The sequence below is a fragment of the Marmota monax genome, unplaced genomic scaffold, assembly GCF_021218885.2.
Source record: "Marmota monax isolate L192 unplaced genomic scaffold, Marmota_monax_Labrador192_F-V1.1 WCK01_AAM20220418_F8-fsc00019, whole genome shotgun sequence".
Classification (NCBI taxonomy): domain Eukaryota; kingdom Metazoa; phylum Chordata; class Mammalia; order Rodentia; family Sciuridae; genus Marmota; species Marmota monax.
The window spans coordinates 6,705,197-6,953,391 of record NW_026695242.1 but is presented as its reverse complement, the minus strand read 5'-3'; the positions used below and the strand labels follow the sequence as shown (position 1 = coordinate 6,953,391).

At 44.1% G+C, this 248,195-nt stretch overlaps 4 protein-coding genes, 2 long non-coding RNA genes and 1 other non-coding gene across 9 annotated transcripts; 2 read left to right on the top strand and 5 right to left on the bottom strand.

Moving 5' to 3' along the window:
- Positions 1-35,066: 35,066 nt before the first annotated feature.
- Spock2 (SPARC (osteonectin), cwcv and kazal like domains proteoglycan 2) lies at positions 35,067-59,717 on the bottom strand. The gene is made up of 11 exons (XM_046419586.2): positions 58,924-59,717; positions 44,477-44,485; positions 44,165-44,210; positions 43,818-43,932; positions 42,463-42,577; positions 40,750-40,864; positions 40,204-40,323; positions 39,435-39,653; positions 38,831-38,893; positions 37,083-37,220; positions 35,067-36,974 (listed from the first exon to the last, which is right to left on the bottom strand). Exons 1-11 carry the CDS (start codon positions 59,110-59,112, stop codon positions 36,829-36,831), a joined length of 1,275 nt encoding a protein of 424 aa, XP_046275542.1. The 5' UTR covers positions 59,113-59,717; the 3' UTR covers positions 35,067-36,828.
- An 8,517-nt stretch (positions 59,718-68,234) lies between these two features.
- Positions 68,235-180,124, bottom strand: Ascc1 (activating signal cointegrator 1 complex subunit 1). 3 transcript variants are annotated; one of them, XM_046419582.2, is made up of 11 exons: positions 179,981-180,124; positions 177,882-178,026; positions 175,875-175,974; positions 172,037-172,134; positions 168,797-168,975; positions 128,185-128,321; positions 118,972-119,091; positions 106,046-106,170; positions 103,308-103,393; positions 69,746-69,903; positions 68,235-68,614 (listed from the first exon to the last, which is right to left on the bottom strand). In XM_046419582.2, exons 2-10 carry the CDS (start codon positions 177,991-177,993, stop codon positions 69,787-69,789), a joined length of 1,074 nt encoding a protein of 357 aa, XP_046275538.1. In that variant the 5' UTR covers positions 177,994-178,026; positions 179,981-180,124; the 3' UTR covers positions 68,235-68,614; positions 69,746-69,786. The 3 variants fall into 3 exon arrangements, with proteins under 3 accessions (XP_046275538.1, XP_046275539.1, XP_046275540.1); XM_046419583.2 differs by lacking the exon at positions 179,981-180,124 and adding an exon at positions 179,628-179,739; XM_046419584.2 differs by lacking the exon at positions 179,981-180,124 and adding an exon at positions 179,532-179,661.
- On the bottom strand, positions 93,120-93,192 carry Trnaa-agc (transfer RNA alanine (anticodon AGC)). Its single transcript has one exon. It is a non-coding gene; the product is annotated as a tRNA-Ala (tRNA).
- A 5,301-nt stretch (positions 180,125-185,425) lies between the features above and the next one.
- Positions 185,426-194,945, top strand: Anapc16 (anaphase promoting complex subunit 16). Its single transcript, XM_046419585.2, has 3 exons — positions 185,426-185,567; positions 191,640-191,714; positions 193,691-194,945. The coding sequence occupies exons 1-3, from the start codon at positions 185,426-185,428 to the stop codon at positions 193,804-193,806; spliced, it is 333 nt and encodes a 110-aa protein (XP_046275541.1). The 3' UTR covers positions 193,807-194,945.
- On the bottom strand, positions 185,477-204,985 carry LOC131424037 (uncharacterized). The gene is made up of 3 exons (XR_009226416.1): positions 204,791-204,985; positions 192,278-192,359; positions 185,477-185,608 (listed from the first exon to the last, which is right to left on the bottom strand). It is a non-coding gene; the product is annotated as an uncharacterized LOC131424037 (long non-coding RNA).
- A 19,194-nt stretch (positions 204,986-224,179) lies between these two features.
- Positions 224,180-226,551, bottom strand: LOC124076136 (uncharacterized). The gene is made up of 2 exons (XR_006846256.2): positions 225,340-226,551; positions 224,180-224,797 (listed from the first exon to the last, which is right to left on the bottom strand). It is a non-coding gene; the product is annotated as an uncharacterized LOC124076136 (long non-coding RNA).
- On the top strand, positions 226,527-228,662 carry Ddit4 (DNA damage inducible transcript 4). The gene is made up of 3 exons (XM_046419938.2): positions 226,527-226,683; positions 226,807-227,059; positions 227,321-228,662. Exons 2-3 carry the CDS (start codon positions 226,867-226,869, stop codon positions 227,812-227,814), a joined length of 687 nt encoding a protein of 228 aa, XP_046275894.1. The 5' UTR covers positions 226,527-226,683; positions 226,807-226,866; the 3' UTR covers positions 227,815-228,662.
- The last annotated feature ends 19,533 nt before the right edge of the window (positions 228,663-248,195 follow it).

The window sequence follows — 248,195 nt, the reverse complement described above, 5'->3', positions numbered from 1 at the left end:
ACGTTCATGCAGCATGCCTGGTTCACAGCAGTCACTGGGACTTTCAGCCCATGCTCACTCTTCTGGATGCGGCTCAGTTAATCACTGAATGGACATAGTTTAGCTCTTCCCGGGGACCCCTCCCTCTCTTCCTGCTTCCCCAGCTGCTATGAGCTGAGTAGCTTTCCCCCACCACGCTCTTCCGCCATGATGTTTGCCTCACCTTGAAGGGCCCAGAGCAATGGAGTTGGCTGACCATGGACTAAACCTCTGAAACCAGGAGCCAAAACAAACTTTCTCCCTCCAAAACAAAAACAAAAACAAAAAGATAGTTTAAAGTCTGGGATTTAAATAAAGCTTGTCATGGAATCTGGGAATGAATACTAAGGTCCCCCAGTGCCTGCCCCATGCAGGCGAGCAAGCAAGCTACTCCCTGCAGGATGGACACTGGAAACCAGAGCGGAGGCCGCAGACAGCCTGCCCCGCCCCAGAGTGGCTCCCAGAGTTTGCACAGTGGGTAGGGGCTAGTTCTCTCCTTCCTCTGGGAAGCGTCAGTGCATTCCATTTCTGTTGTTTTTAATACCTTCTTTCTCTTGACTTGATGTTGATTTGTTTAAAGCTGTTTCCCCTCCAGGAAAAAATGCCCCCTGCCTCCCATCCGTATGAATGGAGGAATATCGGAATAAGATGCTGGATGACATCAGCTCATTGAGAACATCGCCCATCTGCAGTGCTTCTCCTCCTCCCTGGGCCCCGAGGGATCTGCCTGGCCCCAAAAGAGCCGCCTTCACACTTGGCCCAGAGACTTCAGCTTCTCCGCGCCTGTCCCGCTTGGCTGGGGAGCAGAGGAACAGTTGAGGAGACATGTGTCACAACTTGCACGAACCCCAGGAGCCTGTTGGGGGGAAAGCCCCTGATTCTTACTCATAGAAGCCGGGGCCTTTATCTTTCCCAGGAGATTAAGCCTCAGTCCCCAACCTCAGCGTTCACACTGCTGACCCAGCCAGAGCAGTGACTGGATAAATGAGTGACTGAAAGAATAAATGAGGTGATGAAGATCAAGTAGCACTTGGAAGGAGCGCGTTCATATTCATTTTATTACAGCACAATACATAGGACACAAAATTTACTGTTAGTGACATTTAGTCCATCCATAATATGCAATCGTCACCTAATGCCAGCACATTTCATCACCCTAAAAGGAAGTCTTCCTTCCCCTGGTACTGAGATAGCAAGCAGCAGAGACAATGCATCCCACGAGTGTGGACTGTGTGCCTGCAGGGACTCAGAAAGCAGAGCAAGGTCCCTGGCTCCCGGAGCTGTGGCCTCTGTGTGGTAACAGACCTCCCGCGTCACATTTCCCAAGCAGACTCAGGATTACGAATACGTTCTAATAAAGAAAATTCATCACCGTGGTCTGTATGGCTGTATTTATTATCATCTGTACAAATACATTTCCAGACTGGGAACAATAAAGCTCACTGTCAGGCCCCGTATCTGTGTCAGTCCCCTCCTGCACAGGACTAGTGAGATTGCCCAGTTCCAAGTGGATCGTGCCTCGCTGGCTCAAGCTCAGCAGCTCTGTCCTGTCCCTGACACTGCAAAGTCACTGGAGATGATATCTGCAGCTCTGGCGCCCAATGGGAGCTTTATCAGGACTCCAAGGACTCCAGAATTTCCACCACCGTGTGTTATATCTTGGAGATAGAAGCAGCGAGGGCTGCGGGCATAGCTGGGGCAGTGCCATGTGTGATCTCTTAGAGGGCAAAGGGAAGAAGAAGGTAAGTGAGATTGGGCATTTTTTCCTACATACACAGCGATCCCAGCATTTCTGCAAATGCCAGCGTGTGGAGCCAGCCTGTGGCTCTCAAACCCTGGCCCTGCCCATTTCCTCACTTGAGGGAACTTGGGCAAAGTACACAACCTGTATTTTCCAGTTTTCTTATCTGTAAAAACCAGAATAAGATTGTTACCTATCTCCCAGGGTCATTGTAAGGATTAAGTAAAGTTAAGAGGTGGGAATGGCCTGGAACTTACTAAGTGCCAGTAAATGTTAGCTGCTCTGCTCAGAGTCTGGTCAGAGGTGGGAATAAAAAGGGTGAAACAAGGAGGGCTCATGATCTTGCTTCCCAGAAATGACGAGACCAGTTGTGTGTCCATGAACATTGTATACGTCTGTAGTATTGCTGCTCACGCAAAATACCTCCCTCAAAACCATTCGGGTGCTCATATCTGAATGATAACAAGCTGCCTTGTGCCTCCTACCTTTATCTCATCCGGTGAGCCACCCAGTCTTTGTGAAGTGAGCATTATGTCGTCACCTGTTTCACTAGTTGGGAGACTAAGGCTTAAGGAGGTGGAGTGAGCTGGCTCTCAGCTGCAAACCCAGGTCTTTCTACCTCCTAAGCTTGACCTTAGAACAGCTGTGCTGCACCATGGTGGGGACACGCATGTGCTCGGCACCCTGGGCACCTTGTCCCTCTCCTGACTGAGAGACAAAGGCATTTACTTATTGCCCCAGTTTTCTGGGTCCTCAGGCCATCCCCACAGATGTTGTCTGCCTAGTGAACAGCACTCACTGGATTCTGACCTAACCAAGGGACAGGCAGTCACGGAGGAGACTTTCTTTATGACTTAGCATTTGATGCCAGCAATGCAGAGGGAAAGGCAGGGAAATGTCACAGGAAGAGCTCCTAGATTAAAAAAAAATAATAAAAAAAAAGCAAAAAAACTCCTGTTCCCCTCCAGAGGTGAGCCCAAAATAAACATGGGAATAAAGCTCAAACTCAGCACAGATCAAAGAAAGGCAAACCCAATGGACAGCCATCTCTTAAATTGGCAACAGTGTTTTTTAAATATAGTAACACTGGTGACAGTGTGGGGAAACATTCATTCATTGATGGGAGGCTCACGGGGGAGGCCAGTTCATTAATGACTATCCCACCTCCGAACATGCCCCATATCGTCCCCGCACCCCCCACCCCCCACAAATCAAGGAATTTATCCTAAGGAGAAACTGTGGCTGAATGCTAAAATGCGATGTTAAACATTAAATCTTGTTTATAATAATGAAAAATTGGAAAACCACTATGTGTTAGATAATAGGAAGATTGGTTAAATAAATTGTGGTGGCATATATAGTGGATCTCTGCAGCCATTAAAATGGTCATGCAGAAGACTTTTAAAATAATGGTTAAAGGGTATTTGTTGACAAACATGAGCTATAAAACAATACCATGTGATTTCATTTTGTAAAATAAGATATCTATAATGTGAATATGTCTGCACACACAAATGATTGGGAAGACATCAATCAAACTGTTGATAGTAAATTGTTCCTGTGTTATGGTTTATTCTTCCTGTATCTGAATTTGCAGCAATTTCTAATAGGGGATAGATTATAGCTCGATCACAGAGCACTTGGCCTGGCACACACAAGGCTCTGGATTTGATCCCAGCACCCTCAAAAGACTTTATCCCTTGTCTTCACCACCTAGCACGAAGAGTGTAGCCTCCAGAGCCAAGTTCAAGCTCAAGTTCAGTGCCCAATTCCATTCTTAACAGCTGAGACCTCTCGAGTTCCAATCTTCAAGGACAAGATGGTGGTGATAATAAAGCCACAGGGCCTGGCTCATTGGGCATCAGGAGGCTCTGGATGAGAGGATAGCCCAAAGCTCCCTGCACAGCGCCCCACACAACTGTTTTTCTTTATTATCACTATATGATTCATCTGATTATTGTTACCATCATCAATTCAACTTGTGCAGTTAGGACGGAAGCAAGCCCAATTCTTGGCCCACCTTCTCTGCCCACCCAGCCTGCAGAGAGCTGTCCCCGGCAGGGTCCTCCGCAAGGTGGGTGTCTGCCCTCCCCCTTCTCACGACGCCTTTGCCGGCCCTTGCCAGAACCCCGTGTTTGGTCTTCCTCACCCCTATCCACAGAGATGACTTGGAAGAAATAGCCCAGCAAACACCAGTCTGCTGGCCCCAGAGTGAGACGCGGAAGTTTACAAAAATGCATATCCAAATGTTTGATTTGGGAGGAGAAACCAAGCAGCGTCTGAACTAAGGGCAAAATAGAAGCAGAAAGGGGCTTTTTCAGGAAGGCCTGAGCGTGCCCAACGCTCACCACTGGGGCCTCCTTGTTCTCCCACCTCGTTTCTTCCTTCAGTCCTGCCCCCTCGTTTGCTGTGGAACATCTGGCCCCAATATGGGGCTGATTTTAATAAATCCAAGACATCTCCCTAGCCCAGCAGGCTTGGAAGAAGCCAAGGAGAAAGCCCAGGGCGTTGTCAGCAGGAAGACCAAGAGGCGAAGAGCTGGTCAGGAAGGGTGGGGGCAGTCATGACCAAGATAGGACTGGGCCAGGGCGGGGAGTGGGATGGGGCAGGGCAGGGAGACACTGAGGGGTTCAGAAATGGAGATGGACCGGTCGAGAGACCCCCCCATTGATGCCAGAGGCAGCCTCTGGACGCATCCACCTGCTCTTGGTTTCTGGTGTCTCCTGCAGCCCTCACTAGGCAGGAGCTGGCTGGTATGAGTCACAGATCTGTGTGGGAGAACAGGATGGAGGGACGTGGGGTTTTTGCATGCATGTGCATGTGTATGAGCATGCACACACACACACACACACACACACACACACACACCTCCTTCCACACCAGAAACGCAGAAGGCTCATGGAATATCAGTTGGCCTCCACCCTCCCGTTGGTTTTACCTGGAGAGACCCTGCAGCCCAGTCTGCTGGTAGATACCCAGGCGGGTGATCGTTTCTGGTGACCCAAGACAAAGCAGAGTAACTTGGCGGCTGAAGCATCAGAAGGGATGGAGCCTTAGATTGCAAATAGATAAAGAAGTCAATGTGAAGAAAGCTGCGACTCCCAGACTCTCCCCCTCCGCTCACTCTCATGACTGTTCTATTACTGCAGACTGAGAAATCAATTCTTCCAGAGTCAGGACTGAGAAGGTGGTGCCAAACCCAAGAAAATGGTTATACATTTGCAGAGTGCGAATGTAGCATGAATTGGAATTGAGCCACAGCCGCCAGGCCCTGAGCCCACTTGCCCCCCATCAGCCGAGTTGGCGAGGAGGCCCGAGAAGGCTGCCGAGGGCCTCCTCTCACTGGTGGTTGTGAGACAACGGAGTGGGCAGGAGTGTTAATTGTGACCAGAGCTTTTGTCTTGTTCTCACTTATGTGTGGAAAAGATGACAGAAGAATGAGAATACATTTGTCCCCTTTCCCTCCGTGGAGCAGAGACCAGCCTGCCTCAGTCTACAGTCTGGGCCTCAGGAAGGAAGGAAGTCAGAGCTCAGAGCTTCTCCTCACTACTCACAAAGACAAACCAGGCACCTCCCTAAACTAGCCCAAAGCTTTCTGCTCTGCATACATCTTAAAATCTCCTGCAGGCCCCCACACTTTCCTGTAAATCAGACTCCCCTAGAAGGCTGGTTAAAACACAGATCAATGGGCCCACCCCCAAGAATTTCTGAGGCAGTAGGTCTGGGATGGGGCCCGAGGGTTTGTACTTCAGCTGCTGGTCCTGAATCCAATTTAGTCCTCAGAAAAGGATTCCATTTGTCCGTAGTGGGGTCGGGTTTGGATTGCTTGAAAGCACCCAGGGGATCCTGGGGGAGCAACAGCTAACGCTGCCAAGGCTAGAGGCCCTGGCGCGACCCCCTACAAGAGCCAGTTACAGCGCTAAGCACAGACTTGCAGTTACCAAAGACTCGCTCAGTCCAGCTGTTGTCAACCTCTGCCTTCCCTAATGCCTGTCCCCTCTTCTACATCAAAAGAAATTTTTTATCTCTTTTTGTGAGACTGAGGATTAAGCCCAGCAGCCCTCTACCACTGAGCTACATCCTAGACTACTTTATTTTTTTACTTTGAGACAGAGCCTCGTTAAGTTGCCCAGGCTGGCCTCAGATTTGGGGTCTTCCTGCCTCAGTCTCCCGAGTGGCTGGGATTACAGGCGTCCTCAAGTGCCCAGGGAAATCTTCCACGTCCCTGTCTGCCTTGGCTCATCTGCGGCTTTGCCGGGCCCTCCCTGCACATCCAGACCTGGCCCCCCGTTCCGCCTGAGCTCTGGGGCATGAGCGCTTGGTCACAGCTTGGAGCTGTCAGTGTGCAAGTTCACAGGCGTCTTGATGCTCTGATTTCCTCTCAAGAGCCTCTCCCTCTTCCCTGTGTTCAGAGAGGACCATTCCCTCTCCTTGAACGTGGCATAGCGGTCTCTCAGGTCTGGCCTCTCTTGTGAGCACAGGAAAGCTAGTCACCTCCATGGGTGGAAAAGCTCAGGTCCTGTGAGTTCTCTGCTCAGAGTGGCTCCCAGAGGGCCTGGCCTTTGGTCTGTGTGGGCATAAACCCCAAAGATGCCCAGGCAGAGTGAGGGCCCGGCTCCTTTAAGGCCTGGCAGGGAGGAGTTGTGGGAAGATTTACAAAACCAAGAGCAGACGCTTCAAAGGATGACTTCCCTGCAGTGGGTCCACGAGGAAGGGATGGCCAGGGGATGCTGACCAGGTCCTGCAGGGGAGTCTTCAAGAGAAACAGGCAGGCGAGCACTAGGGCCACACGGCCACAGTGAGGACAGGGGAGAGGGACAAACACCCCGTGCCTCTCCCGGGCTAGGCAGTTACAATCCATGTCTTATTTAATCCTTGTAACAACTCCACCAGAGAGGCTATTTTGAAGATTAAAAACGGGCTCAGAGAGGTCAAGCATCTTGCCTAAAGTCACGTAGCTGCATTGAAAGTGAACATCTATTGAGCCCTGACGAAATGCCAGGCACAGCTTTAGTCGCTTCACACATATTAACCCTTTTAATCTTTACCCTCCAAGGCAACTTGCCTTTATGCAGTGACCCAGGGACCCAAGCAATTCTGAGTTGATGGCTCAGCCAACTGAATTCAATCCCCAGCACCAGAAAAAACAAACAACAATAACAACAAAAGAAAACAAACAATAAAAACAGAAATCTGGATTGGAGCCTATTATGGTTTGGATATGAGGTGTCCCCTAAAAGCTCATGTGGGAGACAGTGCAAGAACAGTCAGAGGTAAAGTGAGGTGATTAGATTAGAGAGGTGTGACCTAATCAGTGGGTTAATCCACTCATATAGACTAACTGGGTGTAAGTATAGGCGGTGGGGAATGGCTAGAGAAGGCTGGTCCCTGGGGGTGTGCCTTTGGGATTTATATTTTGTCCCTGGTGAACAGAACTCTCTCTGCTTCCTGACTACCATGTCCTGAATGTCCTGAGCTGCATTCCTCCACCATTCCCCTCCACCATGATGTTCTGCATCACCTTGGGCCCAAAGCTATGGAGTCGGCCATCTGTGGACTGAGACATCCAAAACCATGAACCCCAGGTAAACTTTTCCTTCTCCACATTGTTATTGTCAGGTCTTTTGGTCACAGCAATCAAAATCTGAGTTAAACAGAGCCCCTCAGAGGACAAAGCCTGAGATTGCCACGCTACACAGGAGGGACAGAGAAAGAACAGGACCACTAGTGACCACCGACTCGTAACTGGCCCAGCAGCCAGGTTCCCAATCAAAGGAGGGTGTGGGAAGCTGAGACACCGGCAATTCAACCATAAGAAATGAGATCACTGAAGATAGGTCTGGAGGAAAGAAAAGAAATGGGTTTGCTCTCCTTAGAGATCAATGGAGGAGCCAATTTGAAGAAAAGGAGAGAGGAGGGAGGGAAGAAGGAGGGAGGGAGGATAGGAAGGAAGGAGGGAGAGAAGATAGGAAAAAAAGAAACTAGGTGTGGGGTGCACGCCTCTATGCCAACTCTATGGGAAGCTGAAGCAGAGGATCAAAAGTTCAAGTTTAAGATCAGCCCGGACAACTTAGTGTGACCCTGTCTCAAAAAAAAAAAAAAAAAGGAAAAGGAAAGAAAGAAAGAAAGAAAGAAAGAGAGAAAGAAAGAAAGAAAGAGAGAAAGAAAGAAAGAAAGAAAGAGAAAGAAAGAAAGAGAGAAAGAGTAAAGGGCTAGGATACAGCTCAGTGGTAGAGCACATGTGTAAGACCCCAGTTCAATCCCCAGCACCACACACACAGAAAAGGCAGTAGCGAATATGAAACCTAAGTCAAAAGAAAGGAAACAAGAACCGTGAATGTAAAAAATACATGTCTTGGGCTGGGGATGTGGCTCAAGCGGTAGCGCGCTCTCCTGGCATGCGTGCGGCCCGGGTTCGATCCTCAGCACCACATACAAACAAAGATGTTGTGTCAGCCGAAAACTAAAAAATAAATATTAAAAATTCTCATATTCTCTCTCTCTCTCTCTCTCTTTAAAAAAAAAATACATGTCTTATTTCTTGGCAGTGAAAAATGTATCTTGAGCCTAATAGAACAGACTCTGGTGGAACACTACCCAGCTATGTAGGAGGTTGAGGCAGGAGGATCCCTGGAGCCCAGGAGTTAGAGGCCAACCTGGGCAACATAGTAAGATCTTGTCTCAAAAAAAATCAAAATGTTTTTCTGTATTGGCTCCTGCTTTTGGTACCAAGTTTAAGAATGCTTTGATTAGCCCTAGATTCTCATGGGGGTTTTTTTCCTTTAAAAAAAAAAAAAAATCTTTGCTTTTTCTTTTTTTTTTGGACTTGGTCTCACTTTTTTTTTTTTTTTTGCTCAGGCTAGACTCAAACTCCTGGGCTCAAGTGATCCTCCCACCCCCCATTTCTCAATGAGAGCCGGTCTGTGTTGCACCCAAGGCCACATGGTTGGTGAGTGGTCCAGCTGAGACCTGGTACCTGTGTCCCCTAGGCCATGTCTGTGGCTCCCACTTCTGCCCTCACCCCTCTCTACCTGATTCTGTCCATTCTCAGCCCCACCCCAGACCCCTCCATGTGAGGGGTGACGCCATCAGGAGCAGGGCCAGTGGCTTCGAGCAGCCTCTTGGCTCTCTCAGCCCTGCTTCCTGCGGGTGGAGAAGGCTGGTGCCCTCCTCCAGGGGCCGCAGGATCAGCGACGCCATCAGAAGCTGGAGATAATGGCGGCCCCCACTCGGCAGTTAGAATGTGCCAGGAACTTCACCGGCCATGGCGTTTCCCTTACCTGAAGAGCCAGCAAACGTGCTGAAAGGTCCCTGCGCCACCAAGGTGCATGGGCCACCTGGAAGGGTGGCGGGAAGGGGCAGACGGGAGGACACGTCAGCAGAGTAGACTCCTTCTCAGTCCTGGGCCTGCGGCCCCACCAGCCTCTGCCCCATGAGGACAGGTCAGCAGGGGTCCTGGACCCAGGGCCTCACCCTCTGGCCAGCCCACATGAAGACCACGGCTGAGCACCAGCCCTAGCTCAGCTTTCACTGTGGACAACCCAGGGCGTGTTACTGTCTCTTTTATAGCCTCAGTTTCCTCATCTGTAGTAACCCTCAGGTTTGCTGTGTTGTGAAATTCAAATGAGATAATGCAGGTGGGGAGCTGAGACAAGGGCTTGGCACAGCGAGAGGCCTCAAAAATGCTACTTATAACTAGGGCAGGGATGAGTTCAAAGCCATGAAATGCTCGCAGACCCGGGCTGCCTTGTCCACGTGGATAGTCACATCTCCTCTGGGGGAGGGGGGACAGTGAGGACTGAATGACCCCCACCCATCACTCCAGGGCAAGAGAAATCTCTGAGCCCCTGTGGTCCAGCATGGGACCCTCCCTCCAGGTCCCTCTGGCCCACGGACACCCTGTCCTGGGCTCTGTGCCAGCAGGCTGATCACACACACCCCAGAGGCCTTCTTCGTGTGACTTGGCCCGGGGCTGAGGCTAGGGGGAGGCCAGGAATCTGTCAGCCACGAAGGTGCAGAAAGAGCCCTTCTGCTGCTGTCACTGAGAAGGAAGGAAAGGTTGGGGGCTGGGAGGGGGGATGAAATTCTCCTTGTCCCCACTCTCCCCCTGCAGAGAGCCCCAGCCTAGTCTCTGGGCTTGGTGTGGTTGTCTCCTGGCTGCTCTGGACCCCTGGCCAGAGGGAAGATCCTTCCCCCAGACCCTCATCTCCCTGCAGGGCGCTTTCAGTCCAGACACCAATTCTCCAGCCCTTGGTAGCAACAGCCCTCCCCCTGCTCCCCTCAGGTGGTATCTCCCAGGGAGCTCTCATTGATTTGTAATCCCAGCAACTTGGGAGGCTGAGGCAGGAGGCTGGCAAATTCAAGGTCAACCTGAGCAGCTTTGTGAGCCTCAGTCACAAAACAAAATGTAAAAATGTCTGGGGATTCATCTCAGTGGTAGAGCACCCTGAGTTCAATCCCAGTACTGGGTGGGGGACAGGGAGAGAAAGAACCCCAAAACTAAAAGCATAGTCATTTTGCTTGAAGCCCTATCCTGTCCTCTGACAGAGGTTTTTCTTTCTTTTTAAAAAAATATTTTTAATTGTAGTCAGACACAACACCTTTATTTCATTTATTTTTATGTGGTGCTGAGGATGGAACCCAGGGCCTCACACGTGCTAGGCAAGCGCTCTGCCACTGAGCCCCAGCCCAGCCCATCTGACAGTTTTAAACAACCACAACATTGGTGACAGCCATCGCTCCCTGTGCGCTGTCGGAAGGACACTAGACTAACCCAACCTCACGACAACCTGGGCGTGTGCCTTGTCATCATCCTCATTTTACAAACAGGGAAACTGAGTCACAGAGTAGGTAAGCCATTGCCCAAGTCACACAGCTCAAAGCAAGAGTGTAGAAAGCCCCACTCCCCGGTTGCCCCTCCTGACTGCAGGGGCTTGTGTGACCCTCTTTGGGTGCATCTTCTGCTTGGGAGTTTCCGCTCCCAGGGGTGGGCACAGAGGGCCCTCCACCTGGCCGTGGGCACAGCACTGGGGGAAACACGGAGCCTGACAGCAAACCCGGCCCCAGACCATGACCTGAGCGTCCACACTGGCTGCCGTCCTTGTTTACCCTGAGGCCACCACGCCAGACAAAGGCTCCTTGTTGGGTCCAGGGAGTGGGCAGGTTTCTAAGGACATGGGTTTAGGACAAGGGCTATTTCCTACCAGGACTGGTCTTCTTTTTTTGGAGACTAAGAAGTCACTATCACAGGCTATGTGGCCGGGTGGAGAGCAAGCCATCCTCCCTGTCCCTTTCCCAGCTTGCTGGCACAGGTCCTGCCTGGGCACATGGTTCTCCTGACAGCTGAGCTCAAAAGGGCCACCGCCCGCTCCCAGGACCTCATGGCTCCTGGGCCCTGTCACTCTTGATGGAGCCTCTTTCCAAGGCGGGGCAGCCAGGGAGGGTTCTTAGGAAACCTGGGGCGAGTGGCCCTTGGGGCCTCCTATTCCCCTCCAACACTCATGTCTAGCTCCTTGGGGGCCCCTGCTGCCCCTCCAGCCATCTCCATGGGGCCTGCACCATGGGGAGAGGAGTCCTGGTTACCCCGGCACCCACCTCCCTTCCCCCAGCCTGGTTTCCAAGCATGGCTCTGGGGTCTGAGAGCAGGGACTGGAATGCCTGGTGAGCCCTGGGAGCCTGCAGCCTCTTGGGTCTCCACGTGGACATCTGCAGCATGCACGGGAAGTGTCCCCATTTCTGTCCTGGGCGCGCCCTCCGCCGTGCACCCGCCGTGTACAGTGAACATCATCTCTGTACTGATGAAAAATAGAGTCATCCAGGACAAGAGGCCCTGGGTGGGATCCCCAGCACCACACACCAAAACAAAACAACAGCAACCAAGATCCAGAACTCCACCAGGGGTCCTTGAAGAGGGCAGAGGGTAACTAAAGGTGCAATAGAAATATCCTGATAGAGGGCTGGGAGGGCTCAGTGGTGGAGGCTTTGCAGCTTGTGCAAGGCCCTGGGCTCAATGCTCAGCACCGCAAAAAAGAAAAAGAGAGGAAGTAGAACAGTAACACAGCATTTGGAAAATCTAAGTACACTGGTGTAAAAAGGTATTCGGGACATTTTTTTTAATCTTTATTTATTTATTTTTATGTGGTGCTGAGGATTGAACCCAGAACCTCACATGTGCTAGGCGAGCTCTCTACCGCTGAGCCACAGCCCCAGCCCCTTGGGATATATTTTTAAGTGAAAGCTGAACATTGCAAAATAATACATACGCTGTCCATCATTATAACACAACAAACAATCCATTCTCTAAATCTCTCTACGCACAGGGCAAGTCTGGAAAGATATTTTACAGGGGTCATAAAGGCTGTGTCAGAGGAGGGGAGGGGACGGTAGGGATGGTTAAGAGGGACTTCATGCCTCCCTTCTGCAACTTTTACCCTAAGTCCAGGAAGCCTGTCCCAGCTCCCAGACCCCCCAGAAGAAATGGAATTTCTAATCCTAGAGCCAAGGCCAAGTTGTGCTGCTAGCATCCAGAGAGGGAATTCGGAGTAGCTTGTAAATAACCAACTTCCAACCATGACAGTAAAATGGTTATAACCACCAGTTATTAACTCCCCACCTGGCTTGGCCTCGTACCCTCCCAGCACCGTGGTGAATGTGGCAAGCACAGAACTGACCGTCAAGAACAGTGGGGGATCTCAGATTCTTACCCTTCTGTGAGCAGGGAAGTTTTCCTGCCAAGATTTCATGAATGCTGGCAGAAGACCCGAGACTCCTGGGTCAGAGACAAAGGATTGATTGATTGATTGGTTGATTGATTGATTATAGTCCTGGGAATTGAGTCTGAAAGCACTCTTCACTGAGCTATGTCCCCAGCCCTTTTTATTTTGAGACAGGGTCTTGCTAAATTGCTAAGGCTGGCCTCGAACTTTCTTTTCTTTCTTTTTTTTTTAAATAGGGTGAACTGGTTCTGAGAGAGAGAAGTTTTTTATATATATATATATATATATATATTTATTTTTTAGTTTTCAGCGGACACAACATCTTTGTTTGTATGTGGTGCTGAGGATCCAACCCGGGCCTCACGCATGCCAGGCGAGCGCGCTACCATTTGAGCCACATCCCCAGCCCCTAGCCTCGAACTTTCGATCTTCCTCATCCTTCAGAACAGCTAGCTACAAAGGACTTTGTTACTCAAGCACGACAGGCAATATAAGTTCAAGTTCACCTTGACGCCGCTCCGCCGCCTCCTCATGTCACAGGGCAGACTGGTGATGGGCTCAGGTAGATGCTGTGCTCACAGTGGGTTTATGCTCCAGTGGAGGAAGCCTGTGACACTAACCTTTAGTCTGCTTCTTCCTCTTTCTTTTCTCTTCTTTTTTCTTTTTCTTTCTTTCTTTCTTTTATTATTTTTTTGTACTGGAGATTGAACCCTGGAGCACTCTACCACTGAGCTCCATTCCCAGTCCTTCAGCCCTTTTATTTTTATTTTGAGACAGGGACTCACTATGTTGCCCAGGCTGGCCTTGAACTCGCCATCCTCCTGCCCCAGCCTCCTGAGTGTCTGGTATTACAGGCATGTGCTACCATGCCTAGCGGGAACCGGGGAGACAGTCTTTATTAGCCCATAACACAAGCAACTCTACCCTCCGGGGAGAAGGGAGTCATTCTCTCTATCCTCTAAGGCCACCTGTTACTAAGTATCTTCAAAGAGACAATCAAGACAAAAAGACAAACAGAAATGCTAAGAAATGGGAGACTGGCCTCCTAAGGTTGACAACTAAGGGCTTGGGCAGTTGAGTCTCTCTCCAGGATCACAAAACGAGGACAAATCTGACTCCAAAGCCCCTGTCTTCTCCTCTTGCCTCCAAAATGAGCTGCTCTACTGGCCGGGAACCCAGGAGGCACAGACAGAGTGGCTTCAGAGGGAAAAACCACTCGGACTTCTGCACAGTGACCTAGGAGAACCGTGGGCACAGAGCTGGCCTGTGGCTCTGAGAATAGGAACTGCCCAACGCGCCTGATCCCCAGGACACAGCCGTCTGAGGAAGGACAACCCCTGCAGTGCTGTGCCTCGGGATGCCACACGAGAGCTGGAGTAAGGCATGAGCTTCCGGAGATGGCATCAATGCTCTCTTCTTTTGCAGAAATTTATTTTGAAAGCGCGTTGTTCGGTATTTATTTATACAAAATTTATTTATGGAGCAAAGCGAGCCGGCATTGGCCTTCAGCACCCAGCCAGGAAATGGTCTGGACTTGTTTTCTTTTCTCCTCAGAACACCTTGTCCCACAGCAGCCGAATCTGACTTTTTCAGAGTTGGAGGTTGGTTGGCCCTCCCATGGCCCATGACCAAGTTCTGGTCCCCAGAGTCCACTGCCCTGGAGAACAGGCCAGGAGAGGCCAGGTTTAGCCCTGGGTTCCTCTATCTCTTCATCCACAAAACAGGACCACAGGCACCTGCGCTGCCTCCCTCATAGGTAGAAAGCAATCTCATAGCCATGGTAGAAGTTTCTATCTTGGCAAATTGCTAATATCTGCATCGGTATTTCTAGATACAGAGAGAAATGGGGCTTCAGGGTTTCCCTGTGTGTCAAGCTGACCGCTGTCACACAGATGCCACTGAAGGTCTGCCCTGTCACATCACCTTACCCGACTTGGCCACCAAGGAGCACACTCCCTGCCTGTGCTTCTTCTAGCACTCTCTGAAATGGTTGGGGGTTTGAATGCTCAGTGTCGGGCAGGGCTGAGACGAGGGTCTTGCTCTTCAGGTAGCAAACCCCTTTGCCTGGGAAACATTCCATACGAGGCCTTTTAACATTGTTTATCTCATTTTAGCTTCACATCAACACTGTTTTACAGGTAGCGAAACTGAGGTTCTGGGGGTCTTCCATGGCCAGACCTCGTGACTGGGAAAGGTCAAGGATGGGACTGGAAGTTCTCTGCTCTCCAGACCTGGTTTGCTCCCACAGCATAAAGCTTCTGAACCAGGACACCAGACTGACGGCCTGCACACCTGACGCCATCTCTGGTACCTCACCTGCTGTGACACAGCCTCAGGTTTCCCTCTACAGCAAGGGACAGCACCAGATGCCTTGCCATCCGAGGTCCCCAGGAGGTTGAACTTTCTCTGGAGAGGCCCAGAGAGGGTTAGTAACCTGCCTGGGGTCACCCAGTGAGTCACAGCAGGGTGGGACGAGGCCTGAGCCTTGTCCAGGGCTCTGTTACCCACACCACTGTACCATGGGCTTCTGCAGGGAACGGATGGTGACGGCTGGCGCCCTGTCTCAGGGAAGGGACCGAGGACCACATTCTCCCCCTGAGCAAGACAATTTTGGGTAAGTCCCAAAGAAGCTCCCACAGCAGACAGGGAAATTATAGGGTGGGGTGGGATGGTGAGGCCAGGGCAGGCCAGGAGGGTCGAGGAACCAGGAGGAACAGGCCCGACTGCCCACACTCCAGCCAGTGGGCAGCTGTGGACAGAGACACCTGGGTATAGCTTACCTGAGCCAGGCCAGATGCCCTGGGGCATGCCCAGAATGGAGTGGACCTGGGGGTATTTCCCCCACGTGGAGATGAGCTGTGTCCCCTCTGCCTGAATCCCTCCCAGCCCTCACTCTTCAGGTCAAAGTTGAAATCGCCTTCTCAGAAGGCCTCCCTGACCTCCCTTTGTAAGCAGCCTCCTCCCTCACCTGCTCACCGCCAGGTGCTGGTCACGCCTGGTTGCTGTATGAAAAAGAACGGATTGGAGACAGTGCTTCTATTTGGAAGGGTGTGTGCATATTGCTGTATTTAAAAAGCATGCCGTGGCCTGGCGTGGTGGCCTATGCCTGTAATCCGGGAGACCTAGGAGGCTGAGGCAGGAAGATTGAAAGTTCGAGGCCAGCCTCAGCAATAGTGAGGCCCTAAGCGACTCAGCGAGCCCCTGTCTCTAAATAAAATACAAAATAGGGCTGGGGACGGGGCTCAGCGGTGGAGCGCCCCTGGGTTCAATCCCTGGCACCAAAACAACAAACATGCAAACCAAGTATTCCTCACTGAGAAGCCCTGCCGCGGGGGGGCCCCCACCTCCAAGCAGACGGCAGCAAGAGCCTGACTGTGTGCAGGTGCCTGCAAGGACTGGGCTGGAGGGAGCAGAGAGCGCCTGCCCTTTCTCCAACGAGGCAGGGCTGCTCCAGGCGCCAAGGGAAACGAAGGAGGAGGGAGGGAGGGAAGCCCCGGCCCTAGCAGGACTCACACCTCCCCCAAGCCCCTCAGGGGCCACACCAGGGAGCCCAGGAGCAGCACCTGCCCCCCTTCCCGGCCACCCAGAGCTGGCACCCTGCTGCAGTCTGGGGGCCGCCCTCCGCTGGCCATAAAGGCCCTTTCTCTGATGCTGTTTGTGTTGGGCCCTGCTCACCTCCTCACAGCCCCAGTCACTGCCACGGCCCCAGGAGAGGCGCAGGGCCACTAAAGGGCTTGCTTTGTGGTCTTGAAGATCAGGCGGGAGCTCAGCCCTGGAAGCCAGCTGTTTCCACCCTCCTGCTCATCCAGGGGGTAAACAGGACCCGGAGCGGCCTCTGCCACCTTCCACCCCATTCCTCCAACCCGTCCCAGCCCTGGCCTTGCCCAATCCGATTCCAGAAAGGAACACACAGCCCCTGTTCTTCCTCGGCCCACGAGGTAAGTCACCGCTCCTCCTTCAGCTGGTAGTTGCAGCCAGGTCCCCCACAGCCTGCATCCCAGGCGCCATTGACACCCTGCTGCCCAGAGGCTGCGGCCAGCCCCTGTCTTCCTGGCCCTGCCCCATGGAACTGTGGTGAGGCAGATGCCTGGTCCCTCTCCAACACCACAGCTGGGGCAGCTCTAGTGATGAAGTTGTCATTTTTTAAAAGGCCGTGTGTTTTAAAACACATCCTTGTTGTGCGAGGCCAAATACCTAAAGAACAGGAGCCCCGGCTGGGAGCAGAGCTGCACACCTGTAAACCCCAGTGACTTGGGAGACTGAGGTAGGAGGATCACAAGTTGGAGGCCAGCCTTAGTAACTTAGTGAGACCGTATCTCAAAATAAAAAATAAGGAGGACTGAGGACATAGTTCTGTGGTAGAACACTCCTGAGTTCAATTCCCAGTACCACAAAAATAAATAATCACAGGAGACACAACAAGCATGAATGAAGATTGGGACAAGATGTTCATGATTGTGCTACAGAGAATTTTTGGTACAGTTTAAAAATAGAGGAACCTCAGAAGGCCAGCAGGGGATTAGTTAAACAAATAACAACGCAGCCACACGACTATTAGGTGCCTTTAACAGCGAACCTACAGCCATGGAGTGTGATTCATTTATAAATTATGTATTTATAGAACCTAAAGCCAGATTTTATGTGTGTGCTTAAGGGTGTTTTTCTACAAAGAGTTAGAAGTCCCGTGACCTTCTTGAAATGACTGTGGAACCCCAAAACTGGATCTCTGTCCAATAGAAAGATATGTTACTCCGTGACAAGACGTTTATGTCATATGGAAAGTAGAGTCCTGTAAGTCCCACTTTCAGCCGTGTGTCTAGCGTGGAGGCCACACAAACATTCAAAGGCCCTAAGTGAGCTTTCTCCTTCGTTTTTCTACCAGTAAGATCTACACCCTTATCGTGGTAGGTCACGACTTCAGTCACATGGTTTCCAGAAACTAAGGCTAAACCAAATACAGGGCCAGTTACTAATCCCCAGGGTCCATAAGAGGAAATTTAGTGACTGCTTTTGGAATTTCAGAGCGTGCAGAGTTCTCTGGAGAGGTTTGGCTGTGGGACGTGTCTCTGGGGACCGTCTCCTGCTCCCTGAGGACAGGGTGTGGGGCAGCCTTGACTGAGGCTGAGACTCTGCAAATCCCAGAGCTCTGGAATCTGAAATGCAGAAAGCTGTTCCCTTCAGCAAGACTAGGAGGTCCTCCTGCCCATCCCCAGGGCAAATCCCAGAGCATTCTGGGTGTCTGTTGCTGAGGAACAGATCACCCCAAAACTTGGTGATCTAAAAAGACCAACCATTTATCAGCCTCAGGGTTCCTGCAGTCAGGAGGTCGGGATGGGCTCAGCTGGATGGTTCTGGCTCAGGAAGGGTATCGGGAGGTGGCAGTCAGATGGGGACTGGTTGGGCCCAGGGGACAGGAAATTTTCTCTTTGCACCTGAATCTCCTGCACAGCAGCTCAGGTCTCCTAGCCCAGTGCTCAGCCACCAGGCGACACCTTCATTAAGTAGTACTAGAAGCCACCTGGTTGGCCTCTGCCGCTTTCTAGTGGTTCTGAGCTAGCTACTGGCCTGACTGGGGGATACAGGACACAGACTTCATCTGTCAATGGGAGGAGAGTCAAGGTCACTCAATAGCATGTAGTTTGGAAGATGTTGTGACCATCTTGGGAAAGCACAATCTTCCGCACAGAACTGTCACCCGTACCCAAGGCAGGCAAGGACAAACGCAGGCCAGTAGACAGCTTGTAACCTTTGACCTTTGTTCATTGGACATTGATACCCTTAGATCATCCTTTATCTACCAAAATTCAGCCATCGCAGGCCTCAGTTAAACCACAGGAGCTACCATGGCACAGGGACACGGGGGCTGCCAAGAGATAGGCTCCGGCACTGGCCCTTGTTATTAGACAGCAGAGGTGAGTTTGGGCCAGTAGTAGTAGCAGCAGCAGTGAGGGTTGTTTGGGGGTTGCTGGGTGTTTTTGTTGCTGGAGATTGAACCTACAGTTTCATGCATGCTAAGTACACCACCACTGAGCTACAGCCACAGCCCGTGGAAGTGTTTGAACACACTTCCTGTATTATCTGATTACCCATGTATTATCTGATTTTAAAAAATCAGTGGAGTTGGTCACAGAGGCACATGCCTGTAATCGCTGCTTCTCAGGAGGCTGAGGCAGAAAGATCACAGTTTGAAGCCAAGTGTTTTACAGAACTTGTCTGTAAAAAAGAAAGAAAGAAAAGAAATCAAGTAAAAAGGACTGAGGGTGGAGCTCTATGGTAGAGTGCCCCTAGATTCAATCCCCAGTACCACCACCAAAAAAAAAAAAAAAAAAAATGGAAAAGGAAAAGGAGAGAAGAAGGAGGAGGAGGAAACAAAGAAGAAAGAAAATGAGTAGAAACAGAAATGATCTGGCTGCTGGGAAAAGGCCCACCCCCAACAGTGAAGAGCCACAAAACAAAAGAACAAAATAGCCAGGAGTAAGGTGCACCCTGTAACCCCGCTCCTCCAGGAGCATCTCAAGTTCAAGGCCAGCTCAGGCAGCTTAGCAAAGCAAATTAGGGCTTGGGATGGGGCTCAGTGGTAGACTGCTTGCCTGGTATGCACAAGGCTCTGGGTCCAGTCCCCAGTGCCCGCCACCCCCCCCCATAAGTGTGAATAACTAAACTTTTTTTTTTTTAGATGAAATGATATAATGCCTGAGATTTACTTTTAAATACTACAGCAAACAAACTAAAGCACCTGGAGGCTGTGGACACGATTGGTCACGAGTTGCCAAGTGTTGAGCCTGGGGTACAGGAAAATCTCCCATATGCTTTCGTTTCTGTAAATGTTTGAACATTCCCATAATAAAAGGTAAAAACAAATGCATATTAAATTTTGGGAATATGTCACTATACACTGCCTCTAGAGTCACCAAGATGAGGTGTGATGAAGTGCTGGCAATGCTCCCTCCTCAGAGCTACCACAACATGTTCATTCATGACTTTTATTTATCTCAGGATCACATTCACACGGAAATCAGTAACATCTGTACTGATGCACTTAGTTCACTGTGAAAACATGCAGAATTTTACCTGTGAGAAAAGCATAGTCTACATATGCAAAAAAAAAAAGTCATCGGACGCCTGACGACTATTGCAAGTGTTTTGGAGACAGCCGGGGTTGGGAGGGGGAGCAGTTAGTTATAGGTTGCATGGCCTGAAATTTTTCTTGCTGTGCACATGTGTCAATGTAAGTTCTATGATGATTTCAAATCAAGAAAAGCCACCAAACGGTATTGTTGGCTGTTCATTTCTTTTTCTGAAGCCATTTCTTTGCTTCTTTTCAACTTTTTTTTTAATCTGCCAAGGGAACAGGCATCATTAAGGGACAAGAGATATCAGCCATTAAAGATTGAGAGTAAATTTTAAGAGGAATGCATTTCAGCCATTAGCTTAATCCCACCTTAACCCTTGCTCTTCCCCAGCCCCACTCTGTTGGATTTCAAGCCTGGATGCCTCTCAGGATCCGTTGCCAAAGGCCTTGCTTAACGGAATGACTGGCGCGCCCTCTGGTGGCTTCTGGCAGAAGTGCACAGGCCCGTGTCCTTTCCGGGGCTCAAAGAAGCCACTGCGGATCACAAACTGGAGCTCCAGGGGACAAATTAGATTTATTGATGTGCTGTTTATAAACAAGTAGGTGTATGGGTCATGGTGCTTTAAAATATTTTAAATATGTTTCCATCGTTTTAAAATCTGGATATTTTTCAGGAACATCCAGATTTCTGGCTTCTTTGGGAAATAGGATCTGACCATGGTTAGGGCTGAGGGCTGTGCTCACCAGTTACCTGTCTGGTCTCTGCTGTAGTCACTTGGTGTTCACTCGTGTCCTGCACTGGATCCCTGTAGTGGACTGAATAGTGCTTCCTTATGAATACTCACATCCTCCTGGGACCTTAGAATGTGACCTCATTTGGAAATAAGGTCTTTGCAGATGTAATTATTCAAGACTCTCAAGATAAAGTCAACCAAGATTTAAAGTGGGTCTTAAGTCCATGACTGGTGTCCTTTTAGAGGGAGGACACAGGGGGACACAGAGAACACCATATGAAAACAGGAACAGATAAAGCATTCACAAGCCAGGGGACACTTAAGGTGACCGGCAGCCACCAGGAGCCAGGCAACAGGTTCTCCAAAAGGAACTTAACACCTTAGGTTTCAGATTTTGGCCTCCAGGGCTGTAGGAGAATGCATTTCTGTTGTTTTAATCTTTGCAGTTTGTGGTCACTTATTATGGCAGTTCTAGAATCTAATATATAATCCCCAAGAAGTCCTGTCCTTTCTACAATACACCCCAGACAGGTCTCTGCTCCGAAGCCTCCAAGGCAGAGGGCTCCCTGCCTCCCACCTGGATGATAGGCTATTTGTTGCAAAGTTCTTTCTGCTCAAATGGTAGACAATCCCAAGGATGAGAGTTCAGGCTCGAATCCACCATCCCTGCTGGTTGGAAGACTCACTTCACGGAGGAGGTGGAGTCTGAACTGGGCCCTAGAAACACTGCAGAACAGGTGGGTGGCCCGCACATTCTGGGTGACAGGCAGTGAAAGTGGGAAAGAGGGCTACAGACACTCACTCCTCCTTTCTGTGGACACATTTGCACTGATCACCAAGCAACGAGCTTGGAATGGAGGCCTGTGGCTGGGCGGGTCAACAGGATGGAATTAAATAGTGCAGGTTCCAAAACTTTGAGATTTTTGGGTTCCCACCCATGCTAAGAATAGTATTTGACATTACTCATATCCAGGGGAGGGCAGTTCTTTAAGCTAAAGTACTCCACTCTCTGGTAAGGCAGGTTGTTGGGTTTGTATCTTTTCAGGAAGCATCCCTGGGTCCCTTCCTCTGGTGACAGACCTGGTCCCTGGCCACAGGCGTGGGCACGTGATCCAGGCCTGGCTGATCCCAGCATTCCCTCCAGCAGCAGCACAACAGACACAGTCAGAGACGTTCCTGGGATGGATGTGTAGACTCTGGGTGCAAGTGACTCTCTGGGCCAATCTGAATTTGTTTTCTGTCACTTACAAACAAAAGGTTTTTGTTGAAATGGTGCTTCTAAAAACCCTGTCCCTCCTGACCGAGAAGTCAACAAAAGCAGAGGCTGGTGTCCATCCTACAGTTCAAAGGGGTCCCTGTGCACTTTCTGGTGAGCATATGAGTACTTGGTGCTCTTAGGTTGAGTTGGAAAAGTGTGAGAGCCAAATGATCAGACTTTTCAAGACCAAAGGAACTTTTTACCCCTATTGTGGGTAAATAGGGAGCCATTGAGGATTTTATGTAGAAGAAGAGAATCACTCTGACACCATGGTAGTTGTGACATAATGGGACCAGCAGTGTGAGAAAGGAAGGGGCCAGCAGGCCAGGTCATTGGTGATAGCTGATCAGGGCTGAGCTGGGAGTTCATTCATTCAATAGTTGTTGATTAGTCACCCCTGAACTAGAGGCAGGTGCCAGCCTGGGTGCTGGAGGGTGATGGCTAATTTCACGGGTCAACTTGATTGAGCCACAGGGTGCCCAGATTAAAAAGCTCAATACCCACAGTCCAGGCAGTGGGAAGAGGCAGGCAAGGGGAGCACACCCCATTTTCTTCAGAGCCATAACCAGGAAGCACCACCTTCCACTTGTGCTCACAGCCTCTTGTTCACTATCGAGTGACCTGGGCACAAGGCTGCAAGGGAGCCTGGGAAATGTAGTCTTGCTTAGCTAGAAGCAAGGGGCCATGTGACTACAGAAAGGGAGAGCAGATGTGGGGTCATCCTGGGGGCTCTGCCGCAGCCGAGGGATGCTCTGAGCTTCGGCACCTAGGCTGCATGCCAGGATCTCTCCCCTGGAAGCAGGGTGACCGTCCTCCGTGCCCCTGTACCAATTCTCAGGACACCAGTGGCTCTCAGAGCTCCCCCTGTGCTTCAGACTCTTCTGTCACCTCTATGAGGAGTGAATGACACGACTCAGGTGGGCACAGGGCCTGGTACAAAACCAGCCCTCGGTGAATGAAACCATGGACGCCATGGCCCAACCCCCAACTGCTCCTGCTCCTCCTTCTCTTCCTCACGTGGCTGAGCTAACAGGGTCACAATCTTCAGGAGCCCAAGCCAAGAGCCCCAACACCCAAGTCATGGGTCCCCAAGAATAAATGACCAGGTAGGATTTTAACTAGGAAGACTTGTAGGGGTCCACATACATCCCCACTCATGGCTGAGATGGATCACGGTAATGGGACAGAGAGGAAAATCAGCAAAACCGTCAGATGGGAGGCAGCAGATGCTTCCAGGGGGCCACACAGGACGCAGCTCCTCCTCCCATGAACTCGAAGACGCCCGGGAAATGTTTTCTCCTAGGGAAGCTCATTTGTGACTCAGGGCTGGGGTGTGTTCTAGAGGCAGATGGCATAGGCACCCCCGCCTGGCATGAACCAAGATTCCAGGCTCCCCAAAGGAAAGCGGCGTTCAGCATAAGTCCTGCTGTTTCCCCCAGAATATTTGGGCCCAGCAAGCCACATTGCTCCGAGAATCATGGGACGCTTCTGAAATCCAAGTTCCCAAACGCCAAGCTGGCAAGCAGGTATTTAAAAAAGGTAGTGAGGCCACTGTGTCACGGCTCTGCCCAGTTCCCGAGAAGCCCAGGGTGGGCAGGAGGGAGGTTGCCACTCTGGGTGCTGCCCCACTGGTGACTGGCAGGAGGGGACACTGTGATTTAAAATAGATTTGGCCTTTGCCTGGTTCCTGACCCAGAGCTCCTAAGCACTTCCTCATTTCCTGAGTAACAGGAGCTTACGACACAGAGCTCCCACATCCCCAGGGATTTCCTGGGTGGTGGGACATTTCTGGTGGGCTCCTGGATAGCCTCAGGGTGGGGACTGATGACCAGGGAAACCAGCCATGTGATCTGAGGGTCGCACCACCCAGCAGCTGGGGAGGGGAGAGGGGCCGGTGGCAGTGGCTGTGGCCAGTGATGTACCCAGTCACTGGTGGTTTAACTGGTGGTAACTGTAGGCAGATAGGGTGTGGCTAGGGGAAGGAGGTCACCGGGGCGTGCCTTTGGAGTTTTGTTTGTCCCTGGTGAGTGGAGCCCTGGGCTGTGGTGTCCTGGTAGCTCTCTGCCGCCATCTCCTCCTGCCTCACCCCAGCTAGGCAGTGGCTGACCAGGGACTGAACCTGTGACACCAGGACCCAAAGAAAGTTTTCCTCCTCGTGAGTTGTCCCCATCGGGTCTTCTGGTCACAGGGACACAGGGATGCAGAGCTGACTAAAACACGATCCTTCTTCATCCTTTTTAAAGTAAAATTTAAATTTGCTTTGCAAATGTGTGAGCTATCGTGGTTAATTAGAGCAACTGTGGAGAGAGAGAGAATGATGAATCCTGCTGAACCTAACAGGAACGTTCTCTGGATTCATTCCTTTGCACTCTTTCACAGAATCCCAACCCTGGGTAATCTAGTCCAATCCCTTAATCTTCTGTGTGTGTGGGGGGTGGGGGCAAGGTATAACTAGGAATTGAACCCAGGAGCACTCTACCACTGAGTGGTATCATTTTTTAATTTTGAGACAGGGTCATGCTAAATTGCCCAGGCTGGCCTCAAACTTATGATCCTCCTGCCTCAGCCCCCAAATTGCTGCGATTACAGGTGTGTGCCACTGCGCCCGGCTCAATCCCTTCATTTCTCTGGTGGGAAAACTGAGGACTATGGCAAGGTGCTGACTCAGGGTCAAAGGCAGAGATGGGGAAAAATCCAAGTGTCCTCATTTCCATACTTCTTCCCCAGCACCCAGAGTCCCTCAATATTCACTCATGGCTTGTTTCTAGAAGAATAGGATTCTCCATTGTCCCATCTCACTTGTGTCATCTCACCATGGGAATCTCACAGCAGAGCCAGGTCAGGTGCAACACTGAAGAACCAAGGTCACCATTTAGAAATGTTTTTCTGGGGGCTGGGGTTGTGGTTCAGTCGTAGAGCATTTGCCTACCATGTGTGAGGCGCTGGGTTTGATCCTCAGCACCACATAAATAAACAAATAAATAAAATAAAGGTACTAGATCCAACTACAACTGAAAAGAAAAATTTTAAAAAGAAACAGAAATGTAGTTTTCTGGGCTGGGAAGGTGTAGTTTAGTGGTAGAGCATGTGTCCAACTTGAGCAAGGCTCTGAATTCAACTCCCAACACCAAGAAGGAGGATGAGGAGAAAGAGGAGAAGGGGAGGGAGGAGGGAGGAGGAGGGAGGAGGAGGGAGGAGGAGGAACAGAGGAGGGAGGAGGAGGGAGGAGGAAGAGAGGAGGAGGGAGGAGGAGGGAGGAGGAAGAGAAGAGGGTGGAGGAGGGAGGAGAAAGAGGAGGGAGGAGGAGGAGAAGGAGGAGAAAGAGAGGAGGGAGGAGGAGAGAGGACCAGGGAGGACGAGGGAGGAGGAGGAGGAAGAGAGGAGGGAGGACGAGGGAGGATGAAGGAGGAGGAGGGAGGAGGAAGAGAAGAGGGAGGAGGAGGAGGGAGGAGGGAGGAGGAGGGAGGAGGAGGGAAAAGGAGGGAGGAGGAGAGAGGAGGAGAGAGGAGAAGGAGGAGGGGGGAGGAGGAGGAGGAGGAAGAGAGGAGGGAGGAGGAGGGAGGAGGAGGAGGAAGAGAGGAGGGAGGAGGAGGAGGAAGAGAGGAGGGAGGAGGAGGAGGAAGAGAGGAGGGAGGAGGAGGAGGAAGAGAGGAGGGAGGAGGAGGGAGGAGGAGGAGGGAGGAGGAGGGAGGAGGAGGAGGAAGAGAGGAGGGAGGAGGAGGGAGAAGGAGGGAGGAGGAGGAGGAAGAGAGGAGGGAGGACGAGGGAGGATGAAGAGAAGAGGGAGGAGGAGGGAGGAGGGAGGAGGAGGGAGGAGGAGAGAGGAGAAGGAGGAGGGGGGAGGAGGAGGAAGAGAGGAGGAGGGAGGAGGAGGAGGAAGAGAGGAGGGAGGAGGAGGGAGGAGGAGGGAGAAGGAGGGAGGAGGAGGAGGAAGAGGGGAGGGAGGAGGAGAGAGGAGGAGGGAGGAAGAGGAGGGAGAGAGGAGGGAGGACGAGGGAGGAGGAGGGAGGACAAGGGAAGAGGAAAAGAAGAGGGAGGAGGAGGGAAGAGGAGGAAGGAGGAGGAGAGGAGGGAGGACGAGGGAGGAGGAGGAGGGAGGAGGAGGGAGGAGGAAGAGAAGAGGGAGGAGGAGGGAGGAGGAGGAGAAGGAGGAGAGGAGAAGAAGACAAGACGGGAGTGGGGGTGAGAGGAAGAGGAGAAGAAAGAAGAAAGTTTTCTCATCCATGAATCAGGCTTGGTGGCTAATCATGCCGGCCAGGCCTGCCATATGGAGCTGTAGGGAGGGCTCAGTGACATGAAAGGATGCAGAGCATTGACAAAAACAGAGACATTTATTTTTTGAGGTTTTCTTTTTTCCCTGCAGTGCTGAGGATCAGACCCAGCTCCTGTGCATGCTAGGCAACTGCTCTACCACGAGCTACATCACCAGCCCCAAACACTTATTCTTTTTTCTTCCTTTCCCTCACCTATTAGGCTCAAAATATAAAAAGTTACGCTCACTCTGGCAGCATGTATACTAAATTGGAATGACCCCCGGCCCCTACACAAGGATAACACACATATTCACAAGCGTTCCATATTTTCCTAAAAAACTTCTGTACAGCAAAGGAAGCAACCACAGAGCAAAGAGACAGCCCACAGGTGGGAGAAAATATTTTTAAACTATTTGTCTGACAAGGGATTAATATCCAAAATATAAAAGGAACTCAAACAACAGAAAAAAAGATAATAATCTGATTAAAAAATGGGCAAATGGTCTGAACTGACATTTCTTAAAAGCAGATATACAAATGGTCAACAAATATATGAAAAGGTATTCAATATCACTAAGCATCAGAAAAGTGTCTATTGAAGCCTCAGTGAGATTCCACTCTCTCTGGTGTGTGGCCTGTAATCCCAGCAACTCAGGAGACAGAGACAGGAGGATTGCAAGTTCGAGGCCATTCTCAGCAACTTAGCAGGGCCTAAGCAACTCAGTGAGACTCTGCCTCAAAATAAAAAATAAAAAAGGCCGGGGATATGGCTCAGTGGTCAAGTACCTCTGTGTTCAATTCCTAGTACCAAAAAAAGAAAAAAAGAAAAAAAAAGGTACCACCTCACCTCTCTTAGAATAGCTGTTATAAAAAAGACAAAAATAAAAAATAAATAAATAAATGAAATGATGGTGAGGAAGGAGGGGAAACTCTTCTGTACCATTGTTGGGAATGTAAATCAACACAACCTTCACAGAGCACAGAAGCAGCGACTTGGGGTGGCCCAGCAATCCCACTGCAGCGGGGAGAGCCAACGGAAAGGCAACCGGTATGCACTTACATCTGTACTTTTTAAAAATATTTTTAAATATTTTTTTTAGTTATAGATGAACATAATATCTTTACTTTGCTTATTTATTTTTATGTGGTGCTGAGGATCGAACCCAGTGCCTCTCGTGTGCGAGGCAAGCGCTCTGCCACTGATCTCCAGCCTCAGCCCCTGCACTTACACATTTATTGCAGCACCATCCACAATAGCCAAGGTGTGGGACCAATCGAGGTGTCCACAGACAGATGAATGGATAAAGAAAATATTGGATACATACACAACAGACTACTACATAGCCATAAAAATGAACAAAATCCTGTAATCTGTGGCACCATGGGTGGAGCTGGAGGACATTATGTTAAGTAAAATAAGAGATACAATCTGTTCTCACTTACATGCAGTAGCTAAAAAAGCCAATCTCAGAGAGGTAGAGAGTAAAGTAGTGGTTACCAGAAGCTGGGGAGGGAAGAGGGGGTGGCGAGAGGGTGGTTAATGGGTGCAGGTGAGCAATTGCAAAGAAAAAATAACTTCTAATGTTCTAGAGCCCAGCGGGGGAACAATGGTTGGCAGCAGTTAATTGCAGATTTCAAAATAGCTAGTGGAGAGGGTTTTGAATGCTCCCAACTCAAAGTGATCGTGTTTGAGGTGTTGATGGATAGGCCTATTACCCTGGCCCGATCACTACACATTGTGTACGTGTGTTGAAATGCCACTCTGTACCCCATAAATATGCATAATTTTTAGGTGTCAATTAAATATATATATATATATACACACACACACACACACAAACATATATACACAAAGTTAGGGTTTTTGTGTTTTGGTTCAAGAATGTCCCCTCTCGGAGCCCCCAGAGGTGGGTGATCTCAAGCATGAGTCCAGTGCTCAGTGGCAGATGGGGAGGGAAGGCCACTGACATGGATTTGTGAGCATTTGGCTTTTTGTCTTTTAGGCCCCAGTTCTTCACCTGGAAGAAATCAACATCTAGGCCCCGCCCCCAGGAGGCTAAACACTGAGGAAAAGCCAGGTGCTGGACGGGAGAGGGCCAGGACCAGAGAGGGGAGGGGGACTGACTGAGGACAGAGCCATGTCCAGGGAGGAGAGGTGGACAGTGGATGCTCTGGGCAGTTGGGTTCCAGCCAATGGCTTCCTGATCGGCCACAGCCCTGCCCTTGCTCTCAGTCAGCCCTGAGTCTGTCCCCAGCAACATTCTGTATGCTGAGGGCCCAAGGGACCCTGGCAAGCCAAGTTGCTGGGATATGGTAACAATGGATGCATTGTTTCAGGGGCCAGGACCCTGCCTGGCTCCTAGCTCCCCATCACCCAGACAAATGTTGATCCACCAAGTGCAAAAGCCAAACTTTCCCTGAAGTTTGGGGACAGACATTCAGAGGGTTCCCACAGGGTGGACCAGGGCACCCTCAGCAGGCTGCAGTCTCCTTGAAGCAGCTCAGGAAACCTCTGTGCAATGACCCACACCAAGGCCAGGGTGGCGATTGGCCCTCCTATCAGGAAACTGCTGGAGCTCTCCCGCCCTTGAACTGGCCTCGCATCACAGCGCCCCCTGGTGGTGAGGTCCAGTCCCCCTCCTCCCAAGCTCATTCCTGCCCTGGCCTAGGGCACTTCCGGTCCTCTCCTGAACAGTGGAAGCTTTCCTGCTTCTGTTGGCCTGTACCTCGCTGCACTTTAGCTTCACTTGGGATCTTTTAAAACAAGCAGATGCCCGCCCCCCCAGCCTGGACCAATGAAATCAGGATCTCTGGGGGTGTGGCCCAAACACTTCTAGGGTTGAGCCACTAAGTGATTCCTTCCCAGCCCTAGGAGCTGGCTTGAGTCCCACTCCAGCAGGAAGCCTTACCTGGGTGAGCGAGCCTCTCCTCTGAGGGCCTGTGGCCCACAGGAGGGATCCGGTCACTAGGCACCAAAAATTGCAGCCTGCTCTGGGGTAGCAGACAAGAAGCAGAGTGGTTTTCACCAGCCCAGTGTCCTTGGTCCAGTTCCTCGGGGTCTCTTTGAGGCTCGGTTTCCTCATCTGCAAAGTGAGTTCTAATAATAGTATCCACCTCCAAGGCTGATGTAAGTTGCTTCCTTTGTCACCACCCATTGCCTGTTGTCCTATCAGCTCTGTTTACTCGTCAACGCTGCTCACTTGTAGAAGTCAAAAGGTAAAGCCAGTTACTGGTCATCACATACCTCCGACCCCTGATGGGGGACTCCAGACCAGCTTGATCTGATCCAGATGCCCTGTCAAGACCCTGGGCTCATTAGAACCTCATTATAGTGACAGTGTGGACAGCAGGCTGTGCCCTGTTCTGAGTTACTCCATGAAAAGTAGTTTTCAGGCTATGACTAACCCTGACTTACTCCATTTTTATAAATCAATAGTTTGCCAAGAGTTACTCCATTTTGAGGACATTCTAAATTAGAATGCCTTCACACCTTATTTTTACAAGTAAGCAATCCCCTTCTGCCTAGCACAACCATAAGGAATAAACTGATAACTAATTTAATAGTGATAATGAAAGTGACCACCTGTGAACTTATCAAATTAATCAGAACACATGGATACTCGGGCATATCAACCCCTTATCTGATAAACCAGGCCCATGAGCTTATCGGTTTCACCACCTGAAACCTGGGAAAGGAGAAGCACCCCAAGCCTGGTGGAGGGGCACACACTGACCATCCTCAGGCCATCTGGTGAATGCATTACAAGGTTGTCAGGCAATCAATCTCCTGCTTTCGGTGTCCCCGGATTTAGCTTAGATTGACCTCCCTGTTTGGCATGGCCCACTTTGAAACCACCAGCTGTCCTACAATAAGTTCCTTGCCCTGAAAGCTCTGTTGGTCCCCAATACTTTCGTTCACTTTCAGCAGGTTCTTAATCTTGTCTGACCCCCTGAGTGACGCTTGGCATTTGTATCTGCTCTCTGCCTTTGCTCTCAGAGCAGCCTCCTGAACTCTGTGGCCACCTTGACCCTTTCCTAGCTTCTCTGTAACCTACACATCTCATTGGGTAAAGTGCGATGTGGGACTTGAGAGTTGTAGACACTAGTACTTAAGATTGGAATAAAAGAACCTGTGATCACCTGGCGTATGAGGGTGGAGTGACCCAGGAGTACTCAATGAATTGCAACTGAAGAAAGTGACAGAGCTTGTGAATTTATTCTTATTCCAGAATTCTGGCAAGGTGGAAAGACATGATGTCTGGTCTATGGTGATGGCAGAGCTCACTTTCAGCAGATAAAACACACACTCACCGTTGCCATGACAGACCCAAGCACACACGTGAGGAAAGGCGGGGGCTGTCACCTGATGCCTACAATTCTCCCTTTCCAAGAAAAGCTTTGATGGCAGCGTGCATACCACACACCCTCATAGCCCAGTACCAGTAAAAACCCAAACTCCAGGCCAAACACAGCGGCGCATGCCTGTAATCCCAGCAGCTCAGGAGACTGAGAGAGGAGGGTGTCGTGAGTTCAAAGCCAGCCTCAGCAAAAGCAAGGCACTAGCACTCAGTGAGAGCCTGTCTCCAAATAAAAACAAAATAGGGCTGGGGAGGTGGCTCAGTGGGTGAGTGCCCCTGAGTTCAATTCCCAGTATCTCCCTCCACACCCACACACACAAAATTCCAAACTCCAGACTCCTGGGGGAGAAAGTGCCTTTGGAGAATGAGTTCCTCTTCTCCGTTCATTGGTCACTGAATAAAATTTCCTGCCAGCTCCTACAACTGGATATTTGTGAACACAAAAGTATTGAGTAGGAAAAGAACCCACAAATGAGGTTACAAATTGTTAAATTATTTCCAAACAACAGTAGGGCCCCGTGGGCCTGGTAAAAGCAGCTCAGGACATGGGAGAGGCAACTGACTCACGATTTCAACCCCACAGCTCCTGACTTCCAAAACCCAGGGAGTGAAATGCTTTCTAAGGATCTCCGTTCCCAACTCCACCCACTGCCTCCTCCGACCTGCTGTTGAGAGCAGAGACTCTGACAAATCAAACCCCTCCTAATACTTCCTTCCAGGAAGGCTCCAAGGCTGCCCTGGCTGGTGGCAATGAGTCACAATGAAGAACAAAAGCATCCCTGGGGACCCCCAAACTCCTTTCTATAGGTCCACTACTGCTGCCCACTACTGTGGGTTGCCCCCAGGGCATGAGCAGAGCTAGCCCCAGGGCTTACTTCCACTGTTTAGAAAGCACTTCTACTACCCTTAGGGTTGCTCCAGCCAGATGGGTTATTCTTTCTCCATCCATCAGATGACTTACCCAAGGTCACAGTTAGCGTGTCCTAGGACTAGAGTTTGGAGTTTACTAGGCTCTGCTTCCAAGTCCCACCCCCTGAAAAAGAATCAGTTAAAAGGGAAATTCCTTTACTGAGGAGATGAGCAGTTTGTTAGTCACCTGTAACACCTGAGCTCACTTACAGGAAGGAAATCTTCTTTGATTCACAGTTGTCCTTGTTACTTTCGGGCCTATAGTAAGATAGCACATCACAGTGGGGAGCTCATGATAGAGCAAGCTGCTCACTTCCCAAGAAAGCGGGACGGGGGGGCGGGGGGACCAAAAAATTCAGGGTCTCTTAAACCCCTTCAGGGCATGCCCCCAAATGACCTGAAATTTCCCACTAGGCCCCATTTCTCAAAGTTCCACCACTTCCCCAAAGCACCACAGATGGGACTGAGCCTTCAACAGCTGGGCCTTCAGAGGACACTTATCCAAGCCATAGCAGCAAGCCCTATGAGCAGAAAAGTCACAGAGGAATGATGGCAGTCCCCCAGTTCTGATAAGCAAAGAAATAAAAATAGTAAATGGTTATTCTCCTGCCAAATTGGCCAAGTTTTTGAAAGTTGGAATTCCATAATGCTGGCAAACATACACGGATGTCTGATTCAGTATTTGCACTCCCTGCTGACAGGGTTGTCTCTATCAGTTTAACCTTTCCGAAAAGTAACTTGGGAAGATGTAGTCTAAGTCTTAAAAAGCTCATACCAAACCACAGCAGCTCAGGAGACTGAGGCAGGAGAATCATGAGTTCAAAACCAGCCTCAGCAACAGTGAAGCACTAAGCAACTCAGTGAGACCCTGTCCCTAAATAAAATACAAAAAAAGGGCTGAGGGTGTGGATCAGGAGTTAAGTGCCCCTGAGTTCACACCAAGGTACATCTCCTCTCCTCCTCCCAAAAACGCTCATACCCTGGCCAGGTGCAGTGGTGCACACCTATAATCCCAGCTATTCAGGAGGTTGAGGCAGGAGGATTGCAAGTTCAAGACGAATCTGGGCAACTTAGTAAGACCCTATCTCAAAATATAAAAGCAGGGTCGGGGAGGGGCTAGGATGTAGCTCAGTGGTAGAACATTTGTCTAGTATATGCAAGGCCTTGATTTGAACTACAGCACTATCAAAAAAAATTTCATACCTTGATGAAGTTTCTGGAACTGGACTGTGGTGATGGTTGCAAATGTACCACTGAATTGTATTTTATATTGGTAGCATTTCAATTGTGTGTGTGTTACAACAATTAAAAAAGAAAACAAGATAGGTGCAACACCAAACCCATCTGTAATCCTAGCTACTCAAGAGGCTGAGGCAAAAGGATCACAAATTTGAGGTCAGTGTGGGCAACTCAGGGACAGCCTCTCAAAAAAAATAAAATAAAATAAAAAGGGCTGGGGATGTAACTCAGTGGTAAAGCACCCCTGGGTTCAATACACAGTACCACACACACTAAAGCGGGGGGGGGGGGTTGAGGATGTAGCTGAGTGGTAAAGCCCTTGCCTAGCATGCGCAAGGTACTGGGTTCAATCCCTAACACTGCAACCACCAAACAAAACTCTACCTTAAATCCAGCCATTGCACTTCTGTCAATCTGAGCTGAGTAAATAATTGGGGGGGCGGGCGCAGGCCCATCACAGCACTATTTATATCAAGAAGTTGGGAACACCAAATTATACTGTTATATTGTGTGTACGTATGAATATGTAACAAGAAATCCCACCATTATGTACAATTAAAACATACCGATTTAAAAATGTGGGGGGAAAAGAAGTTGGGAATAATATCAATGTCTTAAAACAGGGACATAGTTAGATGCATTACAGTACATTCATATTGTGGAATACTATGTAACTATTTAAGTCATGTCTTCAAATAATTTTAATAACATGGTAAAAAGATCCATAATTTGTTAAATAGAGAAAGCAGGTCATATAGTTTGATTTTTACACTGCAATAGAGATGTACCTACTGACATGTATCAGTAATGGATTACATATACCAGTAATGACATAACGGATTGCATTTATATATATTGGCAATAGTACCAAAAAATTTTCTATAAAGTCGTTCCTGATCCTCCCTAGATAAATCAGGCCCCTCTTCCCTGCCCAGCCCTCTCTGAGGCCTCATGTAATGATGAGGACAGTCTGGACCACAGGGTTCATGTGTGAATGTGGTTTTGTGAAAACATTAAAAAGAAGAATAATCAGAGAGTGTTGCCAGCAGGTGGTGTTTATAAAGTTTTTATTTTCCATTTTCTTAAAAATAACATCTGATTTCCTTTATGCATGTGTGGAGTGTACTTGTTCCTTAGGCTGAGTAATAGGCAGATAAAGACAACACGAGGCGTGGGGTCCCCAAGTGGAGGCGGGTGGGGGGTCGAGTGTGGGAGGTGGAGTGTGAGGGGGGTGGGGGACGCAGGGGAGAGGGAGAAGGTGGAGTGACCGAAGGGACGCTTGAGTGCCCATCAACGCACACACAGGTCTAACACTTTGTTTCTCAATTTTTTTTAAGACATCTAAAATTACTGAGAGATACGATTTCAGCACTGAAGTCTACGGACGGAAATCCAAGCACTTGAACACAACTCTTAACTCTAAGCTCAGTTATTGCACATCACACAGTTTAACTAGCTGCAGGCTATGAAGCAGTTTGCTCTGCTGGGACTTCCTTAGGATGTCTCTGGTCTCCTTTCCCACCCCCACCGTCTCTTCCCTGGGACCCCCCCCACCCACCCTGCCACCAGTCCGCAGCCCCATGATGACCCTGGATGTCAAAAATCTGCCATTCTCCCCAAGGGCTGCGGGCTCAGGCTTTGGTGAAATGAAGGGTTCCCGAGTCGATACCCATGGATGCCCGGCAAAGCTGGAAGCAGAAGGAGCTTCCACCGAAGAGGTGGCCAGCCCCCTAACACCAGGTGGGCAGGAGGGAGGAGAGGGGACCACCTGTCATGTGTGTGGTCACTTCCCCAGCAGGACACTAGGGGGCAGCCAAGCTGTCTATCCCTCTCTCCAGCTCGGCCTCCTTCCTGAGCTTCCCAGACCAACCCCTCCTCCATCACCCTCAGACCCCAGAGTGGTCTCTCAAGGCACATTTATTTTCTCCAAACCTCCCCCCCATCTTACACATCCATCTCTTCCACCATCCACGGGCCCAGGTGGCCCAGGATGGCCAATGGCAGCTCCAGGGCCGGGCAAGACTTGGTTCTGCTGCAATTTGGTTGGGCTCTGGTCCATGCAGCCCTCATTGCCTGGCCTGCCTACGCCAGGGGAGTGCGGGCAGGAAGGGCTGGGAGGGCTGGGGGCAGGCAGGGCTGGGGGCAGGCAGCTGGGCCAAGGGCATGAATCCCCCTGGCTGAGGGAAACCAACCTGCAGCCTTGCTCACCAGGAATCCTTAGGCTCCAAGTGACTTCTTGTCACTTGGAGGCCTGCAGCCCCATGGGGAGCAGCTGCTTTTGAGGGGGTGGAAAGCAGTGTGGGAGCTTCAGAGACAGGGAACTGGACCCCTGCAGGCCTGCCAGGGGCTAGTTCAATGCCTTTTGCTTTCTTTCTAAAACATATTTACAAGGTCAGAAAAAACGTGCACAATCGGAAGACCCAGAGACACGGAAAGCACGGCTCCCGCAGGGGAGGGCAGAGGAAGAGGAAGAGTGAGGCCCTTTGCCTGCCCTCCCCACCCCAGAGAGCCCTGGCTTTCCTCATAGCCACCCCAGGACAGTTACGGGAGTCCAGCTGGGGCAGAGGAAGAGACAGACTCAGATCCTAGCAAGAGCAGGAAGTTTCAAGTAACTCCCAGTCAAAGGAGTAGCCATCTCTGGTGAGCAGAGGGCTGATGTGACTGAGCAGGGGACCAGAGGCAGGTGGCGGGAGCACAGGGCAGGGGTGGTCAGGGCAAGGGGCTTGGGGGGTCTGGAACAGCGCGACACCTCAAAGATCAGAACTGTGCTGCAGAATGAGAAGCGCTTTATGGGGCTAAGTGGAGTTTCGTTATTTCCCCTAAGAGAAGGCTCAGAAGATGTCCGTTCCAGGGTGGAGTAGAGGGGTGGACAGGGCGAGGCTCTTCCACAGAGTCCGACAGACCCTCAGCAGATACAGGGAGACGCTGGGGAGAGCAGGGGGCCCTCCCCACACTCCCAGGCCACCAGGATGGCCCCCAGGTTCACACACACACGCCCACGCACGTACACACACACACACACACACACATACACACACACTGCACTCTCCATGCACCCAAGGGCGCCAGAGGCCCGGTCTGGGTAAGAGATTCCCTACCAAAGGCATAAGGGATTGGCTTCCACTGGAAGAACTGGGCTACTTAGGAGATACAACAGTGAACACACAAACAAGAAACCACAGGGCGGCTTCTCCTCTGGGTAAGATGGCCTTCCACTTGCTCAGGAGATTCGGGGAACGGTGAGGTTTGGCCTGGGGCCTAGCGGCCCCCACTCTGTCCCCGCTGACAGACTTTTTACTATTCTTTCACACTAAGGGCTTCAAAACAGAACTCGGAGGAGCCCCTTCACTAGGGCAGCCCCTGGGGGCCCTCAGGGGGCAGAAGGAACCCCCAGGGGCTGAGAGGAATGGGGCTGGGGGTGGCCAATGAGGCTCAAGGAGAGGAATGATCACGGCCTCAATAGGTGGCAACTTCCAGCCACTTCTTCACAGGGTCCAGGGAAAAGTCTCTCCACTGGTTTGGGCAGGAGGGGAGCATTGAGGTGGGGTCAGGAAGGTGGGCACACACCTCTGCTCTGGGTCTTCGGGCTCCCTGGAATGGACAAGAGGGGCCCCAGCATGGGAGACGGAGGTGAAAGCAGCATCCCTGCCAGACTGTGCCATCGGGGAGCCAGGTAGGGCTGGATGGCATGGCCGCAGCCGGCACCCAGCCACAGCCGCGTGCGGCCCACGGGGCGCCAGCTGGGCTGTTCTGGGGGTCTGCATCCAGCTGCTCCTCTCCTCTCTGAGGCCCTGCCCAGGACATGTGCCTGCAGATCCTCAGCTGACCGCCCACTCCTGTCCCTCCTCACCCCTCCCCGTGCCTCACCCTCTCTGCCCCAGCTCCTCCTCAGTCCCCTTTGGTCACTCTGGCTTGGGTTAGGGGAGTTTCTCCAGTGCCTGAGAACTCAGCACAGGGACAGGGCTTGCTGTGGCCAGTGTCCTGGCCCAGCATCTGAGGCCCGTTTCACATCAAATCTGCCCAGCGCTGGGAGGACCTCCAGCCCACAGAAAGCAGCCTGCCCTCCCTCCCCTTAGGCCCAGAAGTGGGAGGGAGAAGGGTAGGCAGGGGCAGGAGGGGGCAGGGCTGGCTGAGCAGGGTGGGCACCCCAGAGTGTTGGGTGGGGCCGGGGGTGGGGACAGGGACGGGCATTTCAGTCCATTGATTTTGGTGTGTGGTTGTGTATGTGTGAGTGTATTTTAAAACCAACGACAAATGGAAAGAAAACTACAGGGCGGCTGAAGGGACCTTTGGGGTCAAGGACATGTTGGTCAGCGCATGCCACACGCACGCACACACGCATTCACCCGTCCCAGCCACACATGCCTCACACGTATCATGCACTCACACTTCGAGGCCTCCCCACTCGAGCCAGGGTCCTTCCAACTGGTTTCTGGATCCACTCGCTAAGCTGCCCACTGCTGTCCAGGTCCCCGCTGGCCCGTCTCCCTGGCCGTCGGCACCCTGGCCCGCCACGGCTCCCAAGGGCCATCTACCAGATGTAGCCTCCGTCGTCCGCCTCGCCCGCCTCGCCCTCCTCCTCCTCGGCCTCCTCGCCTGCTTCTTCAGTCTCCTTCTCCTCCTCGTCCTCCCAGCCGACACCACTCCCAAAGTCCCCTGAGAAACCCACGATGTCATCTGTGAAAGCACAAGCCAAGCTGGATCAGGACCCCGCTGGCCGCCCCTCTGCCCCCTCAGCCCTCCCAGCACAGGTCCTCAGCAGCCCAGCGGCGGCGCAGCCCTTACCGCAGTCGGGGCTCCCGTGCGTGCGGGTGCCGGTCAGCTCTAGCCCCAGCTGGTCCACACACCAGCAGTCGCCGTTGTTCTGGTCACACTGCATCTTCCGGTAGTAGCCGTCCTCGTCACAGCTCGGGATGAAGATGCCTGAGTGGGACAGGACCCCCAGAGTCAGAGCAGGGATCCAAGGCTACCGCTCTTCCCTCGGAGCCTTAAGCATGAGCAGGGCCCCGACTGCCCCACAGCCTGGCCAGCACAGCACTGCCCACTCAGCAAACCCAGGTGTCCAAGGCTGGTTTCTCCCAGCTCCACTGAGAGAAAACAAGAAAACCCACTTCAGGCAGGAGCAATGGTGTACGCCTGTAAACCCAGCAGCTCAGGAGGCGGAGGCAGGAGGATCATGGACTCAAAGCCCGCCTCAGGAACTTAGTGAGGCCCTAAGCAACTCAGTGAGACTCTGTCTCTAAATAAAGTAAAAAAGGGCTGGGGATGTGGCTCAGTGGTTAAGGGTTCAACGTCCAGTACCAAAAAAAAAGAAAACCCACTTCCCTAAGTGACCTGCTGGGCCCTCTGTGATGGCTCTTTGGCCCATGTCTTCCAGGATGGCCAGTTTGCTCTCATTATGCCCCGTGTCCTGGATCCCACCGCCTGGCTGTCCCTGATCAGGAAAGCCTGGGCTTCTCCCAGCCCTTCCCAAGGGGACCTGCCTTCAGGGCCCACACACTGCATTTCTGTCCATTTTCCAGACCTGTTTTGAGATGACTCTGCCCACTTGGTTGGGGGAAAAGACACGGGGTAATACCAGGTACCTTGGGGTGGGTGCCCCAGGGCCCAGGGAGTCTGCTCGGGAATAGGGGAGAAAGGATTGCTTCCGGCAGACCCGAGCCCACCCCAGCCCCTGAAGGCCCTGGGCTTCCAGCCACTGTAGCATCTAGGGGTGCTTCCAGGTAGGATGCTAAGTATGCTGGTCTCCTCAGCCAGTCACATGTCCAAGCTGCTCTCAAGGAGCCACAAGGCTCCGTGTGACTTGCCTCTTGAACCTCTATCCCTTTGACTATCAAATTCCAGTCACATGGGTCCTTTTTTTTCTGTTTTCCACGAATCCCCAGCTCAGTCCCGTCCTCGACTCTGCACTTGTCTGGCTCATTCTCCTCCCTCAGCTCTCCCTGTAACCCCAGCTCCCCAGAGAGGCCCCTGCTGACCCCTCAGGCTAACTCACGTCCCCCTGCGCCCTCCCTCAGCAGTGTGCACAGGTCAGTCAGCACCTCTGTCCTTCTGTGGGATTTTGTGTGTTAGACTGTACCAAGGCCTTACGGGCCAGGGACCTCGTCTGCCCAACAGTTCTGACTGAAGCTGGGTGTCTTGCTCTCTCCCCAGGTGTGTGTGCAGAATGTGAGCACGCAACCCCCCCTCTCCAAGGGCCCCCATCAAGCTTTACACACACACTTGCTGAAGTGATCAGAATGGAGGATTCTAGGATCCTTCTGTCTCTCAACCTCCAGCCCCAGCACGGGTAGCCGTAAAATGATGCTGAAACACACTTACCAAGGGGCAGAAGGGGAGGCCCTGGCCCACCATGTAAACAGAAACAGGAAGGTGTCGCCCTCTGTGTCCTGGGCCAGAGCCTCGTCCAGGCTCAGCTCCCACCAGAAGGCGGGCCGGCAGTGGGGGATTGGGGGGTGCTGCAGTCTCCAAACCTCAGGGGAATCCAGAGCAGCCTCCCTGCCCCTCCTCTGCGTCCCCTGCCCGACCCTCACCTGGTTTCTTCTTGGCAGCCTCCTGGATCTGGATACGCTCCAGTTCCGCCAGGCAGGGGGGCTCTGTGAGGGAGAAGCAGCCTCTAAGGGGTTGTCCCATTGTGCTGACGGGACACAATGAGCCTCCCAAGGCCTAGAGACCCCAGCAGGGGCTGTGCAAGATGAAAGGCAGGCTCAGACATGGGGCCACCCCAGGGTGGAGGTGGGGTGCCCTGAGACCTTGATGGTTCCACAATCAGGACAGGGGCTTGAGGATGAGAACACCCAGTCTCTAATTAGAGGAGGCCACCCCAGCTATGGGAGGGCTGCGAACCCCAAGAAGTCCAGGGTTCTCTGAGGGTGTTGGTATCCATGGGATAAGTCAAAAGGATTCAAAAGAGAAGGTGGGGTGATCCTGCCGACACCCTGTGGGGAGACCCCCCCAGGAAAACCTAAGACTGGAGGAATGTGAGAAAGAACCTGCAGGCCCGAGAGTAACTGGTGGTCAACCTCTGCCTTTGGGACCTGGGAACGTCACCAGCTCTCCAAGCTGCCTGAGGGTCAATGAAAACAGTGCCAGCCTCCTTCCTGGGAGGCTCCCAGAGAGCGACCAGGCCACACTCACTCTCCCTCCAGAAGCAGAAGCACCACTCGGCAGTGGACACCCGGCCGTCCTTGTAGGTGTCACAGGAATTGAAGAAAGGGCGGATGCAGACCTCGTACTTGTCCAGGTTGATAGCAGCCAGCTCGGTCTGGTCCAGGAAGAGGTCAGCACTGGTGTCCAACTTGGAGAACATCCAGCCAATAGAGTCCTTGCAACTGGCCCCCAGGCTTTTGTCCAGCCCTGGAGAGAAGACGATTCAGACGCGCCCAGGGCACCTGCCGGTCCAGCCACCTCTTCCTCAGCCCTGGCCTTCAGTTCAGGGTCAGGGCAGCCCAGAGTCTAACCATGCGGTTGAGAAACTCAAGAGTGGCCAAAGGTCCTACCTCTATTGCTGCACAGGTCTGTACCTAAGCCACTCAAAATCCTGTTGTAAAAACACTTGAAAAAAATTTTTATTCAAAGAATTTTCTTTGAACTCAGGGCCCAGCACATGCAAGGCAAGTGCTCTCCCACTGGGCTACATCCCTCACGCCTAGAAAAAAATAATGTTTTTGCTTCCCTTGGCTGCCCACCCATGTTCACAGTCCTTCCTATTAGCTAGCTATTCGCTTCCTGCTGTAGTTGAAGCTGACCTCCCCTTCTATGGGGGTTAAGTTTTGGGGGGAGCCGCATTGAAGGGCTGAGGGTTAGGCAAGAAGGAGTCAGGGTGGGCTGGCCCTGTGCACACCATCTCCTCAATCCCTCCCTTTCCTCCCCCCCCCCACCCCGGCAGGGCCACCAGCTCCTGTACCGGTGGCCGGGCTGGCTGCTCCGCTGGCCGAGCCGTTCTGCTTGGAGTTCTCATGAAGGAGCTGGAACCAGTCCCGCAGCCGATCCCCCAGGTCAGCCAGGTCCTGACCCGTGCAGGTCTCTGTAGGTGGCAGAAGAGAAAAGGGTGCAGGGGGTGGGGGTGGGTGGGGGCAGCAGGCTTGATCTCCACTTGGGATCCTGCCCCATCGTAGGCCAGGAGGCCGGGCAAGACCCGGATGGGGAAGGGGAGGTGGAAATGAGGAGCCTCCTGTCCCAGCCTCACCACAGCCACCCCCCCCCACTCTCCTTCCTAGCAATAAGAGTAAGGTGCAGGCTCCCTGTGCTGAGTCCCCCTCCACCCACCTTCGCACTCCCAGGGGAGAGGCGTGAGGGCTGAGGCCCAGGCCTTCTGCTTTGTCCACCTGGGCCGTTGACCCCCCCTCCCAGGTCCTCCAGGCTTTTCCTTATTTTTGTCTCTTCTCTTTCTCATTTTGCGACCCGGCCGGCCGCCCACCCCAGCCTGGCCGCAGCCCTGACCTCTGGTTACCTGGCTTGCCTTCGGTGGTGGAGGCGGCAGCCTGCTCCGTGGGGCAGGGACAGGGGCCCTGGCATCTCAGGGCCAGCTGCTTGCTGCTCAGGCAGGCCTGCTGCTCCAGCTTACACTGCACGAGAAAGGGCCGGCTGGGTCATGGGGCTCCCCCAGAGGTCCCCGAAGCTGGGCAGCCTCGGGCCTCCTACCACAGTGGCCACAGCTGCTCCCCCTGGAAGGCCCTCCGTGTCCCTCTGCAGACCGTGGCAGAGACGGCAAGCCCAGGAAGGGTGCCAGAGGGAACAGCCCAGCTTTGGGAAGCTGCCAGGAAGCCCGCCTGCCCCCTCTGAGGCTCTGCCCTTCCCTGGGCCCACCTCCCTATCCAACACTCACCCCTCGCCCCTCTTGGCTGCCTAGTGCCCACCCGTGCTCTCGTGCCCAGCCTCCTCCTCGTCACAGTCCCTGGGCCCCAGGGATGGGCCCTCCATAGTCATGCTCTTCACACAGCCACCCCTCAGCCCTCCTGGTTACAAACAGCCACCATCTCCTGACATCTACCCATCCCCCAGCCTCCAGCGGGGGTCTGGGAGAGGCTCCTCCGTTCTTTGCCAGTAAAGTCTCTTTCCCTGGCTGCACTGGTTTCTCCCCATGGGGTGACCACCACTGTGAAGTGGGCCTGTGTAGCACTTCACAACTTTATCTCCCTCAGTCCCTTCAGCCCTGCCAGGAAGGATCAGATTTCTCCTGCTCAGCAAGAAACATCAAGGCACCGGGAGGCTCAGTGACATGCCCAGGGCCATGGGGCTGGGAGGGAAGCCAGACCTACTCAAGACCTCTGCCTCCCTACTGGACAGGGTGACCCTGGACCACAGCCTGCTCTGCCCTCTGACATGGGACGTGAGCTCTCTTCCTTTTCTTCCTCCTCCTCCTCCTCCTCCATCTCTCTGTCCCCTTGGGAGCTCTCTGGCCTCCTGCTCATTCTCTGTCCCCCCTCCCACCCCCCCGAGGCACCACCTCTCTTCAAGGAACCTCGATCTTCACCACAGCTGGTGACTCTTAAATCTGCATCTCACTGCACAAAGGGCTCCCCAGGCCCAGAACCCAAGCGTAGCCAATAGTGCGCTTGCCCAGAGCTCAGCAATCCCAGCTTCCTGTTGCTAGTGGAAGCGTCCATCGTTAGCACCCGTATTTCCTTGGTTCTCTGAAGTTTACACAATGCTTTCAAAATATCATCTCATTTAGTCCTCACAAACATCCCATAAGGTGTTCCTCCAGTTACAGTTCTTCCCCTCAGTGTCTTCTCATGGAGGAGTACTTCCTGCTGCCCAGAGGGCTCCCTGCTGCTGGGAACCCATGGCCTCTGTATGGAAATGGCCCCCTCTTCACCCCTGCACCTGGTCAGCAGAGCAACTTCCTCTGGGGGACTTCTGGGAGGCCCTTCCTCACTCCACTTGCAGTTACCTGCCCATGTGTCTCTTCCAGGCCCCTCCCACTCCTGCACCTGTCCAAGGTTGAGGACAGGCTCTGGCTCCGACCCTCAGGTCACCCCAGCCAGGGCTGCAGAGGTCACTCCTGTTCCCTGCAAGATGGCTGCCCTGGATGCACTAGCTGAACCGTCAGGCCCCCATCAGCCCTGGGAACCCCTTGGGAGGCCCCAGCTGGTTGTCCCCTTGGCTCTCGGTGGCTTCAGGTGCACCCCACCCCCACCGACTTGGGTGCAGGACTTCTCACCACTGAGCTGTAAGTGTGGCCATCGGAGCCACAGACAGAGGCGAGCTGGGCCATGTGGCAGGGCTTGCAGATGGAGTCTTTGTTTCCATGGAGTTTCAGAGTAGGCTGCTTGATCCTGCAGGAGAAGGTGGAAGGATACGGGAAAGAGGAGAAAATTTATGGGAAAGGGTCAGAGAAAGTTCAGGAGAACAACGTCAACAAGAGGCCACCTCCCTACCCTGCCACCCTCTGCTATCACCCCCAGCCAGGCTCTCCTCAAGCTCATGAGGGTGGGCCCTGGTGGGTGGGCCATGGATCGCAGCTTGCTCTTTCCCAGGGGTTCCTGAGCGGGGGCTTCAGGGAGCAAGGCTAGGGCTGACTGGCTGCAAGAGGTGGAGGGAGTTTCATCTCATGTGAGGGTCAGACCAGATCAGAGGTGGCAGGCCCACAGCTCATCCTGTCTGGCCTCCAGGGTGATGGCGGTTGCTTATCACTGAGTTATTCACCAACATTTGCAAAATGGGAGAGTTCACATAAAACCCTGGATTCCTGGCCTTTCTGAGACACGAGGGACATGTGGCAGACCCTGTCCTGAGATCCCACGTAGCTGGAATAGATCAGCTGGAATAGCAGCTGCCCACTTCCCACTGGGCCGGGCCTGCCAGAGAGGCCCCTCACCAACCCTCTCCATGCCAGGCCCCTCGGGCATCTAAGATCACAACCCCCAAGTCTTGTCTTCCATGACCCAGGAGGGAGGTGAGGGAAATGGGACCTTTTCCAGGGGTCTGGAGTTAGGCAGGGTCTGGTCCTTGGACTGGAGCTAAGGCTCTTCAAATGTCCCTCCCCTCTTCCTCCAGCTTAAGCCTCAGAAGCTACAACCTTAACTATTTCATGAAGCCCTGCATGGCAGAGCGGGAAGGAACGTCATTATCTGGTCTAACCTATTTGTCTTAGAGACAGGGATACCCCAGCCCAGAGAGGCGCTATGACTTTCCCCAGGTCCCACAGCATTTAGTAACTATTCTCCCAAGGTATGTCTTCCTCTTGCTGTCTCTCTCACATGACTCACTTCATGGAAAGCCAGCCGCCATGTTGTGGGGAGACTCAACTATCCAGGGGGGTAGGGTCAGGTGAGGAACTCAGGCCTCTGACCCACAACCATAGAGGCACTTGGAAGTGGATCCTCCAGTGCCCTCCAGCATTGTGACTGTAACCTGTGACAGACCCTGAGCCAGAACCATCTCGGGATTCCTGACACTCAGAAACTGTGAGAGAGAGCGCGTGTTGATCGTTTTTGTTTTGCGGCAACAGACAGCTGATACACAAGGAGTGGTCACCTGAGCAAGTGTCTCGAGGGCTCCCCTCCTGCCCCTCACCTGTGCTCCAGCTTCTTGCGACTGATGCACATGGCCCTCTGGTAGCCCTGGGCGATGCACACCTTGTGGCGACTGCACTTGACCTTCTGGCAGGGGTCCTTGGTGGTGTCCAGGGCTGCAGGGACACAAGGTCGGGACACTGATCACCTAGGAGTACTCAGGAGCCCCCAGCCCTACTTCTGAGCTGGGAGGCCCCTCCCTTCTGCAGCCTTTCATAACCAGAGCTCCTGAGTGCCAAAGTCCCACCCTGGCTGGTCAGGAAGCCCCCCAGGCCAAGATCAGGACTTGCCCTTGGGTCCCACATCTTCTCAAAATGTCAGTCCCCAAATGAAGGACGGGCATGTTACCTTCATCTCCTTGCTGGTTGTCCTCCCAGCTCTTGATGTAGTCATCCTAGAGGACAGAGGGCAGGGAGGCGAGGAGGGCTAAGGTTCCCATTCAGAGCTGAGCTCAGTGACCACCGCACTCACAGGCCCTCCCAGCTGCCTCCCCTATGCCTCTGTCCCCCCAAACCCACATCCAAGCTCCTTTTCAGCCTCTCCCGTAAGGGTCTCACTCTCCCAGCCCAGACTGGATGTTGGCAGAGGAGCCGTTGGGGGAGGGTAGCCAGGGGAATGAAGTGTGGAGAGGCCACATGCCGGGGCCCAGGCAGGACTCACCTCCACCTCCTGGAGCCAGGACACCGCAGCAGGCCACAGAGATGAGCAGGGGGAGAAAGAGAGACAGATGGGGACTTCAGTATGAGGCCTACCCTGAGGCCACAAGGTCCCAGGGTACCCGTGGCCTTGTGTGCCCCTGGGTGCTGGGCAATGTCCTTGGACAGCTATCGTCTCTGATCCCTAGGGACTCCAGCTGGGAGTCAGTTTTCCTACATCACCACCATGGACAACTGTGGGCTCACCCTAGGAGCAGAAGGGTGAGGCCCATGGATTTGAGAAGGTGACAACTGACTCCAAGTCCAGCCCAGGTACCACTACCAGTACAGACGTCTGAAGAGTCCACACTGCCCTGGGGCAGTGACTCTCATGTCTGTGCCCTGGTGGCCCAGAAAGGGCACACTCTTCTGCTAGGGTCTCTTCCTTAGAAGGTCCCCTGCTGACACCTGCCTACCCTGTGAGTGGGGTGGGAAGAACCCGCCCTCCCCCCACCCCCACCCCGGGGGCAAGGGACTCTTTCTCACTCAAGGTCCCTTCCTTCTCCGATGGCCTCAGGCGGCACACTGAACCAAGGGGGTGGCCACGCCAGTGACAACAGCTTCCCTATTTATCATGGCCCCATTTCAAGTCAGAGGAACCTGAATAGCCCATCTGAGGTCACCTCATCAGCCCACTTTGTGTGCAGGAGAGACCAGAAAATGACCTGACACCTGCCCGGGGCTGGTCATGTGTGTACTCGGGCTGGTGGGAAGGCCAGGGAGCTGGCACGCCTCCTCATCCTGAGTCCCACCCCATCCCTGTCAGAGATGTGCAGTGGAGGGGACAGAGGCCATACTGCAGGGTTGGGGTGGGTAGGGACCAGACACTGAGCTGTCACACCAGAGAGGAGCCGGCATGGGCTCTGACACCAGAGGGAACCTGGGAGCAGTGACGGGGAATGCCCACGGGGGTTTTGGAAGCCCAAAGTGCTTCCCAAGCACCCCTGGAAGCCAGCGAGCATCAGGATGGGCAGGAGTGAGGGCGTCTGGCACAAAGGTCAGCGCGGCCAGAGCCCATCGGCAATTGTCCCCACCCAGGTAGCTGCATTGGGTACAGTTGTGCCCCTGAGTGTGTGTTTCTGAGAATGTGTGTGCGTTCGCGTGGGCCCAGGTACACACATGCACGTCCACGGGCATGTGTCATGTGTGCACAGGCGTGTGTATTTACACGTCTTCATTTGCGTGAACATGCACAGAAGCCACAAGTACACAGCACGTGAGAAGAAGGGCACTGAGGCGGCCCGCCCAGTGCCAGATGGTTTCCATCCAGAAATGAACTTCTGTGAGCAGCCTCCAGTTTTCACACTTGGGAGCCCAGCCCTCCCTCGGTCTCAGCCTTCCTGCCTCTTCCACAGTAAGGGGAGGGCAGTGGGGGAGGGGAGGGCCCGGGAGACACTGAGTGACCTCTCCCTGAGGGTCCACGCGCTCTCTGTGTTTCTCCCTCTCTCTCTCCTCTGACTCACCTTTGCCTTCCCCCTGCCCCTTCACTTTGCCCGCCCCTGGCCCCCTCAACGTGACCAAGCAGCAAGTGTCCTGTGGCCCTCGGGCCCAGAAGCAGGCAGGAGGAAGACCCAGGAGGGGCTTCCTGGGCACCCCTGTGGGCCCAATTGCCAGGGCTTGCGCTGAGCCCCGAGAAGCCCCTGGCAAACTTCCACGGCAGTAGGCACAATGTCCCCCATTGGCTCAGGTCACAGAGAGCCAGTTCAGGTCCAGCCTTTCTTGTCCGGGAGCAGCACAGGGTGAAGGGGTCCTCTTCATCTGGTGCCCACCCCACTACAGACTGGAAACAGAGGCCCTCCGTGGCTAACTGGCTGAGGCCGGAGTTTATGAGAATGGGAAGTCAAGGATTGCAAGCCAGGCACAGTGCATCACAGCTGTCTGTGATCGCAGCTGCGTGGGAGGCTGAGGCAAGAGGGCATCCGTCGGAGGCCAGCCTCAGCAACTTAGAGAGATCCCGTCTCAAAATAAAAGGGCTGGGGAAGTATCTCAGAGATCGATGGCTTATGGGTCCAATCCCCAATGTTGGGGGAAAAAATAACAAGAAGGGGTAAAAGTTGGGGTCCCTTCTATTTGCTCCCATCCTTCTATGGGAAGGAGGAGGGGATGAGGTTATAAAGAAGACAGGGAAAATGGCTGGGCCTGGGAGGCAGGTGTGTTGGCTCCCTTCAACCACCAAGGTGTGTGCCCCTAAGTCACCTGCCCCAGATCTAAAGGAGGGGACGGGCCTTTGGCTCCTCCAGTGCCTGGGGCCCAGCTGAGGGCCTTGGAGCCTGCCAGCGTAGCCTTGCCGCCTTCAACCCCAGTCAGGGCACGGGCAGAATCTGAGACTTAGTTCAAAGTGGGTTCTCAAAGGTCAAGACCAAGGATTTCTGATTAGAAATTCAGGGGACAGCGAGGCTGGAATAGGACCTCTAAGACACCAGCAGCTCTGCCAGGAGCGGTGACATACACCCATAATCCCTGCAACTCGTGGGGCGGAGGCAGGAGGATGGAAGGTTTGGGATCAGCCTGCGCAAGGCAGCAAAACCCTGAACCCAAATAAAAAGGGCTGGGAATGCAGTTTGGTGGTAGAGCACCTCTGGGTTCAATCCTCAGTGCTGAGAAAGAGACAGGAAGAGGTGAGGACAGGAAAGGGGAGAGAAGGGAGAGACAGGGAGTAGGGGAAAGGGAGAGAAAGGAAAAAGAGAAGGAGGGAAGGAGGGACCCAGCAGACCACCATGCCTCCAGCAGCCAGCCAGGACTCCCCCTGGTCCAGCTTGCGGGTGGCCTCTTGCACACAGCCCTGTCCTCAGGTCCAGCTAAGCCCTTTGCTCCACTGAGGCAGGGGGCCTGGAGGGAGGCCGGGAGTTCTGAATCCCAGGACCCTCACTCCCAGGGCACTGGAAGCGGCCGGTCGGAGGGCTGAGGAGAGGAGGCTCTGGGTCCCGGCTGCCCCTTGCCAGCCGAGCTCCAGGCCTGCAGGAGCTCAGCACCTACCTCCTGGCCCTGCCCTGAGACTAAAGCAGATGGTGCCTGGGTCCAGGAAGCACCCACAAATCAAAGTGCTATGACAGCAACAGAGACCACAGATCCAGGTGGGGAAAAGAGAAGAAAGATGAGGGGCCCCTGAAAAGTGGGGAAAGAGAGGCCACCAAGGGAGAGCAGAGACCAGAGGGAGTCACTCCCTGCAGAGGTCCTGCGGGGAGGGGTGATGAGGACGTCCTGTGGGCCACACGGGAGTGGCCAATCTGGGGCAAAGCCAAGGGACACTCTGAGGGCCCCCTGAGGTCAGGTGGGGCCGGCTCTTTCTATAAGCTGAGAAAGAGGTGTTTGTTGGCAAGTGTGAATGGTGCCTTTCGGTGCAGCAGTGTCTATTTATGGCACCCAAATGGGCTCATTAGCAGTTGTGAGAAATGGTTCAATAAAGCTGAGTGCACAGCGGTGCCGCCTCTAGTCTCAGCCCCTCGGGAGGCTGAGCAGAAGGATCACAAGTTCAAGGCCAGCCTGGGTCATTTAGTGAACCCTGTCTCAAAATAAAAAGGACTGGGCATGTAGCTCCGTGGAAGAGCACCCTGGATGGAGCTCACAGTACTACAAAAAGAGAAAAGAAAGAAAGGAAAAAAGAAAAGAAATGGTCTAATGAGGGCCCCAGGTCTTCTCAGGGGCAGGAGGCTGAGCACTTCTCTAGCTCTGCTGCCCATCTGTCCTCACCTGACAGAAAAGGATTTGAAAGAATCCCTCCACAGTCCTCTGGGGAAAGGGTCAGACCAGAGGGGAAATGGACCAAGATCCATCGGGGGAACCTGCCCATTTTACCGGCCATTTTACAGCCACCTAGGACCACAGAGCAGACAGGTGGAAGAAACTTCTGGAATGTATAAGTGCATGCTGGTTTTTATCAAATGGTGCTTTTAAAGTAATTCCTCTTCAAGCATTTTGCATCACTATCATAAAAAATCAGAAACAGAGGCACAGAGAGGCAAAGAAACCAGTCAGGGGTCACAAGAGAGGTGAAGTGCCAAGCTGAGCTAGGTCTCCCCATCCCCATGCCACCTGTGTGTACTAGGAGCAGCGTCGCACACTGAGGGCATGGTGTAGAGGGCTGTGCACCAGAGTCTGCTCCATCCTGATCTGTTGACCTGGGCAGGCCACTTCCCCACACAGGCTTAGTTTCCTCCCCTGGACCAGGTGGGCCTTAGGAAAAACTGTCCCTTAGAATCATAGAAGGAGCTTTTTCAACTTTCCAGTGTCCAAGGGCCACCTGAGACCCTGGATGGTCACGGGTGGACTGGCTCTGATCAAGCTTCCATGCTTGTTCCAAGTAGGCAGAGTAAGGACCCTCCCTGGCCAGTGCCCAAGTCCACCCCCGGCCCCCACCAGCTAGGCATCTTGCGCCTGATACTTTGCCTGTGTGCTCTGGCTTCTTCACCTCTAAGGGGGTCTCAGGGATGAAAAGAGCAGCCCAGCGGTTCTTCCTTCCAATGGTGCCTCTCACGGAACAAATACTGAATCCCTGGAATCCAGTCTCCTGATTCCAGTCAGGTCTCTTCCTTTGTAGCAAGTCACAGCACCCTCTCCAAGCTGAACAATGCCCAGCCCTTTCCTCCCAAGGCCCCCCCACTGCTCCTAGCTCTCTGCTACCTCTCTGCAGCCCTGGCCCACCAGACGGCAGCACTTGTGTTACTGCAGCGCCCCCTGCTGGCCTCAATTGGATGGGCGCATGCTACGTCCACACCACTGCAGCCCCACTACAGAGGTGATTCTAGAATGCAATTCTGATCATGTGTCCCCTTCACTGAACAGACAGTTTGTTCTCATTTGGGAGGGAGGGGAGAACGAAATGGGTAGGTGAAGAAGACTAGGGGCTGCGGCTGTAGCTCAGTGGCAGAGCGCCTTCCTCTCATGCATGAGGCACTGGGTTCAATCCTCAGCACCACATAAAAAATAAATGAAGATAATTGTTACTTTGTATACAACCAGAGATATGAAAAAGTGTGCTCTATATATGTAGTATAAATTGTAATGCATTCTGCTGTCATATATAACAAATTAGAATAAAAGATTTTAAAAAAAGATTAGTATCAAAATGATTGACAGTCTGCAATTCAAGATTTCTACCATGAATTTCTTTATAACGAAGGGAAAAAATATAATAAATGTTAGATGTCAAAAGCCCTTCCCTGGTTTCCTGTTACCTACAGAAGAAGCCCCATCTTTTCACATGTTCCTGGCTACCTGGGTCCCATGTCCATGCACAGGATGTTTCCGCAGGCCAGACGTTCACCAGCCGCTTACTCCATCTGGAATGTGTGTTCACACCCGGCCCCGGAACTTCAAGTCAACTTCCAAAACCCAGCTTGGGCATCATCTTCCCTAACCCTACCCTACCTCTAGTTATCCTCTGGCTGATTGTGACTTGAAGAAGTCTGCTCTTCCTCTAGTGACCACTGGAAATGTCACTTGGGTTTGATCTCGCCTAATTTAGGTGCCAATTCCCTTTTTGTTTTCCATAGAATTTATAATTGCCTCCTTGTTTCATTTACCTAGTTTGCTATATACTTGTCACTAATTCAATGCCACTCTTCCAGTTGGGCATATATATCAGTATGTTCAGTTTCATTTGACTTGTTTACTCTTCACAGAAACCCTAAGAGAGACTTAACATTATTATTCCCATTTCTCGCTTGACAAAATTAACCTCAGAGAGGTTAAGTGACCTGTGAAGGATTACACAGCAATTGCACAGTAGAATAATACTGGCATCCAGAACTATGACTCCAGAATCATGGCCCTAACCAGAGCTCTATAAATATTAGCTGATGAAGAACATCTCAGTCCAGGGATGGAACTAGGAAGCCCGATCCCAACCCATGGGAGACTTTTCCTACCATATCAGCTCTGCTTTAGCCCCAAGATAAGGAGTCCACAGCCAGCAGAGGAGGGACTGGATGTGGAGGGGGAGGACACCAGGGGCCTCCCTTCCCCAGGTTCTTTCCAGAAATCCCTTCACCCGCCCCTGGTTCAGCTGGTTTGGAGCTAACCCATCTCCTGCTTTGATCTCTGCAGCTCGGCTCAGTTGCCATGGAGATGAGCCCACTGCGCCAAGCTGGAGGAGAGATGGGGAGTGCGCAGGCCTAGCGGGCTTAGGGGGCGCATGCTGGGTGTTTCTGAGGCTGTTTACTTCCTGTCATTTTAATTAGCACCCAAATCACCCGCTCACTTCGCAGCTTGAATTAACCCAGTCTCTCCCAGGCTGCCCATCTGCTGGGGGAGGGGACACGCAGCAGACCAAGCAAAGGAGGGACCGGCTCCCCCAGACCTTGGCTTACACTCCCGGCAAATCGCCACCTGCCCTTCCACAGCAGCGTGTGGAGGAGACTCCAGCCCCCAGCAGGGAGTCAGGTGCTGATTCCCACTCGGCATTGCCACTGGCTGTCAGGAAGAGTCACGTGGCCTGGGCAGACTCCTCTTCCTTGTCTATAAAATGGGGATGGTCCCTTGCCATCCTCTCGGCACAGCAAGGCACCCAGGTGGAGGGACATGTCTGAGACAGCCTTCTCAAACTCTGCACTTCAAAGACATAAACCAGGGCCACGGACCCCCTGCATCACATGGTGAGAGCCGAGGAGCAGGGGAGGGCAAGAGGCCCTGGAGGGTCTCAGGGTCACCAGGGGCCTCAAATATAGACTCTGCCATTGTCTTCCAGAGCACATCGACAGAACTGAAAGAAGTTCCTTGGAGATTTCAATAAACCACACTTTTGCTAACCCCATTATGGCATTTCTTCATTTTCTTTAATAGATCAAGAATCTCTAAATGTGGAAGTGGGCCTCACCCAACACCTGAGAGCCTGTGATGGAGCCCCGGGTGGAGGAAACGTGTGCTCCAGCCTCCTCCTGCCCTTCTCTGGAAACAACCACAAAGGAACAAAGAGGGACCCAGAAAGGAGCTGGAGGAGTGAAGTGGGGGCCGGCGGAGTTCTCAGCCGAGGCCTGGCATCCCATCTCAGGCCACAGAAGGCCCCTTGAGGAGACAGTGCCCCTTGTGTGGGGGAAGAGGCAGCTGGGCAGGCTGGGAAGAGGCAGTCACTAAATACCTGCTCCTCTCCCGGAAGGGGCCGCCCAGGGTGTGCATGAGGCTGGACAAACAGAAGGAGACCGACCGGCATCTGAGAGACTCCTGCCTCCCACCTCTTCTCCCCTCAGAGGAATTTCCTTGGAGGGCAAAAATGTGCTTATCATCACTCCCTGCATGCCAGGAGCCTGGCCTGGGCTCAGGTATGCCCACGCCAACACCCACCTGACGCCAGGGCCTGACCTCCCTGCAACTCCAGTGGCACTACCCCAATCTTTGGTAGCCCCTGCAGACTATGAAGTTCAGAGGAGCTGAAGCAATGGCACATGCCTGTGACCCCAGCAGCTCGGGAGGCTGAGGCAGGAGGATCACCAGTTCAAAGCCAGCCTCAGCAACTTAGCAAGGCCCTAAGCAACTCAGTGAGACCCTGTCTCTAAATAAAATATTTAAAAAGGGATGGGGAAGCTGCTCAGTGGTTAAGCACCCTGGGTTCAATCCCTGGTACGGGGTGGGTGGGGGAAGGACAGAGAACAAGGAGCGAGATGCAAAAGGGCCGGGGTTCTATTCTGAGCACCTCGGGCCTCAGTTTCCTTTCTGGCACATGGGGGAGGGTCAGCATTTCAATCCCAGAGATCCCCAAGGAAGACTGCAGAGACGGGAGCTGAGGAAACAGGGGCACGATGTAGTGGAAGAACATCAGGCCACGAGAGGAGGCGGTGTCCCAGGCTCCTGCCCGTCCTGGGGCCTCTTTGTTCGTGGGTTAAGATGTGGGGGTGAGTGCTGAGGGCTGCTGAGGCTCCCCAGTTCTTCCAAGCTGAGAGCTTTGAGTGGAAAAGGTGCTTGAACAACTTCACCCTCTTCCCATCCTCTGACCCATGCCAGGGAACCAGGAGTCAGGGAAGGGCCAGGAGTTTGTACCCAAGCAGAGGTGAGCCACTGGCCAGGCCGAGCCTGCCTTGGTGCTGAGACAGCCTCAACCTCTCTGTGGGTACTGGGGATACAGCAGGAGGGAGAAAGATGCCTTGTCCTGGGGACACTGTTCTCCCTCAGGGCAGCCGGGTGCTCACCCCCCACAGGTCTCATGGGTGGCTGCCCGGCTCTGTGGGAACTCTAAGGTGGGGGGCACTGTGAGCTGTCCCATGAAATTGGGGACAGCTGTCACAGGCACAGGGGCCTGAAGGACAGAGGCTGGGGGACCATCTTCCCTCCCGCCTTCATACCAACCTGTCCTACAAATGAATCACTGGAAGGCAGGGTCCGGGTTCTGGGGACCAGAAAGAAGATCCCCCAAATAATCAGCCCCCCTTTTCCCTCACTGCCTGAACCACAGGGCTGCTCCCCAGAGAGGAGGGGGAACTTCTGGGGACAGTGGAAAGGAAGCCCTCCCGCCTCTCACATTCTAGGAGCGCCCACTGTGGTCACAAACATCCGGGGACGCTCTGGGGACAGGTGGGAAGGCACACCATGAAGTCTATTCTCAGACCCACCCTCAGGGGCTTAGGACAGGAGAGAAGTGACAAACACACACTGCAAACACCAGCAGGAGGACTCCTGAGATCCAGTCTGCAGTGTCAGTGCCCCGAGGCGGCATCGCCAGTGCCAAATCAGCTGGTGGCCAGTAAGTGCTGCAGACCCCAGGAGGGGCTGGACCTGCAACTGACAGGGTGCTTAGGGGTCAGAGCTGCCCCACCTCAAGAGCCACAGCGGGGCCCCACTCTGCTGGCCAAGGCTGGACGGGCTGTGTCTGAAGTCTACCTAGGCCGAGGCCTGGGTGCTCATCGTCCCTGTCCCCGGGTCTAACCAGACCCATGCGGCTCGGTTCTGGACTCAGTGTTGCCAGCCCAGGTTCATACGGAACTCCACGCCCCTGTAGGATGGTCCTGGGGCCTCCCGGTGGTGATTAGGGTTAGTGGAGGTCATGAAGACAGAGCCCCCATGATGGATCAGTGTCCCTACACGAAAAGAGACCAGAGCTCCTTCTCTCTGTCACCATGAGGACCTGGTAAAAAGACTCCATGAATGATAAGGTGGCCCTTAGCAGCCACTGAATGTGACAATGCCTTGATCTTGAACTTCCCTGCCTCTGGAATGAAAAGGAAGATATTTCTGTCATTTCAGGCACCCCTTCTGTGACACACTGTTACAGCCGGCCCAAAGTGACTGAGATGGCTGGTAGGCTCATCCGGCCGGAGTTTGCCCTGAGATAACAGAAGGCCCCATTTCTCAGATGTCCCAGTCTGTCGTCAATGCACAGCTGACCCCAACCTAGTCACAGATCCTTTCTCTTTCTTGAAGAAAATCTCTTCCTTGAATCCAAAGACTTACAGCCTAGCTTGTAGTGGTGACAGGTAGGACATTTCTGCAGGTGGAGGGACTCTGGACAGGCCCTTGTGCCATCTTCACAGAATCACAGATTGCTGAGGACTCTGTGGATCATTTTCTTAAGCCTGCCATTACACCAATGAGAAAATCAAGGCCCAGAGAGGCAGAGTGCCTGTCAAAAAGTCACACAGCTGGTCTGTCCTCTCACTAGGAAGAGGAGCAGTGCACTGCCCCTGGGACTTGGGGCTTGGGGTAGGACAGATCTCTCCTGCACCTCAGTCAGCTCTGACCTCCTGGAGAATGGGGTGGTGTCAGCATTCTACCTTCTTCAGACACCTGGAAGACCAGAGGGCACACAGCACACAACAGCCCCTCCAGGCAGCGGCTCTCCCTCCCCTCCCAGGCTCCATGTCCCACTGGGCCTTCAAGAGTGTCTCATTATGCCTGGAGATGCCACTCCTCCAGGGGGAGAGGACTTAGAAACCAAGGGGAGGCCAGGGAAGGACCCACCCCCCACCCCTAAGCCCTATTGCAGAATCCCTTCTGACCCAGTTTTGGGTTCTTTTTGCACACCCACACTCCCCACAAACATCTGTGCAGCTCCTCCCCACACTTGTATGGGTTCAGGTGTGGGGGGTCAGAGGGAGGGAGGGGAACTCTCCAGGAGCCCCTGTGTGACTCATACTCCCCATGGGCCTACTTCATGCTCAGAAAAACAGGAAAGTCAGCCTGGTGTGGTCATGCACACCTGTAATCCCAGCTGCTCTGGAGGCTGAGGCAGGAGGATCACAAGTTCGAGGTCAGACTGGACAAACTTAGTGAGACCCTGTCTCAGAATTTAAAAGAAGAGCTGGGGATGTAGCACAGCTACAGGATCACACAAATAAATAAAAGGGGTCTGGGGGTGTTGTGTTGCTCAGTGATAGAGCGCCCCTGGGTTCAATCCCCAGCACCCCAAAACAAACAAAACAGGAGAATCATGCAGCTGGCAGATAATAACACCCCTGAATCAATGCCCAGGGTCACAGTGGAGTCCCTGACATGCGGGAGGCGCTCAGATCTACCATGAATGAGGGAGTTAGTGGACATGAATGTCCTTCGCATGGAGACTGGGGCCTAGTGTAGGCCAGTTCTAGAGACTATGATGATCCACCTGGTGGTTTCTCTATGGGGAAGGGTATTTCCTGAAACGGATGCCCCAGGCCCTTGCAGAGGCTGCCTCCACATGTACGCATTCTTTCACTATGGAACCATGAAACTCAGAAGGGTGATGTGACAGGCCTGGCATCCTGAACCTAAGCCAGGCTGTCCCAGCACACTGCACCCTGCATCCTGCTGAGTGGACAGCTGCCTTTGGGCTGTTGCTAGGCCTGGTGGGGACATGCCGGTGATGGGCTGCAAGAGACAGGGGGGCTTTGGTCCACCTTCCAAGGAGGTCTGCTCCTGCCCGGGGCATCCTGATAGGACATGAGGCTTTGCTCTTCAGGGTGGACCCTTCCTTCTCGTAGTCACTAAGGATTAGTCCCAGTGTATCCTGAAAAAGCAAAGCCGAAATAGATGACCTGAGTTCAAATCCCAGGTCCCCCACTTCCTAGCTATTTGTCCCTTGGATAAATTATCAATTTTTCTGGTTCTCAATTTCCTCTACCATAACATGGGTAGACCATAAAGGAACAATAACCATCCCACAGGAGACAATGAATATAAAGAGCCCATGGCAGGGACAGCAAGATGCCATGCTCATTGTAGTTGGCAATGGGACATGTATTAACTGTGTGCCTCTGGGTGCCAAGCACTATGCCAGACACTTGCAAATAAATTAAAATTTTATGGAAGTGGAGTACAAGGTAGAGAAGAGCCAGGGAGAAAGAGAACAGTCAGTTCTTCCTCACCAAGCTCTGGGGAGCCTGCCCTGCAGATGCTGTGTAATGGGCCATCTCTTCTCGCGTGTTCACCTCATCTATGTCCTGAGTGTTTTGTTCCAAAGACTTGCGGTAAAGTCCCACCCAGTTTTGCAGGGAGTGAATTTGGAGATAAGAGCACTAGAGAGCAGGGCTTAGAAAAGTTCAAGACTTCTCAGGGCAGGGCACAGCCAGATTTGTGGCCTGGGAGCCTCCCCATCTCCTTGAACATGAATGTCCTCCTCCCTGGCATCAGGACACTGGGCATTAGATGTGCCCACTGGAGGGGAGGATTACTCAGCTGGCAAATCCTGCCTCCCCTATAATCCTAGTGCTCAAAGAAAGAATGCTAAACTGAACACCTCCTACCCAGCTCCGACCAAGGCCAAATTGGAGCCACTCCCAAGTGTTCTTCCTCTTCTCTGTTCTCCTGACCCCTTCAATCATACACTCAGTTCTCAACACCATTTATAAAGATATTTTTCCCTCACCCCGACATTGATTCCCTCAACCCCATTCCCTGAGAAATCGGATCCTCCTCCTGCTTGCCTCCTTCCCACCTGGGCAAACTAGAAGACCTTGAGCCATTGTGTGATGGGTTCAAGCTCAACCTGGCAACTCCTTAGGGATTCAAAAGAAATTCCTTTCTTTCCTGTAGGGAGAGAGCTGCCTGCTGAAAATGTGTATAAAGATTGATGCTACTGTGCCCTGCTGGAGGACCCTTAGCTGTAAGGATGGGAGGCAGAATCTTTACTGGCAAAGGAAGGATAAGAAGTGTTTGTAGTGCTGGCAGAGTTCCTGTTTACAGTCTGTGCACTGCACAACTCCAGGGGGCACCATTCACACTCTGGCACCACTAGAGTTATGCAATGCCCTGGCTCTGCTAGCAGCCTCCTTCTTGCCTTTCTGCAGAAGCTGCCAACAGACCCCCATGGCTAGGCCCTCCTACCCAGTCTTTGTCCTACTTCTCTCCTGACCCTGTCCTTCTGCAGCCAGGGCTACCTTAAATGGGGTTTTGGAGGAAATCAGCCCTACTAAAGCTGGAGGCCCCCTCCCCCTCCATCAATATATGCCCCAAAGCTTTCCATGAATCCTATGGGGGTAGTACCTGCAGAATTTCAAATGGGGTGCCTTTCCTCTGATGAGCATAGGAGGAAGGGGAAATGGTTGGCACCGATACAGGGAGACAGGTTGGGCAACCCTGTGCTGGGGAGGGGGGGGGCGGTCAAGCAGTCCGTCATTTATTCTCACCCACTGGCTACTGGAAGCAGGTGGAGAAAGGGAAATAGAAAGAATCTTTTATTTTTTAACCTTCACTGTTTTGATTAAGCATTTCTTTTCCCTCTGACCTTCACTAGTCCCATTTCGGCAGATCAAACAGCCAGCAGTCCGAGGGAGGCCGAGACCAGTGACACATGGATTCCGGATGGGCCAGCCTGCTGCCGCCCCCTCACTGCTGGGCCCCAGGGCTGCTGCCCAGGCAGCCGCAGGAGACTGCGGCTAATCTGGGCTGGGCCAGCAGGTGCCTGGAGAAGGTTTTGCTGGGGCTCTAGACTCCCGGGCTGGACCAACCCTGGTGGGCAAACACTGGGGACCAATAGTCCCCTCCGGGGGCCAAGCACCTCAGCCTTGAAACCTGGCTGCCTGTGGTTCCTCCCTTCCTTTGTGAATTACAACCCGCCGGTCTGACTTTGGGGAGTAACAGTCACTGGTCTCAGGATAACAAAAAGATCCGTATCTCTGCCTTTTCCCATCGTGTGGCTGGAGAGAATATGCATGGTGCATGTTTTTAAAAAATTTTCTAAGGAACTTGTGGATGCACGCAGTTTAGGAGAAAATGAGGAAGGTCAGGTGTGGCCTGTGTTGTACTAAGTGGCTCTGAAGATAGAATCTAGGCAATCCCGAGAAGTAAAAATGGGGAATAGGGGTCCTAGAAGAGGCTTTCTAGGGTCCGGGCGTCAGCTAGCGCCTGGTCACTGGGACCAGCTGCATCTCCTCGGGCGCATCCGGCCCATCCCCCACCTTGCCCCCCACGGTTCTCAGGAGCCGGCCACACCCTCCTTCTCTCACCCCTGCCCACCCCACCCCGCCAGGCCGGAGGCAGGCGCGGCCCCTCTGGGAATGCCGCCTCCGATTTCCCCTCCGATCTACAGGTGCCGGTAAACAAAGTGCTGCAGCGACACCGACTAGTCCGCAGCCGCCTCCCGCCTCCCCGCCCCCCACCCCGCAAAGTTCGGCTCAAGGTTAAGCCGGGGTTTGGACGGGCGTCCGCCAGGGCCCCTAGACCCAGCTTCTGGACTCTCCCCTCTGCTTCTCAGCCCCCCCCCCCCCCCGCCACAGACTCTTCCCTCGGGTTGGGAGCCCTCCCCCTGCCCTGGGTGGCCCCCCGCCCCCAGGTTGATCCAGGAAAATGAGCCTCGGTTGGTAAGAGTGCCTCTCCGCTTGGGGACCCCAGAATCGGATCTGGCAGCCACCCGGAGGTAGCCTCGGACATTTTCACTGCTGTCACCTGCCCTCCATTACGGACACACCTTTTACCATCTCACCTTATGAGCGTTGCTTGAACCCCCCAACTCAAGGCCACGGTCTCTGCCCCTTCTGTCCCCCTCCCACAAAGCCCAAGGTGGGAACAGTGGGCACCCACGCTGTAAGGCGCTACCTTCCCCGCCAGCCCCACCCAGACCTGTGCCTTCTGCAGTGCCCCGTATGTGGGGCCCGCCGCACCCACCGGGCTGGGGTAGGCCCGGGGACGGCTCACAGGACGGAGAGGGCGGTCGGGCCCACAGCAGCCGGGGCCCCAGTCCTCACACCCCACACCCCATCTCCACGCCCGGCCTGCGGGGAGACCCCGTCTGGAGCGCGCGCACCCGGAGCGTCTCCTCGCCTGGGACTTGCTCTAGTGGGTGCGAGACTGGGGGTCCCAAGGCCGCTGCCCGCGGGGACCCGGGAGGGGGCCCGGGCTGGGACTTTCTGGGTGCTGTTTACTCTCGCCGTGATTAGCCCGCGGGGCTGCGGGAGCCTGGGGCTCCGACGCGCAGAGACCGCTCCTGCGCTTTCCGCGCGGGGGTCTCCACTCCGAAGCTCGCTCCCCAGACCTGAGCCCGAGCCCTCGGCCCGCGGAGCCCGGCGAACTTACGTCTCGGAAGCGGTTCCAGTGCTTGATCTTGCCGCTGTACTGAGAGATGGACGACAGCCATTGCTCGTCCTCCATGAAATTGCCGGGGGTCTCGCCCTCCTTGAGCCCTTTGGCGTCGCCTTCGGCCAGAGCGGCTGCGGCGAGCAGCAGCAGCGGCAGCGCCAGTCGCCCGCAGCTCGGGGCGCGCATCGTGGTCTGGGTTGGTCTTGGGGGGGGTCTTGACTTTTGCAGGATTTAAACGTCCTTCCCTCCACCCCGTTGTTGGCGAAGGAAATGCTGCTGTCCTCAGCCCTCCTCCTGCGGTCTGACTCTGGTGACTGACGGAGGGTGGGTCGCGGCTGAAATGTGACCTGGTTAGAAGATGCACTTGTCTGAAAAAGCCCAGCGCCGGACGCAGAGGGAGAGAGAATCAGAGAGGCTGCGCCAGCAGGGGCCGTGTCTGTAACTGTAGCATCGGCATCACGTTTGACATCATCATACCTGGCTTGGGGGGGAAAAAAAAAAAAAAAGGAGGGGGTAGATTTCAAAGCGAGCGCAGGATCAGAGCGCCCATCGCCAGCCAGCCGCAGCGCAGCCCAAGCGCTCAGGGAGTTGCAGACCAAGGAAGCAGAACCCCGAAATGTCCCTGCAGTCTCCCCAAGGGTGGAGAGAAGGGCCCCGGGATCTCCCCAGGGAAGATGGGGTTGGGGAAAAGACGCAAAACTCTCCGGTTACAAACCCAGCCAGGCTCAGGTGTCTAAAAGGGAATTTGGCCACAGACTGTTTTTCCTACCCCTGCCTCCCACCCTGAGGGACCTGCGCCACAGCTCTGACAGCTGGCTTCCTGCGAGTTATGGCTCTACCGTAATGGGTGGCTTCCTTAAGACAAAAGCCATATAACAACTGGCTGCCTCAGAACTATTGCTGCCTAACCCCTCCTGCTCTTTTCAAGGCAAGGCCTGGGCACTGAATTGCTGGTGAAACAGGGGCAGATGTCCTCCTCCCCAAGCAGCTGTGTAGGGTCTGTTACCCTTTTGTTAGCTCTTCTTAGGGCAACCCTAAAAGGCAAATGTCTGGTCATTTCATCTGCCTTGAGGCTGCAAATCTGGAAAAGGCACATTTGCTTGTGGTTTTGACTTTTCTTCATTGTAATAAGCCAATTGGGAAGGAGATAAGATGGGGGTGGCTGGTTGTGTTGGAGGTTTTAGGGGTTTTTTTTGTTGTTGTTAAAACTGTGACCCTCCTCATTGCTCATAGAAATGTGCTCACATACCAGCTGGGAAGGCCGGAGGCTGGGCAGAGTCCCAGGATCAGAGCAGAAATGAAGGTAAGGTTTACATTAACAATGAATTGCAGAGGAAACAGATAATCGGACAGGACAAAAAATATTGAACTTTTGGGACCCAAGCCCTGGATTGTGTTTTCATAAAAGACTTGGCTGCTGTGATCTTAAAAAATCAAAGGCAATGAAAAACACGATTTTAATCAGAAGGAAAAAACAGGTTACAAGGTTTATAGTCACTCAAGAGTCCTGCTTGTTTGGGAACTTTTAATGTTTCAGTGGTTGGGGTTGGGGTTCCCTTGGGGAAAAAGAAAACAATAGCTCCCTTTCCGTGTATTCTTGTTTCCTTTGCAAGTGGATCTAGTGGTGGAGTTGCAGCAGGTCCTGGCCACCGATGTCTTCATCTCACAATAGATGGGTGGCTGTTGTGCTGTGTAGTAGAATAATACAGCTTATTTTCACATAGCCTGGGGGAGGTAGGAGAATCCCATTTTCTTTTTGGCAGGGGCAGGAGGTGGGGGCATACTGGGGTTTGAACCCAGGAGCACTTTACCACTGAGCTACATTCTCAGCCCTTTTTGTTTGTTTTGGGACAGGGTCCCGCTAAGTTGCTGAGGTTGGACCGGAACTTGTAATCCTTCTGCCTCAGCCTCCTGAGTGACTGGGATTATAAGCATGTGATGCAGTGCCCAGCAAGGATCCCATTTTCTATCTATAACTAATGTTAATACCACTAATGTCATAAGATTACTGTGACATACTAAGTGGGCATAATGGGACATTTAAAAAGTAAGTTCTTTCAGGTTGGAGGGCCCTGATGTCCCCATAGTTTTGAAGATTTATCAAAATTTGCCATCTTTTTCAACCCTAACCTTTTAGCAAAGCTAACTACGTATCTCTAAGGCAGTGATGCCATAGCTCTGGTATCATTTTAGAAAGCCCCTATCTGCTAGAGTTACCAGAGTTGCCTATTAGAGTTTGGGTGCTGGGCACTGTGGCACACATCAGGAAGCTGAAGCAGGAAGATTGAAAGTTCAAGGCCAGCCTGGGCAACTTAGTGAAATCCTGTCTCAAAATATAAAAAGGGCTGGAGACATAGCTGAGTACTAGAACACTTGAATAGTATGGGCGAGGCCCTAGGCTCAATCCCCAGTCCCCTGCTCCCCACCATACACACAGAGACACTCAAAAAAAAAAAAAAAAGTTTGGTGAGGTGTTGATAAGATGCCCATCAACAAGACCAGAGCTGTGTCCAGACCCGTTAAGATGAGAATGTTTTCCACACTCCTAAGCAGCTTCTCCAGGGAACCTGTCTTCCCCCACACCTTCAAGCTGGGTCAGTATTAGCAAAAAACCACAGCAAGATCATTAGCTGGCCAAAGGTAAAGCTATTTAAAAGGCAGAATCCAAATTTCCAGATTGGCTATAAGGGCTGTAAAAAAATGGCCAATAATTTTAGTTTATAAAAAAGAAGAAAAGTTTTTCCTAATATATGTGAAAATTACTGGCAATTCAGCCTTTTCAAACCAATGGCCCCAAACATGAGGAACTGGTGGGTGTATTGGCTAAATGGTAAATGTATTTTATGCATCTTTCTGTCTGCATTTGAATAGTTAGCAATATAAAATGAAGGGTATCTTACTCTTCCAATAAGAAACCCAAATTTAACAATATCTTAAAAGCCATTTGGTCCCATGTCTAGATGACACCACAAGCACCAAAAAAAGATACATGCACAAAGACATTCACCCCAGAATTATTCATAATAGCTAAACCTAGAAATCAATTCAATGTCTATTACTCTGGGATCGACTAGTTAAAAACATACCTACAAAGGATTGTTAAAAAAAAAAAAAAAGACCTACAAGGGACTATTGTGCAAACATTAAAATAATGATGTAGATATGTATACCCTGACAATCAATGTAATCAACTACACATTACTGAATAACAAAAGCTCATTGCAGACCATGTATTCGGGGCTACAGATGTAGTAGGTCAGTGGTAGAGTATTTCTCTAGCATGTGTTAAGTCCTTGGGTTTAATCTGTAGCACTGAAAAAAAATTTTTTTTGTTAGTCAGCTTTGTGTTACTGTGACAAAATACTTGAGATAATCAGCATTTTTTGTCAAATAAGTTATTTAAGAACTTTGCCAAAAAAAGTGTTGCTGAGAAATAACTTAGGAGGTATAAATACACAATGATAAAGCAAAGGCAAACAGAAAGTAAATTACAAATACAATAGAATCACATAACTAAGCCCATCTCATAGTTTCATTAACTTCTTGCTGAAAAGATTTTGAAAATGTCAGGGAAGATCTGTTTATATTCTACTTAGATTCTTTTCTCCTTGAGCTGTCCTGATGTGCCACTCTACATCCATCCCAGCAGTAACATGACCAGTCAGGCAAACAAAATAGAGAATGCTCTGAAATCGTCACATTCTTGTATCTGATTCTTTGATATTCTCCTATCAGTGACTGATGATCAGTAATTGTTATCTTCCTCCTCAGCAGTTATCACATAGTAATTGTTTTACAATTTTGTCTACTTTTTTGCTATTTTCCTCATGAGAGTAGGCACCTACATGTCCTTAGTTCCCATTATAGTACAGGGCACAAAGTACAAGACTGAATAAATGAATTACTTATTGTAATGATTGACACCGTTACAACCTACTTAAAATTTAAAGAACAAAATTTTCATAAACTATAGTTTTTGCTATGAATATCTTAAAATATAGGACATTTTAAGACACTATGACATGTCTACTACAGGTTTCTATATGCAGGAGAAGATGCTTTTCTTTTTAAGTGTGTTGACAAAGCTGTCAGCACTGTCACTCCAGTGAACCTGTGCTATTACAGAGATCAATGTATGGCAGAGAAGTTTTAAGACCACGTAATTCCCGTGAGAGGTAACATTACACAGGTTGATTCAATCTGAAAAAAAGAAACCCTTATTGCAGGGCTGTTCTAGAATACTCCTATGATTCGCTATGAAGCATCCTTTCTGGTGGAAACCTCATGTGGGGATACTGTCTGTCATGGAGGCTATAAAATAGTCTGTTAGACTTCCAAAATCTGGCCAGTCATCAGATTTATCCAGAGTAGAGGCAAAGTTTTAAAATACACTTCTCTAGCCAGTTATGGTGGTGCTGCCAGTATCCTAGCAACTCAGGAATCTGAGGCAGGAGGATCACAAGTTCAGGGCCAACCTCAGCAACTTAGTGAGACTGTCTCATAATGAAAATTTAACAAGCACTGGGGATGTAGTTTGGTGGTAGTGCACCCCTGGATTCAAACCCCAGTACCTAATAATCGTAGCAGTACTAGTAATAGTGATGCACATGCCTTAGCCCACACCATCTAAGTCATCTCTTGGTGAACTCTAGACTCCTGTGGGAGTAAAGCCTCCCAGCAGTCACATGACCAGTCAGGCAAACAAAATGACTCTTTATTTCATGAATCAAATCATGCATTTAAGTTGGTCAACAATACAAAAGCACAGCAGGCTCTTTGAAGTCACAGGATTCCTAAGTGACTTTGCTGTTGACGGAGACATTTGCAGGTTTCAATCCACGGTCAGTTGGCTCCGTTACTCTGGGCCTGAGGTGCGGCGGAACATCGTGGCAGAAGGACACGCAGAGGAGAGCTATTGGCTCATGGCAGCCGGGAAGCAGAGAAGAGCCTGACACAATCAACCTTTAAGAAGATCAAGTCCATTTGTCCTAGGGTTTTAGGCCATGATCACTTGGCCCTGCTGCTCTGGCCTTGTCATGGCACTGTATGTTGAGCAGGACACAAACATGAAGCAGGAGGCCTATTCACCCCACAGCAGCCGGGAAGCAAAGAGATGAGAGGCAGCCAGGGAACCTCCAATGACCTCACCTCCTCCCATGAGGACCCACCTTCTAAAGGTTCTACCACCTCCCAGTGTCACAGCCTGGTGATGAATCCTTCACCACACGGACCCCTGTGGGACACTTCTAAACCACAGTAATACGAACAACACGATCCCATTTGGAGGGAAGTACGGTATAGTGCAGCGGTTCTCAACCTTCCTGGCCTCAGGAGCTCTTTACATTCAGACATTACTAAGACCCCCAAAGAACCTTTGTGTCACACACGCGCGCACACACACACACACACACACATGTTCTGTATATTGATCGATACATAGATGTTTACTGTACTTGAAAATAAAATTTTTTATGAACTTATTTAAAAAACAACATCCATTTTACATTTTTAAAAATGTATTTTATGAGAACAAACTATATTTCCATTGTCCCCACCAAATTAGAGAGTGGTATTGTTTTACATTTCCACAAATCTCTTCAATGTCTGGCTTACAAGATGGCAGGCAGCTCCTCAAATCAGTTTCTGTACTAGAGCCCAGGTATCTGGTTGACAGGGCTACCATAACACAGTACTGCAGACAAGGTGGCTGCAACAACTGAAATTTATTTTCTCACAGTTCCGGAGGCTAGAAGTTCAAGATCAAAGTGTTAGCAGGTTTGGTCTCTCCTGAGATCAATCTCCGTGGTTTGCAAATGGTCACCTTCTCACTGTGTCCTTACGTGGTCTTTTTATGCTTGTACTAGTTCTGCATTTCTTGTGTGTCCCAATTTCCTCTTATAAGAAGAGGAAACTTCAGTCCCACTGGATTAGGGCCACCCTAACAGCCTCATTTTAACTTGATCACCTCTTTAGAGACCCATTTCTAAATACAGTCATAGAGAGACTCATAGAAAGACCACATCTTTTATTTTTTCTTTTCTTAAAAATAAAAAAAAATCTGTCTATATTAACTGTTACTATTTGTGAAAAATCACTTCACTTCTCATATTTGATATGTGCCTAAAATGCAAAGTATAGCTGGGCACGGTGGTGCACACCTGTAATCCCAGCAGCTCAGGAGCATCAAAAGTTCAAAGCCAGTCTCAGCAATAGCAAGGCACTAAGCAACTCAGTGAGACCCTGTCTCTAAATATAATACAAAATAGGGCTGGGGGTGTGGCTCAGCGGTCAAGTACCTCCGAGTTCAATGTCTGGTACCTTTCCCCCCAACAAAATAAAAAAAAATGCAAAGGAATAGTTCTACCTCGGGGTGACAAAACTTATTTCTTTTTTTAGTTGTAGTTGGACACAATACCTTTATTTATTTATTATTTTATTTATTTATTTTTATGTGGTGCTGAGGATCGAACCCAGTGCCTCACACATGCTAGGCGAGTGCTCCACCGCTGAGCCACAACCCCAGCCTCAAAACTTATTTCTTAAGCAACATTTAAATTAAATCATATACTGACAAAAACACAAAGCACAAACTTGATGATTATTTACAAAGTGAATTTATTTTGTTTTAAAAGTACATTTAAACCCAGAGCAGTGGCACATGCCTGTAATCCCGGAGACTCTGGAGACTGAGGTAGGAGGGTTGCAAGTTAGAGGCCAACCACAGTGAGTTAGCAAGGCCCTGCCTCAAAATAAAAAAATAAAGGTCTGGGCTGGGATTATGGCTCAGTGGTAGAGCACTTGCCTAGGACAGGTGAGGCCTGGGTTTGATCCTCAGCATCACATACATACAAACAAACAAACAACAAAAAAAAAAGTCTGAGGATGTGGTTCAGTGGTTCAATCCTCAGTACCAAAACAAACATGAGAGAGAAAAGAACATTTTAAAAAAATTTTTAAAGCCATTAATAAAACCCCTAGCAGTCAACTTTCCTCACTCCTACCAATCATGGGCTTTCATATCATACTCCTATAGTATAAAGGTGGAATTTATCTGAGGGGTGTTCTGTTGACTCAATATACTTCTGGTGCTATGAGGTTCCCTATAGCGCCAGGAAAAGAGCACAGGGCAAGAGTTTGTATTGTTAGATCATCAGGACACTGGATTCCACTCAATGCCCAGTTTAGGATACTCTGGACATCAATTAAAAAGAAATCATTCTAAGTAACATTTATAATGTAACCACCATGACTGTGAAGTTCACTTAGGGTAATTCACTGTGTCCTTTCTCCCCCAAATCAATATTATTCCCCATCACAAGGTTCCTTGTACAGCAAAACAGATTCTGCGATACTATTGCAGTGACAGATTTTTATTTCCCCCTCTTCTTCTTTAAAGAAATGAGGGTAACTAGGCATGGTGTTACACACCTGTAAACCCACGTACTCAGGAGGCTGAGGCAGGAGAATGGTAAAATCAAGGTCAGCCTTGGCAATTTAGTAAAGCCCTGAGTTAAAATATAAAAAGGACTGGGGATGTAGCTCAGTGGTATAGCACCCCAAACCCACTACCAGATACACACACACACACACACACATACACTTGCTCTTTACCATTGTTGCTTTTTCATAAAAGTTTTACATCAATAGTAGCTGTTACCCTTCCATAATAGCAGTTAAAATTTATTTCCTTTAATGTTACATTGACTCAAAATCTGTATACGGACTTTTAGAAAGAAAATTTAAAAGATAAAATATTTTTCCTAGTCTTCCAATAGCAGCATACAAATTCTAGAAAAAACAATAATACACAAGTATATATGTTCCACTAACCAATCTGAGCAATGTCACCATGTCATGCAGCCTCTAGAAACTCCACGGTACACTCATGAGAAAACGGGAATGAAAAAGACAACTTGTTAAAAAATATTTCATAATACAGTATATGCTCACATGTGTAAGCAATAGTAAGCTCTGGATTATAAAAAACAGATTAAGAATCTACAATTTGGGCTAGGGTTGTGGCTCAGAGGTAGAGCACTCGCCTAGCATGCATGAAGCACTGGGTTCGACCTCAACACCACATAAAAATAAAATAAAGATATTGTGTTCATATAACTAAAAATTAAATATTAAAAAAAAATAAAGGGGCTGGGGCTGTAGCTCAGGGGCAAAGCGCTTGCCTAGCATGCAGGAGGCACTGGGTTCGATCCTCAGCACCGCATAAAAATTAAACTTGAGATTGCTCAAGGTGAAATTATTGGTAATTTCATAAATAAAATAAAGGCATTCTGTCCATCTACAACTACCCAAAAAAATTAAAAAAAGAAAAATTTAAAATTAAAAAAATAAAAAGAATCTACAATTTGGGCTGGGGCTGTGGCTCAGCATAGTGCATTTGCCTGGCATGTGTGAGGCACTGGGTTCCATTCTCAGCACCATGTATAAATAAATAAAATAAAGCTCTATCAACGGGCTGGGGATGTGGCTCAAGCTGTATGTAGCGTGCTCGCCTGGCATGCGTGCGGCCCGGGTTCGATCCTCAGCACCACATACAAAGATGTTGTGTCCGCCGAAAAACTAAAAAAAATAAATAAATATTTAAAAATTCTCTGTCTCTCAAAAAAAAAAAAAAGAAAAAGATCTATCAACAACTAAGAAAAAAAATTAAAAAAAAAATTTACAATTTGACATATAACATTATACTTCCCAATAAAACTCTTTGGTTTCAAAAATTTTTTGCAGTACTGGGGATTGAACCCAGGGCCTTGTCCACCCTACGCAAGTGCTCTACCACTTAGCTACCTTTTTTGAGATGAGGTCTTGCTAAATTGCCCAGGGTGACCTTGAACTTATGCTCCTCCTGAATGGCTAGGATTACATGTCCATCACACCCAGCTTTTAAAATTTTTTTAAAAATTTCCTATAAACGTAAGTCATAAATTTTTGATACCCAAAAAAAGACATCTTAATCCCCAGCCAAGGCTGCCCAAGGGTTTATAAGAGAAGCACTGGGGAGAGACAGGACTGAGAAGGGACACTGAACTCCTAGGTTGCATCACGGCTCAGTGCCATCACTAGGAGCACAAATTGCCATATGGCACCTGACAGTGTAAGGTGAGGTGAATTCTCAATTTAAATAAAAAATGAGTATCACCAGTAGAAAGAGAAGGCCTTTTGGGAAAAACCCGACCTGTGCAGGCACCAATATGTAAGTCCTGCAAGAATGATACAGCTATGTGGTGAAGGAGTAAGGGCAATACTAAGGGAGCCAAATTAAAACTAAGTGACGATACTAACAGAAAACGCAGTTACTTTGCAAATTCATTTATTCACAAATGACCTGTGCAATCCCACTGATAGATCCTTGAATGTGGTTAGACACAGTCCTCACAATGTAGCTCCCCAGACACACAGGTTTGAGACTTACAGAACGGAAAATAAAACTCAAGATTAAGGAAAGAAGAAACGAGGAAGGAGGGGACATGTAGGGAGAAAGACTGTAATGAGGGAGGAGGACTGGAGCTCCCCAGCAGAGCACCTGGGAGGACTGATGGGACAGCTGGCAAGCCATGCTGGGGGCACCCCTCCCTCTGTTGCTCTGCTGAAAGAAGCAGGCGCCTTCTGCTGAGGACATTCTTCCAGCATACTCCGCACAGTCTGCTGATATCATCATTTCCTTGCTGCTGCCCTGAGAAGTAAACAAAAAAGAGCTACAGTACAACCCCACAGGGGGCAGAGGAAGGCCAGGGTGGGGATGGGGCGGAGGTACAGAAACCCAACAAATATTTTAAGGACTAACTTCAAAAGAAAATGGACAGATTTGACAAACTTGAGATTGCTCAAGATGAAATTATTGGTAGTAAATTATGTATGAATGATGGAATATTATTCATCTTTAAAAGGGAAGGAAATCCTGTAATATGAGGCAACCTGTGTGAACGCTGGGAATGTTACACTAAGTGAGATAAGCCAGTCAAAGACAAATACTGAGAATTTCACTTATATGAGATGCTTAGCACAGTCAAAACCATAAGACAGCAGAATGGCAGTTGTTAGGGTGGAGAGTGGGCAATGGGGAGTATGGCTTAATGGTGTAGTTTCAAGTTTTACAAGACTCAAAAGTTCTGGAGATGGTGATGTTTGCACATTATGCATGTATTTAATAACACTGAATTGTACACTTAAAAATGGTTAAGGGCTGGGGTTGTGGCTCAGTGGAAGAGTGCTTGCCTAGCACGCGTGAGGCACTGGGTTGGATCCCCAGCACCACACTGCAAAAACAACAACAAAAAAAAACTAAACAAACAAAATAAAGGTATTGTGTCCCTCTACAACTAAAAATATTTTTAAAAAAAAAATGATTTAAGATTGCTGGAAGTGGTGGCGCATGCCTGTAATACCAGTGGCTTAGGAGGTTGAGACAGGAGGATTGTGAGTCCCAAGCCAGCCTCAGCAATGGCAAAGTGCTAAGCAACTCAGTGAGACCCTGTCTCTAAATAAAATACAAAATAGGGCTGGGGATGTGGCTCTGTGGTTGAGTGCCCCTGAGTTCAATCCCTGGTGCCAAAAAAAAAAAAAAGGTTAAGATTTATGTCAATAGTTTATGTTATATGTATTTTTAAAAATTGAAGAAAAAGAAGAATAAGCTAACAACTACCTTGTGCCCACAACCATCTGGCTGACCATGTGGTGACTGTGGCTGAACATTAAAGGCAGCGGTGAGTCCAGGGGGGAACCACCCAGGGAAATCACCATCCAGAATTCCACCAACACCCCCCCCCCAATTGGCAATTAAAGTGAATACACTCTTCTTCAGCACCTCATAAGATGTTCAGTTTCCAGAGCTTCCCAAGATCCACCTCAGGAGAAGTCAATTTGTCCACAGGAGGCATAGTTTCCAAAGCTGTCTACTGTGAACCTCTGAGAGATGTGAATGGAATTGAGCTTTAGGGAACCAAAGTAGAAGTTCTCAAACAACTGCAAAGGAAGAATTGACAACCCAGAATGAATAAAGAGAATTACAAATGAATATATTAAATATCAGGTTCTCTCTCTCTCTTTTTTTAAATTTTTTTTTATTTTAAGACAGTCTGCTAAGTTACCCACAGGGTCCTCAAACTTGTGGTCCTACTGCCTCAGCCTCCCTAGTAGCTGGGACACAGCCATGGGGCTCTCCTGTAAAAACACCAAACCAGAATAATAGCAACAAACCTCTCCTGACTTTCTTTTCAGTATTTATTCTGAATAATTATCTTGGAGAGGAGTGAGAAAAGAACAGCCAGTTCTTCCCTGTGATTAATCCTAAAGTCTCCCCTGGCAAAATGCACCACAGAAAGGGACCTGGAAAGTCAAATAACTTCTCTATTGAGCAGAAATGACCAAGAACTTGCAACAAACATCAAGAGGCACGCCCAGATTCAAAGGGCCTGACAAAGTTGCTTCTCACTTGCAGTTACTCACCAAGTAAGACTCCTTAGTAACTTATTTTTGCTGCAGTAAGGATAAAACTTGATACAAGGCGTTGCTTTCCCTTGTCAACTACAGTTATTAGGAGCAATGACTAACGTAAATACAAGATGAGGATCCTGACCCACAAATGATTTGGACAGTCCAGTGAGGGACACAGAAAACAACCAGAGGGACATTCCACTGCAGGACATAACAAGGGCAAAGATAATTATTTATTAAAAACCTTTAACTAGATAGGGATTCAAGCCAGCATCTTCAGGTAAATGCTCTTTATTACAATTCTCTATAAAAGCTTTCAAATGTGTTCGAAGAAGGGAGGATCTATTCTCTAAGAGGGACCTGACCTTGTGATTAGCACATTTATAAGGCAGAATCCAAAATGACATCAGAAAATGTCACAGAAAAATGACACAGTGCTTGGATAATGAGTGTCAAAGAATAAAGATCTTACCTTCTGTTAGGATGCAAGAATTGCTCTTTCTTAAAATGTCAGTAAGATCCCAAGAAAGTCAGCCTTTCTCCCTCCCTTGCTTCTGGTGCTGGGGATCAAACCCAGGACCTTGAGCACACTAAGTACACATTCTACCACTAACCTACACTCCTGCCCTAAAAATGCCTTTCAATACACGTACAAACAATGCTTGAGTGGAACCTGGGGTGGGGCTTTGCACACTGACAAGTGACCATCTCTTCACTTCTGATTTATACCACCTCCCATACTCATGAACTTCAGTCACTGTCACCTCTTCCTGCAATTAATGGCCTAGAAACATGCCTGAGGTTCATTAAAGGCTAACTTTACAAAGCCCAGTAAATATTGATTCTTCAACATGACATCAACTTGACCTCAAAGATCTATTTGGAGGTTGTGTGCTGCAATGTCTTGTTTTTCAGAAAGGTGACCAGCTCTCGCCTATATTGATCTACACAATTAACTTCTCTTCCTGGCTCAGGCAGCCTGTTCAAACCATATCCACCCTTTTCTGTAAAGGAATTCAGGAATCTGAAAGAGTTATCTGCTAATCCCTTTGCTGAACATTAATTTGAAGTGAAAGCCACGTCAATGAGACTTGACAGATTTACGACTTTGCAAACTGAAGCTTTCTAGGTACAGAAAAGATATAACCAAAGAGGCAATAAAAGACAAGACAAAACAAAATTAAAAGTGAGCTCATAGTACTTTCAACAAGTTACTTTTAAAGGATTGACAGCCTATGGGTCCTCTACCTTCTCTCTTGGCCTATGTTTCCAAGTAATGGAGATGCCACAGGGAGGAGCTAGAAGTGACCTACCTGTGCCTTGATTTTGCCTTATGTGCGTGACCTTAAAACAACATGATCTGCCAAGGAGAATCTCTTGCTTCAGGTTGAAAGGAAATAGTAAAACAAGTTGATAATAAAGGTAACTGGATGTGATATCAACACAGTATTTACAAAAAGTATGAAAAAGCTGAACATAAATTCTCATACTTCATTAAGGCCAACACAAGCTGTGAAAAGAGTGCTAAAGTCGGATTCTAAACATTCATGTGACCAAGTGGGAAGGGTATGTCACTTACTGTACCAACCCCATAGGGGTAAAATATCATAATGGGCAGAAATCCAATAAGAAGAACAAGTAAAAGTGTCTTATAAATACTAAAATGCTACTGAAAATTAGAAAATTTCTAATAATATTTTTGGTGGTATTGGGGATTGAACCCATGGGTACTAAACCACTGAGCCACAACTCCAGTTCCCACCCTCCCTTTTTGAGACAGGATCTTGCTAAGTTGCCAAGGCTGGCTTCAAACTTTTGATCTTCCTGCCTCAACCTCCCAAGTTGCTGGACTTACAGGTATATGCCTAGAGATCTCTCAGCAGTCCTTAACCTTGTATTTACCTTTAAGCTGCCATCTTCTTTCATACCTTTTGATAACATTACATCAAATGGATTTGTTATATAGAAGCCCCCACGGCAGTGCCAATCTTCATTTTAGCCCTTCCTATCTCTGCGTTCTTTTTTTTTTCTTTTTTTTAATTGGTTCTTTTATTTATACATGGCAGTAGAATCTATTTTGATATATTTTTATTTTTTTATTTTTTTTTTCTGCGTTCTTATTCTCTCTGAATAGTTATGATGACTTTGTAACAGATTCTTTAGAAATAATTTTCAGTTATTTTCTTGTTTAATCATTGTTATATTTTTAGTGGTAAGCCTTCCTTTAAGTTCTATCAATTATTTCCAATGACATACTAGACTATAAGCCCTGTGGAGGGAGGAGCTGAATCTCACTATATGCTGTAATAGTATGACCAATAAATAAGATCAATAAGGGCTGGGGTTGTAGCTCAGTGGTAGACTGCTTGCCTGGCATGCAGGAGGCTCTGGGTATGATCCTCAGCACCACATAAAAATAAAGGTATTGTGTCCACCTAAAATAAATAAATAAATACATAAATACATAAAAATAAAGACACTGTGTTTATTTACAACTAAAAATTTTTTAAAAGATCAATAAATATTGTTGGGGGAAAATGATCAATAAATATTTGTTGGGCAAAATGAGAACTAATGCTATCCTTATCTGTGAAGGACTCAGATACAGATACAAAGATGTACACACAGGTGTTTGTGTATATCTATATGTCTAAAAGAGAAACAATAATATTGTAATGTCTAAACTGGATTCAAAGGTTTGATTTATAGGTTACTATCAAGGAATTCCTGAACAGAACTAACCAAAATAATATTACCTCTAATCAAGGGAGGAGGGGGAATATATTTCAATTCTAACTATTTGCCAAGAAAGAATTTGTAGTAAGTAATGCAAATTTTATGAAGTCCTTCAAATTTCTACCTGTGTCTTATCTGTCAAAAACCCAAGTTTCTTTCCTAGCTCTGGTTCCCAATGTGGAATATTACTGAGCACTTCATGTTAAGCATTTTCATGCAGAGGCAAATGATATGGTTCTGTCTCCCAGATCTTTGGGAGACAGAGTGTGAATCAGAAGAAAGGAATGCTGATGTGGGTATGTTCGCCTTATGTAAAGTCACTGAGTGCTTTTCTTTAGGATCTGCATGCTTTTCCATATGTGTGTTCCATTTCAATAAAAATTTACCTAAAAGAATATTACAACAGAGATTTAGTATGAGATGAGAAGTTCAGGCACTCAACAAATACACCAGAGGCAAGGAAACAATGGACGCCGAGGGCTGACGCCCCTAGGAAAGACAGACTGGAACTGAGCTGGGCCTCACGACAAGTACTGGATGGAGGTTGGAGGAATGAAGGCACAAATGGGCACTGTGGGCCAGGCCAAGTAAACAGTCTAGATGTTTGAAGGAGTCCTGCAAAGAGGCAGTGAGAAAAACCCAAGGAGGGAGAAACAGATAAAGGTGAACCCTGAAGGTCAGGTTCACAAATTAGACTTCATCCTAGCTGGTGAAAATCCACCAAAGGTCTTTCAGTAGGTTGATGAAAAGGATGTTTAGGGAGATTATCCTGGTATTGTACACTGTGCTGCTTGGAGAAGGAAACAAGGGAAGGGCAAGGAGACCATGGCAGTGGCTCAGTCATGAGGCAGATGGTGTCTCTCTTGACTAACAGCCGCAAGGCAAAGGCTGGAGCAAACATGAAATCCTAGAGAGGAAGCAGAGAATCCTAGGTAACTTTAAGACAAGGAAGAGCAAGGGAAAATCAGCCTAAGTGGAGGACAGCAACAGAGCATTTCTGAGAAGGAGCTATTTTATGGGGGAAATAAAACGCAGGTCTGTTTATACACCACGGCTGTATCTCTAGCTGTATGTGCTCCCAGCTATGATATGATAGACTGAGAATAAGTGTTAAAGACATGAAATCTGAGCACAGTTAAGTGGAAATATATCATCATAAAGAGTTTTACAACTGTCCGCTTTTTTTTTGGTGAATTGTAGTTCTTTATACATTAGAGAAATGAACCCCTTGTTTGTGTTCCAAATTGCAAATATAGATTCCCCCAGTTTGTCATTTATCTTTTTGACTTTGCTTATGATGTTTACCATGTCAATTTAAATTTAAATTTTTACAAATTCACAGTTTTCATAACACAAGGTTTTTAAAATAAAGTGACCTAATGCCAATACTGTTATATATTAAAATATAAAGGTGAGCCATAAAAATGTATTAGGACTGACAACAGCACTAATAAAATATGGATCACAAGAGCCAGCATTTATGAGCAAGCCCGTGTGCCGGGTGTCATGCTGAGGACACTCCATGAAAGCCTCACAACTGTTAAGAGGCAGACGCTACTATGAACCCACATTTTATAAGTGAACCTGTGGTTTGGAAGGCACTCAGCAAGTTCAAAGGGTTCTGAATAGACTGCCCTCAATACACACTGTGGCGTCTGAGAGAGCAGCAGGAGCAGAAAGGTCTTTTTTGCCTTCCACTGTTCTTCTCCCCTCTTTGGAGAGATGCCCTTTCCAGATGAGGAGAAAAGAATATCCTTATCTGTGAAGGACTCAGATACAGATACAAAGAAGAAACAAATATCTGAACAAATAGGCCTTGCTGGTGTTGGGGCTCAGAAGATGATACTGATACTTTGTCAAAACCTAGCTTCCCTTCTTTGCTCCAGTTCCTGTTGTGGAATATCACTGAGCACTTGATGTTCAAGTTTTGGAGCTTTGGCATGTTGAGCACTTTGAGCTGAAGGAGACTGGAAGGGCTTTCTTAGAAGCTGCCTTAGAATCAAGGCCTCTCTGACCATCACTTGTTTCTCCTTTGGAAGCTCTGGGAGGGGCTCTCTGATGTTCTCTTATCTGTCTGAAGGAAATTCTTCCCTAGGAATCCCATCCTATCACATGAGAGAATAGACCAGAAGTGGATGGACACACACACACACACACACACACACACAAATACAGATATATATACTTTTCTTCATCAACTCTAAGTATAAAAATATATAAGTTCACCTGTTTCTTTGGGTTTTCATTTCTAAACTCTTCGTGGCATGTAAAACTAGGGCTGAATGATTTATTCTTATTAATCTGTCTTTAGTTTCAGGGTTTTCAGCCTTGAACCTAGTGATGGGAGAGAAAAGAAACCTTTCCTTTCCTCCAAAGTAGGGTAGAAAATTGAGATTGACCCCAGACAGAATAACTCTAGAATCTGAGCCCTCTGACCCCGTACTCTACTACCCTCACCACGGCAGCTTTAAAACATGACCCCACTGAACCACAGGGAGGAAGACTGATACCAGACAACTCCCAAAGACTGACAGAAACACATTCTTTGGCTTTCACTGCCACCTCTTTCCTGGACCTTGTTTAAGAGTCAGATGGCTCTAGCTCAGCTGGAAGAATTTTAATTGAATTCTAGATGAAAATAAGCACAGATCAACCTAACGGCTCCATTTAATTAAGTACTTGAATAGGGAAAGAGAAAAACGCTTAAACTACAAGTTTAAAAAAAGAAATTTGGTTGTTCTTTTGAAGCTAAAGTAGTTCATGAAAGGCAAAGTGTTCTATTGTTTAGAAAATAACAGATCTAATAAGAAATTTTAAAATTAAAAAAGAACCTAGTCACGTATTTAAGTCACACTGAGCTTTTTCTCCTCTCTGTTGTTTTATAACAATTCCCTTGGGATTTTGAAACCTAAACCACCTTCTTTATGAAAACATTCTTCTCTGACACACATGCACAGAACTAACCTACTCCACAGGAACATAACAATGAATAGCAACACAAACCACAAAACAAATATTTGATAAGGAAATAAAAACAGAATTTAAGAGCCAGGCATGGTGGCACATGCCTACAATCCCAGCAACTCAGGAGGCTGATAGGCAGGAGGATGGCAAGTTCAAAGCCACCTCAGCAACTTAGCAAGACTCTCCGTCCAAAAATAAAAAGGACTGAGGATATAGCTTAGTAACAGAGTGTTCCTGGAGTCAATCCCCAGTACCAAAAAAAAAAAAGTGTGTGTGTGTGTGATATGTATAAATAATTTAAGACTGTCAGTATTTGTCATATCAACTAGTCAATATTAAGCATTGACTTGGATGATTTAAGGAGAAATTTTTTCTTTAATATTTATTTTTTAGTTGTAGTAAGACACAATACCTTTATTTTATTTATTTATTTTTATGTGGTGCTGAGGATCAAACCCAGGGCTTCGCACGTGTTACGTGGGCACTCTACGGTTGAGCCACAACCCTAGCCCTAAGAAGAAAACTTAATACCAAAATCAGTATGACATTTTGAAAATTGCACAGCCAGACAGCTACTCTCCTTTATTGTGTACGCACAGTACCACTGAAAATTAAGCAAACTTTTCCTATCACCAAGCAAAGAGAGAACTGAGGTCCACTGAGATGAAACATTTTGTGTCAAAACCAAGGATTCCTTGACAAAGAACTGCAAGATAAAGTTCAACCATCCTAGCTGTTCCCTGTTCACATGATCTGAGCCTACCATTTTTAGTTTGCAGATGTTTGTTTCCTAGGGAGAGCACACAGGGAATTATTGATTTCTGGCAATATAATGGTATACACTGAAAGAAAACAAATGGCAAGATTTAAGGGCTAACTGAGCTCATTTTTCCCTTGCATTCATTTCAAATATCCTACTCCTTCCTCTCACACTGGGTGTCACAAACATCAAAGACCAGAAATAACTCCAAATGCACAGAGGCTGCAGAACTGAGATTGGAAATCCCAGAGGTGGGACAAAAGATAGAGAGGAACCTCATATCTGTGACCAAGGTAGGATAAAAAACATAAGAAATAGGTAGAGTAAAGCTTAAAGGACAAAAATCATATTATTTTACTTTTTAAGTAACTGAACTAAACCACTGAGCTATATCTCCAGCCCTTATTTTGAGACAGGGTCTCACTAAGTTGCCAAGGCTGGCCTCAAACTTGTGATCTTCCTGCCTCAGTCTCCTGAGTAGCTGGGATTATAGGCATCACCCCCATATCCAGCAAAGAAATATAATCTTAAAGTTCTGTAAACCTTTCCAGGCCTGTCACACCCTAAGCTAGTCTCTCTCTGCCTGTCGCACACTGCCACATTTCTGGGAAATCTGTAAACCTGAGGTCTGACCCAATAAACACCTGAGAGTTATTGTAAATTCACCCACTTATGAAAATTATCCCATGCACTGTTAATTAGCCCACCAATAAACAGATTAAGAGAGATATGACATTTTAAGAGACCTATAATTTAGGGGACTTTCCAACACTATTTAATGATCAGATAATGGAGACCACATTAGCCTAAGGAACCTGAAAACGACCAGACTGATGTCATCCTCACATGCCTTACCATACCTACCCTTCACCAAGTTTCCTTTAAAAGAAGAGCTTAGAAACCCATTGAAGGTGTCTTTCACTCCCAAGATGGCCCACAGTCCCCCTTGAATGTGTACTCCCTGCTTTCCTAAATAAATCTTTGTCTCTACTGACATGTGCTGAAATGTTCTTTCATTGTGTATATCAAGGACCCCACATGCCCTAAGTCAAGTTCCCCTCTTCTCCAGGAATTCCTCAGGACCCTTTCTCAGAGACATCTCTTCTATGGTGACATGACCTCAAGCTATAAAATCGAATAAAGGCCAATTCTCAATAGTATAATAGAGACTCTGCTGGGGACCCTGGCACATATGGTTCCCAAAATGAAGCTCATCCTCTTTCTTCCATCTTAGAAAATGTAGTGCAACAAGGCATTAGATCCTTTACTTCTGCCTGCAAATGTCTGATGAGTGGCTAAATGCAGGATTAAAGACTTGGCATTTCTGCCACCATCTTGCATCCATCTTTTTTACTTCAGTCATCTTGAATTTCAGGGACAAGGTCTGACCCAATAAACACCTTGTGATGAGTGGAAGCTACCACTCCCCAGGCAAGAGCAACTTTCTTATCCAGGAGAAGCACACCCGCCCCCAATCCTGAGATTAATTATGGACCAGACCACATCTCATCAAGATCACCTCATTGGCAACTGTGAAAACCCTCCGGCTATGCAAACCCTCCATTCTTGCCCTCATTCCCCTTTTTATAAAACCTCAAAGCTGTTGTGAATCCCTCAAAGACAAGGCAAACAAAAAGCATTCCCTTGTCTTCCCCAAATAGTCACACTGATTAAAGTTCCTTTCATGCTTCTCATCATTTCCTTTTCTGTTTGTTTTTTGGGGTGAGTGGCCAGACTTAACTTAGTAGATCCTCAGAGTCAACCCTCTAGCCTAGGGCTCTGGTAACAGTAGTGGTCACACTGCTCAAAGATCCATCCTCCTTTTCTGTTACTGTTGAACCCAGGGCACACTACCACTGAGTTATATCCCCAGACCTTCTTGTTTTTAGTTTTGAGACAGGGTTTCCCCTAAATTGCTGAGGCTGGCCTCAAACTTGCAATCCTCCTGCCTCAGCCTCCCAAATTCCTGGGATTATAGTTGTGTGCCACCACCACACCCTGCTAAAGATCCCTTCTTTAAGAAAATCTACTTCTGATGCTGGTGGCCTCAGTGAATTATCTGTGGTCCAAACATGACTTAAACTTTGATAAGAGGAAATTCAGACTGGATGCAGTGGTGGACACCTGTAATACCAGCTACTCAGAAGGCTGAGGCAGGAGGATGGCAAGTTCAAGAAGCCTCAGCAACTTAAGAACTTAGACTCTGACTCAAAATAAAAAAAATAAAAAATGCTAGAGGTATATACTTAGTGGTAGAACACTTAACTAGCATGCACAAGGCCATGGAATCAATATCTAGTACCACATACACAAAAGGAGTGTCTGTTTTAAAAGTCCCAAATTCAAAATATATGATGGGGCTGCGGGTATAGGTCTTGCGTAGCATGTGCAAGGCTTAGGTTCAATCAGCACCACAAATTTTGTTTTTAAATACACACATACACATAAATCCTATGCACTTTATTAGCCATTCTTGTATACTATGTAATATTTGGTATAACTGAAAACAAGTACAAGTGGTTCGTTAATGCAAATATTGAGAAGGATGTACTAAGTCCCACTTCCTAAGAAAGAATGCTTTCTACTGTTTCCATGTCTGCCATTAGACTTCTGAAACCCAAAGTAGCACAAACAGGAACAGTAAGTACAGGCTTAATTTGAAATTTTCCCAGTGTTTTTCTTCCATAATCTGTTTTACCAACTCCTACGTTGCACAATTACCCCATTTACACATAAAAGTAACAGTAATAACACTATTTCATAGTTAATCATAATGCTTAACCACTTGCCTCTCTACCAGGACAGTAAGAGGATGAGTGAAGACAGTCTGACAAGCACTTTGAGCTCTTTGGGAAAGCACTCCCAGGACAAAGTCTTGCTGTGGTTAAATAACACCTTTCATCTAAGGATCTAAAAGTCTTATGAAGCCCAGCTCATTAACCCTTCAAAAAATTGCTCTGATGTAAACCAGAGCAGAGCAATACTACACCCACTCAAAAGATAACAGACAGGCTTGGATCACTAACACTGTGAGATACATTTAAGAGTTCCTGGGACCAGGCCTAGGATACAGGCCAACAGAAAGATGTGACAAGGCAGTAGTGTGTGCCTCTCAAGAGGAATAACAAATCTGTACCAAAGAATGCCACATGGAGAAGAAGTTCCATCCTCAGGCTACACTATGCAATCAGAGAAGAGAAAGTGTTTACTTAGTACAGTAACCAAGAATGAGAAACAAATTATATAAAAAGCTATAATCACAGTCCTAGGAAGATTCTAACTGAAAAACCACAAAACAAACGATGGTAAATTTCAGAAGCATTCTTCATGAAAAAGGCCTCTAGGTATTAGATGAATAAGACTTTAGATAGTAAACAGAAAGATATGTAAACAGACTACAACTATAATAGATTTTGAAAACAAAAAGGTTATTCATGTCATATTACTAATCTCACTTAGAATTAAGATCACGAATAAGTTTTCTTTTTTTCCACAAGTAAGCCTGATTCAAATTTCTGTTTGTTAAATTTCCCCAAACCTAAAAAATGATGCTAAGTTTCTGCCAAGATATTGGACAATTCAAATTTTCAAGCTTTCCCATAACTTGCATTTTTCTTCTGGCCACATGCAAGAATATTTCTGATGAGAGCAAGCATGAGGGCATGCAGAGGCAAGAAAGAGATGGAAATCCAGCACATGCAGGACAAAAACCTCCTGTCTACTTAAAAAATATGGCTGTATTCATTTGGATCACTTCTAAATATCATCACAAGAATAAAGTTGAACTAGTGAATTTTTAAGAATGGGATCCTGGGGCTGGGGTTGTGGCTCAGTAGTAGAGCACTTGCCTGGCATGTGTGAAGCACTGGGTTCCATTCTCAGCACCACATATAAAGAAATAAAATAAAGGTCCATTGACTACTAAAAAATGGGGGGATCCTAATTAGAATAAGTTATATTCCACATATGTATAATACGTCAAAATACACTTTACTCTCGTGTGTGTGTGTGTGTGTGTGTGTGTGTATATATATATATATATATATATAAATAAATAAAAAGAATAAAACTTAGCCTATTAACCCTAAGGTAAATCATGGCCCTCACATACACATACGCACACCCTTCAGCTGGAAATTTATTTGGATTGATAGTGTAGCTCAGTGGTAGGATTTGCCTAGCATGTACAAGTATGAGGCCCTAGAGTGGATTCCTAACACCACTGACACCAAGAAAGTTAGGAAGGAAAGAGAGAGGGAGAGAAGGAGGGAACAAGGGAGGGGAGGAAGAGAAGGAAGGGGAGAAGAAGGAATGAAAAAAAAAAAGAAATTTTACTGGAAAAGGAGGATAAATAGGTTCTTAGAGCAAACTAGACTTCAGTGCTTTCTGACGAATGACCACAGAGCCACTCTCTTCCCCAATTCCTCTGTCTCTAAAAGGGACGCGATACACGGATGTTTCACACTTTACAATAAGAATTACTACAGGATGGAATTCTGAGCTGTGTTAATCAGCTTTTTGTTATGTTGACAAAATACCTGAGTGAATCAATGTGGAGGAAAGATTTATTTTGGCTCACGGTTTGTGAGGCTTCAGTCTATGGTCATTGGCCCTGCTGCTCTGGGCCTGTGGCAGCGTGTACATCCTGGCAGGAACATGTGGTGGAGGAAATGGTTTACTCCATGGCAGCCAAGAAGCAAAAAGAGACACAAGAAGGGGCTGGGGTCCTAGGACCTCTCCCAAGGGCACACCCCCAATGACCTCATATGTATAATAATGACCTCACTTCCCAACTAGACCCCACCTCCTAAAGGTCCCACTACTCCCAATAGCGCCACAGTTGGAGACAAAGCCTTTAACACGTGGGCATTTGAAGGATGTCATAGATTTAAACTATAGTAAGCTCTATTATTGTTCCTATAACTTCCCACTCATCATTCCAGAAGCTAAAAAACCAGAGTTTCCTTAAAAGAAAAAAGGAGATGGTTTGTTTGGAACTCTGACAGCTTATAGTCTCTGCAATCCTAATCTGATCACATAAGGTTGTGATATTTTTAAAGACCAAGGTAGGAACATCTATTTCAGAATAAAAGACAACACAGCAGGTAGCCACTATCCTAGAGGCATCTACAAATACAGACTTAACTCTGCCCAAGATGCTACTTTTAATCTGAAATCTCAACCTGCAATGATCAGTGGTATGACTCATTAATAAAAGCTACTGAAAGCCAATAAAACGATGACATGATGCACTTGTAGAAGACCTAGGGCACCTCAGATCCAAGAAGCAAAGCCAAGGCCAGTCTGTGGGAGGAGTGATTCTTATCATCATCAGTTCTCTCTATAAGGAAAGCAGCAAAAGGCTGCACGTACCTCAGTGGAACAGCTAGCATTTTTCAACCCATCAGCATGCCATTCCAAGTTCACACATGTCCATTAAAACAGTCCCAAAGTGCTTGTATGTCCCCAGATCCCAAGTCCCCATCTCCACTGACAGGGATGGCATTCCCTGCACAGAAGGGGAGCAGAAAATTCCCTCAGCCATTCTGTGCTCTCAAATCACCTGTCTTGGCTGCAGTTGAGCACGAGGAATGTTAATGGTTGGACCTAAGGAGGCAACAAATGGGGCCAGAAATGAAGGATTTAAAACCTCCTTCAAATAATCACTCAGGGTTGCACTTTTGGATGTTTGGCCTGAGCCTCACTGCTGATGTAAGGATTATCAAGTTTAAGACTCTGCTGGTAAGGCCAAATGACCTATTAGAGAGTGAATTAAAACTGCTATATACAAACAGGATGCCAGGCAGTTTTGCTGAGCACCTCAATATTCAAAATGCCAAGGGACTTCCCCACCCTGCAGAGACTTTCAATTTTGAAAAACAGCAAGAAAAAACATGGGGTGGGGGAGGAGCAGAGGAGAGAAGAGGCTACGCTGGCACAGCTGGAGCACCTGTACGGGCCTCAGCACATGCCACACACACTGCTCTTTTCCACAGAATTAGCCTTAAAAATGGTGCCTGAGAATTCAGCCTGCTGCAAAATTCTTTCTCCAGAAAGCTCTGCCTCAGGCATGGATTCTGTCCTGCTTTACCAGGACAAAACTCCTCCAGTGGCTGTTGGCTGGCAGATTCCTCAACACCTACACCTGTGAGCATGAAGCCTGAGGGCTGCACAATAAGTCTCCCTAATGCTAATTAAAATTTGTCACCACTTTCGTTTTCTATTTCCTGTCTGATCATCTTCCCTTAGATGTTCCTCATCAGGGTCCCCCAAACAAATGCAACAGAAGGTAAGTACTTGATCTCTGCAAGAAACAGTTCTTGTACTTGTAAATGAATTCTGGAGGGGGCACAGGAAGCAACAGCAGAGGCGACTTTTTGGTCTGGGGCTTGAGGGAGGTTGAGCACTGAGTGCTGACTATTGTGGCAAGGCAACAAAATCAGAAAAAAAAAAAAAAAGGTGAGAGAGGAGAACACAAGGTCATCAGCCCCAGCCTATCCCCACTCCAACTTCTGGAACCTGAGGAGAGCATTCAGAAGTTAGCAAATCAGATAGCCCTAGGCAACATCAAGCAATGAAAAGGGTGTAATACATATAGTAACTGTCCAAAGAATGGCTGGGCTTGGAATGGCTCCTTGCAAGATGGGAGACAGACTGCCACATGTAATCAACTAAGTTATTTTCAACTAAGTCACTCCATTAGACAACAAGACACACAAAAAACTTCACCCTCTGTCAGAACCATAGGAAACAACAGTTCAGTACAACACCCTAGCTTTATAGATTGTGACACACACTTAGGTTTCTATAATTCAGTTCAGAGAGCCTCCTTTCCCTCTGCATAAGGTGTGACTAGATGTCTTATAAGCACAAGGCTCTGGAAGAGAGAGAGAGAGGGTTATCATGCCCATGCACGCCACAGGAGTTGGCCACTACAATCTAAGAAACTGGTAATCAATGCTTTAACCTATAACTGAGGTAGTAAGCTCAGAACTGGAGTTCTGGCTGACTTATATCCTGTTTTCTCACTTTTAACTTGTGATAATAATGCTCACATTTGAATAATAATTTGAATTTCTTACTGCTGGGACATGGGGAAAAGGCATCATTTCTTAAGAAGACCTCACATCTTTTTCCATCAAAGTCCTCTAAAACTTAGAATAACAGATACTCTTGGCACAAAGCTGCCCAATCAGACATGCTTCTGTGTAGCCTGAAACACACTACAGAGTCCATACACAGAAAGGAATATTACTCAGCCTTAATAAGAAATGAAATTCTGATACATACTACAATATGAATGAGCCCTGAAAAACACCATGCTGAATGAAATAAGCCAGATACACAAAGACAAATGTATAATTCCACTTAGATGAGATACCTAGAATAGTCATGTTCATAGAGACAAAGTAAAATTGTGGTTACCAGGGGCTTGGATAAGAGGGGATGGGAACTGTTAGATGGGTATGGGTATGGAGTTTTAATTTGGGATGACGACAATTTCTGGAGATGGAGGGTGGTGATGGTTGCACAGCAGTGTGAACACACTTAATGGTTAAAATGGTAAACATTAAGGATATTTTACAATAAAAAAAAAACTATAACAGACCCAAGGTGAACCATAACCCAATTTACTGCATCTTCAAACTATAACCAAAATAATGAGTGCATCCCTAGAAATGAACACAGAGAGTACTGCCTGCATAAGGACAGGCACCCTACTCAAAGAATTCAAAGGAATGAGATCAGAGCAACCAAAGATGATTATTTATTCCCCAGCAATGTATCAAGCAATCGTTTAGCATAAATATACTTAGTAGATATTCAATAAATATTACCAAATATTTATATTTCATTTTGATATGAACTAAAAATTATTTTTAAAAAAGTAATGTCAACCTCTTAATTTTGTTGTATTATCATCACCTCTGCCAAACCATGGTCTATTCCTTATTACTGTGTTGGTGAGATCCTTCTGAACCTGTCATCATCACCCCCTCTGAGCCAAGACAACTCGTGGAAAAATCCCAATGCCACTGCAAAGAGGAACAGCCGGGGAAATGAATTCACAAGAGAGCACAGGAGAAACATCATGTGTGAAGAGACAGCAGCAGAGCAGGGAAGGCACATCTTTCCAGAATGAATGTTGGCTTCTGTCAAAAATCAGCCAACTGCTCATTTTTCAGATTTATTTTAAAAATGGCTTCTCCTCACTGACAGCTGTATCTTTGGGTGCCCTCATTAGTACCTTAAGACTTTACTTTCCAGGCAAAGTAACTCATGAAATAAATTCAGAGGAAAAGTCTTGGTAAAGCACTGCTTGGATTTGAATCTTTCTCTCCAACCTACCCCCTAAAATAACCTAAAGTCAGAAGCTGTGAAACCAAACTGGAGCATTTCAAACTGCACTTTTTCCTTACATAAATCTGAAGCCCTAAAGAATCATCCAATCACCTGCCAGAAATCTTTCATATTTTTTAAAATAAAGTATGCCTCTAATAGTGGCCAAATATAAAAAGGCCCTAATAATTTTCTTCAATCTCCTATTCTTATGAGTTTTGTTTTTTAATCATCAAGAATGGAGGCAGAGCTGGGCATAGTGGGAGCAACTCAAGAGACTGACGCAGGAGGATTGCAAGTTCAAAGCCAGGCTCAGCAACTTAGTGAGGCCCTAAGCAACTGAGAGAGACTGTCTCTAAATAAAAAATAAAAAGGGCTGGAGATGTGGTTCAGTGGTTAATCTCCCCTGGGTTCAATTCCCAGTACCATACCAAAAAAAAAAGAAGAAAGAAAAGAATGGAGGTAAAGACGTATTTTATTATTAGTAACAACACTCATGTTTTGGCAAGATCTCAATGTCCTTCCCAAAAGAACTTGTTCATATTTCAACTTATCTAGTGCATGTCACAGAGAAGCATGCAATTATCTTTCGGTTATTTTTTAGTAAAAGTACAATTTTTATTGAAAATACTTATTTTTGGGGGGGGATGGGTCATTGCTATGTTGTTGCCCAGTATGGCTCCCAACTCTGGGATTCAAGTCATGCTCCTGCCTCAATCTCCTGAGTGGTTTGGGACTATGGGTACTTGCCATTGTGTCCGGCACGGATGTATTTTGAAATAAAAGGAAATTAAATGTAAATTTAATCTCATTATTATCCATATCAGCTGAGTCTTGCTATGTGAAGTAATAAAATTGCAAACAAATTTAATTGAGAAATGAACTTCACTTGTTAATAGAGGATTGTGCACCTGAGCTACAGGTATATTTAATTTAGGACTCTCTTCTTGAATTGAGTAAACTCATTCTTAAAAAGAAACACAGACCAGGGCTGGGGTTGGAGCTCAGTGGTAGAGTGCTCATGTCGCATGTGGAAGGCACTGGGTTCGAGCCTCAGCACCACATAAAAAAATAAAATAATGGCACTGTGTCCATCTACAACTAAAATATATATATAATATTTATATATATATTATTTAATATATATATTGAAAGAAAAGAAACATAGGCCAGATGCCATGGAACATGACTGTAATCCCCACTTAAAAGGCTGAGGCAGGAAGATCACAAGTTTGAGGCTAGCCTGGGCAACTTAAGGAGACTCTTTCTCAAAATAAAGAATAAAAAGGGCAACCCTGGGTTCAATCCCCAGCACAACAAAAGAAAACAAATGGCACAAAACAAAACATTTGCCAGGAAAGAATCAAGTAAATAGAAATTTAATAATATTGATTGTTGTTAACTAAATATTTAAGACATCATTAGGATATCCTGAGGGTCTATCAAATATGTGCATCAAACTAGTGAGGTGGCACATGCCTCTAATCCCAGCAGCTCAAGAGGCTGAGGCAGGAAGATTGTGAGTTCAAAGCTAGTCTCAGCAACTCAGTGAGGCCCTAAGCAACTCAGTGAGACCCTGTTTCTAAATAAAATATTAAAAAGGGCTGAGGATGTGGCTCAGAGGTTAAGCACCTCTGGGTTCAATCCCTAGTACTAAAAACAAAAAAATAAACTCTAACTTCTAAGATGGGGTAAGCAAACTTCTTCCACAAAGGGCCAGGTGGACACATAGTTTCCATCACAACTGTGCTGAATGATGCATGAACAGATGAGCATGTCTGTGTTCCAAAAAAAACTATATGAAATTCAAATAAATAATACCATTTTTTCATGTCATGAAATATTCCTTTGATGCTTTTTCAACCACTGAAAAATGTAAAGATCAGGAGCTGGGGTTGTGGCTCAAAGGCAGAGCGCTTCCCTGGCATGTGAGGCACTGGGTTCGGTCCTCAGCAGCACATAAAAATAAAATAAAGGTATTGTGTCCACCTACAACCAAAAAAATAAAAATTTTTTAAAAACGTAAAGATCATTCATGGTTTGAGGGCCAAACATAGGTGGAGACCATATTTGGCCTTCAAGCTAATTTGTGTAATTCCTGCTCTGAAAGTTTCTGATCTGAAGTGCTGGGCAAAAAACACCCCCTCTGACAAACATATGTTTCTGCTAATGATGCATAACAGAAAATTCTTTTTCTTCTCCCCTTCCAAAATCTGACTTCTATGGAAAACAGGTATTTTAGGGTTTTTTGCTTTTTTTTTTGTTGTTGTTTTTGTTTTTTGTTTTGCAGTACTAGGGATGGCACCCAGGGGCGCTCTACCCAAATCCTTTTTAAATTTTTATTTGGAATCAGGATCTTGCTAAACTACCCACCCAGGCTGGCCTCAAACTTTCAATCCTCCTGTCTCAGTCTTCCCAAGTTGCTGGGATTATCAGCACCTGCCATTGCGCCTGTCTGTACATGGGAATTTTTTTTAAAGCCTTGGTGATTGCTAGGCAGCCAGAACTGGGGCTGAAATTCATGTTAATAGTTATTCTTATTCCCCAATTACTTAGCACCAAACCTCAGTGCCCAGGAACTGTTCAACAAATACCTGTAGAGTTGGACTGAACTAAATCATTTCTGGGGCCCTGGGTTGGAATGGGAGGGGTGATGGTAAAGGGGTTTCTCACTGCTGCATTAGGGCCTGATGAGGGAGAATGAGGCTCTGTGGACAGACGCCGAGGCCTTTGGGTCAACCTTTAGTTTGTTTGATTGATTGATTGACTGACTGATTCATCCATCCATTTATTTATATATTTATTTTATAGTGTTGGGGACTAAAGCCAGGGGTACTCTACTATTGAGCTATATCCCTAACCACTTTTATTTTGAGACAGTATCATGCCATATTGCCCACTCTGGTCTCAAACTTGGGATCCTCGTAACTCAGCCCCCTTAGAATTACAGGTGTACACCACTGGGCACAGCTTTAGAAAAGAGTTTTAATCAGTCAATCCAGAAAAATTCCGTGAGTGCTGCTAGATGCAAGACACAAGGCTAAGCAGTGAAGGACATATAAAAGGTCCCCAATCAAAGCAGGGAGGAAACTGACTTAAGAGCAGAGATTAGGGCTGGGGTTGTGGCTCAGGGATAGGGCACTTGCCTTGCACTTGTGAGGCACTGGGTTCAATCCTCGGCACCACATAAAACAAATAAATAAAGGTATTAAAAAAAAAAAAAAAAAGGTGGGGAGAGCTCCAGTGACCGGAATGGCCCTTAACATAAAGAAGAGAAAGTATGTGTACTGGACTTTAAAAATAAGTAGGATTTGGAGGCAAAGATATGTATAGGAAAGAAAAAGGGAGAGATAAGAATAAAATGTTAAAGGGTAACACATTAGGAAGTAAATTTTTAAAAAGCAGATTAAGAAGTACGAAGAAAACCAGGAGAGCCAAGCTGCCACTGAAACCAAGAGAAGAAAAGCATGTGAAGGAGTAAAGGGTCTAATACTCTCAGCGTGACTATTGAGGGAAAAAAATAAAAGGAGGTTAAAGCACAGAACAAATAGGAGCTCTCAGCAACTTTTTTCAGTGACAGAAGTGAGAGGCAGGCTGGAGGGAATTGAACAAAACACAGTTCAAAAGGGATGATGGTAGGAAAATGGTTGCATAGTATTTAATGAGAACAGAGAAATGGATCCTCATTTTGTAATCAAAACAAAAATCACTCTATGAAAGATGCAGCTATCTTCTTAGAAACTTGCTTTAATATGAAACATTCTATCAGGCAATTGTTTCTTACATGAATTAAGTTCTCATGCCCTTTGAAATCAAAGGGCTCAATTTTTGTGGTAAGATCAACCCTTTAAAAATGCTGTATCTATCATAAACAATTCAACAAGATATAACCAAGAATTAAAAAATCCTTTCTGGAAGATGACTTTTAAAACACAGACACTCAACAAATGGGTAAGTATCCTATTCAACTCCTAAGCGCATTACTGTCTGTCTTTCCTTCTTTTAAATTTTTATTTTGACACAGTTTCAGACTTACAGAAGACTAACGAAAAGGGTGAAATAAAAAATTCCTGAATATTTTAATCTTTCTTTTTTCATAGCCAATTTGAGAAAAGCATTCTTTTAAAAATGAAGAAAAGGGCTGGGGATGTGGCTCAAGCGGTAGCACGCTCACCTGGCATGCGTGCGGCCCGGGTTCGATCCTCAGCACCACATACAAACAAAGATGTTGTGTCCGCCGAGAACTAAAAAATAAATATTAAAATTCTCTCTCTCTCTCTCTCTCTCTCTCTAATAAAAGAAAAAAATTATTTAAAAAAATGAAGAAAAAAGAAAAGCATTCCTTGGCTGAACTTCCTGATTTTTGTTCTTTATAATGTGAATATTGCCAATAAATTTTGGCCATTTGGTTTAAAAACAGCTGAGGCTCAAGTAGCAAATATTGTCTACAATATGGTCCCAAATTGTAGAAAAGCAATACAATATAGCTCATTTAATAGAACTCCTGTTTAAAATGTACCGACAGGCTTCTTTGATCTGTAGGTAGATATATTCCACTGCCTCATTCTCTCTTTCCTCTCCTTCTGAGACTCTAGTTAGATACACAGTGGATCTTCTGACTCTTATCTTGTATGTGTCTTATTCTTTCTTTTGTGATTTTTTACCGTTCTCTCTGTCCACAATGCATTCCAGATAATTTCTTTTGATGTAACTTCTAGTTCACTATTTCTATCTTTAGTTATGTCTAATATGCTGCTAAACTCACCCACTACATTTCATACAATCCTTCCCTTCCTTTCCCCTTCCTCTTTCCTTTTCTTTCTCAGTACTAGGGATTGAACCTAGGAGAGCTCTACCACTAAGCAACATCCCTAATCCTTTTTTTTTTTTGGTACAGGGTATTGAACCCAGGGGCACTTAACCACTAAGTTACATCCCCAGCCCCTTTCTGTATTTTATTAGACACAGGGTCTTGCTGAGTTGCTTAGAGCCTCTAAGGCCTCGCTAAGTTGCTGAGGCTGGCTTTAAGTTTGTGATCCTCCTGCCTCAGCCTCCTGAGCCCCTGGGATTACAGGCATGTGCCACTGTACCCGGCTCCTAATCCTTTCTATCTTTTGTTTTGAAACAGGGTCTCCCTAAATTGCAGAGGTTGGCCCTGAATTTGCAATCCTCTTGGCTTAGCCTCCCAAGTCACTGGAATTATAGATATGCACTACCCCATCTGCCATCTGCCACAGTTCTAGCATTTCTATTTGGTTCTTTTTCAAAACTGCTATTATCATTTTTCTTTTTTAAAAGTTCTCGATTCCTTGACAAAAATTTAAGATTAGCTAGAGAAAAACATCCCAGTTTTGTTCAAGGAAATCAGGTTGATCTTTATGACTGAAGGTCAGAGAACTATAATTATGGAGTTTTAGCTTCAGAGAGAGAAAATAAACATTAAAGGCAAGGAGAAATGGAGAGATAATTAGCATAATTTCATAAAATATAATTTTTAGAACTAATCAATCAATATGTACAATATATTTTCAAAGTAGGTTTACTTCATTGCAGGGATGCTCAACAGATGATTTTTGTCTGTTTTCTAGCAAAATTTAATCATTATATGTGTGAAATCGATAAAGGCGATTTACTTTTGAAAACAAAAAAGCTTATAAAGGAAGTGACATTTGCTTAGTGACTTTACTTATATAAGATTAAAATCTCAAGCCACAGACATATCAGGTAGTAAAAATGATACCATAGCTATAGGGAAAGTCAAAAGATATTAAGTTCAATTTGCTGTTATTTATCCTGCTACCAGAGTGCAACAGAAATTTAATAATAAGACATTCAATGAAAAACTTCCTGAAATTTTTGAGTTTTGAGAAAAAAAAATCTAAAAAGCCAAGTGATTAAAAATTATTTTCAAGAAGAATATATAACATGGCTGAATATGAAATTAGATAATAAATTTTTTTTTCTTCCTCAAGTAAAATAACATACTTTTGTTTATAATATTGGGGAGGGCCTCACATATGCTAGGTAAGCAGTGTACCACTCAGCTACATTCTCAGTCCAAAATAATATACTTTATAAGTGCTACTATTCCTTTGCAATTATTAGTATCTTTTTTCTGGCTAGGGATCAAACCCATGGCCTTGCTCATGCTAAGTGCTCTACCCAGCTACATCCCTAGCCCTCATTAATACCTTTTTTTAAAAAGTCATGAGACTCTTGGATTCTGGTCCAGCATAAAGGAGTTCAGAAGTCCCCATTCTATTCTAATAACAAGTAAAAAGCTGAAAAAACTAAAAAAACAATAACTCTTTTTAGATCTTCAGAGAAATGAGGTCACAGGATAAACTGCTGTCCCCCAAACTGAAAACACACACAGGAGGATACAATGAATCACAACTTACCACAGCAGAAAGGAGAAACTTCCAAAGTAGGAAACCCTAAAAAGCAATTGACACACTGCTGGATCCTGTGTGTGTGGACAAGTCTAATAGTAAAAAAACCACTACAACAGAAATACACGGTAAAGCACTTGCCTAGCATGTGCAAGATTCTGGGTTGAACTCCCAGTACTGCAAAACAAACAAACAAACAAAACAAAACAAAAAAAACCCACAAAAAGCCTACAGCTAACATTATACTTAATGGTGAGAAACTTGTAGCTTCCTTGCTAACATCAGGAACAAAGCAAAGATGTTTCCTCTCACCAGTGCCTTGAAATCCTAGGTAAGCAGTAAAACAAGAAAAGGAAATAAAAGATATACAGATTGAGAAGGAAGTAACAAAATGTCTTTATTTGCAGACACCGTGATTGTCTGGGTAGAAAATTCAAAAGAATTAGACCCTCTTGAACTAACAAGTAATTATAGCAAGCTTGTGGGCTATGAGATCAATATACAACATTCAATCACTTTTCTTTTTTTAAATTTTTAATTGTTGATGGACCTTTATTTATTTATTAATTTATATGTGGTGCTGAGAATCGAACCCAGTGCCTCATACATGCTAGGCAAGTGCTCTGCCACTGAGCCACAACTTCAGCCCTCAATCACTTTTCAGTGAACAAGTGGAGATTACAATTAACAATAGTATCATTTACATTAGTATCTCAACAGTGAAGTACTCAAGTGTAAACCTAACAAAATATGTGCAACATCTACCTTAGAAAACTCTAACAAAACATATCAAAGAAGAACTAAATAGATATTTCATATTCATAGATAGGAAGACTGGATACTGTCAAGGTATTCGTTCTTCCCAACCTTATCTGCAGATTTAAAACAATCTCAATCGAAATCCCAGAAAGGTCATGTGCAGTCATGCATACCTCTAATCACAGCTACTCAGAAAACTGAGGCAGGAGGATTGTAAATTTGAGGCCAGACTGGGAAACTCAGTGAGAAGTTGCCTCAAAATAAAAACAGGGGATGTAGCTCAGTGGTAGAACATACCTGGGTCCATCTACTCCCCAGTTCCATCCCCACCAAAAAAAAAAAAAAAAAACTCAGAAAGCTATATTATGGATATTAACAAAGTGATTCCTAAGTTTATATGGAAAGACAAAAGATCAGAACAGCCAATTCAATACTGAAAGAGAACAAAGTCAGAGGACTGATACTACCCAACTTGGAGACCAACTACCAAGGGACAATAATCAAGACAGTGTGGTATTCACAAAAGACACATAAATGCTTGGAACAGAATAGAGAGCTCCAAAAGGACCCACACCAGTTGACATGTAGTCAACTGATCTTTGACAAAGAAGCAAACCTCATTTCTCTGCAGATCTAAAAAGATCAAAATAATCTTCTGTTTCTTTCTTTTTTTGAGGGGGGGACACTATTGGGGACTAAACTCAGGATCATTCTATTTTTCAGCTATAACCCCAACCCTTTAAAAAATTTTTTTTTTTTTGTAGATGGACACAATACCTTTATTTGTTTATTTTATGTGGTGCTGGGGATCGAACCCAGTACCTCATGCATGCTAGGCAGGTGCTCTACCACTGAGCCACAACCCCAGCCCCCAGCCCCTTTTATTTTAGAGACAGGATCTCAGAAGTTCTCCAGGGAAGCCTTGAACTTGCAAGTCTCCTGTCTCAGCCTCCCACAACAGCTAGGATTGCTGGCATGTGCCACCATGCCCAGCAAAATTGTCTTTTCAACAAATGGTACAGGAACAACTGAACATCCACATGCAAAAATACAAATCCAAATAGCAACCTCACTCTCTTCTCAAAAATGAACTCAAAATAGATACAGACCCAAATTTAAATGCAAAACAATCAAACTCCTGGAAGATTACATAGAAGAACACTTAGACAACCCTAGATATGGCAGTGACTTTTTAGATGTAACAAATGATGAAAGAAAGAATTCATAAGCAGGACATCATTAAAAACTTATGCTCTGTGAAAGACAGTATCAAGAGAATAAGAAGTCAAGCTACAGACTGAGACAGGTCCTGCTCTTCCGTTTTCATCCTTCCCCTTCACCACATCTCCTTACAGAAATGTGTCTTTACAAAAGACACATAGGATAGAGGACTGTTATCCCCAAAACACAAAAAACTGTTTCAAGAAAACAACTGATTATAAAGTAGCTAAAAGATCTGAACAGATACTTCACCAAAGCTGAAATACAAGATGGCAAATATGTATATGAAAAGATGTTCAACATCATCTTTAGAGAATTCAAGTTAAAAAATAATGAGATACCACTATAAACCTATCAAAAAGGCCAAAACCCAAAACAATGACTATACCAAATGCTGGCAAGGATGTGGAGACACAGGAACTCTCAATCATTGCTGGTGGGAATGCAAAACAGTACTACAGCCACTGTGGAAGACAATTTGGCAGCTTTTTTAAAAAACTAAACACACTTTTACCATATGATTCAAAAATTGCACTCCTTGGTATTTATTTATCCAAAGGAAATGAAAACATATCTGTACAAAAGCAGCACAGAAATATATATGGCTTTATTCATAATTGCCAAACTTTGGAAGCAACCAAGATGTCATTCAATAGGTAAACAGGGCGAGGGTTGTAGCTCAGAGGAAGGGTGCTCATGGAGGCACTGGGTTTGAACCTCAGCATCACATAAAAATAAAATAAAGGTATTATGTCCACCTACAACTAAAATATAAATGTTAAAAAAAATAGATAAATTAATACATAAACTGTTTCATCCAGACAATGAAATACTATTCAGCACTAACAGAAATTAGCTATTAAGCTATAAAAAAATGCAGGAAACATAAATGTATAAATAATAAATGCATACAATCACTTAAAAGAAGTCAATCTGAAAAGGTTACATGCTGTAGGATTCCAACAATCTGATATTTTGGAAAAGGCTAAATTACGGAAGTAGTAAAAAGGTCAGTGGTTGACAGGGGCTGAAGGAGAGGGAGGATACACAGGCAGAACAGAGGATTTTTAGGGAAGTGAAACTGCTCTACATGGTACAACAGTGGTAGACACACGCCACTTATACATTCGTCCAAATCCACAGGATGTATAATACTAAGAGTGAATCCAAATGTAAACTATGGACTTGGGGTGATAATGATGTGTCAATATAGGTTCACCAAGTGTGACAAATGTACCACTGTGGGGCAGCAGGGGATGCTGTGCATGTGCACAGATGGAGTATAGGAGGACACTGTTTTGCTCAATTTTGCTGTAAACTTAAAACTACTCTAAAGTCTATTAAATACATTTTAAAATGGCTACATAGTTCTAAATCTTACCTCTTTTCTCTCTTCCCTAGAAAAAGTAAAAATTAATTTTTTTTCAACACTTCAAAACCAAATATTCACTCAAAACAAGCCCCTCTACACTGAGAGCTTAAAAACTTAATTATGTCTTTGTTAGTCTTTTGAGAGACTGACTAAAGAATTGCAAAGACAGTAATATGGCGGGGGCATTTTTCTACTTTCTGACCTCGGTAGTACTTGTGTTGTTTATGATTATTTGTTAAACAGGGCATACATGCTTTATGGATATATTTTTTCAACAAAAAATAATAAATAATATGTTTTTTTTAAAAAACAAACTCCCTTGTAAAAAAAATTCTCTAAAGCGAACAAAACAAAGATCTCATTTAAATCAATTCTTTCTTTGAAATTTTTTTTTAGTTGTTGATGGACCTTTATTTTTATTCATTTATTTATATTTGGTGCTGAGACTCAAACCCAGTACATGATTGGTAAATATTCTACCACTGAGCCACAAACCCAGCCCTTAAATTTATTCTTCATGAACAATGCAAAATATCACTGCAAAAAATAACTGGTTCATTGAAAAGATAAACATAAAACTGACAAAACTTTGGCTAAGTTAATCAGAAAAAAATGACAGAAGATTCCCGTCCCCCATCCCCCCCAAAAAAAGATTAGGGATGAAAAAGGAGACTTTACAACAAACAACATTGAAATTCAAAGGATCATTAAGGAATATTTTGAAAAACTATATGGCAACAAATTGGAAAATCCAGGATAAGTGGACAAATTTCTGGGCACATGTGACTTATCAAAACCAAGAGGATATAAAAACTCTAAATAGATGAATAATAAGTAATAAGATTGAAGCAGTAAGAAAGAGACTTCTAACAGCTAAGCACACACCTGTTATCCCTGGTACTTAGGAGGATGAAAAAGAATTCTAAGTTCAAGGTCCACCTGGGCAACTGAATAAGACCTTATCTCAAAATAAAAACTGAAAAAGGATAGGGATGTAGCTCAGTGGTAGAGCACCCATAGCTTCCACTCTAGTACTGAAGAAAAAAAAAAAAAGTCTCCCAACAAAGAAAAGCACAAGTTTGGATGGATTTACTCCGAATCTTACCAGACTTTTAAAGAACTAACACAAATGCCCCTCAAACTATTCCATAAATTAGAAAGGGAGAAAACACTTCCAAACTCATTCAATGCAGCTATCATTCTCCTGCTACCAAAATCTGGTAAGGACACAACCAAAATTAAAAACTACTGAACAGTATCCATGGTGCAAAATGCATGCAAAAAACACTAAGGGGGAAAAAGACACCAAATACTTGCATTTCGGGGCTGAGGCTGTGGCTCAGCAGTAGAGCGCTAGCCTAGCACGTGTGAGGCCCTGGGTTCGATCCTCAGCACCACATAAAAATAAATAAAGATATTGTGTCTAGTTACAACTAAAAAATAAATTTAAAAAATACTTGCATTTCAATAGCACATTAAAAAGATCATACATCATGATCAAGTTGGTTTCATTCCAGGGTTACAAAAATGGTTCAACATATACAAATCAATAAAGGTAACATAATTCATAAATAAAATCAAGGATAAAAATCCCATGATCCTCTCAATAGACATGGGAAAAGCCTTTGATAAAATTCAACATCCCTTCATGATAAAAGCCCTGAATAATATAGGTATAGAAGGATCATACCTCAATATAATAAAGGCTACATATGATGAACTTAACAGGGAAAAATGAAAAGTGTTTACTGTAAGACCAGGAACAAGACAAGGGTGTCTACTCTCATCAATTTACATACAAAAATCTATAGCTGCTGCTGCTGCTTCTTCTTTTTTTTTTTTTTTTTAATTTTTTGGTAGTACTGGGGACTGAACCCAGGATTTCACACATGCTAGGCACAGGCTACATCCCCAGCCCTCTTTTTATCTTTATTTTGAGAGAGGGTCTCACTAAGTTATCCAGGCTGGCCTTGAACTTGTAATCCTCCAGCTTCAGCCTCCTGAATTGCTGGGATTATAGGTCTGCACCACCGCACTATGCAATCAGTAGCTTTTATATACACCAGTAATGAACCTGCTGAGAAAGAAATCAGAAAAGTAATCCCATTCACAATGGTCACACACAAAAAATAAAATACCTAGGAATATCTAATTAAGGATGTGAAAGACTTCTACAATAAAAATTACAAAATATTGAAAAAAGAAATTGCAGAAGGCACTAAAGATAGAATGACATTCCATGTTCATGGATTTGGAGATTAATATTATTAAAATGGGCATACACCCAAAGTGATCTACAGATCCAATGCAATCCCCACCAAAATACTACAGAACTAGAAAAAACAATCATAAAATTCATATGGATACTCAAAAGACCCAGAATAACCAAAGCAATCCTGAGCAAAAAGAGCAATGCTGGAAGCATCACAATACCTGATTTCAAAACACACTACAGAGCCATAGTAACAAAAACCACATGATCCTGGTGTAAAAACACACATAGACCAATGCAGCAAAAATAGAGGACCCAGAAATAAATCTATGCACCTTTAGCCAATTGATTCCCCACAAAAAGTACCAAAAACACACTGGAGAAAGGACAGCCTCTGCAACAAACACTTCTGGGAAAAACAGATATCAACATGTAAAAGATTAAAACTAGATTCCTATTTCTCACCCTATACAAAAATCAACTCAGAAGGACCAACGATCTTTAAGGCCTGAAACGTTAAAACTACTAGAAGAAAACAACAGGAGAACCACTTCAACTTATTGGCACAGGCAATGATTTCCTGGATAGATTCCAACAGCTCAGGGGAAAAAAGCAAGAACTGACAAATGGGATTACATCAAATTTAAAAGTTTCTGCACAACAAAGTAAACAATATCCAGAATATATTTTTAATATACTTTAATTTTAAAAACCCAACAGTCTCATCAAAAAATGGGCAAATGACCCCAACAGACACTTCTCAAAAGAAGACATGCAAATGGCAAATAAATATATAAGAAAATTATCAATATCTTTGGTCATCAGGGTAATACAAATAAAAACTACAATGAGATTCCATCTCACTCCAGTTAGAATGGCTATTATCAAAAAAGGAAAACTAAAAATTCTGGCCAGGCATGCCTACAAACCCAGCTACTCCAGAGGCTGAGACGAGAGAATATCAAGGTCAGTCTAGGCAACTTAGCAAGACCCATTCTCAAAAAAAAAAAATTAAAAAAGGGGAGCGGGGCTGGGGATGGGGCTCAACTGTATAATGGCCCTGGGTTCAATCCCTAGTGCCAGAAGAGAAGGAAAAAAAAAATGCTGGTGAAGATGTGGAGAAAAAGGAACCCATGCTGGGTGCAGTGATGTACACCTATAATCCCAGCCCCTGAGGAGGCTGAGACAGGAGGACTGTGAGTTCAAAGCCAGCCTCAGCAACTTAGTGAGGCCCTAAGCAACTTGGTGAGACCCTATCTCTAAATAAAATATAAAAAAGGGCTGGGGATATGGCTCAGTGGTTAAGCACCCCTGAGTTCAATCCCTGGTACCAAAATAAAATAAAATAACAAAAAAAGAAAAAGGAACCCATATACACTGTTGGTGGGAATGTAAATTAGTATAGTCATTGTGGAAAAAAGAATGGAAGTTTCTCAAAAAATTAAAAATAGAACTACCATATGATCCAGATATATATCTCTCCTGGGTATATATGTGAAGGAAATGAAGTCAGCATACAAAAGATATATCTGCATTTCCAGGTTTATTGCAGTACACACAACAGCCAAGATATAGAATCAGCCAAGGTGCCTATCAACAGGTAAATGGATAAAGAAAATTTGAAATACAAACACACACACAAACACACACTAGAGTATCACTCAGCCATAAAGAATAATGAAATCCTGTTATATGCAAGAAAGATGGATGGGACTAGAGGAATTATGTGAAGTGAAACAAATCAGACAAAAAACCAATTACTCATGTTTTCTTTCATCTGTGGAAAATAAAAAATAAAATAAAGATGACCTGGAAGTAGAAGAGGGACTTTTAGAAGCAGGAAGTGGGGCTGTGGGAAAGCACAAAAGAGGGGACAGTGAGAGAGGGTAGAAGGGAGGGTAGATATAATGAACATGAGGAATGTACATTAGATGCTTGTATGGAAATGTCACAGTGAAACACATGAATCTGTACAATTAATATATGTTAATAAAAAAGAAAAAATTATTCATTCTGACTGTTCTCTTAAGGACTCTAAGGAACAGAGATGGGACCAAAACAAAAATAAATGAAATACCTGAGTGACTTGCATTCACACCTTTCAAGAAAAGTCTCCATGTGGTGAAAGAGTTAAAACAATTGCAGGCAAAAGGATCAAAAATTAACATAGTTAGTTTAATATTTTCTTTCCAAATCAGAGACTTATTTTTGAAGTAGAAAAGGCACAAATTTTTCTCCCTTGTACTTGGCTTATATTTTCCAAATTTTTATAAGTGCCTAAGGAAATGGTACTTTTACTGTGTCCTTTGATTTTGGACCTGCAGTACTTGCCATTCCTTTTCAAATACCTGACCGAGCCTTTATTTGTGCCATATCACCTTCTCTAAAGAGTACAATATAGGGCTCAAATGCCGCCTCTTCACTGCAGTCAGATGCTTTGCTTGTGAGCAGTTAATATTATATCCCTGTTCAACTGGCTGAGAGCAAAATCTTAGAAAACTGACTCTAGTGCTTTTAAGCCATTTCATAACCCCCAAGCAGACTGCCATTACTTCTCTCTCCTGAAGCTGGCAATTAATGACCCTTCTACTTCCAGCTAGGGAGGGAGCTGTTATTCCCCTGCAGTATGTCTCTAGATCAGCATGAGTGCTCCAATTTCATGGTGATCACTGACTACGGCTATCCAAACAGTATCTTTGTTGCTATCTCCTAGAAACAGAATGTCTCTGAGGGGACATCATCCTATTAATTTGGCCTAGCTAGTCTTCACTAATACATCTTCTTTTAGAACTGTCAGTCCGCCATTAAAAAAAAATAATAATTGAATATGTTTTTTTCCTTTTCTGCTTTCAATAACACAGGAGAATTATCCTTTCATTTTTAATTCTTCATTCAAAGCCTGTCTTAGGGGAAAAAAAATCTTATTTTAACTGGGGATAACCAGATGCTAGTCTATTACAGCTGCAACAACTTTAAAAAGCTGTACAAAAGAAAAATGTGGCTTCTACCTCCTAAAGCCATTAGATTTTTTTTTTTCTTATTAAGGTACCCAGAATACAATATTATACTGAGCCAAAAGGACCAATTTTCTTCATGGAGTAGAATAGTAATTGGCTGTTACTCATTAAATTCTTACAGCAATGAGCAATGACTTTCTTTCTTGTTTTGTTTCTCTTTGAATAGTTGATGAAGTTGACTTTTTTTTCTCAAGGCTACCTCCTAGCATCAGCATCCCTGATCTTTGGCCTATGTAGCTATTAATATGCTGCACACATACACTTGGTTCCTTAACAACCAATGCAGTTAACCTTTCTGTTTATTCCAAGTCAGTTCCTATCTTATTAGTGAAAATTGATTTTTTCTTTCTTAACATAATAATTTAATCTGATACAAAAACATATATACACACACATATATATATGTACATATATATATAAATTTTATATATATACACACATAATTCACTGGTTTTCTAAATTCTTCTTTTTTTTTTATTTCAAGGGCTTCAGGGGTCATGGGTTTTCATGTTCTCATTGAGAAAAACATATCCATTTGTGGTAATTCCAAAAGACAGTATACTATAGCTACTTTACAAATATATAGTTATTACCTTGTGTATTTGGTAGGAGATAAACTATGCAGCCCAAAATTTACCATTATTCTCAAAAGAAAATCTGATTCCCTTTTAGGTGTAAGATTATCTTTTCTGGAGCTAATGATTAAGGAGTAAAATATCAGAATTTATACTAAAAAACACTTTGTCCTAACTACCTGTGTTCAAGGTACTTCTCTCATACTACTTGACACCATCATTTTATATGTATCTGCCTGTTAATCATCTATATTCCTCAAAGACAGGAAACTCCTAGACAGTAGGAATTATGTAATAATGACTATTTCATCTTCAAGGCACAGGGTCTAGAAGATGGTATACAATCATGTTAGTATTAGTATTACATTCAATGTAAAAGTCTGCCCTTTTTTGGAGGGGAGTGCAGGGCTGGGTATTGAACCCAGAGCTTTGCAATGCAACATACCTGCTCTACCACTGAGCTATACCACCAGTCCCCAAAGGCTAATGAATTAGTCATAGTTTTAAACTACCTGACACACAACATTTAAGAAACAAGTTTTAACCACACATTATCCCAATTTAGACAGATACGCCCAGTTTCAAATATCAATAATATCTACCTGAACACTAAGCATTCTTACAGGAGACAGCAAAAACCAGGCTCTATTTGTGGGTTTTCCATCTTTTTATTGATTCCAGTCACTGTTACTAGTACGACCTTTGGCAAATCACTTTAACCCTAGAATATCTCATATGAGAGATTAAAATGGGAAATTAGACTAAATGGTCTCCTAGTATCTCACTGGGTCCAGCTCTAAAAAATGATTAGGCATAAATTAGTAAGGTACTTTCGGTATAACTAGTATAACAGTGCTTGCTAACACTAGAGGGAGCTACATTCATGTCATCACTGGGGTAGTCTGGGAGATTTCAAGAAAAAGCATCTTTAAATGGACAACTGATTTGCCAGAATGAGAGAAACTCAATATGGAGTGAGGGATCCATACTGTAGATACGGCCATTCACAGGCTCTTATGGATATCTAAGCTCTGCAGGCCTCACTTTCATTGACACACTGTTTGAGCTTTAATTTTAATCCCCTGAGAATCAAGCTGGCTTTGAGCTACTCCTAAAGATTTCTTTCCTATTCAGTCTATTTTCTTTATTAATCAAATTAACAACAACAAAAATCAAAGTAATTAATGATATTGTTGGAAATTTCCCAAAGAAGGGAGAGAGAGAAAGAGACTGAAGCTATGGCCTGGGAAAAAGTTAACTAATTAGGAAAACAGCACAAAAAGAGGAAAATATCAAGGAAAAGAAGGAACTGCCACAGCTCTGCAGCGTGGATGCTGGAGTACCTGCTGTGGATAGCCCACTAGGCTCTTTGAAAAGAAGCTCACAGCTGCTGGGCAGTGATGTCACAAATTAGAGGCAATGGGGTCACATGAGTCATTTGGAAAGAAAACCGTCAAATGATGAGATAAGGGAATGGAGGCTGGGGTAGAGAAAATAAAAGAAAAAGCATTTCTAAAGCCGAAGCTTATTCTCTCTCCTGTCTCTGAAAAACGCCCATGGCCTTGAAAATGTTTGACCTAAACCATTACAGAACAACTGAAATGAACAATCAAAAAACTCTCCCTTGGAATCAACGGTTTCTCATTGCCCAGGGGAACAATGGTCTGTTAACCTGACAGAAAGGGCATAAATCATGGATATTACAGAATGTAGTCTGTGGGAGAAAGATAAATGCAATCCCGAAGAACCCCTTCTATTTAAATTTCACAGATTAATGCAACACTCAGAAAAGCATAGCTTCAACAGTCAGAAACGGACCACCTACTTTTTAGGACATGGACTGCTCCTGAGTAAAAACAGACTATACAACAACTTAGGAAAGTGACTTTGTGGGTGAAGAGGAAAGTCTACTAGAACAAGACAAACAGTTCTTTTTCACTTAAAATAAATGCAATCTCGAACCTGCAGAGGTTAAGTACTGAGTAAAACACTTATTCCTATGGACCTAATTAGTCGGGATACCCCATCATTCCTTTCTGTTGTCGACTTTGTGGTGCTGGAGATGGAAACCCGGGTCTCAGAAATGCTAGGCAAGCTCTCTACCACTGAGCTGTGCCCCTCAGACCCTCAATTTTTCTATTTTTCTTCTTTTTTTCTTTTTCCTGAAGTGCTGGGCAATGAACTCCAGGGCACTTTACTACTAAGCAGCAGCCCCAGCTCTTTTTTATTTTATTTTGAGACACGGTCCCACTAAGCTGACCAGTCTGATATCAAACTCGAGATTCTCCTGCTTCAGCCTCCCAAGTAGCTGGGATTACAGATGTCTGCCACTGTGCTGGCTCCTCCCTCGTATTTTCTTAAGTCACCAATTTCAAGCACTTAGAAGTACCAAGGCATTAACAAGAGTCGAGAGGATTTCCACTTTTTTAGAACATTAAAAAAATTAATAGCCCTTTTAATCAATGATCCTCATGAAAAGCATGAAAAAATATATACTCTACTGTTAAAAGGAGAACAACTTGTTTTCCTCTCTTATGTAGGACACCATGCCGAAGGATTTCCAATTCATTCTGCTTCATACTGACCTTTAAAATGTTCCGGCCATCAAATGACTCTCTTTCTTTAAAGATATATTTGCCATCCGCTGTGTAGAGATTGTACCTGCCTTCAGCTGTAAATATTCCAAAGATAATGTTAGAGGAGAAGTTTGGGTTATGTATCTGTTTATATTCTCTTGATTTCTATAGGTACACAGATGCAACTAGCAAATGTTCATGTACTACCTGGAAAGTGGCATAATATGATGGGCAAAACAACAGGTTATAAATCAAGTGATGGTTTCTAGAGCCAGCTCTGTCACCAACTCATTCAGTACACATTTATTCATTCAACATTCTCCAAATATTCACAGTACATACTTAATAACTTTGTAACTAGCTACATTCTTAAGGAAATTATTTCTCCTCCATGGACCTCAATTCTTCCTTACAGAATCAGAGGTTGAGATGAAACTGTGTCTCCAAAGGTTCCTTGCCACCTACAAATCCAAGATAAGCTGCATGTAATTTTAAGTGTATAAAAATACACAAAAGTTCACACTCTGGTCAAAACTGATGGCAATGAGGCTTTGGGTTGATTTAAGCACTCCCCTTGAAGGAAAAAGAGTCCTTTAGTTGCAATCAAAGGTATCCTTACAAACATTCTACACAGAATACAGAAAATCTATGACCTTGGCCCAAACAAAGCCATGCTCTAGATTCTTGTGTCAATGTAGGCTGATATCCCAAAAGATGTCCTTAAAAAAGAAAAGGAATATCAAAGGAAAGGCAAACAGAAAAAGCAACACATCATTTCATGTCCTTTTCAAATAAAAATTCAATACAGAGAAGAGTACAGGCAAGAGAAAATTCAAAGCATTCTTAAGAATTATTTAACTTTCAGAATATTTTCTGAAATATCAAATCTTTCCTACCTACTGAGAGATCTTCAAAAATTATCATATTTTCACCTTTGAGTGTGTTCTTTTGCTTATTCAGATATAGATAATACCAGGTCAAAACTGATAAAAATTTATCCAGAGTTTTAACAACTCCACAAATATAATGCATTTTATCTAGACATACAGGTACCTGTGTAACTATTTCTCTAATGAGAAGTATTCTCCTAACCAAGAACCTCAATCCCAAACATATTTTACAATTAAAAATAAATTTCCTGGGAGACAGAGATGCAGCTCAGTGGTAGAGCACTTGCCTAGCACATGTGAGGCCCTGGGTTCAAACCCCATCATCGTTTAAAAAAAAAAAAAAAAGTTCCCTGTTAAGAAAAAGAGAATATATACAGTTTTAAAAGAACAAGTAAATTAATACCAAATAACTATCAATTAAAAAACAGAAATCATATCTGAAGATTGAAATATTTAATGACAAGTTCAAAATCTATAAGTAGCATTAACCATCAGGGAAATTCTAATCCAAACCAAAATGAGGTTATACCCCACAAGGATAGCTATAATTGGAAAACACACACACAGATAATAGCAAGTACTGATAAAGATGTGAAGAAACTGAAATGGTCAGACACTGTTGATGGAAATGTAAAATGGTGTAGTCACTTTGGAAAGTCTGGCACTTTCTTAAAATATTATGCATAGAGTTATCATATGACCCAGGAATTCCATTCCTAGATATATACCCAAGGGAAGTAAAAACAGATGCCCCTACAAAAACCTGCACACAATATTCATAGTAGATTATTTGTAATAAACAAAAAGAATAAACAATACAAATGTTCATCAACTGGTGAATGGATAAAATATGATGCATTCATACAAAAAATATTATTCAGCAATTAAAAGGAATAAAGTACTAATACATAATAAAACATGGATAAACACTGAAAACATTATGCTAAGTGAAAGAAACCAGTCACATACTGCATGATTCTATTTACAGGAAATATCTAGAACAGGCAAATCCATCAAGAAAGAAAGTGGACCAGTGGTGCCTAGAATTAGCATTGGGGACAGGATGAAATAAGGAGTGACTGTAAACGGTATTGTCTTGTTGACAGGGTGATGGAATGTTCTAAAACTGATTGTGGTGACGGTTATACAACTCTGACTATGCTAAAAACTTACCCCCAGCCCAATTGTGACAACTAAAAAGATCTTCAGACAAATCCAAATATCCTCTGGAGGTAAAATCACACCCAGGTGAGAACCGTTGGTCTCAACTCACACACACACACACATACCTTACATACATACACACATGTACATATATACATATACACATTTTATTTATTTATTTATTTATTTTGCAGTGCTAGAGATCCATTCCAGGACCTCACACACACTAAACAGGTACTCTACCACGAAGCTACATCTCCAGGCTTGAACCTACATTTTTTTTATTCATTAAATCTGGCAACCCCATATGTGACTGAAATAAAAGATATGGAAGATAAGCTAGATATGTCACTGCCCATTTCTACTAGGTTCATCAAAACAAGTTAATAGATCTAGAAGTAAAGATACATCAGAGATTCTAGAATGGCCATTCTATTTAAAACTCTAATACCATAAGTCCTTACTGATCACAACTGTGCTACAGCTCCTTTTTGTTTGTTTTTGTGGAAATGGGGATTGAACCCAGAGACAAATTACCACTGAGCTACAGTCCCAGCCCTTTTTATTTTTTATTTTGAGATAAGGTCTCACTAAGTTGCCCTGAACTTGCAATTCTCCTATCTCAGCCTCCCTGGTGGAAGAAGTAGAATGCACTGCCAAGCCTGGCTGTGCTCCAGCTCTGTGAGGACTTACCATTGGGGTCTTTCCTGAACAGGGTATTCATGACTGTAGCATGCAGTTTCACACTATTCCACTCTTTCACTGTTAGTCCAGAAGCCTGAAAGCGTTCCAGCACTCTATCAACTAATTCCTGCAGCCTGGAGAAATTGAAGAAAGAAGTACAAAATGTTAATAAACTCCTGACCCATGACTACTAATCCAACAATGTGCAAGAAGCATCTGCTCAACACCAATCACTGCACAAAGCCCCTCATCAGAGGAGAAAGAAGAGGCTGCAGCCCTACCATCATGGAGCTCACTGTCTTGTCAAGCAGACAGACACAGAGACAAACAGTTATAATATATACACACACACACACACTGGTGAATGCTGAGAAGGCATTCAACTCTACAGAGAAGGCCAGGTTTCCACAGGTGGTTTAAACATAGTCTTGAAGGGTCATTAAAGATTCATAGCAAAACCACAGAAGATGGGCACTTGAAGCAGAAAAACTAGCATGTGCACAGACACCAAGGCATGCAAAATCACAGCATATCTAGAAAACTTCCAATTATTTAATACACCTATAACAGAGGGAGAGAAGAAGGACAATGGAGAGGAGCTGGATACGTAAGCAGTGATCAGACCACAGGAGCCACAGAAGACTTTTAGCAAGGAATGGTGTGATCCATTGTCCCATTTCTGAAAGCTGATTGTGGCACAGTGCAAAAAGGTTTAGGCGGGGAAAAGCAGCAGCACAGGGTCAGTGAGGCAACTGCTTGCTGGGAGAAATAACAGACGGGACGTATGGGCACCATGCTAAGCACTGTGCATATGCTGAAACATTCAACCCTCACAAAACTTATTATCCCTATTTCACTAATGAGGAAGCTACAGCACAAAGAAGTTATGAAACTTGGTCAAGGTGACACTAACTACTATGGGACAGATTCAAAATTAGAATATGTGGGGTTCAGGGGTAACTCAGTGGTATAGAATACATGTTTAGATCCTAAGTTTGATCCCCAGCACTGCTGGGAGTGGGGGAAAGGTGGGGAGAGCTGTTCTGCTTCCTTACATAGTTACCTTAATTTTTCTGGTTATAAAAATCATACATGCCAGGCATGGTGGCACATGCCGCTAATCACAGCAATTCAGGAGGCTGAGGAAGAATTGCAAGTTTGAGGCCAGCCTGGACAACTTAGTGAGAGCTTGTCTTAAAAAATAAAAAATAAAAAGGTTCGGTGGTAGAGCAACTCTGGGTTCAATCTCCACTAGCAGTAGTAGTAATAACAACATTAATAATAATAACAATAAATGTTCATTAAGGAAAATGCAGAAAAGCATAAAAAGGAAAACACAACCTCATAAACACAAGTGTTTATGTGTGGTGGTTAAGTTATATAATCAGAAGAAAAAATAAGATACACTGGGTTTTAAAGTTTCTAATTGGGCAGGCGATGTAGCTCAGTGGTAGAACACTGGATGTGCCAAGTCCTGGATTCCATCACCAGTACCACAAAAAATACACCAAGTTCCTGATTAACTCACACCATCAGAGAACCATAAAATTTGGAAATACTTCTAAACACTGCAGCATAAGTCTGGACATAACCATGCACTTCAAAACCTACCTCAATTACAACCACGACAGAATGATGCCTCAACTTTTTTTTTCTCTATTAGAAAGGAGAAGGTGGAAAGCAAGTCAACTACACAAAACATGAAATAACTGAATAGACTAACTGAAAGATATGAGATTCCAGCTTTGTCTTTCAGAGAATTAGGATTTCTGCCAATTTATTGACTCAGAATTTTTTAAAGGACTAAAGTCCTATAAAACCTGCTGTTTTTAAATAGGAGGAAGTGATGCACAGCCAGGCTGTGCTGCTCAAAGTCAGTAACTGAGGAACCAGGATCCGTCTCTGGTGACTGGTGTGCTTTGTTATTACCTCACTGTGCTCCATGAAGGTGGACTCTTTTTTCTTCATGCACTACTTTATTACTGCATAAAGATTAATGTGTAATTGACACATCACTGGTGCTCAATAAACAGTTGATGCATGCATGCATGTGTGAATTCATCAATGCCAAATATTTTGGAGTGCTATTAAAAGAACTTAAGGGTACTTGGGCATAATCACTAAATTTGGGGTTGATACTATGGACGCTATATTTGACAACATGTCACTATATTTCTGACAGTATATTCTTTCAATCTTACTTCAATGATCCTTTCCTGATTGACTATGAATAAGTCTTAAAGATTCCTATGCCTCTGCTTCTTTATAAGCAAATTAAAAATAATAGAGTTGCTATGACAAAAATTATTCTTAAGCAGCTTTATTGTGTAGGTAGTGATTTGGGCATGAAAACAGATGACAGGTATAAATACATTAAATTTAAGCTCTTCATTTAAGGCTGTAAGTGCCACATAGCACAAGCATCCAGAGTCATCTTTACAGATATGGAATTTATTCTGCGAATGTTCACTGACTCCTTAAAGTCCAGCCTTTGGTTTGGCTTTTTCCCTTCAATTTAATTCAGTTTTATTTGATTAGTACTTCCTAAATGCCTATTATACACAGCCAATATGTTAGCCACTACAAGAATTTAAAAAAAACTAAGCAAATATAATCTGTTATCAATAAATCTACAGTCTATTAAGATAACAAAAATTTTTGTTTTTGTTTTTGTTTTTTATAAAACTATAAAGTAGACTCTGGTAATGAAATAAACAACATAAAATCCTTCAGGTAGGGCTGGGGACATAGCTCAGTTGGTAGAGTGCCTGGACAAGGCACTGGGTTCAATCCCCAGCACCAAGTTTATCAAGTATACCCAAATAACACTTGCCTGCTATCCAACATTATGTGTGGTTATGTATGCATTCATTCAGAGATGGGGTCTCGATTTGTTACTCAGGTTGACTTAAAACTGTCCTTTCTCTCACCTCCTGCCTAAGCCTCCTGAGCAGCTAACACTACAGCCACATGACACTGTGCCTGGTCCAACATTGTTTTTAATTTTTTTTCCTCTTTCTCTTTCTTCCCACTTTTGAGGGGAATACATGAATGTACAAATAATTTTGTAATCTGCTTTAATTATTTAACACTCTACAGTTAACATTTTTCTAAGATAATATTTAGTTAATCCATAGTATTCTCTATTCTATAGATGTTTTGCAGTTTATTTCCCATCAACCTGAAGGTTTTTTGTTTTGGTTTGGTTTTTGGTTTTTAGTGAAGCTAGGAATAGAACTCAGAGCCCTATGTATACTAGGTAAGCGTTCTACCACTGATTTAGACTTCCAGCTCTGATTTGGACTGCTGCTAATGTTACAGTTTAGATATGAGGTGTCCCCCAAAAGCTCATGTGTGAGACAATGTAAGAATTTCCATAGGTGAATGATTAGATTTTGAGAGGTGTGACCTAATCAGTGGATTAACTGATGGTGCCAGGTCTCTGAGGAGTGAAGAAGGAAAGGGGTCAGAAGAGTAAGTAAAGGAATTAGGTTCATCAGATGAAATGTGTGCTATTCTTAAAAAATAATAATAATAATAATAATAATAATGAAATCAAGTGGGGTAGAAGATGTGAAAACAGGTAAATTGTGAGGGGAAAGAAGGAAAACACTGAGGGGTTGGCTGCATAACCTAAGTGAGAAGTGTGGAAACCATTCTTCTGGAGGGGCAAGGGGGTATGGGCTTCAAAGAATGACAGAACAGCCACTGTATTCAGCATCTAAAGTCTAAAAACTGACTAGTAGGTACTGAGTAAAAGGCTTCTAGCTCCTTAAATTCTTAACCTGGTTGTGCCTTACCAAATCCAAGGATGCATCAATAAGAGTAAGTCCACCGTCTCAGCTGTTTCCAGAAGAAAATCTGATCTAAATGGCCCCATCCTTTTAAGAGTCAGGTATTTTACATTCAATCGTTTTAAGGGACCCTTGCATTTATAATATATGAAAGCATACACAGGAGATTGACTGTGTGTATTTTTATTATAACATGCTCTGTCCCCCGTGCCTCTTGTATTGAGCTGTGTCTCTTCACACAAAGCAGCATACAAGACTGAATGAACCTTTAAAAAGGGGTCATGTCTTACTTCTCTATCAATTGGCATAGCCTTGCAAAATACCTTGTGCAAGGAAGGCATTTCAGCTTTTAAATTGAATTAAATAAAAGGTAAGTCTTTGGGCTGGGGATGTAGCTCAAGCGGTAGCACGCTCGCCTGGCATGCGTGCAGCCCGGGTTCGATCCTCAGCACCACATACAAACAAAGATGTTGTGACCGCTGAAAACTAAAAAATAAATATTAAAAAAATTCTCTCTCTCTCTCTCTCTCTCTCTTTTTTTAAAAAAGGTAAGTCTTTGAAAATTGTGATTTGGGAGGAGAAATTTACAAATCTTCTTGAAATAATACAAACATGGCTCTTCTTATGAAGAGAAACAGACAATATAAGAGACAAAATAGAGCAATAAGAAGAGCTGGGAATTACTCAAAAATGTGATTGGTTGATCCCACTAGTAGGTTCAGCAGGTATTTCACCTTTTTAACTTACAAAGCCTTGACAACAGGAAATGTAAAGGCCAGATGTGTGGGAAAATAAAGGGTGGATTCACCTTCTCAGCCCTTAGCTCTCCATTAATATGACGACAAATTAAGTCTGAGCACTGTCTTCAAAAGACATCGAGTTTTCTATAGCTCTTATTTTCTTCCAATCTCAAATCAATTATTCTCTGTGCTTGGAGATCTATACCACTCAGGGTTTAACCTCTGAAGCAGAACATGTCCAATGGAAACAATTGCTGGCAGCTGGAAGTTTGCTGGGGCCAAAGGGGCCAAAGAGATTAACCAAGGTCCTGACCCAGTGATTGTCTGGAGTCGGGGGTCTGTTTATGTGTTTCCACAGGGAGAACAGCAGCCGATTTGGATTCCAGAAAGATTAACTAAAGCGATTTCTACAGACCAAAAAGAAGATGATTTGGCTCAAATCCATAACAACTGATATCCAAAACTCCAGTTTGGCTATTCTTACATCTGCAACAGAACCAGGATGCTTTTTTCAATATCTATTTTATTATTGCCCTTTGCCATATCATGAAGTTCTATTTTGTTTTTTGAGCTCATACAGACCTAGGTTAATGTTTTGATGATCAGTTCTATTTTTTGACTATAGAGTTTTTAAACATTGCAATGGAGATTTCACCTGTAAAAAGTTATAAGGCCTTTACTATAATGTTATGTGTTGTATGTATTATATTATGTGTGCACACTTGTGTTTTGTGTTATATGTTTGAATGTACGTATGTCCATATATCATATATGATGAGCGCTCATGATAAAATGGATCCAAATATTTTTTTTTCACGTGATTTATATGGTTTAATTTAAATTGGGTAAACAACTGTTGAGGATTGTTTTAATATGTAAACAAAAAAGAAGGTTAACAGATCTGTTTGTTTACTTTTACCTTTCCTTTTCATTATATTTAATAATTCTCTTAAAGATAATGTAAATTGTTAAGAAAATTGTTTTCTTTTAGTGCCTTCTGTAATGTTACATAATTTTTTCTTTAGCCATTATTGCCAGAATTCCTATCTTCATCCCAGTGCCGGTGAAGACAATGTAAATTGTTAAGAAAATTGTTTTCTTTTAGTGCCTTCTGGAATGTTACATAATTTTTTCTTTAGCCATTATTGCCAGAATTCCTATCTTCATCCCAGTGCTGGTGAAGTCAAAGATAAAACCAATCTACAGCTTCTACAATAGCATCACTGAACTGCTTGCAGAACTTGCCTGGACACATTGTGAGCTCACCTGTATGCATTGTGAACTATCTGTTGGTGCAGCGACTTATGGTAGTGTTGGGGTATTTTTGCTGATGATGTCACCGGTGGTACAATTTTTCAAAGGAGCCCTCAATTGGCTTAATGTCATGGCATTTTGCATCCTCCTCTACTAGTGATGGTCTAAAATTTGGGGGCCAACAGAGGTGAGGCAAAGAACCTCACCCCCCCACAGGTGCAAAGGCCTATCCACAAGTATGGCTGTATGCTGGACCGGTAGTCAGTGACGGGTATGATCCAATTGCAGTGGTACCAACCTAAGACAGGAGGCTGACGCCTAGAGGTCAGTTCATCCGATGACGGGTAAGGACCATATGTTGAATTGGACTGCCTAACAGGCACGGTCCCTAAGCCACATGCTTGTTGTTTAAACAGAGAGGGGGAGATGTTGAGAGCCACAGCCGAAGGGGCCCCAGCAAACTTCCAGCTGCCAGCAAACTTCCAGCTGCTGGCTGATGATTGGCTCACAGCGCCAGCAACATCTAGCTGATTGGCTCCTCGGCCCCAGCAACATCTAGCTGATTGGCTCCTCTGCGGTGATGCTCATTGGACTGTTTCCCTGCCCTTTCAGACCACGGAGCTGCTCATTGGGGGACTTTTTTGGCTCCGCCCACGTGACCCAGCCAATCGGCCTCAAGAGCAGGAGGATTGTGGGAGGTGGAGAGAAGCTTGTGTGGGAGAGAGAGGCTTGTGGAAAGCCGGTGGTGGCAGTTGAGGCTCTGAGGGTTTTTTCCTGAGAGACTATTTTGTTTGTCGTGTGTGGTTCTAAAAATAAAGTTAGTTTCTTTTGACAAGTGGCTCCTGATTGTGCCCAGCCAGACTGCGGCAAACAATCAAGGTAATAACTTCATCAATTCTTTCCCAGTGACCACTCTTTTTCTCTCTTGGGAGCCACCAAAAACTCGGTAGACCAAAACTGTGGAGTCTCTGCCACATGTATATTAAAACAGAAGTAAAGTCCTATTTTAGAAAAAAATTCACTATTTTGTTTAATAAAACATTATAATCCTATGTAATTTTTCATATGTTCATGTTGAATGAATGGCCATAGCACAGACTTTCGTTTTACAACAGTAAGACTTTAAAGTGCATAGCTGCCTAATAGCACTTATCTTACACACATGCTGCAAAGACGAAATACATATGATTTTGTGTGTGTATGCATGCACATGCAGTGCTGTGAATCAAACCCAGGATCACATGCATGCTAAGTATGCATTCCACCACTGAGCTACATGTGAGGCCTGATAATATGATTTTAGTGCCAGACAACAGTAAATGCTAATGAAAAATTAAGTTAGCGTTTCCCAGAAGCCATGCACTCTAACAACAGTACCAACAAAAGCACCGACAAAAATTAAATAAGTCCCATCACAGAATATATGAAAACAAGTGAACAAAGGTCATTCTAAGGGGCTATGATGTCCTGCTAACAAATTAATAAAGGATATAAAAGTCAATGATTTTAATACACTTAATTTAAAAGTCAGTCAGGGCTGGAATTATGGCTCAGTGGTAGAGTGCTTGCCATGCATGTGCAAGGCACTGGGTTTGATCCTCAGCACCAAATTAAAAAATAAATAAACAAAGTTTAAAAAGAAAAAAATGTCGGTCCCAAAGAACTGAAAACAACATAATCCACAATAGTCAGAAGGTAAAAACAACCTACATGTACACCAAATGATAAATGGGTATAGAAAACATAGTATATCTCCATATAAAGTCTACCTGGGCCTCATTAAAATTAAAAGAACTAAGTTGTTTTTTCCCTCAACTTCCTGGCAAAAGTTATTTTCTCTCTGAACATCCTCATTCTGAGAATGAAAACTGAAAAGCTATTACCTGGCCCAGGTGAGCACCAAGAAAACAGGAATTATGGCATGTTCTCTGGCTAGCACAGCCTCTCCTGGCTTTGGTTTCTATAAATTGTAATGCTTCTATAGAACCCACCGAGAGACACGAGTTGCTTCTGCTTTTCTGAGAAAACTGCATTAAATTCATTTTTCCTTTTTATATCATTTGTTTATTTCTTATGTGGGTGAGTGACCAAACCCAGTCAGTTGGGATTTAGGCAGACATCCTGGCTTGACTGCTGTTAACAAATAAGGCATTATACAGACACAAAAAGGAGTGAAGTACTGATACATGATACACACGAATCTTAAAAACATCCTGCAGGCTGAGACGTAGCTCAGTAGCATGCCTAGCATGCATGAGGCCCTGGGTTTAATACCCAGCACTGAAAAAATATGCTAAAAGAAAGAAGCCAGACACAAAACATCACATGTTGTAGGATTCTATTTATAGAAACACCTAGACTAGGCAAACCTATAGGGACAGACAGACTAGCAGTTGCCAGGAGGCTGGAGGATAGAGAGACATTACATTTAATGAATATGAGATTTCCTTTTGAGGTAATAAAAATGTTCTGGTCCTAGATAGTGATAATGGTTGTAAACTGTACCAAATACCATTAAATCATACACTTAAAAAAAAATGTCCTTCCGTAGTTGTAGATGGACATAATGACTTGATTTTTATTTATTTATTTTAATGTGGTGCTAAGGATTGAACCCAGTGCTTCACACATACTAGGTAAGCACTCTACCACTGAGCTACAACCCCAACCCTAAATCATACACTTTAAAATGTTTAAAATGGGGCTGGGGCTGTAGTTCAGTGGCAGAGCGCTTGCCTAGCATGGGTGAGGCACTGGGTTCAATACATAGTACTGCATAAAAAATAAGCAAATAAAATAAAGTCACGATGTCCATCTACAACTACAAAAAAAATTTTTTAAATAAAATAAATGTTTAAATTGATAAATTTATGTTATGTGAAATTTTACTACTTAAAAAAAAAATGTAGCCAGGCATGGTGGCGCACACCTATAATCCCAATGGCTTGGGAGGCTGAGGCAGGAGGATCTCAAGTTCAAAGCCCGCCACAGCAACTTAGTGAGGCCTAAGCAACTCAGTGAGACCCTGTCTCTAAATAAAATACAAAATAGGGCTGGGGATGTGGCTCAGTGGTCAAGTGCCCCTGAATTCAATCCCTAGTACAAAAAAAAAAAAAAAAAAAACATGGGGCGCAGAGGCACATGCCTCAAATCCCAGGAACTCAGGAGGGTAAATGCACACCTGCCTCCATGAGCTTAGCAGCTTCCCAAGGCTTTAACATTTTGACAACCTGGTAGAGATATTAACATATATTTTTTAAACTGCATAATGAAATATGTTAACATTAGGAAGATCTGCATAACTTAGCAAACCAGAATTTCCCCAAAAGACTGATGTCACAAAAATGTGCATAAATTAAAGATTCAGTCAAAATGGAAGACGGACCAATGGATTTTAATATAAAAGAATATGAAATGCTCATTGTTATGGTTTCAGATTCCACACTGCAGCTAACCTTTAAGAAACTATGACTTGTCAAGTTTTATAGTAGTATGCACTATCAACAATTATCTAAAAGGCCATTAAGATAACAATCACTTTCCCAACCACATAGCTATGTGAGCTTTTTTTTTAAATAAACTTCAATCAAAACAACATATCATTGGGACTGGGGATGTGGCTCAAGTGGTAGCGCGCTCAACTGGCATGCGCGGGGAGCTGGGTTCGATCCTCAGCACCACATTAAAAAAAATAAAATAAAGATGTTGTGTCCACCGAAAACTAAAAAATAAATATTAAAAAATTCTCTCTCTCTCTCTCTCTCTCAAAAAAAAAAAAAAGTATCACAATGGACTGAATGCAGAAGCAGATATAAAAATCCGGCTTTCTATTAAAGAGTTATAAAAATGCAAAACAATGTCTGTTTGCTCACATTTTTTAGTTTGAATAATAAAGTAATTTTTCAAGAAAAAAATGAATAAGAAATGATTTTATTATTTTTTAAGGAACATTAAATTTCTCAGTTTTAATTTCTAAGAGATGAACACTGATAGATACAACCCATAAAAACAAAAACTCTTAGGGTTCTAATAATTGTTAAGAGTTACACAAGCTTAAAAGACAAAAGTTTGACAACCGCTATCTTAGATCATTCACTGTTTCTGTTCACAAATTGAAAAAAAAAACAAAAAAACCCCTACCCCATTCATAGTAGATCTACAGTACTGGAAGACATTTAAATAGCTATGACTTAGAACACAAGGTAAATGATCCAGACCAGATATCAAATTCTCTGGTCAAAATGTTTGGGAAAAAAAAAAAATGTTTGGGGATATCCTAGTACACAATATGATAGTAAGAAAAAATGTGCTCTGTTTTTTAAGGTAGGTCATTAGCATGCCTTTCAGGCACATGCCAGGTATCCAGGAAAAGAAAAATCTACCATAGAACACACAAAAAAAATAGATTCTATACCCATTTTATACCAGTTTCCCCATCTTCCCTCAACTAAACTGAGAAAAGAGATAATTGAGATTATCAATTCAAATGAAGATAGGAGAAAGCAAAAAAACCGATCTCACTGTTTCCTGGTTGCCATGGCTTGAGCAGCTTTCCTCTGAAATGTCCTTCTGCCCTCCTGTTCTGCCTCACCTCAGGCATAAAGCTATGAAGTCGGCCAATCATGGACTGACTCTCTGAAACTGCAGTCTATGGAAAAGCTAGGAGGTGAGAAACAACTAGGCAACCGCCACAAGGAACACTAGCCATCGCAGAAATGGATACTCCAGCCTCAACATCTGTCTTCACCTTATAAGAGATTCTGAGACAGAACCACACAAAAGACAGAATAGCTGGAAGCTCTGGACCACCAAGAATACCTAGAAATGTGTCCTGAAGGGAGTACAGAATGGGATGAGAAGAAAACCAAGATAGACACATGGACACCAAACAGAGAACTGAAAGGAATACCAGAAAAAGCATGACAGCAGGTAAGTCAAGGAAACAGAGTATCTTAAAAAGGATCTATAATGTCAAATGCTGCCAAGAGATTATGGAAGATAAAGACTGGAAGCATCTTTTGGCAACAACAGACATCCTCAAGTTTGGAAATACACAAGGAAGCTTCATGTAGCTGGCTAAGGAAAAGCAGAATACAATGATGGATTCTTGGGATTGGGGAGAGAGTATCAACACTTCTGGAAGTACTCTGTGAGGAGGGGAGATTTCAATGTAAGAATTTATAAAACAAGAAAAAAAAATCAAGGTAGAGAATAGAGAGTCACCAACTTCTTTTAAAAAAAAGAAACCAATCTTTAGGTAACACTTAAAAATGGAAAAGGCCCAATTTAAAAGAGAACTGAGTCAGTATATTAAAGGAAATGCTAAATTGAATCTGAAATAAAAGGGTATAGCAAAGTAAACTAGTCAAAATCTAAGAGCTAAACTGGAGTTTTTCTGTACTGAACTGAAATGGGGGGCAATGAATGTTACTACAATGATTCAAAGGCTACAAAATGTCCTAACCTATGAAACGATAACACAAAAGCCCATGATGCTCACTGTGATTTTATCACCAAATTCAGGATGAAGAGGTGCACAGGCTTTAAACTGAGAGATCAAAGTCAGTCCAAAGGATACGACAGTGACTCAGTTAAACAAAACTGAAAAATATTTCAGCTTTCAAAATTTCTAAGAGAATAGGCAAATGCACAATAAAAATCTGGAATAGAAAATAAATGCTTATAATATGAAGTATTTAAAGACATCATAGTTACAAATTAACAAATCAAATGGTTAAAAATTTAAAATAATGTGGTAAAGAACTTATTATGGGTCTGACATATAATAGTGTAATAAATAGCAATTATTAAAATTGGAGGGCTGGGGTTGTGGCTCAGTAGTAGAGCGCTGGTCTTGCACGTGTGAGGCCCTGGGTTCAATCCTCAACACCACATAAAAATAAATAAACAAAATAAAGATATTATGTCCATGTATAACTAAAAAAAAAAAAATTTTTTTAAATTGGAAAATATGCATTTGCATAAATTTTCCAGAAAGGACACAGTGGTTTTCCAGGAAGAGAGCAATCTGCCCACATATGTACTAGGTATGGAAAATCAGTTTCACGTGGAGTTGGGAAGCCAGAGTAGATCTACACAAATTCACTAAAAACACTGTCATACTAAGGCACCTTAGCAAAGAGCCATTTGTGGTTACATTTGTTTCTGGAACTCAGTGATTCCTTAGAAAAATAGAAAGCCTTTGCCCATTATATTTAGTTTTCAATATTAACAACACTAAGTAGAACTTCTGTGTCATAGGGTAGAGCCCTGTTTATACTTCACAGTGTAGGGCTGGGGAAGGACATGTTTTGGGTCTGCACTCAAACAGATTAAGGTACATATATCAGTAAGCTGTTTGTAATTTTGGTTTCAGAAAATTGTGTTGCTTTACCTATACCTACCAATAAATTATAAAGTTTATTTCAAAAAAATTTTTTTTAAAAAAAAGCAAATAAATTTGGGAGCCTACCTAGATTTTCTCCAGAGGATTTCCGGTTCAGTGTGAACCATTTTCTACCCTCCCCTAACTGAAAAGACCACACAAAAACAAACTTCCAATTCAAGGTGGGTTTCTCTGCTCACCAAAGGCCTTGAATCAACTAATATATTGTGATGCCTTTGGAAACAGCTGTGGATGCCTAGGCTAGTCAGAATAGTCTGAATTTCAAACAGAATTCTTAGGAAGGACCTACACGTGATAATAACAAAAATTAACAATAGTAAACATTCTTCAATGTTTTGATAATATTGGTATGTACTAAACACTGTCTTAAACACTTTCTATAGACTAATTTAATCTTAATAATCATGTGATACTGATAAAACTTTCATCCCATTTTGTGCTGATATTCACTACGTCTGCATTGCATCACACCTGAAACGCCCATCCCAAAAGGCCATCCTTCCTGCCTATTATTCTGGAAAAAACAAAGGAAGCCCTGAGTTCCACAAAAATTTGACTTACTACCAACACACACTATTCAAATAACATATAAGATGTTAGCTTACTGAGGAGGAGGAGGAATTGCAATACTCCTGAAAATAGTACATTAGATCCTAAAAAGGAAGAGTCAAAACAAATGAACTTCCAGGGATGCATTTAGGTACCTCTCAATTGAAATAAATAAATATTCCAGAAATATACCTGTTGGAGCCATCTTTCATATGGACTTTGGCATAAAGAACATCCACCATGCCAGGATCATCATTCATGTATTCTATTCCGGCCATCTCTACTTCCAAGGGTTTGCCCCCAGAAATGTCACTGAAAAAAAAATTGGAGTTATAAATGTTTCAGCTAAGAGGGCTATTATATTTTGAAACAGTTAATAAAGTCCAATATTACAATAAAATCTCTCTTTTTTCCTATTGATATTATCTAATTGTCCTTCTACTTTCAAAATAAATGCAGACAACTGGAAAACACAGGAAAGCATTTCCAGTATCCCCCTATATTTATCCCAATTTCCATTTTTTAGCACTCTTCAAGGGAAAAGGCCAAGGGATGGAAGCTCTGAGTGGCAGAGACGTTTATTGTGTTGGCCCATCTCTTAGGGGTGCATCTCTCTCCATGATTTCTCCAATTTACAAACAATCCTTTACTCATATAACCATGGGAGTGTGTAAACTGACATCATATCTCTAAAAGCAATGCAGCAATATTTATGAAAAGCCTTCAAGAATAGAAAACCTTTGCTAAAGCATTCTAGGAGCCCATTCTAGGAAACATTCTATGAATTCAGCTATAAAAATCTACCAGAGCTGATGACCAAAGTTTTCCTTTACAAAATAATTCCAATAAATGCAGAAGGAATAACAAGACTGGGAAATAGCCATTTGCAATCCCTGACAAAATAATGGTTCCAAGATAAAGATCACCAATGGCTAGTAAAAATGAAGCAAAAGGCTAGAGAAAACAGAGAGACCCTAAAAAAGGGAGCTCTAGAAACAAAGGACCATCAGGAGCACACCTGGAAAACTTCATTTCACCCAAAAACAGACGCTACTAGACAATCTTACTAGATGGTAAGATAAAAGTGATGTTTTACTATTGTTTATAATTTTTAGCTTTCCAAAAATTAACATGTATTCATTTTAAGTTATATAAAACCCCACCATCCTATTTTCTTACCAGATCCCATAAACAGGCATATAATTCAGTAGAAAAGTCCTTGTTGTGTCTAACTGAAACCTAACGAAAAATCACCTCAGAGCTCCCCCCAAGCCCCAGGAAGCTAGGGCCCATCTTGTCCACCCCCGTATCCCCCTATTCCTGGCATAATACCTTCCATGAAACAGGTGCTTAATAAATACATGAAATGAAAATTCTCCCATCAAGAGGGAAGGTGATCTGGTCAATTTTTTAAAAATATTTTTAGTTATAGATGAACCCAATACCTTTATTTTATTTATTTATTTTTATGTGGTGCTGAGGATCGAACCCAGTGCCTCACATGTGCAAGTTAAGCACTCTGCCACTGAGCCGCAGCCCCAGCCCAATCTGGTCAATTTTGAAAAGAATGTACTTATAGGAAAAAACATATTGAGCAGTGGATGTGCACAGGTGCACACCTATAATCCCAGCTTCTTGGGAGGCTGAGGCAGGAAGATAGCAAGTTTGAAGCTACCGCAGACAACACAGAGATCCCGTCTCAAAAAAGAAAGTGGTACTAGCTTCAAAGACAAAAGGATGTTAGGATCCATCAAAAGACAATTCCAAAACACTAAAAAGTTCTCTTGATACTGAATCCAGGACATAGGGATGCTCTCTGCAGCCCATGCGTCCTGATTTGGGTAAGGATTCACTTGAAACTTTAAGGCCAGGTTACTGTGAGACAGAAATTTTTTCAGTAAATTAAATAACTCAACTATTATAGGCAGATACCTGATTAAGAGAAATTTTATGGCTTTGATCATTTGTATCCTGTAACCATATATATATATATATATTTTTTTTTTTTTTTTACTGGGGATTCAACCAGGGGCTACCTACCACTGAGATACCTTCCCATCCCTTTTTATTTATTTTGAGACAAGGTCTCACTAAGTTGCTGAGGCTGGCCTCAAACTTGCAATCCTCCTACCTCAGCCTTCCAAGTTAGCTGGGATTATAGGTATGCATGAAGCTGGGTACTTCAAAACACAAGCCAAGCTCATCTCAGACCATCAATAATACAGTACATTTCCATTCCAATACACACACACACCATTTTTTTTTTTAAGAGCTAAAGTCTTGTTGGACCTAAACTCCAGGACTAAAAGCAATCCTCCTGAAAATCTGAGACCACAAGCACATGCCATGGGATTCCAGCTTCACTTATGTTTTTGAAACTCTAACTCTGCATAGTTAGATCACCAAAAAGTACCATAACATTCAGTTTCTCACTAAAATGTTTTTAATTATATTATATTTAATGTTATATCTTCAATTTCCAGGAGTTCCAGCTGACCACCTCCCTTGTCTCCAATCTTTAGGTGAGAATCAAAGCAGAATAACCTTGGGTGTGAAGTAAAGTCGTGAACTCTGAAGAGTTCCAAATGTTCAGCTGGCATGCAGTCTGTCCTCTATCTATTCCTCCTGCTGTTAAGTGTGCAGCCCACATTTGTACACTGGCCTCCTGCTGCTAAGAGCTCCTGAGTAATAAAATATCCAAATCCTTTCTGTCAAATCCTCCAAGTTCTTTCTTTTTGGGTCAGTAAACTGTACTCAGGGCTTCTGCAGCCCTGAAGTTGAATTGTTCTACAAAATTGGTATACTGCTTTTTATCTGGTAACAACTATAACAAAATCAGTGTGTCACTTTTTAAAATTTAGTTTGAGTAGACTAAATTTAGGTTGAGTAAATACAATTACTATCTTACCTTGATTTTCAGGTAGAATTTTCCACCAATTCTATCCTTACGGTTTCTGATCTCTCTGATTTTACCTATTTTTGTTGGTTGGTTGGTTGGCTGGCTGGTTTTTGGTTTTTAGGAGCTAAAAGAAGTTAGGTGGGAATGGAACTTAGGTCTTTAGACATGCTAAGCACACCTGAGCTACATCCCCATTCCCTTGACTTTAACAATTCCTTTGTATATATGTCCTCACTATAAACAAGCAGGATCCAAAGCCTCCTGCTTTAGAGAAGAACCAAAAACTCTTGCACCCTACTCCTAAGACATATCAAGAACATGAAAGAGCAGGAGAGAAACCCAATGGTTTGCCTGACGAATGTTCTTTGTCTTGTGGCCAAACTACTCAGGTTTTCATCTGAATGACACCTGAGGCAATAATCATGAATTTAGGGGCTGGGGCTGGGGCTCAGTGGCAGAGAGCTTGCCTCACACATGTGAGGCACTGGGTTTGATCCTCAGCACCACATAAAAATAAGCAAACAAAATGGAGGGCTGGGGTTGTGGCTCAGTAATAGAGGCTTACCTAGCATGTGTGAGGCACTGGGTTCAATTCTCAACACTGCCTATAAATAAAGGTCCAATGACAACTAAAAAATATTTTAAAAAATAATAATCATGAATTCACATTTGTTCATATAACTTCTCCTTTCTCCTCTTTCTTGTCCCTTTTAAACTTATATGGTTGGACTCAAGGACTATTAGAGAACACTCAGGCACAAGTAGGGTGACAAAGGAGCTAAAAGAAGTGTGCTACACGTGTCAGGCTGTATACTCAGAGCTACTGTGCTGTTTCCATCCCACAGCTCACAAAGAAAAGTCACAAGGGACACATTTAAAGCTTCAGCTTTGCTAAACACTGAATAATTCATTCAAAATCTATATAGCTACATGAGCCTTTAGCCTAACAACTGAAATGAAAATCCTGTTCCTGCTTAGATAGCATCCTTTAAATTTAAAAGCTACTGCCCCCAATTTAAACATACACAACTAACTACCCATTTCTTTAAAATATCTAGATAGCACAGTAGTTGTACTCAAATTCCAATATAAGCCACATTTATTTTAATACTCCAATTTAAAATGCCATAATATTAAGCTACAGCAAATTATGCACTAGTCTATTTAGTTTCAATGTTTTCCTTTTCACAGTTAAATTGGGGAATATAAAGTGTGCAGCTAAGAAATGGCATTATGTACTGATATTTTTTCTAAATATACTAAGTGAAAATATTAAGGTCAAAGAGCAAGAATAAAGGAAAAAAAGTCAGATGAAATTATTTACTTACCAGGGTTTTAATAAAAGTACTTTTTCTTTATTTTTTATTGGTTCTTTTTAGTTATATATGAATTCATTTTGGTATTATTATATAAGCATGGAATATATCTTTGTTTTTTTGGTACCAGGGATTGAACTCAGGGACACTCGACCACTGAGCCACATCCCCAGCCCTATTTTGTATTTTATTTAGAGACAGGGTCTCACTGAGTTGCTTAGTGCCCTCACCATTGCTGAGGCTGGCTTTGAACTCACAATCCTCCTGTCTCAGCCTCCTGAGCCGCTGGGATTAAAGGCATGTGCTGGAACCCAATTTAGAGTCCCATTCTTACGGCTGTACATGGTGGTGGGATTCACTGTGTTGTTTCCATATATGTACATGGGAAAACTAAGTCAGATTCATTCCAATGGCTTTCCTTTGCTTATCCCCTTCCCTTCCCCCCCATTCCCCACTGTCTAATCTATTCTTTCCCTCACAGTCCCCCCTCACTGTGGGTTAGCTTTCACCTATTTGAGAAAACATTCAACCTTTGGTTTTTTGGGACTGGCTTACTTCATTTAGCATGATAGTCTCCACATCATTGCTGGCAAATGCCATAAAGTTATTCTTCTTTATGGCTGAGTAATACTCCACTATGTTTACATATCACATTTTCTTTATCCCTTCATCTGTTGAAGGGCACCTAGGTTGGTTCCATAGCTTAGCTATTGTGAATTGAGCTGCTATAAACATTGATGTGGCTATGTCACTGTAGTATGTTGATTTTTTTTTAACTCCTTTGGATGTATACCAGGAAATATGAAGAATTCAAAAAATATAACACCAAAAAAATCAAATAACCCAATCAATAAGTGAGCAAAGGAACTGAACAGGTGCTTCACAGAAGAAATATAAATGGCCAAAAAATTATGAAAAAATGTTGAACATCTCCAGTAATTTGAGAAATGCAAATGGTGGTTCCATTTCTAATTTTTTGAGGAATCTCCATACTGCTTTCCAGAATGGCTGCATGAATTTGCAGTCCCACGAGCAATGTATAAGTGTACCTTTTTCCCCACATCCTCACCAACATTTATTGCTGTTTGTATTCTTGATAATTGTCATTCTGACTGGAGTCAAATGAAATCTCAGTGTAGTTTTAATTTTCATTTCTCTAATTGCTAAAAACAAGAGGCCCAGAATAGCCAAACAATCCTTAGTGAAAACAAATACCTAAAATTATATAATAGTGCTATAGTAACAAAACCAGCATGGTATTGGCACCAAAACAGGCAAGAAGACCACTGGAATGGAACAGAAGACACAGAGACAAACCCACAAAAATACAGTTACCTCATACTAAACAAAGGCACTAATAATGTACATTGGAGAAAAGACAGCCTCTTCAACAAATGATGCTGGCAAGACTGGAAATCCATATGTAGTAGAATGAAATTTAACCCCTATCTCAACCCTGCACAAAACTCAGCTCAAAGTGGATCAAGGACCTAGGTATTAGACCAGAGACCCTGCACATACCAGAAGAAAAGGTAGGCGCAGTACTCCTGCACACTGGCTCAGGAACTAACTTCTTTAATAAGACTCCTAAAGTGCAAGAAGTGAAATTGATAATCAATAACTGGGGTGGCATCAAACTAAAAAGCTTCTTCACAGTAAACAATCAAGAGCATGAAGAAAGAGCCTACAGACTGGGTAAAAATCTTTGCCACCTGTACCTCAGATAAAGCATCATCTCCAGGAAATATGAAGAACTCAAAAAAAATATAATGCAAAAAAATAAAAATAAAATAACCCGATCAATAAATGGGCAAAGGAACTGAACAGGTACTTCAAAGAAGAAATATAAATGGTCAAAAATATAAGAAAAAATGTTCAACATCTCCAGTAATTTGAGAAATGCAAATATTTTTATCTTCAAGGAGATATCTCTTCCATTTAGGGAAACAAGACTTCTAAACATTCCCACAACCAATTCTAATTCTCATCTTCTTTCTCAGAATAATTTTGTACTATACACTTTTTAAACAAGTACATTTGGCAGGGGGAAGGTAGAAAAAGAGTGTTAGAGACGGCTGCTTTATTTTACTTTCTGGTTTCAAAGCTTTCCAGCTTTTTGAAAAGTGCATCTTCAAACAAATTTTTGCAGGCACCGCAGATTTTTGGCAGGGTAACTTTGTCCTATTTCAAAAGCTTTGCTGAATTTGAAAAACTACAATTACTGTTTTTATCCTGTCATGTCAGAAATTCTTAGGAACTATTAAGATTGCTCTTTATTCTCATGCACACCAACTTTGACATGCTTAAAGGCTCAGATTTGGCATTTAGTCACAAAAGGCGCTAAGAAATACAAAAGGGAGAAACTCAGCTAAAGCTTCACCTAGCTTAGGATAAACCTTCAGTGATTAAAACCTGTGACCTGATTTTCATAAGGTAAGAAGAGCAAATTCCTCTCTAAAAAATATTTTATCTACTTTTAATATTTTTCTTAGCAGGATTATCCCAATGCCAGACAAGAAAATACAACTGCTTTCAATTCAGTTTAGCAAAAATTGAACTGGGAATATTTTAAAGTATTAGAACTTCAACCAGGTAAAACTGTCCTGCTTTGCAAAACACAGCATAAAGTTTTATTTTGTACAAGTACAACTACAAACACCTAATGATGAACACCAAATTATTTTGAATTTTAGGCAAAATTGTGAAAAAAAACCAGACATGTCTATCATGAGTGAAGAACAAGACTTAAACTGTCATGTTAGAAAAGTGTGAGACCACCAATAAAAAAAAAAAAAAGAAAAGTGTGAGACCTGCACATAATCATGAAATTTTTAAAATCTACTTGAGTAAGTCAGCTTTCAAATTTCTCTTCTTCCCCCATCTTAAATAAAAGGAGTGAAGTGAGAGGGGAAGAGAATGTTCTCTGAAAAAAAGCTGTGACATCAGATATATGTGTAAATTAAATTTTTACACATGTATGAAAAAGAACAATTTTGTCCCCAGAATTTTGCATGAATCAAAGCAAATTGCTTGAACAATTTTATATCCTTACTGACTCAAATAAAATTACTTGGAATTCAAAAAACGAAAAATGACCAGATGCAGTGGTGCACACCTGTAGTCTGATGTACTTCAAAGGCTGAAGCAAAAGGATCACTTTAGCCCAGGAATTTGTGGCCAGCCTGGGCAACATAACCAGATTCCATCTTTTAAAAAAGGAAGAAAGCCAGGCATGGTGGCACATGCCTGTAATCCCAGTGAGTGGAGAGGCTGAGGAGAGAAGAATCTCAAGTTCAAAGTCAGCCTCAGTAACTTAGTGAGGCCCTAAGCAACTTAGTGAGACCTTGTCTCAAAACGAAAAATAAAAAAAGCTGGAGATGTGGTTTAGTGGTTAAGCACCCCTGGGTTCAATCCCCAGTACCCCCCACCCCCAAAAAAATAGAAAAAGAAGAAAATGTGTGGAGAGGATACGGGGAGAAAGGTACTCTCATACATTGTTGGTGGGACAGCAAATTGGTGTAACCACTCTAGAAAGCAGTATGGAGATTCCTCAGAAAACTTGTAATAGAACTACCATTTGACCTAGTTATCCCACTCTTCAGTCTATACCCAAAGGACTTAAAACAGCATACTACAGTGATACAGCCATATCCATGTTTATAGCAGCTCAACTCACAATAGCGAAGCTATGGGAATAACCTAGGTGTCCTTCAACAAATGAATAGATTTAAAAAAAAAATGTGGTATATATACACAATGGAATATTACTCAGCCATAAAAAAGAATGAAATTACAGCATTTGCTGGTAAATGGACAGAACTGGAAAATGTCATGCTAAGTGAAATAAGCCAATCCCCAAACACCAAAGGGTGAATGTTCTCTCTGATTTGTGGATGCTAACACAAAACAAAACAAGAGATGTAAGAGTCGGGAATAACAGAAATCCACTGGACTAGCCAAAGGGAGTGGGGAGAGGAACAGGAAAGTAGAATTAACTGGACATATCTGTCCTAGTCTTGTATTTGTATATACAACTAGGATAATTCCACGTCATATAGGACCAAAAGAGTGGAAATCTATATAGAACCTAATTATGAATGTATATTCTGCCAAAATACATTCTACTGTCATCGTATAACTAAAAATAAAAAATAAAAATATTTTAAAAAAAGAAAATTGGGGGGGCCTACTGAGGAGCCAGGCACAGTGGTGCATGCCTGCAATTTCAGCTACTTGGGAGGCTCAGAAAGGAGGTTTGAGGTTTGGTATTTTGAGGCCATTTTAGGTAACAAAATAAGACACTGTCTCAAAAAATAATAAAAAGAAGCCAGGCATGGTTCCACACACTTATAATTCTAGGGAACCTGAGGCAGGAGGACAGCAAGTTTCAAGTCAGCCTCAGCAACTTACCAAGATTCTATCTCTAAACAAAAAATACAAGACTGGGGATGTAGCTTAGTGACACAGCACCCCTGGATTCAATCCCTGGTATCAAGCGGGGAAAAAAAGGAAGAAAAGAAAGTGTTCTGAAGTACAGTAAAGACTTTTCTAGAGAATGCTACTGTACTGTTTGAGCTAATGTGGTAGACAGAATAAATAACAGCCCTCCACAGATGCCCACATCTATTCTCTGTAATTTGTAAATATACTACCATAAATATCTTACAGATGTGATTCAGGCTATGGAGCTTGATATGGGTGATCAGCCTGGATTACCTAGGTGGGTTTCATCAAATTACACGAGTTCTTAAAGCCAACAACCTGCTGTGGCCACAGAGAGAGATTTGACAACAGAAGGGTCAGAGAGATGCAATGCTACTGAAGTTGAAGATGAAAAAAAGGGACCACTAGCCAAGGATGGCGGGCAGCCTCTGGAAGCTGACCTTTAAAGGCAAAGAAATAGATTATTACCTACAGTCTCCAGAAAGAACTACAACCCTGCCAACACCATCACTTCAACCCAGTGAAACTCAGAAAGGTTTTCTGACACACAGATAATAAATTTGTGTGCTTTCAAGCCATTAACTTTGTAGTAATGTCTCATTGTGGAGGTAGTCCAATGTTAAGTGCCACAAATGGGAGAGCTGACAAACCTTGTACCTATGTCATCTAGTCCAAAAACAAGTCTGTGATACCAAAAAGAAGCCAACCCAGGTTTACCACCCTTCCCCACTTTTGCAGATCACTCACTTAATAAACTCCTCCTTACAGCGCTGTAGCATCTCACATGTCTGCTGGATCTCTTGCTCACTCAAAAGCACCAACATCCCAATAGTTAGGTGAAGTTTCTTGGGATTCTGGAAAATGGAGCTATCAACCCCACGATCCTATAATCATAGGGATAAAAACAAGAAATTCAGCTTATACAAAAGTAAATGGTGCCAGATGTAGTGGCACACACCTGGAATCCCAGTTACTCAGGAGGCTGAGGTACATTCAAGGCCAGCCCCAGCAATAGAGCAAGACGGTCTCAAAATAAAAGGGCTAGGAGGACTGGGGTTATAGCTCAGCAACACAGTGCTTGCCTCACACATGTGAGGCACCGGGTTCAATCCTCAGCACCACATAAAAATAAATAAAATAAAGATATTGTGTCCACATTAAAAAAAATTTTAGAAAAAAATTAATAAAAGGGGTAGGGATGTGGCTCAGTGGTAGAGCACCACTGGGTTCAATCCCCAATACCTCAAAGAAAAAATTTAAAAATAAATGGCTATAACAGAACTGAGACCTCAGAAATAAACCCATACAAATATGACCGACTCATTTTCAATAAGGTGGCAAGACCATTCGATGGGGAAAGAACAGTCTCTTTAACAAATGATGCTTGGGCAAGTGAATATCCACATGGAAAAGAGTGAAAGTAGACCCTTACTATACAGAAAAATTAATTCAAAATGGGTCAACGACCTAAAATTAGTAAAGCTAAAGCTAAAGTTTCTCTTAGGAAAAAAATAAAACTAAATTTTTATAACATTGAATTTGGCAATGGATTCTTAGCTATGACACCAAAAGTGTATACAACAAAAGAGATAAATTTGACTTCATCAAAATTAAAAATGTGCATCAGGATTGGGGTTGTGGCTCAGTAGTAGAGCACTTGCTTCCCTAGTTTTGATCCTCAGCACCACATAAAAATAAATAAAATAAAGGTATTGTGCCCAACTAAAAAAATAAATATTTTAAGAAAAAAACTGTGCATCAACAGATACTCTCAAGAAAGTAATATAGATAAATAAATACCTATTACAAATGGCTAAAAAGCACATGAAGATGTTCAACATCACTAGTCATTTAGGAAAACGCAAATCAAAACCACAATGAGGGCCCCCCCCCCCTGCACCGGCAAGGTAGAGGGAACTGTGACCACGCACAGAGCAGGCCCAGCGGCCTGCTGAGGGGCAGAGCCGCCCCCCACCCCCCGCCCTCCCAGGTAGGTGGAGCGGTGACCACCGACAGAAAAGGCCCAGTGGCCCGCGGCAGGACAGAGCTTCCAATCACTCCTGCAAGGTAGGCGGGCCTGCGACCCACCGGGAGAAGAGGAGCAGCGGCCTACTGAGAGGCAGAGCCGCCCCCTCCCCCTGCACCGGCAAGGTAGAGGGAACTGTGACCACGCACAGAGCAGGCCCAGCGGCCTGCTGAGGAGCAGAGCCGCCCCCCACCCCCCGCGCCTCCCAGGTAGGTGGAACGGTGACCACCGACAGAAAAGGCAGAGTGGCCCGCGGCGGGACAGAGCTTCCAATCACTCCTGCAAGGTAGGCGGGCCTGTGACCCACCGGCAGAAGAGGAGCAGCGGCCTGCTGAGAGGCTGAGCCGCCCCCTCCCCCTGTGCCGGCAAAGTAGAGGGAACTTTGACCATGCACAGAACAGGCCCAGCGGCCTGCTGAGGGGCAGAGCCGCCCCCCACCCCCTGCGCCTGTCAGGTAGGCGGAACTGTGACCACTGACAGAAAAGGCCCAGTGGCCCGCGGAGTGGCAGAGCTTCCAATCACTCCTGCAAGGTAGGCGGGCCTGCGACCCACCGGCAGAAGAGGAGCAGCGGCCTGCTGAGAGGCAGAGCCGCCCCCTCCCCCCCGCGCCTGCAAGGTAGACGGAACTGTGACCACCATCAGAACAGGCCAGACCTGCAACCGAGAGACAGAACAGGCCCAGTGGCCTGAGGAAGGGTAGAGCCGCCCCCCCCCCCCGCGCCTGCAAGGTAGGCGGACCTGCGACCCACTGGCACTACAGCCCCAGACACCTGCAGAGGGGCAGTGCCGCTGCCTGCGCCTGCAAAGTAGACAGAACTGTGACCACCGACAGAACAAGCCTAGCGGCCCGCAGAGGGACAGAGCCGCCGCCCGCGCCTGCGAGGGAGACTTTGCAACTATACAAGACCAATATAAATATATAGGGGGAAAATTCAATAGCACAACAGTTTCACCAAGTAGAAAGGAACGCGAACAGTATGAAGAGACAAGGAAAGAAAGGACCACAAGCATTGCAGGTCAACTCAACGTTAGAAGAGGTAATAGCTGCAGCAGATGGAATGTCAGATAAAGAATTCAGGATATACATGCTTCCGATGATCTGGAGTCTCAAGGAAGACATCAGACAGCAAAATCAGACAATGAAAGATCACTTCAACAATGAATTACATAAACAAATCCAAGAAGCAAAAGATCAACTATACAGGGAAATAGAGGTTATAAAAAACAAACAGAAATCCTAGAAATGCAGGAAGCAATAAGCCAACTTAAAAACTCAATTGAGAATACTACCAGCAGAGTAGAACACTTAGAAGACAGAACATAAGACAATGAAGATAAAGTATTTCAACTTGAAAAGAACATAGACAGCTCAGCAAGACTGTTAAGAAACCATGAGCAGAACATCCAAGAAATATGGGATAACATCAAGAGACCAAATTTAAGAGTCATTGGGATACAGGAAGGGACAGAGTTTCAAACCAAAGGAATGAGCAATCTATTCAATGAAATAATACGAGAAAACTTCCCAGACTTGAAGAATGAGACAGAACCCCAAATCCTAGAAGCCTACAGGACGCCGAATGTGCAAAATCATAAGAGACCCACACCTACACACATTATAATGAAGATGCCCAACATAAAGAATAAGGAGAGAATTTTAAAAGCTACAAGAGAAAGGAAGCAGATCACATTTTGGGGTAAGCCAATCAGGATAACAGCTGATCTTTCAACACAGACTCTGAAAGCTAGAAGATCCTGGAATAACATATTTCAAACACTGAAAGAAAATGGGTTCCAACCAAGAATTGTTTCCAGCGAAATTAAGCTTCAGGATGGAAGATGAAATTAAAACCTTCCACGATAAACAAAAGTTAAAAGAATTTGCAGCTAGAAAACCATCTCTTCAAAACATCCTTGGCAAAACATTACAGGAAGAGGAAATGGAAAACAACAATGAAAACCAACAGTGGGAGGTAGGACACTAAAGGGGGGAAAATAATCAAAGAGGAAAACAAACCATGTTTAGTAACATAAATAAACAAATATGGCTGGAAGAACAACCCATATCTCAATAATAACCCTAAATGTTAATGGCTTAAACTCACCAATCAAGAGACACAGGCTAGTAGAATGGATCACAAAACAAGACCCAACAATATGCTGCCTACAGGAGACACATTTGATAGGAAAAGACATACATAGGCTGAAGGTGAAAGGTTGGGAAAAATCATATCACTCATATGGACTTCGGAAACAAGCAGGAGTATCCATACTCATATCAAATAAAATAGATTTCAAGCCAAAGTTAATCAAAAGGGATAAAGAGGGACACTACATACTGCTCAAGGGAACCATACACCAACAAGACATAACAATCATAAATATATATGCCCCAAACAATGGTGCAGCTATGTTCATCAAACAAACTCTTCTCAAGTTCAAGAGTCTAATAGACCACCATACAATAATCATGGGAGACTTCAACACACCTCTATCACCACTGGACAGATCTTCCAAACAAAAGTTGAATAAGGAAACTATAGAACTCAATAACACAATTAATAACCTAGACTTAACTGACATATATAGAATATACCACCCAACATCAAGCAGTTACACTTTTTTCTCAGCAGCACATGGATCCTTCTCAAAAATAGATCATATATTATGTCACAGGGAAACTCTTAGACAATATAAAGGAGTAGAGATAATACCATGCATCCTATCTGATCATAATGGAATGAAACTGAAAATCAACGATAAAAGAAGGAAGGGAAAAGAATACATCACTTGGAGAATGAACAATAGGTTACTGAATGATCAATGGGTTATAGAAGACATCAAGGAAGAAATTAAAAAATTCTTAGAGATTAATGAAAACACAGACACAACATATCGGAATCTATGGGACACATTGAAAGCAGTTCTAAGAGGAAAATTCATTACTTGGAGTTCATTCCTTAAAAAAAGAAAAAACCAACAAATAAATGATCTCATACTTCATCTCAAAATCCTAGAAAAAGAAGAGCAGAACAACAGCAAAAGAAGTAGAAGGCAAGAAATAATTAAAATCAGAGCTGAAATTAATGAAATCGAAACAAAAGAAACAATTGAAAAAATTGACAAAACTAAAAGTTGGTTCTTTGAAAAAATAAACAAAATCGACAGACCCTTAGCCATGCTAGCGAAGAGAAGAAGAGAGAGAACTCAAATTACTAACATACGGGATGAAAGAGGCAATATCACAACAGACACTTCAGAAATACAGAAGATAATCAAAAATTATTTTGAATCCTTATACTCCAATAAATTAGAAGATAGTGAAGGCATAGATAAATTTCTTAAGTCATATGATCTGCCCAGATTGAGTCAGGAGGATATAGAAAACCTAAACAGACCAATATCAATTGAGGAAATAGAAGAAACCATCAAAAGACTACCAACTAAGAAAAGCCCAGGACCGGATGGGTATACAGCAGAGTTTTACAAAACCTTTAAAGAGGAACTAATACCAATACTTTTCAAGCTACTTCGGGAAACAGAAAAAGAGGGAGAACTTCCAAATTCATTCTATGAGGCCAACATCACCCTGATACCTAAACCAGACAAAGACACTTCAAAGAACGAAAACTACAGACCAATATCTCTAATGAACCTAGATGCAAAAATCCTCCATAAAATTCTGGCCACTCGGATACAAAAACTTATCAAAAAAATTGTGCACCATGATCAAGTAGGATTCATCCCTGGGATGCAAGGCTGGTTCAATATACGGAAATCAATAAATGTTATTCACCACATCAATAGACTTAAAAATAAGAACCATATGATCATCTCGATAGATGCGGAAAAAGCATTCGACAAAGTACAGCATCCCTTTATGTTCAAAACTCTAGAAAAACTAGGGATAACAGGAACATACCTCAATATTGTAAAAGCAATCTATGCTAAGCCTCAGGCTAGCATCATTCTGAATGGAGAAAAATTGAAGGCATTCCCTCTAAAATCTGGAACAAGACAGGGATGCCCTCTCTCACCACTTCTGTTCAACATAGTTCTCGAAACACTGGCCAGAGCAATTAGACAGACGAAAGAAATTAAAGGCATCAAAATAGGAAAAGAAGAACTTAAATTATCACTATTTGCAGATGACATGATTCTATACCTAGCAGACCCAAAAGGCTCTACAAAGAAACTATTAGAGCTAATAAATGAATTCAGCAAAGTGGCAGGATATAAAATCAACACGCATAAATCAAAGGCATTCCTGTATATCAGCGACAAATCCTCTGAAATGGAAGTGAGGACAACCACTCCATTCAAAATATCTTCAAAAAAAATAAAATACTTGGGAATCAACCTAACAAAAGAGGTGAAAGACTTATACAATGAAAACTACAGAACCCTAAAGAGAGAAATAGAAGATCTTAGAAGATGGAAAAATATACCCTGTTCATGGATAGGCAGAACTAACATCATCAAAATGGCGATATTACCAAAAGTTCTCTATAGGTTTAATGCAATGCCAATCAAAATCCCAACGGCATTTCTTGTAGAAATAGAGAAAGCAATCATGAAATTCATATGGAAAAACAAAAGACCCAGAATAGCAAAAACAATGCTAAGCAGGAAGTGTGAATCAGGCGGTATAGCGATACCAGACTTCAAACTATACTACAGAGCAATAGTAACAAAAACAGCATGGTACTGGTACCAAAACAGGCGGGTGGACCAATGGTACAGAATAGAGGACACAGAAACCAATCCACAAAACTACAACTACCTTATATTTGATAAAGGGGCTAAAAGCATGCAATGGAGGAAGGATAGCATCTTCAACAAATGGTGCTGGGAAAACTGGAAATCCATATGCAACAAAATGAAACTGAATCCCTTTCTCTCGCCATGCACAAAAGTGAATTCAAAATGGATCAAGGAACTTGATATCAAATCAGAGACGCGCCGTCTGATAGAAGAAAAAGTTGGCTACGATCTACATACTGTGGGGTCGGGCTCCAAATTCCTCAATAGGACACCCATAGCACAAAAGTTAATAACTAGAATCAACAAATGGGACTTACTCAAACTAAAAAGTTTTTTCTCAGCAAAAGATACAATAAGAGAGGTAAATAGAGAGCCTACATCCTGGGAACAAATCTTTACTCCTCACACTTCAGATAGAGCCCTAATATCCAGAGTATACAAAGAACTCAAAAAATTAGACAATAAGAGAACAAACAACCCAATCAACAAATGGGCCAAGGACTTGAACAGACACTTCTCAGAGGAGGACAATCAATCAACAAGTACATGAAAAAATGCTCACCATCTCTAGCAGTCAGAGAAATGCAAATCAAAACCACCCTAAGATACCATCTCACTCCAGTTAGATTGGCAGCCATTATGAAGTCAAACAACAACAAGTGCTGGCGAGGATGTGGGGAAAAGGGTACACTTGTACATTGCTGGTGGGACTGCAAATTGGTGCAGCCAATTTGGAAAGCAGTATGGAGATTTCTTGGAAAGCTGGGAATGGAGCCACCATTTGACCCAGCTATTCCCCTTCTCGGTCTATTCCCTAAAGACCTAAAAAGAGCATGCTACAGGGACACTGCTACATCGATGTTCATAGCAGCACAATTCACAATAGCTAGACTGTGGAACCAACCTAGATGCCCTTCAATGGATGAATGGATAAAAAAAATGTGGCATTTATACACAATGGAGTATTACTCTGCATTAAAAAATGACAAAATCATAGAATTTACAGGGAAATGGATGGCATTAGAGCAGATTATGCTAAGTGAAGCTAGCCAATCCCTAAAAAACAAATGCCAAATGTCTTCTTTGATATAAGGAGAGTAACTAGGAACAGAGTAGGGTCGAAGAGCATGAGAAGAAGATTAACATTAAACAGGGATGAGAGGTGGGAGGGAAAGGGAGAGAGAAGGGAAAATGCATGGAAATGGAAGGAGACCCTCAGAGTTATACAAAAGTACATACAAGAGGAAGTGAGGGGAAGGGGGAAAATAATATAAGGGGGACAAACGAATGTCAGTAGAGGGAGCAGAGAGAGAAGAGGGGAGGGGAGGGGAGGGGAAGGGAGGGGAGGGGAGGGGGGATAGTAGAGGATAGGAAAGGCAGCAGAATACAACAGACACTAGTATGGCAATATGTAAATCAATGGATGTGTAACTGATGTGATTCTGCAATCTGTATATGGGGTAAAAATGGGAGTTCATAACCCACTTGAATCAAAGTGTGAAATATGATATATCAAGAACTATGTAATGTTTTGAACAGCCAACAATAAAAAATTAAAAAACAAAACAAAACAAAAAAAACCCACAATGACGTACCAATTCATACCAACTAGGCTGGCTATACTCAAAATAATGGGGAAAAAAACAACTGCTGGCAAGGATGTGCAGAAATTGAAACCCAAATACAATGCGAGAAAGGGAAAATGATTCAGCCACTGTGAAAAACACTTGGGCAGTTACTCAAAAAGTTCACAGAGTTACCACATGACCCAGCAATTCTACTCCTAGGAATGTGCCCAAAAAGAAATGTAAAAGAAACTCAAACACACGTACAAGCATGTTCCCAGAAGCTCTATTCACGTGGCTAAAAGTGGGAAACAGTCCAAACGTACATCAGCAAATTAATGGATAAACAAATTGTTTATAATAGATTATTATTCAGCTATAAATAGGAGTGAAGTACTGATACATGCTACAATATGAATAAACCTTGAAAACTTGATGTTAAATGAAAGAAGCCAGGCATAAGAGAACACATGTTGTATTACTCCATTTATATGAAATATCTACGTGAGGTATACACAGAGACAGGACACAAATGGGTGGTTTCTAGAGACCAGGTGATTAGGGAGCAAATGCTTAACAGATATGGGATTTCCTTTTGAGGTGATAAAAATGTTATGGAACAATACAGAGCTAATAGTTACACAACATAAATGTACTAAACGCCACTGAACTGTTTACTTTAAAATGGTTAATTCAATGTTATGTGAATTTTACCTCAATAAAAAAGTACTTAAGAGCCAGATGTGGTGGTACACACCTGTAATCACAGCTACTTGGAGGGTTAAGGCAGATGGATCATAATTGCCAGGCCAGCCTCAGAAACTTAGCAAGACCCCACCCTAAAAGAAAAAATAGGAATGGCTAGGGTGGGGTGTAACCCAGTGGTAAAGCACCCAAGTCCAATCCCCAGTACTGGAGAGAAAAAAGTGCTCAGGGACTAGACATGTTGCTCCATGGTAGATTGTTACTTAGTGTGTGTGCAAGGCCCTCAGTTCAGTTCCCAGCACCCTAAACAAATAAATAAGGAAACACTAGCCTGATAAATTGGCTTGGCCCAGGAAAAACAAAACACCATCTAAATGTAGGTTTAAGAATATCTTTTGGTCCTTACCAGCTTTATTAGTATCAGGGCAAGTGGACCTTTTTAATGGGTGCCCCCAAAGAGTAACATACTTTTTATTAAAAAAAAAAAAGGACTATTTCATTTTTTAGTAGATATTACAGTATTTTCAGGTATAATACTTTGTACTGAAAATAAATTCTGAGGGCTCAGGACATAGCTCAGTGGTAGATTGAGACCCTAGGTTTGATGCCTTACACCACAAGCAAACAAACAAACAAAGAATAAATTCTACCAGGCAAAAAGATGAGTGAAAAATGAATTTGGAGAAATATTTAGATAATGGAATTGGCACATCAAACATGGTCATCTTTTCCTGGCATTGTCATTCCCTGTCCTTTAATAACTTTGCCTCTAGGAAGCAGAAAAGACAAGTACACCTCATGTATCTTGTTTTTTTTTACTGAGGTACAATTTGTTTAACACCCAATTAACCACTTTAAAGTGTATAATTGAGTAGTGTTCAAAAAATTCACAATGTTACACAACCGCCGGTTCTTCTTTAGTTTCAAATAAATAAAAAGCTTTTCATCACCCATCAAAACATTCTGTATCCACTAAGTAAATAATCCCTCTCCATTCCCCATCCCCAGTAACCATTAATTTGCTTTCTGTCTCTCTGGATTTGCCTATTCTGAATATAGCAAAAAAAGCCAGGGGTGGGGGGGCGGGAATCACACAATATGTGATCTTTGTGACTAGCTTCTTTTATTTAACATGATGTTTTCCAGGTAGATCCACATTGTAACTATGTGAAAGTATTTCATTTCTTTCCAGGGTTGAACAATATGCTAGTGTTACACATATACCACTATTTGTAAATTCATCCCAAATGGGCATTTGGGATATTGCACCTTTTGGCTATTATAAATAGTGCTGCTATGAACACGTGTGTACAACTATCTGCATTGACAAATATTTTCAAGTTCTTCAGGCTCACACCCAGGAGTGGAACTGCTAGGTCACATGGTAATTCTCTATTTAAATTTCTTCTTTTCCTCTTCTGTTTTGGTGCTGGCAATTGAACCCAGGCCCGTGAGCATGCTAAGCATATGTTCTACCACTGACCTATACCCTCGACCCTATGTCTAGCTTTTTAAGGACCACCAAACCATGTTCCACAGTTGTCGCAATGCTCCTAGTAACAATGTATATATATATATATAAGGTTTTCCACATCCACCAACACTTATTAACTTCCTTAAAAAAAAAAAAATTACAGCCATCCTACTGTGAAGTGATACTGTCACGGTTTTGACTTATATCATGTGTTGACCAATGCTGTTGAACATTTTTCTTTTTTTTTTTTTTTTTTTGAGAGAGAGAGAGAGAGAGAGAGAGAGAATTTTAATATTTATTTTTTAGTTTTTGGCAGACACAACATCTTTGTTTGTACATTGGTGCTGAGGATCGAACCCGGGCTGTACACATGCCAGGCGAGCGCGCCACCGCTTGAGCCACATCCCCAGCCCCCTGTTGAACATTTTTCAATGTGTCCAATTGACATTTGTATACCTTCTTTGAAGAAATATCTATTTAATTCCTTTGTCTATTTTTTTAATATCTTTATTTTATTTATTTATTTTTATGTGGTGCTGAGGATCGAACCCAGGGCCTCGCACATGCTATGCAAGTGCTCTACCACTGAGCCACAACCTCAGCCCCTCCTTTGTCTATTTTTAAATTGTCTTTTTATTGTCAAGTTTTAAGAGTTCTTTACATGTTTTTCTTTTTTTCCCTTTTTTGAGATGTGGTTTCACTATGTTGCCCAGGCTGATGTTGAACTTGTGCACTCAAGTGATCCTCCTTTCCCAGCCTCCTGAGTAGCTGGGACTATGATGTGTCACTATGTTTGGCTTTTATATATATTTTTACACTAGTGAACATATCAGATCACGAATCCCTTTTAAAAGTAGGTAAGTCTCAGGCTGGGGCTGTCACTCACTGGTTGAGCACTTGCCTTGCATGCGTGAGGCACTGGTTTCAATCCTCAGCAACACATGAAAATAAATAAATAAATAGCAGAGATACAACTAAAAAAATATTTTTTTAAAAAGCAGGTAAGTCTCAAATATCATTATCTCCTTCTGTAAATGAAAGCCAGAAAAAAGCTGAGACTATCCTCTAATGTGAGCAAAGAAGGAATTCTTTGAATTGCAAGTTCCCTAATCAGATCTCTGGCCTCGTTAAAAAAAAAAAAAAAAAAAAAACACCCCAAAGGCAGAGAGAGATGTATTTATCAAACACACAGACAGTGTGCATCCTGTTCTTGGCTTGCCTAAATTTACTGCCTAATTTTTGCCTTGGCAACAGTACTTAATAGATTATTCATTTTCTATGTGTTAATAGAGCTTGAGCTATTTTTAAATCTGATGAAGAGTTTTGTGATTCCACACATCAACCCAAATTGCTTCATTTTAATGAAAGTGATTTTAAAAAACAATCAGCTTTAAAAGTGTCAAGGAAGGCTAAGTGCAAGGCTTATCACTCAGCTGCTCTAACCCCAGGCACAACATGTCACTCTAGAAAAGGCATGCAAAGCTCCCACAAATGATTCTAATATGCACAAACCCATCCCAAAGAGCACTGAGAATTGCTCTCCTAATAATGGCTAATTTGTTGGGTCCTTACTCTGCTCCAGGCATCTTCTATACACTTTATAGATGTACTCTGAGTACTATTATCAACCAGGAAACTGAGGCAGTGACAAAGTAAGCCACTTTCCCAAGGTCGCTATGCTGAGAAGGGATGAAATAAAAAAGTCAAACCCAGGTGGTCAGGCCCCAAAGCCTGCCAGTTGCCCAAAGGAGGTTGGAAAACAGAACCACCAATGAGAGGCAAGTAAGTCTGAGAAGCAAGTCTTCACGTATTTCAGCAACACTCACATGATGAATGGGTCTAATCACTAAATTAGTTCTGGGTATAAAAGAAATCAAATTTTATAAGGAGAAAAGTAGTTTTAATATCTTTCTTTTCTAAAATATGACACCAAAACCATGACCCATTAAAGAAAAAAAACAAATAAATTGAACTTGATGAAAAGAAAAACCTGTGCTTTCCTGGGCATGGTGGTACACACCTACAATCCCAGAGATTCGTGAGGCCAAGACAGGATGATCACAACTTGGAGGCCAGCCTCAGCAAATCAGTGAGACCCTGTCTCAAAATTAAAAGATTAAAAAGGAATGGGGATGTAGCTCAGCAGTAGAGTGGCCCTGGGTACAATTCCCAGTACCATAAAAAAAATAAAAACCTGTGCTTCAAAAGGCATCACTGAGAAAATGAAAAGTTAAGCCACAGAGAAAAACATTGGGGAAAAAAGTATTTACAAATCATAATAAATATAAACTTTTTTTTTTTTAACTTTTATACAGGATCTCCCTATGATGGCCAGGCTAGTCTCAACTCCAGGGCTCAAGTAATCCGCCCACTTCAACCTGCTGAGTATCTGGGATTATAGGTGCAGTCAACTGTGCCTGGCTAAAAATTCTTAATAATTTGATAATAAGGACTGACCGCAGCTCATTCAGCCATAGAACAGGTAATTTCAGGCTGCAATTCGCCTGTGGCTTGCAGACAGATTGCTAGGGTTCAGTGCCTGGGTGCTTCTTAGAACCTGATCTTATCGGAGGAACCCTCCCGGAACCGCCCTGGCCCAGGGCTGCGGAGCCTGCGGAGGCTGCTTCTTGGACCCTGCTCCTATCAGAGCATACACCAAGCACTAAGCGGCCGAATTCCGGCTCCCGAAACTGAGCCCGCGGGGACTGCTTCTTGGAGCCTACACTTATAGGAGCTTACACCGAGCACGGAGCGGCCCACTTCCGGCTCCCGGAACTTCCCTGGCCCGGGGCTAGGAGCCCGCGGAAACTGCTTCTCGGTCCGGGTCCTGCTGAGAGCCGGTCAGGACTCACCCGTTGCTTTGGTTGCCCGGCAAGGGGAACGAAATGCTGCCATTCGCATAGGATACCAACATGGCAGAGATCTGATGTCATCAGAAAGCGGCGGAGGAGAGAACTTCATCAGTACCAGAGGCAACATAAACAGTTGGTCTCCTGGTGGGGGGGGTGAGGCACAGACACCCGAGTCTCCTCAATTTGTCGTCGAGCCAGAGGGGAGGAGACGGGCCGCCGCCAGCGCCCGGAGCAGGCCCAGTGGCTCGCCAGCGTGGTGACCGCGTGACCCCAATTGGAGAGGGGGCGGAGCGGAGCCGCCACCCGCACCCGCAAGGTGGGCAGACCCGCAACCCAGTGGTACATGGGCGTGGTAGGAGGGGCAGGGCAGAGCCGCCGTTCGCGCTTGCAAGGTAAACAGACCTGTGACAGCCTGGCGGGTGAGGCCCAGTGGCCTGCCAGTGTGGTACACACGTTACCCCAACTTGAGTAGGGGCAGAGCAGATCCTTCTCCCACGCCCGGATCAGGCCCTGCCGGTGTGGTGGTCACGTGACCCCAATTGGAGTGGGGGCGGAGCGGAACCACCACCCGTGCCCGCAGGGTGAGCAGACCTGTGACCAACCTGTAGATCAGGCCCAGGGGTCCACAGGCGTGGTAGGAGGGGCAGGGCAGATCCGCCGCCCGCGCCTCCAAGGTAGGCAGACCTGCAATAGACCGGCGGATCAGGCCCAGGAGCCTGCCGGCGTGGTACACACACCACCCTAATTGGAGTAGGGGCAGAGCAGAGTCGCCGCCCGTGCCAGGAACAGGCCCAGCGTCCTGCAGGCGGGGTAGTCACGACACCCCAATTGGAGTAGGGGCAGAGCAGAGCCTCCACCTGTGCCCGAAAGGTGGGCAGATCTGCGACCGACCAGCGGGACAGGCCCAGTGGCCTGCCGGTACGACAGACACGTCACCCCATTTGGAGTAGGGGCAGAGTAGAGCCGCCGCCCGCGCCTGCAGGGTAGGCAAACCTGCAACCGACCGGCGGATCAGGCCCGGTGGCCTGCCGGCGTGGTACACTTGTCACCCCAATTGGAGTAGCGGCAGAACAGAGCCGCCGCCAGCGCCCAGAACAGGCCCAGTGACCTGCCGGCGTGGTAGCCACGACACCCCAACTGGAATAAGGAGAGAGCAGAGCCGCCGCCCGCACCTGCAGGAAAGATACGCAAGCAGTATGGAAAGACAAGGAAAGAAAGGACCACAAGCAATGCAGGTCAACGCAACTTTAGAAGAGGTAACAGCTGCAGCAGATGGAATGTCAGATAAAGAATTCAGGATATACATGCTTCAGATGATCTGGAGTATCAAGGAAGACATTAAACAGCAAAATCAGACAATGAAAGATCACCTCGACAATGAATTACGCAAACAAATACAGGAAGCAAAGGATCAACTATACAGGGAGATAGAGGTTATAAAAAACAAACAAACAGAAATCCTAGAAATGCAGGAAGCAATAAACCAACTTAAAAACTCAATGGAGAATACTACCAGCAGAGTAGAACACTTAGAAGACAGAACATCAGACAATGAAGACAAAGTATTTCAACTGGAAAAGAACATAGACAGCTCAGCAAGACTGTTAAGAAACCATGAGCAGAACATCCAAGAAATATGGGATAACATTAAGAGACCAAACTTAAGAGTCATTGGGATACAGGAAGGTACAGAGCTCCAAACCAAAGGAATGAGCAGTCTATTCAATGAAATAATACGAGAAAACTTCCCAGACTTGAAGAATGAGACAGAATCCCAAATCCTAGAAGCCTACAGGACGCCGAATGTGCAAAATCATAAGAGATCCACACCTAGACACATTATAATGAAGATGCCCGTCATACAGAATAAGGAGAGAATTTTAAAAGCTACAAGAGAAAGGAAGCAGATTACATTTAGGGGTAAGCCAATCAGGATAACAGCTGATCTTTCAACACAGACTCTGAAAGCTAGAAGATCCTGGAATAACATATTTCAAACACTGAAAGAAAATGGGTTCCAACCAAGAATTGTGTATCCAGCGAAATTAAGCTTCAGGATGGAAGATGAAATTAAAACCTTCCACGATAAACAAAAGTTTAAAGAATTCGCAGCTAGAAAACCATCTCTTCAAAACATCCTCGCCAAAGCATTACAGGAAGAGGAAATGGAAAATAACAATGAAAACCAACAGTGGGAGGTAGGACACTAAAGGGGGGGAAAATAATCAAAGAGGAAAACAAACCATGTTTAGTAACAGAAATAAACAAATATGGCTGGAAGAACAACCCATATCTCAATAATAACCCTAAATGTTAATGGCTTAAACTCACCAATTAAGAGACACAGGCTAGTAGAATGGATCACAAAACAAGACCCAACAATATGCTGCCTACAGGAGACACATTTGATAGGAAAAGACATACATAGGCTGAAGGTGAAAGGTTGGGAAAAATCATATCACTCATATGGACTTCGGAAACAAGCAGGAGTGTCCATACTCATATCAAATAAAATAGATTTCAAGCCAAAGTTAATCAAAAGGGATAAAGAGGGACACTACATACTGCTTAAGGGAACCATACACCAACAAGACATAACAATCATAAATATTTATGCCCCAAACAATGGTGCAGCTATGTTCGTCAAACAAACTCTTCTCAAGTTCAAGAGTCTAATAGACTACCATACCATTATCATGGGAGACTTCAACACACCTCTCTAGCCACTGGACAGATCTTTCAAACAAAAGTTGAATAAGAAAACTATAGAGCTCAATAACACTATTAGTAACCTAGACCTAATTGACATATATAGAGTATACCACCCAACATCAAGCAGTTACACTTTTTTCTCAGCAGCACATGGATCCTTCTCAAAAATAGATCATATATTATGTCACAGGGAAACTCTTAGACAATATAAAGGAGTAGAGATAATACCATGCATCTTATCTGATCATAATGGAATGAAACTGAAAATCAACGATAAAAGAAGGAAGGAAAAAGCATACATCACTTAGAGAATGAACAATAGGTTACTGAATGATCAATGGGTTATAGAAGACATCAAGGAGGAAATTAAAAAATTCTTAGAGATAAATGAAAACACAGACACAACATATCGGAATCTATGGGACACATTGAAAGCAGTTTTAAGAGGAAAATTCATTGCTTGGAGTACATTCCTTAAAAAAAGAAAAAACCAACAAATAAATGATCTCATACTTCATCTCAAAATCCTTGAAAAAGAAGAGCAAAACAACAGCAAAAGAAGTAGAAGGCAAGAAATAATTAAAATCAGAGCTGAAATTAATGAAATCGAAACAAAAGAAACAATTGAAAAAATTGACAAAACTAAAAGTTGGTTCTTTGAAAAAATAAACAAAATCGACAGACCCTTAGCCATGCTAGCGAAGAGAAGAAGAGAGAGAACTCAAATTACTAGCATACAGGATGAAAAAGGCAATATCACAACAGACACTTCAGAAATACAGAAGATTATCAAAAACTATTTTGAATCCTTATACTCCAATAAATTAGAAGATAGTGAAGGCATAGGTAAATTTCTTAAGTCATATGATCTGCCCAGATTGAGTCAGGAGGATATAGAAAACCTAAACAGACCAATATCAATTGAGGAAATAGAAGAAATCATAAAAAGACTACCAACTAAGAAAAGCCCAGAACCAGATGGGTATACAGCAGAATTTTACAAAACCTTTAAAGAAGAACTAATACCAATACTTTTCAAGCTACTTCAGGAAATAGAAAAGGAGGGAGAACTTCCAAATTCATTCTATGAGGCCAACATCACCCTGATACCTAAACCAGACAAAGACACTTCAAAGAACGAAAACTACAGACCAATATCTCTAATGAACCTAGATGCAAAAATCCTCCATAAAATTCTGGCCACTCGGATACAAAAACTTATCAAAAAAATTGTGCACCATGATCAAGTAGGATTCATCCCTGGGATGCAAGGCTGGTTCAATATACGGAAATCAATAAATGTTATTCACCACATCAATAGACTTAAAAATAAGAACCATATGATCATCTCGATAGATGCGGAAAAAGCATTCGACAAAGTACAGCATCCCTTTATGTTCAAAACTCTAGAAAAACTAGGGATAACAGGAACATACCTCAATATTGTAAAAGCAATCTATGCTAAGCCTCAGGCTAGCATTATTCTGAATGGAGGAAAACTGAAGGCATTCCCTCTAAAATCTGGAACAAGACAGGGATGCCCTCTCTCTCCACTTCTGTTCAACATAGTTCTCGAAACACTGGCCAGAGCAATTAGACAGACGAAAGAAATTAAAGGCATCAAAATAGGAAAAGAAGAACTTAAATTATCACTATTTGCAGATGATATGATTCTATACCTAGCAGACCCAAAAGGCTCTACAAAGAAACTATTAGAGCTAATAAATGAATTCAGCAAAGTGGCAGGATATAAAATCAACACGCATAAATCAAAGGCATTCCTGTATATCAGCGACAAATCCTCTGAAATGGAAGTGAGGACAACCACTCCATTCAAAATATCTTCAAAAAAAATAAAATACTTGGGAATCAACCTAACAAAAGAGGTGAAAGACTTATACAATGAAAACTACAGAACCCTAAAGAGAGAAATAGAAGAAGATCTTAGAAGATGGAAAAATATACCCTGTTCATGGATAGGCAGAACTAATATCATCAAAATGGCGATATTACCAAAAGTTCTCTATAGGTTTAATGCAATGCCAATCAAAATCCCAACGGCATTTCTTGTAGAAATAGAGAAAGCAATCATGAAATTCATATGGAAAAACAAAAGACCCAGAATAGCAAAAACAATGCTAAGCAGGAAGTGTGAATCAGGCGGTATAGCGATACCAGACTTCAAACTATACTACAGAGCAATAGTAACAAAAACAGCATGGTATTGGTACCAAAACAGGCGGGTGGACCAATGGTACAGAATAGAGGACACAGAAACCAATCCACAAAACTACAACTATCTTATATTTGATAAAGGGGCTAAAAGCATGCAATGGAGGAAGGATAGCATCTTCAACAAATGGTGCTGGGAAAACTGGAAATCCATATGCAACAAAATGAAACTGAATCCCTTTCTCTCGCCATGCACAAAAGTGAATTCAAAATGGATCAAGGAGCTTGATATCAAATCAGAGACGCGCCGTCTGATAGAAGAAAAAGTTGGCTACGATCTACATTTGGTGAGGTCGGGCTCCAAATTCCTCAATAGGACACCCATAGCACAAAAGTTAATAACTAGAATCAACAAATGGGACTTACTCAAACTAAAAAGTTTTTTCTCAGCAAAAGAAACAATAAGAGAGGTAAATAGGGAGCCTACACCCTGGGAACAAATCTTTACTCCTCACACTTCAGATAGAGCCCTAATATCCAGAGTATACAAAGAACTCAAAAAATTAGACAATAAGAGAACAAACAACCCAATCAACAAATGGGCCAAGGACCTGAACAGACACTTCTCAGAGGAGGACATACAGTCAATCAACAAGTACATGAAAAAATGCTCACCATCTCTAGCTGTCAGAGAAATGCAAATCAAAACCACCCTAAGATACCATCTCACTCCAGTAAGATTGGCAGCCATTATGAAGTCAAACAACAACAAGTGCTGGCGAGGATGTGGGGAAAAGGGTACACTTGTTCATTGCTGGTGGGACTGCAAATTGGTGCAGCCAATTTGGAAAGCAGTATGGAGATTTCTTGGAAAGCTGGGAATGGAGCCACCATTTGACCCAGCTATTCCCCTTCTCGGTCTATTCCCTAAAGACCTAAAAAGAGCATGCTACAGGGACACTGCTACATCGATGTTCATAGCAGCACAGTTCACAATAGCAAGACTGTGGAACCAACCTAGATGCCCTTCAATAGACGAATGGATAAAAAAAATGTGGCATTTATACACAATGGAGTATTACTCTGCATTAAAAAATGACAAAATCATAGAATTTACAGGGAAATGGATGGCATTAGAGCAGATTATGCTAAGTGAAGCTAGCCAATCCCTAAAAAACAAATGCCAAATGTCTTCTTTGATATAAGGAGAGTAACTAAGATCAGAGTAGGGACGAAGAGCAGGAGAAGAAGATTAACATTTAACAGGGATGAGAGGTGGGAGGGAAAGGGAGAGAGAAGGGAAATTGCATGGTAATGGAAGGAGACCCTCAGGGTTATACAGTGGAGGGGGTAGAGAGAGAGGAGGGGAGGGGAGGGGAGAGGTGGGGAGGGGGGAGGGTGGAGGATGGGAAAGGCAGCGGAGCACAACAGACACTAGTATGGCAATATGTAAATCAATGGATGTGTAACTGATGTGATTCTGCAATCTGTGTATGGGGTGAAGGTGGGAGTTCATAACCCACTTGAATCAAAGTGTGGAATATGATATGTCAAGAAATTTGTAATGTTTTGAACAACCCACAATAAAAAATTAAAAATATAAAAAATAATAATAATAATAATAATAATTTGATAATAAGATGGACAGTGGCACACACCTGTGAGCCTAATGACTCAGGAGGCTGAGGTAGAAGGATTCCAAGTTCAAAGCCAGCTTCAGCAACTTATTGAGGCCCTAAGCAACTTAGTGAGACTCTGTTTCAAAAAATTATTAAATTTCAAAAATTTTTTAAAAAATTAAAAAACACACAACAGTTCAATTTCCAGTACAAAAAGAGAAAAAATAATTAAGTAATAAAAAGACACACAATCCAAATTTTAAGTGAGGAAAAAACATAAATAGAAATTTCACCAAAGAAAATAGATATATGAATTACTAATGAACATAAAAAGGTGCTTGACATCATTAGTCAATAAGGAAATGTAACTCATAACCAAAGTGAGATATCACTTCACACTCACTAGAATGACTATAAAATACAATCAAAAAGATACACCAACAGCGAGTGTGGAAAAGTGTTATGATTAGATATGAGGTGCCCCAAAAGCTCACATGTGAGACAGATACAGGAATGTTCAGGGATGAAATGGTTGGACTATGAGAGTATAACCTAATCAGTGGATTAATCCACTGATATAGATTAACTTGGTGGCTACTGAGCAGGAAGGATGTGGCAGAAGGAGGGGGGTCACTGGGATCATGACTCTTGGGTTTATATTTTATCCCTGATGAGTGAAGCTCTCTCTCTACTTCCTGAGCTGCTTTCCTCCACCACACCCTTCCACCATGATATTCTGTCTTGGGCCCAGAGCTATGGAGTTGGCTGACCATGGACTGAACCTGTGAAATCCTGAGCGAAAAATCAAGTTTTTCTCCTCTAAATTGTTCTTGTCAAGTATTTTGGTCCCAGCAATGAAAAAGTAAATGAAAACAATAAGGATTTAGAGAAACTAAGCAGTTTCTAAGTTATGTAACATGTAAATGTAAAATTAGACAGACACTTTGGAAAATTGTTCACCAATTACTCAAAAAGTTGAACATAAGTTTACATTGCAACCCAGGCATTTCACTTGTAGATTCTCCCCAATGAAATAAAAACAAAGGATACATAAAGTCTTGCAAGGAATTTCATAAACAGTATTATTTATGATAGCCCTAGAGTAGAAATAATCCAAATATCCAGATGGCAAATAAATAATAAAATGTAACATAACCATATTAATGATAATAATTAATAATAAAATGTAATATAAGCAAAAGATAGAATCCTATCCATCCAAAAAATGTAATCAACTACATGCAACTATATAGATAACATTAAAATAATATGTTAAGTAAAAGCCGGATTTAAAAAAATAAATTATTATATAATTCCATTTATTTGAAATGTCCAGAGAAGGCAAACCCACAGAAATGAAAAGTAGATAAACTGTTGCCTAGGGTGAGTGTGGGACTGCAAAAAGGCACAAGGGATCTTTCTGGGGTGATAGAAATCTTCTAAAACTGGATTGTGGTGATGACTGCACAACTCTGTAAATTTACTAAAAATCACTAAGTTTTATACTTAAAATGGGTAAATTTTATGATATGTTAAAATACACCTCAATAAAGCTATTATATATAAATATGTGTCTGTGCCATTTCTTTTCTAAAAGCATCCTAACAACCCTGAAGCAAATCATCACCTATAACTCAGGAAGTTCTCCTTACTGAATACTTTATATGTGGTTGTATCTTATTTGATCTAATGACTTTCCAAAGGTTTTTCAACCTATAAAGTTAAAAATACTATGATTACACTGAAAATCTGATGAAGATGGCACATCAAATCAATGGGACAAATGTGTTTTGTTTTTTGAGGCACTAAGGATAGAAGCCAGGGCTCAGGCATGCCAGGCAAGCACTCTACCATTGAGCTACATCCCTACAAATAATTATGTTCAGGCAATTAGACAGCCATTTGGAAAAATAACACAATTATATCCATCTTTGCATTTTACACAAGAATAAACTCCAAATCAAAGACTGAAATGTAAAAAACTGAAAAACACAAGTATCAGAAAAAAACACAAATTCTTCCTTTATCTGAAGGTAGAAAAAAGCTTTCAAACTAACATTTTAATTCCAGTTGCAATAAAAGACTGGTAAATTTGACTAAGCAGGATATGGTGGTACATACCTATAATCCCACTTACTTGAGAAGCTGAGGGCAGGAGAATCACGAGTTTAAAGTCAGTCTCAACAACTTAGTGAAATCCCATCTCAAAATTTTTAAAAATTCAAAAAGGGCTGAGCATGTAGATAATACAATCTAGCAAGGATGAGCCCTGGGTTCAATCCGTTATCACAAAAAAAGAGAAAGAAAGGAAGGAAGGAAAACTTTGTTACACAGGAAAAAAAAATCATAAAGTAAAAAAAAAAAAAAAAAATTATCTCAAAGGGCTAGAGCTGCAGATATGGCTCAGTGGTCGAATGCCCCTGAGTTCAATCCCCAGTACCCACCCTCCCCAAAAAAGATAAAGGGCTAATATCCCTAACATATAAGAACTGTTTTTTAAAAATCAATGATTTAAACATGAAAAGATGTGAAATTTCACTGATTAAAAAAAGAAATGAAGTCAGGCACAGTGTCATATGCCTATAATCCCAGCTACTCAGGAGGCTAAGTTAGAAGGATCACAACTTAAAGGCCAATCTGGACCACTTAGTGAGACCTGACTTGAAATAAAATTTTAAAAGGCTAGAGATATAGCTCAGTGGTAGAGCACTTACCTAGCATGTTTAAGACCCTGAGTTCAATCCTCAGTACAGGGAGAAAAAAAAAATAGTGAATACAATATTCTTCATTTCTCAGTTTTCAGCAGATATTGGTAAAAACTACAAACAAGCCCTGAATTTTTTTTCCTGAGATTTTTTTGTAGGTTTATTTCTTAGGGAAGTATAGGAAAACCAAATAAAAACTATTTTATATGCATCATGGGACTGAGTAAATGAATAAAGATGTTGATGATGTTGGAAGCCAGGATGCTTACTGTGGAGGGAGGGACATACAAGTATAGAATGGAGGAGAGCAAGAAAGACCCTGTGGGAATGAACTAAGATTGGGGCCAACTTTGTAAACTCCTGATTTCTAAAGTATACACGCATAAATACATGCACATGTAAGTGTGTGTATGCACATAAAAATATGTACATTTTTTGTACATTTACATACATATATTTCCTAGATCTATCCACTGAAAGAACTAAAAGACAGCCTCAGTATATTCATATTCTAGTCTCCGATACCACTTCCTACTAAAAGGAACCTGGGGTTCATGGAGAAGTGGATGACTCCAGGGCTGCAGCAGGGAAAGATAAGCCTAGAACACCTTGTTACACCAGAAAGTATGAAAATGCCAGGAAAAAAAACAACAAAAGCATGTTGCCAACACAGGAACCAGCTTCAAGCGGCCCCCACTGGTTAAATAAGGAATAATGTGAGCACTACGATAATTAGCAAATGCAATAATTTCATAAGCTATTTGAAAAGTAGAATTATGTAATTCTGCATCATTAACCGATAAGATAGATAACAGATAAGAAGAGAGGGTTATTATTAAGGCAGAATACTGAATGCCAAGTGATAAACAGAAAAAACACTGGCTGGGTATGGGAGCACTTACCTATAATAATCCCAACTATTCTAGAGCCTGAGGCAGGAGGATTTCAAGTTTGAGACCAGCCTTGACAACTTAGTGAGACCCTGTCTCAAAACATTAAAAAGGCTGGTAATGTATCTCAGTAGTTATAGTGCTTCTGGGTTCAATCTCCAGTGCTTCAAGAGGAAAAAAGAGAGAAAGAAAGAAGAACAGAACAGGAAAAGAAAACGAAAAAATATTGGAGTTGGAAAATCGTAACTTTGCAGACATATAGCAAAAAAGGCAGGAATCATTACAGAGTGCTAAACCTAAGGGGAAATTTTATTGAGTAAAATATTTGCCTAGTCTTAAAATGTCTCCCCACAAATTGCTTATGTGCTGAAAGGAAAATTAGTGGTAACTATACATGATGAAATTAGTCAATCCTTTCACTAGATGGGGTCAAAATTATCATCACCAATAAAGTGCGTCATATACCAGGAGAAGGAGATTTCTTCACTTACGCAGTACTCACGCAGACATTCCCAACCTAAGTCTACTCATGAGGAAATATCAGAAAAACCCAAAAATAGAAAGACAAAATAAATGTTTCAGATTCAAGGAAACTAATGATGAGTAAACACAAAACATAATCCTAGACTGGATCCTGTAGTGGAGGGGGGATGCTACAAAGGACATGACTGGATCAATTGACAAAATTAGAATGTGAACGGTAAAATTAGGTAAAACTATCAGTGTTAAGTTTATTGAGAACTTTACAGTTACTAAATTAAAAGATTCCTATTCTTGAGAAGTACATATTGAAGTATTTAGGGATAAAGGGCCATGACACATGTAACTCACTCTAGAGTAGTTCAGAAAGAAAGAAAGCGATGGCCCTCCAAAGCCATATGCTCTTCTCACCCAACTTCCATACAAATGCACAAATCATTTTCTAAACCGAGCCCTGTAATCACAGGCATTGGGAGGCTGTTGCAGGAGGATCATAAGTTCAAGGCTACCTGGGCAATTTAGTGAGACCCTGTATCAAAATTAAAATATTTTTTTAAAAGAGCTGCAGATGTAGCTCAACAGTAGACCACCGAGGGTTCAATCAAAAACAAAGTTTTACAAGGCATTTTTTTGGATATACATTTGAGTGATAAAACAAAACTAAGGATGTGTGTGATGTCGGAAAAGTCAGGACATGAATATCCTTCAAGGCAAGAAGACAGGCAAGATGAGGAAGCGTGGAGTAACAGTCAGGTTACTTCTCCCAGCCTGCCTGCTAGTTATAAATGCATCCATTTGTTTCTGCATAGTCTTTTCTTCTTTTTCTTGTGGTGCTAGGTATTGAATCCAGGGCTCCACACATCTAGACAAGCACTCTTCCACTGAGCTACATCTCCACCCTTTTTTATTTTGATACAGTCCTACTAAGTTGCTGAAGGTGGCCTCAAATGTGTGAAAACCTGCCTTAGACTCCCAAGTAGTCGAGACCCCACCCAGCTTATCTGGTATAGTCTTCTGATGTGTGTTATTTTAAAAACACAAATAAACCTCTAAGTGCAAATGTAAGAGAAAAGACAATTTGTTTTCAAGTTTGAATCTCTAGAGCCACTGTTTCTTTGCTCAGAATATATCATATTCCTGCCACAAGCCTGTTCAGTGAAATAAAGACCAATATCAATTCTTTACTCCAGGGGCTTAATTACACTGGGCCCTGCTCCAAGTTCACCATTATTTGAAGCTGGAACTATTTTGCTCCATTAGGTTGGCCACCCAGGCTGGCGCCTGAAAATTCTAATGGTATTGACCTTGTATCCAGTAGAAAGAAGTCAAGAATGAAGTAACAGGAATTTCCTAGGGCAGTTTTGTCAAGATGAAAATAAATATGTTTCTTTATGGCTAAGTCATAACATCTCCAAGCCTCAGTTTCTTTATTTGCTATATGAGGTCTTATCTAAGGGTGGGGAAGAGAAAGAAAGAAAGCTTTTGCGTCTGAAAACTACCTCCACAGAAAACTTGCATGCAGGCCTAAGTCAGACAGAGTTCAGAGCTCAAGGTCATGTCTTGACTCAGCAGTCCCAGGTATAATCAAACTGCAGCTTATGATTTACCACTAGCAATCATCACATCATCACACAGGCCCTTCACTGATTTCTCATTCAATCCAGCACTCTGGGACCCACTGAGGCAGAACTGCAGGCAATGTAGTTCTAAAAATGTCAAGCCTAAGGGGAAAGTCAATAAATAGTAGTATGGATCAGCCCACCATGGAGCATTCGCTCTGCTTCCTTAAAGTTCAACCACCCTTTTCACACAGACGGGAACATAGTGTAGGTGCATCTGCCAGGGCTGTCAGCAAGCAGAAGGGAAGTCTTTCTTCAGACTTGGACCATAAGGTCATGCTCCATTAACATGATTGTTAAGAAAAGAACTTCTAAGAATCTGATCCAAATGTGTAGCACCCATACTGTAAATAATTTATAGCACTTTGCTTTTGATGGTACATGAGAATTGCCAAAAACAAAAAAAGAAATAATAATCTTCAAGTTATATACACATACATCATCTTTTAGGAATCCCCAGTATAACAAAGGTTTGTGCCTTGACCTGAAATATAGTCTTAGGTTTTAATTCCAACTCTTGTTACAAACTAGCCATAATTAGGCAAGTCATTTCACTTTTCTAGGACTCAATTTCCTCCTCCATAAAATAAGGGAGATAGCCTATTTAACTTCTAAGTCAAAGGTCCAATAAATTTTTAAAAATCATCCTACAAAAATCCATAAGTAAGTCTTGCTAACAAAATAGGAATTTTGAAGGATTCACCAATCCAGTTCCTGATATTCTAAGCAAGGAAAAAAAGGAATCAGACAGTATACACCTGTAATTCCAGCAACTCGGGAAGCTAAGGCAAGAAGGTATCAAGTTCCAGGCTAGCCTCAGAAACTTAGTGGGACCCTCAGCAACTTAGCAAGACCCTGTGTCAAAATAAAAAATGAAAAGGGCTAGGGGTGTAGCTCAGTGGTAGAGCACCCCAGGTTCAATCTGAAGAAAAGAGGAGGAGGAGGAAAAAGAAATAAAGAAGAGGAAGAAAAGAGGGTGGATGAGAGGAAGAAGAGGAAAAAGAGGAAATAAACCATGGAGAATCTTCATGGTTTTGCTCACTGTATTTTCTATTGCTCATTATATTTTCTTTTCCTTATTATTTCAATGCCAAATTCCATAAAACCACTCTGGGAAAGGGATATAAACCTCATTCACATCTGAAAGTTACTTAAATAAAGCAAGTGAGTTACTTAAATAATAAGAGTGGTGAATAGAGCATTTGGTTTTGCAACCAAACAAGTCTATATTCAAGTTCCAATTCTGCCACCTATCAGCAGTGTGACCTGAGGTGAGTTACTGAGCTACTCTGAAACTCAATTTCATCCTCTATAAAGTAGATTCTATTTCCATATCAGCTTTGTTCTGAGAATTAAATGAAATATACGTGAAGTCTCTGGCACACAGCAGTATGGAATAAACACAGGTTTACTCCTCTTCTTGCTTTTTAAATGACTATGCAACACTAAACAAGTACTATCTTCTCTCTCTTTTTAAGCAACTCTGGGAGCTCAACTGGGCTCTGCTGAGTCATTTGCATTATTCTTTAAGAATGAGAAGGAAAGATGACTTTGATTTGAGAGTCACTATGTGTTACTAATTAAATACTTTGTTAATTTGTATAAAGCTTCAGAAGAGTTTTGATTCTTCTGGCTTAAAAATTCTATCATTCAAACATAGTTACAAGAAAGCAGAGAGTTTTTTAACAACAAAGGACAAATATTCAAGCATCATCTTTTGTAATGACCAGAAAAAAGAACTTCCTCATGCATTTTCCAAATCTTCACCCATCACAGAGGTGTAAAGAGCACCTCTTTTCACTAGGATGTACCCATTTACCTTCCTTAAGCACAATAAAGATTTAAGCCTACTTTTTCAAGCCTCAACAAATTGTTTGAAAGCCATAGTTAACAATGTACCTACCAACCTACATTTATTCCCAAATACAGACAATGATCACTGTAAATTTTGTGATAGATACAATCAACAACCTAATTCAAGGTAGATTCTCGGGTGCCTCCCCCCACCCAACCCAGGACTAGGGATCAAACCCAGGGCCCTATGGATGCTAGGTGAGAGACACCCCTAGAGCCTCAGCTGCTACTTGATGCCATGTTTTCCCTCATCTCCCTGCTATAATCCATGGGATTATTACAAGTTCTTTGTAGTATAACAAATATTATAATGAGTATAATACCACCTAACACTTATTCAGCACTAACTATGTGTTGTGCTCTAAACATCTTAAACTTATTAACTAATTCACTCTTCCTGCTAACACTATAAGTACTACTAACTTCCCTACTGTAGAGAAAGCCTCTAAAATATTTATGGGATATATCCCCTCCTGAATATACGGCATACCCTGCTTTCTTTCAATAGGCTCCTAACTGGTACCAGCCTCTGGTATCCGCTCCTTTACCCTTAACACATCCTCCACACTGACCTCACAATTATTTTTCTACAATGCTAAATTTGCCATATTAGTCCCTGCTTAAAATCTTTACAAGTTCCTCACCATCTCTATAAGACCTTCACAACCTGAAGGCCATCTACCTTTCCACTCTTAACTCCCACCTCCTCCCTAGCTATCCACTTTTCACTCTTAACAAACTCCTCACCCTCCCTCAACACCTCATAAGCGCCAAAATGCTCATCACTACCCTCTGCTGACCTGGCACAAACTCCTACCTTTCCTTCAAGACCCCAAGCAGGTGTCACCTCCCTTAGCAAGCCTGTTCCGACGCTACACAGACTCTCCTCTGGATGCCAATGCACTCACCTCCAATAGTACTCACCTCACAATACTGTAAACTATTCTTGGAAACTCTATTTCCCCAACTAAAACTATGGGAATCTTAAAGGCAGAGTCCACTGTTTGTACACAATATGTATGTACTAAATAATATGCAAGCATTAAATTGTCTACCTAGCAAATGGCATGCATTTAATAAAGTATACAAATGAATTAAAAAACAAAAACTTGCTCATAACTACGATCTCATCCAAATGGCAAATACATAAATCTTATAAACATCTCCTTTTCTTTTCCTTTCTTTTTTTTTCGGGGGGGGGGGGGGTACTGGGGATTTGGGGATTGAACTCAGGGGCACTCAACCACTGAGCTAAATTCCCAACCCTATTTTTTTCCATCTATTTTTTAATATATATGTATATATTTTTAGGTGTAGATGGACACAACACAATGCCTTTATTTTTATTTGGTGCTGAGGATCGAACCCGCCCGTGCTAGGCGAGCGCTCTACCGCTGAGCCACAATCCCAGCCCCCCTATTTTTTATTTTATTTAGAAACAGGGTCTCACTGAATTGTTCAGCACCTTGCCATTGCTGAGGCTGGCTTTGAACTCGTGATCCTCCTGCCTCAGCCTCCAAAGTTGCTGGGATTACAGGCATTAGCTACCACTTCTGGGTCCTTTTCTTAATTTTCTACCCAACATCAGAACTCAGAAGTCTCAAGTTTTCTTACAACCAAAGACAATTATATCATCTTCATTCCAAATTAGTTCATAAGATACCTACAAATCCTGCAATTCCCTTTGTGTATGAAGACTCTCAAATTATACATTAAGTATTTATATAGAATTTTCTTCTTCAGTGAACAGTCCTAACCAGGAAAAAATAATCCCATCTGGAGGAGTTGAGGTGGAACCCAGACCTATTAGCCATTTCTGCCAGTGTTAGCCTTCACACTACAATGTGAGCAGAATTATATAGTCTTTGGAGCTATAACCTATTCTGGTTCTCTAGCAGCCTGAGAAGTCCCCTGTTGCTTCAGACAGATCTATAAGCCTTCGGAATGCTCCACCACACACAGTTTTGAATTACTGTTTTTCATTACTGATGCGCTCTCTGCTGGACCCTGCTGTGAGATAAAGTGGAATTATAGCAGCATTACTAGCTATAGGATGATTGAGAGAGATACAGGGCTATAATATACTTCTTGAACCTGCAGACAGTGAGACATCTTTGAATCTTAATGTGACAGTGGAAAGCATGAAAAAATAAGATGCCGTTTATCTGCAGATCACAGAGATGAAAAACACTTTACCAATGTCTGTGAGCAGCTAAATCCCACATTAAATACTCGGGCTTCAGGAACCAAAGCACAGGGATCACAGTGATAATGTCTGTAGTCAAGTAACATTTCTTATATAACTGATGAGCACAAAGGAAGGTAATTTTAGGAAATGATTTTAGAAAAGGTAAATTCAGTTTCCTGGGGTGTCAAGGGTAAGGTCAAGGACAAGCATGTTACAAAGACAGAAAAGAGGCCAGCTACTTGAAAGGAAGAAAAGGAGAAGTTCAAGGAAGGGTGACAGAAAGATAGGATGAGACCTGAGTAGAAAAGCTGTCTACTATAACAAAAATGTGACCTTCACAACAGTATTACACAATGAACACTTACAGCTGCGCTAGGCAGAATTCTCAGAATGACCCCCCAAAACTCTGCTGTGATAATTTACTCCCTCTAATTCTGGGTGGAATCTGTGAATGTGACATCAATCCTATGATTAGGTTATATGGTTCACCTGACCTTAAAGGAGGACGATTATCCCAATGAGTCTGATCTATAGATACATCAACTCTTTAAAAAGCCGAGTCTTTGGTTGGTGGCAAAGACTTGAGACACACACAAGTAAGGTCCTAATAGAAGCCAGGATGGCCATGTGTCAAGGAAACAGGGTCTTCAGATCCATAGGCACAAAGGTAGATGATGTGGCATACCCCATAATCCCAGCAACTTGGGAGGCTGAGGCAGGAAGATTGCAAGTTCAAGGCCAGCCTCAATAACTTAGCAAGGATCTAAACAACTCAGCAAGACTTTGACTCAAAATGAAATATAAAAAGTGTTGGGAGGGGACTGAGGTTGTGGCTCAGAGAAAAAGTGCAAACCTAGCATGCATGAAGCACTGGGTTTAATCCTCAGCACCATATAAAAAAATAAAATAAAGGTATTGTGTCTACCTACACCTAAAAAAATAAATATTTTTTTTAAAAAGTGTTGGGGATGTGGCTCAGTGGTAAAGTATCCCTGGGTTCAATCTCCAATACACCCCCCCAAAAAATTTTTTTTAAATCTACAGCTAAAGGACCTAAATTCTGCCAAAACCCTGAAAGAACCTAAAAGTAATTCTCCAAAACTTCCAGGTAATACACTAAGCTGCCCAACCTTGAATTCAGCTTTGTGAGACCCTAAGCAGAGACCTCAGTCCAACCCATTAAGTCTTTTGAACAGAACTATAGAATACAGAACTAAGAGATGATAAATGGGTATTATTTTAAGGCTGAGATAATTGTGGTAATTTATATGCAGTAATGGAAAACTCAAAGGGTAGGGTATAAATGTAAACAATAAACTGGCATTTCAACATAAGAACCTTTCACCCCAGAGATTCCCACAAGTATTTGACATATTTGATATGAGCTATAAAGGAGAATAAATTCACCTTCTCAAAAAGAGAGAAAAGGATATCTGAGGAAATAACAGCTGAAAATTACCCAAACCTGAAATGGCATCAGTGAGACAGCAGATTCGAAAGCTCCAGGCCCTCATTCCTCCGCAGAAACACCCAAAAAAATGGCACACACACCAAATTAGCTTTGTGAGACTAGAGACTAGTTAAGACGCTGCCACAACCAAACACACACCTATCTAAGAAAAAGTCGCACCTGAAAATGGTAGGGAATTCTGGGGCATTTCCACTCACCCTCACCCCACCTTGTTCCACTAATGAGAAGCTGCCTCACTTCCACCCTCAGGATAAAAGCAAAAGAGTAGAAACTGCCCAACATTTTGAATCATTTAGGGTATGCCTGAGGACTGGTTTCTATTTCAGCAGACTCAGAGGGCTAATGGGACTCCAGGGCAGAGCAATGGGAATGATGGCAAGGTAAGAGAGCTGCAAACCGGTGGGCACCTGAGGGAAAAAGATCATGAGCAGAGGAATGCAATAGAACAGAGGTTCCAAGAAGCAGGGGAAAGACTCAATGAAATCAAGACATTTAAAAGCAGCTACATGCTAGGCGTGGTGGCACACGCCTATAATCCCAGCAGCTATGGAGGCTGAGGCAGGAGAATTGCAAGTTCAAAGTCAGCCTCAGCAACTTAGCGAGGCCCTAAACAACTTAGAGAGACCCTGTCTCAAAATGAAGGAGCTGGGGATGTGGCTCAGTGGTTAAGCCCCCTAAAGTTCAATCCCCAGTACCAAAAATATATAAATAAAATAAAATAAGTAATAATACAAGCATCCACATAACACAGGAATTTGAGCAAAAGTAGGCACAAAAAGACCCAGGGAAGATGCAAATTCAGGAAAGATTTGAGAGACAAATCTGAGATAATTTAAGCACCAAAATAATTTTAAAAAGCAATAAATTATAAGTATTTGAAAAAAAGAAAAACCCATTAAATAACACCAATAATAAATATAAAAATTTAAAAGTAAGGGAAGCCAGGTGTGGTGGTGCACACCTGTAATCCCAGCAATTTGGGAGACTGAGACAGGAGGACTGCCATGTTTGAACCAGTTCCACAACTCAGCAACACCCCATCTCTAAATAAACTAACAAAAAGTACGGGGGGTATAGCTTAGTGGTAGGGCTCCCCTATGTACAATACCCAGTACCAAAAAGTGGGGGGGAGCGGAAGAGGATGAGCAGAGAAGGGCCTGGGGAATATGGCTCAATGGTGCAAGCCTGGCATGTTGAAGGTACTGGGTTCAATCCCCAGCACTGTAAAAATATAAATAAATAAGGGGAAAGGAAGGTCACCTCTTTACCGAATAGTACAGAAAGCTGAGTACTAAATATGGAGTAGAACTCTAGAGTAAGACAATAATCATTTTACAATGAAGATGGATCAGGCAAGAATCATCTTTGGATGCTAAACCCAAGAGGAGATGTTGATCAAGATAAAGATATCTGCATGGCCTTGAGCATCTCCCTACTGACTGCTTGTTAGTTGCAAAGACAGAAGTAAAACATAGTTATTATACTTAGAAGAAACTGGGCAACATCTTCGCTCAGTGTAACATCACCTATGAAATCAGACAGATGGTTATCATTCTATGTCCCTAAAATATGATAGCCTGAGGACACAATGCCATCTATATAGAACTCTACTAAGAACAAATAAATTTAAGCTAAACATGAGAAAGCATAAAATAAACACAAAATTTAGGGGAAAAAAGTTGAAGGGGACTGTATTCTTTGAAACTGTTAATTGCATAAAATTCACCAAGACTATGAAAATGTTCCTAGTATAAGAAGATAATAAGATGCCAGGCACAGTGGTACACATCTGTAATCCCAGTGACTGGGGAGGCTGAAGCAGGAAGATCCCAAGTTCTAGGCCAGTCTCAGCAACTTATCAAGGTTCTATCTTAAAATAAAAAGGGGATTGGGATGTAGCTAAGTGGTAGAGTATCTCTGGATTCAATCCCCAGTTTTACACACACACACACACACACACACACAGATTAAAGAGATTCAAAACTACACACAGGCTAGGAGTGTACCTCAGTGGTAGAGAACTTACCTATCCTGTATGAGAACCTGGGTTTAACCCTAGCACTGCAGAAACACATACAAAAACACTACATGCATTGGCTGACCTGACTCTGGATCTTATACTAGATGGGAGAAATGCTATAAAAGACAGTATTAGATCACAATGGCATTAGCACATATGGGTATTCCTTATACTATCTTTTTACAACTTTCTATAAATTTGAAATTTGTTCCAATAAGGGGTGGGGGAGAAAGGCAGATAGATTATACACAGAAAACAAAGAATGACTACTGTTGGCAGCAGGTCCACCCTGGCCCCTGGAGCCCTACCTCCACTAGTTTGTTCTGCATGCCAGTGTGGCCAGCTCACAAGGCCATGGCGAACTTACGGTTTTTCTGTTCCTGCTTGTCCGTCTGAGACATATGTATCCCACGGGAATGCCTTGACCTTTTCTGGTCTGATGGACTTATTGTTAAGGGAGGTTTCGGTACCTGACAATAATAGATGTTGAAACTAAATTTCTCCCCCCTCCCTCCTGCTTTTGGGTAGTTTTCCACTTCTGCTGCTTGGGGTATAAAAAAAGGCGTGTTAGCAATAAAGATTATTATTGACTCCTGGATGAAGAACCTTGGTGTCCTGTGTGTCTTTTAACCTCGCCGTCCCTCGCCGGACTCGGCTCCCTTGGCCGGACGCGGCAGACTACAAATTTATTAACAGAAACTAGGATAAACAATAAAAAAACCCCTCAATTCATAACTAGGCATGGTGGCACATGCCTATAATCCCAGCTACTTAGGAAACTGAGGTAGGAGGGTCACAAGTTCAAAGAAAAACTACGTAATATAGAGAGACCATGTCTTAAAATAAAAATGAAAAGGCCTAGGGATATAGCTCAGTGCCTAAGCACCCCTGGATTCAATCCCCAGACCATGAAAAAAAAAAAATAGGAAGAGAGAGAAAGATGGTAGATTTAAACCTACCCATAGCTAGAACAACATTAAATGTAAATGGCTTAATCACTCCAGCTAAAAGGCAGAGATTCTGGAGGCTAAGTTTTTTGTTTGTTTGTTTGTTTTTGTGGTGCTGGGGATTGAACCCAGGGCCTTGTGCATATGAGGCAAGCACTCTATCAACTGAGCTATATAACCAACCAAGGCTAAGATTTTAAAACAAAGAAACATATCCAAAACCAATATGATGTCATCTATAAGAAGGTTTTTGCATATAAAGGTACAAATATGTTAAAATAAAATGGATGGAAATATATATATATATTGCAACTTAGCAAGGCCCTAAGAAACTCAACAAGACTTTCTCTAAATTAAATTATATATAATATGTAGATACTGATCAAATGAAATCTGCAATAGCTATATTAACATCAGAAAAAAGTAGACTTCAGAACAATGCAGAGATAAAGAAAAAATTCATAATTCTAAAAGCATCATTTCATCAAGAGAACATGAAAAAATCAATAGACTGAAAAGAAGTAGGTGAATTCACAATTATTATCAGAAACTAGCTAGAAATTTTAACATTTCTCTCTCAGAAATTAATAAGCAAATAGAAAAGAAATATAGTTACAGAAGACACAATGATAAAGGATTATAGGATATTATATGGACCGTAGTTTTGTTTTGCTTTGTTTTGGTTTAGCTTTTTTGATTTTTGCAGTACTGGGAATCAAACCCAGGGCCTTACACATGCTAGGCAAGCACTCTACTGCTGAATTAGGTTATGAGGATGGAGCCCTCTGATGGGCTAGAGCTCCCTTCCTCTCCAATAGTCCCTCTGCCCCACCTTATGAAGATGTCCATCTGCAAGCCAGAAACCAAACTGGCTGGCATCTCATCTTGGACTTTCCAGCCTGCAATATTGTGAGGAATAAATTTGTTGTTTAAGCCACCCAGTCTGTAGGATTACTGTTAAAGCATTCCAGAATGAATACGAGAAACACCTGACTCAGAAACATCAGAATACACATCTTTTTCAAGATATAGAACATTTACCAAGACAGATCATATTCTGGACCAGAAAATGGGTCTAAACGCATTTGTAAGACTATAGAAAAATAAACCGAATGCTAGCTAACTAGGAGAATTAGATTAGAAATCAAAAATTAATATGAAAAGCTCCAATTGTTTCTAAGGTAACACATAGATCAAAAAAGGATCACAAAACTAGAAATATTAGAAAATATTTGTAACTACATGAAAATACAATATATCCAAATTTGGAGGATAAGAGGTAACATGCAGAGAGAAAAAAAAAAGCTTTAAATGCTTACACTAGGAAGAAATGTTTCATATTAATGATTTAAGTTTCTTCATTAAGAAGAAAAAAAGACCAAATTAAGACAAAGCTAAGCAGAAGAAATACAGTAATAAAGATAAAAGCAGAAATAAATGAAATAGAAAAGAAACAGAGAAAAATTAAACCAAAACCAGGTTTTTCAAAAGGACCAATATAGTTGATAAACATCTAAACAGACAAAACTGGAATACTAGCCAGGCCTGGTGATACAAACCTGTAGTTCCAGCGGCTCGGGAGACTAAGGCAGGAAGACCACGAGTTCAAAGCCAGCCTTAGCAACTTAGCAAGGCCCTAAGCAACTCAACAAGACTCTTTCTAAATTAAATATATTTTTTAAAAAAGAGGTGGGGATGTGGCTCAGTGGTTAAATGCCCCTGGGTTCAATCCCTAGTCCTCAAAAAAAAAATAAAAAGAATTGGAATAAGAAAGGACAAAATTACCAATATCAACAATGAAAAAAGGGATATCACTACAGAGTTTGTAGACATTAAAGGACAAAAAAGAACAACTTTATTCCAGTAAGTCTCAAAATCTTAAACAAATGGAAAGACACAAACTACCAGAGCACATTCAAGAAACAGATAACTGGGCTGGCTCAATGGTAGAGCACTACCTTGCATGTGTATGGCACTGGGTTCAATCCTCAACACCACATAAAGATAAATAAGTAAAATAAAGGTATTGTGTGCATCTAAAACTGAAAGTATTAAATAAATAAATGTTATTAAAAAAAAAGAAACAGATAACTAATAGGGGAGCATGGCTCACTGGTAGAGCCCTTGCCTAGCATACACAATGCTATAGGTTCAATTCCCAGGACTGCTTAAAAAAAAAAAAAATAACTAGAACCGTACAAAACCAATTAAAGAAGTTAGATTTGCAATTTAAAACTTTCTTGTAAACCAGGCATGGTGGCGCATGCCTGTAATCCCAGCAGCTCAGGAGGCTGAGGCAGGAGGATCAAGAGTTCAAAGCCAGCCTAAATAAAAGTGAAGCACTAAGCAACTCAGTGAGACCCTGTCTCTAAATAAAATGAAAAAAAAAAAAAAATAGGGCTGGGGATGTTGCTCAGTGGTTGAATACCCCTAAATTCAATCCCCCTATACTCCCCCACACACACACACACAAAAAAAAAACTTTCTTGCAAAACTCCCAAATTTTGTTTGCTTCACTGATGAATTCTATCAAACATTTTTAAAAGAAATAGTATCTATACAAACTCTCTAATAAAATACAAGGCACCGTTCCCAATTCATTTTACTCATCTGATTTTGAATCAGTCAGTCAGTATTATCTTGTTATCAAAACCACAGGAATGGACAAAGGATGGTTGACAGGTACCAGGGTGCAAATGAACAGGAGAAATAACTTCTAATATTCTACATAACAGTGTTATAACTATGGTTGACAATTTTTAACTGAATATTTCAAAATAAGTAGTAGAAAGGATTCTGAAGGTTTCCAAAACAAAGATGTAATACATGTAAGAAATGACAGACTGACAGTTAGATGATTTAACTATTATATACTGTGCACCACACATTGAACTTTATACTACACACTATGAAAATATTCAATTATTATCAATGAAAAATAAAAATGTTTTTGCCAAGCATGGTGGCACACATCTGTAATCCCAGCAACTCAGGAAACTGAAGCAGGAGGAGCACAAGTTCAAGGTCAGCCTTGGCAACTTAGATACCTTGTCTCAAATAATCCAATCAATAAATGGGCCAAGGACCTGAACAGATACTTCTCAGAAGAGGATATACAATCAATCCACAAATTTAGGAAAAAATGTTCATCATTTTTGTTCATTATTCTCTAGCAATTAGAGAAATTCAAATCAAAACTACTCTAAGATTTCACCTCACTCCTATCAGAATGGCAGCTATTATGAAGACAAACAACAATAAGTGTTGGCGAGGATGTGGGGGAAAAAGGTACACTCATATAGTGCTGGTGGGACTGTAAATTGGTGCAGCCAATATGGAAAGCAGTATGGAGATTCCTTAGAAAACTGGTAATGGAACCACCATTTGACCCAGCTACCCCTCTCCTAGGTCTACACCCAAAGGACTTAAAAACAGCATACTACAGGAACAAAGTTGGAGAACTTACACTATTAAGACCAGAAGACTTACTATAAAGCTAGAGTAACAAGACTGTATAGTATTAGTATAAAATAAATACATGAATAAAGTCCAGAAATAGGCCCACAAAAACAAAGTCATTTGATTTCTGACAAATAAACCAAAGTTATCAAAGGTGAAATTAGAGTTGTTTCAAGAAATGGCACTGGAACAAATAGACACATAAGCAAAAAAGTGAAACTCAAACTTACTCTTCACCATACATGAAAATTAACTCAAAAGGAATCAAAAGCCTAAATATAAAAGTTAAAACATAGGTTTGTCATGTTTAGATTTAAGAAAAAACCTTGACAACTTTGTGATAAAGGTGTTTTGTTTTTGTTTTTTTAATTGTAGTTAGATACAATACCTTTATTTCACTTATTTATTTTATGTGGTGCTGAGGATCAAACCCAGGGTATTCCACATGCAAGATGAATGCTCTACTGCTGAGCCATAACCTCAGCCCATGATAAAAGTTTTTTAGACACATAAAAAGCATAAACAATTTTAAAAAATGGACTCCATCAAAATTAAAATTTTCTGTTTTTAGCTAGCAGTGGTGATGCATACCTGCAATCCCAGGTACTTGGGAGACTAAGGTAGCAAGACCGCTTGAGCCGGTGAGTTTGAGGCCAGACTGGGCAGCAAAACAAGACCCCATCTCCTGCCTTCCCCTCCAAAAAGAGTTGTTACCCTTTTCCCCTGTCTTAAGTAAGGGAATAAAGAGAACTTCCCTATTTTAAAGATGATAAAACTCCATCGGAGATGTCAGGTGAGATTCAGAGGAACCAAAACAGACCAAATGCAACACGGGAAACAATTGCTACTTTTGTGAACAACTCCATATGTTCTTCAAAGCTTCTAGAAGGAAACTCACCTAAATTGGAGGTCTAAGTTTAAAGTAGTACTAGAAAATGCCTACAGGCTTTTATAGCTATCTGCTGTCATTCTATTATCACTAAAATCCCTTCCATATAACTTACTTATTTCCTCTTTTATGCTGTGCTTATTTCCTCCTGTTATCAGTACCTGATGTAAAAGCAAAAAGCAGGCCATGCCAGTATGCAGTCTTCCTAAAAGCAGGAAGGAAGTACTTCAGACTGATTAAGGCATGACATTTATGGATAATCTCATTCAGGCCAAATTAAAGTAATCTTTCCAATATTTGTTCTGTGTCAGCCCATTCCAGCAGCCAAAAAAATGAGAAAATAAAAGTGAGCATACACTTAATACAAAGAGAAAAAAAAGACTAATTTATTTCAATTCAATTGTCTCATAATGAGGTATCTGTAACGTTCCAAAGAATATTCAACTGGTGAGTATTTACAAGATAAAATAATTTCAAAACTTTCAAGCCTCTGCCCACCAAAAACTAATAGCAGCCTATATGACACTTCAATGTTCCTGATCTACCCAACCTTCCATTACCACCAAGAATGAAATTATCTCTTGGGGTTTTTTTTTTTGGTACCAGCTATTGAACCCAGGGACACTTAACCACTAAACCACATTCTCAGACCTCTTTTATTTTTTATTTAAAGGCAGGGTCTTGCTGAGTTGCTTAGGTCCTCACTAAATTGCTGAGGCTCACTTTGAACTTGAAATCTGTCTCAGCCTCCAGAATTGCTGGGATTACAAGTGTGCACCACCATGCCCAGCCGAAATCATCTTGCTTTGAAAAATGATGTTCTGATGATTCACTTTTTATAACATCCACATTTCTCTACATATTTGAGCATTTGACTTATAGCTATGGCCTTGTTTTAGCACCTGAATGCCACGTTAGTCACTTAAAAATGGGTCATACAAACCAGGCACGGGGTAATGCCTGTAATCCCAGCAATTCACAAAGCTGAGGCAAGAGGATCACAAGTTCAAGGTCAGCTTCACAATTTAGCAAAACTATCTCAAAAACGAAAAATAAAAGGACCAGGGATGAAGTTCAGTGGTAAAGTGCCTGTAAGTTCAATCCTCAAGGTAAAAACCTTGTAAGAATGGTAATACCAAGTATTAACAAAAGTAGGAAAAAGAAACTCAAAACTCTAATTTGAAGTATAAGGTTCTATAAAATTTCCTGAAGGTAATTTATATGTATACATAAAAAAAAATCTCAAACACACATACTCTTTCTGTAAAATTTAAGTAAGTACGTAGATCATAATGTATGGAGATTACTCATTATAGCAATTATTTATAATAATAAGAAAATAGAAATTAACATAATAGAAACATAAAATAAAGGTTAAACAGTTACATATCTGTATAATTGCTGGGAGCCATTAGCCAAGTAGGTATGACAATTTCCTTGCCAGCGTACCCCATGTTGCTGACATGTTGCAGTGACATTGAATGTAGGTGACCTTGCTCAAGGACCAAGGCAGATTAGGGTGTTCCCGGTTTTAAGATAATCGTGTTTAGGGCGTTCCCAGTTTAGGTTCCAGGTTTAAGGTTTAAGATTATTCCTGCTGGGAATAGGGCGTATCCTGCTGCCTGAGTTCCCCTTGAGTTCTCACGGGATTCAGACAGTATATTTTGGAGATAGAAGCCCAGTGGAGGTGGATTTGGGCAGAGAATGTGGATTTGGGCAGAGAACGTGGATTTGGGCAGAGAACGTGGATTTCCCCAGAACGTGATTGTAGACGGCTGGTGTGAGTTCGGGAATAAAGAGTTGCTGTTCGAATCTACAAGCTGTGTGGTGGCTCGTGATTGTGTGCCCAGCCAGACTGTGGCATATAATGAAACCAAAAAAAAAAAAAAAAATCAAGCCATCTGAGCCAGGCATGGAGGCACACATCTGTAGTCCCAGACTTGGGAAGTTGAGGTGAATCACCTGAATTTACAACTTTAAGCTTGAGCAACATATTGAAACCCCAACTCAAAATATAAAATCAATTCATCTGAATAACTGAAAAATCAGATGATGATGATGATGATGATGATGATTTTAATTATCACTGAAATAATTTCCTTCCTAGTCTCCAAAAAGAAAGCAAAATATTAAGGTTTTTGTTCAATAATAAAATAATGTTCATGATATAATACTATGTTTCAAAACTGCAGAACATAAAATCATGTATAAGCCAACTTTTATCTTTTAAATATGAGTGTACAAACACACTGATACATATACATATATTTGAAAAAAATATGCCACGATACCATCTCTTAGAGGTAGGTTACAGATCATTTTTTATTAGTATTTTCTATAATAAGCTATATTATTTCCATACTTTCTTTTTAATTGATGAACTTTTATTTTTTCATTTAGATGGGGTCTGTGTTACCCAAAACCTGAACTCAGATTCTCCAGCTCGCCAGCCTCCCAAGTAGCTGGAACTATAGGCACATACCACCATGTCCATCTTAACTTCATTTTTTAAATCAACTAAAACTATATTCAAAAGGAATTTTAAAACTTGTTTTTAAATCTGGATTATCTGTTATTATTATCCTAGTCATAAGCACTTCACTGTTTACATATTCATGACAATTTTTTTCTCTTCAGAAGTGAGAACTGAACCCAGGGGCAGTCTACCACTGAGTCACATCGCCAGCCATTTTCATTTGTTTGTTCTAAGTCTGAGATGGGGTTTCACTAAATTTTTGAGGCTGGCCTCAAAATTCTGACCCTTCTGCCTCAGCCTCCCAAGTAGCTTGAGATTATAGGCATGTGCCACTTGCTCCCCAGCTCCCAGAAATAGTTACTTTTCATGGTGAGAGAAGTTTGTATCTTTCTGCTTATTTCAATTATGAACCATTTTTATATTTTTTTATATTGACTTTTTCTTTTAGCTTTTTGTTTTGCTTACTGCTTACCATGGAACACTTTTCCAGCACTTCTTCCTGGAACTTCAGGAATCCTTCTTGAACTTCAGTTTCATTGAGGAAAAAGGCAAGAAAGTGAGTGAAGGGCTGTTTTCTTCTAAAAGTGTCTAAAAGAACATCAATCCGAGTTCGGGCTGAAATTACACCATTTCGATGCTGGCCAGTGATCACTGCAAGCAAAAGAAAAGTGAAAACACTTGAAGGCCACCAGCTTGGGATAGAGATCATCTCTAGGGAACTAAAAAGGTTCTGAATGTGCATATACATCTGAACAGGGACAGGGCCAAAGCCAAGAAAACTACTAATAAATTCAATCTGAGCAGAATGAAGTTTAAAAATAGAGTATATTGAAGAGTCATGGTGGTACACACCTATAATCCCAGCTACTCAGGAGGCTGAAGCAGAAGGATCACAAGTTTGAGGACAGCCTGTGCAACTCAGAGAGACCCAATCTTAAAATTAAAAAGGGAGATGGGAATCTAGTTCAGTGGTAAAATATTTGTTTAGTATGCATGAGGCCATGGGGTCTTTCCCAGTATCAAAAAAAAAAAAAAAAAATGGGCTGGGGATGTGGCTCAAGCGGTAGCGCGCTCGCCTGGCATGTGTGCGGCCTGGGTTCGATCCTCAGCACCACATACAAACAAAGATGTTGTGTCTGCCAAAAACTAAAAAATAAATATTAAAATTCTCAAAAAAAAAAAAAAGGGGGGGGGGGGCTGGAGTGGTGGCTCAGTGGTAGAGCTGAGCTCACCTAGTACATGCAAGGCCCTGGGTTCAATCCTCAGCACCACATAAAAACAAATGAATAAAATAAAAGTACTGTGTCCAACTACAACTAAAGAATAAATATTAAAAAAAAAAAAAGAGGATCTTTAAGACCAACAAATGAAGTAGAAAAATGAGTTCAATACCTACAAAGCAAACCTTAAACATTGCTAATAGGCAAATAAAATAGTATAGCTGATACGGGAAAGTTTGACAGTTCCTTTAAAAAATTAAACACAGAATTACCATATGACCCAGCAATTCCCCTCCTGGGAACACCTACCATAAGTAAAAATAGATGTTCAATCAGGCACAATAGTGCACACCTGTAATTTCACTGTATCAGGAGGCTGACACAGGAGGATTGCAAGTTAGAGGCCAGTTTGGCAATTTAGCAAGACCCCGTTTAAAAAAACAAAAATTTTTTTAAAGGGCTGGAAATAGAGCTCAGTGGTAGATCATTCCTGGGATTCAGTCCCCAGTACCAAAAAAAGAAAAAAAAATTCTTTTTTTTTAACTTAAGCTTTAGAGAAAAAGTTAAGTTTTTATACTTACAATTCTAATAAAACAAGTATTTATTTTAATAAAAGTCCTTCCAAGATATTCTTTGATATAAGGAGAGCAACTAAGAACAGAGCAGGGAGGAAGAGCAGGAAGAAAAGATTAACATTAAACAGATACATGAGGTGGGATGGAAAGGGAGAGAAAAGGGAAATTGCATGGTAATGGAGGGAGACCCTCATTGTTATACAAAATTACATATAAGAGGTTGTGAGGGGAATGGGAAAATAAACAAGGAGAGATATGAATTACAGTGGATGGGGTAGAGAGAGAAGATGGGAGGGGAGGGAGGGGGGATGGTAGAGGATAGGAAAGGTAGCAGAATACAACAGTTACTAATAGGGCATTATGTAAAAATGTGGATGTGTAACCGATGTGATTCTGCAATCTGTATTTGGGGTAAAATTGGGAGTTCATAACCAACTTGAATCTAATGTATGAAATATGATATGTGAAGAGCTTTATAATGTTTTGAACAACCAATAAAAAAAAAATTTAAAAAAAAAAAAAAAAAAAAAAACTGAAAAAAAAAAAAAAAATTTTTCAGATAAATGAAAAAAAAAAAAAAAAAAAAAAAAAAAGTTCTTTAATACTAGAGTTTGTTTACTATACCAAAGGACCAGCAAAAACTCTGTCCTGTACTACTCAATATGAGAACCCACATACAACAAGCTAAATAGAAGTAAATAAATTAAAAATTTGGTTTCTCAGTCACTTCAGCCATATTTCAAGTACTCATAGTCACATGCCAAGGGCTCCTGTTTGTACAGTGTAGATATAGAACATTCTGGTCATCGAAGAAAATTCTTTTGAACAACATTACTCTAAAAGCAACTGCTAGTTATCTGTCAAGATAATTATTCTTACACAGCACAAAATGAAAAGAATATTCGTAATTTTTTTCTGCCAAAATGTAATAAATCTCTTGAGTGTTTATGAAAAATGGATTACTAGTAGCTAGGTATGGGGGCATGTACCTACAGTCCCAGCACTGGGGAGACTGGCTGAGCCAGGGGCATCACCAGAGCACAGGGAGTTGAGACTAGCCTGGGCAACACAGCAAGACCCCATCTCAAAAAAAAAAGAAAGAAAATAGATTATTGGAGGCTTCTGTCCTTTTTGATTCTGAAAAAAACCCTGTCATTTTAGAATGAGTTTTTTAATATGTTGTCTCTACAGTGCCTCTCAAAGCCACTGAAAACAAAAGTTTGGGCCTTTAATTCACAATAACACTTAGTACCGACATTTTATGGCTTGATTTACATCAATGAACTGTTTTTGCTCATCTGAGCAATATTTGAAACAGATTATGTTATTTTCATCATTACTCTTATGATTTCCTTCCTAGTTTACAAAACAAGATTAAAAACCTTTATAGAGAACACATATTAAAAGGGTTGAACTGGGCCGGGGTTGTAGCTCAGTGGTGTAGTGCGTTTGCCTCTCATGTTTGAGGCACTGAATTTGATCCTCAGCACCACATTAAAAATAAGGAAATACAAGAATGGTATTATGTCCATCTACAACTAATATATTTTTTTAAAAAAAGGGTTGAACTTTGTTTCATATTCTCTTATCTCACTGGTTTTTCTGTAGGTCTAACTTGAAACAATTCACAAATTCCATTTCAAGTTACCAAAGCATAAGAGAAATCTAATGCACAAGGACATCTAGAAGCTTCAGTTTATCAGCACATGGTCGAGTATAAAGTCAAGGCCCTGGTATTAAATCTGAAGGAGGATGTCTATATCTCTTCTCATTTGGAAGATTGATACTGATCCATCATAAAAAGGCCAATTGCTACTGGATCCTAGAGAATAAAGTCCCTGAACACCTCAGTTCAATTACATTACTCCATTCAGGTGCAAAAGTGATTACAAACGTAACACACATACTGAGCCTTACCTATTTCTCCCTCTTGTCCAGGTTTAGGGATGCTAATAGAAGTTTTGGTCTCCATTTCTATTTTCTTCCTAGTGTCCCCTCTCTTTCCAACTATATGCCTGTAATTAAAAAAAAAAAAAAATTAACAGAGTCAAATTAAATCAAAATGTTCCAAAATAAGAAATCCTAGCTGTTTTAAACTGTGTGACCAAAGATACTCTTAAAGGAAAATCCTTCAGTAAAAGCTCTATTTTTTATTATAATTTTGATTATGATTTTTTATTATGAGTCATCTAGCTTCGTAGAACATGCTACATTACACTCACTGGCAAAATGATGCTATCGCTAATACAAGGTATAGGTACAATAACCATGCCCAACCCTTGTTTGCTGAAAATTAGATTCAAAATCTGGGTCTGTGGCACAATGAAAAGAACTCTGGCATAGTCTCAAAGGGCACTTTCAGCGTTCAACAGGTCTACAATTTGAGGGAGTAGAATCTTGTCCATTTTGGAGACCAAATTAACCATATTATGAGTTTGTCCTAAGGGAATTATCCTTTATTTATTAAATAAGGGTAATAAGCTTAGCAAAAAACAAGGTTCACCATTCAGGATAGATTCAAAAGCACAAAGAGTAAACACATGACCCTCAAGCTAATTTCATCATATAGACATGTTTTATTTAGGACATTTCATATAAAATATACATATTTGCAAGTTCTTGAGAAAAACTAGAAGATCTGACAACTCATGGCAACAATGGCCAATTCTCGAACACCCCCCTAAACAGGAGACACAAGCTATCATAATCCCCACCATTCCCTACGATCTTTCATTTACCCCACCTCTATCACTTACTGATTCATTTACTTACTTGTCTAGCCTCTTTATATAAATAAGCCTGACAATCTAGGGTTATCTTCTGGAGCCCATAGTAATCAGATGTGTCAAAGTGAATGAGACCATGGATCTCAGGAGAGAAGTTTCAGAATCTATGAAGTACTAAGAGACCATTCCCCGGGACCATAACATTAAGGTAAAGAGCTCCCTGTTAACAACTTATTTCAACTTCTAAGATTTCATATGATTTCATTATACAACCAATACTATGGGTGACTTATATCCTGGTAGTAGCGGGTGTTGAACCTGGGGCCTCATACATGCTAGGCTACAACATTTTCTCATTAGTTTTTACATAGGATAACCAAGTCTAATTATTTCCATTAAGATCTACTCTGTTTTTTAATTTTTTCATTTGTTCTTTTTAGGTTTACATGACAATGTAAATGTACTTTGACGTATCATACATACATGGAATATAACTTCCCATTCTTGGTACTCGACGTGGAGATTCACTGGTCATGTATTCATATATGAACACAAGAAAGTTATACCCAATTCATTTTTCTTCCTTCCTATTCCCATCCCTTCCCTACTCTGGTTTTTTTATTTTTTGTTTTTGTTTTATTTTTTTGTTTTTTTTTCCAAATAAGACATTAGGTTGTGGATGTAGCTCAGTGGGGAGCTCATCTAGCATGTACAAGGCCCTGGGTTCAATCCCCAGCATCACACACACACAAAAAAAAAAAAAAAAAACAATGAAGAAGTTTAAAAAGAGGATTGAAATTTCTTTAAACAAGCTCCTGTTTGTTGATATGTGGCTAGCAGACAAGCCTATTATAAACTGTAGTTGGCTCAAACTGTCAATAATAGTTTAGACTTCACTACCTTAAAAAAGGAAGTAGTTGAAGTCAGAGGCTTTAGAGGGCTGCGTTTGTGGCTCAGTGGTAGAGCGCTCACCTAGCACGTGTGAGGCACTGGGTTCTCTCTCTCAGCACTACCTTAAAAAAATAAATAAATAAGCTGGGCAGAGTGGCGCCTGTGATCCCAATGGCTCAGGAAGCTGAGATGGGTGAATCATGAGTTCAAAACCAGCCTCAGCAACAAGGCACTAAGCAACTCAGTGAGACCCTTTCTCTAAATAAAATACAAAATAGGGCTGGGGATGTGGCTCAATGGTTGAGTGCCCCTGAGTTTAATCCCCAGTAACCCTCGCCAAAAAAACAAAACAAAAAAAAGGATTTAGCAGAGCCAACATCTGATCTAATAGGCAAGTCATCTAGAATATAATGAGGACTTAGAATATATGGATTCAAAAGATCAAGTTAGAATCAGATTTCTAAGGAATTTTTATACATCTTAGAGGTAGGACACATATACATTAAGACACATGACACTGATTTTGTCAGGAAACTCAGTTACAATTTTGTAAAATCATGTTTCTTAGGGAAAAATGTTAGCATAGCCTGAAAAGAAAGGGAGGAGTCAGGGTTAGCTTTGGTTTCCTATTGGCCACATTCCAGAATTTAATCCTAAATAGGTATTTCAAAATGCTCTCAAGGTTGATGAAAATGAAACTATGCTGGTTGGCAATTAAGTGTATGAGTCCACATTTGTAGATCTCCTCCCAGAATAGATCTACTTCATTTGGTATAACACAGAAAACACAATAATAACTTATGTATGTCCTAGACCAGTTTATGTTCAAAGGTATAAGACTAAAAGTCAGCCACGAGTTGACAATATTCTTTTTTTTAGACAGATACATTTTTAATACCTTTATTGTATTTATTCATTTTTATGTGGTACCGAGGATCAAACGCAGTGCCTCACACATGCTAGGCAAGTGCTCTACCACTGAGCCATAACTGCAGCCCAAGTTGACAATATTCTATTAGTGGTTAATATGGAACAGAATATGGGCAAACATGCATGCAAGCAAGCACAGACTGCAGTGATCACAAACTTCCAAGCAATTTATAAAGATGATCCCGGGGCGGCAGGTGCAGCTCTGTGGTAGAGTGCTTGCCTGGCATTCACAAAGCCCTGTGTTCAAGATTATCTGCACTACAAAAAGGAAAAAAAGAAGGGGCTGGCGATATATAGCTCAGTTGGTAGAGTGCTTGCCTCGCATGCACAAGGCCCTAGGTTCAATCCCCAGCACAAAAAAAAACAAGGAAAAAAAGAAAACCCTGGAAAAAGCATAGCAGTCGTTTCATTAGGAGTTAATTGTTCAGACATGTTCTTTCCCTCAAGAAGCTTCCCACCTAATGAAGGAGACATCACATAGCACACAAATAAATACAAACACAGATTGTGATAATGCCGTAAAGGAAAAGTAGAATTGTTATGAAAACAGTAGAGAAATCAATGTGGATGACAGGGATGACTTCTCTAAGGAAGGAGAATATAACTGGGTGAGAAAAAGGAAAGTTTCTAAGGCAAAAGAAACAGCATATTCAAAAGTTCTAAGGTAGAAAGGAGAACTGAAGAAAACCAGATGGGTATAAGCCAAAGACAGGAAAAGAGTGGTATGAACTAAGACTAAAAAAATAAGAGTCTCTTAAGTCATGCTCAAGATTTTGGCCACTACTCTAATTCCATCTTCAATGGAAAACCACTGATGGATTTTAAGCAGAGGTGGTAAAATGATCCTGTCTTTTAAAAATGATCATTCAACCCTCAATGTGAAAAACTGACTTGGAAGAGTAAGAACCAATGTGTAAAAACCAAAATGGGTTATTTTAAGAAATCCACAGGAAAGGCAGAAAGGGTAGCAATGAGGACAATGATAAGTGGTAAATTCAAAGGATATTTAAGAGGTAAAATCAACAGGAAGTGGCAATATACATGGTAGATAAGATTAATCTATAATCAGGCCTTTGACGTTTTAGGACATAAAATACTATTTTATCATTAAGCAAACATGGTTTTAAGTGTGGAAGATGAGAGTCAGCTTCCTGCTGAGTTTCCTGGAAATGCCACCCTGTGATCAGCTAGGGACTTCATTCACTCACTTGTAGAGCAGGCTGGGAGCACTCACGGTAGACCGGAATCCTTGCGGGGTCTGCTCCACCTCATAGGCATCACAGGGCTCATCAGCATACTCCATTGCATCTGCAGAGAAACCACAACAACTCTTCAGAAATGCTGTTGCTGCTTCTCCCCAGCTGTCAATCTCTCTCAGGATTTTAAAAACACAAAGCACAGGCATTAAGAATATCCCAACACATTACATCACAGAACACTGCTCTGATGGTCTTCCTGACCTGCTCTTATAAGAAATGAAAATGTTTTTTAATAAATGACTATTTTATATCTGTCAGTCTTGGAACCTTATACATATACCAGTATTTAACCATTTTCTCTTAAAAAGCTAAGACACAAGGGCTGGGAATATAGCTAAATGGTACAGTGCTTGCCTAGCATGTGCAAGGCCCTAGGTTTGATTTCCAGTACCACAAAAAAAAAAAAAAGAAACAAAGAAAAAGAAAGCTCAGACACAATAATCAATTTTTGTACTATTTTTTATAATTCACATAAGATTCACTCTTTAAAGTATACAATTCAGTTGAGCACAGTGGCACACGCCTATAATCCCAGCTACTTGGGAGACTGAGGTCTCACAAGTTTGAGATCACCCTTGGCAACTTAAGACGACCCTGGCTCAAAATAAAATTAAAATGGCTGAGGATGTAGCTCAATGGTAGGGCACTTGACTAGCATACCTGAGTTCAATTACCAGAACTGCAAAATAAATACACAATTCAGTGACTTTTAGTATTAAGACACACACTACTTCAGTGAATGAGACACTGGGAGAACTTACTCCATTCAGCCCAGACACAGGGAAAAGAGGAGGGATAAAGGAAATGAGGGCCTCAAGGATGACAAGAGACAATGGAGAGGATGAGAGAGCATACTGACCCTGAGACTTAGGGTCCAATGGAAAGGCTCATAACCCAAAAGGGAAAAGTCACAAAGCACTTGCAAAGGCCCTGTTTATGCATTAAATCCAAGCCCAAGGTAAACACCCTGAAAATATTTATAACCCATCTAAACCATTTATTTCTTAAAACTACCTATATTAAAATAAATTTAGTTGTAACTTTAGAATGGCCAATCTGTTGCTACAAAAAAGAAAAATAATAAAATATTAACAGCTAACATTATTGGTCACTGGACTAATCCTTTATGTATGTCCCTTTATTTTGATAATATGGATTACTTCACAGAAAAAGGAATTTAATTTTGTCACAGAATATTAGTGATTAATATTTTCTATAATTATCCTTTGTAACATTTAAGTCTCTGTACAAAGATTAAATATGACCTATGAACTACAACAAGAATGCCTCATGGGCTGGGGTTGTGGCTCAGCGGTAGAGCGCTCGCCTAGCACGTGCAAGGCCCTGGGTTCGATCCTCAGTACCACATAAAAATAAAATAAGAAAATAAATATTAAAATATAAAAATAAATAAAAAATAAATATTTAAAAAAAGAATGCCTCGAACAAACTCTTGAATCCATGCAAATGGAACTATGAGAAGCCAAATGTCTCCAATTCTAGTACTAATACAGAAATACAGCGAAACAAAACTAAGGATTGCTCCTACAATGGGCTTGGGTTGTGGCTCAGGGGTGGAGCACTCGCCTAGCTCATGCAAGGCCCTTGGTTCGATCCTCAGCACCACATTAAAAAAAAAAAAAAAAAATTGAAGGTATTGTGTCCAACTACAGATTATTAAAAAAAAAAAAAAGAATTGCTCCCACAAGAGAGAAGGCATTTTTTTTCCTTTTTCCTTTTTTTTTTGGTGTGTGTATGTGTGCGTGCATGCGTATGGTAGGAACACCAGTTGAACTTAACCATAGCAAGCCCACAAGAAACCTTTGTTCCTGAACTTATTTTTTGTGGTGCTGGGGATGGAACTCAGGGCTTCACACATGTAGGCAAGCTCTCTACCACTGAGCAACATCCACAGCTCAATACATTTTACTTCTAACCTGATTTAAGAATAACTACCTTGATAGAAATCTTCGTCATCTTCCTCATGTTGGTAAGTCTTCTCTTGGATAGGGTTCTTCCTGTAATTTCGTCCATCAATTGTTACAAGCTGTGGGCGCAGAACTTCCATGACACCTTCTCCAAATAATATTCTATTGAAATCCTGAAAAATAAATTACCATCTTATCTTTTTTTTAGAAATAAAAATCCTATCTCTATTTAATGGATCATTATATAGGCTTAAAAGGATATAATTGGGCATTAGTTCACAATACATCCTAAGCAAAAGAAATACTGATTTCCATTTGATTTCTCCAACAAAAAGTCAATTGTATTTTCCACGCTATTTCATTTCATTCATGTCTCATTCTAGACAGCAAGGTGATGTGTGTACTCTCACCCAAAAAAAGTTATTAAAAGACCTTTAAATACACCCTGCTCATGACTTTGATTGATTTTTGAGATAGGGCCTCACTAAGTTGCCCTGGCCGGCCTAGAACTTGCAATCCTCCAACCTCTATCTCCTGAGTTCATGAGATTACAGGTATGCATCACCATAACCAGCTGTGCCCATGACTTTGAAAGAGAGACAGAGGTCTCTTCATTACTTTAAGTAAATTACAACCTTTTACTTTTATCTAATCATTTGAATATTGTGAATAAGAGAATGAGGGATATTTAACATACTTCTCTATGGAGGAAGGGCTAAGAACTTTTAAGGTACTAGAAATATATAACTATGCTTGTCAAAATATAACTTAACCAGCAGGCAGGGTGGTGTATACCTACAATCCTAGAAACTTGGGAGGCTGAGGCAAGAAAATAGCAAGTAAAGGCCAGCCTCAGCAATTTAGCAAGACCCTCAGCAACTTAGGGAGACCCTTTTCCAAAATAAAAAATAAAAAGAAGAACTGGGGATGTAGCTCAGTTATAAAGTGTCCCTGGGTTCAATCCCCAGTACAGAAAAAAAAAAAAAAGCTTGACCAATGTGTTTCTCAGATCAACACATTGCTAAGGAAAGGAATCCAATTTCTATAGGCCACTGTCCAACAAATGGTACATAGCCTACCAAGAAGCCAAGCTTTTAGTCACCACTTAATAAATCAATGATTTAGAAGGGGATGGGAATAATTTAGTGGTATAATATTTACTTTGCCTAGCATGCCAGAGGCCATGGGTTCCATGCCCAACACCAGAAAAAAATAATAATAATTTCAGAAACAGAGGTCCCTTATGAGCTAGCTATGGTGAAGTTCAAACAGTGTCCCTATCACATATAGCTTGGATGATCTCCCCCCGCCCCCGCCATTTAGTTCGGATAGTCTTGAAGCCCCAAATACTTCCAAGAGTTCCAAAGAATATTCATAATCCTTATTAAACACACTAATGCTCAGCCCAACCCTTAGCAAGTCTCTTTAATTGGCAGTCTGTTTACAGAGACAAGCAGAGGTTCTGTCTTGAGAAATAACACATAAAGTAAATCTAATTGGATGGAGGAGGAGGGTACATAAGTAGCAATAGTCCATTGATAGTACACCCTAGTTCTGTATTCCCCTAGGACTCTCCTCCACACCACACACACACAAAATGAGTTCTCCACAGAGGTCGGACCCTCAGACCCTGAGCTCTGGAGGAAGAGACAGGTGAGACTGCAAACTTGGCATCTACCTTTCCTGTACAGCCTTGGGCTACGTAACTGCTTAGAAGAAAGAGGGGAAATGGAGGTTTGGAGAGGAAGAGGGAAACACGATCTTTCTGCAATACCGTTGGGGGGAGCTGAAGGCCAAAATCATGAAAAGAAACCAAAAAGAACAAGTGTGCCAAACCGAAGGAAGAAATTAGTGCTCGGGTTAAAGACCCGGAAGTGATCTCAGGAAGCTTGTTCTCGGCTTCTCTCCGCCCCGGCCACGCCCACTGCCGCGCGGCCGCGCGCACGCCGGCGCGGGTTCCCTCTGCGTGGGCGCGAGCACGCCGCCGTCTCGTCGTTGTGAGCGCGGCCTTTCTGGCTGGCCTGGGGGGCGGGGTTGAAGGGAAAGTGCTAAGGCCGCTGAGGTAAGTAGCCGAAGGTTCAAGGGCCTTCGGGAGCTTGAGGGGAAGGGAGTTAACTTGGTTCCTACCTGCACGGACTAGAAAAATGGAGAAGATGGGAGGAGACAGGAGACTGCCACAGCGGGCGTGGAAAAGGAAATTTCTCCCAGGCCGAGAACGAGATGCGCATGCGCCCCGAATAGTGGCGCCTGCGTAGTGAGGCAGTCGCTTGGCGTTGCTTCTTTGGGACTCAGCTGGACGGGAAGCTTGGGTTGGAGTTAGCTTGGGAACCGCAGAAGTTCTGACCCCTCCCCTTTCCACCCCCTCTCTCTCCACTCCACCCAGCTGTCGCTGTAGCATTTATTTGGTTTGTATTCTAATCAAATTGTTTTAAGTGGAATACAGTAGAACGTTTTGTTGATGAATCTGACGATTGTTTGTCGTAATTTGCCTTTGAATTACAACAGGAACTTTTTTCACCTATTGATGAGATTTTTTTTTTTTAAGGAAGGATCTTTTTTAAGAAAATAGGCATATTTCTGCAAGAAAACGTAGTTTATGAACTTGAGGTCATCCTAGTCTTACTTAAAAGTGAATGTTTAATCATGCTGTACTGTGTCTCCCAAAATGTCATTGCTTTCCTATGAGGATTTATACTGCTAGTAGCCCCAGCTTCCGGGATAGGGCCAAGTCCCAGGATACTTCGTCATCAAAATTTATTCAGCAAAGTCTTACAGAACACCCTTTGTGGGCCTGGCAGCATAATGGAAGATAGAGTAAATATATCTGCACAAAAAGGAAAAAAAAAAAAAAGAAAACATAATGGGCCAGCTTTCATGACACCAAGCTTCTGTGCCCCCTGCATAATGTTTGCTGAACTTCTGGCCCTTGTTCTGTAATTTGTAAATCATTACTGTAATTTATAAATCATTCATCCAGAAAACGCAATGATAGAGATTCTGTACCTGGTCTTGAGGTTAAAAAGACAGTAGTTTACCTCGTTTCCAAATCACAGACTTCTTCCTAAGATCATGAATCTTAAAATGAAAAGACTGGGGGTGTAACTCAATAGTGAAGTATGTCATATGCATAATAGAAGACATTGTTCCTCTTTCTGATCTAGCTGTGTCTATATCAGATGGAGAGAAATAAAACTTTTCCCATAAATATGTTGGTACATAATATACAGTATGAACAACTGGTAACTAAATAGGGAAAAAAAATGATCCAGGAGTAGAAACCCAGCAGCTCTGGAGTCTGAGGCAGGAGAATTGAGACTACAAAGACAGTCTCAGCAACTTAACAAGGCCCTAAGAAATTTAGCAAGACCCTGTCTCTAAATAAAATATAAGAAAGGATGGGATGTAGCTTATTGGTTGAGTGCCCCTGGGTTCAATCCCCAGTATCAAAAAAAAAAAAAAAAAAAAAGATTCAAGAGCAAATATCTATTAATAATTTTTGATAGCTAATATTTATTTGTTTACTAAGCCTGAAACCATTCCAGTTGCTTTACATATTATTAATTTCAACATCTCTATACCATTATTTTTCCACACTACTACTGAAACAACTGAGAAATTAAAAAAAAAAAAATTAAGTGATTTGTTCAGAGTCATGCAAGTACTTAGCAAAACCAAGACATGAGATTGGGATGTAACTCAGTGAGAAAGTGCTTGCCTAGCATGCATGAAGCCCTGAGTTCAATCCCGAGTACTACAAAAGAGAAAAAAAGACAGAGTGGCATCATGGTCAATTTTTAACCACTATGCTAAGTTTGCTTTCCACATGAAACATGATATATTAAAAAGCTGTTGCTTCAAAAATGTTACAGCAGATAAGCTGCAATGTCTCTGTGCTTCATTGTATCAGCTATAAAAAGAGGAAATTGGATTAGATGACCTTTAAGGAATCTGTGTTTCCTGTGAAATATTTAATTCATTCCCCAAATGTTTACTTAAATGAGCAACCACTTATTAGGCCACACATTATGCTTGATTCAGACAGATTAGTTAATGCCTGCCCTTAGAGAGCAGTTATAATCCAGGGTTTATTGTTAGTTTAACTTCCATTTATGACTTGCTGATGGCCTTCAAAACAACCTACGAACTGAGGATGTAACCCAGTGGTAGAAAATATGTTTAGAATATGCAGGTCTGTAAGTTCATCCCCAGCACCAAAAACAAAATTTTACTTAGGACTGGGGATGCATGTCAGTGGTAGAACACTTGCCTAGTATGCATGGGGTCCTGCAATCTCCAGCACGCACCAAGAGCTCTCTCTCTCACACACACACACAAACTATATCTTTAGAACTAGAAATTGCTTAGGTGTATCTTTCCACCTCAGCAGAAAACTGCTTATTTAAAGTTAGCCTTGTGCTAATTCTATGCCTCATTTTTCAACCCTGACACTCTTGTGTATGAAATGATAGGAGTTCTAAGAAACTGAAATAAAAAAGGATAAAGAGGAAGTCCCTTTGATTATATTCAGTTTAGAAGTCACACTGTGTCTAGCTTTTGAAGCTGGCCTCACTCTGGCAGTTGCTTAGGTGCTCTGCTGAGCAGCTGATCTCAAAATATAAAGTATAAAGATTTTCAACTGAACAGCATTTATCAGGGGAGGAGAAAGATTTACAATTTTAAATCTTAGGTGAGATATATAAACAGTTCACAGTGGGTTCTACTCTGAACAGATAGGAAACAAAGCTAAGCTACTCTCCAAAAGGTGTCTAAGTTGTCTTTATGCTTTATTTGAATCCCTCCAGGAATCCATTTAGACATTTGGACTGGTCCATTACTGCTTAAGTTCTTTTCAAAACGCATTTAAAAACATTAAGCTATATTTTGACCCATTATGGTCCAAAGGATTGGATATGTATCTAACTTGGAAAGTTGTTGGCTTTATGGATGTGAATGTGAAAAATTATCAAAGCACAGAAAAAAAATTAAAAGTAATCTAGTAACAATATTAAAAGTAAAAAATCATTAATCAGTTTACATTTTAATAGGCTGACGGTCTAATTATAGCAGTAGCCTTACTATTCTCATATTCTCCTGCAGCATGAATCAGTATTATAGACATATACTTAGAAACTAAGCTCTGCTTCTCTGACAGCCTTAAATCATCATCATAAAATTAAGGAAAATGCCAATATATCAGATATAGAGTATATTGTATTGCTTACTAGGAAGCTGGATGTTTTATACAGATTGGATTTATATCAACATAGCATTCTCTGATTTTTTTTCTATTGTAAGTGCTGAGGTTTGAACCCAAGAGCTTCAAGCTTTCTAAACATGCACTTGACCACTGAGCTACAATCCCATTCTTTTTATAACTAGTAAGAAAAAAAGTCAATGGAAAAATATTCAACTAAAATTCTCCCCCCCACCCCCACATACTTCGGCTTGAACTCAGGGCCTATACATGTTAGACAAGCAGTCTTATTACTGATCTGTTACTGAGCTGCCTCCCCCTGGCTTTCAAATTCTCTCTGACCATTGCATAGGAAAATTCATGTTTTAAATCTTTTTTGAGTCTTTTTTTTTTTTTTTTTAATTGGGGTAAAGTTCACATTAACCATGCCATGCACTGTGGTGCATTCCTGTAATCCTAGCTACTCTGGAGGTCGCATTAAGAAGATTGCAAGTTCAAGACCAGCCTGGGCAACTTAGCAAGAGCCTGTCACAAAATAAATCTTAAAAAGGGTTAAGGATGTAACTCAGTGGTAGATACTTGCCTAGCATGTGTAAAGCCCTGGGTTCAATCCCAACTACTCAAAAAAAAAAAAAAAAAAAATTTGGGCTGGGGTTGTGGCTCATCGGGATGTAAGATATTGTGTCCAACTGTAACTAAAAAATTAACATTTAAAAAGAAAGTCCACCAATAGCCGAGTTGTTTATGAATTTTTGTTGTTTTTTTGTTTTCTTTTGTTGTTTGTTTTTATTTTTGAGCTAGGATTCCCCCCGCATTATTTTAATTTTGTTATTAATCTTCTTTTTTTTTTCCCTTTTTTTGAAATAAGGTCTTGTTACATAAGGTCTTCCAGGCTGGCCTGAAACTCTCAATTCCCTAGTCTCAGAGTAGCTGGGACTACAGGCACATACCACCACACCTGGCTAAAATCATTTTTTAATTAAATACTAGAACGCCACTAGCCTGTGGCTATGTTGAAATTTTAGTTAACATTGAATGAAATTGAAAATATAATTTTCAGCTACGCTAATTTATAGCCACAACATGAGGCTAGTGGCTATTACACAGAACAGTGCAGCAGTAGAACATTAGAACATTTCCATTACAGCAGAAATTTCTATTAGCATGGTGCTAGATCTTTTTTAGAAAGTATATACTTTAAGGTCAATCACCAGTACCACAAAATAAATAAATAGAAAGAATACACTTTAGAATCTTTGTTAAAATGGCACAAGCTTCTGTGCAAAGAATTCTTGTTTTGAATATTTGTTGTTTTTATATTCTAGTTGTCGATGGACCTTTATTTTTATTTATTTATATGTGGTGCTGAGAATCGAACCCAGTAAGTGCTCTACCATTGAGCCACAACCCCCGCCCTCATTTTGAACATTTTTAGGAAGCCATGTATTCAGTACAAAGTACCCCATTTACATTTGGACGGAGGGGGAGTGGAAGCTGGGGATTGAACTCAGGACTTCACACATGCCCAGAGAGTACTTTAGTCACCCCCAACCCGTTTTATTTTATTTTGAGACATGGTCTTGCCAGGTTGCCCATGCTGGCCTTGAACTTGGGATCAGCCTTCTGACTAGCTAGGATCACAGGTGTGTGTCACCACACCTGGCTTCATTTGAATTTTCTGATGAGACATAGGATTAAAATGCACAGCTGCTATGGTCATAAGGGCCAGGATTTCCAGGATCATTTTCTGAGCTATTTTGTTCCAGTTTTGGGACGCCACCAAGTGATAAATTCAGGTATTACATTTGGATTAAAAGATTTTTTTTTTTTTTTTTAATTTTGATGAAAGTGCCAATGTGTATTTCCTAACCAATTTCCCTTCCCTGGGAACAGAACACAGTGTTATTCTGGAATCTTATTTGGAAAATTTTATGAGTGAATTTCTTGGTGTGGCTTGGTCAGGATGTATCCAAGACAAACTGTCCTATGGAAGATGATTATTTTAACCTCATAATTTATTTGCTCAGTCACATTTTTGCCTTGGCACTGCCATACTACCCCTTCTTAATTTATAAATTACCTTCAGTCAATCTCAAATGACATAAACAGTTTGCTAATGATAGAAAGTAATTGTTTTAGTAGACAGACTATTCTTAAGCATATTTTTACTTCAAAACCTGCATGACATTTTGGTCTGAGGTTTCAATAAAAGGTTGTTGGAAGTAAAGAGGATAGAAGAAAAGGAGAGCTAATTCTTTACAAAATTATATGCTGGTCCTTGTGGCAGTTAGAGTGAAATGTTGTCAGTCTCACATCCATAAACTTGCCAATTGCTGTTTTTCTTTCTCTTCAGTGAAGTGAAAATTCTACTAGAGGAAATGGCAGCCTCTTCATCCTCCTCTTCAGCTGGTGGGGTCAGTGGAAGTTCTGTTACTGCATCAGGTTTCAGTGTCTCAGACCTTGCCCCACCACGGAAAACCCTTTTCACCTACCCCAAAGGAGCTGGAGAGGTGTTAGAAGGTGATCTCATGCTGCTTTTTGCTGAATAACTGGATTCAGACCTGCAATGAATATTAATTGGAAAGAAGCTATTAAGTGACTTAGAAATGAATTTGCCCTGATTTCAGCTCCACATTTCATCTCTTGTCCACATCCCAAAGTAATATCTTCCAACACAAATCTTGTTTCAGAATCAGAATTTGATGCTGAAAAGGACTTTGGAAAGCAGGGAGGTCATCTAGAGTTCTTTAGGTCCAAAACCATTAAATGATTTGGTCCTGTTAGAGGCAGAGTCAGCAGGGAAGCCAGGAATTCTCAATCTCTGGCTCCAGTTTGCTTTATCTTGGCCCCTGTCCTCTTCCCTATTGTTAGTAAGTTAGGTATACTTTTTTTTTCCTAGTGTAATTGATCTACAGATAGATTAGCCATACCAGAGAGGTTCTGAGACAAAATAAAAACTGATAACACTACTCTTAGGTGAAGATGGCTTCCCTGTCCCACTGCAGGACACTTCAGTGTAGTTTTTCTACAACCAGAGACAGATTTTCGTGCAGTCATCCTCCATCTTATTCAGCTCACATTTGCAAACTGGCTTGTCAAGATAAGGACACAGTGAGCATGAATCAGCATGGGTAACTGGAATTCTTGAGATTTCTGTCACTTTAGGATCAAGACTAATAATTCTTCATAGGGAATTTAAAATTCACCCATGGAGCTTATTTAAAATGCACTTTGCTAGGCCAACTTTAGAGATTCAGAATTAGTTTAGCATATTTTTGACCAACATTTAGAGCCTTTCCTTGAAGGTAATCTTCTCACCATATTTTTAGAAACATTGGCAAAGAACCTACTAAGGACTCAAAATCTACTTGAGTCAAGCAATTTGGTGCTTAATTATATGTTGATCTTTTTTGCTCTAAATCTTGCATATTTATATAAATGTATTTTAAGTTAACCTTGGAATGTCTCTGAAACAAACTATAGTCAGGAGCCAGTTTGAAGGGGGTTCTTTATTCTTTTATATCAGAAGAGATAAAAAGCAAAGTTTTGGATTAAACCAGGCCAAACACTATAGCTGATTCTTTGTTTTTTTATGGTGCTGGGGAAGAGGCTTTGCACATGCCAGGAAGGCACTCTACTGCTGAGCTACATCCCTAGCAAGTCAGAGCAAACAGAAGAATCATTTATGACAGGAAAATATGGAAGACTCCAGGAGCATTAGGCTATCTAGACTTGTTGAGGTTCTGATCAGTAGTGAAATAAGTGACCTGACCAGGCCATGCGTATGGTGAGGTGTGTGTGTACTTAGGCTCTTGCCTTTTCATCATCTTCATTTGTGTTATGTTAGGACCTGAGCACCTGTAATCCTTGCTACTCAGGGGCTGAAGCAGGAGGATCACAAGTTCAAGGTCAGCCTGAACAACTTAGCAAGACTCCATCTCAAATGAAATAGGAAGAGCTGGGGATGTGACTAAGTGGTAGAGGGCTGGCTTAGCATATGCAAGGCCCTGGATTTAATCCTCAGTACCACCACAAAAAGAAATACTTAATGTAGTATCACCAGTCTGGAGGCAGAAAATAATTGGGGCCTGAGATGTGGTATTCAGGGAATTTCTCACAAAACAAAAAGTTGAAGGCTCTTAAGTTGCTTAATCAGTTTTATAACAGTAGAAGATAAATCAGTGCTTAAAAATAGCACTCTTAAGATCATCTTAAAGTCATTTAAATTCTACCTACAAGAGGAATTTTAATACAGGAGATAGCTCCATAGTTTCAAAGCTATCAGCATGCACCAGATTATGTAGAAACATTAAAGAAGAAAAGCTGCTGAGCTTAGTCTGAATGTTATTTTAACAAGTTATAGATCTATCCATTCTTACTGCTTTGTAGAGGAATATGTTGGGTTTTGTTTTCTTTCTTTGTATGTTTGTTTGTTTGTTTGTTTGTTTTGGATTAAGGGGATTGAACTCAGAGGCTTGACCAGTGAGCGGCTACATCCCCAGCACTTTTGTTTTGTACTTCGAAGACACGGAGGGTCTCACTAAGTTGTTTGGGACCTCACTTAGTTACTGAGGCTGGCCTCAAACTTGCAATCCTATTTCAGCCTCCTGAGTTGCTGGAATTATAGGTATGTGCCACCATGCCCAGCTTGTGTTGGGTTCTTTTAATTTAGTCTAAACTCACAATGCAGTTGTGGTTCTTCTTAGCTTTTACATTACACCACTAATCTTAAAGCTGTTTACATTTTAAAACAGACTTAAATATCAGAACCAGGCACAGTGGTGCATGCTTGTAATCCCATTGCCTGGGAAGGCTGAGGCAAGAAGATCACAAGTCAAAACCAGCCCCAGCAACTTAGCAAGGCCCTAAGCAACTTAACAAACCTGTCTCAAAAAGTTTTTAAAAGGGTTGGGGATATTGCTCAGTGGTTAAGCACCCCTGGGTTCAATTCCTGGTACAAAAAAATCAAAAAACCAAAGGGCAATCCCTAAACTATCTGGGCCAATTCAAGCATAGTAAATTAAAGAGTACATTCATCCCTCAGAATCCACAGGAGATTTGTTCAAGGACCACTGGCACCCCACTCCCACGACCACAACACACCTCCTCCCTACCTCCCACTTAATACACCCCACCACTGTGGATTCTAAAATAGCAGATACTTGAGTCTCTTACATAAAATGTAAGCTATGTACATATAACATTTGTACATCTTCCAGTATAGTACTTCTAAGTGTGGACTGGTTAGCATGTTAGATTTTGAAGCATTTCTATCATGTTTATAGATGATATTATTTTGCAGTTAATCTAACATTCATGCAGGAAACCATTCTTCTTAAAATTGTAGAAAAATAAAATAGTAAAGATTGCCTGTAGAGAGTAAGGAACAAAAGTAGTTAGGAGATGAGGTCAGATGCTGTTTATAATTTTTTAAAAATATTTTTTAGTTGTCAATGGATCCTTTATTTTATTTTATTTTATTTATTTATTTATATGCGGTGCCGAGGCTCAAACCCAGGGCCTCAGGCATGCCAAGCAAGCGCTCTACCACTGAGCCATAACTCCAGCCCACTGTTCACAATCTTAAGTTCAGTTTGCCATTTCATTCCCCCAAGTCTATAATAATAAATTCAAATAACCTGTAGTTAACCTTGAAAATTAACTTTTTTGGGAGCATCAGCTCTCTGATAACATACACCCTGCATGAACAGGATGGCTAATATTATCCTAACCCAGTTATTAGTGAACAAATTAAAGACTGCCTTCCGGTCCAGAAGTGGCTGTATTTTAGTGACTTTATTGGCCACTGAAATATAAACTACCTAGCATTGTCTAATCTCCTTCTGGTGAGGTAATATTCTTTTAAATGAATTTGTTAGCATCATATTTATTGGAATTAGTGATATAGTATTAGACTTGGGTAATTTACAGAACTTCTCACTATTTATAACCTCTGCTTGTCCATGAAGAGAAAAGCAGATGTATTTGCTACTTGGTGTTTTACAAAGGATTTGATTACAGTTTCTAAATGGAAGACAGATTGCCCCAGGCTGACTCCTCTCTGGAGAAATTCCAAGCTTTAGATTGGTACAGATAGCACATTTAATGGGATATGGCTAAGAAGCAGTGGACTTTGGTTAATATAGAGCTGCAGATCAACAAAAGTGTATTTCATAGGCATGTAATATGGCAGAGTGATATGTAAGTACCATTTTGAAAGATAAGCTTATATCTTTTTGCTTTGAAATTTATTACCAAGGAAAATATGCAAATGTTATAACATAAGCATTTTATCCTAATAACATCCATGATTAAATACAAGTGGGAGGTAGCACTTCCAGGAGCTTCTATACACATGCTGGCTTGATTCTTACACCTGGTAATTCCCACTACCTTGTGAGAGACCCTAAAGTTCAAGATCAAATCACCTGGGAAATAAGCTCTACTTTCTTTGCTCTTTTTAAAATAAAACTTGAACCCGGGTGTACTGGTAACTGGTACATACCTGTAATCCCAGTGACTTGGGAAGCTGAGGCTGGAGGACTGCAAGTTCCTAAGCCAGCCTGTGCAATTTAGCAAGACCCTGTCTCGAAATTTTAAAAGTGCTATGGCTAGGGATATAGCTTGGTGTAGAGCACCCCTGGTTCAATCTCCAATACCACTGGGGGGGGGGGGGTGGCACAGAAGAAAAAGAAAATATTAATTATTTTTAAAAAAACAAATTGCAGGGCTGGGGCTAGAGCTCCACAGAAGGGCACTTGCCTAGCATGTATGAGGCACTGGGTTCAATCCTCAGCACCACATAAAAATAGACAAAGGCATTCTGTCCATCTACAACTACAAAAAAAAAAAAAAAATTTTAAAGGAGAGAGAATCTTTTTTGTAGATGGATACAACACAATGCCTTTATTTTTTTTTTATGTGGTGCTGAGAATCGAACCCAGGTCCCGCCCATGCTAGGCGAGTGCTCTACCACTGAGCCACAATCCCAGCCCCTACAAAATAAAATTTTAAAAACAAATTGCATCATTGATATCAAATGTTCACAACAGTTCCTCTTCCCATAGTGGAATTCGTAGTTAGGCACTGTATGTGCCGCCAAGTGCTCTTATCTTCAGGAGAAGAAGAAAAAAAATCAACTCAGTGATGTCGTCAGCATGCCTAGATCTTTAAACTGGATAGTCCAGGGCAGGAGTGTAGCTCTGTGGTAGAACATCTGCTTAGTAAGCATGAATCCCCAGCACCAAAAAATAAGGATAAATAAATAAATAAGGATATTCATCATAATATTAAATTAAAATGAAAAAAAAATTGCTCGGTTTAATTTAGGCAATGTACTCACAAATGATTTACATTCAGCCAGAGACGTGCAGAGGGAGGGGAAGGAATTGTATCCTATATATTAAACAATATGTGAATTTGCAGAATGTAACTCTGAAGATAGTGTACATCCTAAGAATTATACTCTCATTTCTTTCTTTTTTTTGGCATCAGTTTGAAAATAGCATTGGAAGAAAGCCCTCCTAGTTGTGTGTTCATGCTATATGGAGACAATATCTGTAGTTTTTCTCCTTGATACCATGACTTCTGCAAAGGTTTGCCTGTGTGATACTCAGCATAAGGCTAGAATATGTTCGTCCTCTCTCCTTGTCACTTAATACCTGACCTGCACAACCAGTTCGTGATTGATGGGTGAATGGTTGACATCTAGTAGTGCTGGCAAGTACTGCTGCATTGAAAAAGACAGCAGTGCCCTCTCTTTCCAATTTTTTTACAATTTTTGCAAGAAGATATATACCCCAAGTGGTGTCCACTGCCCTTTAAAAAATCTACTTTTCCTACGTGAAATATATATCTTTGGGGATATGTTTTGCTGTAGCAGCCTTTGCCACAAGGAATATCATGAACTACCAATGTTTCCCAATCATCTTCCAAGTACTGTGGTGACCAAGTTAGCCACCTCCTCATTGGCAGTTCTTGGCAGCAGTACAGTTCTAGGTTCTGAACTTGCACCACACTCTTATCGTCATCCAAATTACAGTGTTCTTGTTCAGTTGGAAAATCAAGGTTACAATTTGTGTTTACAGAATGAAAATTCCCAGCAGTGTTTTGATGTAATTTGATATATTAAAAATCAACAAAGATTTTTCCCTCCGCTTTTGTTTTTTAGAATGAAAATGTTTTGGAGTTTGGGTGAAACTTTGTATTTTGATAGCACAGGTGCCACACGGCCAAATGTGTCAGCTGCAGTGTTTGCCTGGTGTACAGAAGAGAACATTAAGAAACTTTCAGGTTGGGAGGAGGGAAATGTCGACTAGGACATCACACTGAGGTTTCTTGTTTTTGTTTTTTTAAATACTATTTTTAAACTCTTAAACAAGTAGAGGGACTATTTTAGCATCCTAGGTATAGAAGAAGTAGCTTTTATAACAGAGCATGTTAGTTCTAAATGAAACACAAATCCTCTTTGTTAACCCTGAAAACTAGACCTCGAATGTAAAAGCAGAGAAAAGAATGTACAGGTTTACTTGGTTCATCAAAAGCCATAAAACCCTTAGAGCAGACTAAAACCATTTCCTCTTTTATTTGTAGATGGCTCTGAGAGATTCCTTTGTGAATCTGTTTTCAGTTATCAAGTGGCATCCACGCTCAAACAGGTGAAACATGGTAAGCACGTGAGTATCATGTATTTGACTGTGAGAATAAATTTACGGAGGGTGAGGGAGGCAGATTCTTAAAAGTCAGTATGCTGTAACAAAACTCCCAAACTCAGAAAAAATTATTTAAGTGGACTTTCTAAATGAAAGAACATTTCAAGGTCTTAGTTGTCAGACAGAATGTCCCATTGAAACTTGAAGTTGAAGTCAGAGGGGTTGGTTCTCTAGGGAAGTCAGTGCTTCCTGCTGCTCTTGTGTTGCCTTTCCCTTTCCTTTCTGAAACCTTTTACTGTTGTCCTCCACGGTTACCCTCTTCAACTTCAAGCATTTATGTGTACCTCATGGTCTACCTGGACTCTGATACCCGTATAGTATGATTTCTGCCCCGTCATGCCTCACTAAGCCTTCATTATACATCAAGGACTGTTCCCCCACCAGACCATTTCTCCATGGAAAGCATTACATAGGGGAGAAAGCCATAGTTGTCCCTCCCTCCAGAACTGAATCACTATGGCATAGAGGATGAGTACCTTTTTTTTTTTTTAAAGAATAGAGCAAGGCAGAGCACTGTACCTGTATTCCCAGCTATTTAGGAGGCGAAGGCAAAAGGATCAGAAGTTTCAGGCCAGCCTTGGCAAAACTTAGCAGACCCTGGCTGAAATTTAAAAAATAAAAAGAACTGAGATGTAATTGAGTATTAAAGCATACCCAGGTGCAATCCCTAGTTCCACAAAAAAAAAAAAAAGAAAAGAAAAAACAGGGTTAGGGATATAGTTCAGTGGCAGAGCACTCACCTAGCATGAATGAGGTCTTGGGTTCAATCCCTAGCACCACAAAACAGCAAAGAACAGGGCACAGCTGAGCATAGTGGCACTTGCCGATAATCCCAGCTCCTTGAGAAACTGAGACAGGAGGATCACAGGATTGAAGCCAGCCTCAGCAACTTAGCATGAACCTTACTCAAAAAAGTAAAAGCAAAAAGGTCTGGGGAGGGCTAGGGTTATGGCTCAATGGTAGCGTGCTCGCCTAGCATGCATGAGACACTGGGTTCAATCCTCAGCACCACATAAAAACAAAATAATGTGTCCTCCTAAAATTAAAGATACATGAATAAATAAATATTTTGAAAAAAAAAAAAAAAAAGTCTGGGGATAATATATGTATAGCTCAATGGTAAAAACACCCCTAGGTTCTTCCCCAGTACTGCAAAACAAGAGCACATACTGAAAATGTGATGATTGGTTTTGAGGGGATTTTTTTTGTTTTGTTTTGTTTTTCATAGTACTAGGGCTAGAACTCAGGACCTGGCACTGGCACTGGCACAGGCACAAGGACATGTTAGGCCAGCACTCTACCACTGAGCTCTATCTCCAGGCCTGTGACAATTGTATTGAAAAATAACTTTTAACATTATTTAAAAAAAAAAAAAACTTTTTAGAATAAGTAACTTGGTCACTGAGGCTGCTTATGGTGTGGAATGAAGAAGCGAGGTGAGAGTGTATGATCCTTAGCATAACATCTACAAGAAGAAAAAAATGCCACTGAGCTACATCCCCAGCCCTATTTTGTATTTTTTTTATTTAGAGACAGGGTCTCACTGAGTTGCTTGGTTTTTTTTTCTATTTTTTAAGATTAAAGTTTTCTTGGTGGTACACCCTTTAATCCTAGCCACTTGGGAGGCGGAGGCATGATCATCACAAGTTTGAGTCCAGCCTCAGCAACTTATTGAGAGCCTGCCTCAGAATTTAAAAAAATAAACAAAAGAACCTGGGGATGGATCTCAGTGGTAAACCACCCCTGGGTTCAATCCCCAGTACCAAAAAGAAAAGTTTTCTGATCAACATAAAGAGACCCCATTACTACTGAAACATTGAGGGGGAAAATCCAACTAGAAATTATTTTTAAACCAGTCATCATGTTGGTGATTAGTGACAGTGTCATGGAAAGTGCACTGTTGTATAGTAATATTTCCTTCACTCTTTACAGATCAGCAAGTTGCTCGGATGGAAAAACTGGCTGGTTTAGTAGAAGAGCTGGAGGCTGATGAGTGGCGGTTCAAACCCATCGAGCAGCTGCTGGGGTTCACACCCTCTTCAGGTTGATGTTGCAGTGATGTGCTGGAGGAGCACAGCCAGAGCAGAGCCACAGAGACAACTTATGCAGCCGCTCAGATTCACAGCTGTATCACCAAACTGCTAATTCCCATCCATACTTGGTTTCCCTGTATCTATCCATGGCCAACAAATACTTAAATATGTGATCTTGCAGGGAAAACGTTTATTTGTTTAAAAAAGTATTGGGAATCGGATTAAGACAATCAGTTTCAGAGAACCAGAAGGTTTAGGTTTAAAAGATATTTATAAAATTTTCACAAGCCAAGTAGGATATGTGCCAGAATTAGCCAACTACATGGCATGCGTTCTGTCTGTCATATAGTGCCTGGAAATTTTCACCAGTGAAGTTCAAGGTGAGGATCTATAGTTAGACCTTTCTGACCTAAACATTTCTTTTCACAGATGAATGTGATTTCAACTCAGGACCTATCCATATAAGGAATTTTTAATTTTTTTTTCTTTTTCCTATTTTAGACATCTGAGTAGATAGATCCTACTTCTTTGTAACCCTTTCTAGACATACTGGCAAAAACAAAAAAAAATTGTGTTTTTTGAATATTGCAACACTTGTAAAAAATAAAACAGTGAGCAAAATCCTTTTAGACACAGAAATCCTCCATTCAGCTCATTGGTAGATTCAAGCAATTCTGTAGCAAATCCTTTGAAAGAGCTCCAGATTGGTGTTTTATCCTTTCAAAGTCTAAGGGATTTGGGATAGGGAAAAGAGGTCAAATTACTTTTTACAAGAATCTAAAAACCATTTCTCCTAAGCAAATGGTAGATTTGCTTTGCTTCAGAGATATTTGTCTTTGCAGAAGGGTCTGAATTTATCTTATCAGTATCTGAGTAGGTTTTTGTACCATGATAGAGGAAAACCTGGAAGGCTAAGAAGTGGAGTTTTGTTTTGTTTTGTTTTTTTGTTCTAACATGAAGAATGATTGGGAATGTTTTTTGGGTTTTTTAGGATCCCAGTGTCTACACTGCACAATTAAGGGAATCATTTATTATTACAATGTATACATATTTTGCCTTAGCATTTGCTTTTCTCCTCATTAACAACTTAGACCTGATCTTCTTAGAGTTGCTTAATTATAAATAAATATAATCCCAAGAGCAATTAACCTTAATCTCAGGAGTTCAAAATTTTGTTTAATACATGCTACCTGATGGGGAGGTGGTGACTTCATTCAGTTGGTAAAGTCTAAGCCCAGTGAAGATGAAGACCTACTCATGGTCACATAACTCAGGCAGAAGAAATACAGGAACCTGGGATAAATCAGAGTTGCTTGATAGTTCCGCTCACTAATCTTGACTCTAAAGCAAATCAGAGAACCACAAGGAGCAGTCCACAAGCTCTCCTTTTTACCTTACTCAACCAAAACAAGACACATGTATAAAACCAGTTGTTTCCCTGCAGTACTCTTAGCACCAGTCATCTTGCTGATAACTAGGGACAAACTAAAAACTAACTTGCACTGTAATAAACCTTTAAATCACAACTTCATTGACAACTGGGAAGTAATCACTATTTCTATTTCTTATTTCATTTGTGTAGCTATGCCAGACAGACTCTGCATCATCCAATCTTTATACTTTGGTATTTGAACTTTTTTTTTTTTTTTTTTTTTTTTTTTTTTTTGGTACTAAGGATTAAACCCAGGGGTGTTTTAACACTGAGCTACATCCCAAGCCTTTTTTTTTTTGAGACAGAATCTCACTAAGTTGCTTGGGGTCTGACTAAGTTTCGAATCAACTTGTGATCCTCCTGCCTCAGCCCACAGGTTGCTGGGATTACAGGCATGTGCCACCAAACCCAGCAGTATTTTGAGTTTTTTACAGAATGTCTCCTAAGATGGATATTTCTTTGTATGACCTTAACAATTAAGGAGATCTACAGGGCGCAGTGGAACACGCCTGTAATCCTAGCAGCTCAGGAGGCCTAGGCAGGAGGATGGCAAGTTCAAAGCCAGCCTCAGCAACTTAGCAAGACCCTGTTCTCAAAATATAAAGAGTGATTTGACTTGGGGATTTGCCTCAGTGGTTAAATACCCCTGGCTTCAATCCCTGGTCCAAAAAAGAGATGGAGATCTTAAAGTTGAACTGAAATGCTTTCAATGTTCACCTGGATCATTCAGGTCCTTCGCGAGTCCCGCCAAGAACAAGACCCTCACTATTTTTTGAATACGGTACCTCCCTCTGTGTACCTTCTCTTGATCTTTATGTCCCATCACCCACAACTCTATGATGCTTTGAACTCAAAGATGGGCCATGTGGCTCATCTGTTGTCTTCTGTGCACTTAGATGCCAGTCACTCAGACAATAATTATAATCCTTTCAGTAATGCTTCAAGCTATCTAGTACCCCCTCATATAGAAGAGGAACTTCAAGTTCAGAATAAGGCTGCACAGCCAAAGTTGGCCACGTCCAGATGTGGACTCAAGTATGCCAAACTGTGAAGCTGAGATTCTTTGAGAAGCATCATGCTGTATCACTGAACCCAACTCAGAACATTTGTACAAAGAAAAATTCTAAAACCTTATTCATTGGTAAAATGAATGAACTACCTGGAGAAAATAAGCCTTGTCACTACCCTCCCTTCTTCCTTCCAGTGCTTGATGAGAAGGGCTCTCAAGCGTGATGGAGCAGACAAGAATTAGCTTTCCACATATCCACATGTTACTTTCCACATAACCTCTTAAGGTTCAGTGGGGGGGGGGGGGAATATTGTTAGGTGCTGGGGAGGCTGTTCTCCTAGGGATACCTGAGTGAGCAAGACAGGGCAAGAGGTCAGATGGTGGCCAGCAACAAGGACTGCACAGCCAGCCAGCCTTGGGAGGCTGATGGTAACAGTGCCTTCTGTGCATAGAACAGTTGGCAGTTCCAGAGCATTTTCACATATGTTGTCTGGAGTCTCACATCAATCCTGTAACAAATGAGGCAAGTATCTTAATAGTTGAAATCTGCACCGAGAAGATATCAATATAGTATTACAGCTAATAAGCAAAGGAGCTGTGTCTTTTGAATCATCTACCCTCTGTTTCATCATATACTTGAAGATCTGAAGTCAGAGTTTGCTGTTGATAAGGAATTGTTCATGTCACTCTGACATAATTCCATGTAACTATTGTCTCATAGTAGTGAGACACAAATAGTAAACTTACTGACTCATTTACTTTTCTATTATATAGTCAAAAATTGAAAATTTAATTATCACATGTAATTATCCAGTGTCAACATTAAGGTTCAAGAGTTCTGTAGAGGGCAGGTTTGTTCAATAAAGGGTCTCACCATGTTGTCCAGACTGGCTCTGAACTGGGCTTAAGTGATCCTCCTGCCTCAGCCTCCAAGTAGCTGGGACTACAGGTGTGTGCCACGGCACCCACCTAAAAATTCAGTAGTGCCATCCCACACCTGACATTAACCTGGAATGATGGTCATCTGGAACTATAAGTCAGGCTGAGGACCCAAGGCTTTCTCTTGAATCCTCTGTTCCTAATTAGTGTACCAGATACTGAAGTGGTAGAGACTCGGGACCTTCAGGCTGAAGACCTTTACCTCTGTAAAGGAAAGGAAATAGGACCAGGAGATCCCTATCACCCAGAAGGGAGGAACCTGAGTGACCTGCCCTTTCCTGCAAATCTGAGAGATACTGTGCTTTGTCCTTTACCAATGCACCTACCTTTGCCTAAAATATCTTGCCAAGCCTCCTTGTAACTGTCTGCAGTTCTAACCAAAACAAAACCTTTCATTCCACAAAAGAGACAAAAGTATTAAATGACAGATACTTGGGGAGAGTTAAATCTTTGGTTGCAGGCAAACATAAACGATGCCAAACCTTTTTCTGTTTTCCCAAAGTTGAGTTTGGGAGGGAGATATCACCAAGGGAGAAGGGGGAGGGAGACTGGAGCCTGCTATTTTACCATTAGCCCTTCCATGCATAAGTTTGTATCTGATCAAAGTGGGGTCTCAGAACATTTAAGCTGGGAGAGATTATCTGGTTCACCCCCTTGCTTACAGACAGGAAGTTGCAACCTGATCCAGTTCATTCACTGCCAGATCCCAGTACCTGGAACAGTATCTGGCACATAGTAGGTATATAACAGGGTTTTTTAAAAAAATATTTATCTTTTAGTTTTTAGGTGGACACAATATTTTCATGTGGTGCTGAGAATCAAATCCAGTGCCCCATGCATGTAGGCAAGCGCTCTACCACTGAGCCACAACCCTAGCTCTATAAAAGCATTTTTGTTTGTTTTTCAGTGCTAGGGATAGAACCTAGGGCCCCATGCATGCTGGAGGAGTACTCTACTGTGCTGACTTCTACCCCCAGCCTTATAATAGGTATTTGTTAAAGAAGTAATAGATGACATATGAGCATTTACCCTATTTTTTAAACTACCATTTCCAGTACAAAATCCATAATGGAGTATTGCCTGAGGCAATTCAGATAATTAGTGGGCAGAGGGAAGACCATAACCCAGGGGCAGCCTTCTGTAATGCTACTACTACACTGACAGGTGGAAGCTGTGGGACGAATGGAGACTGTTCCAGAGCAGCCATGCTTCACATGACCGTCATGTGATGAGCCAAGGCAGAGGATGCTGTGGCTCCCTGCCCTCATGGGTTCCTGCACATAGGCCTGGGGTTAGTGCCATGTGTCAGCATCCACAAGCTAGTCTCCACCTCTCAGATGCTTTAATTTCTCCAGTCTGTCAAGTTTCCCTGGGAGGACTTGTTTTCCCAAATTAACCTATTTCCTTATTATAAGCTGTCTAGAGCAGGTAATGTAACAACATGCAATTTATTACCCCAAGAAAGAGAGGGGAGTGTAACTTTTCAGATGTCTTTTACTTTCTTTCTTTTTTTTTTTTAAGTTACAGATGGACAGCATGCCTTTATTTTATTTTTATGCGGTGCTAAGAATCGAACCCAGTGCCTCACACATGCACATGCCAGGCAAGCGCCCCACCACTGAGCTACAGCTCCAGTCCCTGTCTTTTACTCTTTTAGCAGATATTATTGAGCACTTACTATGTGTCTAGCATATGCCAGATGCTGAGAATATGATATAAAACAAGACCCAAGCCAGGTGTGGTAGCACATCCCTATAATTCCAGTGACTCACAAAGTTGAGACAGGAGGATCACAAGTTCCAGGTCAGCCTGGGTAACTTAGCAAGATCCTGTCTCAAAATTAAAAATAGAGAGGCTGAGAATGTGGCTCAGTGGTAGAGACTTTACCTGGCATGCATTAGGCCCTGGCCAGCACCTCAAATAAATAAATAGATGATAGATAGAAAGATAAATGATAGATAAAAAGAGCTGGGGAGATAGCTCAGTGGTAGAGCACTCCTGGGTTCAATCCCCATTACCAAAAAAAAAAAAAAGACATGTTTACATAAACACTAAGAAAAAAAGGTAATTTTAAGTATAAAAACTTTTCTGATCAGGGGAAGCATGAGATGCTATGAAATCCCATAGCAAGGGCAACTAATCCAGTTCAGCAAGAGATCAGAGAAGGCTTTCTAAAAGGAGCATGGTTTGACAGGGACCTGAAGAAAAATCAGGAGTGGGAGGCAAGGATGTCCTAGGTGCAGGAAATGGGGCGAAGTGTGCAGAGGCCCAGGGTGAGCAGAATTGTGCAGAGGCTGGGGGTGAGCAGAGGGCACTGTACTTTCGTAAGGCTGCAGGTGCTTTGTCATGGTGGATTCACACTGTGTAAGGGCAAGAGATGAGACCAAGACTAGGACTTGACGCACTTTGCTAAGGAATTTGAACTTCACCAGAGGATAGTGGGGAGCCACCAAAGGGCTTGAGGTAAGGGAATGCCAATCCGGTTACACTTCAGAAAACTGAGTTGGAGGGAATGGCAGATGACTGGTCTCTTGGACGCTGGCATAGAAATACAGGGAGGGATGACCCAGCCATAAAAAAAGATGTGGAGACAAGAGGACGGATTTGATTTGAGAATTACTCAAAAGTGTCCTACACAGGACTTGGTGGCTGATGGAACTTGGAGAACTCAGAACACCCAGGTTTCTTGTGATAGGAACTGAGGGTCTCGTCATGCCATTCACTAAGGTTAGGGTCCAGAGAGAGGAGCAGGTGGAGGAGGTGTCCCGTAGTCAGCTCTATGGTCTATAGTATAGGAGAGTGGATGGGGCTGAAGTTAGACTCGGGACTCACCAGCCCAGAGGTGTTTATCCAACCAAATGTAGGGTGTGGATGGAATTGCCCAGAGGGAAAGCCCGGGAAGTGAGAAAAGAATTGCAGTAAGGAGGGATTCCCCAGGAATGCTGATACACAAGGGAAGGCAGAGAAGCAGGATTCCGAAAATCAACAGGCAAAAAGTCCCAGAGAGAGAGCAAGGAATGTGGCATCACAGAAACCAGAGGGAAAATTTTCAAGAAAGCTGCCAACAGTAGTATCTGGTGCACCCAAGCAATTCAGTGAGAAGAGACGGAGAAGGCCTCTGGATTTTACCAGGAAGGCTGTGTGACCTTACCTTAAGCTCAGCCACCTCAGGGGTCATGGGTGGGAGAATGAGTGGAAGGTGGAAATATGGGACCAACCTAGAACACCTTCAAGACCTTAATAGGAAAAGGTGGCAAAAATGAGGGGCCAGACAGCCCAGAGTCCAGAGGGAGAGGTCAGAGAGAAACGGGGACGACTGAGGGTAAGGTCACTGGGCAAATGGGAGGAGAGGGTGCAGACCCTGGTTGGAGTGAAGGAGAAGAAAGGAATAACGCTGACGGGAGTGCGAGTGTAGGGAGGCGGCAGGAAGTCAAGGGAGTCCCATCTGATGGCTTCTGTTTTCTCTGCGAAGGAGGTGGCAAGCTGTTCTGCCTGTGGTGAGAGGCAGGAGTTGTCCGGGGTCAGAAGGACCACCAAGCACATTGAGCGCCTGGTGCGCTCAGAATCCATGAATTGCAGTAGCATAATCTTTGGGGCAGCCCACCAGCAGCCTGGCAATGGGAATGGAAAAACTAAACAGTTGGTGGTTAAGGTTTTGCATGGTAATGGCAAGGGCATAAGCAAATTGTTGGTCTAGGCGAGAGAGGGAGAGAAGTGAAAACGAGAGAGGTTGCCAGAAAGAAATATACAGGGAGACAGAAATGAAAATGTCGGGGGCTGGAGACTAGTTCAGTGTAGAGTGCTCACCTAGCATGCTCGAGGCCCTGGGTCCCACCCCCCCCCCCCCAGCACTCCCAAAACAAAAAGATAAGGCCGCAGTTCCCAGACCTGACCATGTCTCATGATTAAGCCAAATAACAATACAAACTCCCCAGCCTCATTCTGGGGTCCAATAAGTGAATGGGAGGGATGACATCAAGTGTGACTCTCAGGTAGTCGAATTTTTCTTTCTTTTTTTATTTTTTTCTTTTTTTGTGGGGCCTACCAGGGATTGAACTCCATGGCCCTTGACCACTCAACCACATTCCCCTATTTTGTGTTTTATTTAGAGACAAGGTTTCACTGAGTTGCTTAGAGCCTCGCTTTTGCTGAAGCTGGCTTTGAACACAGGATCCTCCTGCCTCAGCCTCCTGAGCTGCTGAGCAGGCACGTACAAACTGCGCCCGGCTTTTTCTTACTTTTATTTATTTTTTTGTTTTTGTTTTTTGTAGTTGGATATGGACAGCATGCCTTTATTTTATTTGTTTAACTTTATGTGCTGCTAAGGATTGAACCCAGTGCCTCACAGTGCTAGGCAAGCGCTTTGCCACTGAGCTACAGCCCCAGCCCACATAGTTGAATTTTGAAGCCACTTGGACTAATGGAAAAAATAGACAAGTAAACAGAAACAGGAAACACACACAATGTGATAATCATGGCCCTGGTCGACTCAGGTGGCTGTGGAAGCCACGAGGGCTTGAAGGCAGGAATGCTGGAGAGAGGACAAGGACAATTTTCTGGAGAAGGTGAGCCTGGCTTGAATGTGATGAGGGAATGGGAGCTAGCCAAGCAGAGAGGGGAACTGTTCCAAGCACAGGGAACAGCATGTGCAAAGTCAGGGCCACATCTGTGGAACTCCAAGTCATTTGGTGTGGCTGGAATGCCGGGTGTAAACAGGGGAGTGGTGAGCTGTCTCAGGAGAAGGAAGCAAGAAGCACATTGTTCTGAGTCTTGTTCACTGTGCTCCACTTTCCAACAGAAGAGCACTTCTCTGAAACAGCCAGGGGATGCCTAAGAAAGAAGCCAAGAACCCACAATAAATCACTTGGAAAGCAGGCTCCTCCAGCCCCAGGGATTGGACCACAGATGGGATCTGCGCAGACCTCTAGGTGGGGAACAGGATTTTTGCTCTGTCTGGAAACTAAGCATTCACAGTTCTGTAGTTACTTGTTGACTTTTAGGAAAAGGCAGACATCCTAAGCTCAGAGAGAATTATTGAAGGAAACTCCCTTCTGGGCTCTGAGCCAAAAACCAGGATAAGAGGCAGCCTGGAGTGATCAAATTTAAAACATATACACATCTTTGAGAGATGTTTTTCCCCCAGATGGTTTCTCCTCCTTCCTTCCCTGGGCCCTGAAAGCCTGCAGTCTGCTCCAAGCCCTTTCTCAGAAATCTCTGGGCACATTTTAAAGATAAACCATACAGACATTTCATTTGTTTAGCAAACCAAAAGGTCATGCTTGGGGGCCGCTCAAGTCTCCCAATCCCCACTTAACTCTCTGCAGAGTTTCCAAAACAGAGTCAATCTGAAATATTCTACAAAATCAGCGCGACTAAGCTCTCAAACCCACATGGATGAGAATATAACCTAGGACTTGACCATCCCAGACCAGAGTCATTGCCCAGAGAGGACTTGAGGTTCATCCTGTGGCCCCACTTCAGTGCCCTAGGCTAGAGAATGCTTCCCCAAGACTCCCGATAACGAAAAGGAAAGCAGACCCTCTGGCCAGCCTCGGAGTCCAGCTCTAGTACAGGACCCTATGGCCTCCAGGGACCCGTGGACCCGGATCAGAACACAGGACACTGTCCCCAGACCATCTCTCCACACAGAGGGAGGTTCATCCTGGAAGCTAGAACAGAAGCTGGAAGGGAGGGTGGAGGAGCAAGGGGGCAGTGCCTTGCAGTCAGAGAGTCAAGCCCCTGACACCTGCAGTGGTCAAGACTGATTCAGGACCTTGCCAGCCAGTTCTCAGCAGGCAAATGGGAAACCTGAGGCTTAGCCCCAGAGGTTTCTAGAGCCTGCGGACCAGCTCACACAGGCAAAGAATGTCTTACTCCAGGACAGAGAAACAGTCTTCCACCCGGAGTTCTTCTGTCTCTTTCTAGACCTGCTGGCTCTGTGGCTCCATTAAAAAGAACTGCAAATTGGTGCAACCACTCTGGAAAGCAGTATGGAGATTCCTCAGAAAACTTAGAATGGAATCACTATTTGACCCAGCTATCCCACTCCTTGGTTTATACCCAAAGGACTTAAAATCAGCACACTACAGCGACACAGCCACATCAATATTTATAGCAGCTCAATTCACAATATCTAAGCTATGGTGCCCTTCAACAGATGAACGGGTAAAGAAAATGTGCTATATATACAAAATGGAATATTACTCAGCCAGTAAGAAGAATGGCTATGACATTTGCCAGTAAATGGATGGATGTGGAGACTATCATGCCAAGTAAAATGAGCCAGTCCCCCAAAAACAAAGGTCAAATATTTTCTGATAGGTGGAAGCTAACCCACAATAAGGAAGTGAAAGGGGAAGAATAGAAATGCAGTAGATTAGACGATGGGGGTTGGAGGGAAAGGATGGAGGATAAGCAAGGAACATATATGAAAACAACACAGCGAACCCCACCTCCATGGACATGCATAAGAACGGGACTCTAACTAGAATAAGGTCTATTCCGTGCTTACATAATTACACCAAAATGGATTCTGCTATCATACACAACTAAAAAGAACCAATAAACAAATAAATAATTTTTAAAAAAAAAGAACTGGGCCAGTCATGGTGGTGCACATCTGCAATTACAGTGACTTCGAGGTTGAGGCAGGAGAATCAGAAGTTTAAGACCATCCTGGACTACTTAGGGGCACCCTGTCTTAAGATTTAAAAAGAGGTGAGGATGTAGATCAGTGGTAGAGCACCCCGGGGTTCAAACCCCAATACCTCCAAAAATAATTATAAAAGATTTGGGCTCCAGGAAGATGCCAACTGAATACTTTCAGGGCTTTGGTTTGTTTTCGGGTTTTTTTATGATTGTTTTACTCCGTATTGAGGATGGAACCCAGGCACTCTACGCTGAGCAACATCTCTAGTCCTTTTTCTACTTTACTTAGAGACAGGGTCTCACTAAGTAGCTGAGGCTGACCCGGGCTTGCAGTCCTCCTGCCGCAGCCTTCCATGTCACTGGGATTACAGGTGTGCGCCACCATGCCCATGCCCTACAAGGCTTTCAGATTTGAAAGCTGCTGTGGGGTGGCAAAGTCTTCAATAATGAAGCAGGAGTGAGGAGGAGGACTGGGCTGGGGACCCACACATCTCATTTTGGTACACAGGGTCTCAGGGTAGGTACAAGTGGTTCCCAGTGGCTGAGAACATTCATCACGGTTAGCAAGGGGCCATATGTGGGCATTGTGCCAAGCACTTCCCACACATGATGTCATTTACTCACTGGGAAGAGATAATAGAAAGGCCATGTGGATGGCAGGGAGCCACCAAGGTATGGCTGGGAGGGCCAGAAAGAACCTACAGCCTAAGAGCTGGGAACAGTGGTGCACACCTATAACCCCCGTGACTCCGAAGGTGAAGCAGGAGGAGCACAAACTCAAGGCCAGCCTCAGCAATTTAGTGAGGCCCCAAGCAACTTAGTGGGATCCTGTCTCAAAACAAAAAATAAAAAAGGGCTGGGGATGTGGCTCCGTGGTTAAGCATCCCTGGGTTCAACCCCCCATACCAAAAAATAAAAATAATAATAATAATATCACAGACTATGTGACCGAAACAACAGGAACTTCTTACCTCCCAGTTCAGAAGGTTGGGAGTCTGTGACCAAGAAAGAGGTCCACAGGTTGCTCCCTTATGAAGGCCATGAGGAAAGGATCTGCCCCAGGCCTCCCTCCTTGGCTTATAGACGCCATCTTCTACCAATGTCCCTTTACATAGTCTTCCCTCTGTACATGTCTCTGGGCAAATTTTGCCTTTTTATTCAGAGACAAAGTCCTTTTGGATTAGGATCAGAGCCTACCCTACTGACCTCATTGATGACCACTGTCAAGACCTATCTCCAGCCAAGCACAGTAGCACACACTGTAATCCCAGCAGCTCAGGAAGCTGAGGCAGGAGGACCGTGAGTTCAAAGCCAGCCTCAGCAACTTAGCAAGGCCCTAAACAACTCAGTGAGACCCTGTCTCTCAATAAAAATATGAAAAAGGGCTAAGGATGTGGTTCAGTGGTTAAGCACCCCTAAGGTTAATCCCAGGTACCAAAAAACAAACAAACAAAAAAGACCTATCTCCAAATGAGCTCACACTATGTAGTACCAGGATTAGGACTTGAACATATAAATTTTGAGGGGGACACAATTCAACACAGAAGCGATAACCCAACGCTCCTTAAATGAGGGTATTGAAGTCTCAAGTTGGGAAGTGAGTTGCATTGGTCATACAGCAAGTTGAAAAATCTAAGACTGGGGCTGGGGTCGTGGCTCAGCGCTAGAGCACTTGCCTCACGCGTGCGAGACCCTGGGTTCAATCCTCAGCACCACATAAAAATAAACAAGTGAAATAAAGGTGTTGTGTCCAACTACAACTAAAAAATAAATATTAAAAAAAAAAAGAAAAATCTAAGACTAGAATCCAAGTCTTTTGGGGGCCCCCACCTTGAGAGGGCCACCCCAGGGGTAGCAGCATTTCTTGCTTTTGGAAGCTCCTTCCCCAAGAGGGGCATCTGTAGTTTGGGCAACTCAGGGAAGTACCCAGTCAAATCTCTTTACAGGGGCTGGCACGCAGCTCAGTGGTAGAGTGCTTGTCTACCATATGCAAGGCCCTGAGTGAAATCCCCAGCACACACGCATACATACACACACACACACACACAAAATCTATTTTACAGGTCTGAAGTGAGTCCACACTCTCACCAACCAATAATTGGGAAAAGACTCTAAAACCCCAAAGTGGAAGGAGCCCTATTAATGGAGCTTCCTGTTAGCACGGAGTCTCATTTTCAATGGTTAGGATGCTAATTAAGGGGCCAGAAATGCAGTCTGTCACATAGAGCTCCATTCCTTATTTGCAGGGCCCCCAATAGCACAGTTGGCCAGAATTTGGCTGGGAATTTGCTAGACTTCTGGTGGGCTCTCTTGCAGACTTCTGCTGTTCACTCTTGGGCCTGCCTTTGCTTAGGCCTGGCCAAAAGGCCGGTGGTCCACATTTTGCAATCTGTTTTGAGAACACGCCAGAAGTCTTTTTTTTTTTCCCAGCACTGGGTATTGAACCCAAGCCTTACACATGCTAGGCAAGTGCTCCCCACTGAGCCACATCCCCTGGCTTGGTACTTTGCAAGGCTCTGGGTTCAATCCCTAGTACTCGGGGCAAAAAAGCTCCATGTAACTTACAGAAGTGACACAGGTTTAAGAGCCTAGCTGAGTACCATGGTGCATACCTATAATCCCAGCTGCTCAGGAGGCTGAGGCAGGAGGATTGCAAATTCAAAGCCAGCCTCAGCAATGTAGCAAGGCCCTAAGCAACTATTAAGACCCTGTCTCAAAATAAAATATAAAAAGAGCTGGGGATGTGGCTCAGTGGCTGAGCCTCTCTGGGTTTAATCCCTGGTATTAAAAAAAAAAAAAAGCCTTGCTCTTGTGACCTCAGAAACAAAGAGGCAAAAATTGAGATTGAATATAGCACAAAAGTGTGGGCGACACCAAACCACAGATGGAGTTGATAGGCTGCAAGAAAGGAAGTGAAAAGTTCACCTTGTCCTTCCCTGTCACAGGCCTGTTGGTTCTGCAGTGGTTTGCTTTTTTAAATTTCGTAAAAAATTTTTCATTCAATAAAAATAGCTCGGTGGGACAACATATTATAGCATTCGTGGAAATAAAAACTAGGAACCACATCATAGGATGTTCTGCAGCAAACTTGGCTCTGGTTTCCAGGACAGCTCCAAGTTCCTTCTGATTTATGCAGCGGCAGTGGGGACCCACCCCCACCCAGGTGGGGCCTGGCCTTGGGGGAGGAAGGGAGGAGGTGGCCCTGCACCATCAGCTGTTTCCCTTGCACTGGGGCCAAGACCCTGGCCAAGGCTAGAAGCGCAGCTTTGTCTGCCTTCTGCACTGCAAAAAGTTTCCATCACAGACGGTCCATTCAGGAAACCAAGGTTAGGAGCAACGGGTCTCATCTGAAGATGGTGACACGGGCAAGGTCTTGGGCTTCCTGCCTTGATTGCTCTCCTGGGGCCTGGGACCAGCCCAGCCGGGTGGGGCGGGCAGCTTTGCAGGTTACAGGATGTGAAAGTGGGGACTGAGGTTAGGAAAAAGAATAAAAGGCTGAGAGAGCACACGCCCAGCAGCGGCCATGTGCAGCCCTCTTCTTGGGGTTTCCTGTGGGTACACCAAGAACACTGTGTTCTGGCTGGGAACTATTCCTGCTGAGCTGGCTCCACACTCGGCCCCTGGGTCCTAGTGCTGGGCCTCTCCAGCCTCAGCCCTTGCTGCACCCAAGGGAGCCCTCTCCACTGTGGCCTCCCTGTGGGGGAGGCCCTGAGTGACTGACTGTGAGCACTTAGAATCTGACACTTCCAAAGCATCTTCCGTGCACGTGGCATGTGGAACTACGTATGCCTCGTGACAAAATATCTTTGGGATAACAGGACAGAGGGTCAGGGAAATTGGGGATCCACCAATGTTAATAATTTTTTAGTAGAGGTTTCTAGATGCAGGTTTCCTATCCCTTCAGGAGTAACTGATTTTGAGGCATTATTTCAAACCCTAGAAATGAATATGAGCCCTTGCCTTCAAGGTTTCCCTCCAGAGAAGTTTGAAAATAGGTACTTTGTAATGTTTTATTGATTTATTTATTTTGCAATGCTGGATATCTAACCCACGGCCTGATGCATGCTAGGCCAGTGTTCTACCACTGAGCTACACTCCACCCCCAATAGGTGCTTTTTGTTTATTTTAGTGGTACTGAGGCTTGAACCCAGGCATGCTCTACCACTGGGCTACATCTCCAGTCCTTTTTACTTTATTGTGAGACAGGGTCTCCCTAACTTGCCAAGGCTGGCCTCAATCCTCCTGCCTCAAACCTTAGCCTCCCAAGTAGCTGTTCTAGGCATCCGTCACCACATCCAGCTTCAATAGGCGCTTTCTTAGTGAAGTCTCTAAAACAGCTAAAAGTCAGGCAGGTGATCCAGAGCCTAGACCATATGCTGCCTGCATGACTCCTCAAACTGCCACCATGAGCCTCTGTAGCTACCACACGAGGCCCTAGATTGTCCAGTGCTGTGTAGGGTCCTAGAACTCAAGACATTGCTGGGCCCCAATCCAAGAAGCCAAGACTCAATGAGCCAGCAGGGGAAGGGGGGTTATTTAGGAGGAAATGGGGGCTGTCTTAGTCTATTTTGCATTGTTATGTCAAAATACTTGAGGCTGGCTACCTTATAAAGCTAAGAAGTTTACTTGGCTCTCATTCTGGTGGCTAGAGGGTCTAAACAGCATGTAGCCGACATCCTGGAGAGCATTCCCTGGCTGTGTTACAACATGGCAGTGAAGTGGAAATAGAATCAGTCCTGTGCAGAAGGGGTGAGCACGTGGGATGACCTCACTTTATAACAATACCCTTGCTCTTCATCTAATCATGAGGTTGAGTCCCCACGACCTGATTACCTCCCACTAGACCCCACCTCTTCAAGACTCCCCCCACCCTCCCACACTGGTTCAAGCTTCCAGCACGTGAACCTCTGGGGGACACACTCAAACCACCTCCAAACCACACACTCTACAGGCTCTCTGGCTGTTAGAGGGTTTTGCAATTTTCAAAGTATGTTCTGGATTATAAATTCCCCTATTAGATGGTAGGCCTGTCTTTCCAAGTAATCTTTGTAGCCAACCACACCCTTGGCCTTGGGTATGCAGAGTCCCTCCAATCAAGGAAAGTCTCTCACCAGAAGAACTTTCCTCCAGCCATGGGTCATGATCATTCACTAACTGTGCACTGAACACCTGCAATGTACCTGGCACTGACAGAGAATGCGCACACAGTTGCCCCCAACAAGGACAGCAACATAGGGAAGGCCCCTCCTCAAGATCACAGTCCAGCAGAAAGAAAGACACCCAATGAGAATAATTCTGGGGGCTGGGGTCGTGGCTTAATGGTAGAGTGCTTGCCTTGCATGCATGAGGCTCTGGGTTCAATCCTCAGCACTCCATAAAAATAAATAAATAAATAAACAAAAATGAAGATATTGTGTCCATCTACAATTTAAAAAATATATATATATATATATATTAAGAGGGGGGGAGAGGGAGAGAATTTTTAATATTTATTTATTTTTTAGTTTTCGGCAGATACAACATCTTTGTATGTGGTGCTGAGGATCGAACCTGGGCCACACGCATGCCAGGCGAGTGCACTACCGCTTAAGGCACATCCCCAGCCCCATATATTTTTTTTTTTTTTTTTTTTTTAGAGAGGGAGAGAACTTTTCAATATTTATTTTTTAGTATTTGGCGGACACAACATCTTTGTTTGTATGTGGTGCTGAGGATCGAACCCGGGCCGCACGCATGCCAGGCGAGCGCGCTACCGCTTGAGCCACATCCCAGCCCCCATATATTTTTTTAAAAAGAATAATTCTGAGGGGCTGGGAATGGTGGTGCACCCCTGTAATTTCAGTGACTCTACTCGAGAGGCTGAGGAGAGTCTGCCTGGCATGGTGAGGCCCTGAGTTTATCCCCAGCACCAGGGGCAAAAAGAAAGAAAAAGAATGCCAAGGGCTCCTGGTACTGCTAGGAAGGCCGGAGTGCTATGGATGAGCGCAGAGCAGAGACCTGACACTGAGGGCCAGGAGAGCCTCCCCCAGGAAGAGGTCACTGAGCCCAGGCCCAAAGGGGAAGCCAAGAATTAGCCAGAGGGGAGAGGGACGGAGAGAACATGGCTAAGGGAGCAGGTCTAACATTCTACAGCACAGCTCAGTGACCATGCTTGACACCCATTAACTGCATAGTCCAAATTAACTAGTGGAGAGGATTTTGAATGTTTCTAACACACAGAAATTATAAATGTTTAAGGTGCTATTTATACCAATTAACCTGATCTAATCCTTACACACTGTATACATGTACTGAAACATCATACTTTAACCCATAAATATATATATTTTTTGTGAGGGGAGTATTGGAGATTGAACCCAGGGCACTTTAACACTGAGCCACATCCCCAGTCCTTGTAATGTTTATTTTGAGTCTGGGTCTTGCTAAGTTGCTCAGGGCCTCACTAAATTGCTAAGGTTGGCCTCAAACTTTTGATCCTCCTGCCTCAGCCTCTAGAGTAGATGGGATTACAGGCATGAACCACCACTGTACCTAGCTATGTAGACAATTATTATATGCCAAGTCACAAATGTTAAACTTAGATTGCATATTTCATATATGCTTAGGTTTATTATATGTCAAGTACATCTTAATAAAATCGTTTTCAAATGTATTTTTTAAAATATTTATTATTTTTAGTTATAGTTATATTTATAGTTTAGTTATATTTATAAAATAAATATCTTTATTTTATTTTTATGTGGTGCTGAGGATTGAACCGAGTGCCCCACACATGCTAGGCAAACGCTCTACCTCTGAGCCACAACCCCAGCTCTTCAAATGTATTTTTAAAAAAGAATGAGTTAGGGCTGGGGATATGGCTCAAACAGTAACAGGCTCGCCTGGCATGCGCGGGGCGCTGGGTTTCGATCCTCAGCACCATATAAAAATAAAATAAAGATGTTGTGTCCACAGAAAAACTAAAAAAAAAAAAAAAGGAATGAGTCAGGCTGAGGCTGTAGCTCAGAGGCAGAGCACTTGCCTAGCATGTGTGAGACACTGGGTTCAATCCTCAGCACCACATAAAAAAATAAATTAAATAAAGGCATGCTCTCCATCTACAACTATAAAAAAAAATTTTAAAAAAGAATGAGCCAGGTGCAGTGGCACATGCCTATAGTCCCAGCTACTTGGGATGCTGAGGCAGGAGGATCACAATTTCAAAGCCAGCTTTGGGAATTTAGTGAGACTCTGTCTCAAAAAAAAAGGAGGCGGAGCTGGGGATGTAGCTCAGTAGTAGAATGCCCCTGGGTTTAATATCTAGTATCTCTCTCTCACTCACTCTCTCTCTCTCTCTCTCTCTCTCTCTCTCTCTCTCTCACACACACACACACACACACACTCACTCACCAGATGGAGGGTTGGGAGAATAGGTCAAGCTAAGCTAAAAGTGCTTCTGAAGACCTAGATTTAGAAAACAAGTGATTCACTGGGAGAACTGAGAAAAGTCTTTGGAGTCTTCTGAACTCCAGCAGCAAGAAAAGTCCTCATTCCTCACTTCAGGGGAGCACCCAGGCGTATTATTTCCAGGTAGAAAAAAATCCATTGCTTCTCTGTGGCTGTCCCTAGGCCTCAGGCTCCAGTCCTGGGGACCATGGAAAATCCTAAAAGCTGGCTGGGACACACTTAGATAGGAAGGCCAAGGGGAGACACTGGACGGGGTAGGTTCTGGTCCAGGCACTAGGACCTTGGAGTAAGATACTAAGCAAATCATTTCCCACCTCTCTAGACCTCAGTGTTCAGGATTTATGGATCTTTGGTATTTAGAATAGCCCATGTCTTCTTGAACTAATGAATGACTACAATTCCTGTCTATAAAAAGATTCCTTCCAATGCTGAGATTCTGGGTCTGAGACCCATAGTCATTCCTGTCTAGGATTCTTTAAGCTACAGAAGCTCCATGAAGGAATGAGCATAGTTCCCAGTGCATCCACCGAAAAATGTCTGTTGAATGGCTGAATGAATGCTTGCCCTGAAGTCACTGTAAAACTTGGTCTGATCTAGTTTCTCATAGTAGCTGCCCTGAGCCCTAGACCTTGCCTTCTCTGCTCCATCCAGAGGAAGAAAACTGAAGATGACTGTATGGAGAAAGAAAGAGAAAGGACTCAAGATTTCCAGAGTCTGAAAACCTAACGCACCTTCTCAGGTCACACTCTCTCTCATAACTTGCCCCTGCCCCAGAAGAACCTCCAAAGTTTGCTGGCAATGCCCCAGAAATGGACAAGTGCTCCTGAGCCACCATACGCCCTGCTTGCCCTGAGTCAGGTGCTATAGGAAGGGCAAGAGTTCCCAGCTGGGCACACCCTCCAATGCATCTTCCCCTTTCCTGTGGGTTCCAGGCGAGCCCACAGAAGCCTGGTTCCTCCACAATCACAGTGAAACATAGAATTAATTCTGGCTGTCCCCCGGGCGAGCCAGGCCACCAGGGCAGCCAAACCACCACTTACAGCATTGTTTCAATGGGAAAAATGTGTTCTGAGCTCCAAGCAGCCAAATTACAAGTGGGCTGTAGGCACACCCAGGTAGGAATCCCAGTTTGAATGCTTCCCACCAGTGATCATGCAAGGTACCATCCTGCCCAGCCTCGGTTTCTTGCTTTGAACAAATACCTCTTTAGAAGGTTCTAAAAAAATAGAAAAAAATAAATAGAATAAACTAAATAGATACGATGAACCTCAGCTGCTCATGGGGGGGCTTTCACAGAAAGACCTTGGCGACAAGACTCCAAGCACAGTCCCCTTGCAGGTCCCTATCCAGCTCTGCGCAGGGCAGTATTTCAACTGGATTTGAGCTCTGAGCGAGTGTTTATGAGATAAATGAGCTGCTGTCTTAAAAGTCACAGAACATTCCTCTATCTTTGACCTTCTGCTGGCTTTTACTGGCTTATCTGAGCCAAACCCTTCTCCAGCCCCCACTCAGTGCTCCCCCCATCTCTCCAAGAACAGCATTGTTCTGGCTTCCTCTGCTCCAGGTCCTGGGAAGGGGCCAGAAGTCCTGGCCTTTCACCCTGGGCCTGGATGCTAGCCTGGCCTGCAGGCGGACAGCCACAAAACAAGCATGAGGAGGGCCCTCACCGCCACTGCTAAAGCTCGGTCCCCTCCCGCCCGCCTGGGCTCCTGCCCCTCCCGTGTTTGTTTGTTTCCCTGCCGCAGCTAGAACGGCCTGTACCGAAGGATGGTGCTGACGGCCAGGGAATCCGTGGGGTCCTAAAGGTCGACTTTCTTCTCTTCCTAGCCCTTCTTCCTCAAATGTCAGAGTTTCCTGGCCTTGGACTTGGATTCAGCACAGGGTCACTGGCACAGAGGAGGTCACACACTTCAAATGAGCCTCTCCAACACTGCACTATGCTTCCCATGTCCCACACCTCTAGGCGCCTGTCCATCTGTCAGTTTCCCTTCTCTGCAGTACTTCTCATTAGGCCTCCACTGTTATAGTCACCCCACCTCTTTTCCCATGGCCCTCAGTCCTGGGAGAGCTGGGGAAAAAGCTGTGAAGAGGGATGCAGCTCAGTGATGGAGTGCTTACCCAGCATGTGCGAGGCCCTGAGTTCCATCCCTAGCCGCCCCCACCCCCACAAAAAATATCTGATGTAAGTAATATATGTTCATGTTAGAAATCCAACAGTGCAGAAGGTATAAAATAAAAGTAAAAGCTACTCCGCCACTGGGCACATGCCTGTAATCCTAGTGGCTCAGGAGGCTGAGGCAGGAGGATCATGAGTTCAAAGCCAGCCTCAGCAATTTAGCAAGGCCTGAGCAACTCAGCAAAACCCTGTCTCTAAATAAAATATAAAAAAGGGCTGTGGATGTGGCTCAGTAGTTAATCCCCAGTTCAATCCCTGGTACCAAAAAAAAAAAAAAAAAGCCTCTCCAGCTCTCAGAGATAACTCTGTGTACAGCCTCCCTGTGTCCTGGATGACCACTGGCATGTTTAAGAGCATGGGTCCTCAAGGGAATGTTCTTTTTTTCCTCCAGAATGGGATTAAAGTGTACAAATTGTTCTGTGATTTGTTCTTTTCACCCAAGTGTATCTTGGACACCTTTCAAAAATATCCTCTCCCCTCCTTTTTAATTTTGTTTTTCCTGTTGTTGCTGAGGTGTTGGGATGGAACCCAGGGCCTCAGGCATGCTAGGTAAGCACTCTACCTTTGAGCTACATACACCTGAGCAGTCCACCTTTCCCTTGTTTTTATTTCCCCCTTTCAGTACTGGGGATTGAACCCATGGGTACTTTACCACTAAGCTACACCCTCAGCCCTTTTCATGCTTTTATTTTGAGACATGTTTCACTAAGTTGCTAAGATGCTGAGGTTGTTTTCAAATTTCGATCCTCTTGACTCAGCCTCCTGAGTGGCTGGGATTATAGCATGTGCTACTGTGTCTTGTTTACCTCTCCCTTTTTAACACCAGATAGTTTTCCATTACTTGGATGTACTATCCTTTATTTATCTGTTTTCCCACCAGAGACATTGAGGTGGTTTTCCATTTTTGCAAAAGCTATCTAATTAGTCTACCACCCTGGGTCTCAAACCTGCAATCCTCTATCTACACCACTACTAGATTCCCAGGTTACACTTCTCCCCAGTGTCAAGGTAATTCACTAGGTGTCTACCTCCCCCAGGCCTACCTCCTCCAGACAGGGTGTGGCCTTGGAGCTCCTGGCAAGGTGCCCCCCAGGCCTGTCAACTCAGCAGTTTTTGAGCCAGTCTCAGTGCTGCTGTCCCAGGGTAATGTTCTTAGGCCTCAGGCTACATGGACACTCACTCATTCTTTCTTTTCCGGCATATTTATTGGGAAGCTCCAGGCTGGACAGTGGCAGATTCAGGATGAAATAGACAGCCCCTGGCCTCCCACAGCTTGCAGTTTAGTGGGAAAGTCAGGCATCAGACACACATAAACATACTTGCAATTACCAATGCAGTGAGTTCTTTGAAAGAAAACAATGGAGGGGAAGGACAGGGACCACCAGGGAAGGCTCTCTGAAGAGATGATAGGCACAATGGAGAGATGCCAGCAGACCATGGGATCTGGTTCCCATCCTGTGTCACTCTTGGCACTTCCCATTTAGCCTCCTCCAATGTGCAATAAGGGAAATCCCCCTTTCAATTTTAACTTTATATGACAATAATAAATGTTATCCAAGTTCATTGGAAACAGAGTTCTCCACTGTCAGGGGCGATCTCTTGCTGATTCCACATTGCCCTGGAGTCACTGGTAGGTTCTAGTTCCATTCAATTCTGGATCATCAATTCTGGATCAAATACTCACTGTGCATGTACCATAGGTTTCTGACGCTGGGACAGAAGGGGAGTGTAGAAGGGGAGTGATGTGGGAATGGGGAGATGTTTAAAGATTTTAAAACATATGTTCACTAGAAGGAGTTCAGTCTGATGGGGCATCAGACCCAGGACATAATCATTTCAATATAAGCTAATGAGTGAGAAGAAAGCAACTCAGCTGCCGCCATGTCAGCGGCACCTGCTCTGGCCTTGACGCCCTGTACTTCACTCCCCAGGAAGGGGACTTGAGCTTCCCAAATCTGTTCATGGAGGGCTTTCTGAAGAACCCTGGCCTAGAGAGATGAGCTGGCACTGTGGGTGCCAGGGAGAAGGGCATCTGAGAGGAATACAGTTGTTCTTAACTAGGGATTGAACCCAGGGAACTTGACCACTGAGCCATATCCTTAGGGCCTTGCTAAGTTGCTGAGGCTGGCTTCAAACTCGAAATCCTCCTGCCTCAACCTCCTGAGCCTCTGGGATTACAGGCATGTGTGACTGTGTTCAGCTAGTACAGTTGTTCTTGATATCCATGAAGAATAGGTTCCAGATTCTCTGCTAATAACACAACCCACCCACACTCTAGTCCCTTATATAAAATGGCATAAGATTTGAAAATAAATTATGCCTAATTTCTGATGTCCTTTAAGTCATCTCTAGGTTATTTACAATACCTAACAATATAATGCTCTGTAAATAGTTGTTATACTACATTGTTTGGGAAAAACATCTGTGCTTGTGCAGTACAGACCTGATTTCTCTTTCCTGAATATTTCCTTTTTTTTAAATTTATTTTTTAGGTGTGGATGGACACAACACAATGCCTTTATCTTTATGTGGTGCTGAGAATCAACCTGGGTCCCGCCCATGCTAGGGGGGCGCTCTACCGCTGAGCCACAATCCCAGCCCCTTTCCTGAATATTTTCAATCCACAGTTGGTCAAATCCATGGATATGGAGGGCTGACTGTAATTGTTGTGATGGTAGGAACAAGCTGGAAGGGAATTGAGACCACAGAGGAATGGCATCCCTCAGGGTACAGGGAATCTGGGCAAAGCCAATTATATCAGTGTTGAAAGGAAAATCCCAATGAAAGAAAGGTTAATGTGTGCAAGCATCCCCTCCCCCCACTCTTCTCAGGGGCCAAGGATTTCTTGCCCCAGATGGGGCACCAGATAAGACAAGATAGAAATCTACTGTTACTTCTGCCAGTCTCACTTCCAGGTCTATATGTCTGTCTCTCTTTAGCATGATAAAATACTGTAAATTATATGCTTATACTTGTTGATGTTCTCTTTATGATCCACCTTCTGTTGCTGTATATATTTTGCACACATATTACCGTGTAAAGCTGTATACACAAAGCTAGGCATACTGTACTTTATGAAAAATTTAAGAGCTTTTTGGAGATAATTAGAACCATATGTGATTTCCCCCTCCTAGGCTGTGGGAGGGAGATGAACCTAGAGATAGGCAAGGGCCTGCCCTGGAGGTTTGCTAGGCTGAGGCAAGGAGAGGGACTTACTCTAAAGGCAAAGGAGAGCTATTAAAAGGTTCAGAGAGGGAGGCCCTAGAGAGGCTGAGCAAAGGCAAACAAAAGGTTGAGCTCTCTTTACCTGGACCTAAGAAAATAGAGGCGTTTCTACAATCAGTGCAGCAAATCCCAAACCAGGTCTGCCCACTCCTCCCTGGGCCTCTGTCCCTGCATCTGTAAAGGAAACCTGTAGGTTGGGGCTGCAGGACCACAGTGTCAAACCTGGCAAAACACAAAGGCCCAAGCTTTAGGCAGTCTCCGGGAAAACCCAGAGACAGTGTGATCCAAATCTGAATCGGGGCCGCCCAGTTCTGGAGTCTGCTGTCTCAGGGCTGGGGTGCTGTTTCACGGGGAAAGAGCTTGGGGAAGCTTCCGCAGGCCTGTGGATGCCCTTCTTCCCAGGCCCAGACACTCTTAAAACTTCCTGGTGAGTGAGGCAACACGCTTAGCTGTGCAGCCCTCAGCAAACACGGAGGCTGCACCAAGTGCTAAAGAAAAGCTCCCATAATAACCATGTGTGATAATAAAAAGATAAAGAGGCAAATAGGTATGTAGGTCAGCTCAAAAATAGCCCCCACCCACTTGGCCTGGGTAACCATTTGTGCCAGGTGGGGACAAAAGGTTTGCTGGCTTCCCCTCCCAAGCTCCTCTGCTCTGCTCTTTACAAGGCTGCCTGAAATAAAAGTTCCTGCCAGTACTAGCTGGGGGCGGCCGGGGCGGTGCCGAACGGCCCCACTACGAAGGCAGGCCCCGCACCCAGCACCCCGACACCACCGAGTAAATCCCGAGGTCAGAGAGCACCGCGGCTGGCCTCTCGGAAGGGCCAAGTCAGGGTTGGGGTGAGTCACAGATAACCCCCCACACCCCCCTTAGGTTGTGTGTGCACCCAGGAGGCCTCCCCCACCCCAACAGAGATGGCTTTGTTAGCAGGACCCCGTCGTTACAGCCTCGGGGCTGCGAGGGCCTCCTCCCCTCCCCCCGCCCTCTCCGCGGCCCTCTCCAGAAAGGCGCCGGCCTCGCCGCCCTGCCCCCACCCAGCCGCCGCCGCAGAAGCGCTGAGCTCAGCATCTCGGCCGGACGGTGGGCGGAGCCTACCTTCTCTCGCGGGAAGGCGGGGTCGGACAGCCCCGCCCCTCTCCTCGTCCCATTCGCCTTCTATACCCCGCCGTCCCCCCCCACCGCCCCAGACGCACGTTTTCCAAGTCACGTTCTCGCTTCCCCCCCAGCCGGGGGTGGTGGGGAACGACCCCTCCCCCAAGTCAGCTGCTCCGCATCTGTCACCTCAGCGGCCCGGCTCCCCTGAGGGCGCACCTCGCCTGTGGGGGGGGGGGGAAGGGGAGAGGGACCTGGGGGTCTTCCCTGCCCTGATCCCCGCTGGCCCCAGACAAGCCACTGCAGACCGCAGGGAAGTGGGGTTAGCTCTTGGGGGCACCAGTTCCCAGAGCCGACCCTAGAAGTTTTGTGTTTCTCTACATTTTTGTTTTGGTTTGGATACTGGAAATTGAACGCAAGGGGTCCTCTACCACTGAGCTATATCCCAATCCTTTTTATTTTTTATTTTGAGACAGGGTCTCCCTAAATTGCTTAGCCAGGGCACGGATTTGGGATCATCCTTCTCTGTCTCCCCAGTAGCTGGGTCACAGGCATGCGCCACCAGGACCGGCTTCTGCATTTGTTTTTTAAATTAAAATACAATAAAATCAGCAGTGGCTCCTGGGTGCCTCTGTCAAAGTCTGTCCCTTTGTGGGTTATAAATGGAACAGCTGGAGCCAGAAGGGGCCCCTCTTCTCACACACCACTTCCCAGATGGCCCTTGCTGTGGGGCGCCAGAGTCCTCAAGGAGAGGATTCTGGGAGGGTGATGTGGTGAGAGAATCACTGTCACTTCTGGAACTGAAGGTGTCTGGCCAGAGGGAAACCCCTGGGTGTCAATCTGCCTAGCCATTTGAGTCAGCACTGCTGGGCCCTGCTGAATTCTGCAAGAGGAGGAAGAACTTGATCAGATAAAACAAGAGCCAACCCCAGAGAAAGTTTTTGTGTCAATAACTGCATAGGATTGCAGGTGTCCACTCTACCTATTCTGCACCCCATTCAACACTCCCACCACCTCTGGCCTTTACATTCCCTTTTGGCTCATAACTAAGAGCCTTGGTGGCCAAGGATCAGGAAATTTGCCTAAGTCTAGAGTCAGCTCCAGCCTGCTGACTGGCTGTGTGACCTTGGGCATGTCACCATACCTATCTGAACTTTCTTCATTTTCTCACCTGTAAAATAACACGGATGAGCCTGACCTACCTACATATGCTACATAAATATTACTTTTATTAGCAGAGGTGTAAAAATCCTAAAGGATATGAGACTGTTTTTTGAAAAAACATGGAGAGCCCCATGTGGGTTCAAGAGCTCTGTGAGGAGGTGGCAAAATTGCCAGGTGGGACTGGCAGCTCCTACCAACTGCCAGTTCAAGAATTCCAAAGAAAGGTCCAGAATGCAGACCCTGGGCTGCTGCTTTTTGCATAGACCTGAGTTTCCCAAGCCTTTGACTTCTAAGGTCACTGGAGATAAAAATGCATTTCGTGGGTGAGGTTAGAGGTTTGACAAAGGGGTGAGGAAGGAGTTCCCAGGAGGGGAAAGCCAAATTCCTGAGGCCTAACTTGAGGCCTAACTGCATCTCCTAAGGCTCCCTGCCCTGCAGCTCAGCTCCTCACCAGTGGAGTGGAGACAGACAGGGTACTCCCCAGGCCTGCTGGCCCTAACATTTAAAATCTTTAAAGTTCACTCTACTGCCAGAGTCCTAAAAGTGAGAGCAATTAATTGTCTGTGCTGAAGCATTCTAATCTGGTCCTACTCACCTGAGCCCTTTGGGAAACCCAGGGGCTGGACCAAACCCCTACACACACACACACACACACACACACACACAGTTTCTCCTCTGAAAAAAAGGAGAGAAAGAAAGTAAGCTCATTTGGCTGTCTAGGCCATCTGTAAGACTGGATTCTGGCTGCCCACACCTTGACATCTGATCATCCTTGCTGTCACCCCCAGCTCTCTAGCTGGAGGAACAAAGTCCATCCTTTCCCTCTTCCCCCTTTGATATTTGACAGTTGGAAACCTCAAAAAGTGCTGAGCCTTCTGTAAATGCCTTCTCCAGTAGGGTAGGCCTCCTCCAGACCCCTGACTGTGAACCCCTTGCAGGCCAGGCCTGGTCATTTTTTTTTTTCTTATTCTTTTTTTGGCCTGGAATTTTGGGAACAGCAGGTCCACTGAACTTGTTATATCTTTTTCCTTTGCTAGGGTCCTTGTGGAGGTTGAAGAGGCCTTTGAGATTCTGTAGCTCTGAATTCCAAAACTGGGTTATGAAAATCTCAAAACTTCATAAAGCCACAGGATAAACACAGTGTTTCTTTCTTTTTATTAAAATATTTTTGCTGGGAGAGATTCATGTCCCTAGTAATTTAAAAGTTTGCTACTAAAATTAACAGATAAAATATAAAATAGAATGCAGAGTTGTATTTTTTTTTTTTTTTATAAAAACACTGGGCTTCAAAGACATGCTATGCTTCCTGGGGACTGCATCAAGGCTACAGCCTACTAACTTCTGTCCCTGATCCACAGGGCCTGGGCTGGCCTCCAGGAAGTGGCCAGCCATTTAGCTTAGGTTCAGGTACTAACTAAAGAGGGGGCTGCCTACCCCTCCTCCCACTTCATTGCTTTCTTTTGAGGATTCTGTCCCAGGATGGAAGTAAACTGGCAGAAAGCTGTTACCAAAAACAGAGGGGTTTCCAGAGAACCACAGGTTAAGGAAGAGGTAGAAGGATGAGGTTTTAAATCTGGCTGTGTCCCTCAGGCAACTCCCTTGACCACCCTGGCTGGTGGGAATGAGACAAGAAGGCTGGGTTATTCTCGTGGGCTGTCTGGACCTTTGCTGTTGCTGGTAATAAACGTGGGTCTGCAGAATCCTAAGCTGTTTTTCCAGTCGGTGGGCATGAGTGGTTTATCAAGCCAACCCTTTGTGGGGTTAACACTACCTCTGCCCTGTCCCCAGAGGAAATGACTTCTTGTGAACTTAAGACTCCAACAGAATTGGCTATCTGTGAGCTCACTATTGTCATGTGTGGGCCTTGTCTCCGAAGCTGTATGCCCTCACCCACCCATAACCCACCCTGCCTCCACAAGGAGGCCCTTTGATAGTCCGGCGAGCTACCCAGCTTTCATTCCAGGCCCTGTTTTTCTGCCTGAGAGATCAACAGTCATGTCTGCTAAAGATGAGCCCAGAATTACCCAGATAATTCTGTATAATAGGATCACACCTAACCTGCCCAGTCATTCAGATTGGGCTTGTGGAAATGACCTCCCCCATTGATTCCGATTTGGGGGGGGGTGTGTGCGCGCGCGCACGCTGGGGATTGAACCAGGGCCTCGTGCATGCTAACCTGGAGCTCTACTGTTAAGCTACAGCCCAAGCCCCTGATTCCAATTATGAATCAGACTTGAAAGCCCCAGGCTGGTGGAAGGATTACTGGGCTCTCTGGGCTTCAGTGTCCGGTCTGTAGAAGTCACTATATTTGTTCCTCAGGGTGCTCGCAGCTAACAAATTTTAAAAGCTTCTTTGAAAGGCTGCAATACATTGTATTGTTAGTATTTCCATTTCAAAAAGCAGCTTCATTTGCAAAAAGACTCCCCACTGAGTCTTTAACTCACCCTTCAGTAGAACAATCAAAATCCTACTTGAAACCCCCGGCTGGCGCCAGCTTTTCAAAAACCATTTTACTAAGCCAGGTGCATTTTATAATCTTGCTATTTTGACCAAGTTATTTGTTGTTGTTTTAAGTAAAAGAGCCAGAGAAGGCCTGGAAAGACTTTTGCTGGCTTCTTGTCTCCACCTCCTACCAACACTCCAGCCTCTCCCCGCAGCCCTGACCCGCGGGCTCCCCACTCCACCTTCACTACCCCAGTCAGAAGTTTCCAAAGAGCTGAGAAGACACTACAAGCCATGCAGGCGAGCTAGCTGGCCTTCGGGGGTTCCCATCTTGAATTCTCGGGTTCCCAGAATCACACCCCCACTCCAAGATCTGGTTTAACTTCCCAAACCCGACTGGGGCAATGTGCCAGACTGAGGCCCTGGGAACGGGTGCATGGGACAGGAACCACCTGCACAGGGAGGGGCAGGTGGCCGGGAGGGAGTGCTCATTGACTCTAAATTGCAGGCTGCAGTGGGTCCCACGGGAATAGAGCACAGCCCAGAAAGAGGGTTTCTGCATGGTCAGGGCCCAGGACACAGAGGCTGGAACGTGGGGCTTGGTCACCAGCTCCAGAGGTCTGGGTTGCCTAGGCCACAATGACAGCCCACTCCTGCAAGGTGGCTGGTTAGTCTCCTACCAGGGTCACCTCAAGGTAGAGTCCATGTTGCGAATTGGGCAGTGAGTGGTAAGTGATCCCCGGAACACTACTCTCCAGAGTAAGCCACTCAGAAGCAGCCCCCAACCCCACCAACAAGGAACATAAACGTCAAAGATGTTTTGAGGGGAGTGACTGTTTGATGGGTACACTGTCCCCTTTGCGAGGATAATGATGTTTTGAAACTATACAGAGGTGACAGTTGCACAACATTTTGAATGTACTAATTGTTTACTTTTTTTTTAAAGAGAGAGAGAGAATTTTTTAATATTTATTTCTTAGTTTTCGGCGGACACAACATCTTTGTTTGTATGTGGTGCTGAGGATCGAACCCGGGGCCCCCGCAAGCATGCCAGGCGAGCGCGCTACCGCTTGAGCCACATCCCCAGCCCTAATTGTTTACTTTGAACTGGTTAATTTCCTATATGATCTTCACCTCAATTAAAAATATTTTGGCTGGGGGTATAGAGCACTTGTCTAGCAGGTGTGAGCTCTGGGTTCAATCCCCAGCACAGCCCCCACCCCCAGTACCATTTTAATTCTTAAAGGGAAAGTCCTTTGTACTGTGTCATCTCTCCCTAGCTTCCTGGGTTGCTACCTATGTTCCAGCTGGAAAAAACCAAGTTGCTTAGAAGCCTTGCTTTCATTTTCACCTGAAAAATGAAATGTTCAAACATGTCCAAGGCCCTTGGCAGTGCTTGTCAGAAAGGGGATTGGAAGGTAGCATCAAGGTCCTATGAAGGGCCATCCCATTGGCCCAGCTAGATCCTGGCTATCCAGGTGTAGATCTGTGCAATTCTGGAAGAAGCCACCTTCGCGATTCACCTGGCTATCCATTTATCCGTTCATTCATTATTCATCCAAGGGACACTGACCCAGCCTCTACTAGGCACCTGGTACAGTGCTGGCTACTGCAAGACGAGCAGAACACTATCCTCGAGCATTCCAAGTGGAAACAAGCATTAATAAGAGATATACACAGGGTGTGAGAGTGACTTGATGAGGACACCTAAGGGTGAAGGGTTGGGGTAGGGGCGCTGGTGGAAGCAGGTCGCAAGCAGGTCCAGGCAAGCCTGACCTGCAGCCAGCTTTGGCTGAGGGCAGTAGGAGCGTGGGGGAAAACACCAAATGTAAGTGCACAGGTTCTCTGAGGGCTCTGCAGAGGCTTGGTTCAGAGGCTAGAAGCTGAGCTGCCCTTTCCAGAAAGGCTCCCCGGGGGTGGGGGAGGAGGGGCAGTGTTTAGGGCAGGAAAGGGTGAGTGAGTGATGCAATGATAAAGGCTTTCCAGCTCTAGAGACCCTTCTCTCCATCTCCTTAGACAGGTTAAGGAATCCCTCTTCTAGGTTCAAAGGTTCTCCTGGCAGACCAGATATAGGGCCTTGTCCCCCTCCATCTCAGTGTGTGGGTCACACAGGGGAAGACAAGTGAGCCCCCATCCTAAGCCTCTGTCAGTTCTTCTAGCAGGATTTTGTTATCCTGGGACAGACTCCCTCCTAGTCTGGGAAACACCTCCAGGGCTAGGACCCTGGTCCTCCCACACCCACCCACACCCACTTAAAAAGCAAGAGAAACCAGCCAGAGGGGGTGGTACACAACTCTGAGGGAGGCTGAGGCAGAAGGATCACAAATAAGATGTCATCCTGGGCAACTTAACAAGACCCTGTCTCAAAATTTTAAAAAGGGCTGGAGATGTGGTTCATGGTAAACACATCAGTCTTCAGGATTGGAGAAAGGCGGTGGGGTAGGGAGAGGGGAGCAACATTTATGGATTTATTTTTTTAATTTATTTTTTAGTTTTAGGTGGACACAATATCTTTATTTTATTTTTATGTAGTGCTGAGGATCAAACCCAGTGCCCCATGCTTGCTAGGGAGCACTCTATCACTGAACCACAACCCCAGCCCGGATTTCTGGGGATTTTTTTAATAATTTTTTTTGTAGTTGTAGATGGACAGAATGCCTTCATTTTATTTGTTTATTTTTATGTGGTGATGAGGATCCAACACCAGTGCCTCATGCATGCTAGGCAAGCACTCTCCCACTGAGCCCCAGCCCCAGCCCTACAGATTTCTTTTGAAAAGAAAATTACCCAGTGCCTATTAACATCACACTTTCCATTTTCGAGAAACTCGTTTTATTAACAGTTATTAAAGAGACAGTGAATGAAAAAAAAAAGATGCCAGGCACACCTCTAGGCATATAGTCCATGATGGTGTTTGTTGGATAAATGAGTGATTCCTAATAAACTGACCTTCCCAAACTGACTTTGGATATCTTTGCTTATTACTATCTGCTTATTTTTTTCTATTTTTCTTGATTAATGTTCCAGATTTTTCTGATATATTTCTTTTCTTTTTTTCTGTCAAAAAGAAAAAAAGGAGAAAAAAGGAAAAGAAGGGCTAGAGGTGAAGCTCAGGGTCCAGCACATGCTGTGCATGCATCAAGCCTGGATCCAAGCCCTGGGGTGAGGGGGGAATGGAAGAAAAAGAAAACCACTTTAGTCTATGCTCAGCTGGCCTGGTGTCCCCAGCTCAGTTAGCCTGGTGGGAGAAATGGATGTTGCTCTGGTAGATTAATTCCCTTATCTCCTCTCCTGAGCAACAGGAAGACTCACTCACACAAGACATCCCCAACTCTTCTTTCCCCCTCAGTCATGGGTGATTTGCTCCAACTCCTGGTCCTTCATCTCATCACCTTGATCTGATGTCTTTAAGGCTCCCAGCAAGTGGTGGAGCCTAAAGGATAGAAAGAGGCATAGGAAGAGGTGGTCAGTGTTCGGGCCTTGGAAGCCTCAGGGCTAAAGACTCTTCTATTCTGCAGCTGTTTTTAAGATGTCTCCTAATCTAGGGCCCCTAATTTTTTTCCCATAAATTTGCCCCCTAAAATGATTCTCCACCTGTAAAATGAGAGTAGGAATGCAGGGCTTGTATTCCGCCCTTTGCGGTACTAAGTCTTAGTTTGCCCCATGGTCAGTAGGTCGGACTGTTTTCTTAAAAATATTATTTTTTAGGTGTAGATGGACACAACACAATGCCTTTATCTTTATTTGGTGCTGAGGATCGAACCCGGGTCCCGCCCGTGCTAGGCGAGCGCTCCACCACTGAGCCACAATCCCAGCCCCCATAGGTCGGACTTTAAAAAAAAAAAATTAAATTTGGGGTGGGGGTGTGGTGGGGCTGGAGATGGCAGTGGCCTGACTTCTTTGGCATGTGTCACATGTCACGCGCAAGCCTGCCCTGGAGCGAGGCTCATCTGTCTGATCTGGTTTGGCTCCTACCGGCGGTCCAGAGTGTCTGATGTAAGTTTGGTTCTCTCTTCCATCAGTGTCCGCGTGTCCCGGATTGATAAACCTTTAACGAATAAAGGTCGAGATCGTCCAAACCTCCTCCCACCCCCAGCAACCCACTGTCAGCCCTAGAGCATCGCTGCCAGGCCAAATTTCCTGTGGCCCCGCCTGAATGACGAAACCGGGGATGACCATTGCACTCTCTGCAATGCTTGTCTGAGATATCGGTTCCCGGTTTGATGAATTCTGAGTCTTTTAGACAAAGCGGGAACAAAGGGCTTTAGGACCTGGCGGATGCCCCCTCTCGCCGCTGCAGGCGGGGGAGGCCGGGCAGCGCTGCTGTCGGTCCCTAGGGCCCGCGGATGGGTCAGTGTGTCGGTCTGTTGTGGGTCCTTGTTCTCGGCCGCTGGGCCAGGGGGCAGGAGCCCAAGCCCAGAAACGAATTCCTCTGACCACCTACCCAAGGCTTCTCCTTGGGAACAGCAGCGCAATGGGAGAGGGTAGGACAGGGGACTAGGCTCGTTTGGGGGCACGGATCTCAAGAACCCATCCTCTGGGGCTCTAGGGTAACAGCCGACAGGCAGGTGGGACCGCGGGGAGCGGAAGCACCGAGCTCAGAGTTGCTCAGTCTTTGGATTCCACCCCCCATCCCGATCCTCTCCACGCAAGGACGGCGTGGAATACGTGCGCGAAAGGTGGCCGGGTTAAAGTCTGCCCCCCGCGCCGCGGTCCCACAGGCATCCACTGTGAGCCCAGTTGTGCCTTTGAGTCTCAGGCTCCCAGATGCTAGGGGTAACTGTTTTTCCTGCCCGCCGCCCCCCAAGTTCTCCAGTCTCCCTCGAGCTGGGTCACAGGCTACCCCCTCCCCCAGCAACGCGACCCTATAATAAACAAGTCTTTCCTTGATCCTCCCCTGCCGCGAGCGCCCTCAGGGACCTTGGCAGCTGCAGCCGCCGCGGATCCCTTCCAGAAAAGGGGAGTGGCCACGGCTCGGTGTTCGGCCCGGAGCGTTCCGGGGCTCAAGAGGGGCGGGGCCAAGCCGCTGTCACCGGGCAGGAGAGAACGTTGCGAACGTGCGCCGGAAGCCCATTGGCCGAGGTGGGCCACACTCCCGGGTCTGGATTGGGCCGTGGTGGGAAGGGGGCGTGGCCTCGCCGCTCTAGACCTTATAGGCTGCTCTGCGCTGGTGCTAGGGATCTCAGCAGGCTAAGGGGGAGGTGCGAGTGGGTTGAAGGGACAGGTCTGGGCAGCGCTCGGTGGTTGGCACCAGTTCGCGCACCCATTCAAGCGGCAGGACGCACTTGTCCCAGCAATTCTCGCTGACCGCACTAGCTGGTGAGTGGCCCTTCTGCGTGTACCGTTCTCTGCGTGGGACGGCCTCGGCGATACTGGTCCTAGAGCTCGCAGTCTTGTTCAGCCCCCAGACTGACGCTCCGCGGTGTCCCTCTTGTCTTTCAGCGGCTTCTGAGCTCCGGGATACTGAGCACATCAGCAAACGTCCTGGCGTCTGACCTCACCATGCCTAGTCTTTGGGACCGCTTCTCGTCCTCCTCTTCTTCATCCGCGTCTCGAACTCCCACCCCAGATCGGCCGCTGCGCTCAGCCTGGGGGTCGGCGGCCCGAGAGGAGGGGCTAGACCGCTGCGCGAGCCTGGAGAGCTCGGACTGCGAGTCCCTGGACAGCAGTAACAGTGGCTTCGGGCCGGAGGAAGGTGAGCAGTGGGCTGGTGCTGAACAAGACGAGGGTCCGGGGAGGTGAGGAAGCACCGCACTGGAAGGGGTCAGAACCATTTTGGTTTTCTATCCCAACAGAACCCAGATTGCCCGGGGCGTGGGTATTGGAGTAGAGGGTATACGAATGCGGGGCGGGAACTGGGCAGAAGCTCAGCTTTCTTAGAAAAAAGCTCCTCCCCCGCCTGTGTATCTTCTGTGGAAGCTGCTCTAATACCCTTCCTGGTGTGCTCCCCCTCCAGATTCGGCATACCTGGATGGCGTGTCCCTTCCCGACTTCGAGCTGCTCAGCGACCCCGAGGATGAGCACCTGTGTGCCAACCTGATGCAGCTGCTGCAGGAGAGCCTGTCCCAGGCGCGACTGGGCTCTCGGCGCCCTGCTCGCCTGCTGATGCCCGGCCAGCTGGTGACCCAGGTGGGCAAAGAACTACTGCGCCTGGCTTACAGCGAGCCTTGCGGCCTGCGGGGGGCACTGCTGGACGTCTGCGTAGAGCAAGGCAAGAGCTGCCACAGCGTGGGCCAGCTGGCTCTCGACCCCAGTCTGGTGCCCACCTTCCAGCTGACCCTCGTGCTGCGCCTGGACTCTCGCCTCTGGCCGAAGATCCAGGGGCTCTTCAGCTCCGCCAACTCTCCCTTCGTCCCTGGCTTTAGCCAGTCCTTAACGCTGAGCACAGGCTTCAGAGTCATCAAGAAAAAGCTGTACAGCTCAGAGCAGCTGCTCATTGAGGAGTGTTGAACCTCGGCCTGGGTGAGGGGCACAGTGCCCCCCACGGCAGAGGCAACGGAACTTTTGGGGTTGGAGACCAGTAGGCAGGGGCTGAGGGACTGATGCCTGTGTTAGAAGACTGACAACAGCCACCTGAGGGAAAGAGATGGAGGTGGGGGACTAGTGTTTCCTGGGAAGCTCATGGGGTCTTGCACAGGTGGCTCCCCAGTGGGGCAAATGCCCCTCAGTACTGTAGCATGAAACAAAGGCTTAGGGGCCAATCAGGCTTCTGGCTGGATGTGTATGTAGCATGTACCTTGTTATTTTTATTATTACTGACAGTTAAAACAACAGTGGTGTGACAGAGGCAGGAGGGCAGCTGGGCTGCTCTGGCCTCTGAGGGTTGTGTGTTCATGGTAGTGGACAGGAGGGAGGGGGGAGTTCATGGAGGTGGTTTGTATCATGGTCTGAAGGGACCAAGTGTGTTTGTTGTATTTTTTTTTTTTTATCTTTTTGTTTCTCGGATTGGAGCTTCACTACTGACCTGTTCTAGGCAGCTATCTTACAGACGCATGAATGTAAGAGTAGGAAAAGCAGGTGTTGGGATCACTTGAGATCTTTGACACTTGAAGAAAAAAATACACCTGGGAGCTGCGTCCACCCCATCCCCACCCCATTTCTGGAGAGTTGAACTGTGAGGGGATGGGGCTGAGTGGAGCTGGGGGCTGGAACCCCCTCCCCCAGAGGAGTGCCATCTGGGTCTTCCATCTAGAACTGTTTACATGAAGATACTCACTGTTCATGAATACACTTGATGTTCAAGTATTAAGACCTATGCAATATTTTTTACTTTTCTAATAAACATGTTTGTTAAAACAGTTGGTTGAATCTCATCAGTGTCCCAAAATGGGATGGAGGGGGATGGATTCTGATAAAAATTAGGTTTCATCAGACTCTGGGGTCTACTTCCAGTCCTTTCCAGGGCTGCCTGCCAGCCTGGTAACAAGTATATGGACTGTGCTATCTGTGCCAGGAACCCTGGCTCCCTCGGCTCTGTGCTGGCTGAAAGCTACCAGGAGAACGTGCTGGAAATCACCCTGAGGTAAGGGGTGAGTCAGACCTCCCTGGGAGCCAGTCTCAGCAGGGAGAGTTCGCCTGACTGCCTGGGTTAGAAGGTCCAGGCACAAAGGCCTCCTGAGCCTAAAGTCCCAAAGAAGAGATGTTTTCTTCCTGTGAGAAAAGTCACAGTTCTATTTGGTCTGCAGAAATTAAAATTACAAATTTAATATCTAGACAGGAAAAGGTCAAAGGAGGAGTTTGAAAAGGACTGCTTAGCTCAAGTCTTGCACTAGACAAGGAACTCTGGGCTCAGAGGGACTGAGTGGCCTCTGGGAGGAGGTGTGGCCCAGACAGGTGTGGAACCACCAACACACAACTGTAAGACAATGCCCTTGGTGACTGACTCCTGCACTCTCTGGGCCCCTATTTCCTTATCAGAGAAGTTGAGGTTGAGCCAGCTGAAGGCTACAGCCCTTCCCACTTCTCCCTCCCTCCCACACCAACTGGCCCCTGGAGAGTTATTATCGCCTTGTTTCTCTTCCTGGTCCCAGACAGGCCCTGTTTGCCCAAGACTATAAAACAGTGGTTCTACCACTTGATTGTGGAGTCAGATTGCTCTGGGCCCTGGGTAATGCAGATCCCTTGACCTGAGGGGAGAGTGGGGCCCCAGGAACACAGGTTTTCAACAGGGATTCTCCTGAACTTTGGAATGGCTTAGAAGACTCACACCTCTTTGGTAAAAACTGCAAGAGTTTTTCCCCAAAATGAATGAACTTGGGTTAGAAGTAGATTTGCAAATGGATGGTGATGACTACACAGAAGGTGCACAGAGCATATAGTTTTAGGAAGGCCTTACACCAGCATGCTTAGTTCACTCTCCTAATAGCCACCCTGTGGAGGGAAGGGCAGGGGGTTATAGTATTTTACAGATTAGTAGAGGCCCAAGTCCTTGAATAGCCATCTTCTTGGACACGGGCTGACCTTGGCCATTTAACTTGTTGGGTTCAGGGCTAAAAATGAAACAGGTGGAGCACTTGGGTGGTGTCTGAGAGGTACCTGCTTTCCTAGTTTCAAAAGAGGAGCAAGGAAGATCATGGCCTATTGTCTCCTAAGAGTCTTGCTGGTGTTTGGAGGCAGGAGCTGGAAGGCTCCACGATCCCTTTCCAAACCATGGAGGCAGCTGAGCACACTCTGCTCCTTTTTGGAGACATTCAGACTGAGACAGGGGTGAAGCATGAGTTCCCCCAGAGAGCTCAACTAGGATGCTCTCCTGGAGCCAGATCGGCTTTCCTTGTTCTCACAAGGCCTGAAAGTTTCCCAAGCAGGACAGAAGGGTGCAGAGAGAGAGCCATGAAGCTTAGGTTTCACAGCAAAGGGAAGAAGCTTGCTGAAGCCTAAACCAATTAGGCCTAGGTCTCCTACAAAGTGGCAGGGAGTTTTGCCCCAGGTGTTGGGCTTCCTAAGAGAAGATGAGGCAGGCTCCTTTGTTACTTCACCTGAAAGTAAATAAAATTTATAGACTTGCACCACATAGCTGGGCCTGGTAGAGCACACCAGCAATCCCAGCAACTGAAGGCAGGAAGATCATGAGTTCAAAGCCAGCCTGGTCATCTTAGTGAGACCTTGTCTCAAAACAAAAAATAAAAAAGGCTAGGGATGGGGCTGGGGATGTGGCTCAAGCAGTAGCGCACTCATCTGGCATGCCTGCGGCCCGGGTTCGATCCTCAGCACCACATACAAACAAAGATGTTGCATCCACAGAAAAAATTAAAAAAATAAATATTAAAATTCTCTCTCTCTCTCTCTTAAAAAAAAAAGACTAGGGATGTAGCTCAATGGTAGAGGGCCCCTGAGTTCAATCCCTAGTGCCACACACACCTTACACAGAAAATCCAACTTAGGAAAATGCTTTCAGAAATTGTTCTATTTGAACTGTAAAATTTGTATTGACTAACTCCCATTGTATACAATTCCCTTTTATATTCCTATTTCCATTTCATCATGTTACTGCTCTAGAACTTGTAATAGCTTCCACCAGATTTCACTGTCTGCCTTTCAAACCTTTGGTAGTTGGCCCTGTACTTCCTACCCAGGCTTACCTTCCACCACTTGTCTTATTTTGGTACAGGTTAGCATGGTCTGCCTACTTCCTTAATTGCAGACTCTTCTGATTTTAACGCTTTCCCCAGAGATGCAGTTGCTTTGCTTTGCTTGCAAACCCTGCCCCGCTTTTAATGCCCAGAGCAAGCTACAGCCCTTTTATGACTCAGCTGACCCCTAGCCATCTTTATTTTTCACCACAACAGTGTTAAAAACTTGGCAAATGTTTGGTTGTTTCTTTTTTTGTTTGTTTGTTTGTTTGTTTTTGGTAGTGGGGATTTAACCCAGGGACATTTCTACCAATGAGTAATATCTCCAATCCATTTTTTTTTTTTTTTTTTTGAGACAAGTTCTAATTAAGTTGCCCAGGCTGACCTCAAACTCGCAATCTTCCTGCCTCAGTCTCCTGAGTTGCTGGGATTATAGGCATGCACAATCATGCTTGGCAAAAAACTTGGAAGTTTTCTGATATCACTGTAGATGCTTGTTTTGCATCCCTGCAGCTCTGTGGGATACCCTTACATTCCCCTTGGGCCTGGCATATAATAGTCAATTTAATATTGGTTATCTGAACCTTCAAGCATCGCATTCTCCCTAGGCTCAGAAAACATAAGATTCTTCCTTCAGCTTCAGACTCTCAGGCTAAGGAAAGAGGAGGGAGGGTAGAAACAGTTGAATCCCCGCCCCCATTATGTCTACTGACTAATTTAGAGGAAGATTGAAGGCTGAGGTCTTGGAGGGAGGTAGTGTCCTTAAAGTCACATGTATTAAGATTAGGGAAATCGGAGTCTGAATCTTGGTCCAGACATTTCTTAGCTGATAATCTGGAGCAAGTCACTTTACCTCTGAAGCTTCAATTTCCTCATTTGTAAATGAGGATAATAGTGAAGATGTTAAAGAAGGGCTAGCCGGGGCAGAGGAGGCTACTGGTTGGGCAGTGGCCTAAGTGGTGGTAGGGCTGACTGCAGAGTAAACATCCTTTAATAGGATCCTCCTCCCCCTGACCCTGTGGCTCCCTTTCCCTCTGCTCTTGCTTTTCTCTAACATCTTTTCAAAAGTCACCATCATGGGGCTGGGATTATAGCTCAGTGGAAGAGCGCTTGCTTGGCACGTGTGAGGTACTAGGTTCGATTCTCAGCACCACATATAAATAAATAAAATAAAGGCCCATCAACAACTAAAAAAAAATTTTTTTTAAAAAGAAAAAAATATCTTGGGCTAGGGTTGTAGCTCAGTGGTAGAGCACTTGCCTAGCATCTTTGAGGCACTGGATTCAATTCTCAGAGCCACATATAAGTAAATAAATAAAATAAAAGTCCATTGACAACTTAAAAAAAAAGGTCACCATCTTAACAACAATCATGTCGACATATGACCTGAATACTTTTTTTTTTTTTTCCTGATGCTGGAAACTAAGCCCAGGTTCATGTTCTGCTTCTGAACCATACACCTAGCCCAACCTTTATAAATTCTTATGAAAACATTGTTTTGGGGGAAAAGCCAGACGGCCACATATCTAAACTGTGTCCTTCTGAGTCGGACACATATTAAGTGTTGTGTATAAGGCTCCTCCGACTGCGCCTCATGTTTCAGAAGGAAATGCCAAGGCTCAGGGTGGCTTAGGGAGTGGGCCTGCAGGGCTAAGCTGGGAAGTGTAATCTCCTACCACCCAGGCCTCTCACCTAACCTCCAAGCCCTCCTGATTCCCTAGCTCAGGTACAATCTGGGTCAGTATCCTGCTTTTGCTGCTAGAGGTAACCAAGTGACAGCTGGGACACCCCAGCAGAAGGCTGAGGAAACATGGGGCACAGGAGCCAGGCCCAAAGAATGGATCGTTGCAGGATGCTGTAATTCTCTTAAAATGGGGGTCTCTTTATGAAGGAATCACAAATGAGAAAGCAGATTGTTAAAACTCCATATATGTCTATGCAAGGGACCAGCTGAGAAATCCTCATCTCCATCCCAACCATCGGCGGCTTCATGGCAACTTCTGGGGCAACAGATGCAGCCTGTGGGCATTTATTGCTGGTGGCTCTAAAGGCAGAGATTGGTAGACTGTCACTTCTTTCTTTCATTAATTCATTCAAACTACATATAACTAAATGGGCCCATGGGGACTCTAAGGAAGCTGATATTAAAATACCCTCCCCCCCACATACAGACACACACACACACACAAACACAACTGTAGATCATAAAGAAAAGAAAAAATGGCAGGCATTCGATTTTCTTTAGATCTCTGAATCCCTAAGAAAAAATTTCCAAAAAATTTAGAGTGATTAAAAGTATAAAAAAATGGCCAGCTACAGTGGTACATACATGTGATCCCAGCTACTCAGGAAGCTAAGGCAGGAAGATGGCAAGTGGGAGGAGGACAGTTTCAGCAATTTAGGGAGACCTTGTCACAAAATAAAATAAAAAAATAAAAAGGACTGAGCAAACTTTGGGTCAATCCCTGGGACCAAAAGCTCTGTGTGTGTGTGTGTGAAATGAATTGAAACTAATTCAACTTACACTTAAAATTGACGAGTTTTGTTGAATGTAAATTATATCTCACTAAACTTGAATTATTTTTGGCAGGGGGGTGTTGTGGGGGGGTGGCTCTGGGGACGGAATCCAGGGTCTTGTGTATGCTGAAAAAGTGCTCTACCACTAAGCTATACTCCCAGCCTAAAAAAAAAAATTTTAAGTATATCTACACACAAACTCATACAACTACAGTCATTTGATCCTTGATAAAGTTGCCAAAACATACACTGGAGAAAAGACAGCCTTTTTATTTTTTTAACAAATAGATAAAATAAAATAAAATAAAAATAAATAAATTGGAAAACTGGGTATCCATCTGTAGAAGAATGAAAGCAGATCCTGAATAAAAATCAACTTGAAATGGATCAAAGACCTAGGAATTAGAAAAGAAATCATGCAAGTCCTAGAGGAAAAAGTAAGGTCAGCACTCCAGCATACAGCCATGGGCAATGACTTCTCGATAGGACCCTCAAAGTTCAGGAAATAATGCCAAGAGTTAATATACAGGATGGCATCAAATTTAAAAGTTTCTGCACAGCAAAGGAAACAATTAGGAATGTGAAGAGAGAACCTACAGAATGGGAGAAAATATTTGCTAGCTACTCTTTTGATACAGATTATATCTAGAATATATAAGGAACTCAAAAAATTTTATACCAGCCAGGTGTAGTAGTGCATGCCTGTAATCCCAGCAACTCCAGAGGCTGAGGCAGGAGGATCACAAGTTCAAAGCCAGCCTCAGTGACTTAGTGGAGACCCTTTCTCAAAATTAAAGATAAAAAAGGTTGGGGGGGCTGCAGTTGTGGCTAGAGCACTTGCCTAGCATGCGTGAGGCACTGGGTTTAATCCTCAGTACCATATAAAATAAAAATAAAATAAAGGTATTGTGACTACCTACAATTTATATATATAAATTTTTATATATATATATATATATATATAAAAAAGGCTTGGGATGTGGCTCATTGGTTAAACGTCCCTGGGTTCAATCCCCAGAACCAAAAACAAAACTAAACAAACGAACGAAAAATCTTTACACAAATAAATCAATTAACCCAATTAATAAATGGGCAAATAAATTAAACAGATACTTCTCAAAGAAGAAATACAAATGGTCAACAAATATACAAAGAAATGTTCAATATCATTAGCAATTCAGGAAATGCAAATCAAAACTACACTGAGATTTTCTCTCACACCAGTCAGAATGGCAAGAATACAAATAAAAAATGCTGGAGAGAATGTGGAGAAAAAAAACCAACATTTTTACACTTTTGGTGGGACTATAAATTAGTAGAATCACTATGGAAATCAGTATGGAGGTTCCTCAAAAGACTAGGGCATGGAACCACCGTATGACCCAGCTATACCACTCCTCAATATTTATTCTGAAGAATTAAAGTCATCATAAGACATCAACACATGCATGCCCATGTTTATAGCAGCACAATTCACAATAGCCAAATTCTGGAACCAGCCTAGGTGTCCATCAATAGATGAATGGATAAAGAAAATGTGTTATATATATACACAATGAAGTTTTATTCAGCCATAAAGAAAAATGAAATTTGTCATTTGCAGGAAAGTGGATGGAACTAGAGACTATTATGTTAAGTGAATTAAATCAAACTCAGAAGGTTCAGGGTTATAGGTTTTGTCTCCTATGTGGAAGGTAGAGAGAAAAGAGGTGGAGACAAGATTACATGAAAATCAAAGGGAGATCAGCAGAAGAAAGGGACCAACAGTGAGAGCAGTCAGAGGCAGGGGTGAGGGATGGGGGTGCTGGGGAGTGATATCGACCAAATTATATTGTTAGACTGTGTATTATGTGTGTATATAAATACATAACCATAAATCCCATCCGTAGGTTCAACTATAACACATCAATAAAAAATGGGGGGATAAAATAAAAATAAATAAATTGGAAAAAAAGGGGATATATATATATATATATATATATATATATATATATATAAATTAATTCAAAGGGGATCACTGGGCTAAACAGAAGAGCTAATATAGGAGTAAATCTTCATGATCTTGGATTAGTCCATGATTTATAAGATAGGGCATCAAAAGTACAAGTGATAAAAGAAATGGTAGACAAGTTAGATTTTATGACAATTTAAAATGCATGCCTGTAATCCCAGGGACTCAGGAGGCTGAGGCAGGAGCATTGAGAGTTCAAAGCCAGCCTCAGCAGTGGCAAGGAGCTAAGCAACTCAGTGAGACCCCGTCTCTAAATAAAATACAAAATAGGGCTGGGGATGGGGCTCAGTGGTTGAGTGCCCCTGAGTTCAATCCCTGGTACCAAAAAATAAAAAAAGAAACTACTTGGGAGCTGGAGGCAGGAGGATTGCATGAGCTCAGGAGTTCAGGGCCAACACAGCGAGACCCTGTTTCAAAACAACAATAGTAGGTGCTGTGTTGTGGACCCAATCTATAAACAACGAGGGGGCAGGTCCCTTGAGACAGACTGAGAACTGCACATTCCACATGGGGCTACAGAGAAGGCAGGCTCGGGGCTGGGGTAGAAAATAACTCGCATTTACCAGAGTGCTTTCCAGCTTCAGTTCACTCACCATATCACCAACTCCACGAAGTAGATATTATTTATTTATTTATTTAGTAGCAAGGATTGAACCCAGGGGAGCTTAACCACTGAGCCACACCCCTAGCCCATACACACACACACACACAGAGATATATATAAATTTTTAATAACTTTATTTTTTCAATGTGGTGTGGAGGATCCAATGTAGCACCTCACATGTTAACACATGCTAAGCAAGTGCTCTATCATTGAGCCACATCCCCAGCCACCGCCTTTTTTTTAAATATTTTTTTAGTTGTCAATGCATCTTTATTTTATTTATTCATATGTGGTGCCGAGAATCCAACCCAGTGCCTCACACATGCTAGGCAAGCGCTCTACCACTGAACCACAACCCCGCCTCCAGCCCTTTTTTTAATATTTTACTTAGAGACAGGGTCTTACTGGGTTGCTTAGAGCCTTGCTAAGTTGCTGAGGCTGGCTTTGAATTCGCGATCCTCCTGCCTCAGCCTCCAAAGCCCCTGGAATTACAGGTGTGCACTGTGCCTAGTTAATAGATATTATTATGATGATTCCCATTTTACAGATGAAGAAACCAAGAAACACAAGGCTACAAAACAAGCTTGGCCCAGGGGTGGAGAAAGACCTGTGGTTTTGCCTTTGTCCTTGTTTCTTCATCTCTGGACCTAGAGGGTGGGGCTGGGTGATATCTAAGAGTGATTCTTTTAGGCAGGGGTCAGCTGCCAGCTGCCCCTGGCTGCCACTTTTCCTGAGAGCCACCGGGTCACTCTCCCCAATCCAAGCCTGGGGTGGGGGTGGGGAGCAAGAACAGAGCCGCCTTGCAGGTCACTGAGTAAATGCTTGACTGCTTTCTGGGGCCAGTCCAAGTCTGGAAGGAGGACTTTAAGAAGAAATTTCCACGGCCCTTCCCCCAGAAAGGGATTTTCCATTCTGCCTGGGCAGACATGCCTTCTGTGTCCCCAGAGTGGGGCTCTGGCCAGCCACAGGGCTTGTCAAGTGGCTCAGCCCGGTTCAGGGAGGCGTGGGAGACCTGGTTCTGTCCTGCCCTGGGAAAGGGGAGAGTTTGTTGTGGGAGGCAAGACTGACCTAGAAAGAAGCAAAGGAGAGGGGGTTGGGCGACACGAGGGTGGTGTAGAACAAAGTGGTCAGTCTAGAAGAAGCCCTGAGAGGGACCAGCAGGGGCAGGAGCCATCAGAGGAACTTCCTAGAATAGGGCTGGAGGGGCAAAGGAGGGGAGAGATGTGCGTGGGCAGACGTGAGTGCAGATCTGGTGGAGGGGAATGATGTGGACCAGTTTGACAAAGGTTCCCATGAAAACAGGGACAGTGCGGTGGCCAGGAGAGAGCTGGATGCAGGAAATGGAAAACATGGTGAGGCCTCTGCACCAGCCCTTCCCACTGCCAGGAACACCCATCCCTCGGAGATTCGCCTTGTTGGCTCCTGGCCCATCAGGTTTAGCTCAGGTGTTGGGGTTCCCTGGGGAAGCAGCCCTGCTAAGGCAGCAACTCTCTAAGCTTCTCTGAGTTTCTGTTTCTCCAGAACAACTGCGTAACCCTTGTCTTTGTCTTTAGAGGCCACCTAAACAAAGGCTAGGGCTCTCAGGGAATGCCCTAAGAGAAGAGGCATTATTGGCATGTTCTTTACCAAATTCCCAGGACCTGGGACACAGCAGGCTCGGTAAATATTGTTGAGGTTCATTGACTTGCACTTTAGAGTGTCCTGGTAAAAGGAAGCTTATCATAATTTTTTTTTCTGAGTACCTACTATATTCGGGGAGCCTTACAAACATTATTTCATATTCCTCCGAACAACTCTCTGAGAGAGGTGCTACTTGTTTTATAGGTGAAGAAACTGAGGCTCAGATAGGTTGGTTAAGTTGTTCAAGGATACACAGCAACAGAATTTGAATCTTCATGATTAACCTCCAGGCTAGCACTGTGCAACAGAAATATAATATGAGCTGTTTAGGAAATATATCATTTTCTAGTAGCCACATTGAAACAGAATCAGATGAAATCAACTTCAATAATACATTTTACTTAATTTGATATATAAACTACTATCATTTAAACATTAATCATTATAAAAGTATGAATGAGATATTTTACATTTGTTTGACTCAGCCTTCAAAATTGGATGCCTATTATATGCTTAGAGCACTTGTTAAATTTTACCAGAAAATATTTAGAATCTCATAAAATTTGTAGTTGAAAAAGTAGATTCACATGTATCCAAGTTGTTCCAAGCATACGTAAACATTTTCCCATAACTGAACTGAGCATCACTTTTTAAACCTTTAATGCAGGGCTGGAGTTGTGGCTCAGTGATAGAGCGCTTGCTTAGCATGTGCGAGACACTAGGTTTGATCCTCAGCATCACATAAAGATAAATAAATAAAATAAAGGTATTGTGTCCATCTACAACTGAAAAAAATAATTTAAAAACCCTTAATGTAAGTAGATTAAAATTAAATAAAATTGAACATTCTGGCCTTCAGCAGTACGAGTCACGTTTCAAGTACTCCATAGCTACATGTGTGTGCCAGCAGCACGGGGACTGGGTGGCCTGGTTCTGGACTGCACAGCCTCACCTGGCATGAGGCTGATGAGTGGGAGAGGGAGACTGGCATCCAGGAGCCTGGTGGAGAGGGAATCTGGGCAGAGGAGGGACTGTGGGGGTGGGGCACTGAGATTCCCACTGAGCAGCCAGGCTGGTCCCTCACATGGGGAGGCCTCCTGCAGGGTTCCCCTGGGTCTGGCAGCCTGTGCCACTAAGGTAGTGGTGGCTCTCAGACCACAGAGTAAACCAATGTTGGCTGCTCCCAGCACTTCAACCTCCTCCAACAATGACACCAAGGATGTGAACAGGCTCAGGTGGGGAATGGAGTGACCTCCCTCTTCCTTCCCCTACCTGACAGCTGCAGAGGGGTCAGGTGTGAGGCTGGGTTAAACAATTCTAGAGTCAGTTGCACCAGGTTCCAATCCCACCTGGGCCAGTGCCTTGCTGTGTGACCTTGAGGAAGTCAAGTCCGGGCTGAGGGTATGGCTTAGAGGTAGAGCTGGCTTAGCATGTGCAAGGTCAAATTAGAAAGTCAAGTCCCCTCTCTGAGCCTCAGTTTCTTTCTCTGGGAAATGAAGGCAAATATTGGAATGCTGTGAGCCTCTGATGGTGTCTAGAGAGTGCCTACCTCAATCAACTGAGTGATCAATGAATAAGAGTCTCCCCAGGTAGAGTTCTTTTCCTGGTAAAAACAGAAGAGGAATGTGTCAGATATGAGCTTAGAGGATGTGAATTAATCTGAATAGCTGGAGGTTCCTTCCTAGGGTTCCCTATCCCCTGCATGACACAGACCTGGTTGACAAGAGGGAGTTGGGATGGGGACCCGCCACTCCCACAGGCCCCAGGTGCCCAAGTGATCATGAGGTCAGAATGGCTGAGGGCCACCTTCCAGAAATGGGGAGGGTGACTCAAACTGAGTCAGGATCAGGTGAGGTCACCCTGGTCCCTGGAGTTACTCAGAGTGACAGTGGTAAACGCCTGGCAGGAATGAGGGATGAATCTGGGCTCTAGGAAAGTAGGTGGGGCTGGAAACCACCCAAGACAAGGAAACCGTTGGGGCTGAGACTCCGGGTAGGCAGAGCATGGCCTGAGATCAGCAGACAGGGACTGGGAGGATATTTGGTTTATGGTTTTATTTTATTTTATTTTTTGTACCAGGGAATTGAACCTAGGGGCACTTTAGCACTGAGCCACATCCCAGGCCTTTTTTATATTTTTTATTTAGAGACAGGGTCTTGCTGAGTTGCTTAGGGCCTATGCTAAGTTTGGAGACTGGATTTGAACTAATGATCCTCCTGCCCCAGCCTCCTGAGCTGCTGGGATTATAGGCATGCGCCACTGTGCCAGGCCTGAGGCTGGCTTTGAACCTCTAATCCTCCTGCCTCAGCCTCCTGAGCTGCTGGGATTGCAGGTGTTGGCCACTGCACCCAGAGATCTGTGTTTTATGAAGGTGGGGCATCTCCAACTGCAAATCTCTAAGTGAGTACCCCACTTAATCTGATATCAGGGACCCCACTTCAACTCCACAGCCCTAAACTTTGCTGTGCTAGATTTTCCAAAGTGTGGGGGCCAAGGCAATCCTGAGCAGCCTCCAAATCTGTTAAACAAGTCTCCTTGTCCTACCACCACGTCTTCCCTTCCTATTACCCTTACTAGTACTGGTGGTCCTAGAAGTGGGACAAATCTCTGGTGTTCACTGCTGTGTCTCCAGGCTGTAGCTCAGACTCTGGCACACAGTGAGCGCTTGGGAGATACCTGGACTCAGGCCTGGGTGGGGAGCCAGTAGTCTCAGTACTCAGGAGGTTGAGGCAGGAGGATCTCTTGAGCCCAGGGATCTGACACCATCCTGGGCAGCATAGCAAGACCCTGTGCCAAGAAAATAAATTAATAAGTAAATAAAAAGAGATTGAAGTGTTGGGCTCTTGCTGCATTTCTAACACTTGTCTTATTTCCATCCGTAAACTGGGAAACATAATCACTGTGAAGAACCCAGGAGAACCAGGTCAGAAATCCAGAAGGATTACTCAGAAAGCTGAGGCAGGAGGATTGAAAGTTTGAGGCCAGCCTCAGCAACTTAGAGAGACCCTGTCTCAAGATTTAAAAAAATTAAAAGGTCTGGGGATGTAGCTCAGTGGTAGAGCATCCCTGGATGAAATCCCCAATATCCCACTCCCCCCTAGAAAAAGAAAGCTGGAGGCCGAAGCAGCTAACCAATGGGCAGTTCTTCAGATGCAGTTTGGGAATAGGTCAATTAACTGAAGAGGAAACTGAGGCTCCAGGAAGTCATGTTGAAATGAACACTCGGGAGACCAGCTGAGCCTCCCCATCACCTTCCACATCCATCCACAGGCCTGCTGGTCCTTTTCTGAGATGTCTGGTGAAGTCACACTCCCTTAATCCCTGGGAATTTCCATCCACAGGTCCTGAGGTGTGCCAGCCTGTCCCTGTCGTGTGAGGTGGCCTTTCCCTACTCATGTTCTGATGAGGATGGCTGGGCTCCTGGTGGTAGGGACGTGCTGGAAGATGGTGGACACAGCTGTCTCCAGTGTGGGGTCTACTGTCAAAGAATCAGGAGGGTGTGTGTGTGTGTGTGTGTGTGTGTGTGTGTTGACTGTCAGTCCTTTAAAGGACACTTGCTCTAATTACTGGATGCTCCCCACAGCCCTGACACTTAGTAGTGCTCAAATGGATAAATGAATGAGTAGAAGGAGGGTGAGAAGGAAGAGAAGGTGGGGAGAAGAGGAGGAAGGGAGGAAGGAGATCCAGCTTCTCATCCCTACTATGAGCTCCCTCCTGTCCCAGGACCCCAGTGGGCTCACCTTCAGAGGGTCCAGGCAGGAGAATTCATCTGAGGTGGGCATACAGGGGCTGAGTCTTGAATCTGCCACTCAACATTCTTCTCCATAAAATAGAGATGATCATACCACCCCCCTTGCTGAATTATAGGGCAGGAGGTCCAAAATATGTGTGTGAATACACTTGTAAACCCATGTGCTAGGGATAAGCCCAGTGGGTGAGGGATAGGCAGGGCAGGCTCTGGAAAGAGGCTTCCTGCCTTCATGGCCCCTGCTCTGCTGCTTGTAGACATTTGGCACAGTCCTTAACCTCCCTGGGCCTCAGTTTCCCCCTCTTCAAGACAGGGAGAATAATGATACCTATCTCTTGAGTTGTTGTGAGGATTAAATGAGATAATACATGTGCAGGGCACAGAGTAGGCACAATAAATAAGTTTCATGACAACAAAAGCCAGTCCTCCAGAAGGATTCTGTATCTATTTCACCCTAAACTGTGAATGAGTAATAAGGTGCACTTGTTCCCTCTCTCAGGCACATTTCAATCTCAACTGGAATTAAAGGAGTGGAATCCCATCTAATGATGGAATTTTAAAACAGTAAATGAAAAACACAGGACGTAAGGCCTTCCCAGGGCCCCTGGAAATCACAGGTGCTGCCTACTATAAATATGCTGTCTGGTCCCAGAGAGGGACCACGCAGGGGGGAGAGAACACAGTCCCAATCCCCAAGGAAACTCCCCTCTGTGCAGAGAAAAAGGAAGCAACGGGTCCCCAGGGTAGCGCAAAACTCTGGCTAAGCATACATGGCCTTTGGCAGCCCGGCAGATACAGCCAGGCTGCAGCTACCAGAAAGGCTTCCAGGACCCTCCAGGGACCACCAGGAAGCAGGGCTGGAGGCGGATGGGCACGGGATGTGGTGAGGCCTGATGGGGTAACGGCAAGGAAGGAGTGGGCTCTCCCTAAGGAGGGAGCGTCACTCTCCACTCTCCTAGGGGCTGAGCATGAGGATGCTGGCACCTGTAGTAAAGGTGAAAGGAGTCAGGATGTGGGTGTCAGAGTCAGGCTGCCAGGGCTCCAGCCCAGCCCCCACCTCTCTCCAACTGTGTAACCTTGCAACCTCAGCATGGAGGGCACAGGTTGAGTTAGCAGCTGGCACCCACTGCCCATCTCTTTTATTCCTGCATCTCTTTCACTCCACTCATACAGTGGACCTGTAGGTGTGGGGCCTGTGACCAGACCTGCCAATCAACTAAATTCTTCCTGCCCTGCACCTTTTATCAGTATGGTCCCATGTCCCCTACTGTCCAACTAGAGTGGATCCTGGGACCTGTGTTGCAATTATCAAAAAGGGAGCCTCTTTCTACTGAAATAAAACGTGGGATATGAATGTGCAGCTGCAGAGCACTGATCAAGCCCAAATATGATCTTAGGACAGCGAAAGCACAGTGGAGAGATTCGGAAAAAGGAGTCTTTCTGATATTTTTGGGTCTCCAGATCCAGCCATGCCTAGATTTTTCAGTTTAATGAGCCAGTAAGTTCCCTTCTTCCCATAAACCAGTTCCAGTCAGGCTTTGAGTCATTTGCATCAGACAGTCTGAAATTCACATGGTGAACTTTCTTTCCCTCTCTGAACTTCGGTTTCCTCATCTGCAAAATGGGAATGACAATGACAGTGTTTTTTTTTTTTTTTTTCAGGAGAAAGAAAGGGTTGTTTCTGATTATTAAAAGGGTTGACCAAGGTCCAGCACTTAATATTACAGCCTAACACATGCGAGGGACTCAATATCAGCTTTTAGGTGCTTCCTAAGTGTCTGCTAATGACTAGAGGGCAATCAGCCCCAGGAGGTGAACTGAGAGGGAATCTGGCCTCTTCTTATGGCTCTGTGGGGTTCCTGGAAACTCTGGAGAGCACATCATGTAGGGATCTGAACACCCTGCCTGACCCATGTCAGTCACAGGTTGGCACCAAAAAAAGGATGACATTTTGTTGTTTGAACCCAGGGCCTCACACATGCTAGGCAAGTGTCCTACAACTCAGTGACCTCCCCAGCCCTCAAGATTAGTTTTCATAATCCTCACAATTTAATCAGACCTATTTTAGAGATGAGGAATGTGAGTCTCAGATAATAACTCCCCCCCCCCAGTACTGGGGATGAAAACTAAAGGCACTTGACCACTGACTTGTGTTCATCCCCAGCCCTTTCCATTATTTTATTTTGAGACAGGGTCTAGCTAAATGATGGTCTGGAATTTGCGGATTCTCCTGCCTCAGCCTCCTGAGTAGCTGGGATTATAGGCATGGTGTCATGCCCAGCTAAACCTCCAAGATTGAGCTCCTTCTAATGCCAAGTCGAGGGCCCACTCTCCTAGTCCAGCCACATCCGTGCTGTTAGAAGGGCCTGATTCTTAAATGGGGCTTCCAGAGGGAACTTCAACCGGGTTTTCTTAGGACAGAAAGAAGTGACACTCTCTCCCCTCCTTTCCTTGAAGTGGGGGGCCAGGGTGGCTCTATCTTCTTTAATCTGACAAAGGGAACTTTGCCCAGGAGGCTGGTTTTCTCCTGTCTGATCTCTAGTAGTCAAAGCTCTGTCACCAGTTCCTGGCGGTTAACCCCCTAGAGAGCCTGACGCAGTTTTGTTAAAGGAAACCACCCAAGTCTCACAGTTTGGCACGAACCTTCCTTCCGGCCAGGACAGGACGCCCCGGGGGTGGGGTGGGAACGCCACCTCCTACTTCCCCCCAGATAACCACCAACTCATGCCTGGGAATTGAGCCACCCTGGGCTTTTCCCACGTAGCTCCCTTGGGCCTCAGTGTCCTCATCTATATAATGGGGTAAAGGTAGCACCCACCTCTTTCAGGGTCTTGTTTGGGTTTTATTTTGAGAGAGGGTGTCACTAAGATGCCCAGGCTGGCCTTGAACTGCCTCAGTCTCCCCAGCTGCTGGGATTACAGGGGGCACTTCAGGGTTGTTTTGAGGGAATGATGGGGGAGATGAGTCTTAGGGTGCTCACCACGGGGATCCGCACAAAATAACAAGTGTTTGCTCCTTCTCCACTCCTAGGAGGCGGAGAGGGGAAGGCACTTGTGCGCAAGGCCGCCCGGCGGGTGCTTGCGGAGCTGGGATTAGAACCCCGTGCTGTGGGACTCCAAGCCCAGGCTCCTGCCACCTCCCGGAGCTCAGCCGCATTTCCTAGTGGGATCCTCTCCCCACCCCCGCCGCCCCCCGCATCCTTACAGCTTTTCCACCTCGGCCTCCTCGCCGCCCTCCTGGCCTCGGCCTCCCCCTCCTCGGCCCTCGGGAGCCTCCCGGCAGCGGCCCCACGGAGCCAGCCTCCCCCGCGGCGGGGGTGGCGCGGCGGAGAACCTGCCCCCTCGCGCGCCATCACCTGGCTCGCGTCCCCCAGCGCCGCGCCGGGAACGTCCTGCGAGCTGCCGCCCCCGACCCCCGCTCCCACTGACTCTGGGACACAGTTTGATCGCAGCCCGCGGGGCTCTGAGGGCGGATCGCGTGCCGGCGGCCCTCGCAGCGCGGCGGGGAGCCGAGCCGCCCGCTAATCCCCCAGCGGGGGTCTAACCCGGTCCGCTATCGGTTGGTCCCTTCTGAGGGCGGAGGCGGGATCTCCACCCCAGTAGCCAATGAGGAGGCTTGCGGGGGCGCTCATTGGTTGCCATGGCAACAGAGCTGTATCTCGAGGCCTCCTCTGGGCGGAACCTCTCTTTCCCAAGGCCTGCCACCCTGGGAACCGTGGCCCCGGTTTCATCGTAGGATGGGGTGGAGGTTAGAAGTTGTTCTGGTTGTTTCCCCAACGAGAACCCAAGTCCTTAACCAACGCCCACAGCACAGAGGAGCTCCAGCATGCCAAAGATGGATGAGAGGGCTGTCTAGAGAAGGGACCTGTTAGAAGGGACCGAGAAACCCATGGCACTGCAAGGGCAGTCTTGGGTAAGACTGAGTCGGGTATTTGCTTAGCAAACAGATCAGGGCTTTCTGGCCAAGACCCACCCAGGGCAGCGTGGGAACCAAGATGAGCTGAATTGTGGGTCTTGCGCTGTCCTCTGTCCTGGACAGGAAGAGAGAACCAAGGGTTACCGCGGCCATTCCCTTGCCTCTAGGCAGCTTGCACTTGGTCTTAGGTATAGTCACATCCGTTGTTGGGCATTCATTAGCCTCATACTCTTCCCGGGAAAGAGGAAGGTGATCAGGTTCATTGTCCCCATTACACAGACAAGGAAACTGATACCAGCTGGTAAAATAGCTCACCCCTTGGGCCCTGGGGCCTGACATTGAGCAGAGCAGGGCTCTGGAGGCCTTTAATTCCCTGGTGCGGTGGCTTGTCCAGGAAACCCCTGTGCTGCCATCCTGATGTTGTCCACCCTTGCTGATGGGGCAGAGACGCCAGGACCAACAGCATCTCATGTTTAATGAGGCAGGTGAGCTGGGTCAGAGAGCCCTGCCCCTGCCTCCTCCTGGGGCCCCAAAATGAAAAATCTTCCTCCCTGGTCCTGGGGGGCTGAGAGCCCCCAGCAGAGGTGACCGTTTCCCCCAAGTCCTAGCTGAGTCTCGGACACAGCTCTACTGTAGCCGGGATGGCCGTGAGAGGCTGCTTGGTACCTCTGTGGGTCTCCTTGGCTCAGTTGTGAGCTTCTGGAAGGCAGGACCTCTTTCACTCACTGTGTTCCTGTCTCCCAGCAAAGGGCCTGTCACAAAGGGGTCTCAGAGTACCATTTTCTGCCAGGGCCTCTGCCCAATTCCACAATGAGAGTAGAGGAAGAGACCTGATGAGGAAGTTGTGAGTTCCACAGCCCGACCTACAGGCCACCACGGGCACCATTGCAGGGGTGACCCAAGGTACAGTTGGAGTCATTCACTTTCCCTGCACCAGAGAGTGGAGTGCAGAGGGGGCTTGAGCCTGAGGGCCAGGAATAGGGCCAGGAAGCCCAGCCCTGCCTGCCAACCGGCCTTGTTGGCACTGGCAACTGCCCTGCTCTGGGAGAAGCAGTCTGGTCCCAGAACCTGGAGGAGGTACATCTGCAGACAGGGCACCCCTGCTCGGCCACACCGTCCTGCTGTTCCCCGCTCCTCTGAGACTTTGCTTTGCCTCCCCCCCTGATTCAGCCACTCTTGCCCACTCTTGGGAGCCGGCCTCCCTCTCTTTCCTTTGGCAGCTCCACTTTGCTGGAATCTCACCAGCCACCCTTCCGATTTCTGCCCTGGCTTTGTGCTGCCCTGTGTATTAGTTACTCAATCCGTGTTTTCTTTAAAACAATGTTATCGTCGTTGGAACCCAGCTTTGTTCTGCGCACTAATGCTGGTGAAACCCTGGAGTTGAGGTATATTTTCTCAATGTGCATTACATCTTATTTTAAATATTTGTTCTTTTATCACTTAAAATTATCTCGTGAATCACCATATTGGAAATCATCTTATACAATGGCTCAGGCAGGAGAGCTGGTTGGTATTATAATCGAGGTGTCAGGCTGGAGCTTAGTGGTGAGTACTTGCCTAGTGTACGTGAGGCCCTGGGTTCACTCCCCAACACTACCAAAAATTAAATAAATAAATAATAATAATTTAAAAATTAATAATAGCCTCACTTAAGTATGTTTTATGCCTTTTCCACACACTCATGGTCTCCTTCTCAGTGCACTGTAGGCATCCTTTGGTCTCATTTTACAAAAGAGGAAGAGAGCTAAAAAAGTAGTGTCTTGCCTGTCACCCAGTGAATTAGGACTTTAACCCTAATTCAAGGTGCTGGTGGCTCCTGACCTTGGATAATGGGAGGGAGGCAAGCGGCATTTCCCTACCTCCAATGGACCCTCGAGAACTACAGGATGGAAACCCATAGCATAGGGAGTTTGGATTAGACATGAGGGAGGACTTCCTGGCAAGAAATGTTTAGACATCAGAATGAGTGTCTGAGGAAGGGTGTGGGGTGTTCAGCTTCCGAAGTCCTCAAAACAAGATAAAGGCTTGCCCAGCTGGGATCATTTAAATGCTGCCTGGAGGCAGGGGAATGGACTGAATGACCTCTGAGGCTTCCTCTAGCCCTAAAGATTAGTACACCCTACCATCATCAAGGTGGCCATCCTGTCCCCAAAGCACCTATTAAACAAGGAAAGGCATGTGGAGGCTCCTTTATTCTTAAAGGAATAGGGTAGCCTCGATTTGGCCCGTGGCCCTGGGAGGTTGTGGTGGGAACAGCTACAGATGCAGAGGGCTGGGGGTGGGGGCAGGAGCAGTTCAGGGGCAAGAGCAATCCCTGGCCACTGCTCTGCAGCTCAGCCCCCCAGGTCCCCAAGGCTGGGGTCCTAGGACCTTGCTCCCTGGAGCATCGCTTGAGGCTGCTTGGCTCACTGGGCAGGGAATCTGCATTTCTCCCACAATCTCCAGGGCATTCAAAATTTCCTGAGCTGGGAAGGTTGGTGCATGCTGATTTAAGTTGTTGGGTCTCTGGGGAGTGAATTCTAAGTTTTTTCTTTAAAGTCAAAGTGCTTATTTCTTAAAATAGAGCATTCTTTCCCTTTTTGACTATACAAAGATATATTTCATTTGTTCAAAAAATTCAAATAATAGGGCTGGGGTGTGACCTAGTGGTTGAGCACTTGCCTACCATGTTTGAGGCCCTGGGTTTGATACCCAGCACTGTAAAACTCAAATAATGGAAAAGGGGTAAAAATCAAAGTAAAAATTATCCCAAATTCTATTATCTAGAAAATCAGTGTTTTTTTTCTTTAGTACATTCTTCTTGATATTTTTTCTTGTGCTAGACTATACATAGCATAAAATTTACCA

What these genes read in the sequence shown, in the direction of transcription:
- Spock2 (XM_046419586.2), bottom strand. Translation starts at nt 59,112, where the DNA reads ATGCGCGCCCCGAGCTGCGGGCGACTGGCGCTGCCGCTGCTGCTGCTC. An exon ending in CTTCTGCTTCTGGAGGGAGA is followed by an intron (nt 38,894 to 39,434) that starts GTGAGTGTGGCC and finishes TCTCCCTCACAG; the next exon opens with AGCCCCCCTGCCTGGCGGAA. An exon ending in GCACGGGAGCCCCGACTGCG is followed by an intron (nt 36,975 to 37,082) that starts GTAAGGGCTGCG and finishes GTGCTTTCACAG; the next exon opens with ATGACATCGTGGGTTTCTCA.
- Ascc1 (XM_046419582.2), bottom strand. Translation starts at nt 177,993, where the DNA reads ATGGAAGTTCTGCGCCCACAGCTTGTAACAATTGATGGACGAAATTAC. An exon ending in TGGACAAGAGGGAGAAATAG is followed by an intron (nt 168,976 to 172,036) that starts GTAAGGCTCAGT and finishes TTTTGCTTGCAG; the next exon opens with TGATCACTGGCCAGCATCGA. An exon ending in ATGAAAGATGGCTCCAACAG is followed by an intron (nt 106,171 to 118,971) that starts GTATATTTCTGG and finishes CAATTTCTCCAG; the next exon opens with GCTGCAGGAATTAGTTGATA.
- Anapc16 (XM_046419585.2), top strand. Translation starts at nt 185,426, where the DNA reads ATGGCAGCCTCTTCATCCTCCTCTTCAGCTGGTGGGGTCAGTGGAAGT. An exon ending in AGCTGGAGAGGTGTTAGAAG is followed by an intron (nt 185,568 to 191,639) that starts GTGATCTCATGC and finishes TTTTATTTGTAG; the next exon opens with ATGGCTCTGAGAGATTCCTT. An exon ending in GCTCAAACAGGTGAAACATG is followed by an intron (nt 191,715 to 193,690) that starts GTAAGCACGTGA and finishes CACTCTTTACAG; the next exon opens with ATCAGCAAGTTGCTCGGATG.
- Ddit4 (XM_046419938.2), top strand. Translation starts at nt 226,867, where the DNA reads ATGCCTAGTCTTTGGGACCGCTTCTCGTCCTCCTCTTCTTCATCCGCG. An exon ending in TGGCTTCGGGCCGGAGGAAG is followed by an intron (nt 227,060 to 227,320) that starts GTGAGCAGTGGG and finishes CTCCCCCTCCAG; the next exon opens with ATTCGGCATACCTGGATGGC.